The sequence below is a fragment of the Dipodomys spectabilis genome, unplaced genomic scaffold (genome assembly GCF_019054845.1).
Source record: "Dipodomys spectabilis isolate Male_0828 unplaced genomic scaffold, ASM1905484v1 ptg000026l, whole genome shotgun sequence".
NCBI lineage: Eukaryota > Metazoa > Chordata > Mammalia > Rodentia > Heteromyidae > Dipodomys > Dipodomys spectabilis.
In genome coordinates, this window is record NW_024870703.1 from 4,506,641 (window position 1) to 4,726,649 (window position 220,009).

Genomic DNA, 220,009 nt, shown 5'->3' on the forward strand with positions numbered 1-220,009 from the left:
ACCATCAAAATGCAGGGCTGGGGGCATGGTTCAAGTAGCTCTTAGCAACTATGAAGCCTTGAATTAAATCCTCCTCTCAAAATGCCCCCTTCAAAAACAAACCAAAACAAAGAAACTAACTAATGAAAACAAAAACCAATGCTTAAGTAGAGAAGTATCAACAGCTAATGTCAAATCCATCTATCTAACAAGGTGCCAAGATCAAGTTGACCAGGCAGAACTATTAGCTAGAAAGGGAGAAGGGAAAGGAGAAGGAGAAGAAAGCCTTTTCTACCCTCTTTCACACTCTCCTTTTCTTCTTCTTGATTTGCTTTTTATATTTACAAACCAGTCTGCAACTCCTAGTGGCAGGAAATAAAAGTGCACAAAGTAATTCTTGAAGATTAAAGCCAGTGTCTTTTAAAGTCATGATCACTTTCTGATCCCTGAAGAAAAAGTCCCCAGGCTTTCTGATCAGACTAGTCACTTCTTCCATGAGCAACGTCTTATAAGAAGGTAAATGGAAGGACAGAGATCTGGGTGGAAGTTTCCTCCCTCATACAGGAAGAGTTGCTGAATAAGCCCTTCCCTCTAACCCTAGAACTGAAGATTTTCCTAAAGAAGTGAGCTTAGGAAGTGGCACTGTGACTCAAGTGGTAGAGCGCTCGCCTTGAGCTGAAGAGCTGAGGGACAGCATCCAAGCCCAGAGTTCAAGCCCTATGACCGACAAAAAAAAAAAAAAAAAAAAGAAGTGGGCTTAATAACCAGACCCCTTTTGTTCAGCATATTGTCCAACTAAGAGAGATTATCTGATTCCTCAATGATCACCATTGACTGTCATTAATACATATGAGGCCAATGAGATACACAATGAAACTGTCTCTCCAAGATTTTCTGTTATAGGTCAGAACAGGAATTTAACTTCAAGGCCAAATACTCACAGTCTAGTCTATTTTGCATTTAAAATGATGCTTAGTCTTCGTGTCCAAAATTGGTCAATAGAGAGTAAGATTACTCTTGAAAGTCCAAATCAAATAACAAAGAATGGTAGAAGAGCGAGTCCAGAGAAGCTCTGGGAATTTAATAATGGAGTCTCAGATGAATAATAAAGTCTAAGGCAAATTCCTCTTTCTATTGAAAATGGAATTCCAAAGACCTTGAAGCTTGATACTCTGCTTCCTGTTTGTTTATTTGTTTGTTTTTAGTGGTCCTGTGACTTGAACTCTGTGCCTGGGCACTATCCCTGAGCTTTTGTGCTCAAGGCTGGCACTCTTCAACTTGAGCCACAATTCCTTCTATGGTTTTTTGATGGCTAATTGGAGATAGGAGTCTCATGAACTTTCTTGCCCAGGCTTGCTTCAAACTGCAATCCTCAGATCTCAGCCTCCTACATAGCTAGGATTACAGGTGTGAGCCACAACACTGGGTGGGTTTTTGGTTTGTTTGTTTGTTTTCTGGTATCTGTTTTCCCTCAAATGCCTGGGGTTTGGGGTCCTTCAGTGGCCAGGGTGTTTGTTATTGTTGTTGTTGTTGTTGTTTTCCATCCTAAGAAGTATAGCATTTTCTTAAAAATGCACCTTCAAAACTAAAGAAACCCACTTAAATCTCTGCTCATAAATGTAGAAATAGATATGACTCCTATTATAACAACAACGTACTAGTATGTAGAAACATGTGACTATTGTCTATCAAAGACAATAATCAACTTAGTGTTTCCCGAGGAAAATTTTAACACAGAGGAATCAAAAGCTTAAGAGAAAACATCTTGGTTTTCTCCTTGGCAGGATTCCTGTTAGACCATGTCCATTTTCTAGCTACTAATTGTGAATTCAAATTCAGTGTGGATATAGTTCTCATCACAATGTTAACTGTTATACTTCATTTTTAGATAAGAGCAGAGTTGACTTCCGATATAACATCTTCTAGCTCTCCTACAAAAATCAAAACAAAAACCGAACAAACAAAAAACCCAACTTTTTCTAGATAATTCCATTTCTTTTTTTATTTAATGTTAAGCATCTTTTGTTTGCTTACATTAGTTATATACACAGAGGGGGTCTCATTATTACATTTCCACACATTTACAATGTATTCTAGACACTCTCACCCCTTTTATTGGTCTCCTATCCCATTTGCCAAAACAATTTCAGCAGGTTTCATTGATCTATTTTCATAGTTGTAAACAAGCATTATGAGCATATTCATCTTCCTTTAAAAAGGTATTGTAGGGCTGGAAATGTGGCTCAGTGGTAGAGTGCTAGCCTAGCATGCATGAAACCCTGGATTTGATTCCTCAGTACCACATAAACAAAAAAAAGCCAGAAGTGGCACTGTGGCTCAAGTGGTAGAGTGCTAGCCTTGAGCAAGAAAAGCTCAGGGACAGTGTCTAGGCCCTGAATTCAAGCCCTAGGACTGGCAAAAAAAAAAAAAAAAAAACTCAAAAAAACAGTATTTCAAAATTACTTTTTTTCTTTTTCCCTTTACTTTTCCCCATCTCCTAAGGAGTCCTTTAGAGTCATGTTCTATGTTTATAAATAAATATATATAATTATGTATATGTATAAATATGTATATGCATGTATATATATGTCCATGAGTGTGTATACATTTTAGCTGTAGTGTCACCTATATGGTATTTTGGTTTTTGAGCTTGTCTTTGTCACCTATATTTCTCCATCTGTCTCTCCCCATCTGAAACTACAAAAGCTAGCAGGTTGCTCTAAGAGTAATCCTCTCAACAGGTGCCTGTAATCTTAGTTGCTCAGGAGATAGAGATCAGGTAGATAACTATTTCAGGACAACAGAGGCATAAAAGTCCCTGAGACCCTATCTTAACAGAAAATGTTGAGTGTGCTGATGTGCATCCATCTCAGCAATAAGTAAGAAACTAAATAGAATTACAGGCTGGCCCTGGCAATTGGAAATGGAATTTCCTGGACTTTTTCTTACCGGGCTTTGAACTACAGTCCTCCAGGTTTCAACATATTGAGTGGTAGAATTACAAATGTCAGCCTTCTACTGCCATTTACTACTTTCCAGGAGGCCTTGATTGGTTCTACTTAAGTGGATCTTATTCTTCCTGTAACACAAAGTGTTACAAGTGCTGCCTTTCCTTTTTGCCTGTAAGGGTTTTTTGGTTGCTTTGTTTTGGGTTTTTGTTTGGGAGTATGAAAGTCTAGATTGTCTTTGAGCAGAGCTCTAACTGCTGAGCCACACCTCTAACCCAATGTTTTGCTGGTGATTTTTGAGATAGGGTCTCACTTGCTGCTTAGGCCTGCACTTGGGCACATTACATCTATGTTCCTCTTCCCATGGGCTATAAAAGACCCTCATCACAGCATCCGGTCCTTCATTTAGAAAGGTCTTGTGGACTTTTCTGCTGAAGCTGGCCTTAAATCCTGATCCCAATCATTTCAGCCTCTCCAGTAGCTAGGATTGCAGGGATGAGCTACTGGTACTAGCTGCATTTGTTCTTTGATTTACTCTTTCAACTCTTTCTTTGGGAGGCTCCATCGGGGTATCTGACATAAACCACATGATCTTCAGTTCAAGTACTGCTTGAGTGAAGAAACTGTCTCAGTCTCATTAGTTTCAACCTATGTCTTGTCTCAACTGCTTTATTTTTTCCTTTTTGTGTTATTTTTCTTGTAGCTTCTTTTAAAGTTCCTAGTGCCACGTATTTAACATCCATGTAATCTTGGAATTAATTAGGACCTGAAGTGCCACCAGCCACAATAACACTAATGGCTAATGGTTTATTGAGCACCTACTATGCACCAAGCACTGTTGTAAGCATTTTATAGGTATTAATTTACTTAAGCCTTGTGATAGTCCTACAAAATGAAGACTATTATTACCCCCATTTAACAGATGCAGAGACAAGCACAGAGGCTAAGGAATTGCCAGAGACCAGACAGTCAGCAAGTGGCCAACCTTTCTCTTAGTCTTCCATTCTCACATGCACTCAAACTTCTGTCACCTACAAACTTTTCAAATTCAATATGTTTTGATGTTTGTTTCTAAATCTCAAGACTTAGAAATTGAGTTTTCATTGGGTATGGAGACAAACACCTTTAATCCCAGCACTCAGGAGGCAAAGGAGGAGGATTCAGTTTGAGACCAGCCTGGGCTATCAAAGGAGTCCCTGTCTCAAAAACAAAACAATTTCTTTGCTTTAAAGGTAAAGATATATAACTATCAAGCCCATTCTAAATCTTGAATATAACTAATTTAATAGTGTTATGTCTGTATATTGTTCTACAGGGAAGTGTATTGAACTTAGATTCTATAATTCTTTTAAAGATAACCTCTATTATAGGAATTACTGGATTGTGTGCCTATGAGTTTTACCATATGTACATTAAATTTAAATCCTAAGTTCTAAGTTAATTTTCACTACCTGATAAAATATTATCTGAGCGTGGATGAAAAAATGAATTTTTACAGCTTAGTGAGATAAGTCATTCACTCTAACAAGGATATTTTAAACAGAGCTGGTTATTCCTGTAGGGAAACCATATTCAGATCAAACTAATTTCTTAAATGACATAAAAGGAGTGAGTACCTTTGAGGTGTCTTACATAACTGACTGACTGCTGATGGCTTGGGACCAGAATGGAATGACAGAGAAAAGGGAAGCTAAATCTTTGAAATATTTTTTAAAAATTATGATTAAAAAATCACAGTAAATATCACCTGCCAAGGTATTAAAGTGATTAAAAGCTTATTTTTCATACTCCTATTGTGATAGGTTTTATAAACAAATAATTTTATGTATACTAACCTGTTAAGCACTAGTAATTAGTTGAGAAAAGCAAACACAAATGTTCTTGAAGAGAGAGCAAACCCTGAGGGAATTCAGTCCTCTGAAATTACGTTGTTGCTGAAATAATTCTGGAAGACTTCTATCCCCAAATAAAAATCCCTTCTACATTACCCTCCTGTTTTCTATTATCTACAACTTCTGTGGCAACTAATTGACAGGATTATTTGTTAATATAGATGGGCCTGTTGTGGATGAAACCCTCTGGAATATTTTGTATTTTCACCAGAAGCATTAAGTACCTCTCATACTTAGTGAATGGAAAGACACTGGATTGGCAGTAGCTTTGCTATTAAGTAGTAATGGGATTTGGTTTTATCATCTCTCTTCTTTGAACTTTAGTTTCCTATTCTGTTGAACACAGAAGTGGATTCCATGTTCTCCAAGGCCCATCCTAAAAAGTCCCAAGTTCCACAATTTTAAATTATGATGATTTTGGACACTTTTGCACAAACAAGACTCTAAGGCTCAATCCCATGTAATAAACTAAAAATATGTACAAACCAGTGATATGGGAATAGGATCAATTTTTTTAAATCTCTCCCAACAGATCCATTATTGTTAAGCTACTTTCTGTCTTGCTGTTCACCAAGGAAAAAAAGAGTAGAGCAAATGCCACCTAGGGTGTGAAAAGGAGTCTATAATTCCAGCACTTGGGGGGGTTAAGGCAGGAGAATCATAAATTTGAGCCAAGTTGGGCCACACAGTGAAACTCTGACTCTAACATTTTTTAAAAAAATTAATGATTTAAAGCTAGGCACTGATGGCTCATGCCTATAATCCTAGCTACTCAGCAGGTTGAGATCTGATGATCACAATTGGAAGCTAGCTAGGCTTCTTATCTCCAATTAATCACCAAAAGGCTGGAAGTGGAGTTGTGGCTCATGTGGTAGAGTGTTCAGTCTTGGGTGAAAAAAATGCTCCAGGAACAGCACTCAGGCCCTGAGTTCAAGCCCTAGGACTGGCTTAAGTAAAGAGGATATAGCACATTAGGAAATATCCAACCTTTGGCCTTACATGATGATGGAAAGAAGAAAAGGGGATAGGGAAGAGGTAATGAGCCTTACTTTCCATTGCCTTTGAGAGTAGAAACTGAAGTTGGAGGTATGATGTGGTCACCTAGATATAGGAAGATTCAAGAAAACTAATGATAGTGGTTTGTTTTTCTGGGCATGCCTGTAAAACGTCAAGATCTCTAGGGACTGTGCTTTCAGCCTGACAGTGTGTTCAACAGGGACATGAATGCAACATTAGAGGAGGTGGCCCAAGAAACCAGAAGCAAAGCCCTTGGCTCATCACGGCCTGCATGGAGTATTCAGGAAGGTTAGACAGGCCCACATGTGTCAGTGAGAAAACAGAAGGGTATTATGAGGGTCAATGGACCTGTGGAGACATGGGGTCAGAGAAGCTGTTCTGGGATGTGTCCAGGGAACAAATGCCTCCGAACAGACTTCAAGGAAAGGAGACTGCATAACATCTCAAAAGGACAGAAATGACCAGTTTTACCCCATAGGCTGGCAGTCCTGCTATCTACCATGCCAGCTGCCATGGCAGGGGACAACATAAGGACTGCCATTTGTGGTTTAGATTCCCTTCCTGTCAGATCGTGTCTTAGCAAAGCTCTCAGGTCTGCTTCCAGCCTACCAGTCACTGTATAAACTAGAAAAAGATACTCCATAAGACAGAGTAATACAGAAGGAGTGAGTTTGATCAAGGCACATTTTATGCATGTGTCAGTATCACAATAAAACCCCTTTGTACAACTAATTTATGCTAATAAAATTAAACTAGTTAAAAATTAAAGAAAAGGGTGCTTCTCTCAAGACATTATATTTACACTATATCAGAAAACTGTCATTACAGAATAAGAAATGCCATTTTAGATCAAGACATGCTACTATCATAGGCCAGAGACTTGTCCTAATTGGCTAAAAAAAAAAAAAAAGGATATGCAAAAGACACACTCTATATCTATACAATCCCCTATATCCATACAGATTAAGAAACTGATAGGGAAATAAAATGTAAAATAGAGCATTTCTGTAAAAGAAAAAAAAGTGTGTGTAATTTAGGTTTTAAAATACAGATATGAGCGAACTATATTTTCTTTGTACTTCTGAATTAATGTAGGCAAATATCTGACTCCAAAATTCTAGTTTTATGACATGGCTTAGCATCCAGGCTGCCCTTGAACTCATTATGTAGCCCTCATTTACCTTGAGCTTGCAAAACTACAAACTCTTTGTGCCTAAGATTTTCCCTTTTATTATTTCCTATAGCCTCCATATACATTATGCGTATATGAAAAGAATCAGTAAATACTTGTTGAATCAAAAAGAAAATTCTTTTTGTTTAAACAAAGCAAACTCAGAAAAATCAGACATGTGAAATACATTTTCCTGTACTTTTTTTCTCTATTTTTTAAATGTAAATTTTACTCATTTGCATCTAACAGCCATACAAACTGGATAGTGTTTTTTTTTAATTTTTTTAAATTGTAAAGATACTGTACAGAGGGGTTACAGTTACATGAGTAAGGTAATGAGTACATTTCCTATGAAGCCTTGTTACCCTCTTTGTTTTTCCCCTACTATTCTTTCCCTCCCCACCTCCCCAACTCCTCCTTTCCCCTTCCCCCAAGTTGTAATCATTTTCAACATAGTATCTATAGGTCTCATTGTTACAATGGGTCAACTTGTATCCTTGTTTCAGCATTTTGTTATTTCCTTTCCCCTTCCCAAATTAGAAAAATGTATATACAAGATGCAGGGAACTGGCATCAAATACAGTGACAACAGGGGTTATACCATGGGGAAAGAACATACAAAAGAAACAAAAAAGTCACATAGTACATTAAAAACAACAGCCACAGAGAAAAAAACCTCTTGTGTCCTTATCTTGGGGTTCATGTCGTTTAGTATCATCTTATATGGTCATATGTACATAGCTTTTGACCTTTCCTGTTTGTCTGGTAAGATTATCCTAGAAGTATACTAGTTACTGCAAATAAGGTGGAAAGTGGTTTTTTAGTAGCTATTCTCACCTATGTTTTTGAAAAGGAAATTTCTATGTAATTCTTTCCTTTCTGGCCCCAAAATTATATACATTTTAAATTAGCGTCAACTAATTGTCCAAATGTGTTTCATTTTTGCATGTCCATATATGCATACAATGTATCTTGATTAGACTCACCCCATTTTATCTCCTCCCCCTCCCCATGCCAGTCTCAACAAGATTGACTGTTCTATTTTCGTAAGTGTACAGAAAGTTTTGAAATCACTTAACTTTTAAAAACGGAAAGCAATATTATGAGGCACAAAATAAATTCTTACTTGTATGTGGGGAGGGGGAAGACATCTTGAAAGGTAATGCAATTTGCCTAGGGTCACATACTAAATTTAGGGCGCAAACACCGCACAGTACCAGCTCACCTCTTCTTGCACCTCTCTCCTTCCAAAATACATATATTTTTCTCTCAGCCTGCTTTCATCATGTTTTGTAATGACTTATCTTAAACTCAGACAAGCAACTCAGATTTCTCAAATAAGAGAAATCGCCGAATGGTCTGCAAACAAGGGAATCCAGCAGAAAACTGCTATTTTTACCATCAAAACTCGTTAAACAAAAAACAAGAGAAATTGAAATACACACACACACACACACACACACACACACACACACATTTTTTTTTCGGCCATCACAACAGCAGCCAGGGAATAAGAACGCGTTTTCCTTGGGGAGAGATTATACTGAAGGGACCAAATACAGACACAAAAGGTAATTCCACTTGGGGGGTTTTCTTTTCCTTTGAGTTTGTGAGAGCTTTAAAAAAAAAGCAAATCACATAAACAGTACCATTAACTTTTCTCCTCTCACTATGTTTTCTTTCTTCTCACAACAAAACAAGCAGCAAACTGAACAAAGGTCAAAACCTAAAGGTTTCGATGACGACGACTAGGGGAGCCGACTCCAAACTTGGTTTAACAAGCTCAAAGCTCCGAGAAAAGTAGATCGCTCAGGTCTGCAAATACCCTTAGCTGGGCGAAAGGGCACAGCATCGTTAGCGCTCCCTACAGCTCAGATTTTGAACCTACCGAGGAGAGAAAACTCGAGTTACCAAAGATCGACTCTCTGGCTCCACTTTAATTTTTTTATTTTTCGCTAAAAAAAAAAAAAAAGAATCGGGTGAAGGTTGGGGCGGCGGGAAGGGGGAGGAGGGGAGGAGGGGAGGAGGGGGAGGCCGACACGGCGCAAGGAAGGATTAATCACTTCTCCCCATTACATCAGCAGCCCCCGCCCTTCCCTCCGAGCACCCTCCTCTCCCAGCACGGGCGCTACGCACTGGCGCTCCCTCGCCTACCCCAGCTCTATTATATGCCCTGATACCTCCCCATTATCACCCGCCCTTCCACACTTACCCCCTCCTTTTCCTCCCCCTCCGCCCCCCCCAGCGGGGCAAGGAGGAAACCCGAGAGGAAACAGGGCGTTGAAGGAAGGGACTTCACGATAAGAGCTGAGGTCCTATTGGCCTGATGGTTGTATGGGCGCTTCCCATTGGCCGATGGGGCAGGAATCCCCGCCCCCTCGTTCCCCGCCCATTCACCCCTCCCCCCGCCGCCCCGCGGCCCTCCCCCGCGCCCCTGGCCAGCCCCGCGGCGGGGAGGGACCGACTGGGAGAGAGCCGAGGCTCCGTCGGTGTCAATGGCTCCTCCTGCCACGGAGCAGCAGCAGCAGCAGCGGCAGCAGCAGTGGCGAGGGCGACCGGGCTGAGGAGGAGGAGGAAAGGCTCCTTTAAGGAGGAGGAACGACGACGCCTCTTTTTCCCTCTATCTCCTCCCTTTACACCCATTTCCCCTTCGCCGAGGAGAGAAGGGAGGGAGGGGGAGGAGAGAGAAGAGGCCGAAGAAAGAGAAAAAATTCCTCGCAGAAATCTCTTTCAGGGGGTGTGGGGGGGAGGACGAGGGAGAAAAGAGAGCCGGGCGCCCCCCGCTCCCTCCCTCCCTGCTCTCCCTCGCTGCTCCCTCGCCCGCCCGCCCGCCTACTCCCCCCGCCGCCGGAGACGCCGCTCGGGAGCCGGCGGGACCCGGGTCTGTCTCCTCGGCCGCCGCCGCCGCCGCGCCTCGCCGGGGGAGCCCCGAGCGGGCGGACGCCCTTTCTTTCTTTCTCTCGCTGCGCCCGTCTCTCTGTCTCCGTCCCTCGCGGCCGCCCCGCCCGGCGGCCTCGGCCTTCCCCGTGCGCCAGGGCCCGCCCGGCCGGCCTCGCTCGGGCTCCGCGGGTCTCTCCGGCCTTTTCTCCGGACTCGGGGTCCCGCTCGGTCTCCCCTGCCCGCTCCCCCCGCTCCCCTTGCGCCCCTCTCCTTCCTCCCCCCTCCCCGCCCGGCTCTCCGGCCCCGGAGCTCGCCGTGCGTGTGCGCGTGAGAGTGTGTGTGTCCCTCCGCCAACGCCGCCACCTCAGCCCGGCAAATGAACTCCGTCCGAGCCGCCAACCGGAGACCCAGGCGAGTGTCGCGGCCGCGCCCGGTGCAGCAACAGCAGCAGCAGCCCCCGCAGCAGCCGCCGCCGCAGCCGCCCCCGCAGCAGCCCCCGCCGCCGCCGCAGCAGCAGCAGCAGCAGCCCCCGCCGCCGCCGCAGCAGCAGCAGCAGCCCCAGCAGCAGCCGCCGCCGCCGCCACCGCCGCCTCCGCCGCTGCCTCAGGAGCGGAACAACGCCGGCGAGCGGGGTAAGGCCGCGCTCCCTCCCGCCGGCTCGGGCGCCCGGCCCGTCGGGGCACTGCGGGCGGGGAGGCCGGGCGGGTGGGGGCGGCCTGCGCGCCCCCGGGATGGGAGACGGCGGCCGGGCGGAGGCGGGTCCCGAGGTGCCGCAGTGTCAGCCCCGGGGCCGGGCCGGCAGGAAAAGCCGCGGCTTCCCGACTCGCTCGGGCTCTGGTTCAGGCCGCGCTTTGTTTGGTTTCGGGGGCTCGGCACCCTCCAGCCCCCGCCCCTCCCTGGGGCTTCCCGGCTGGCTCGCGCACCCCGCGGGAGTCTGTTGGCGGCTGGGGAGGGGGAGGGCCGGCGAAAGGTGGGAGCTCTTTTCTGCCGCCTTCCCGGGTCTAGCCTCCCCGTTTCTCCTGGTAGGTGGGGGGTGGGGGGCGGCCGGGAGTGTTGGGGTGGTGGGGTTGGCTGGGGAACTTGTTTTTCCCTTTTCTCCGGGTGGCCTCCCCCCTTCCTGTGGCGGAGTGGGAGAGGGAGAGGGGTCCGAGGGGTCGGTGGTGTTGGCCAGGGAAAACAAGTTCCCCCGCCTCCCCCCTTCGGTCACGGGGTAGGGGGGGAGCAGCGACTCCTCTTCCCAGCCCCACGGTGTTTGCTGCGCAGTTTGCCTTCAGTTACCGAACCCCCGGGAAGGACCCGTTAAATCAAGACCTTTAAATAAATATCGAATCCATCGGCCATTTCCAGCCCCCTCCCTCGTGTGCAGTGCAGTTACCCTTCCGCTCGGTCGGCACCCCCTCGCCTGTCGTCCCCTCCACGCCGCGGTGCACCCCTCCGTCTCTTCCCGGGGCTTGAACACCCCTCTCCTAGATCCGGCCCCTTGGGGTTGTGTGTGTGTGTATGTGTGTGTGTGTGCGTGCGCGCGTGCGTGTGCACGCGCGTGTGTTGTGGCCAAGGCCTAGTGAAATGTGTCATTTGGACCCAACTGTGCAGCGCTGTCTGGTAACCACCATTGTCTAAGGGCTGAGGCTCCCGGGGTTGGATTCCTGCTTTCACAAAAATAAGGTCCAGATCTGCTTGGGTGATACAGTTATTTGGGGATGTTGGTGAAATGGGGGATGTTGCACCTTCATCTCCAAACACAACTTCTCTTTAGTAATTAGCTGCTTTCAGTCGGAGTGGAGGTCAGTACCATATTTTTTTGTGCGTGGTTGTTGTTTTAAGGACGAGAATTGTTAGGAGACATTTTGCATGTTTTAGTTGTCGGATTAAGGTTAATTTTAACATGCATTGGTTGTCACACCTCCTTTGGTTAAGTGGACTGAGATTAAACGCATTTTTAAAATTATACTTTGTAACCTGAAGAACTGTTTCATTGTTGTAGTTAATCAAAACATTTAACAAGTAAAGGAGATCTTAATCTGAAAAATAGTTTAAAAAGGTTTGCATTGGACACTGTTACAGATAGTCTGAGAAAGCAGTTTGCTATGTTGCTTGAAAGAAGGTAATGTTTCAATCCAGTTAGAGGTCTTGTGCAACATAATTGGTAAATGTTTTGATTTTTTGATATATTCATCTTTTTGTTAAATTAAAAATCTGTAGTCTTATCACTTCCTCTCACATAAGTATATCAGAGTTCCTCTGGTGTTTTCATACAAGTAAGAGTCAAATCTTCAAGAATTGGCTCCATATATGAGAGCTCACGTTATTTTTAGAAAACAATGAAGTGAAATTGAAATGCTAGAGTTTAATATTAAGAATCCTATAATTACAGGAAGCTTTTTCAAGACGTAATAATTTGGTAATATTAACAAGGAATCAATATGTCAGCAAAACTTAATTTACTTCCATTGTGCATTTTTAAGTGTTTATTCTGTATCACCGTGTCATGATTTGCATGTAATTTCAAACCTTGCTGAGTTATTCTTGGGACATTTTTCTTCATTAGTTCATAATTACTAGCTACCAAAGACAATTTCTACTTACTAAGTGTGGTGGTGGTTGTTAGTCACATATTAGAGTGTCAGTTTTCCTTCTATTGATGTTTAAAAATTGACAAACAACTTGTCAATTCATCAATGAGAAATTCAGTACGGACCTAACCAAATAGTAAGTGAAATCCACTGTAGGATTATTGCTTTGATCCAACTAGTAGAAACTGTTCTGGAGATTCATGTTGGCACAGAAAGGGAAAAAACTTGCTGATGCCTTCAGAAAAAATGGTATGTGTCTTTCAGAGGGCAAATAAATGTCCTCAAAATAACTAAAACACCAAGATGAATTAAAAACTAAAATAGTTAAGGGTTTGCTGGTCTATATAAAGACAAAATTCTTTGAAAAAAATCTCGTTTTGATTACCTGGCTAAAATACACAGTTCACATATTGATGTTAGCTAAATGTTCTTAAAAGTTATATGAAACATAGAAAGTCACTATTTCTAGTTCAGAAAAGCTTTTATTGATATTTGAGAATATTCAGGATTTAATAATTGTCATAAGCTTATTAAGGAAGGAAAGCTAAGAAGTATTTGCTGGTGGCTCTTCTTTTCTAGCCTTTTTCTGACACTTGATGAATATGTAATTCTTGCATTAGTCTTGGGTAGAGTTACATAATAGTAGATCAGCCAACTTTCCAGGTAGGGAACTGAAGTGAGAGTTACTGTTTTTAGACAGTTTAGTGTAATCTGTGTGTAATCCATATGTAATCACATAGTCAATATGAAGATGCACTTTAGGCTTTATAATAATTGGCTATCTTGTTACACTTTTTTTTTTTTTTTTGGTCCTGTCGTGGGGCCTGAACTCTGGGCCTGGGCGCTGTCCCTCAGCTCTTCAGCTCAAGGCTAGCACGCTACCACTTAAGCCATAGCACCACTTACCGCTTTTTTTTTTTTTTGCTTATGTGGTGCTGAGGAATCGAACCCAGGGCCTCATACATGCAAGGCAAGCGCTCTACCACTGAGCCACCTTCCCAGCCCTTGTTGGTACACTTTTTTCAAACAAAATTTCTGTTCAGCTTGTTAAGCACAAAGTCTTAGGCTTTTCATCCCTAGAAAAGGAGTTCTTCTACATCACATTGGGAAAGAGTGTCCTGGGCATTTTATGAGATGTTACCATGTTATCTGAAGTGGCCCATTGTCTTTAGATTTATTTATTTATTTATTTATTTATGTTGGTTGTGGGGTTTGAACTCTGGGCTTGGGTGATGCCCCTGAGCTTTTCAGCTCTAGGCTAGTGCTCTACCACTTTGAGCCATAGCTCCACTTCTGGTTTCTGGTGGTTAATTGGAGATGAGTTTCACAAACTTTCCTTCCCCGGGCTGGCTTTGAACCATGATCCTCAGATCTCAGCCTCCTGAATAGCTAGGATTACAGATGTGAGCCACTAGCACCTGGCTTAACCATTAGCTTTTAATTATCTTAATTTTGGGGCTTCACATAGCAATTTTAGGCTCATACAAAGTAATTTTTGTCCCATGAAATCAAATTTTGATAACATAGTCCATGATTTGATGAAATCGAAAGTATATCTTGTTGGATTTTTGATAATTTGTTTTGTTTATATATTTATATTTTTTAGTTGACAAAATTTTACAAATTTATAAAATACTATTCCAATGTGTATATTGTATATGTGTACATCATAAAATGTTCAAATCAAGTGAGAATATCTTCTCTGATTTATCACTTACCATTTCTTTGTGGTGAAAACATTCAATATCCTTTTTCTAGCTTTTTTTTGAAACACATAGTACATTATTATAGTCACCTTAATGAGCAGTAGAAAACTAAAATTTATTTTTCTTTTCTAACTGTAAGCCATGTTTTCTCCATCCTTCTCTTCCTCCAACTCTCCTTAATCTCTAAATAATTAGAATTCTACACTGAACTTCAATGAGATCAATGCCTTTTTTAGATTGCACATATGAATGAGCCCATGTGGTATTTTGTCTTTCTGTGTCTGGTTTATTTCACTGAAGATAATGATGTTCACTTCCATGCTTATTGTTTAAAAAAAAAAGATGGGATATTATCCCTTTTTTTTTCTGGATGAATAATTATAAGTGTGTATAAGATCAATCAGTCAATCAGTCAATCTCACATGTTTACCTATTCATCAGTTTATAGACACTTAGGTGGTTTCCATACTGTTGTGAGTAGTATGCAATACACATGGGAGTATACATGTTTTTAAACATAGGAATTTCATTTCCTTTGGTATGTATAATGTTTGTTTTGTGTTTTAAAAGGATTTTAGCTTTTTCACCCTTTTCTGCTGAATTTATCTTTATCCTTTTGTATTTTCTAGAAATATGGGGGAAACTTGGAAATTTTCAGAAGGGCTGTATGGATAGCCCAACCTCAGGTTGTTGTATTTGTTAAAACTAATTTCTTTTTAGCTTGGCAGGATGGTAATCACAGTATTTGGGAAGTAGAAGCTAGAGGATTGTGAGCTCTAGGCGAGTCAGTTCTACACAATGAGACTCTCTTCCTTCCCCCCACTCTGAAAAAAAAAAATAGCCAAGTGCTGGTGGCTCACATCTGTAATCCTAGTTACTCAGGAGGCTGAGATCAGAAGATTGCAATTCAAAGCCATCCCAGAAAGGAAACATCTGTGAGACTCTTAACTCCATTTAGCCACCATGAGAAGCTGGGTGCTCATGGTTCATGCCTGTAATGTAGCTAGGAGGACTGAGATCTGAGGAAACTGGGTTTGAAGCCAGCCTGGGTAGCAAAATCCATGAGACTGTTACTCCTAATCACCAAAAAAGCCAGAAATAGAGGTATAGCTCAAATGATAAAGCACTGGCTTTAAGCAAAAAAATCTCAAGGACCTGAGTTTCAAGCCCCTGGACTGACACAAAAAGAAGAAAAAAAAAAGAGTGGGTGTATGGCTCAAATGATAAAATGCTATCCTTCAGCAGAAAATGCTCAGGGACAGTATTAGAGCCTTGAATTCAAGCCCCAGTATAAGTGTGCACATACACAAATGATACTTATGAGGAAGTTTTTGAAAGTAAGTGTAATTTTTCTCTGGGTACTAGAAAATTATAGGACTATATGAAGTGCTAAAAATTCAACTATAAGATAGTTACAATTTAATAAAGTACCTGTACTTTATTACATCTTGTTATAAATTTATAGTCTAGGTCTGGGAAGGTGGCTCAGTGGGAGCGTGCTCGCCTTGCATGCTTGAGGCCCTGGGTTGTATTCCTAAGCACCACATAAGCAGAAAAAAAAGCCGGGAGTGGTGCTGTGGCTCAAGTGGTAGAGTGCTAGCCTAGAGCTGAAGAGCTGAGGGACAGCACCCAAGCCCAGAGTTCGGGGCCCACGACTGGACCCCACCCCCAAAAAATTTTGTAGTCTAAAGTTTTAAATTTTGTTGTGTAAAACATATATCTCTTTAGATCCATGCTTGCAAAAATCCCACTTGTGGAGGCTGGGCAGGGCAGCACACATCTGTAATACTTGCTACCCAGGAGAGTACAACAGGAAAATTATGTGAAGTTTCAGGCCGGCCAGAACAAAAGGGTCTATGAACCCCATCTCAACAGATAAAGCTGGGCATAGTGATATGCCAACCATCCCCTACTCCACCCTGGGCCAAAATGGAGACTCCATTTCAATAATAACTAGAGCAAAAGAGGGCTGTAGGTGTGACTCAAACAGTAGAGTGCCTTCCTAGGAACCACAAAGTCCAGAGTTCAGAACCTTAGTACTATTCCTCCATAAAAGTGAATGGGGCTCAGGTGTGATTTAAGTTGGTAGAACATCTCCCTAGCTCAAATGCCAGGTTTAATACCAGTACCACCAAAAAAGGGGAGGGGGTGGAAATGAGAGAAAAATCATCTATGAAATAATGCAGTACATAATACATAGAATATTCCTAATGGAATTATGTATATTGTATAATCACTATACCAATATGGTGGCATAGTCATGTATGCCACATATACCTTTCATGTAATTGTTCTAGCACACGGTATTTTACCTTCAGGTTTTTCATTTTGCTCATAGAATAGGGAACCACTGCAACCTTTAATAGTGGAATTTTGGACAAAAACATGATTTTTCCTGTTTGAGAAATTAAGTGCTCTGGGGCACTACTCTTCCATCTGGTGCCTTAACCTTCAAAGTAAATCCTATGGGAGAAGTGTCATTCCTCCCACCCCGTTTTTTCTGAGCACAGCCTGTTTTTCTCATATTGAGAGAAAGCCTGTAATCCCCACTCAGGAGGCTAAGGCAGGAGTATCACAAATTCAAAACAGTCTTGCCTACATATATGTTATATGAAAAAAATAAAACTTTAACGAATACAAATGGAGTAGTATCAGTGCTAAAATTTTTCGAGCAAGGCTTCAAGGTTATCCATTGTATTATTTTTCTTTCTTTAAAATTCTGATAAATCCAAGGAAAAACTACCATTTAGCTTGGAAATTTACCAGATAAGGCAAGAACAACTACCATAGATCCTGACCTGTTCAGTAAGGACTCCCTTTCCCCAATCTCCTCACATAGATTTGAATAATTCAAGGCTAGTGAGTACAGTTGTTACTCAGAGTCAAGGAGGCCTGGTTCTAGGATACTTGGAACCTCCATACAAAACTCTGCAAAAGCTCAAGTCTCTTGATTAAAAAAAAAAAATGACATAGTAGAGAATTTGTGAATAGCATAGCCTATACATATCCCCCCAAATTCTGTAAGTATCTCAAGATGACTTATATTACCTAATACAATGTAAATAAGATGTAAATAGTTGTTCTACAGTCTTTTTAGGGAAGAATAACAGAAAAAGGTTGTTCATGGCAGTTTTTTTTTTATTATGGACACATGACATAATTTTCCCACCTACGTATTTTCAGCTGGTTTATCATAGGGATATGATGAAACCCATAGATATACAGGAACAACTGTATTTTATCAGCTTTCCCTTTTCTCAAGTATCTTAACGTTAAAAACAACCATCTGTAATAATGCGTATCAATGTGAAATGTCATTTTTCAGTTTCTTCCTAATAAGATACCCTTATTTTTGTGTGTGTCTATCTTCCCACTTAACCTTTGAAGCATAATTTGTTTTCAACTTTACATTTCAGTAGTAAACTCTTCAAGTCACTTTTTCTTTTTTCAATTTATATTTTTAACTTAGGGCCTTAACCTCTTGCTCCACTTTTTCCATATCTTCATTCTGGTTCTTTTGCTTGTTAATTGGAGCTAGAGTCAGACTTTTCTGCTTGGAGTTAATTAACTTCAGACCAAGATACTCAAATCTCAGCCTTCTGAGAGCCCCTTATAAGTGAGTGCCTGGTTTGAATTACATTCTTATCTTCTAAACAACACAGGTCAGTATTGGAGATTAATGGTGAAATACTACCCTAAACTGCAATTGAATACATTTTGAAGTAAAATTATGGTGACACTACAAGGAATGAGAATAGAGTAATGTAAAGAGTTCAGAAGTAATCTGATACTGATTAACTGCTTAACATTGAGTAAGTAGTGTAGTGTAAACTCTCTGTGCCTTCAGAAACTTTAACATAGGGTTAACATTTGTCTTAAAGAATAACTAAGAATAAAAGATAGTGACAGGTACGTACATTATAAATGCTCAGTAAATGATAGCTCTATGAAATATGAAAATAATGACATTAGTCGGGCACCGGTGGCTCACGCCTGTAATCCTAGTACTGAGAAGGCTGAGATCTGAGAGTCACGGTTCAAAGCCAGCCCGGGCAGAAAAGTCCGTGAAACTCTTTTTTTTTTTTTTTTTTTTTTTGTCGGTAGTGGGGCCTGAACTCTGGGCCTGGGTGCTGTCCCTCGGCTCTTCAGCTGTAGACTAGCTCAAGGCGAGCACTCTACCGCTTGAGCCTCAGCCTCAGCCCCACTTCCGGCTTTTTCTGCTTATGTGGTGCTGAGGAATGGAACTGAGGGCCTCATGCATGCAAGGCAAGCACTCTACCACTGAGCCACATTCACAGCCCTCCATGAGACTCTTATCTCCAAAAAAACACTAGAAAACCGGAAGTGGTGCTGTGGCTCAAGCGGTAGAGCACTTCCCTTGAGCTGGAGAGCACAAGGATATTGCCCAAGCCCAGAGTTCAAGCCCCACGACTGACAAAAAATAAAATAATGAGATTGTATACAAAAATAAACCCCCCAAAATAGTGTGTCAAGTCATTTAAAAAAAGTTTTGACATACCCAGCAATTTGACTTACATAACTTGATATAAATTGAGAGTGATTTTTTTTTATTTTTATTGTTTTGCTAGTCTTGGGCTTGAACTCAGGACCTAGTGGGCACTGACCCTGAGTTTCTGTTGCTCAAGGCTAGCACTCTACCACTTCCAGCTTTTTCTGTTTATGTGGTACTGAGGAATCAAACCTGGGGCTTCATGCATACTAGGCGAGCACTCTACCACTAAGCCACATTCCCAGCCAGGGAGAGTGATTTTTTTAAAAAATTTTTTCCCTCACCCCCTACCACCACCCCTACCCCCTAACCCACCAAAGTTGTAAAAGTTCGTTTTTTGACATAATGTCTTGTACATCTCATTGTTGTAATGGGTCCACCTGTAACCCTATTTAAACAGTTTGTTTTTTCCCTTCCCCTCCACAAATTAAGGGAGAGTGATTTTTAATTGTAAATAATCTTACATTTAATGAGCTGAGATTTTTTTAAAGACAGAATAAGAGAGAAGAGGAAATTGAGATTTGAAATAGAAACATCTAACTTTTGAAGGAGGATACACTAATGACATTGTTTGTTGAGTCATTTGGTTTTACCTTTTTCAAGTAACCTGATGATGATTTTGCTGCCCATGTAGACCTGTCTCAAGAAGAAACTGCATTGATTGACCAGGACATATTTTTCCAGCATGTTGATGAGACCACTAAGCACTTACTATACAAAAAATGCTAGAATTTCCCTGAATTACTCATAAGTTATGAATAAAGAGTGTTAGGTCATTTTAGATAAGTAGTTCAGGAGGGGAAAAATGTGAGTAAAATAATAGTATTAGACTTTAATAGTGATTGTGACTTGTTTGTGGACTAAATATGCTTTCCTTGTCAGAGTGTTTTAGTTTGTTTTATGAGTAACTTGGTGTTTTTTTTTTCTTTTTTAATCTTTGGCTAACAGAAGGTAGGTGCTTACACTTAATCTTTTAAAAAATAGAGAAATGAAACTAACTAACTTCCTTTAAATTATTTTGGTTTAAGGCAAATATTGAAATACTACTTTGAAAATTAATATATTAATTTCATTTATTTTCATTTTAAAACATCTAAAAAACTTCTGTATGATTATTGCTTAGTCTCTTAATTTCTACTCTTCTAAATTGGACATTGTGAAATTATGTTCAGTAGAGGGGGAAAGTTATTAAAAACTTTTCTCCCATTTGGTGACTAAACATTAAAAGCCATAAAGTAATACTTCTATATCTCAAGAGGAAATAAAAAGTGCTCATTCCCCTTTGTGTGTGTGTGTGTGTGTGTGTGTGTGTGTGTGTGTGTGTGTGTGTGTGTGTGTGTGTGTGTGTGTGTGTGAGAGAGAGAGAGAGAGAGAGAGAGAGAGAGTGTGTGTGTATGAAAGAGAAAAGTGAAAAAATGCCTGCTTTTCTGTTTTCTCAATCTTAAAAAATACTTAGAGTGGAAATAAGTAATCTGTGCTTTAAATTACTTTTCGAGTAATAATCTTAGTTTCACTCTTTTCTCCTAATGAGCAATGACACTTTTTCCAGGTGGCTGACCTGAGTTGTGGTATTAAAAGTTTTTCTTTAGTGTGGACTTAACTAGCCACTATATGGGTTCAACCTGGCATGGGCTTAAACATCGTAATATAATTATCTGATTTGAATCAAGATTAGTCTGTTTTGCCACTTGACTTGGATTCGGATGCTTTCTTGACTAGGATTCAGGGTTTAATAGGACAATTTTTTTTCTATATCTAAGCATTGATTTTGTATCTTACATACATAGTACACGTGTACAACGTGTGGTTTTGTAAAAACCTTAATACTCGGAGCTGGAAGAGAGGAGAAGATCATCTATTTTTCCCTTGTTATGTTTTATTACAGACAGGATTGGTGACATCTCACCAATATATTTTGGAAAAGAAAAAAATCAGACTTTAAGAAGAATTAAAAGTGTATAGAAGCCAGGTGCTGGTGGCTCACACCTGTAATCATTGCTGCTCAGGAGGCTGAACTCTGAGAATCATGGTTCAAAACAAATTACCCATCAAAAAGCCAGAAGTTGGGCCTTGAGTATAAATGCAGGGCCTGAGTTCAAGCCCCAAGACTAATACTCCACCCGCCCCCCCCCCCCCCAAAAAAAAAGAGGAATCTTTTCAGACTTGTTTCTTGGCATGGAGGAAAGATGAAAGAAAGGGGAACAAAATTATAACACTATTCTTTGAAATGTAATATTTTTAATTTAAATGGTTTAATAATAAAATTGTGGAACTGTACATTTTTCCTTTACATATAGGATCAGCTGTGTTTGTAGCCACTGAATCCATAATTGTGTGTAAATGACTGATAACTTCACAGTCCTCTGAAAGACATTTGAATTCTTTTTTTTTTTTTTTCTTTTTTGTTCGTGGGGCTTAAACTCTGGGCCTGGGCACTCACTGTCCCTCAGCTCTTCAGCTCAAGGATAGCGCTCTACCACCTGAGCCACAGTGCCACTTCTGGTTTTCTGAATGGTTTATTGGAGATAAGAGTCTCACAGACTTTCCTGCCCAGGCTGGCTTGGAACTGAGATCCTCAGATCTCAGCCTCCTGAGTAGTTAGCATTACAGGCATGAGCCACCGGCGCCCAGCTTGGGCATTCCAATTTTTAAGAGTTTGATTATGATTCTTCTCAAATTTTGGTACTTTAGGCCCAGATAGAGATAGGTGAAATATAGTGGCTTGGAAAAAATGGTTTTGGTAGGAGCTACATACTTAGGAGGAAAGGAGCATCACATTATAGAACTAATTTTCAATTCTGATTCTAATAACTGAGTTTCTACTTCTGCTTTTAGACTTTCTCTTTTCCTTTTTCTTTTTGGCTGGTCCTGGGGCCTAACTCTGGGCCTGGGCGCTGTCCCTGAGCTCTTCAGCTCAAGGCTAGCCCTCTACCACTTGAACCACAGCGCCACTTCCAGCTTTTTCTGCTTATGTGGTGCTGAGGAATAGAACCCAGGGCCTCATGCATGTAAGGCAAGCACTCTACCACTGAGTCATCTTACCAGACCCCTAGCAATTTTTTATTTCTTGAAGTTTGCTTAACCAGCCTTCCTCCCTTTCTTTTCCAAATGACTTATTTTGGGTTGAGAACTAAAATGGAGAAAAAATTAGAGTTGAAACTGGTAAAAGTGGTCATGTGTATGGGTCATTTGAATTAGCAGTGATTATATGGGTTAGAGAACTTCTCTTTCCTTTTCTCCCCATAATACAGGCTATATATAGCATATATGAATTTAAATTACAAAAATAATGTTTTATTAATCTTTTAAAGTTAAGCTTGTAATTGCAGTAAGAGCACAAATGGTATGTAGCTTGATGACACTTTACAAAGTGGACATGGCTATGTAACCAATGATACTTAGATCAAGAAATGAAATAGTATCATCATCCTAGAAGTCTTCCTTGAGGTTCCTCTCAGCTACTATTCCCACCCTTGTCTGTCTAAATATTACTTAGATAAGATATCATTAATAGTCATCCAATGTATTCCTGTGTGAATGGCTTCTTTCCTGTAAAATTTGTTTGTGAACTTCATTCATGTAGCTGCTTGTAGCATTAGCTTGTTCATTTAATTTTTTAAATTGTTATTATAAAGGTGATATACAGAGGGGTTATGAGTACATTAATTAGGCAAGGGGTACATTTCTTTTTGGACAGTGTCACCCTTCCCTTGTGCTCTCCCAGTTTCCCCCTCCCATCCCTCTATCCACAAATCACGTAATTCATTTTCAACATAGTGTCCAGTGAGTACCTTTGTTGCATTTTTTTCCACCTCCTGTCCCGTTTCTGTGCCGCCTCTTACACTCAGTTTGTTCATTCATATTTTTTTTTTCTTCTGTCGGTCATGGGACTTGAACTCTGGGCTTGGGCGCTGTGTCCCTGTGCTCTTCAGCTTAAGGCGAGTGCTGTACTGCTTGAGCCACAGTAGCACTTCCAGTTTTCTAGTGGTTTATTGGAAATAAGAGTCTCGTGGACTTTTGTGTCCCAGCTGGCTTTTGAACCGTGATCCTCAGATCTCAGCCTCTTGAATAGCTAGGATGACAGGCATGAGCCACCGGCACCCAGCCAGTTTGTTCACTTTTGATGCTGTTTAATACTCTACAATTGATGAACATAGACATAAACATAAAAATTGGTTTGTGTTTGAGTGTCAAGAATAGTGCTAATGTCAGTATTCTTATATGTATCATCTTTGGTAAACACTTTGCTTATGAGTTTTATATCTGAACATGCATTATTTGCTTACATTTTCACAAAGACAACTTCCTTTTTTTTTTTTAACATATGCACAAGATAGAGACAGTTTTAAGACATGAGTATGATTGCTCCTGTTATAAAGCAATTGACCGGAAAGGATGAATCTTTTTCAAATATTAGTATAGTACTTTAAAAAAAATCTCTTAGTCTACCTGCTCCGTTTTCTTTGCCAGTTCAGTCTTGGGCCTACCAGTTAGGGCCTACCAGTTAACCTACAAAACAAGAACCATAACAATGTGTCTTATCCATTTTCATATTTACAGATAGCCACATTTAGTATTAGAATATGCTGAATTGTGCTATAAACATATTGTTACAAACATGTTTTTGATACTTTTTGCTACCACAACCATCATCCCTCCTGATCCTCCCAGCTCCTTTTAAGAGGCTGTCTCTGAACTTCTGGGCTCAAGCAATCCAAGCTCCTGGGTAGCTGAAACAATTAAGTGTATGCCACTGTGCCTGGTTTATATGTTAAATATTTTACATGAATAGTTTCTATTTTTTTAAGTTTTTGCAAGTATAATGTCAAAGTTTGCCTATCCATTTCTGAAATTTCAGCTACTCAGGTGTCTGAGGCAGAAGGGCCATAAGCTTGGACCACTTAAGACCTTGTCTCAAAAAAAATTTTTTTTTTTGAAGTTGGATATAGTTCAGTGGCTCTGGGTTCAATTCTCAGTACTCTTCTTTAAAAAAAAAAAAGTTCACCCGTCGGAAGTGGCGCTGTGGCTCAAGTGGTAGAGCACTGTCCTTGAGCTGAAGAGCTCAAGGACAGTACCCAGGCCCAGGCCCACGACTGACCAAAAGAAATAAAAAGGTCACCTGTCACCTTAATGTAGTTCATTTCCCCCCAAAATTGTCAGCTAGGATGTTTTAAAGACATCTTTTCTATATTTTGGAAGTAAGTGACTTTTCACTCCAAGAACTATTACTTAACTTTTGCTACTGAAATGGTCCTTAGTATTTTTTTTCTCCACTTACATTGGAACTTGAATCTGATTCCTTTTAAGCTTGTGCTTTTGGATTCCTTTAAAAAATAATACATCTGGGCTACAGTGGTACTAGTTCCTGAGACTCATCTCCAATTAACTACCAGAAAGCTGGAACTAGCACTATGGCTTAAAGGGGTAGACTTCTAGCCTTGAGCCTGAAAGCTCAGGGACAGTGCCCAGGCACTGGGTTCAAGCCTCAAGACCAGCAGGCAATCAATCAATCAACCAATCAATAAAATATACACTGATCATGGTGCCACCTCCCCCCCCCCCCCCACCTGAAGACAAGAGGTTTGAGTTCAAGGCCAAACTGGGTTACATATTAAGTTCTAGACTATCCTAAATCTAAACCCTGTCTCATAGAACCAAAACCAAAAAATCTGGTTTTCAGGGCTTCATGCACACTAAGCAACTGCTTTGTCACTTGAGCCACACCCCCCATTTAGCTTTTTGTGTATATATGCATATATTTAGTGCTAGTACTAGGGCTTTAACTCAGGACACTGTCCCTTATCTTTTTCATGGTGCTAGCACTCTACCATGTTAGCCAGAAACTCCACTCTCAGCTTTTTAGTGGTTAAGTGGAAGTAAGAGTCTCATTTACTTTGCTGCTTGAGTTAGCTTCAAACCACCTTCCTCAGATCTCAGCTTCCTGAGTAGCTAGGATTAGAAGCGTGAGGGGGCTGAGAAGGTGGCTCAGTGGTAGAGTGCTTGACTTGCATGCATGAGGCCCTGGGTTTGATTCCTCAGCACCACATAAGCAGAAAAGGCCAGAAGTGGCGCTATGGCTCAGTGCCCAGGCCCAGAGTTCAGGCCCCACGACTGACCAAAAAAAAAAAAAAAAGTGTGAGCCACTGTCACTTGGTTGTGTTTGTTTTTGAGAAACAGTCACACTAATTTTGTCCCAGCTATCTTCAAACTGGTGAGCTTCCCTGCCTCAGCCTCCCAAGTGTCTGGGATTATGGTCATGCACCACTGTGTCCAGCTATGTATTTTGCTAATTTCCTTTTGTTTCTGTTTGTCATGATTTTCTTTTCTTTTTTTTTTTTAATCTTACAGTCAACTTATTTGAAACTTTGACACTTTCTTAGAGATGCTTTTCTGGGCTTTTACTAGATCCATTCCTAATGTATAGAAGGAAATGTGGTAAGTTCTTCAAGGTGAAACCGTGCTAAAGTGCTCCTGAGCTATAACATACACTGCTGATGATATAAAAGACCTATGAAAATGATATATAGGGCTCTTATTTTTTGTTATCATTAGCACATAGTAGCTGTACAATAGATTTCCATGTATGTATACAATGTATTCCAATCAATCTCCTCTATCACTCTCCCTCTTCCTAAAACAATTTCAGCAGGTTTCATTATTCGGATTTCATACAACCAACAAGCTATTTAGACCATATTCATCTTTTACCGTTGTTAGCCCACCTCCCTCTCACTAGTACCCCCCCTAACAAAGTCTGTTTCCCCTTCTCCCACCCACCCCTTTTTTTTTTTTTTTTTTTGGTCGGCCATGGGTCTTGAACTCTGGGCCTGGGCTCTGTCCCTCAGCTCTTCAGCTCAAGGCAAGCGCTTTACCACTTGAGCTACAGCGCCACTTCCGGTTTTTCTGGTGGTTATTGGAGATAGGAGTCTCACGGTCTCTCCTGCCCGGGCTGGCTTTTAACCGCAATCCTCAGATCTCAGCCTCCTGAGTAGCTAGGTTTACAGGCGTGAGCCACCAGCGCCCGGCCCACCCACCCCTTTTGATCAATAGCTTTCATTGATATTCTTTATGCCATTTCTATATGTAATTGGAGTGTACTCATCTTCTTCCCTTTCCCTTCCTGCCCAAGTCAGTTACACTTGTATTTCAAAGATGGAGGTATTGAGCAGGGAAGGTGGCTCAGTGGTAGAGTGCTTGCCTTGCATGCATGAGGCCCTGGGTTCGATTCCTCAGTATCAACAAAGCAGAAAAAGCTGGAAGTGGGGCTGTAGCTCAAATGGTAGAGTGCTAGCCTTGAGCTATAGAGCTGAGGGACAGCACCCAGGCCCAGAGTTCAGGACCCACAACCCAAAAAAAAAAAAAAAAGGTGGATGTATTTAGACCTAAGCTGAGGTGTCCAATAACAGATAAATGGATAAAGATTAGTGTGTGTGTGTGTGTGTGTGTGTGTGTGTAGTATGAAATCACACAGCTATAACAATGAAACAATATATGCAGCAAAATGGATGAAATTGGAAGTCATCATATTGAATGAGACAAGCCAAGGTTAGTATCTCATGTAGAAGCTAAACCTAAAAGGCTTACACATTCATATGTATGTATCATAAATACATGCATTTATACCTGTATACATAATTTTAGACTAGAGAGAGAGAGAAGGGCTTTTTTTAAAAGAATTACTTTGCTTTGAAACTGATCATTGGTAGCTTTAAATATGAAAGGAGGAGGATTTTACTACTTCAAGCCTGATCTTTAAGCACTGGCCAGTCCAGTGTTAACAGTTGATCTTTTCTGCCCATAAAAATTGAGCTAGAGAACGGGGCTGGGAAAGTGGCTCAGTGGTAGAGTGCTTGTCTTGCATACATGAGGCCCTGGGTTTGATTCCTCAGCAACACATAAGCAGAAAAAGCCAGAAGTGGCACTGTGGCTCAAGTGGTAGAGTGCTAGCCTTGAGCAGAAGAGCTGAGGGACTGCGCCCAGGCCGAGTTCAGGTCCCACAACTGGCCAAAAAAAAAAAAAAGGGCTAGAGAAGGTTAATGTTTTCATTTTAATTTGCTTATTTTGCTAGTCTTTTTTTTCTTAGTAAATAAAAAGGAAATTTTTCCATTGACACTGTATCAATACTTTATTTCCTGGGCCAGCCTATATTTTTCAGCTAAGTCATTTGTACTTGGATTTCAAAGATAGAGGTATATAGATGGATTTGGACTTAGATACAGATTTCATCTGTCTCATATATCTCCAACTGTGTGTGTGTGTTTGTATAATTGAAGTTTTTATGTGTAACCTTAATTCTTAAACTTTAAGACTGGAGTTTTTCAGAGAACTTTCTGTGAGGTGGTATTTAAAGATGTAAGTTTGGCATGACCCTTTGCTATCTGGTAATATGTTCTGTCCTATTTATTGAATTACCTTTGTGTCAGACTTCAGAAGGTGTTTCAGTCCAACTAAGTTAAACTGTAGCATTTTTATGTGCTTTATTGAAAAAGAAATGTATACCAGGTAAGAGAATTGCTACAGTTGAGGTCATTTATTTTCATGGTATTCTTTTTATTTTTTTGCCTTCATGTCTAGAAACTGGAGGCAAGACAGGTTTAAATTAAATTACATGTTGCTGGAATTTAAGCACCTCAGTTGCAGAGATTAAAAACACTTCAAGGTTCTTTGTGGCATCTTATATCTCATATGTAAAGCAGTTGTAACTCATAAGGTGCCTTTGTGGATCTTTTTGATAGTTTTAGTATCTCAGTTGCTACATGTCACAGTGAATCTGTATTCTGTTTCTGTCTTTTGTGTTGGAACTTCTTAACTGTAACCTACTAAGCTGGGTATAGGGAGGTTGGGCAGGATCTGTTAAAGTTAAATCTCTTGTCTTTACGAGCTAGAAAAGTTTCACATACCAGTTAGAGACATGGGTTAACAAACAAAAAAACTGGTGATATACACTCTTGATCTAGTGGAACACAAAGTTTTTGGTGATATATTGGTAGTATCTTGTGATGGTAGAAATGAAGTAATTCTTGTTACATTCCTTTATTTTTCAAATACTATATATGGAATCTGGAGGGAGGAAAGCTTCGTGACATTGGTCTTGGCAGTAATTTCATGGATATGACAACGAAAGTAAAAAATAGATGGGACTACATTAAATTACAAACTGCACAGCAAAGGTTATAACCAGCAAAGTAGAAAGACAACCTATAAAAAGAGAGAAAATATTTGAAAAACATTTGAACCATATCCATAATGAGCTCAGTAGGAGAAAAACTAATAACCCTATTTAAAATGGGCTAAGGCCTTGAATGCACATTTCTTTGAATAAGACATACAAATAGCAAGCAAACTGGAAAAAAGACTTGTTGGTAAATTATCAGGAAAATGCAAATCAAAACTGAAAAGATCAGGCACCTGTGGCTCATGCCTATAATCCTAGCTACTTAGGAGGCTGAGATTTCAGGGTCACCATTGAAAGCCAGCCGAGGCAAGCAGAGTCCAAGAGACTCCTATCTCTAATTAACCACTAGAAAACCGAAAGTGGTGCTGGCTTTGGCTCAAATGGTAGAGTGATTGCCTTGAGCTGAAGAGCTGAGGGACAGCACTCAGGCCCAGAGTTCAAGCCCTACAACTGACCACACACACACACACACACACACACCTGAAAAGCACTTAGGCACACACACACCTGAAAAGCACCTAGGCCCAGAGTTCAAACCCCACAACTGACATACACACACACACACCTGAAAAGCACCCAGGCCCAGAGTTCAAACCCCACAACCGACACACACACACACACACACACACACACACACACACACACACACACACACACACACACACACACACACACACACACACACACACACACACACACACACACACACACACACACACACACCCTACACTTGAAAAGAGATATTCTCATCCCAGTTAGCATCGCTATTAAAAACCAAGATAGTGTAGAGTGCTTGTCTTGCAAACAAATCCCCAGTGCTGCCCCCGTTTTTTAAAAAAGACCCAGGTTTTGGAAAGGATAGTAGAAAGCTGGAAATGAACATAAAACTATACAAACTGCTGCTGTAGAAAACAAGATGGAAATTTCCTAAAACAAAAACAAAAAACAAGACTTCAATGTATCATCCAGTGACTTGCTTCAGGGTATTTATCCAAAAGATCTGAAATTTGTATCTTCAAGAGATACTATCTATCACTCTTATGTTCATAGCAATGACAATGGGAAAAAAATCCCCTCACTCTTGACAGTTAAATTCATAAATAAAACCTATATATGTACAATGAACTATTAGCTTTTTAAAAAAGGAAATTCTATAATATGCAATGACATTGATGTAACTTGAGGTCATTTTGCTAAGTAAAATAAACCAGTAACAGAAAACATAAATATTGAATGAATTCATTTATATGAAGTATATAAAACAGTGGTTTTCGTAGAATAAAAAAGTGGGATGAGATTAACAGAAACTAGAGGGATTTGAACCCAGCACTACTCCATTGCTGACATAATCCCGAAGGAAGTCATTTAAATTTGAATAAGAACTTAAATTTTACATGTTTCAGTATTGTCTGTTTTTACTCCTTATTAATTTATGAGCATTTTTTTTTGATTGGTCAGGGGGCTTGAACTCTGGGCCTGGGCATTGCCCCTCAGCACTTCAGCTTTGAGTTGAAAAGCTAGTGCTCCACCACTTGAGCCACAGCCCCACTTCCAGCTTTTTCTGCTTATGTGGTGCTGAGGAATCGAACCCAGGGTCTCATGCATCCAAGGCAAGCACTTTACCACTGAGCCACCTTCCCAGCCCAATTTATGAGTATTTTTAGTATTGTAGTCACAGTACCTTTAGGATAAGTGTGTGTGTGTGTGTGTGTGTGTGTGTGTGTGTGTATGTATGTATGTTTGTTTTGTCAGTCTTGGGGCCTGAACTCTGGGCCTTGAGCTCTTCAGAGCAAGCCTAGCACTCTACCACTTGAGCCACAGCACCACTTCTGGCTTTTTCTGCTTATGTGGTACTGAGGAATCAAACCCAGGGCCTCATGCATACAAGGCAAGCGCTCTACCACTGAGCCACCTTCCCAGCCCCGGATATATCATTTTTAAGAAAATGAATAGAACTAATGATCAGGAAATTCATTATTAAAAGCAAAAATTACTACTTGGTAAATTAACAGTCTGTCCCTCAAGGAAAAGCTTATTGCTAGCATAGAATTCTTTTGTTTTTCATTAACTAGATTATGATAGTACATACAAATAGTCTTTTGTTTAATGACTGATTGAATGTTATCGTTATTTAGCATGTACAAACAAACTGAATAGTTGAAAAGAAAATAGAAACTTGTTGGCCACAAGTGGCTTTTTTTCTCCAGGAAGAATTATCTTGTCTGATAATTTTGCATGGTAGATAATTGTCTTTTCATAAAACGGGGTTTAATTCTGAAGAAATGAATGCCTGTTGGTTTATGTGGTATATAAACAGATTTCTAAGCAAAATTGGACATCACTTAAAAATACTTCTTCTTTTCCAGGTATTCTAAGAATTTTTAGTTGTGGAACCTAATATATTTGGGAGTAAATAACTTAAAAAACACAAAAACCAGAGGCTTTTGAAACTGAAATTTATTAGACTTTGAATTGACTCGTCCCATACTCAATTAATTGTCTGACCATCTTATACAGAATCCTTATAAAACAAAGCAAAGACAAAAAATAGGAGGGTTTTCTCTTAGAAAATACACTAAAAACTATCAGTAAAAGAGGTGAAATAAGTTGTGTTGTGTTTGAAAGCAGAGGATATTAGACTGGGAAGGTATACCTCAATGATGGAGCACTTGTCTAGTGTGCAAGGCACTGAGATAGATTCCCACAACTGAAAAATAATAAAATAGAGGCTATTGATGTGATTTGGGGGAAATTCGTAGATTCTAGGTAGTAATCATTGTGTATTTGTGTTTGTGTTTCTCTGAAATGACTTGATACTCAAAAGTAGTAACATAAAACGTAGATTTAAATAAAGCTTTCATTCTCTTATGGAATAGTCATTGTATTAGTTGAAGGAGATTTATAAAAGTTACGTTATAGGAAAGCTACCACTATGAAAAACCCTAATCATTTGCAAACAGACACTTAAAGAAGATTGTTTGTCCCTATGACTTCCTTCTCTGGACTCAGATTTATTCACACAATTGCTACTTCACATAACTGAGCATAATCAGTATGTTCATAGATAAAATTAGCTCAATCACTTGAAAAAAATTGAATTAGTTTTACTATCTTTTTTTTGTGTGAGTATGTCCATCATGGGGCTGAACTCGGGGCCTAGGTGCTATCCCTGAGCTTTTGTGCTCAAGGCTAGCCCTCTACCATTTGAGCCACAGCTTCTTGTGGCTTTTTGGTGATTAATTGGAAATAGGAGTTTCATAGACTTTCCTGCCCAGGCTGGCTTTGAATCCTCTGATCTCACCCTCCTAGTAGCTAGGATTACAACAGGTGTAGGCCACTAAGGCCAGGCTGGTTTGTTTTGTTTTGTTTTAGACAAATGTGTTATAATATATGTATAAACAAGAAAGTAGACTCAGGAATAACCTAGATAAAACTAATTACAGCAGTCATTGTTGATTCTGAAGTTAGGTGTGTGTGTGCATGTGCAAATACATGATACTGTATCAATGCAAAATGGTATATAAAATTTGGAGATTTAGAGATTGCTTCTTAGCTGGATGCAATGCCATATACCTCTAATCTCAGCACTTTTGAGAGGCTAACATAGGATGAATATCACAATCTCAAAACCATCATCTTAAAAATACTGTCTTTGAAAAAATTTAAGTTACATTCTAAAGAGAGACAAGTAGAGTAATCTTTTATGTGGTTGGAAGCAATTCTTAAGATGTTGCTCACTTATTTTCCCTTCTATATGGCTTAAAAGAGAGTGAAATAAAATGAATTTAAATTTTAGATTGGTTTAGACTGGTGTAAAAACCATCTGGTAAACACTAAAATGGAATATTAAGAGAACTATATGTGTTTCTTTTTTGGTTTTATATATATATAATATATATTAGTATTAGGTATATTTTATTTGGGGGATGAATTACTTAGAAACACAATTAAAGAATGTTTGAAATAGAAAAAAAAAAACAAACCAATCTCAATTCTTGAGGTTTATTCATTTGTTCAAAATGGCATTAAGATTTAGAACCCAAGCCAGGTGCTGGTGGCTTATACCTGCAATGCCAGCTATTCAGAAGGCTGAGATCTGAGGATTGTGCTTTGAAGCAGCTGGGGCAGAAAAGTTCATGAAGCTCTTATCTCCTGTTAACTACCAAAAAGCTTCAGTGGGCAGAATACCATCCTTGAACAAAAAGGCCAAGGGGCAGCACCCAGACCCTAAGTTCAAGCTCTAATTTTGGCTCATGCATACGCACACACACGCATACACAAAAGATATAGAACCTGTTTCCTGACTCTTAGATTTAACTCTTAGTACTTGTTTTTGCTTCAGAATTTTATTCTACTTGTACATTATAGTAAATTGATGAGCCTATTGATTTGATTTCTATTTTTCTCAGTTGAACTAACCAAAAAATTAGATGGTTAAGGAAGGCTTATTTTATTCAGTAATTTACAGGAATATGCAAGCAAAATTACAGTTCATTATTGTGGGCCCTGATTTTTTCCCCCCTGGTTCTCAGTCTTGAACTCAGGGTTTAGATACTATGTCTGAGTTTTTCCCTCAAAACTGTCATTCTACCACATGAGCCACAGCTCCACTTCTTGCCTTTGTGTGTGTGTGTGTGTGTGTGTGTGTGTATGTGTGTGTGTGTGTATGTGCACAATTAGAGAGTCTCACAGACTTTCCTGCCTGAGCTGGCTTTGAACTGTGATCCTCAGATCTCAACCTCCTAAATAGAAAATCTTACAGGTGTGAATAACTGGCACCTGGTAAGTATGCCCTAATTTTTTTTTTATTTGGTTTGATAATGATTATTGCAGTGCTGGGGGATTGAACATGCCAAGCAATTGCTACTGAGCTACGGTTTGACCCTTGTTTTGTTTTAGCTATAATTGGTTAGGGGAAATAAATTTTGTTTAAGGTAAACCATATTGTTGATAGATTCACACAGTGGAAGGAAAAAAGAAAGCCAAGTTCTTTTCCACTGTAAATCCAAATACCCATTTATAATTGCTGGTATTTCACATGAATGACAAAAATTATCATTCAATAAATAATATTGATGCAGTTGATTATCATTTGGAAAAACATTCAGTTAATTCCTTTATTTTTTAACTACCAAAAATACATTGTAGTTGATTAAAGATGTCAGTTTAAAAAAATCTTAGAAGAATTTAGAAGTACCTTTTTTTTTTAATAAGGACATACAAATACAAAGCTATTTAAAAAAAGTCCTTGTTAAAAAAAAATCAAGAATTTCCCCCATACTGAGGATTAAACCCAGGATCTTCAGTATGCTTAGGCAAGTCCTCTGCTTTTGAGAACTATATCCCTACCCCAAAATTCTTACTAAACAAAAGAATGTGAAGATATAAAGAATTTAACAAAGAAAATCAAGTACTTAGGTCTTCCTCTGTCTTTTCACTCTCTAAAAGTAATTGTGTTTATTTTTGAATTTTTAGTGCATTTTTATATAAATACCTCTCTAAAAACCACATTATGAATTAATTTATAACTTTAAATTTTGTTCTTAAAAGATATCCTGGGCATGCTGTATCATTATATATGTAAGGTTATCTCTTTTTTTGGATAGTTGTATAATCCATTATAGAAATGTGCCACAATTTATTAAATATTTTCTACTGATTAATACTTATTTTATTTTTGCTATTATAAAATTGCAGCAAACAACTTATACAAATACCTTTACATGTTTATGTTACACCTTCAGTAAATAGATTCATAAAAGTAGATAATTGGGTCAAAGGTATATTTTTCCATTCCCCTTCATTTTTAAGCTTTATTGAGATATAATCTACCAAAATGCTCATAATTAGTGTGTATGTTTGGATTAAGTTTGAAAGGGTTTTTGTTTTCAAATTTAGTAAGTGTTGCAGATTTGTGTTCAAAACAGGAAGTATAATTTATAATTCCAATGTTAATGTATGTGATTAAGTGTTGCTGCATGAGTGAATACATGAAGTCCTTAAAAGACTTAAGAGAAGCAGCTAGCCCTATAGGTAAAATAATATGGGAGGATCCAGAGAAAGTAGATTCTTAAAGTAGATATTAAAGAATGAGTATGTCATAGATGGAAAAAAAGGGGAAAACAGGGATATTCTTAGTGAGAAAAAATATCAAAGCTCATGAAAAAGCTATTATAAGGATGGACTATTTTACTCTTCTGCTATATTTTATCTTAGTTCACTTTATATTGACATTGCTTTTGAAAATGTATAGCACTTGTAAAATGTTGAACTCTGCAAATGTTTCACTTCAGTATTTAATGATTTCCTGTTTGTGTTCTTCTGCCTTTTTAGTAGCTACGTATATCTCACTCAGGTAATTTATGCCATTTACAGTTTCTGTAACACCCATTTGTAAGTATAAGTAAAGAATTACCAGCAAATAGTCGATAATTTGAATAGAAAGTTCATCTTGTTCACTGCCCTGAATGCTTTCTTTATACAAACTGAGAATCCCTAATCAGAAGTCCAAAATGTTCTTAACTTTTTGAGTGTTAGGTTGTCACTGAAAATTTTCAGATTTGGATTTCAGATTTTTAGATTATCATGATTAACTAATGAAATCTGTGCAAACACTCCTAAATCTGAAATTGATAAGGTCCCAAACATTTCAGGTAAGGGATAGTAAACCTGTTTGGCAATGAAATTTCCAAATACTTAGCAGAATGTCTTTTTCTTATTAAAACATTATTGATGCATGGACTTAAATACACAATAGAAATGTAATGTAATTTTTATATTAATGATCACAAAAGTTATTTTTGCTGGTCCTGGAGCTTGAACCCAGGGTCTGGGAACTGTCCCTAAGCTTTTGTGCTCAAGGCTACTATCTCTTGAGCCAGAGTTCCTCTTTCAGCTTTTTTGGTGGTTAATTGGAGATAAAAGTCTCAGGAGCTTACCTGCCCAGGCTGGCCTTGAACAACAATCTTCAGATCTCAGCTTCCTGAGTAACAAAAATTACAGACATGAACCAATGGCACCCAGCAATATGTTTTACATATAAATTGGAAACTACTTAATCTCTCTCTTTAGGCATATAAGACACCTCCAAATTTTTCTCTTAAGTTGTACTATAAGAAGAAGCCATCAAGATGGTGCTGTGATCAACAGATTCTCCATCCATACAAAGAATAAACAATGATAAACTAAGTATACACACATAGTTAATATTCTTTTTTTGAAATAAATGTAGTCACTTAAGTTCATGTTATCTTTTCCCTCTAGAAATTAAGGAAAAGAACAAGAAAGGAATATCTTGACCTTCATGTTCAGTGAATAGAAAGATTTTTATTATAAAGGCTATCAAAGGCATCTTAGAAGGGCAGAAGAAAGTAACTGGTTTGATTTAGGAAGGAGGAGAAAGTAGGGCTATACAAAAGCACACATGTATAACATAGAACAGCATGTGCAGAAACCAACTTTCTCTATTCTGTGTAACTTCCAAGGAGAGAGTCTTAGAATGTGAAACCTGACTTTTCCCCCTTCCTGTCCTCAGTAACCTATATGATTAGCTGTTTCAGTAAAATTCAGTGTGTTCTGTGATTTAAAAATACAAAGCAAACTGACATGGTAACATATCACTGCACTATTCACAATAGCCAAGATAAGGAAACAGCCCAGATGCCCTACAGTAGATTAGTGGATTAAAAAAATGTACCTATACACAATGGAATTGTACACAAACAGAAAAAATAATGTTATTTGCAGGGAAATGGATAGACCTAGACAAATCATGTTAAGTGAGGTAAGCCAAGCTCAGAGACAAATGACATATGTTTTCTCTCATACACAGAAGTTAGATCTAAAATACACGAGGATATGATAAATTATACAGGATTCTAGACACATAGTGAGACTGAGAGAGGATACTGTTAGAGGAGAAACAGAGGTACAATGCCTATATGCCTTTTTATATTTATATAAAAGTGTGTATATATATATATATATATATGAAATTTATCTTAAAATGAACTCCGAGATATACAAACAAGGGATCTCTTTTTTTGTGTGTATAAAAAAACTACAAAAGAAACTGACATAGTAGCATATTTTGCTAAAGTAGTAGCTTTCATTACTCTACGAGTTGATTAAAATTATGAGCCATCTTTTTTTCTTTTTTGCCAGTCCTGGGGCTTGAACTCAGGGCCTGGCCACTGTCCCTGAGCTTCTGTTGCTCTGTTACTTGAGTCACAGCACCACTTCTGCCTTTTTCTGTTCATGTGGTCCTGGGAAATCAAACTCAGGACTTCATGCATGCTAGGCAACACTCTACCACTAAGCCACATTCCCAGCCCATGAGCCATCTTTTTTAAGAGCTGGAAATGGTATAAAAAGTTCTTCAAAAGCTCAAAAAACAGAAAAGCACCAGGCACCGGTGGCTCAATCCTATAATCCTAGCTACTCTGGAGGCTGAGATCTGAGGATTATGGTTCAAACTGCCCAGGCCGGAAGGTCTGTGAGACACTTACTCCAATCAACCACTCAGAAAACCAGAAGTGGTGCAGTTGCTCAAGTGATAAAAGCACTAGCCTTGAGCTGAAGAGCTGAGGGACAGCGCCCAGGCTTAGAGTCTAAGCCCCATGACTGACCAAAAATAAATAAATAAATAAAAATAAAAAATATATATACACACAATTGAAGAAAACCTAACTGAATTGATGAATTGAAACAATACTTAAATGGGCATCTGTGTCAGGAAAAAATTATCAGAACGGTCTAGGGGGTAGCTGCCATCCTCAGGACCCCCATCTGTAAGGTTATTTATAAAGTGTTGATAGGGGCTGGGAAGGTGGCTCAGTGGTAGAGTGCTTGCCTTGCATGCATGAGATCCTGGGTTCAATTCCTCAGCACCACATAAGCAGAAAAGGCTGCAAGTGGCGCTGTGGCTCCAGTGGTAGAGCGCTAGCCTTGAGCTGAAGTGTTGAGGGACAGCACCCAGGCCTAGAATTCAGGCCCAGGACTGACCCCCCCCCCCCCAAAAAAAAAAAAAAAAAAGTAGAGGTTTATAAAGTGTTGATGGTTGGACTCAGATTTCTCCATATCTAACAGCAACATTTACAAGGAGGTAAAGTGATAGCCAAAGATTTTTCATATTCAACCATGCTATCAAGTAACATACAACTCAGTGTATTTAGTATGAATACCTTTGGAGAAAATGATATGAACTTTAGAGTCAACAGAGACATCTGAGAGAGAATTGGTAATAAGAATTAAATACTTTTATGTTTTTATAGATACACTGTGTAAAACAATGATAATTGTGATAGTAGATTATGTTGATGTTAAAAAAATCCCTACTGATTTAGAAATTATAAGACTTAATAAAATTTGAGAGTAGGGTTTAGATTGGCTCATAATAACTGATACTCAAAATATATTTAAAGGACTGGGAATGTAGCTTAGTGGTAGAGTGCTTGCCTAGCATGCATGAAGTCCTGGGTTCAATTCCTTAGTACCACATAAAGAGAAAAGGCCAGAAGTAGCACTGTGGCTCAAGTAGTAGAGTGCTAGCCTTGAGCAAAAGAAGCCCAGGGACAGTGTCCAGGCTCTGAGTTCAGCCTCAGGACTGGCCAATATATATATATTTAAAGATTACAGATCAATTGAAACATATTATACCTCAAAAGAAACTTTAACCACAGTAAGGATAAGTAGTGGGAAGAAGAAAAAACATTCTAAATATTATATTGTTCATATTAAGGACATTGTTTTTATGGCAGTGTTTAATGTAGATATTACCTAAAGAGAGACATATAGGGGGATTCTGTTCAATTACAGACTTCTGCCATGTAATGGGATCAATAACAGACTGTGGACAGAAGTAGTCCTATGAGATTGTTACTTAGTGATGGTATAGCATCTTAATTTGTATAAACATTATGATGTTTACATAACAAAAATATCTAATATACATTCTCAGAACATATAAAATTCAACCAGAATTACAAGTAAAAATCAGAAAAAAATGTCTACTGAAACAATTCATATATAGCCATGCCTGTAATCAGACATAGCAATCCTAAAACCAGACATTTCTTATTGAAAAAATAAGCCTGGGCGCCAGTGGCTCAACTTGTAATCCTAGCTACTCAGGAGGCTGAGATCTGAGGATCATGTTCAAAGCCAAACCAAGCAGGAAAGTTGGTGAGACTCTTATCTCCAATTAACCACTGAAAACCAGAAGTGGCTCTGTGGCTCAAAGTGGTAGAGCACTAACCTTGAATACAAAGAGGCTCAGTGCCCAGGCCTGGAGTTTAAGCCCCAGGACTGAATAATAATGATACTGATAATGATAACTGGACACTGGTGATTCACACCTGTAATCCTAGCTACTTAGGAGGCTGTAATCTGAGGATCATAGTCTGAAGTCAGTATGAATAGGAAAGTCCATGTAACTTGAGACTTCCAATTAACTATCATAAAACTGAAAGTGTGGGGGGGATTGGTGGGGAGGTGGAGAGGAAAGGGATGGTAGAGGAAAAACAAAGGAGGAGTGTAACAATGCTCCATAGGAAATGGACTCACTATCTTGCTCATGTAACTATAACCCCTCTGTACAGTTACAAGATATATACTGAAAGTGGAGCTGTGGCTCAGGTGTTAGAGCATTATCCTTGAGCAAAAGAGATCAGGGACAGTGCGCAAGCCCTGAGTTCAAGCGAAAACAAAACAAAACAAAAAACTAAGCAATACCTGTAATTCAAACACCCAGGAGGCAGAGACAGGAGCCAGGAGGATTTTGACTTTGAAACCAGCTTAGGCTACATAGTAAGACCCTGTCACAAACACCAAAACAGCCTGAGTCCCAGTGTCTCAAGCCTATAATCTTAGCTACTAGAGAAGCTAGAATCAAACTAGCCAGCCAGGTCTGAAAAATCTGAGAGACTTTTTCTCCAACTAACCAGCAAAAAGCTGGCCTTGGACCATGGCTTAAGTGGCAGATTACCACCTGTGAATTTCAATGAATATGGAGTTTCAGCAAAAGTTATTTGCATCCTGAAGCTTATTTGCAATTAAAAACTAGCCTAGTGCTGGTGGCTTTCTCCTGTCTCCTAACTATTTAGGCTGAGTTTTGAGAACCACAGTTTGAAGCCAGTCTAGACAGAAAAAGTAAGACTAGAAGTGGAGCTGTGGCTCAAGTGGTAGAGTGTTAGCTTACGCCACACACACACACACACACACACACACACACACACACACACACACACACACACACACACACACACACACACACACACACACACACACACACACACAATAATTCCAGCCACTGCAGTTTGAAACGGACCCAGACAAAAGTCACCTCAGGCCATATACCAATGGCTCTTACTTATAATCCTGGCTACTAAGGATTCAAAGCTAGCCCAGGCAAAAAAAAGTTTTATATTGGACTGGATGTGTGGCTCATAGTGTTTCACCTGTGAGCAAGAAGGTTGAAGGATAACACAAGGTCCTGAGATCAGTTCCTAGTACAGCATAAGCACACAACACACACACACTACTCAGTTAACTGAATAGTTAGATAAACAAGACAAACAGTGGAAGGCACTGTTAGAAAAGTAAAGCAAAAAGGACTGGGGCGTGATTTAAGTGGAGCTCCAAGTTCAAAGAAAATCAAGATAAAACCTCCTGGGAACTCATAAAGACTTTGCAACTGTCCCCAAAAAGATGGAGATGAGTTTCACAGCATTTCCTGCCTGGGCTGGCTTTAAAATGCAATCCTCAGATCTCAACCTCTTAAGTAGCTAGGATTATAGGCACAAGCCACCAGTGAGCAGCTACTAAATGGGCTTTAAACATACAAGAAGTTGTAGGCCTCATTGATAAAGAAAACAGTAATGATACAGTTTACTTATTAGGCAGAAAACAAACACATGATTTGTTGTGGGATATGAGAAAGAAGGTGTACATTCATGTTGAGAATATAATTTGCAATAACCATTCTGGAAATTAGGCAATATCCACCACAATAAAGCCCCATTATTTGGTTCAGAATGTTGTATTTCCTAAGACTTACATTGCTTGTTATACTTGTATTCTTGCCACATGTAATCATATTACTTTGGAGCATGGTTTGTAATAATAGGTTAGAAACAATTCCAAAGTCCCTTCAGTAGGGGATTGTCAAGGAAATTTGCCTGCTCAAAACTAAAAGAAAAATTAAAAACATGTTTGGCTTAAAAGAATGCAAGTTCTAAGTAGCTACTAAATAATACATGAAAACGGGTTAGTTGCCCCTGTCATCTCTGCAGAATAGAAACCAAAACTGCTGTATTTTGGTAGGGAGTTGAAGAAAGGAGGTGCACAATTTGTGTTTATCACTTAAGAAATGATGGGAGTCTAAGTCAAGAAAGAACTAAAGATATATGAAAGAACTAAAGATATATGGATCTGGCTTTTATAAATTGTATGTTCTCTGTAATGAAAGAAAGCAGTTAAAACCTTCTAGATAAGAAGAGGCATGCCAACATATACATGACTTAATGGCTAGATCTTAAGGAAGAGATAATTACAGTAATATAAGAAATTCATTTTGGGTTGGGGAGGTAGCAGCAGATAAAAACTTATTAGGGAGAAGTAAGAGTATAGAAGTACAAAACTTTGAGTAACAGTCAGCTGGCAAATTTTCAAGTATACAGGAAATAGTAATCCTAGAAAACACCATTAAAAAGAAAAGGGGGGTGGGGACTGGGAAGGTGGTAGAGCGCTTGCCTTGAGCTGAAGAGCTGAGGGACAGCGCCCAGGCCCAGAGTTCAGGCCCCAAGACTGGACACCCCCCCAAAAAAAAAAGAAAAGGGGGGACTAGATGTGGTGACAGACATCTGTATCTCAGGTACTCCACAGGTGGAGAGAAGAGAATAGCACTTCAAAGGCAGCCTGGCTTTAAAAAAAAAGAAAAAAATGCTTTCTGTGTTCTGAAAGCTAATTAAATTTCATTTAATTAAATTAAAGCATTTCCTATAATTATAAGATAAGATGAAATGGGATATTCAGAACATAAGTCAATGAAAAATTAATAGTTTAGAATTTAACATTAAGGAATTCACCAAAAATGTAGCAAGAGATAGCAAAAAAATAATAAAATTAATAATTAAGTTATTAAGAAAGTTGATGGAGAGATTCCAAGGTACATTAGATTGGTAGATAAATACTATTTAGTAAGATAATGATTAAACTTTTTCAAAATTCAGAGAAACAGCATTATCTAATGTAGCTATATATAAATTAATACAAATTAAAATTCTGTTCTTCAGTTATAACCACATTTGAGACTGTTTTGTAGCGGGAATATAACTCAATTGTTAGACTTCACTCTGGCTACTGTGTTGGAGTGCACAGATAACATTTTTATTACAGAAAGTTCAGTTGGATATTATTGCCTGAGATTCTAGTGATGATAGTAAAACTGAGGACATGATTCTTGACAGTCATACCCTGTATGGTGTGTGCGTGTGCATGTGTGTGCTTGCTTCCATACAGAATCTTGAACTCAGGTGCTTTGAGCTCACATTTGGCTTCTTGCTCATGACTGGCTCTCCACCACTCAAAGCATGCCTCCAGCCCTATATAAATATTCTTAAGAATTATGTGTTAGTCACCAGGGGCTCATACCTGTCATCCTAATTACTCAGGAGGCTGAGATCTGAGGATTGTGGTTCGAAGCCAACCCAGGTAGGAGAATTGTGAGACTTTTAACCACCAAAAAGCAAGAAGTGGAGATGTGGCTCAGGCGAGTGTATACATATTATTTGAGCCATGTTCTCAGCCTTTTTCACTTTGTTTTTCAGTTACAGTCTTGTGAATTTTGTTTAGGGTCAGCCTAGATGAGTCTTCCTGCTGGTATGAGCACCATTCCCAACCTTTATATTCAGGTGGGGGTCTTGCTGACTTTTTTTTTTGCCCTGTGTGGCCTTCAACTGTGATCCTTTCCATCTGTGCCTCTTGAGTATTTGGAATTACAGGGATGCGCTATTATATTCTGGCCATCTGCAACATACATTTCTAAAAGAGAAACTATGATGCTCTTAGACAGTTACTCAGCACCAATATTTTGTATCATCCCTTTTATGCCCCCCCAAATCCTCTAACTATTCTTTTATCTTGTTATATTTCTAAATTTTTTTATTTGCTACGAAGAACCTTGCTATGCTTAAATTCGTATTAATATTTCTTATAGTAGAGTGGTACGTATTTGTAATCTTAGCACTCAAGAGGCTGAGGAAGGAGTCAAGGGCTATATAAAGGTGAAACAAATGATTAAAAATTGTCTTATCTGGGCACCGGTGGCTCACAACTATAATCCTAGCTACTCAGGAGGCTGAGATCTGAGGATCCTGGTTTGAAGCCAGCCTGGGCAAAAAAATCCCCATGGGACTCTTATCCCCAATTAGCCACTCAAAAACTGAAAGTAGAGCTGTGGCTCAGAGTGGTAGAGTACTAGCCTCGAGCAAAAGAGCTCAGTCAGCGGTGCTGTCCCACAACTTGTCTTGTGGGCTGTGAATGTGGCTTAGAGGCTGAGGAAGGAGGCCTGGACTCAATAGAGGGGGGAAAAAAAATCTATTAAAAGTTGTCTTATGGGCTGGGAGTGTGGCTTAGTGGTAGAATGCTTGCCTAGCATGCATGAGGCCCTGGGTTTGATTCCTCAGTACCACATAAACAATAAAGTTAAGAAGGTGCATGTATTTTCTATGTAAGTTGTCTTGACAGGAACTAAGGAAGCTAAGTTCTGAGGATCCTGGTTCTAAGCCAAGTTGGGAAGACATATCTGAGAGACCCTTAAATTAATAGTAAAAAACTGGAAGTGAAGTTGACTCAGTGGTAGAATGCCAGGGGGCTGGCAAGGTGGCTCAGTGGTAGAGCGCTTGCCTTGCATGCATGAGGCTCTGGGTTCGATTCCTCAGCACCACATAAGCAAAAAGCTGGAAGTGGCGCTGTGGCTCAAGTGGTAGAGTGCTAGCCTTGAGCTGAAGAGCTGAGGGACAGCGCCCAGGCCCAGAGTTTAGGCCCCATGACCGGACCCCCCCCCCCCCCAAAAAAAAAAAAAAAAAAAAAAGAGCAAAGCCAGAATCCTTGAGTTCAAGCACTGGTTACCGGCACCTCTCAAAAGAAAATTGTGCTATCTTTTTATTCTTCTGTTAAAAAAAAAAGAAAAAGAAGATACAGGATAGATTCAACAAAACCAAAGAGTAGAAATATCACAATTAATGGATTAAATATATGTATTTAAGCCGGCACCAGTGGCTCATATCTATTATCCTACCTAGAAGCTGAGATGTGAGGAATGAGTTCAAAGCCAGCCTAAGCAGGAAAGTTGTGAGACACATTTCTAATTAACCAGCAAAAAGCTAGGGGTGGAGCTATGGTTCAAGTGGTAAGAGAACCAGGTTTAAGCAGTAAAGCTAAGGGACAGCACTCAGACCTTGAATTTAAGCCCTAGTACTGGTGGGAAAAGTGTGTGTGTGTGTGTGTGGGTGAGAGAGAGAGAGAGAAAGAAAGAGTGAGTGTTATTTTTTAAATGATCAAGTTATCTACTATTTCCAATAGGTATATTTAAAGCAAACCATGTAAATAAATGAACATGTGGTGAATGAATCACATGTATATCTTTGTTTTCTTTAGAAACACTATAGTGTTATACTAAAATAAAATTTAACATGCATGAACCCACAAAAACAGAAGAATAAATAGGGAGAACAAAAGAACACCTAGAAACTGAAAGTGAATGAAGTTTACTGTACCCAATAAAGTTGAAACTGAGCTTACAAGAATGAAAGCTAAAAGAAACTATCTAAATCATGCTGAAGAACCTCAGAAAGAATAATTTACCTTTGAAATATGTGTAGTAGTGCAGGATAAAACCTAAAGTATTGGTTATAAACCTTTTGTGTTGTTGTTGTTGGTGGTGGTGGTGGGTGTGTGTGTGTGTGTGTGTGTGTGTGTGTGTGTGTGTGTGTGTGTGTGTGTGTGTGTGTGTGTGTGTGTGTGTGTGTGTGTGTGTGTGTGTGTGTATGTGTATGTATGTTCCTGTTCTTGGGTTCAAACTCAGGGCCTGGGAGCTGTCCTCAGTTTTTTGTGCTCAAGGATAGCATTGTAACACTTTAGCCACAGCTCCACTTCTGGCTTTTTGGTGATTAATTGGAAATAAGAGCCTCATTGGGGGGGGGGGGGGGGGGGGGTTGGAGGCATGCCTCAGTTGATAGAGTGTAGCCAATGAGGGAATGTGCCAGATAGTTCAAGTCCTGGTCTCTGACCTTCAAAAAAAAGTCTTATGGGCTTTCCTACCCAGGCTGGCTTTGAACCAAGATCTTTAGATCTCATCCTTCTGAGTAGCTGAGATTACAGGCATAAGCCATTGGCTCCTGGCTTTGGCTATAAAACTTTTACCAAACCAATTAGACACTTAGTTCCCTTCTTGCATCTTGTGTGATCTCGTTTACCTTCTTATCATCTTGGTAGAAGCGAGACCTATTAATGGAAAGAATATACCAGATACAGATGATGGCCTTCAAACTTGAAAATGGTGTTTAAATGGAAAGTCTACATGGAAGTTGAGAATCCCAGTGCCTTAATACCATCCTTGGTTATTAAGTTTTAAAATTCATGCTTTTGGAGGAAGCATACCTTCTAGAAAGGTATTCTTTAGGTAAACTAATCTGTGTAGAAATAAAACTGTGGAATTACTGATATTCTCATTGACACCTTATTGTGTTGCTGTTTTATTACTCTATAGTAACAGATCTTAAGTTTTGTGATTTCAGAAGCCTGTGTCTATTTAAAAGTTACTGAGACACTCCTAGTAACTCTTTGAGTGGGTTATAGTATATTTATTATAGTATGAAAACAAAAAAGCTTTAAAACCTTTAAAAGCAACAATAATAGGATTAGGGATGGGGTTTAAGTGGTAAAGGGTCTGCTTAGCAAACACTAAGCTAGGTTCAAATCCTAGCCAAAAAAAAAAACTTTTAGGGGACTGGGAAGGTGGCTCGGTGGTGCCATGCATGCATGAGGCCCTGGATTCGATTCCTCAGCACCACATACACAGAAAAAGCCAGAAGTGGGGCTCTGGCTCAAGTGGTAGAGTGCTAGACTTGAGCTGAAGAACTGAGGGACAGCGCCCAGACCGAGTTCAGGCCCCATGACTGACCAAAAATAAAAACAAAAAACTTTTCCAAAACAAATTTAGAATGAATGCTTTATTTCTGTGACTCTAATGTTCAGTGTAGCAGAAACTGGATTTTAATGTCTGCTTGTTTAATATCTACCTTCTTGTTCTTTTGTCATATGCCACATCACGTATTATTTAGCCTCTGGAAATTTATACTGTGTGTACTCATTAAGTAGTTGTACAAAGAGATTACAACTCTATAAGGCAGTTATGAGTACAGTGCCTCTTGACCAGTGGCACCTCTTCCATCTTTCTCTCCCATTTTCCTCTTCTCATCCCTACCTTCAAGTTACGTAGCTCATTTTTTCCATAATGTATATTGAATACAGTGACTGCATTTGCTCATCCTTCCTCCATTCAAGTGCCTTCCCTTTACCCTTCTCTACAAACTTTTTGGTATTCATTTTTATAAATAGAATGTTACTTATTCAGAGGAGTTACGCCTTTGGACTCTTCCCCTAACTATACTAGCCTTTAGTCAGTTTTTGTATATACATCGAGCAAGTTTGTATTTTAGATCTAACTTCCACATGTAAGAGAAAATATACCTCATTTGCGTCTCTGAGCCTGACTTCAATTAACATAATTTTTTCTAGGTCTATCTGTTTCTCTGCAAATTACGTAAATATTTATTATGGATGAGTAAAATTCTATTGTATATATGTACCACATTATCTTGATTCACTTATCTGTTGTACAGCATTTGGACTGTTTCTATAACTTGGCTATTGTGAGTAGTGCAGCAGTAAACATGGACGTGCCTTTACCATATGCTGACTTGCAATGTCGTGGGTTAGATGCCCAAAAATGGTATCGCTGGATTATAGGATAGTTCTGCGTTCAATTTTTTGGGAATCTCCAAACTCATTTCAGAGTGGTTGTACTAGTTTACATTCCCACCAACAGTTTAATAGAGTTCATCCCCCCACCCCCTTCCCTGATTCCCACCAGCATTTGTTATTGTTTATGTTCTCGATGCTGGCCACTCATTCTGGGGTGAGATGGAAATCTTGGTGTTGTTTTGATTTGTGTTTTCTTTATGGCCAGGGATGTTGAGTAATTCCTCATGTGTTTATTGGCTGTTCTTGCTTCTTCTTTTGGAAAGTCTATTTAACTCCTTTGCCTAGTTATTAATTGGGTTATTGTTTGGGTCAGGTTTAGTTTCTTGAGCTAAATGGGATTTTAGTAACAGTTTCTTTAATATCTATCTTGTTCTTTGATTATCTCCCACATTATGAATTAGTCTCTGTAAAACTATACTGTATACTTATTTAAAAGCAGGAATAAGTTAAAAAGACATACACACAGTGTCTTAATGATGACTGCCAGAAATTTCAAGACCATATTTTGTTAACAACTGGTCTGCATTAAAGCCCACTAGTCATGTCCCAACATAAAATTCCTAGCCAGATGTGGTTGTGTGTGACTAATCCCACATAGGATGCTAAGAAGTAGAACTCCCAAGTTTTAGGCCTTAGAAACCTAGTGAGAAAAAAGCTAGAAAAATAATATATAATATAAGTAATAAATAATAAAATAATAAATATCTCTAAGCATTTAGTATCTTACTCAGATGTATAAATGGACTGCAGGTGAGTACTACACACTTGAAGAAAACCTATAAACATGAAAGATGGTCATCAAAACAAAGGCTGAAAAAAATAACTTGGATGAAAGAGAAACGGTATAGGGAAGAAAACTCGAAATTTGTAGATTCAAAGGACTAAAGGAACCTACTGTATTTGTGAAACTAGAACTGGAAATTATAAATATAGGAAAATCAGTGATCAAAACTGATATCTTGGTAATTAAAAGATAGAAGTAGAGCCAGGCACTGGTGGCTTATACCTATAATCCTTGCTAATCAGGAGGCTGAGATCTGAGGATCTCGGTTCAAAGTCAACCCCTGCAGAAAGTCTGAGAGACTCTGATCCTCCAGTTAACTAACAGAAAACTGGAAGCGCGGCACTGTGGCTCAGTGGTAGAGCACTAGCACTACCAGCCTGGAACAAAAGAGCTCAGGGACTGTGCCCAGGCCCTGCATTCAAGCCCCATGACCAGCAAAAAAAAAAGAAGAAAGAAAGAAAAAGGAAAGAAAGGGAGGGAGGCAGGCAGGCAAGCAGGCAGGCAGGCAAGCAAGCCACAAAATGTGTAATGCATAACTAAAGTAATGTAAGTAATAATATAAGGAAATGTTGGCAAATTATATTTATAACATAGGAGCAGGGAGGAACTTTGAGTACGAACTTCAGAAGCAGTGGTGTCAAAATGTAGAATGGGCTTGTTTACCAGAAATAAAAAGCTTTTCTCATAGATAGAACACCATTATAGAATGGGAAAAGATAGTTATAAAATGTGGAAACAAGAAATTTAATATCTAAGAAATTCAAAAATCTCCTAAAAAGCCAAGGAAAAAGACAAGTAGGAGTGGTGCACGCATGCCTACAATCCCAGGATTCAAAATGTTGAGCATTGGGATTGTGAATTAAGGACAACAAGTTTGAGGCTAGCCTGGGTTACTCAAAAGTGAGACCCTATCTCAAAAAGAACTGGATCTGGCCAAGATGTGGCTCACTGGCAATGCACTTAGAACAAGTGCAACATCCTGAGTTGGATCCCAGTACCCAAAAAGAAAAGGCAAACACAAATGCAGTTAAAAGAAGAAGAATTGGAGAGGACTGTGGATAGAAAACAAGAATCCCAATATAGAAACACCAAGCTAATAAACCTATGTTGACATGCTTGAAATCAGTAATTATCAGAGAAAAAAATAGATTAACACAAGATCTCAATACCCATTAGTTAGGGAGACAAAAATAAAACTGACATTATTTATTTGTAATAGATTACCCTCTAATTTGATCTTAGAAGATCTCACAGATGTTGAGGATTGGAACTCTGACAGAGACTTAGCTATATGACGGTCTCTTGTCAAAGACTAATGAAAACTTTTCAGACTGCCAGCTAGAGCTAGAGTCATAGAGGTTTAAGATAGGAATGGCTGCTTCCAAAGCTATTGGTAAAATAGCTGCTTACAAAGCTATTGGTAAAAGTCCCCAGTTTCTTGCTGATGTTGACAAGTGTTAGTTCCCTGCTTGTGTGGGCCAATCCACAGGACTACTTGAATGGACCTATAAGACTTCTAATGACAAACATCTGCCTTTTTCCAGAGCATATGATCCAAGAAAGAGCAAGCAGAGAGCCACTGTGCCTTTATGACCTCTCTTCCAGATTTTGTAGTCAATTTCTGTTCATTACAAGCAACTCACTAAGTCTAGTCCTATGTAAAAGGAGAGCACTAGGTAATATGCCTTTTCTCCATGAAAAGAGAAAAATAAGATGATCTTCTAACAAGCTAAGATTATAAGCATGAACCCCTAGTACTTGACTATACCCAAACCTTTTAAAATTATTTTTTAGAAAGGGTCTTCGTTAACTTAAGAGATACAAAAATTATATCAGTGAACTCTTGAGCACCAGACCCAACTCCATAATGTGACTTGGTTCCATCCAGTAAGCTTTGGACTTGAAAAGAACAAAATGATTGACCACTTCAGGCAGCTAGTTTTCTAGAATACTACCTTTAGAGTTCATATGTACCATCAATGTTTTTGGATCTCAAGCTTGCCCAGGCCATGATACAGATTTTGAATGCCACAGACTGCATAATGAGACAATTCCTTATGATAAATATGTGCATTATTTCGTACATGTAAGCCAGGTGTGGCAGCGGGCACCTGCAATTCCAGATTCTGGGAAGACTGAGTTAGGAGGCTCACTTAAAAGCAGCCATAGGCAAATCATTTTTTTTTTTAAATTAACTACATTAGTTATATGGTGGGGGAGGGAAGGGGCAGGAAGATTTCTTTTTTTTTTGGAGGGGGGGTGTCCAGTCCCCTTGGGTACTGTCCCTCAGCTCTTCAGCTCAAGGCTAGCGCTCTACCACTTGAGCCACAGCACCACTTCCGGCTTTTTTCTTTTTGATTATGTGGTGCTGAGGAATCGAACCCAGGGCCTCATGCATGCAAGGCAAGTGCTCTACCACTGAGCTACCTTCCCAGCCCCAGGAAGATTTCATTATGACGTTTCCACACAAGTTTATAATGTATTCCAATCAATCTCATTCCCTCTTGTCACTTGCCCTTTGTATTTTCACTTTGCCCTTTCCTCTACCCCAAAACAATTTCATCAAGTTTCATTGTTCTATTTCAACCAAATTGGCTTTTGCAAATATAAGTTCATTATGTTGAGCCCAGGCATAACTTCCATCCCTGCCATCGAGGCCACTTTACTCATTAGCATGTCATTGGGCAACTGACAGGGATGGCTGAGGAAGAAGGCTAGTCTTTACAAAATAGATCCTCCTTATCTACTTGAATACTGAAAAAATTCCTCTGTTGGTTATCACCCTTTGGTAGGCATTGGCAAGGAACAGAAATATTTTGAGTTTTGCCCATGTGGAGAGGTGTACCCTTGTACCTTATACTCCGATTAATTAGCTACTAATCAGTTAATTGATTTTCATACTAGAGGTTGAACTAGGTAGGGCCTTTTACTTGCTAAAAGTGCTCTACCTCTTATTAAACTATGCTCCTGGCCTTTTTATTTATTTTTATTTTGTTTTTGTTGTTGTTGTTGTTTTGTTTTGTTTTTTTGGGTCCGGTCATGGGGCCTGAACTCTGGGCCTGGGCACTGTCCCTCAGCTCTTTAGCTCAAGGCTAGCGCTCTACCACTTGAGCCACAGCGCCACTCCTGGCTTTTTTCTTTCTGCTTATTGTGGTGCTGAGGAATCAAACCCAGGGCCTCATGCATGCAAGGCAAGCGCTCTACCACTGAGCCACCTTCCAGCCCCTGTTATTTTGTTTTTGAGATAGGGTCTTGTTAACTTTGCCCACTGGACTTGCCATTCTCCCCCTCTGCCTTCTAAGAAGATGGGATTATAGCAGTGTGCCACCATGCCTAACCCCAAATTTCTTTGTCATCAATTTTTAGTTATGTTCTTTCCATGTCCCTGATAATCAAGCCAAACCATTGACCATAGCCCATAGATTGTTATATAATCATGTATGTCCATTTCTCCTCCCAAGGAAAATGACCAACCTATTCACTACTTGAAATTCTGTCCACTGGGAGAGTTTCTCTACCAGTGTCGCCCAAATGGGACTTTTAACAGTTTTCAGTTAGTTCTTACATACTATATAGAACTATCTGTAAACCAACCCTGGCTTCTTCTTTTGACTGATATTAGAGAACTCTCCATGGGAACATATGATAAAAGTAGAATAGCAGGAGCAAGGTCCAGGAGTACTCGGGGCACTTCTTTGTTTATGTTACTTGAGCCTTAAAATTGGGCCATGTGATGATAGAATCCTGCTATTCATGCTCAACTTTAGGGATTGATCATGAGACACACTAACACAGTTCATGATAGACAACTCAGATTGTATGACAGTAAGATGGCCTGTGGTAGAATGTCTAGTCTCTACTAGGACCTAGTATCAGGTCAACAACTTTCTCAAAAGGAGCGTAAAGTTATCTGAAGAGAATGGTAGAGCGTTGATCTAAAACTCTGAAGGCTGTGCTGTAGGGGTCTGCAGAGGCTCTCGGCAACATCTCCGTCACTGACACTTGAAGCACCGTTGGATCTACTATGGCCCAAGTGACACTGCAGTTTACATAATGGCTTAGAAATGTGGCAGAGCTGCCCTGTCTTAACGTGCCATACCACTAGATCCTGGACACTGGCTGAGGTTGATGGCCCTTAAATTTGTTAGAGTTATTTTGTTCCTTGCAGCATGTATTTATCTTAGCAGTATCTCAAGAATAGTTGCTAATTCTTGCTTTCAGGATTAATGTTTTGTGAGATCTCAGTGAGGTAGCTTATGAAAGAGAGAGGCAACCAAGAGCCCTTATTATGTATATCATGTGTTCAAACTAATGTTTGTTTTACAATAAACAAGGATACACATTATTTAGTAGTCACCTTTATTAAGAATTAAAATTGGAAGCAAGACTATAATAAAGAATTTAGAGGCCCAGGCATAGTGGTACATGCCTGTAATCCCAGCTGTAAGGAGTGGAGATTAGGAGGATCATGGTACAGGCCAGTCCAGGCAGAGAGTTAATGAGACCCTATCTTAACAAACAAGGTGGGTATAGTGTTGCCTATAATCCTAGCTAGGCAGGAGGCATGGGTAGGAGAATTGTGGTTCAAGGCTAGCCTGGGAAAAAGAAAAAAAGCATAATATCCTGTCTGAAAAATAAGCAAAAAGGATGGGGACATGGCTCAAGTAGAGATCTTGAATCAAATCCCAGTACTGCTGAAAAAGTGAAAAAAGAATTTTTTTTTAAAGCTAAGGAGACCTTTCAGAAACAGTTTAGAAGACCCCCCCCCAAAAAAAAAACACCCCCCCAAAAAAACAAAAAAAAACTAGATAGATATGGTATTTGAACAAATTGTGTTAATTGTAATAGTCATGTTGTTTCCACTAATATTTTAAGTCTAGTGCAGATTTTTACACACATGGAGAGAACTTTTTGTTTTTTAATGTTGAATGAGTATTAGTTTGGCAGACTGATGGGAAACTTCAAAACAGAAGTATTTAAAAAGAGAAGTTTTCTACTTCTAAAAGTAAGCATCGACCTGTGGGTAGTAGGAAGTTTCTGCTATGACATTAGAGAGCTAGGTTCCTCTTTTATTAGTCTACTGTCCTTAATCATAACGTTTTTATGGTACAGACTGTCTGTACATGCTTCAACATTTTATCTAGTTGAAAGCAGAAACTGTGAAGGGCATTCTTTCTTTCAGGACACTTCTGTTTATATTCCCTTGGCCAAGTTCTAGTTAGATGGCCAACTCAATAGGAAGAGAGGCTGAGAAATGTGGGCTTTATTCTAGATAGACATCTCCTCTGCTAATGAGGTCTTGTCATAGAAGAAGTCAATAGATTTGAGGTGATAGCAGTTCCAGTCACAGTGATGCAGATTGTATTGACAGATTGTATTTCAAATTGCTTATATATAGGTACTTATTAAGCAATTATGATGTACCAGACACTGTGGCTCATAAATATATAAAATGATAAACCATATTAGTTCCTGCATTCATTTACTATTTAGGAAAACTTAAGTAAAAGAGTATTTAGGTGTTTTTATACTTGTAAAAGTCTGGTTAATTGTTATTTTACTTGAAAAAAATTGTTGGCAGTATAAATGAGGCAGAAAGAGTGCTCTGGTCATTCTAATGAGGACTTGAAAAGTAGAATTTGATTTCAAGGCTTTGTCTCTTATTTCCATCTTGCATACAGATTTTTATGAAGTGAAGGTAAGTCAAGTCATTTGCCTTTGTAAATATCACCAGATTGCTATTTAACTAAAGAAGTAAATTTAAGATTCTAGTAACCAGTCAGATACAGTGGCTCATGTCTCTAATCTCAATTTTTTTGGGAGGATTGTGGTTTAGGCCAGTGAGGACAGAAAAGCTGGACAAATAAGTTGGATGTGGTAATACATAACTCCAGTTCCAGCTACTCTGGAGGCTTAGGCAGATGACACTGAAGCTGGCTCTAGGCAAAAATTCCTGACCCTATCCGAAAAATAACTAACGCAGAAAAGGACTGGGGGGCAGGGTTTGCCTCAAGTTGTACTGCCTCTTACCTAACAAATGTGAGTCCCTGAGTTCAATCTCCAGTATTGCCCAAAGGGAGAAAAAAAAGTTTCCAGTGACCACCATTTTGTAAAAATTGGTTACCATTTTGTTTAAAACAGTAAGCAAGCAAAACTATAAATTTTGCTTTAGATTTATCTTTGTGTTCTAGTGGAAGATGCTATATTTCTTCAAAATTGGCCATAGCTTTGAAAGTTTGTATACACAACCCCAAATTATTAGGTATAATGAAAATCATGGGAACTTTTGAAATAGTTAAATCTTTTACGTAGGTACTTTTTTATATTAGGAGCATTTCTAGGCCCTTACTTTAAGATAAACTGATGTCCTTATGATTTGATTATGTATTTCCTTGTACTTTTCTATAACTGGATTGTTTCAGAGCCATGAAAATTAGCTTATATAAAAGTAGAAATTAGACCTTATCTCAAACTTAAAAAAAAAGTAGAAATTAAAGTATATTTTCATTTAAGTTTTCTATTGGCTTTTAAAGCAGATATCTTCTAAAATCAGTTAGTGATCCCAGGCGCCAGGGGTACTGGTGGCTCATACCTGTAATCCTAGCTACTCAGGAGGCTGAGATCTGAGGATCGAGGTTCAAAGCCAGCCCAGGCAGGAAAGTCCGTGAGACTCTTATCTCCAGTTAACCACCAGAAAACTGGAGGTAGGACTATGGCTCAAGTGGTAGAGCTCTAGCTTTGAGCTGAAGGACAGCACGCAGGCCCAGAGTCAAGCCCTACCACCCCCCCCCCCCCCAAAAAAAATCAGCTAGTAACTGAATATTCCTAACAAAAATGTGTAAATATAATTCGTGTGTGTGTTTGTGTGTGTTGGTTCTGGGGCTTGAACTCAGGGCTTGGTGCTGTTCCTGAGTTTTTGTGCTCAAGGCTAAGTGCTTCACCACTCAAGCCACAGCTCTACTTACTTTGGTGGTGAATTGAAGATGAGTTTCACAGACTTTCCTTCCTGGGCTGACTTCAGATCTTGACCTGCTGAGTAGCTAGAATTGTAAGTATGAGCAACTAGTGCCCAGTTAGAATTCTCATTTAGTAATTACCTCATTATTTCTTCTGTGATATCAACAGATCTATTTCATATTGAGCTAATTAAACAATGGTTCAGTTTTATTTTCTGTATTGAAATAGGTTTGAAAAAACTATAGTTGAGGCTAATAAAACTATTTTGATTAATTGTTTTAGATTTGCTGTAGTTATCAACTAGTATTTAATCACTCTGCTAATGAAATATTTGAGGAGAATCCTTAGAAAGAATTATACCTTGCACATATTTTGAGATTTGCACTTGAATTTTGAATTTAGGGCCTTGTACTTGCTAAGCAGGTACTACTTGAACCACATCTTTAGACCTTTTAGCTTTAGTTATATTGAGGTTAGGGTCTCAGTGTGTATGCCACGGTTGGCCTACATAATTGAGATGGCAGGTTTAAACCAACATGCTCAGTCACTGATTGAGGTGGATGTGCTAATTTTTGCCAGGTTGGCCTTGATACTCAATCCTCCTGCTCTCTGCCTCCTGACTAGTTAGGAATTATGTTACAAGTATGAGTCACTGCTCCTACCTTGAATATTTTGATTGTTTGCCCCGTATATTGGGTTTTCATTTTTTTAAATTTTCACTGTTTCTTCATCGTTCTTCAGATTACTACACTTTAATCCTTTTTGAAAGTCACGTTTATTACTTCTAATCCAATCGTTTTCAACCCTAGCTGTATATCATGAGAAGTGGAGCATTTTCAAAATAAGTATCAACATATAAGCCATAGGTTTGTTCTCCTTAAGGACCTAGGATGACAGTTTAACACACATAATACAACATTTATCTTTGTTTGATTTTACTAGGAGAAAAAGAAAAGACCATCCCTCTCTCAGACAAATAAAAAAATAAAAAAAAATTGAGCTGGACCAAATTGATATCTACCATCCTACCCTTAGTTGGTATAAAATGACCATAAATGGCTTAGGTTGGAATGGATATGTGAAGCCAGTTATTGTATCTAGTTCATGTTTTCAGGGAGACTGCCATTCAGGAGAAACCACCAATCAGGCTACATAGAGTTCAGTACTCTAAAATTAACTTGTGCCAAATATCAGTAGACCTGAACATCTATAACTTGAAACTACATGGACTAGGTTCCATTACTGTCAGAAAATTTTTGTTGAACACAACTTACTAAAAAATCTAGATTTTAATGATTGTTATCTTGAATACTGTAATACTGTGAAATGCATGCTTCATTTTTCCCATAATACCACTCAGCTTCCCACCAAAGATATGTCATTTTTCAACAAATCTGAAGTTTTCATTTTATCGCTTCAATTAAGCACATTATTTACATTGCTTTTGGGATACCATTTGCTTTTTGAAATGCTATTTTCACAAAATCAAGGGCAGAGAAACATTCAGATAACACAGTGATTTAAATACAGCTGATGATAATTTGGGACTGACCTTCTCCACATCAGTTGAGCTGCATAATACATTTGTGGGAATTTAGTTTTGAATTTTTTTTACACCAGGCATTTGTTTAGGATCCCTAATTCTTTCAATGTTTGTCCCACAAATCAAAAACACTTTTTTAAAAAATTATTATTATTACAGAGATGATGTACATAGGGATTATAATTACATGAGTCAGTTACGTAACGAATACATTTCCTTTTGTACAGTGTCTTCTGTTAGTTTCCCCGTTCTCTTCTAGTCCTTCTTTCCTGTCTCCACTCATGAGTTGTATAGTTCACTTTCATTGATGTCCAGTGAGCTCCAGGCTTAGTCAAAACTCTATGTAAGAAGTTCACAAATAAGAGGCTTATTATACGTTTTTTATGGATGTATATTTTTACAAAGTCTTCAATAATTAAGTTTGAGATCTGTTATATGTACTGATTTAAGGATTAATAGGGAAAGGGCGCTAATTCTCCGTCCCCCCTCCCCCATTTTCCAGTAGAACAGAGCTAAGTCTCTGTGGCCATTTGGTGTAACTTTTGTCTCTTCTAAAGAGTCTAAAATGTTTATTAGCCTTCTTAATTAAGGATATAAACTCATTTATAATTGCCTTTTACATTTAGTAGCCAGCCACACCAAATATAACCTGTTTCTAATGCCCTCGTTGTTGAAGATCCTTCAGTTGTATGCCTTCTGACAAGAGTTTACTACTCAGAGTATTTAAACTATTTGTGATAAAGTGTTCAGTAGTCTCATTTATCTTAACACTAAGAAATTGAAGCAGTAAAGACTTCTGATTAGCATACTGTGTTAGTTTTAAAATCCATGTACTTTTTTCTTAGAAAAATTAAGCTCCTGGGGCTGGGAAGGTGGCTTAGTGGTAGAGCGCTTGCCTTGCATGCATAAGGCCCTGGGTTCGATTCCTCAGCACCAATAAGCAAAAAGAAAAAAAAAGCCGGAAGTGGCGCTGTGGCTCAAGTGATAGGGCGCTAGCCTTGAGCTGAAGAGCTGAGGAGACAGCACCCAGGCCCTGAGTTCACGCCCCATGAAAAAAGAAAAAGAAAAATTAAGCTCCTATTTAGTGCCTCTTTACCTTTTTTTACTAGTTTATTGGAAAATAAGTTTCTGTTGTCAATTTCATGGGCAGCTAGGAATTGTGACAACATGACAGCAAGAAAAGGAGAAACGGCTTATAGGTGTATCTCAAGAAACCCAGCAAGCTGGGCACTGGTGGCTTACGCCTGTAATCCTAGCTACTCAGGAGACTGAGATCTGAGGCTCAAGGTTCAAAGCCAGCCGAGACAGAAAAGTCCGAGAGACTCTTATCTCCAATAACCCACTAGAAAACTGGAAGTGGCGCTGTGGCTCAAGAGGTAGAGTGCTTTCCTTGAGCTGAAGAGCACAGGGACAGCACCCAGGTCCAGAGTTCAAGCCCAACACACACACAAAAAAAGAAACCCAACAATTTAGGATGCCTCGCTGAGGATATTCTTTAAAAAGACAAAGTACTTTGAAGCCAGATGTTATGGTACAAGCCTATAATAATCCAAGCACTTGAGAGAATGAGAGTGGGGCAAAAGCATTGAGATGAGGCCACCCCAGGCCAATAATAGAATAGGTGCTGACTCAGAAAAAAAAAAAAAAACTTTGGAAATATTTTTAATGAAAATGATTAAAATCAAAATTCTGGTATTGTGCTTATTTCAGATATCCTGAAAACTATTAATGTGAAAACATTGAGAACTATAGGTTAAGAAAGACATGCTAAAGCTTAACTATTTTCTAAACAAGGTCTAGAACAGTTTTGTTGGGGGGCTTGAATTTCACACCTCTAACTTTTTCAATCAAAGCTGGCTTTCTTACCACTTGAGCCACACCTTCATTTCTTTCTTTTTGCTGGCTAATTGGAGATAAGAATCTTCCAGATTGCCTGGACCGGTTTTGAACCTTTGAATCTCATTCTCAGCCTCCTAACTAACTAGTATTATAGGCATGATCCACCACCACTAGGCTGGATGGATCCTGTCATTTTTAAATCATGACAGATACTGCTCAAACTTACCCTCCCCTCAGCCAGTTCAGATTAGTTTGATCTAAACTTATATGTCATAAAAATGAAGCATCGATTCTGGCACAAAGCAATGCCTAGTCCTCTGTATTTTATTTTTACATTTTAATATTTGATTTTTGAGTAAGTAGGTTTAAGTTACCCATATGACTTACCTGGTTAGTGCAGTAAGAATTCATTACATACATGTTAATATGAATGTTTAGTTTTATACATACTAATAATTTTTGCAGACTAGTAACTGCTTTGTGTTTGTGTGTGTGCGCGCGCGCATGTGCGTGTGTGCGTGTGTGGACTTGAAGTATGGGCCTGGGCCTGGGTGCTATCCCTGAGCTTTTTTTACTCAAAGTTAGCACTCTACCACTTGAGCCACTGTTCCATTTATGGTTTATTAATAGTTAATTGGAGATAAGAATCTCATAGACTTCCATGCCCAGGCTTGCTTTGAACCATGATTCTCAGATCTCAGCCCCTTCACTACCTAGGATTACAGAGATAAACCTCTGATGCCCAGCCTAGTAAAACTCCTTTTTAAGAACTATAATTTGAATTTTAGTAAAGCCAGAAATTGAGATTCATTAATTATTTATACTTCAGAATTGATGGCCTCAGTTTGTGAGAGTACCACATACAAACCTAGATAATTTGTAATATTTTTGTCTAGTTCATACTTGCCCTAATATGATGGTTCCCCCCCTATACTTTGAGTTACTCGTACATAGTAACCCTGAGGTGTAGGGTATCTTACTGGTATTTTGGCGCCATCTGCTGTTCTTTAGTGCGATTCTTTATTTACTCTGGTAAAAACTAGTAGGTAGTAGATTGAGAGATATTTCTTCTTTTTGTCCATATAAGCATAAGAATAAAATCTTGATTCTTATTTCTCAGTTACTAGTTATCTTTTTATAATTTTAGTGATAAGAAATAAACTTATATTTCTGTTGGCTCTGCCACTTTGTTCAGTGACTTTGAGTTCCTGAATACTGTCCTCAGCTTACTGATTCTCATGACAAAGGCATCCCAAGTCAGACTTCACTGGATTCTCTGCTTACCTTGCTCATGTTTTTAGTGTCCCATCTCTTTAACATTTTGTACTTTAGTATAGCAATATGTATGCATGGGAGTTTGAAAGTATTGATTTGCTCATTAATTCCCATGTATGTCTTTTTTCCCCCAAAAGTGGCATGTTCTTTGTTAACTGGTGCAATTTATATGCGAATTAGAAAGTAAATCTGCATGCACTAGTAAGCATAGACTTCTATTAGAAATTTGTTGCCCTAATTAAAAGACTCGTGTACAGAGTAATGATAGATGAATCCTGAGCAATGGATTTTGAGTAAAGTAGATGAATTTCTAAGAGTGGTATCTATTTTAATTGCTCACTTTACCCTTTTATTTATGTACCACATTTAAACATTGTGTATTGACTTCTGTAATGATCTACTTAAAGCATTTGATCTTCCTGCCTCATCCCCATGTAACTTTTTTTTTTGAGGGGGGGTCCGGTTGTGGAGCCTGAACTCTGGGCCTGGGCACTGTCCCTCAGCTCTTCAGCTCAAGGCTAGTGCTCTACCACTTGAGTCACAGCTCCACTTCCGGGTTTTTCTTTTTTGCTTATGTGGTGCTGAGGAATTGAACCCAGGGCCTCAGGCATGCAAGGCAAGCTCTCTACCACTGAGCCAACTTCCCAGCCCCATCCCCATGTAACTTTAACTCAGTTATTTTACAAAATTTTATTTTTCCTTAGCTTGCTTTTCACCATTATACGCTTAAATTTTCTACTTTCTTCACTAAGGTTAATGTATATATCACCTCTTTAACCTTATTATAATTTATTGACATAAAAGATGTATCAAAAATTACAAATAATAGTAGAGTATATTGACATTTTAAATTTCATATAACCAGTTAACTCTTACACATGAATTTTTTTTTTTTAATTTTTCACCTAACTTTTTTTTCTATGGCCAAACCTACAGTGGCAATTGATGAGTAAATACAGTTTGGGCTTTACATTCAGGGTTTTATTTTGGTGTTGTAGCTGTTTGTAGAGTGTTTTTTGTTTGGTTAGGTGGGTTTTTAGACCTAAGCAGGAACAGGTATAAACAAAGGGATTACAAAGGTGATTACAAAAGAATAGTAAGTCAGATGGGAGCATGGGCAGGCTAGAGAAAGGGCAGCCTCCATGAGAGGCCGAAGACCAAAAGGTACTATGGAAATCTATATAACTGAGCATGATGATTCTTGCTGTATACCAGCTATGATGATGTGGTTTTCTTCAATGGTTTGTTTGTAGATTGACTTTTTAAAAAAAGTTATTATCTTAGGTAGTTGTACAAAAGGAGCTATAGATTGACATTGCAAGTTGAAAATGTAGCCTGGTATGATGGCTTATAATCTTAGCTACTTAGGAGGCTGTGTTCTGAGGATCATCTGAAACCAGCTGGGGCAGACAAATCTGAGAGACTGATCTCTAATCAATGAGCAAAAAGGTCCAGTAGTGGATGGCTCAAGGGCAAGAGCTCTAGCCTTGAGTGAAAAAGCTGAATGAGAGTACCATACCTGACTCACGTCAGCAGAAAAGGAAAAAAAAAAAATTAAGGGAGAAAAAGAAGGTGGAGAAGTAGTAGTGGTAGTAGTAGCAGCAGTAGCAATTGTTACTGAGAAATAGAAATTGTTTTAAGAACCTGAGTGTTGTGGGATAAGGGAATGTGATAGAGAAGTTAAGGGTGGTCAAGATACATTGTATACATGTTTGGAAATATCACAATGAAAACCTCTTTTCTTGTAAAAATGTAACAGGTTAAAAATAATAAATAATAACCAGGCACTGGTGACTACTCAGGTGGCTGAAACTTGAGGATCACTATTTGAAGGAACCACAGTTAGGAGAATCTGTGGGACTCCTATCTCCAATTAAGCACCAAATAAGCCAGAAGTGGAGCTATGGCTCATATGGTAGGTAGAGCGCTAACTTTGAGGAAAAAAAAAAAAAAGCTCAGAGATAGCACCCAGGCCAAAAAAAGTAACAGTGTTCACCTTATAGGGACTATACAGCTGTATTACTTACTATGTAGTGCTCTGATACTTGCTAAAATTCTATTTCTCCAGCTAATATTATCTATCATCCCTGGACCACTCAAAAGGGATTGTTCTTAGCTGTGCTGAGAGATTCTTTTAAAAATACTACTTACTGCTTTTTATCTTGTCCTCAAGTTTTACAAGCTTCCTACTAGTTATTACCTTTTGTGTGTGTGTGTGTGTGTGTGTGTGTGTGTGTGTGTGTGGAACTGCTTCATACTCTGCCTTTTGGAAATAGGAATATTGCAGCTTCCTTCAGTTTGGACTTTACTGACTTAGAAGTCATTCTGAGGTAGCTGGCTTGATAGCACTAGTCTTATAGGTCCCAACGTCACATCTTCTTCTACCTGATTTCCTTGCACCTCTGAGGTAATCACTTGCTCCTAATTCCTTTGCATGGTCTCCTAGGGGAGGCAGACCATGATGACAGAGCTCTTAAGCATTTTATCCACAGAAATGGAGGGACAAAGTAGAAACTATGTTGAAAATGATAATTTTTTTATCTAGTTTGACAACTTAATACTTGTCAGATAATTATTTGGTCCTTTTACATTTAGGTCTAGAGAGATTCACTAATTTGTTCAAAGTCATACAACTAAATACAGCTTGTGTTCTAACACTTCACATTTGATTTTACTTTTTACAAGTTGTAATTAGAAAGCAATCTGTGATAAGAAGTAATGAAAGGCTTTAAAGACAAGGTGGAGTTGTTCTGAACATTGAGTGACAACATTGTATAAGTACAGTTGAAAGAGATGAGTATTTCAATCACAGATATGTGGCATTTGTATATGTGTATATGTAGCATCTTTGGAAAAGATTAGTACAGTTCAGCTAATAATAACTAATGAGGTCTTCTTTATAGGAGTAGAGAAATAAGGTTTTTTTGTTTTTTGTTTTTTGTTTTTGCCAGTCCTCACACTTGAATTCTGGGCCTGAGCCCTGTCCGTTAACTGTTGTGCGCAAGATTAGCAGCCACAGCTTCACTACCAACTTTCTTGGTAGTTTGTTGGAGATGAGAGTCTCGGACTTTCCTACTTTCCTGCCTGCTGACTTTGAAGCATGATCCTCAGATCATCCCTTCTGAGTAGCTAGGATTATAGGCATGAGCTACCAGCATCTGGCAGTAATAGGTATATTTAGTAGTATTTAAATATTAAGAGTTTGGGGCTGTGAATGTGGCTTACTGGTAGAGTGCTTGCCTAGCATGCATGAAGCTCTGGGTTCGATTCCTCAGTACCACATAAACAGAAAAAGCTGGAAGTGGTACTGTGGCTCAAGTGGTAGAGTGCTAGTCTTGAGCAAAAGAAGCTCAGGTATAGTGCCCAGGCCCTGAGTTCAAGCCCCAGAACTGGCAAAAAAGATAGAGTTTGGGGTTTAGTGGCAGTCTTGAGTTCAGATTTTATTTCTTGCTACTTAATATGGTATAGTTTTGCGCAAATTATTTAACCCTTCTGTGCCTGGCTTTCTATAAAATGATAATATGTTCCTTATAAAGTTAATGGGAAAATTTAGTGAGATGGTATATATTTGAAATAGTCTATACATGTACGTTTTCAGTAAATGTTAGGTACACAATAGTAGTAATACTATTATTCCAGTTATGGTTGCTATATTGTCATCATCTTTGAATTGATTTTATGAAAACATCCAAATTATTTTGTAATGAAAATAAAGACAAAAGCATTATACTTAACCAGCTGACCTGAAAATGATTTTATTATTATATACTGGCTTATACCATTTCATGTAATTTTAATGGGTCTCAGATATCCACCAATAATAATTACTGTTTTCCTGATATATGTGTGTATATAGTTTTTTTGGTGGGGGTGCTGATACTGTGCCTTAAACTCAGGGACTCACAGTCTTGTTCAGCTTTTTCATTTATAGCTGGAACTCTACAACTTGTCATTGTCATATTCCTGTGGTCCAGTTGTTTTGTTTTTTTGTTTCTGATTAATCGGAGATAAAATTTTGCAGGTTTTTCTGTTCTGGCTGGCTTTGAACCTTGATCCTCCCAATCTCTGACACTTAGGTGATTTCTTAACATATTAATAGAAATTATATTGCAGTTACAGTCTAAAAGAAACTCTGAAACAGAACTGGTCATGCCTATCCTCCCATTTGTTTTCCTTTCAATGGGATAGTTGTGACATTCACAAAGATTAAATGTTGAGTGATTTGTAAGACTATATAGTATCTATATTTTGCCCTTTATACTTTACTTTCCTGATCTTGGCTATTCCTATAAAACTAAATCAATAAAAGGCATTTCCAGAAATATCTAGATTTTATGTGGAAATAAAATTGCGGGCAAGTTAAATTGTTTTTCTTTAACCTGTGTACATATGATGGCTTGTGTGTTCCACTTGTCTATACCCTAGTATAGCACGTACTGTATTGTTCAGTTATTTGTTTGCATGTCTCTTTCCCTTCTAGAACAGTTCTTTGGCGGCATATCTCTGGGTCCTAATGCTTGCTAGGCAGGCATTCTTACCACTGAATCACAGTTCCATCCCTGTTTCCTACTGATTAGTTTTGTTCGTTTGTTTTGAGATCTTCCTATGAATGTTATATCTATGTTATGCTTTCTGACATACACAGCCATGTCCTCCTCTCTGTTGAGAAAGGATCTCATGAACTTTTCTTTCCAGGCTGAGTACTCCCAATCCTTAGCCTTCCAAGTTGCTAAGGTTACAAGTGTGAGCCACTGTTGCCTGGCTTGTGGCAGATCTTTATTTACAGTGATTACCAGGTAGATGAAAATTAGCAATATTTAGTTGATAAATTCTGTGAATCCTACTTTAGCCTAAAATTAAGCTAGAGTTGTTAATTTGGAGCTCTGGTCATTCTGATTTTGTTGTTGTTGGTGGTGGTGGTGGTGGTGGTCATGGGGCTCCTCAGCTCAAGGCTAGTGCTCTACCTCTTGAGCCACAGCACTACTTCCAGTTTTCTAGTGGTTTATTGGAGATCAGAGTCTCTCTCACACACTTTTCTGCACTTTGAACTGTGATCCTCAGATCTCAGCCTCCTGAGTAGCTAGGATTACAGGCATGAGCCACCAGTACCCGGCTTGGTCATTCTGATCTTAATGACAGATTTGATACTCTAATTACATCAGTGTTTACTTGAGTGTAATAGTACTTCCAAATTTCATTGTTACCCAGTTGAATTTGGATATATTTTAAAGTGATGAAGGTTATTAACTTTGAAAATAATTTTCATCACTTAGAAAAAAAATGAGGGCTGGGAAGGTGGCTCAGTGGTAGAGCGCTTGCCTTGCATGGATGAGGCCCTGGGTTCGATTCCTCAGCACCACATAAGCAAAAAGAAAAAAAAAAAAGCCAGAATTGGCACTGTGGCTCAAGTGGTAGAGCACTAGCCTTGAGCTGAAGAGCTGAGGGACAGCGCCCAGGCCCAGAGTTCGGGCCCCACGACCAGACCCCTCCCATCCTCCCAAAAAAAAGGAAAAAAAATGAAGCTGTTTTTATGAGCCCCCACCCTCATCCCCAGTCCTGGGCCTTGAACTGTGGGCCTACGCACTTTCTCTAAGCGTCTTTTTGTCAAGACTAGTGCTCTACCACTTGAGCTACAGCACCGATTCCAGCTTTTTCTATGATTAATTGGAGATAAGAGTCTCATGGGCTTTTCCTGTCCTCTCTGACTTCAAACCCCAATCCTCAGATCTCAGCCTCCTCAGTAGCTAGATTACAGGTGTAAGCAACTGGCACCTGGCTGTTTTTATGTTTTTTTTTTTTTGTCGGTTGTGGGGCTTGAACTCTGGGCCTGGGCGCTGTCCCTCAGCTCTTCAGCTCAAGGCAAGCGCGCTACCACTTGAGCTACAGCGCCACTTCCTGTTTTTATGTATTTTGACTTTTAGAAACTACTGAAAATGTAAAGCTGGATAAATAAATACAAAAAATTAAGAAAGAATTTTTAAAGGTTCCATTTAAGGGAGAGTACGTATTTATGTATATGCTAATACTGGAGCTGAACTCAGAGTCTTGCTCTCTTACTTAGCTTTTTCACTTGAGACTGGTGTATTATCATTTGAGCCACATCTCTACTTCCAGCTTTTTGCTGGTTAATAAGAGATAAGAGTCAGATTTGTCTGCCTGGGCTGGCCTTTAACTTCAGTCCTTAAATCTTAGTCCCCAGAGTAGCTGGGCTTGTAGGCATGAGTCACCAGTGTCCTGCAGAGGAGGCTATTTTATACTCCTTTTCCTGAAAGCAGTGGTAGAGAATTTCTTGGGCAGATAGAATGTGATATTGTAATAGGAAAATGAAAATAAAGTGAAGTTATTCCCAAGTAATCCTTGAATTAGTAATTGTCAAAAATCTAGAGACTTTCTTTTTTCATCAGGCTGAATTGTATCAATTCTGGGATATAGATACTTTGTTATCTGCAGTATTTATAATTTTGACATAAACAAGTGCCAATCCTCTCAACATGATGGGCTTTTTCAAATACAGGATAGCATGTCCAACATGATACATCAATATTGTGCCATATGTAAATGATAATAGCTACTCTGTGCATTCTGACTGTGTACTCTCCTACTGTCAATGCTTTTTCAGAGTAATAAAATTCCCTAATTTTTTCTTTTTTGTTGTGTTATGCCAAGCCAGTTCTAGGACTTGAACTCAAGGCCTGGGTGCTGTCCCTTAGCTTTTTTACTTAAGGCTACCACTCTACCACTTGAGCCACAGCTCCACTTCTGACTGTTTGTTAATTAGAAATGAGAATCATGGAGTTTCCTGCTCAGTCTGGCTTCAAACTGGGGTCTTCAGATCTCAGCCTTCCTAGTAGCTAGGATTACAGGCAAGAATCACCAGTGCCCAGCCTCATATGAGTGTTTTGTTTGTTTGTGCTGGTAATGGGGCCTGACCTGGGCACTGTCTATGAGCTATTTTGCTCAAGGCAAGCCATAGCCACTTCCTTTTTTTTTTTTTTGGTAGTTAATTGGAGATAAGAGTCTCATGGACTTTCCTGCCCAGGCAGCTTTGAACCACGATCCTCAGATCTCAACTTCCTGAGTAGCTAGGATTACAGCACCTGGCATATGAGTTTTTAGTTTTTATTTCTGGTATGGAAGATTTACATCCTGAAGAATAATCAGAAATATCTGATTACAAGTCAAGCTTTTTTTTTAGTTGTAATTTTTTTAATATGCATTTTTTATTGTAAAGATATTGTACTGAGGGGTGACAGTTACATGAGTAAGGTAGTTCATACATTTCCTATTACAGGCCAAGCTTTCACTTTTGGCTTCCCTACCTTAAAATATGTAAGTTTTAAGTTAAGTATTTCAAAGAATATTTTAAATTAATTTTGTCTTGATTGTAATTTATTTCTGCATTTTTTAAAGTTAAACCAAATCTGTGGTGGTTCCCAACTGTGTTAGAAACAGTTGTCAAGTGGTAGTTCCTTGCAGTGCGACTGGAGCTGTTTGTTCTAAACACACAGTCCTTAGTAGCGCAGATTTGTATGTGTCTGTTGGTAAGTAGTTTGGAATATACATGTATTTGTGGGAGGAAAAACTTTTATATTAAATTTCATAAGCTTCTCTTTTTAACCTAAAGTGTAGAGACTTTAAGCCAATAGTATAGATACAGGATTCTTTTTGAATCCTAACATAAATTTTCAGTGCTGTTTAATGCTAAAATTTCAAAGATAAATTTTTGTTAAGAAACATTTATTTTTCAGAAGGCTTTACTTACCCCCATGGGTTCCTATTAATAGTGAAGAGTATGTATTTTTAGGATTTGAAGTTAAATCTAGAAATTCTAAAATTGATGTATGACATTTTTAATTGCATATTAATTTTATCACTTAAAAGAACTAGTAAGCTTTAATGAAAGATACATACAAATGTATGACATATAGGTATGGGGAGTTCACATACAAACATGTGCACATGCCCTACAGTAGTAGCTACTAGTTTCATTTGGCTATTGAGCACTTGACATGGTTAATCTGAATCAAAGGGTTAAAAATGCATACTGATTTTTAATGTAGTATCAAAATGTAAAACCTCTCAGTAATAATTAAATATTTTGCTTACATGCGGAAGCAGGATTTTTTATTGTCTTTAAATAGTTTTACAGAGGGGTTACCATTCAGCATGTCCGTTTATGAGTGCGGTGAACCTTGGTCAACCCCCTCCTTCATCATTCTCATACCTTCCAACCTCACCCATGAAACAACATAGGTAGAATGTGTTAAAATGGGTTGTAAAAAAACAGCTATTGAATGTTTTTGCTATGGAGAAATTTTAGTAGTCTTAGATTATAGCTTTACATTTTAATATTGGAATTCTGTGATTACATATTAAAACTACAAAGTTTAAGAATTTAGGCTGGAAACTGGGCACTGGTGGCTCAAGCCTACTAGCTACACAGGAGGCTGAGATCTGAGCATTGCAATTAAAAGCCAGCCCAAAGCCGGCACATCTATGAAACTTATTTCCAATTAACTACTCAAAAACTGAAGTGGCACTGTGGTTCAAAGTTGTAGAGCGATAGCCTTGAGCACAAAAGCTCAGAAACAGTGCCAGGCCAAGTTCAAGCTCCAGGACAGGGGTCAAAAAATAAAAAATAAAAATAAATAATAGGCCAGGCTAGCGATATATCTTAGTAGAGTGCTAGCCTAGTATGTAAAGTCCTGGGTGCTTGATCCTAGCACCCCACACACACAAAAAAATACAAGAATAATACACATCAAAATAATAACTGTTGCATATGTGTGTGCATGCTGGTCCTGGAGCTTGAACTCAGCCTGGGTGCTGACCCTGAAATTTTTTGCTCAAGGCTAGCGCTTTACCACTTGAGCCACAGCTCCATTTCCAGCTTTTTGGTTGTTAATTAGAGATAAGAGTCTCACAGACTTTTCTGCCTGAGCTGATTTTAAACTCTGATCCTCAAATCTTAGCCTCCTGAGTTATAGGATTTACAGGCATGAGCCATCAGCACCTGGCTACATAAAAATTACTTTAAAGCCTTGGTTTTAGACTTGTTGGCATAAAATTGTAATTAATCAGTTGTGGTAATGCACTCCTTGATTCCCTCGTTTGGGAAGCTGAGGCAGGAAGATGTTGAGCTTGAAGTTTACACTGGTTACCCTGGGCTATATAAGCAAGGCCCTGTCTCCAAAAAATAAAATAAAATGAACAAAATTTAAAAAAAATCCTCCTTGCCCATATAATTGTAACCCCTCTGTACGATATTTTCACAATAAAAAAAATTTTAAAAAGATGTCCTTTCTCCTTCATGGCCTCATGGTTCTGTGTGGAGCCAGTTTGGCAGCTACCATGGATAAGTGCTATCATAGCCATCTCAGAAAATTCGGGTATCAAACATAAAAATAGATTTTTAATGGAGAAGACATATTAGGGATAAAAGGAAGCCATTACATAATGATGAAGGGGATACTTCATCATAAAGAAGAAATTAATCTTGAATCTATATTATATTAAATAAATTAAAAATATGAATATATATTAAATAACAAATACAAAATTTAAAAGACTAAAGGTATAGGGAGAAATTTTGATGTATTTCCTTTTGAAGCCAATAGATAGATTACCCCCACCCAACAAAAGAAAGATATGCAATATTTGAACAACATAGTTAAAAGCATGGGTTAAAGCATGTTTAAATTGTAGTTGAAAAAAATCATAGATATTCCTTTCAACTACAGATAAAACATTTGTAGAAATTAACCACATATTAAACTACAAAAAGGATGGATCCTCAAATTCCTTTTCTTATTACATGCAGTACATTTTCTGACTATAGGAGAGTACATTGAAAAATTAGTTTTCCCAGTTTCATTTGAAAGCAATATTCAAAGAATAATGCCAACTCAGCATCGGTGGTTTATGTCTGTAATCCTAGCTACTAAGATCTGAAGATTGTAGTCAAAGCCAGAAGTTAGCTGTGGCTCAAATAGTAAGAATGCCAGCCTTGGGCAGAGAATCTAAGAGACAGTATCTTGACCCTGAGTTCAAGTCCTAGGACCAGCACAAAAATGGAATAGATGAATGAAATTAAAATAAAAAGGTTAAAAACTTTCTGAATATGAGCCAAGCTTACTTATTGTTGAGGTTTCTGGTTGTTTTTTGCATGTACCATTCAGTTCTTGCATAGTCCCTAGATTTTTTTTTTTTTTTTTCTGCTTATGTGGTGCTGAGGAATCAAACCCAGGGCTTCAAGCATGCAAGGCAAGCACTCTACCACTGAGCCACCTTCCCAGCTTTATATAAATTTTTTTAAGCAGGTTGGTGATTATAAGATACTACAGTAATTCTACCCCTCCCTAATCTACAAGTTCACTTTACATGGTTTTATTTACTTAAAAGCAGCTATGGTCCAAAAATGTTCAATAAAAAAATTCCAGAGCTAACTTATCATAAGCTTAAAATTGCGCACCTTTCTGAACAGCATAAGGAAGTCTTGTGTGTTCAGTTCTATCCCAATTCACAAATAATTTCTTTGTCCAGTATATCCAGCTGAATATGTTATCTATCTGTTAGTTACTTAGTAGTTGCCTCAGCTATAGAAATAATTGTTAATATCACAGGACTTGTGTTCAATTACCTGTCATTTAAGTTAGCCTCAAAGCGTTGGGTGTGCCAGTGGCTCATGACTTTAATTGTAGCTGCTCAGGAGGCAGAGATCTAAGGATTGAGGGTAGCCCAGGCAGAAAAGTTCCCATGAGAATTATCTCCAATTAGCCACTCAAAAACCAGAAGTGGTGCTGTGGCTCAGTGATAGACCACTGGCCTTGAGCAAAAGAGCTCAGGGACAGCACCAGGCCCTGAGTTTAAGCCCCATGACTGACCAAAAAATGTTCAGGGAATAGTGCATAGGCCTTGAGTTTAAGCCCTAGTACTGGCGTGTGTGCGCGCACACACATACACAAAAAAGGTGGCCTCAAAGTAAAAGAGTAATAATGAAACAATTTGGTCATGCCAAAGAGAAGTCAGAACACGCTCCCTTGAAGTGAAAAGGTGAGTGTTCTCAACTTAGTAAGTACAGAAAAAGTCACATGCTAAGATCTAAACTAAGAAAGAACTAACCATGAAATTGTGAAGAAAGAAAACAATTTTTTTTTTTTTTTTTTTTGCATCTCAGACTAAAAACTACTGCTGCAATGCATGGTAATTCGTTAAAATGGAAAAGGCATTAATTTGTAGGATTTGGTACTACGCATGATTTCAGACATTCACTGGGGGCTTGAAACATATCCCCCATAAACTAGGAGAGACTTCTAATTGTCTTTAATAGATTAAACAATTTGGGCTTAAAAGATTAAATTACCCACCCAGCTGACTGAAAAATGTCTGCTATCAAGTATACTTGTCTCACCCCCTTTTTTGTTTTGTTTTGTCGGTCATGGGGCTTGAACTCTGGGCCTGGGCGCTATCCCTCAGCTCTTCAGCTCAAGGCAAGTGCTCTACTACTTGAGCTACAACGCCACTTCCTGTTTTTCTGAGTGTTTATTGGAGATAAGAGTTTCACGGACTTTCCTTCCCTGGGCTGGCTTTGAACCTCGATCCTCAGATCTCAGCCTCCTGAGTAGCTAGGATTACAGGCGTGAGCCACCAGCGCCCGGCCTTGTCACCCCTTTAAACATGCACTTGTTAGCTGCAGGTGGTAGCACATTGTGTAATCCTAATACTTGGAAAGCTGTGGTAAGAGACTCATGAGTCTGAGGCCAGCCTAGCCTACATAGTATATTCAAGACTTTTTCTATCTTTTAGATGCCTTACTCAATCTTTGTTTCCCTTCCTCTGCTAAAAACATTTGTATGAGTTTTCTGACAGTTTTCTTTATAGATTTAATATCAGTGTTCTTTTTTTTGGGGGGGGGGCGGTCCAGTCCTGGGGCCTGAACTCTGGGCCTGGGCACTGCCCCTCAGCTCTTCAGCTCAAGGCTAGCGCTCTACCACTTGAGCCACAGCGCCACTTCCGGGATTTTTTTCTTTTTTCTTATGTGGTGCTGGGGAATCGAACCCAGGGCCTTATACGTGCAAGGCAAGCGCTCTACCACTGAACCACCTTCCCAGCCCCCAATATCCATGTTCTTAAACAGTTATGTTTATGTTTTAGGTTTGTTTCCTTTCCCCCTCCCCCCCCCCTGCCTTTTTTTTTTTTTTTTTTTTTTTTTTTGCTGTTGTGGGGCCTGAACTCTAGGTGTAGGCACTGCCCCTCAGCTCTTCAACTCAAGGCTAGCGCTCTACCATTTGAGCCACTACTCCACTTCTGGCTTTTTCTGCTTACGTGGTGCTGAAGAATCAAACCCAGGGCCTCATGCATGCAAGGCAAGCACTCTACCACTGAGCTACCTTCCCAACCCCACCACCTGCCATTTTTGCCATCCAGTTTACTTGACAAAGAACCTGGTAGTTTGATACTGGAATCAGTTCCCTTACAAATTTGATCAGATTCAGGTTTGATACTTTCCATGATTTTTTTTTAAACCTATCCTGGGGCTTGAACTGGCCTGGGCACTGTCCCCAAGAGCTCCTTTTGGTCAAGCCTAGTTAGTACTCTACCACTTGAGCCACAGTACCACTTCAGGCTTTTTCTGTAATTAATTGGAGATAAGAAAAGAATGTCATGGACTTTCCTGCCAGGGCTGGCTTTGAACCGGGATCCTCAGTCTCCTGAGTAGGAGGATTACAATTAAGAGCCACCAGTACCTGGCTTTTCATGAAATTATATTGTGATGGGTAGTACTCTTTAGCAGAAATTCTAGTCTAACACTAACGGGATTTTTACTCTTGCTTCCTATGTTACCTTCTCTAATTCATCTAGCTTCTGTTACCCTGTTTGCTTATTGGACCATCATTCACTCTAATACACATAATCTTATATCCCTCTTCTATGTCATGATGCCCTTCTCTTCTTGCTCTGATTCTTAACTCCCCATTCCAGGCTATTCCCTTTCCCCTCCCTCTTCCAGACTTCATTTCAACACCTCTTGAGCTCCAACACCATGTATCAGACCACCTTCTGTATGGATATTGGTGTTTGTTTTTGTTTGTTTGTTTGTTTGTTTGGGGTTGCAGGGCTTGAACTCTGGGTCTGGGTACTGTCCACTTGAGTGCCACTTCCAGTTTTCTAGTGGTTAGTTGGAGATAAGAGTGTCACAGACTTTATTGCCCAGGCTGGCTTTTTTTTTTTTCTTGTCAGTTATAGGCTTGAACTCTGGGCTTGGGCCCTGTCCCTGTGGTCTTCAGCTCAAGGTGAGTGCTCTACTGCTTGAGCCACAGTGCCACTTCCAGTTTTCTAGTGATTTATTGGAGATAAGAGTCTCATGGACTTTCCTGCCCAGGCTGGCTTTGAACTGTGATCCTCAGATCTTGGCCTCTTGAGTAGCTAGGATTATAGGCATGAGCCACCAGCACCTGGCATATTATTGTTTTTATTAAGTGCTTGTATAAGGAGGCTTCAGTTCTGTTAAGTCAGGTTGTGACTACAATGTATCTTGATCACTGTTACTCCTTCCACCATTCTTACCCATTTCCTCCCTCCTGTTCCTACCCTCAAGTTCCATCCTTCAATTTTTTTTCCAACAGTAATTTTTTTTTATTGTAAAGATGCTGTACAGAGGGTTTACAGTTACATGAGTAAGGCAATGAGTACATTTCTTGTCGAGCATTGTTAGCCCTTCCCTTGTTCTCCCACTATCGCTTCCCTCTCCCACCTCCCTCATTCCTCCCCTCCTCCCCGCCCAAAGTTGTAAAGTTCACTTCCAGTATATTGTCTTGTGGGCATCATTGTTGCAATGGGTGTCTGTGTCCTTGTTTCAATGTTCTGTTATTCCCCTTCCCCTCCTCAAATTAGACAAATGTATATATAAGATGCAGGGAACCCAAATCAAGTACAGTGACAACAGGGGATATATAAAGGAAACAAAAAAAAAAATCACATAGTACATTAAAAACCACAACAAAGAGAAACCTTATGTCTGTATCTCGGGTTCATTTCACTTAGCATTATCTTTTTAATTTTTAAATTTTTTAATCAATTTTTTTCTCAAATACTGTTTTACTTTGTCGTATCTCCTTACATATTATATTTAGCATCCACATATCAAGGCGACCATGTGCGTCTGTTTGTTCTTGGCTTACCTCACTCAAAATGATTTTTTCTAGTTCCACCCATTTCCCTGTGAATGCCATTATTTTGTCCTTTCTAATGGCTGCATAACATTTCATTGTATATAGGTACCACATTTTTTGGACCCTCATCTGTAGTGGGCATCTGGGTTGTTTCCATATCTTGGCTCTTGTGAGCAGTGCTGCGATGAACATGTGTCCTTGTATCCTGGTTCCTGTTGCTCAGGGTCGATGCCTACGAGTGGTATGACTGGGTCTTTCCAACTTGCTGTGCCTCTGGAATGTTTTGTACCTTACTTGGTATCTAATAATCCATATTTTTCATACCCTCTTTACTCTGCTTTGTTATGATATCACTTGATAGCCATATAGTACAACTTTCCTTCTTATTCCTCTTGTCACATGGACATCTTCCTCATCCTTTTTATTTTAAAAGGTATCTTCAAAGTTGAATAGAAAGGTAACATTTATTTCAAATGGTGTCTAATTTTATAAAAAAAATTGTATCTGTGGGGCTGGGAAGGTGGCTCAGTGGTAGAATGCTTGCCTTGCATACTTGAGGCCCTGAGTTCTATTCCTCAGCACCACATAAGCAGAAAAAGCCAGAAGTGGCGCTGTGGCTCTAGTGGTAGAGCACTAGCCTTGAGCTGAAGAGCTGAGGGACAGCGCCCAGGCCCAGAGTTCAGGCCCCATGATCAGCAAAGAAAAGAAAGAAAGAAACCAAGTGCCAATGGCTCACGCCTGTAATCCTAGCTACTCTAGAGGCTGAGATCTGAGGATTGCATTTCAAAGCCAGCCCAGGCAGGAAAGTCCATAAGACTTTTTTTTTTTTTTTTGTCAGTAGTGGGGGCTGAACTCTGGACCTGGGCACTGTCTCTTAGCTCTACAGCTCAAGGCTAGCACCCTAGCACTTGAGCCACAGCACTTCCAGCTTTTTCTGTTTATGTGGTGCTGAGTAATCGAACCCAGGCCTCATGCATACAAGGCAAACACTCTACCATTGAGCCACCTTCCCAGCCCTTATCTCCAATTAGCTACCAGAAAAGCAGAAGTGGTGTTGTGACTCAAATGGTAGAGTGCTCGCTTTGAGCTGAAGAACTCAGGGACAGTGCCCAGGCCCAAAGTTCAAGCCCCATGATCGGCCAGTGGGGGTAAGGGGGGCCGGAAGGGAATGCTGGGCTCCAGTGGTATATGAGCTACTCAGGAGGCTGAGATCTGAGGATCACTGTTTGAAGCCAGCCCGGCAGGAAAGTCTGTGAGACTCTTATCTCCAGTAAACTATTCAGAAAAAGCTGGAAATGGCACTTTGGCTCAAAGTGGTAGAGAGCCCAAGCCCTGAATTCAAGCCCCAGGACTGGCCAAAAAAAAGGGTCTTTTAAAAAAGATTATTGTTTCCATTGGCCTAAAAAAGGGAGGGGGATGTGTCTGTCATTTTTCTTACTTCATTTGTTTTTTTGCAGATGATGATGTACCTGCAGATATGGTTGCAGAAGAATCAGGTCCTGGTGCACAAAATAGTCCATATCAACTTCGTAGAAAAACTCTTTTGCCGAAAAGAACAGCGTGTCCTACAAAGAGCAGTATGGAGGTAAGTTACTTGTAACTGCATTTTTTCCCTAGTAATGAAGCATTTTTATTTATAGAAATACTGCTACAACTAAGAGGCTATTTATTATTCTCTCTTAATGTTTTGTTTTTGTAGTTGAAGAATTTTTAGGAAACAAAAATTGGGAATGTTCTTTTTTAGATGTGATGATTCTATATGGTAAAAATATTTACTTAATAAATTTTCTTTTTGTTTGTATTTTTGAAGGGTGCCTCAACTTCAACTACAGAAAACTTTGGTCATCGAGCAAAGCGTGCAAGAGTGTCTGGAAAATCACAAGATCTATCAGGTATTTTGTATGGGAAGCTAAGGGACACAGGGTAAATGATTTTTAAAAGGTTATATTAGATTAAAAAAAATGAAATTAAATATAATATCAGATTTGGGAATGAGACAATTGTTACTACTAAATGTACATCAGAACCTAGCCTTCCCTCTGACTTTTTTCCCCCCAATCTGGTACTGTTGCTTGAACTCAAGCCTCAAGCTCTTGCTCAGTTTTTTTACTCACTGCTGATACTACTACCAGAGCTTCACCTCCACATCTGGCTTTTTGCTGGTTAATTGGAGTTAAGAGTCTCAAGGATTTGTCTGCTGGGGCTGGCTCAGAACCACAGTTCTCAGGTCTTAGCACCTGAGTAGCTAGGATCACAGGCCTGGGCCATTGGCACTTAGCCCTCTTTGACTTTTATTACTATATAAAAGAACTTTCTATATATGTTAGTCAGTTTCTCAAATAGTAAATAATAACTAAGAAAAAAGAATATTTGTTAAGTCAAGATAAAGGTGTGTTATTTCTAAAATCCAGATACTTAAAGCTGTTTATTAGAGAAAATGGAAACGATGTTCTTTAAATAATGAGAAAATCATTGTTGGCATACTAAGTAGATTGTTTACATTTGTTAATGTCTTTTTTAGCAGCACCTGCCGAACAATATCTTCAGGAGAAACTACCAGATGAAGTAGTTTTAAAAATCTTCTCTTATTTGCTGGAACAGGATCTTTGTAGAGCAGCTTGTGTGTGTAAGCGCTTCAGTGAACTTGCTAATGATCCAATTTTGTGGTAAGTGAAAACCTCTTTATCTTGAAATACATTTTTTGCCCACTGAAATGCTAACCATACAGAAGTTGAAGTCTGAGTTGGTAGTTACAAGTAAGTAGGTAAATAAAGTTAAATGCTTATAAATTTCAAGTTATCTTTTTTATCATAAATTTAGGTTTGTCAGTGCAGGCAGGATTTGTGAAACAGTAAATGAAATGCTGTTTCAATTAATCAACTGAATAGCAACTGTTATCAATTAATAGCAACTGAGTGATTATAGGAAAGCTTTTTCATTCTGTGTGTGTGTGCATGCATACACACACACACACACACACACACACACGCACGCACGCACGCACGCACGCATGACAGTCCTAGGGCTTAAACTCAGGGTCTAGGCACTGTCCCTGAACTTTTTGTTGAAGGCTTGTACTGTGCCACTTGAGCTAAGTTCCACTTCTGGATTTTTTTGGAGGTTAATTTGTGATAAGAATCTCATGGAATTTTCTTCCCAGCACTGGCTTCTGAGTAGGATTACAGGCATGAGCCATCAGTGCCTTGGCATTTAATAGTGTTTTAAAAGCAGAACTATGTAATTTAATATAGTAAGTGGATTCAAAGTTTAGAGTAAGGTGGGTACTGATGAATCACTCCAATTAACCACCAGAAAACCAGAAGTTGGTGCTTTGGCCCAGAAGTAGTAGAGCACTAGCCTTGAGCAACAGGAGCTCAGGGATAGCACCCAGGCTCTGAGTTCAAGCCCCATGACTGAGCTCTTTCCCCCCAAAAAAGTTACAGAGCATATATTTTATAGCTCATTTTTGAAAATAGTTATATTCATAATCTTTAAAATATGTATTCCTCTTGACCACTGAGTAATTTGACTTTTTTTTTTTTTTTGCCGGTTGTGGGGCCTGAACTCTGGGCTTGGGCACTGTCCCTCTGCTCTTCAGTTCAAGGCTAGCACTCTACAACTTGAGCCACAGCGCCACTTCCAGCTTTTTTTTCCTTCTGTTTATGTGGTGCTGAGGAATCGAACCCAGGGCCTTGTGCATGCAAGGCAAGCACTCTACCACTGAGCCACCTTCCCAGCCCAGTAATTTGACTTTTGAGAATCTGTTTGCTTTATGTGTAATAGGTGATGAAAAATTAAAGATTGAGTTTTTAGGAATAAGAGAAGGAACAAATTGAACTATATTTACTTTGGAAGGCTGAGTTATGTTTGCTAATAGCAATTACAAAATGTCGTGGGGCTTTCTTTATTTTTTGTATTTTGTTTTTTTATTTTGATGGGTGCCAATTCTGGGGCTTGAAATCAAATTGCAGGTGCTGTCCCTGAGCTCTTTTGCTCAAGGCTAACACTCTACTACTTGAGTCACAGCTTCACTTCCGGCTTTTTGGTGTTTAATTGGATATAAGTCTCATGAACTTTCCTGCCCAGGCTGGCTTCAAACTGAGAGGCTATGATCTCAGCCAGGATTACAGGCAAGAGCCACCAGCAATCAGCTCAGTTTTTGCATTTTTGTAGTGCTGGTGATTAAACACAAGGCCTTAAGAATTTCTGACAAGGTTCTTATCACTGAGCGATACCACAGCCCCACAAAAAACGTTTAACAAAACATGAGAAAGCTGAGCACCAGAGGCTCATGACTGTAATCTAAGCTATTCAGGAGGCTAAGATCTGAGGGTCTCAGCTCAATGCCGGCTTGAGCAGGAAAGTCCATGAGACTTTTTTTTTTTGGGGGGGGGGGGTCTGGTCGTGGGGCCTGAACTCTGGGCCTGGGCGCTGTCCCTCAGCTCTTCAGCTTAAGGCTAGCGCTCTACCACTTGAGCCACAGTGCCACTTCCGGCTTTTTTCTTTTTGCTTATGTGGTGCTGAGGAATCGAATCCAGGGCTTCAGGCATGTAAGGCAAGCGCTCTATCACTGAGCCAACTTCCCAGCCCCTCCATGAGACTCTTATCTCCAATTAACCACCACTGGAAGTGGCACTCAGGCTCAAAGTGATAGAGTACTAGCCTTGAGCAAAAAGAGTTCAAGGACAGTGTCTAGGCCCTGAGTTCAAGCCCCACAACTGATACAAAAAACAAAATTATGGGAAAATAATGTTACAAAAAGTGAAATAAACAGATGACAAAAATTCATCTGGTTAGGTAATTAATCTATGAAACAATTTAAAAAGACTAGAGTGAGCCAGGTGCTGGTAGCTCACACCTGTACTCCTAGCCACTCAGGAGACTGAGATCTGAGGATCGCAGTTCAAAGACAGTCCAGGCAGGAAAGTCTGACACTCTTATCTCTACTTAACCACCAGAGAACCGGAAGTGATGCTGTGGCTCAAAGTGGTAGAGCCCTAGAAGAACAAATAAGATCTAGACTTGAGCAGGAAGAGCGCAGACATAGTGCCCAGACCCTGAGTTCACACCCCACAACTGACCTCCCCCCCCAAAAAAAGACTAGAAGAAAAACCCCACAACAGATTCCCCCCCGCAAAAAAAAGACTAGAAGAAAATAGAGTAAATTGATAATAGTGAGTGTATTATAAGTATTATTTCCTTTCTACTTTTCTATATTTTACAGATGTTATCTATTTGTGTAATGTGAAAAGTAAGGAATTAGTTGTATTTAAGAGAGAAATACTGAGGTTAAAGACCTAAGAATGAAGAGCAGTAAAAGATAAAACATTACACATATACAAGAACTAATAATAGTTACTATTACTCCAATTCCAAGATTTGGTGTAGTACTTGATAGGATATAATAAATACACTAAAAATCTCAGATGAATTGTTTAAAATTACTTTATTGAAAATTATTTTTAAATAATATCATAAAGGTTTTTATACTATGGGTTTAAAACACCTGTTAAACAATTTTTGAAAAACTCACCTTTTACTGTTTATAGATTAATTTTTGTTTTAAGCAAAAACTTAATTTTCACATTTAAGATTTCTTATTTTGCTTGATAGTACATACAATAGACCTTAAGAAACTAAGACAGGAGGATCTTTTGATTCAGGCAACCAGATCAGGTATCTGCCTGAGAATATCAAGGCATTCAAAGCCTGTCTGCACAATAGAGCAAACCATTAGGTAATCACTGTATATTCTCCAATCTTACACAAGTTTTTGAGACTTTAGATAATTGTTAAGTTTGCATAGAAGTTTATAATTCTAAAAGACAGTTGATGGGGAAAAAATCTTGTAATTTCTTTTTCTCTTCAGGAAACGATTATACATGGAAGTATTTGAATATACCCGTCCTATGATGCATCCTGAACCTGGTAAATTCTATCAGATTAATCCAGAAGAATATGAACATCCAAATCCTTGGAAGGAGAGTTTCCAGCAGTTGGTATGAAATATAAATATAGTAGTTTATATATTATACACTTATAAATACATTTCTTTAGAAAAATAAATTTACTTAAGATTAGATTATGATGAAAAACTTGGATGAGAGCAAAAGAAGGGGTGACATTGTCCAAAAAGATATGTACTCATTACCTGACTTATGTACTTTACCTCTTCTGTACATCACCTTTATAATAACAAGTTTTTAAAAAATGCCAGGTGCCAGTGGTTCAAGCCTGTAAATCCTAGCTACTCAGGAGGCTGAGACTTGAGGATTATGGTTCAAAACCAGCCTGGGCACAAAAGTGTGAGACTCTTATCTCAAAGGAAAAGCTGAGGAAAAGCTGAGGAGGTGCAGTGGCTCACACCTGTAATCTTAGCTATTCAGCAAGATGAGATCTGAGGATCCTAGTACAAAGAGAACAAGAAAGTCTAGGAGATTCTTATCTCCAATTAACCACCAAAAAGCCAGAAGTGGAGCTGTGGCTCAAGTGGTAGAGTGCTAGCCTTGAGCAGAAAAGCTAAGAGACAATGTCCAGGTTCTGAGTCCAAGCCCCAGGACTGGCACAAGAAGAAACAAAAAAGATTGTAAAAAGCCGGGCGCTGGTGGCTCACGCCTGTAATCCTAGCTACTCAGGAGGCTGAGATCTGAGGATAGCGGTTCAAAGCCAGCCCGGGCAGGAGAGACCGTGAGACTCCTATCTCCAATAAACCACCAGAAAACCGGAAGTGGCGCTGTAGCTCAAGTGGTAGAGTGCTCGCCTTGAGCTGAAGAGCTGAGGGACAGCGCCCAGGCCCAGAGTTCAAGCCCCACGGCTGACCAAAAAAAAAAAAAAAAAAAAAGATTGTAAAAATAACCAATGAATATCACCTAGCAAAATATTCAGCTATTCTTTTCACTGGTGACATATTTGTTAATAATTTGCTCAAAGCTGGGCATAAGTGTATGTATCTGTAACCTCAACAACTTGGGAGAGGAGCTGAGTTCGAGGCCAGGTTGGGCTCATTAAATAAATAAATAATAAACAAATAAATAAATAAGGGCTGGGAATGTGGCTCAGTGGTTGAGTGCTTGTCTAGCATGCATGAAGCCTGGGGTTCAATTTCTCAGTACCACATAAACAGAAAAAGCCAGAAGTGATGCTGTGGATCAGGTAGTAGATGGCTAGCCTTGAGCAAAAGAAGCTCAGGTATAATGCCCAGGCCCTGTGTTCATGCCCCAGGTCTGGCAAAATAAAAATAAATAAGCAAGCAAAGAGCATATTCAATGAGTATAAATATCAGAAACGTGGGATGTTATGATTCCAATGGATTTGTTTTACTTTATATTTAAGTTACTATTTTTTGTTTGATTGGTTTTACAATTTGGGTGTTTGAACTCAACCTCACGATTTTTAAGTAGGCACTCTATCACTTAAACCACTCTTTAGTCTTTTTTTGCTTCAGTTAGAGTTTTCAGTAGCTGGAAGCATGGGAACATGCCAAAATGCCTGGCTTATTGATTGAACTGGGGTCTCACTAACTTTTTACTCCCTCTCTTAAGTACAATCCTTTGGATCACTGCCTCCAAAATAGTTGGGATTACATGCATGAGCCATCATACCTAGCTAATTTACTAGTTCTCAGTAAGTTTAAATCTCACATCCAGCTTAATTTTCATATGGTCCAACTGGATGTGATCTTGCTCTGTCAGGTGTTCTGGGGACATTTGCAATATCGCTAAATACTTTGTCACAATGGGTGAAGAAAGTGTTGAGGGCATGAAGTTGGATAGAGATGACGAGTGCTAATAAACACACCCCAGTATATAGAACAGCCCCACTGTGTGCCTGTACTGTGTTTATTTTCTATTTTGTATTGTACTATCTAGCAGAAAATTAGTGTAATAGTTAAGAGATTTTATACCTAATGAACCTTGTGATATAATTAGTTTAGAATGTAATATTTGGGTTAGTTGTCAATGTTTTGTTTTTGACATTTTAGTATAAAGGTGCACATGTAAAGCCAGGATTTGCTGAACATTTCTACAGTAACCCTGCAAGATACAAAGGAAGAGAAAATATGTTGGTATGTTTGATTTGCATTTTTATGACTTAAAAATGGTAATTTTTCAGTTCTGTACTGACAGTTGTATTTTTTCTAGTATTATGATACTATTGAAGATGCCCTTGGTGGAGTACAAGAAGCTCATTTCGATGGACTTATCTTTGTTCATTCTGGAATATATACTGATGAGTGGATATATATTGAGTCTCCAATTACTATGATTGGTGCAGGTATTTTGAAATGCATTATTACAATTTTAAAATTTTATTCTTATTAATTCAGTTAAGATATTAATCGTGTCTAGTGAGTGAGTTAAAATCCAGTTGAATATTGTTAATATCATTTCTTTTTGGGTGCCAACCTTGAACTTGAACTCAGGTCCTTAATGTTATCCCTGAGTACTTGAGCACAAGGCTAGCACTTTACCATGTGAGCCACAGCTCCACTTCTGACTTTTTGGAAGTTAACTGGAGATAAGAGTCTCATGGATTATTCTTTCCTGGGCTGGCTTCAAATTGCATTCCTCAGATCTCAGCCTCCTGAGTAGCTAGGATTATAGGCACCAGCCACAGACACCTGCAACTTTATAATATCTTAATAGGGAGAAGAAATAGGAATGAAGATGACTTTATGTGAAGGAAATGGAAGTATAGAAAGTAAAAAAATGTATTTTTTTCAAGACCTTATTATGAGTCTTGAACTCAGAGCCTGGGCACTGTCTCTGAGCTTCTTTGGCTCAAGGCTAGTGCTCTACCCCTTGAGCCAGAGCCACAGTGCCACTTCAGGCTTTTTTCTGTGTATGTGGTATTGAGGAATCAAGCCCAGGGTTTCATGCATGCTAGGCAAGCACTCTACCGCTTGAGCCACAGCGCCACTTCCGGTTTTCTAGTGGTTTATTGGAAATAAGAGTCTCACAGACTTTCCTGCCCAGGCTGGCTTTGAACCTCAATCCTCAGATCTCAGCCTCCTGAGTAGCTAGGATTACAGGCGTGAGCCACTGGTGCCCGGCTGTCAGTACTTTCTTTATTTTCCTTCATTTAAATTTACTAAAGAAAAAAAATTGTTTTGCCTTTCATTTGAAAGTAAAAATGGTAATATTTTGTCTTCTCTCCTTTTTTCTTGTGATGCTGGGGATCAAACACAGGGCCTCACCAATACTAGGCAAGTGCTCAAGCACTGAGCTCCATCCCCATAGCTAACGTTAATGCTTTTATTGTTGTGTTTCTAAGTGAAATTAAATACATTTTAGAATACTTCTTATAAGTTTCAAAGATAATTCTTATGGTTAAGCTTTTAAGAATAAATACAATGAAATATTTGTTGGGTCCTAATGAGTCATTTGGAGGTATGTGCCATCTGATGTTTTGCTGAATTCTCAAAAAAACAGTTAAGCTAATTTGCTAATGAAATTTACATTTGCTGTTTCTACTTTGCTCCCTCATCTCTAACATAAAGAAGAGGGGAAAGATCTAGGTGTATTGCTAAGCAGTAGACTGTTACCAGACTTGAAACCCTGTGTTCAATCCCTAACACCAGAAGCTCTCCCTTCTACCCTACCAAAAACAAACAAACAAAAAGAGTAGAAAGTAAAGAAAATTCTTGTTGCTGAGTTTTTTTCCTAGTCCTGGGGCTTGAACTCAGGGCCTAGGTGCTGTTTTTGAGCCTTTGGGTACCACTTGTGTTACAGCTCCACTTCCAGCTTTTTTTGTTGTTAACTAGTCTCATGGACTTTCTTGCCCTGGCTGGCTTTGAACCACAATCCTCAGAGTTCTCAATCTCCTGAGTAGCTAAGATTACAGGCATGAGCCACCAGTGCTGGCTGCCTGCTGATTTGATTACTTTCCAAATTGAGGCCCTGGTTTGAAGTAAATTTAAATACAAAGGTTCCTTTCATTCTCCCTTCTCCCTGAACTTCTTTCCTGCTAGTGGTGGTGATTTTGTTTTTATAAGATTACCACTTTTAATGTTACTGTATGTGATATTAATACCTTTTGTAGTTGAATCTTATTTTGAAAGTATTGCATGGTTGAGCCTGGTGGCACATGCCTGTAATCCCTGTAATCCTCAGGAGGCTGAGGCCTTAAGGATTGAACTATTATCTGCATCTCAATCTCATGTCTGTAATTATTGCTACTCAAAAGAGTGAGATCTGGAGGTTGGAAGATTGAGGTCAGCCCTTGCAGAAAAAGTTCACTAGAATCCATCTCAAAAATAACCAGCATAAAGCCAGGCTAGAAGGCCTGACTATAGTGGCGCAGGGCTACTCTGGCAAGTGTGAGGACGAGTTCAAACCATACTACTAAAAAATTTCTTGTTCATAGAGATTCCCTGTCCATAAGAATACAAGATTAATTACTTAAAATATCTTTTCTACAGCACCTGGAAAAGTGGCAGACAAAGTTATAATTGAAAACACTAGAGATTCAACCTTTGTTTTCATGGAAGGTTCTGAGGATGCTTATGTTGGATACATGACAATAAGGGTAAGGCATTTTAAGACTTAAAATATACTTTTTAAATTTATTAATACAATGGTTATTTGAAATAAAATTTCTCCTTTTCAGTTTAACCCTGATGACAAATCTGCTCAACACCACAATGCACACCACTGCTTAGAGATAACAGTAAATTGTAGCCCTATTATTGATCACTGTATCATCCGAAGTACATGTACAGGTTAGTGTTTTCTTTACCTTGCAGAATAAAATTGAGCTGCTTTGTTGTTGTCCAGTAGACACTTACAATGAATAAGTACTTTTTTTTTTTAATAGTTGGTTCTGCCGTGTGTGTCAGTGGTCAAGGAGCATGTCCTACCATCAAACACTGTAACATCAGTGACTGTGAAAATGTTGGACTTTATATAACAGATCATGCACAGGTATTTTTTAATTTGGGCTTTTTTTTTCTTTCTAACATATGAAAACCTTTACTAAGGTTTGTTTCTGATTAATTGTAGGGAATATATGAAGATAATGAAATTTCCAATAATGCATTAGCTGGGATTTGGGTTAAAAATCATGGAAACCCAATTATTAGACGGAATCATATTCATCATGGGCGTGATGTTGGTGTGTTCACATTTGATCATGGCATGGTAAGAGCATTATTAGTGAATATCTGTCTTTGTTATCAAATAAATTCTCCTTTTCCATATGTGTGATACACATAGAATTTCAATTTGTTTATAAAATAAATCATAAAATACTTTCCAGTATTTTAATTTAAAAAATTATTTTTTTGCAAAAATATAGCCATAACTTTTAGAGTTTAATTAAACTTTAGAAGAAATTAACTCCAGCTCCTTCTATTAAAAAAAATGACCCTCCCCCACAGTATAACCCCTGCTTTCACTGTATTTGATGTCGGTATAATTTGTGGAGGGAAAGGGGAAAAACAAATCGTTTAAATAGGGATACAGGTGGACTCATTGCAACAATGAGATGTACAAGTCATTATGTCAAAAAATGAACTTTACAACTTTGGTCCAGGGGCAGGGAGGATGGGAAGAGATGGAAAGGGGAAACAAAGGAGGAGGCTACAATGCTTGATAAGAAATGTACTCATTATCTTGCCCATGTAATTGTAACACAATAAAAAAATAAAAATAAGGGGCTGGGAAGGTGGCTCAGTGGTAGAGCGCTTGCCTTGCAATGCATGAGGCCCTGGGTTCGATTCCCCAGCACCACATAAGCAAAAAGAAAAAAGCCAGAAGTGGCGCTGTGGCTCAAGTGGTAGAGTGCTAGCCTTGAGCTGAAGAGCTGAGGGACAGCACCCAGGCCCAGAGTTCAGGCCCCACAACCGGACCCAAAAAAAAAATAAAAATAAAAATAAATAATTAAAAATTTTAAAAAAGAGGTCTGGGATGATAGCTCAGTGGTAAAGCACTTGTCTTGCATGCCAGAGGCCTTGAGTTCGATTCCTCAGCACCACATAAGAAAAAAGAAAAAAGCCGGAAGTGGCACTGTGGCTCAAGTGGTAGTGGTAGCCTTGAGCTGAAGAGCTGAGGGACAGCGCCCAGGTCCAGAGTTCAGGCCCCACGACCGGACCCAAAAAAACAAAAAAAAAACACCTTAAAATTTGGGCTGGGAAGTTGGCTCAGTGGTAGAGCGCTTGCCTTGCATGCCTGAGGCCCTGGGTTCGATTCCTCAGCACCACATAAGCAAAAAGAAAAAAGCCGGAAGTGGCACTGTGGCTCAAGTTGTAGAGCGCTAGCCTTGAGCTGAAGAGCTGAGGGACAGCGCTCAAGCCCAGAGTTCAGGCCCCACGACTGGACCCCCCCAAAAACAAAAAAAAATTTTTAAAAAGAAAGAAAAAGTACTAATCATAAAGAAAAAAATGAAATAAGCAATTTTGGCTTATTTGTTTATGGCAAGATTTTGTCACCTAGCCATTTTTTTTATATACATAAAAAGGCTTATGGTGTTGTGGCTCAAAATTTTGTTGCTTGAGAAAGCCTGTCCATAACTTTTTTAATTAGCTGGGAATACAATTGAATTATACTTTTTTTTTTTTTTTTTTATGGTCGGCTGTGGGGCTTGAACTCTGGGCTGTCCCTCAGCTCTTCAACTCAAGGCAAGTGCTCTACCACGTGAGCCACAGTGCCACTTCTGGTTTTCTGGTGGATAATAATTGGAGATGAGAGTCTTATAGACTTTCCTGCCTGGGCTGGCTTTGAACCATGATCCTCAGATCTCAGCCTCCTGAGTAGCTAGGATTACAGGTGTTAGCCACTGGCACCAGCTTGAATTATACTGTATTTCCCACATTTTCATAGCATTTTTCTGTTCTAGCATTGTCTAATAACACTTCAAACCACTGTGAGTTTCGCTCCCTCGTTCTCTCCTCCTCCTTCCCTCTCGTCTATTAGTGGTGATCCCTCTCCTCCCTTCCCTGTACTTTAACACTTGTATGTTGGTTTTGTTGTTTTATGATTTTCCCTTTTCCATATATTCTCTTCTTTTTTTTAATTTAATTTAATTTTTTTTTGTGAACATACTGTACTCCATATATTCTCTTCTTTAGGAACTTTCCTGTCTTTGTATTATTTATGCTTTTGTGTGTGATTTCCTTAAGTCTATGTCCCTTTCTTTATTTCCATTGTTTTTGTCTGGTTTTCTGTCATTTTGTTTCCATGGGTTTTGCTTCTAGTTTTTATCTTTTTTTAAATGAAATGTTTCTAATAACACATAAGTAGAAGTTAATATAATAAGTCTCCATGTATCAATCAACAACTCACAGCTAGTTTTGTTTTTTTCTCTGCCTCCTTTTTTATTTTTACTTCTTTATATACTGCCAATTATTTTGCTTAAAGTGATCTAGAGGTCACCATCGTATTTGTAAAAGTTTGAGCATGTGTTTTTAAAAAATGAGGGCTTGGGGCTGAGGTTATAGCTCAGTAAGAGAACCTGTATACGGAAAGAGGGAAAATGAATGAGGGAATAGAAATATGAATCTTTTTTACTGATGATATAATCCAGCTTACCACTTGACCTGTACCCTTTCTAACCCTTTGCTTTCTTTTATTTTTTTAATGTTTATTTATTTATTTATTTTTGGTCAGTCATGGGGCTTGAACTCTGGGCCTGGGCAATGTCCCTCAGCTCTTTAGCTCAAGGCTAGCACTCTACCACTTGAGCCACAGCACCAATTCTGGCTTTTTCTGTATATGTAGTACTAAGGAATCGAACCCAGGGCTTCATGCATGCTAGTCAAACACTCTACCACTGAGCCACCTTCCCAGCCCTCTTTTCTTTTATATAACCACAATATCAATCTACCTTATAAAAGAATAACTAGGAATAATCCTGCAGTATACTCAGATCTTCTGTCAGTGTTCCCTGTTTCCCATTCATCTTTTTGCTTAATATATTTAGTCCATAGCAATGTTACTGTTGTAAAATATGGTTGAAATAACACCCCCTACTGCTCATAAAATGTTTAAGCATTCCTAATCTATAAGCGTAGCCTATGACAGATGACCGATTCCCGGTGTTGGTTGTGCTGCAGTCTGGCTGTCCTTCCTGTTCTCTCACGTTACTTCCCTTTGGATAATCTTCTTTGGATAGGAAGCATAAGTTTATATTCTGCAAGTTTTTTTTAATCATCATTATTATTATTATTATTATTGGAGGTAGGAGGATATCTGGAAGTGAAACCCAGGGCCTCACACGTGCATCGTAAACATCACTTACCACTAAGCTATACCCTCTAGCCCCTGGAAGCATAACTCAAGAAATATGTATGTTGATTCCTTTATTCACATCCACACACCTTTTATGCCTATTCTTTCTATGAAAATATTGCTATGGTAGAGGTATTAGTTTTCTCTCCCATTCCACTCACACCCTTTCTATTAGTTTGCTTTTTATCAGTTGCTTTTTCTGTTGTTGTTGGTCATAGGGCTTGAACTCTGAGCCTAGGCACTGTCCTGAGCTCTTCAGCTCAAGACTTTAGTGGTAGCACTCTGCCACTTGAGCCACAGCACCACTTCTGGTTTTCTGGTGATTAATTGGAGATAAGAGTCTCACAGACTTTCCTGCCCTGGCTGGCTTCGAATTGCCATCCTCAGATCTCAGCCTCCTGAGTAGCTAGGATTACAGGTGTGAGCCACTGGACCCCAACTATCAGTTGCTTTTTGAAAAAAAGTACCAATAACAGACTGGGTTAATTATACAGAAAGGAGGATGATTTTGACTGGTGGTTTTGGTCTAGAGTCAAAGAACTGTATTTAGTGATAGCCTTGTTGTAAGCAAAATCCTAAGGTGGCTCAGGGCATCACATGGAAAGAATTAGGGAACTTGGGTGTGTCTACCTGGTCTCTCTTACCTTTTTTTCACCCCCATCTTTAGTGCTATGTCTAGACCTCTGACTTGCAAGGCAGGTACAATGCCACTTGAGGCATATCTTCAGCTCTTATTCCTCTGTGCCTCTTTCTTCTTCTCTCCCTGCTTCTTCTCCTTCTCTCCCCATCTCTTTATAAAGCAGCCAATACTGAACCATGGAGTTTCCACCCTCTAAGTACCTTATCTAATCCTATTCACCTCACAAAGGTCCCACCTCTAAACATTTTGGCTAGATTGAACTTCCTTCTGTTTTTTGGGTTTGTTTGACTTAGGGATCCCCCCACACACACAGCCGTCCTGGGGCTTGAACTCAGGGCCTAGGCATGCTGTCCCTGAGCCTCCTTTTGCTCAGGCTGGCACTTACCACTTGAGCCACGTACCACTTCCTGCTTTTTCTGAGTGGCTTACTGAAGGTAAGAATCTCACAGACTTTTCTGCTCAGGCTGGCTTCAAAGCAAGATCCACCAATCTCAGCATCCTGAGTAACTAGGATTATAGGTGTGAGCCACCAGTAGTACCTGCTTTTGACTTAGGGTTTTTTGTAGCATCTTTTCCTCATACCCCCATGGCTGGGTTATCAAATGTAGTGGTTTATGTATATTCATGAAGCATACTACCACTAAACTACATTACTAGGTGCTGGTGGCTCATATTTACAGTCCTAGCTATGTAGGAAGCTGAGATTTGAGGGTCACAGTTCAAGCCAGCCCGGGCAGGAATGTTTATGAGACTCTTATCTCCAATTAACTCCCAAAAAGCCAAAAGTGGAGCTGCGGTAGGGTGCTAGCCTTGAACAAAATAGCCCAGGGACAGTGCCCAGGCCCTAACTACAAGCCCCAAGACACACACACACTCTCTCTCTCTCTCTCTCTCTCTCTCTCTCTCTCTCTCTCTCTCTCTCTCTCTCTCTCTCTCTCTCATACATACCTACCTACCTTGCTAATATTCTGAAGTTACGTTTGTTAGCTCTCAGAATCTTCCTTTTCCTTATCCAGAATTTACAATATTTAGCCAAGTGTTTTATAGAGAACATGTATTACGGAAGATCATTTGAATGAAAATAGCCATTGTTTTGTACTTTTTTTTATTTTTTGCCAGTCCTAGGACTTGAACTCAGGGCCTGGACACTGTCCCTGACCCTCTCTCAGGCTAGCACCCTACCACTTGAGCCACAGTGCTACTTCTGGCTTTCTCTGTTTATGTGGTACTGAGGAATAAAACCCAAGCCTTCATGCATGCTAGCAAGCACTCTACCACTAAGCCACATTTCCAGCCTTGTTTTCTACATTTTCTTTCTTTTTGAAATAGCTTTCTTTCTAACTAGACCAAGCTGTCTTTGAGCACAAGATTCTTCCTCCCTCTGCTTCCTTAGTACTGGAATTACAAGCTCAGATAACCTGGCTTTATTTCTTGTTTAACTTGGAAAGTTTGTGATATCTTGAACACCTTTTTAATTTGTGATATTTAAGATAATTTTCATGTCAAAAATTAGATATATTATGTTGGATATTTTAATAGTTTGCCTCAAGAATAGTATGGCTGTGTCCCTATTGGGTTATGATGAACTTAGAATTTCTCATTTTTAATTCTCTTTCAGTCTCTTTTTTTAAATCAAGTTGTTTCTAGACAAAGGATCAATATTGCCCAGGCTGGCTTTGAACACTTGGGCTCAAGCAGCTCTCCATCAGCCTCCCAAGTAGCTGAGGTTATAGGTACACACAGGGCCTGACTTTAGGTCAACTTTTAGAGGTTGATTAATTGGTTTGTTGGGACTTTTTATTGTTATTATTAATTTACTTTATTGTTATTATAGAGGGTGAGGTATGAGGGATTACAATTACATGAGTCAGGTAATAAGTACATTTCTTTTCATACAGTGTCTTCCATTCCCTCATTCTTTCCCAGTCCCTCTGACCTATCTCTACCCATGAGTTGAATAGTTGACTTTCCTCAGTTTCCACTGAGTTCTACTGCTGCACGTTTTCACCCTTTTTTCCCCTTGAGTTCTATACCCTCCTCCAAACTCTTCCAAAGATAGACACTTGAATATACCATACATAAAGAAGAATGAATCATCAAAAACTAAAAACTTTAAAAAGAAAAAAATTTAAAAAACAAAAAGGTTTCTCCTATAACATAGAGTTAATTTCGATACATATTTTATATAAATGTGAAAAGGCACTTGGCATTGTACTTTGTGTTTCTCTCCTAAAAGTATCCTCTTTGGGTTTCATTGTATGTGAATATCTAGAATCTTGTATAATTGATCATATCTTATCTCAGTGTATTTTTTTTGGGGGGGTCCGGTCGTGGGGCCTGAACTCTGGGCCTGGGCCCTGTCCCTCAGCTCTTCAGCTCAAGACTAGCGCTCTACCACTTGAGCCACAGTGCCAGTTCCGGCTTTTTTTTTCTTTTTGCTTATGTGGTGCTGAGGAATCGAACCCAGGGCCTCAGGCATGCAAGGCAAGCGCTCTACCACTGAGCCACCTTCCCAGCCCCTCAGTGTATTTTAGATTTAATTTTTACATATCAGAACATGTGTCATTTGTCTCCCTGAGCTTAGTTTACCTCACTTAACATGATTTGTTTTAATTCCGTTCATTTTCCTGCAAATGACATTGTTCTTTCTAATGGCTATAGAAAATTCCATTGTGTATAGATACCACATTTTTTGTATCCACTTGTCTTTTGTGGGGCATCTGGGTTGTTTCCATGTCTTGGCTATTGTGAATAGTGTGGCAAGGAACATGGATATGCAAGTGTCTTTATATGTCCTGGCTCATGATGTTCAGAGTAGATTCCCAGGAGTGGGGTGGCTGGGTCATAGGGAAGGTCTATGTTTAGTTTTTTGAGGAACCTCCAGACTGCTGTCTGGAGTGGTTGTACTAGTTTACATTCCCACCAACCAACTAACAATAGGGTGCTTTCCCCCTCCCCTCCACTCCCCGGGTGCTGGTGATTCATGCCTGTAATCCTAGCTACTCAGAAGGCTGAGATCTGAGGATCACAGTTCAAAGCCAGGCCGGGCAAGAAAGTCTGTGAGACTCCCATCTCCAATAACCCACCAGAAAACCAGAAGTTGTGCTGTATTCAAGTGGTAGAGCATTTGACTTGAGCTGAAGAGCTGAGGGACAGCACCGAAACCCAAAGTTCAAGCCCCATGACCAACAACAACAACAAAAAAACCAGGGTTCCTTTTTCCCCACATCCCCACCAACATTTGTTGGAACAATGTTGGCCAATCTAATAGAATCTCAGAATTGTTTTGATTTGCATTTCCTTTATGGCCACGGATGATGAACATTTCCTCATGTTATTTCTTTGCCATTCTTACCGCTTCTTGAGAAATCTCTCCTTAGCTCCCTTGCCCAGTTAGTGATTGGTTTATTGGTTTTGGGAACTCCTTATATATATATTGGATGTTGGAACTTTTGTTAAAATGGTGCTAGGGATCAAAATACTAAGCACTTTATCACTGAAACCCAAACCCTGTTAGAACATTTTTTTAAGGCAACCAAAGCTTATTTTCTTTTCTTTATCCTTTTGAAGAAGGATACTATATATTTAGGTTATTATATGTGTAATATTTATTAAGTAGATCTTTCTCCTTTTCTTTCCTTTGAATGTATTCAGAGGAATTAGAACATAAGTAGTACTTTACTGAATCATTTAAACATTAAATTTTTTCATATTTGTATTTGAACTTTTACTCTGGAACATTCTGATCCATAATTTGGAGAACTGTATTAAAAGGTCTTTAAGTGGTATTTCTTTTCCACAAGCCTTAAAAAAAATTCTGTATTTTTCAGGGTTACTTTGAAAGTTGCAACATACACAGAAACAGGATAGCAGGCTTTGAAGTCAAAGCATATGCTAACCCCACAGTGGTTCGATGTGAAATTCACCATGGACAAACTGGAGGAATATATGTCCATGAAAAAGGAAGAGGACAATTCATAGAAAATAAAATCTATGCAAACAACTTCGCAGGTGTATGGATTACCTCAAATAGTGACCCAACAATAAGGTATTTACGTATAATTATGATGGATATTGCTCTTTCATATCAAGGCTGCAGTATAAAGAAAAGTTAAGATCCTGAGCTTTAACTTTTATTAAAGCTCTTAATTTCTGACAACTGTTATAAATTAGGGTGTGAGCAGGGAATGTGGCTTAGGGGGGTAGAGTGCTTGCCTAGCATACATGAAGCCCTGGGTTCGATTCCTCAGTACCACATACACAGAAAAAAGCCAGAAGTGGTGCTGTGGCTCAAGTGGTAGAGTGCTAGCCTTGAGCAAAAAGAAGCTTAGAGACAGTGCCCAGGCCCTGAGTTTAAGCCCCAGGACTGGCAAATAAATAAATAAATAAGGTTGGTTGTTAGTTTGATGTGTGTGCCAGTCCTGGGACTATCCCTGAGTATTTTTGCTGAAGGCTAGCACTCTACCACTTGAGCAACAGCTCCACTTCTAGCATTTTTTGGTAATGAAAGAATCTCATGGACTTTCCTGCCTGGACTGGCTTTGAACCACAATCCTCAGATCCTGAGTATCTGAGTATCCTGAATGTCTAGGATTAAAGGCATTTATCACTGGTGCCCAGCCAAGTTAGGTTTTTCTCATCATATAGATGCCTCTGAATGAAGTTATTTCACAATTTTTGCATTATTTTCTTGTTATTAATGATCTGTGCCATACGCATTATTTATGAACAATTGTAAATGTTGTGGTTTCTGTTTTTAATTCATCAAACAGTATTATATATGACAAAAAAGGGCTGTGACTTTCCTTTGAAACCTGAATGGCTTGTCTTTTTTTTTTTTTTTTTTTTGATCAGTCATGGGGCTTGAACTCTGGGCCTGCGTGCTGTCCCTGAGCTCAAGGCAAATGCTTTACCACTTGAACCACAGCACCACTTCTGGTTTTCTGGTGATTAATTGGAGAGAAGAGTCTCACGAACTTTCCTACCCAGGCTGGCTTTGAACAGCGAGCCTCAGATCTCAGCCTCCTGAGTAGCTAGGTTATAGGGGTGAGCCACTGGCACCCAGCTTGTCTTTTCTTTTGTAAAAAGATAAATAAATAAAAATAGAATGACTAAAAAGTTAGACTAACTCAGAAAATTCATTATGTCAAAAGTGGGGTTTTTTTGGCAGTCCGGGGATTTGAATCTGGGGCCTTGTTCTTGCTTGGCTGGCACTCTACCACTTGAGCCACACCTCCAGCCCTGTTTATCTCAAAGATTCTTAGAAAAACTAAGAAAGTCAAAACTTGAAGCTGTCACTTACCTGTAGTTGCTACTGCCCCTTCAGATCACAACAAAGCAAGTAAATCTAGGTTTAAGGCATTAGCCAAGACAATAGCAAAGAGCTATTCTAATTTAATCAAATAGCATAAATTATTCTTTTTCTTTTTTTTTGGTTTTTGGTTTTTTGTGCTGGTCCTGGGGCTTGAAGTCAGGGCTTGGGTGCTATCCCCAACCTTTTTTGCTCAAGGCTAGCATGATACCACTTGAGCCATAGCTATACTTTCAGCATTTTTTTCAGAAAGGAGAGGGGAATTCATTGGAAGTAAGAGTCTCCCTGATTTCCTGCCTGGAGTGCCTTCAAACCATGATCCTCAGCCCCCTGAGTAGGTAGGATTACAGGCAAGACCACCAGTGCCTAGCTATATTGTTCCTGTCAAATAGTTCCACTAGCTTAGGAAAGTATTGTAGGATTTCTGTCTTCAATATTAAATGTTTCTAACTTAGCTAAAAGAAATTGTGTTTAATGCTTTGAAAATAATTTTTAAGAAAGTTATTTTTTGGACTGGATATATAACTCAATAAGAACATTTGCCTAGCATGTATACAGCTCTAGGTTAAGTCCCCAAATGCTTTTTTTTTCCCCCTCCGGTGTTAGTCTTAGGGTTTAAACTAGGGGCCTGAGTACTGTCCCTTAAATTTTGTGCTCAAGGTTAGTACTCTTACCAAGTGAGCCACAGTTCCACTTTTGGCTTTTTCCATGTTTAATTGGAGATAAGAGTCTTAACAAACTTTTCTGCCCTAGCTAGCTTTGAACAAATCTCAGCCTCCTTAAGTAGCTAGGATTACAGGCATGTGCCACTAGCACCCAGCACCAAATGCTATTTTTGTTCCAAGTAATAGGTGGTTTTTCCAGCACTTTGGTATTAAAAGAACTAAAAGAAAATTTAGAAATCCTATCAGAGTGTCATTACCTGTAGAAGTTAAATAATTTTTACATGCCACGAATAGCATTATAGTTACATAAAACAAGCTTTGATAAATAGATGTTGTGATAAAAATTATTTCACATAATTATAGGGGGAATTCTATATTTAATGGAAATCAAGGAGGAGTTTACATCTTTGGTGATGGACGAGGCCTTATTGAAGGAAATGACATTTATGGTAAGTATATGGTCTTATTGTTTAAAAATTAGCCTTGATACTAGTTTGGTACTGATTTCTTTTTATTTTATTATCCTTAAGTAGTTGTTCAAAGGGGTTTCAGTTCAACATATCAGTTTATGAATACAATGCATCTTGATCAATGTTATAACTCTTTTCATCATTCTCCCTATTTGATTTCTTTTAAGTGCTCAATAAAGATTATTCTGATATACTCACTTAAGAAGCTTTTACCCAGTACCTCCTGTAGACCAGGCACTTTGCCATATGCCAAAGAAAATGTAAGACCATAGCCTCAAAGACTCCATTTGGTTAGATTTATTGCATTGCTTAACAATAAATTACTTAATTGGCAGTTTAATAAATTTTGAATCAATTAAAGAATTAAACTACATCTCATTAAGCTTTCACCTAACAGTGATTAGATAAACAATGTGCTAGACACCAATGTATTCATGGGCTATTTGGGTAGTTGATCTGAATAATATACAGATAAAGCTTTAGAAGGCCCTGTGCTGAGCATCTTACTTCAATTAAGTCATATACTATTCAACATCAATTCTATGAAATAAATATTATTAAGTAGATATTATTAAATACTGGCTAGGACATAGAAGTTAAATTATTTTTTCAGTGTCATACAGGAACTGAAATTCAGTACTTGGCAGCCTGGCTTGAGTTTCTACTCTTAACCATACTACAACTATACCACCTATAATCCCTCTATATCTGTTTACAGTCAAGTTCACTTAATTTGGTCTTGTAATGCTCATTAAAATTCTGATGTAAGAATTTTTACCTACTGCCTGATAAATGTCTGTCTATGTCTCACTGGTTTTTTTTAAGTATTGACATTGTGTAACTTTTATTTTTAAACAGGCAATGCATTAGCAGGAATTCAGATTAGGACAAACAGTTGTCCAATTGTTCGACATAACAAAATCCATGATGGACAACATGGTGGAATTTATGTGGTAAGTTACAATATGTAGACTCATGTATCAAAACTGGGGGAAGCTAGATGTAGTGGCACATACTTGTTTATAATCCCAGTATGTAGGAGCCAAAAAAAAAGGTTTTGAGTCCATCCTGGGCTACACAGTATGTACCCCTTTCTTTCCCACCTCTCAGAAAACTGGGGGGAGAGAAAGGATTGAAGGGACTACATCAAGTTTGAGGGAGGCCCTATTCAACTTTTGGGGTGTGATTTTGTAACTATCTTCAATATTTAGAAAATAGAACTAGGAACATAACTCAAGTGATAGAGTGCTTGCTTTGTAGGTGCCAAGTTCTTAGTTCAATCCCTAGCATCACCAAAAAAATTAGAAAATAGACTTTTGTTCTTCCTGATATTATGTGAATGACTTATTCTATGTGTGTGAAAGTATTTAAATTAATCAGCAGCTGACTAAATTTGGGCCTGGGTACTGTCTCTTAACTGTTTTGTTCAAGGCTAGTGTTCTATCACTTAAGGCACAGCTCCACTTGTAGCTTAGGGTTAAATGAGGATAACAATCTCACAGACTTTACTACCCAGGTTGGTTTTGAACCATAATCCTCAGAGCTCAGCCTCCTGAGTTGCTATGACCACTAGCTCAGCAGAACACATTCCTTCTTCCCCACCCTCCATCCCCCCTGGTCGTGGGGCTTGAACTCTGGGCCTGGGCGCTGTCCCTGCGCTCTTCAGCTCAAGGCAAGCACTCTACCACTTGAGCCATAGCCACACTTCCAGTTTTCTGGTGGTTTATTGGAGATAAGAGTCTCATGGACTTTCCTGCCCGGGCAGGCTTTTGAACTGCGATCCTCAGATCTCAGCCTCCTGAGTAGCTAGGATTATAGGCGTGAGCCACTGGCGCCTGGCTCAGAACACATTCTTAACACATGGAAGGTCGTGGGTTCACTCACTAGCACTAGTACCCAAAAAGAAAAGAGAAAAAAAGTTGTATGTGTCATTACCAGCCAGAAAAACAAAATCAAAATGTTTTACATGACCATCTTTAACAGGAGGACATGCTGTACTTGCTTAGAGATGCATATTAATTGTAACCAGTGTAACTTTTATTTAGCATGAAAAAGGACAAGGAGTAATAGAAGAAAATGAAGTTTATAGTAATACTCTGGCTGGGGTCTGGGTGACAACTGGTAGCACTCCAGTACTGAGAAGAAACCGGATACACAGTGGCAAACAGGTAAGATGACAGTTTATACTTGCTTTTTTGGAAAATACTGCCTTGTAAAGAAAACATCACTTGAACTTTTAAAATTTTATTTTAGGTTGGTGTTTATTTTTATGACAATGGACATGGAGTGCTAGAAGACAATGATATCTATAATCATATGTATTCAGGGGTTCAAATAAGGTAAATGTTTTCACATTTGGCTTGCTTTGGGGAAGTCTTGGGAGTATTTGGACTATGTGGAAAGATTTTCCTTATTGTTAAATACCTAGTCCTTTATCCCTCTGGGGTGTGGTGTGTGTATGTGTATGTTCACATTCTTATTACTCTTAAATTATCAGAATGTAGCTTTTCTTGGTCTGGTTGGATAGGAACCAGTGACATGTCGTAAGAGCTCATTTCTACCGCCCTGCATTTCTACCCTATGCCTGGCATGTCATTAGTAAAATAGGAGCTTCTATTTTTATAAAATTAAGCATTTTTAGGAAGTGGTGCTGTGGCTCATGGTTAGAACACTCATCTTGAGCTGAAGAGCAGAGGATCCGCCCAAGCCGAGAGTTCAAGCCCCACAACCATCTAAAAAAAAAAAAAAAAATCATTTTTATACTCTTTAATATTTTAACTTTCCAGAACTCTAGTAATCTTTGTGATTATGTAAGTCATCCTTTCATTTTTACATAAGGCAAACATATACCATTTAAGTTAGCCTCAATTTAGTTTACATATTTGGATGCCCTGTAGTGATACTTTTACTCATTTCTTAGGAAATACATGATTGAGTGAGTTAAATCTTTTTTTTTTCTTTTGTGATGCTACTGAAGCTTGAATGCAAACTCACACTCTTGCTTGGCTTTGTCACACACTGCTAGTGTTCTACCACCTGAGCTACACACTCCTTCACGCTTTTTTTTTTTTTGGTTGGTCGTGGGGCTTGAAGTCTGGGCTTGGGCGCTGTCCCTCAGCTCTTCAGCTCAAGGTGAGCATTCTAACACTTGAGCCACAGTGCCACTTTCAGTTTTCTAGTGGTTTATTGGAGATAAATCTCATAGACTTTCCTGCCCGGGCTGGTTTTGAACTGTGATCCTCAGATCTCAGCCTCCTGAGTAGCTAGGATTACAGGTGTGAGCCACTGGCACCCAGCTCCTTCCACTTCAAGCTTTTTGTTCATTGGAGATAAATATTTTGGCTTTGTCTGCTTGTTTCCAGCAGAGATTCTCAGATTTCAGCCTCCTGAGTAGTTAGGTTTACAGGTGTGAGCCATCAGTGCCTGGCTTAAATAATTTTCCTTACTAATAGCACATCAGAGCATCTTGACCCCATTGTATGATTAATTGTGAATGTCTCCACATGGGATACAGAAGTAGAAATTATTTAAATGTATTACTTACTTTCTATCTTACCCATAGGACTGGAAGCAACCCCAAAATTAGACGCAACAAAATTTGGGGAGGACAGAATGGTGGAATTCTAGTTTATAATTCTGGTATGTTTAATTCATCTTGTTCTCTATGTTAATAAACTTTAGAAATATACTTTCTAAATAACACGCCTAAATGTTTGCATTTATAGGACTAGGCTGTATAGAAGACAATGAAATATTTGACAATGCTATGGCTGGCGTATGGATTAAGACAGATAGTAATCCTACTCTAAGAAGAAATAAAATCCATGATGGAAGAGATGGTGGCATCTGTATATTTAATGGGGGTCGAGGTATTGTTGTTAATTTTGCATTAGTGAAAAAATCAATTTTCCGTTATTCTTCTATATCTTTAATGATTAATAACGTTGCTAACTAGTGTTATAAATGAATCTTTTTCCTTATCAAATTTTGAGATGGTTTAAATTCATGCCTAAAGTTAAAGAAGACAAATGCTTACTTTTTCCTTTTGTAGCCATTTTTCCTCTGCCAGTTTATCAGTAAAGCTTTTTAAAGATAGAATTTGTTTATTTCCTCATTCTGGACCTTTTATTATTCAGTATAGTGATCATACAATAAATGTTAAAATTAAGACCTAAGTGTGAGAAATTAACTGGTATGTTAAATATATGAAGATGTAGTAAACAGGTATGGCTTTTGTTAAAGAACAAAATTAAATTAGCCTAAGTCTGCCTGATTTGGTATCCACATGTCAACTTCCCTGCTCATTGAGGCAAAAAGTTCCAGTTTATGCTGTTCAAATAGGAGGAGAACCCTGAATGCAAATCTATCAGTAACTGAAAATCATACTGTGTCTTACATGGAAGGATAATTAAAAATGCTAAGGCTTAATGAACAAAAGTTACTACTATAGGCAGGCAGTGATGGCCCTATTAATGATGTACTCTCAAGTTTAGAATCTAGTAATTCGGTTCTCTGATACAAATCTGTACAAGAGAAAGTGAGAACACAAAATACAAAAATGCTTTTTGTTGCAGTTAAGTTTGTGCAGAATATATTCATTGGCAAATGGGGGGGGTTACATTCCTAGTGTAATTATTTCACTTCCACTGGTTGTATAAAATGCTGACAAAACATCTACCTACCACTGTGATAGAGATGCTAAAGATAAAATGGTGAATAAAACAGTACTATATCCATAAAATTTAGTCTAATGGAGTGTGGCACATTGTATTATTCCAGTGGATGAGTAAAACCCCATGTGTATATATACCACATTTTCTTGATCCATTCATCCTTTGAGGAGGGTTATCTGGGCTTATTTTATACCTTGGCTATGGTGAATAGTGCTGCAATGAACTTGGTTGTGCTGGAGGCTTTGCTGTATCCTGGTTTGTGATACTTTGGACAGTTGCCAAGAAGTGGAATTGCGGGATCATAGGGCAATTCTGTTTAGTTTTTTGAGGAACCTCCATATTGCTTTCCAGAGTGGTTGAACAAGTTTACATTCCTACCAGCAGTGGCACCCCTAATGGGTCACTATATACATTTTATAGATAAGGAAACTCAGTCTAAAAAGAAGGTAAGTAACTTGCTCACTCATATAGCTAAAGGGTAGAGCATTTGAAAGCATTGATTCGTCAGCTCACTCTCATTGTTACAATGCCAGGGTAAGAGATAGAAAGCCTTCCTGAGCTGAAACAAGGTACACACATAGATGTCACAATATGTAGCAGAGCATCTAACCATAAAGGTACATGCATGTAGTCCCACCTACTGAGAAGGTAAAGACAAGATTGTGTTTTTAGGCCAGCTCACGCAGTTAAGAGCCTATGTCAAAAATAAGCTAAATGTGGTCATACATGCCTTTTGCCCTACCTACTCAAATGTGGGCTGATCCAAGCAAAAGCAGGAGTCTGTCCTAAAAGCACTAAAAACAAAAGCACATGGGGACGTGTCTCAAGTGGTAAGACTGTCACAGGTCCTGAGTTGAGTCCCAAGTTAACATACTTGTACAAGTAAGCTGAAAGACAACATGGCAAGTTAAAGTATTAAAAGTAATCATGATAGAGTTAAGACATACTTACTGGAAACCATGCAGCAGGTGAAAGGAGACAAATCAGGTAATGACTCTTGTAATAAAGGCTGGCAAAAACTTTTTTGGTTGAAAAAGTCCTATGAATTTACAATGCATTGTGTATGAAATAAAAGGAAAATCAAATTACCACCAGAAACATTAGTGAAGTTTATCATGTGCATTAGCCTTAATCTAAGGAAATATTTTATTATAGGTCTCCTTGAAGAAAATGATATTTTCAGGAATGCTCAAGCAGGTGTTCTCATCAGCACTAATAGTCATCCAGTTTTAAGGAAAAACAGAATATTTGATGGATTTGCTGCAGGTTTGTATTTTCCCTTGTTATGGCTTGTTTATAGTTCTAGTGTTTCATTTTCTGATGTATTCTACTTGGGTTATTAAACTGTGTAGTGAATGCTGCCAAAATAGCTGAATGCCTCTCTATTTGACAGTGTCGTTCTAGATTCTTGTATTCAATGCCAAACTTCTTATTGCCCACTAGTAATTATAAAATATGAATGATTAGACTATATGTGGGCCCTGTACTACCACTAAGAATAGGTAATAAGGAAGTGGCACTGTGGCTCAAACCGTAGAGCGCTTGCCTTGAGCTGAAGAGCACAAGGACAGCACCCAATCCCAGAGTTCAAGCCCCACGACCGACAAAACAAAAAAAAAATAGGTAACATTTAAACTTTTATGCGTACAAAATCCAGACATTCCTTTTCTCTCTAGTATGTAAACTAACTCCTACCCAAACTTACTTCTGTGCACTGTATTCTTCTGTTTGTCAGCAGTAGAATCTAAAATACTTGGAACTTATTAAGAGGATTAATGTGCCTTCAACATGTTTTTTTCTTAAAAAAAAAAAAAAAAGTACCAATTAAGCACTTTACAGCATTTGTAGTTTTGGGTTTAAGAAATGGCATAGTGATATATGTGCTTGTTTGTAAATTTTACTTCAGGTATTGAAATTACAAATCATGCAACTGCAACACTAGAAGGCAATCAGATTTTTAACAACCGATTTGGAGGCTTATTTTTAGCATCTGGTGTTAACGTGACAATGAAAGGTATGTTGGTGCCTATTCTGACTACAAATACATGGGTAATCAGAAGTCACTGCGTAGAATCCTCCTGTCCCTTCCCAAAAGAGTAAAAAAAAAACAAAAACCCACCTGTTTTGACTTGTTCAAACCCACTTCCATTTCTGTAATCCTTTCTCCTTTTCTTTTATTACAGATAACAAAATAATGAACAATCAAGATGCCATAGAAAAGGCTGTTAGTAGAGGCCAATGTTTATATAAAATATCAAGTTATACCAGCTATCCCATGCATGATTTTTACAGGTATTATTTCTAAGTTATCTGAATCCTAGAAAAGGATACAATTCCTTTGTAAGCTGGCAGTGGTACCTACCAGTTTTTGGCTGCTTGCCAATCTTAGGAAGGAACTGAAATTTTTTTTCATATTGTCTACATTGAAGTTTATAATCAAACCCATTACTATGTAATACGTAGTATACAACACAGTACTAATCAAAATATGGAAGTGTTTATCTGTAAAAGTAAAGCTTGTCATTAATTCCACTTAGTGAACATTGACTACTTTCCCAAATTGATTCAGCCAAGACTTAACAGCTTTATTTTTACAACTTTGTTGTTGGTGATGGTTGTGGGACTTAAATTCTGGGTCTGGGGACTGTCCCTCTCAGCTCTTCAGCACAAGACGTGCGTTCTACCACTTGAGCCACAGTACCACTTCCGGTTTTTTGATGGTTTATTGGAGTCTCATAGACTTTCCTGCCGGGGCTGGCTTTTAACCATGATCCTCATATCTCAGCCTCCTAAGTAGCTAGGATTACAGGCACGAGCCACGGGCACACAGCTTTTTTACAACTTTAAAAAAAAAAAAAAAGTCATTCCTGGTTCACAGTGGCAGAGCTCCTGCCCAGCTAGTACAAGGCCTAAGTTCAAATCCCAGTACTTCAAGAAAAAACAAAATCTCCGAAGACAATTACTTTTGTTTTCAAACAAATAACAGAAAATGTATTTTGAATTCTTGACTTGTTCGAAGAAAAATAATGCAAGGCTTTGCTTTTTTAGATGTCACACTTGCAACACCACAGATCGAAATGCCATTTGTGTGAACTGCATTAAGAAGTGCCATCAGGGACATGATGTAGAATTTATTAGACATGATAGGTATGTAGCACACTTACTGTATATACTATGTTTCCTAATTATTTTCTCCCTTACTTTCCTAATTTTTGGGTTTTCGTTTTGCTTTAGGTTTTTCTGTGACTGTGGTGCTGGAACACTGTCTAATCCTTGTACATTAGCTGGTGAGCCTACACACGATACAGACACACTATATGACTCTGCTCCACCTATAGAATCTAATACATTGCAGCACAACTGAATTCCTTCCCTAAAGAAAAAATCCTGCCATTCTAACATCATAACTTAAAACATTTTTTGGAAGAAAATATTTGCCCATGCTACAGGAAGAGACTGTATTAAAAAAATGGATACAAAAGGTCAGTTGACACTATGAAGCTCAAGCTACCAAAAAGAAAGTGGCAATATATTGACTCAGGATCTCAAAGCTGGGTGTTTTAGCATTACTGTGTAAAGACTTTTGAAAGGACAGAAGTGAAGAAAATAAGCTGCAATTTTGTACAGATACCAACTTTCTGAAAAGCTGGTGTTTTTACAACTAGCATTGAATGCAGTCTAATTTGCAGTAGTAATCTTCAATAGACAAGCAGCTTTGTTGCTGCCTTTATGGACATGGGTACCAATTGCTTTTGTAATATGGTAAAAATGTGAGCTAGCACTTCTGCGTTTCTTTTGATTTTTTTAACATGTATTCAGATTGAGAAATATGATTTTAATGCTTTAATCTCATGTAGTTTGTTTTTAATTTCAAGCAAAATCTTATTGTACTTGAATGTGCCCTGTTTTGTTAGCACACCTAGACTTGCTGTAACTGTACTCATGTCCCAGTATGTACGTTCTTTCTATGAAAGAGAAAACACTAATCTTAAATTATATCCAGCAATGTTTCTGGTATCCTTTAAGAAAAGTTAAGACTATTATTTCCTTCCCTTCCCCATGCAGCATTCAAAATCACCCCTAGAAAAAGTGAGTGTTTTAATGAGACTTCCTAGGAAGGGATGCACTGTAAAACAAAAGTATTCTTGTAACTCAGTTTTGTGAAAGGTTAAACTACTATGTTTTAAAGTACACTTCAGAAAGTCTCTTCAAAACAGTCCTGTATTTGAACTCTGTTCATAGTTTTTTTTTGAACAGTTTAGACAAAACTGCTGGAAATTTAAAAGTTTCCTACAAGCTGAGACCAGTATATATATATATACAGCCCTATACCGTTTCATAGCTCCCGTCTTCCCCCCATTTATGTGTATTGGTGACAGTGGGTATAAACAGCCTGAAAGTGTATGCATGTACCATAACATCTAGACTTAATATATTGTGGAGTATTCAATAACCATTATGTAGAAGGTAGGTAAGAATTAAAAGGGTTTAATTTCCTAGAAAGAAATGGAAAAATGGTCATTTTTAAAAAATAAAGTTTATTAGATCATAACGTTGTCTGAATTTACCACCTTCGTCAAAAGTCAATTCCAAGCTTCCAATGTAGTTTAGTCTATAATTCCTTAATCAAAGTCAGCAACTTATGGACAGCTTCAGCATCTATAGTTGACCTTTCACTAACCAGGCAAACTTCCCTTAAAATAAAAATAAAAAGTGTCTTTTAAACTTTGTCATGGTGTATATCATCCCTCCCCCTTTCCCATTAAAAATTTACTAAAAAACAATCATGTATTTTAATACATATAATTACCGAAATAACCGTAGTGACTGATTCATCTTCTCAAATTCTCTTGCTTTTCTATGTCCCTTCTGAATAACTTCCTCTGGGAGATTTGCAAGTTTTGCTGCATTAAAGCCATAGCTCTTAGGACAAGCTCCTTTAATGAACTTATACAGGAAAGTAATGGTCTCCTGGCTGGGATCTTCACTTTCGTTTTCTACCATGCATGCCTTAAAGGAAGGAGAAAACTGCAGTTGAAATACCCACTTGATTCCGTCAAAAATAAACAATGTTTGAATAAACAGTTTGCACATACCATATGTCCTAGGCGCACAGAAACATTTTTAGAATAATCTTCTACTAATGAATGGTAATGGGTAGAAAACAATGTACGACACTTTATGGTCTCAGCAAGTTCTTTAACAACTGCATTTGCTATTGCTGTCCCATCAAATGTTGCAGTACCTCTTCCTGTGGAAGCGAAATATGCATACATTGTCTATTACTCAACAGGCTTATAACAAAAGGGATGTGCATCTCACAAGTGAATGCAGAAAAGTATCACTGTAGTATTGTCTGTCTATAATGTAACTAGCCACTGAGACTAAGGCAGGCAGCTTCGGCAAAATAAGTGATAAAGGGGGAGAGGCCTTGTACAAGAAGTCTTATTAGCAAGTCTCTGTGGCATGGAGTTTTTGAGTATTGCTCAAGTCTAGAAACTTCCTATTAAGGAACTAGTAATTTTCATCTTATATGGTTAAGAAATTTAGAGCTTTAATTATTAAACCTTTTAATTATGAAACAGGAAAATACTCTTACATTCATCTTTTGTGAGTAGCTATTGTAAGCCACTTATATGTTCTCCAGATTTTTTTAGAAAAATTGTACTTTTTTAACATAGCCTTCACATTAAAATTTTGTCTTACCTAATTCATCCACAAGCACAAGAGAATGTGCTGTTGCATGCGTAAGAATGCTGGCAGTTTCACTCAATTCAACAAAAAATGTACTTTCACCTAAAAAAGAAAAAGTCACTGTAGAATGTCTGAAGCATTTCATAAAACCTGAAACACTAAACATCAGGTTTAAACAACTCATACACAAGCAGTTTACATGACTTAGGTGTGGAGGAAAAGAACTACTCACCTGACATTATTCTATCTGAGGCACCAAGTCTAGTAAACACCCGATCAACTGGTGTGAGCCTACATACTTCAGCAGGTACATAACAACCCAACTGAGCCAGTACAGTTAACAGACCAGCCTGTGAAGGTAGGAGAAAAGGTATTTTATTATTGACTGGTATTAAAAGAACCTAAACACAGGAATATTTGTCCTAAGAATCCTTATTTAATAAGGCACTTGAGATTCATGATTCTAGAAAGACTGGTTCTATCTGAAACCCATTTGCTTATGAGGCTTAGGCAAATCAAAATGCTCAGGACCTCTTCATCAGAGCCTGTTGTCTACCTCTACGACACTAGTGATCCCAACCCTGTCTAGAGGAGAACCAGCTGGGAATCGCTTAAGAACACAGATCAAGTGAATCTATTTCAGGGGATCCAATTCTAATACCATTTTTTTTCACTCTTCAGATTTTCTTTATAACATCTTGAAAAATACAGAAGTATTTTTAATCCCTGGTGTAAAAAAATAAAATAAAACAGACTATCACACCTTCCCTAAACCAATAGTTAACAAAGTCATTTTATTTACTTCCTTGTCAGAATATGTTTGCCAGGCTTTTGCAAGGATTCCTACAAGTGAGTAATTTTAAAAGGACCAAAAGAGACAAGAGGGTAAAAGTTGTAACTCAAATATAGAAGCATGTTCAAGGCCCCTGGTGGAATCCCCAGACTAAACAAAATAACATCACTTTTACATACATTCTTTATATTTTGTGACTATATCTATCATAACCTGAAACTTTCCTGGTATCCCCCGCTTTTTTTCTGTGGGTCATGGGGCCTGAACTCTGGGCCTGGGCACTGTCCCTGAGCTCTGTAGTTCATGGCTAGCACTCTACCACTTGAGCCACAGCACCACTCCTGGCTTTTTCTGCTTATGTGGTGCTGAGGAATCGAACCCAGGGCCTCATGCATGCAAGGCAAGCACTCAAACACTGAGTCACCTTCCCAGCCATCCCTTTATTTTTAACATGAGAAAATATTTGACCAATGAGAGGAATATAATTTCTATAACAAGTTTTCCCCTTTGCTTTCTAAAGCAATAATTTATATAACTGCTATATGAAAAAGATTCATTCTTAGTATTACAAGTTTTCTTTTGGAAAGAAGTTGCTGAGGATTTAACCCAGAACCTCATGCATGCTAAGCACACTCTACGTTAACAGAACATAAAGAATTACCTGTCTTATAAGTGTGGACTTCCCTCCCATATTCGGTCCAGTAACAAGCACACAAAAGGCTTTGCTATTTTCCTCCTCTTCCCCACAGGCTATTAGAATATCATTAGGAATAAAATCATCTCCAAAAAATGTCTTCGTAATGCAGGGATGTCGTGATCCTTTAAGCTCTAAGAATGGGAGAGTGTCTTCTCCTGGTAACAGAATTACTGGGCGACACATAGGACCATCACCCCCTTGACTATAGTTAGCTAGGCACAGTAAAACATCTGTTAAAAAGAATAAAAATAAGGCTTCATCATTGGGGAGTTTCTTGACAGTAAACTATAATCCTATAAAGTTCTATAAAGTCTTCTAAGATGCATTTTACTTGGAATTTGCTTTCTGACAGACACATGCTTTTCCTACTAACTAATACTCTAGTTAATGATATCTTTACTATTAGGTGACCTTGTTATTGAAAATCAAACAGCAGCCTGTTTAATATTTTCACAATATATGTAGCACTTGGATGAAATAGTAGTACATTTGCCTGTTATTTAACAGAATCCTGGGGCATAATGCTTGGAAGCAGAATGTTCTAAAAGTTGTCATTGTCATGTAATACTAAAATCTTAGGAACCAGATAAGTTAACCAACTTCAACTATCCAAGCTAAGGAAAGAGTTTTTAAATTATTTAACTATCCAATACCATACACACTAAAATACAAGGTTCAGATCAAACCAATTTTGTGTTACAAATATGACCATTGGAGCTATGAAGCTAGGGGTGTAGCTCAGTTTACAGTGTATGCTTGACATCCTAAGTCCAATACCTAACACCAACAAAACTTTTTTTTAAATTCAAGCAAACTATACTTGTGCTAAATTTTTAGATAAATCTAGCCGGGTGCCAGTGGCTCACTTCTGTAATCCTAGCTACTCGGGAGGCCAGCCTGGGCAGGAAAGTCCGGGAGAGTCTTTATCTCCAATAAACCACCAGAAAACCAGAAGTAGCGCCATGGCTTGAGTAGTAGAGCCCTAGCCTTGAGCTGAAGAGCTAAGGGACAGCAACCAGGCCCAGAGTTCAAGCCCATGACTGGCCAAAAAGAAAAAAAACTTAAATCTAACTCAAAACATTTAAAGACTTCAGAACTTTAAAAACAGAATTAAATATAAACTGAATTTTAGCTAGGGTGAGGGGTACTTTGTGTACATGAAACCCTCAATTCAATTCCAAGCACAGCAAAAGTGAATTTTTAAAATTTTTAAAGTCAAAGTTGAGCAAGATAGCTCATACTTGAAATCCTAGTTTACTCAAGTTTGAGGCCATTCCAGGCAAAAAAATTGAAGACCATAATCTCAACCTACAGAAGTATGGGGCTGGGAATGTGGTTTAGTGGTAGAGTACTTGCCTAGCATGTATGAATCCCTAGGTTTGATTCCTCAGTACCACATAAACAGAAAAAGACAGAAGTACTGGTGTGGCTCAAGTGGTAGAGTGCTAGCTTTGAGCAAAAGAAGCTCAGAGACAGTGCCCAAGCCCTGAGTTTAAGCCCCAGGACTGGCCAATAACAAAACAAAACAAATCACTGGGCATAAAGGTATACACCTCTTCCCAGCTAGCTGAAAGCTTAGCTGGCCAGCCCAGGCATAAACCCAAGATTCTATTCAAAAAAATAAGGCAAAAAGGGGCTGGGCTGTGGCTCAAGTGCTAGATAGCACCACTTGCCTAACAAGTGCCAAAAACACAAAATCTGTGACTAGGTGCAGTGGTATGCCTATAACGACAGCTACTTGAGAGGTGGATAGGATCATAATTCAAGGCCAGCTCAGTCTAAAATGCTACTGAAAATTTTTCAACAAATTGGCATAGAGTGTCATGTAATCCTGTATGAAATAGGAAGTTGAAGTCCAAGGTCAGCCCCAGACATCAGTGGGGAGACAGTGTCTGAAAATTAGCTAAATCAAAATGAGCTGAGGTGTGGCAAAAGTGATCTAAGAGTTCAAATGTGATGCCCAGAGTGCAAACCCTGTACTGCTTCCAAACCCCCAACCCAAGAAATTTAACCTAGTACTGCTGAAAAACTTGAAATTTGTTGAAAGTAAAAGTTGTCCCACTATTAAGACTTTTTTTTCTTTGTGGTACTGGGAGATGAACCTAAGGCTTCACACTTGTTGGGCAGGCACTATACCTTTTGAGCCATGCCTCAACCTGGTAATGTTTTTTCAGTAGTGGGACTTGAACTTGGGGTCTGGGTACTGTACCTGAGCTCTTTTGCCCCAGGCTAGCACTCTAACACTAAGCCAAAGCACTACTTCTGGTTTTCTGATGGTTAACTGGAGATAACTATGTCATGGGTTTTTCTGTCTGGGCTGGCTTTGAACTGCGATCCACAGATCTCAGCCTCTTGAGTAGGATCACAGGTGTGAGCCACCAACATCCAGCCAACACTTAAGATACTATGAGCAACAAGTATATATGCAGCTGGGCGCTGGTGGCTCACGCCTGTAATCCTAGCTACTCAGGAGGCTGAGATCTGAGGATCGCGGTTCAAAGCCAGCCCGGGCAGGAGAGACCATGAGACTCCTATCTCCAATAAAACCACCAGAAAACCGGAAGTGGCACTGTAGCTCAAGTGGTAGAGCATTCGCCTTGAGCTGAAGAGCTGAGGGACAGCGCCCAGGCCGAGTTCAAGCCCCATGGCCGACCAAAAAAAAGTATATATGCATCTGTCAATATACATTATCTTGTTACTAAAGTTTAGCATTACTTAACTAAGGCCTGAGAAATTCTACTGTTCAAATTCTTACCCAACACTGCAATGCATTCTACAGCAGATTGCCAGTCCTTATAATTTTTATCAAAGTTATAGAATAGTCGCCGCATACAGTCCTTTAGCGATGTGTCTCTACGTTCTTCAGCATTTATCAGATTAGCCAACTTTTTCTCAATAGTTTTGGTCCAGTATCGTTTACAACCTTTCTTGGTAGATTTCAATTCATATTCTTCTGGCAGATTACGAGTAGTGAAATTCTCTGGAATTTCCAACTGGTAACGGTTCCTACCAATCCCCCAATAAACAATGCTCCTACAGCCCATTCGAGTGCGCTGTTTCTCTAAGTACTCCAGGAGGCTCTGTTCATTTTCTCTTATGTCGGCCAGTGCTTGGTCATAATCAGCGTCAAATCCTGCTTTGGGAATGATCAATCCAGTCTTTCTAGCCTTTTCATGGTCAAAGGCTGTATCCCATCGGTTCAGTTCTGCAGTCAAGTCAGGAAAACGACCTTCGGGACTTTTTGCCTGTAGAGTCACTATCTGCTTAAGGATTTTGGACTTAAAACCTTCAGTTACTTCTCCCATAATCTCTATAATTTTACACATTACTTTGAATCCTTCCAGAGTCGAAAGAAAATCAATTATCTTTTTTTTACTATATGTGGTTTCTTCATACATTATAGCCCTGCTATCTGGGTGGTTGTGGTTTTTTAAGGGAAATCCAACATTATGAATTTTACTCAGGAGCCTCTCAAGATCTGGAAGCTTTTTTAGAAGTTCTGCAACTTCAGAGATTTTGTCAGGGAGTACCATGAGGTCTTCTATGGCATCTAGGCGATCACTGATGGCAAAAGGGCTACAGAGCGGGGCACAAAGCCATTGTTTCAGAAGCCGCTTTCCAAAGGGAGTATGACAGGTATCGATCCTTTCTATCAGGGTCCCCTCAGTAGAACCATTCGTCCCATTCAGGAAAATCTCCAAGTTGTTTAATGTCACTGCATCTAGCACCATACGTTGATTGGCTTTAGTAAAAATAGCACCTGGTTTTGTAGTACTAACCATGTTGGAATCCAAAGGAATATACTCTTCAAAGTTAGCCATGGATAAAAGTTCGTGATCAATACAGCATTTTTTGAGGTAGAAGACACAACCACCTAGAGCAGAGAGGGCCAATTCACTTTTCTCTCCTGGTGTCAATCCAATGGAATCTGACTCTGAGGTCATACCTTTAAGCACCTGGGGTAATGCAACTCCACTGCCTTCACTGATCTTTTCAGTAAAATACCCTTCTTCAAGCAGTATTCTCAAAGTTTTAGTTGCATCCCAAAATTGGGAGCCAGGTACCAGACCTTCCTGAAGGGAAGATGATAATGAACCCTTCAGAACTGTCTTAGTTTCTACTGAAAGATTCCCTTTTTCAAACAAGACTTGTACTGGAGGATAATGTGCTACCAGAGTCCTAAATCTGGAACAATGGCGATCATCTGAAAACTGACCTATGAAAAACTTGCCCAGTGTAGTATCAACAAAGCATACGCCATATACACGACTATGGCCAGAAAAATCTTCTGCTTTTTCTTTGAGGCTAAGAAGATACTTACTGTAGTTCTCAGAGGGCTCACCTTCCAGCACACTGTAAGTCTGTGTACCCTTGGTTATGATCCTACAAATTTCCCTCCTTACCACCCTATCAAACTTAGATATATGTGCCATCTTCCGACATCTTGCTTCCATCATTTCTGGAGTTTCAGTCTGTTCCACTCGTGCTACTTTATAGCCCTTCTGCACCAAGGAATCTGAGTATCGGCCAAATGCTATTTCAGGAAAACCAGAATGAGCCCAACTGCCTTTCATGAACACCAGCCCCAGTTCACTGACTCCAAGAACAGCATCCATATGGTATAGTTCATAGAACTTCCCCACCTTGTAAAAGATGACAAGATCAAAATTTTGAGACTTAATCTGCCACCACTTCCTCATCCCAGGAGTACAGGAATTAAGAAAATCTTCAGGCACATAGAGGGTAGATGCATCAAAATCTGGGTGATCAGGCCGCCTCCTGCGCTCATCTCTTCTATTTTCCTTCTTAAGCCATTCTAAAGATTCATGATACCAGATAGTAGGGGGGCTGTTGTCATCACCTAGACTAACATGGACGTGGGGTTCAGAATTTTGAAGGGCAGAAAAAGCACTCAACGTGGTCTTGTTTCCCAAAATTCCAGTTATGCATTTGGTGGTTGCGGGTGTTTCCTTCGAAACTTTTGCAGATGTCTCCTTTGGAACTTTTGCGGGCATCTCCTTTGAAACTTTTGCAGGTGTCTCCTTTGAACTTTTCCTTTTAAAAGTACTGCTTCCAGTCACCATTCTTTTCCGTTTTGGAGCAACTTTGACAGGGCTGCTCAGACCGTCACTCTCACTATCCCCCATTCCACTGCTCATTTCATCACTGCTAGCTTCCTCCTTAGTACTGGGCTTGAATTCCACATCAGAGTCACCATCACTCTCTGAGTCTGATATGACCCTTAGTTTTTTTACTTGCCGGCTACTTCTCCTAGGTCCTTGTTTCTGAGGCTGCATTTCAGCTTCACTGTCCTTTTCTTCACTGTTATCTGATGCATAAGTTGCACCTACCTGACAGACAAGAAAACATTTTAAAATAAAGGACTGGGAGCCATGTAAAACGACCTACTTCTCATTTCTAGCACCAAAAATAATAAAAGCAAGATTTGAAAAACTACAATAGTGCTGTGGAATCTCTCAGTATGCTGTAACTTCATATACCTCCAGAAATGATTGTTTTCCTTCTCAGTATCATCAAGTGTCATGGCTGGGCCTGGTGATGGTCTATAATCCCAGCACTTGAAAGGCTAAGGCAGGACTTTGAGTTGAAGACACTCTTGAGCAAGAGACTATTGGGAGCACTGTAGTGGGGTTGTTTGATGATGACCAACTGTTAAGATTTTATATAATCTAACCTATGATACAAGAAGGTACAGAAGTGTGCACATACACACAGATAGTTTCCACAATGAAAGACATGTATACCTATCAAAATTAAGTCACCTCATTACTCTCCCATCACAATTGTTTTTCTCCCTGCTGCCCCACCAATCTCCCCCCTTAACTAAATGAATGCCGCACCTCTGTCTCTTCCTCTTCTTCTGACTCTGAGGGTTCATCACACACTGCCATTTCAAGCCTCTTAATCTTGTCTTTATTTAGGGCTTCATCTGCTCGTTGCATTGCTCTGAGTATTTCAGACTTTGAACTATAAAAATGGCCACCCTTTTGGGCTTCCTGTGATTTTGAACCTAGAAACATATTTATAAATAAGAACCTTGTTGGATGAATAGTTGGCTCAATCTACAACAAAATTTCTAATGCGCTGTTATTTTGTTAACCCATATAGATAAATAAAACCCAAAAAGAATTTTCAGGAAAAAGCTGCTATTGAAACTGGAATTGCCACTTTTTATTCTTAAGTTGCCCTAACTATTGAGTCACCAAGACCATAGTTTCTTCTAATGACTTGGGGCCATGACCCTAACAAGTATGGCATACTTCTTCAAGTCAAGCAAATGTAAATTGGTTTTGGAACACTCAGTAAAGTTAGATCCAAAAAGCAATTAGATCAGATAACAAAACAAAAACGATCAAAATGAACTTTAAATGTCCCTGCTTTAAGTAAAAATTTCCTTTATTTCATTTAAAATTGATTTCACAGGACTGAGAATGAATAAAGTTCAATGGCAAAACATTCTACCTAGCTTGTGAGACACTGGGTTCAATCCAAGAGACTAGGCATGCACCAGCCAAAGTGAGGCTAAACATGCAGAACTCCTGATGTCTGTAGTAAAACTGGGCCTAAAGAACGCAAGCTGTAGGTCCAGAATTCAAATTTGAAATACAACTCAAATGGACAATCTTGGGGCGTAATAGAGTATATATCTTTGTTGGAGCATCACGGATCCATGTTGTATCCTACTTTTGCCTCCTTCAAGATGAGCATAGCTTACCCTTCTCGTATCTGAGTTTCATAGTTATTAACCCCAATTGTAAGATTAATTTTGTGTTAAGTGTTTTAATTGCTATAAACAGTTGTAAGTTATTCAACGGGATAGAAATTGAAGTTCCATCCCACATAACAAGCCAAAGACTAACTGCATCTCATGCCTGAACTCTCCAACTTTCCAGTCTTACAGTCTACAAGAAAACAACACAATTTCACTGTATACAAGTGTCTTTCTCATTCTCGCACACAGAGTAAACCTTACCCTCTTACCTGTATATGGCTTTAATAGCCTTTTGCTGACCCAGCCCCTTGTTGGGCTGTCATCAAAAAACTGCACATGAACACGGACTGATTTCCCTTTCTCCCGGATGAATGTTCCATCAAAGGGATGATTGTAAACCAAGCAAGGCCACCAGGGGTAACCCTCCATCTTGGCCCAAACTAAATCACCTGGTGAGAAGTCACAGGAACTGCTGACAAAAGAAAATACATAACTTGGTTATAACTTGGTTAGGTTACTTTAAATACAATTATCTATACAAATAAACAATTCCAAACAAGTTATAAGACTCATGAAGCCTCTGGCTTTAATATTCAAGCACAGAGGTCCCCGAATTAGCCAGATGCTGGTGGCTCATGTTTATAATCCTAGTTGCTAAAAAGGCTGAGATCTGAAGATTATGGTTCCAAGCCAGCTCAGGCAACATAAATGAAGAGACTCTATCTCCAATTAACTAGGTGTGTGGCTCAAGTGGTAGAACACCAGCCTTAACCAAAAAAGCTAAACAAGAGTGCAAGGGCCAAGTTCTAGCCCCAGTACTAGCACCAAAAAAAAAAGGGTCAGAATTATTTTTTTTTTTTTGGTTGGTCATGGGGCTTGAACTCTGGGCCTGAGCACTGTCCCTCAGCTCTACAGTTCAAGGCTAGAGCTCTACCACTTGAGCTACAGTGCTACTTCCAGTTTTCTGGTGGTTTATTGGAGATAAGTGTTTCACAGACTTTCCTGCTGGGGCTGGCTTTGAACCTCGAGTAGCTAAGATTACAGGTGTGAGCCACCGGCGCCCAGCTATTATTTTTTTTTAGTAGGTCGTGGGGCTTGAACTTTGGGCCTGGGCCCTGTCCTTCAGCTCTTTAGCTCAAGGCGGGCACCCTACAGCTTGAGCCATAGAGCCACTTCTGGGTTTCTGGTGATTAAGGGGAGTCTCAGGGACTTTCCTGCCTGGGCTGGCTTTGAACCTCCTCACATCTCAGCCTCCTGAGTAGCTAGGATTACAGGCGTGAGCCACCAGTGCTCAGCAGAACTAGTTATTTTTAAGCCAAATGTTCAGATAACTTTTTAAACATTAGCAAAGACTGGTATTATAATGCTTGTGTAATTATTAAGACAAACACAAATTAAATTCTAGTATTTGTAATCTTCATTAATAATCTTGGTAATTCTAGTACTTAAATGAGAAACTATTTTTCAGAATGATTTGAAGTTTAAAATCTATGACAAAATTCTGATGGACAAGGAACAGAGTTCCATGGAGGCAGACAGAAACTAGTGAAATTCTGACAAACTGAAAAAAGTATTGGGCTGCCTGACTCATTTAGTAGATAGAAGAGCAACTTACAAGGCCTTGAGTTAGTTCAATTCCGAACACTAGAAGAATAAAAGTCTTAGTGAATCATACCTATACTATAAAGAGGATCTAGTCCACAGGTATCGGGAAGACATGCTGATTCTATATATAACTATGCTAAATATATTACCTGATTAATTATGCTTTCTTTAATTTGTCCAGTTCCTGTGTATTCCAAATACTCCCAAAAGCTATCTAGTACTATGACCTCCCAAACTATTTTTATAGAAAAACCTGTCAACAAATAAGTGCCTAATTTTTTTTTAAAGAAAAAAAAAGAGTGCATACATATGCCTATAAAAACAAAAGCATTCTTAACAAAACTGACTTAGCCCTTGAGGGTTTTCTCTGAGAAAAGGAAAGGAAGGAGGAAAGGGAAGATTGTAGCTAGAATACTTTAACTAATGAATCGATCAACAGCTGTTGATTCCCACCCAAGTGTATTAAACTGATCTTTACTAACCGCAAACTTTAACAATTACAACAAGAATACCTTAGACATTTCTTGAAAAATAGCTAACTAAAAGCCACCTGATTTAGACCTGATCCTGAAGTACATTTCTTTCTCCAAAAAATACAAATATAGTTCAGTATTAGAGCCTAGATTATGTGTAAGGCCATATTCAATTCTCAGCACTACAAAAGAAAAAGAAAAACATGATAATGCGTGCAGAAACTTTCAAGTTTAGAATATTAAGAAAAGCCAGATTAGGAGCACTATTTCAGTTTGTACTAGTCTTAAAAGGGCTCTATAAGGATACTCTCAATTTACACAAACAAGCCCATGAATACTGTCTCACAATCTCTGGGTCTACTACTACATGGCTGGAGCTGGGGACATAGATCAAGAAAGCACAAGGCCAAGTTCAAACCCCAGTATTACTTAAAAAAACTTCGTGGTTGGGGAGGGCTATGTTGGCTATGTTACTCAGGCTGGTCTGCAACTTCAGGGCTCAAGCATTCCTCCCACCTCAATATCCTAAGACCTGAGTCTATAGGCTAGTGCTACCTTGCCCAGCAGAAACACAGTGGTGGCTCATCAGATAATCCTAGTGGGTTGAGATCTAGGGATCCTAGTTTGAAGCTAGCCTAGGCTGAGTCCATGAGATTCTTACCTATAATTAACTAGCAAAAATGCCAGAAGTGGAGGTGTGGCTCAAGTGGTACACCATTCCTTGAGCAAAAAAGCCAAATGAGAGCATGAGTCTGAGTTCAAGCCCCAATACCAGTACATACAACAGAGAAAGAATGTACACTGGAGGTGGAGGCATGGCACAGGTGGTACACAACAGCCAATGAGCCATAGTGTAAGATACTGAGATTGAGTCTAGGTCTCAAACAAAAAAATGAACGTATAATGTGACAGTATACTTGAATAGAGAATAGAGTGGTCCAAACCCAATGGAATTTTATACTATCTGTTATGAGACAACAAAGATTACAAGAACCCCAGGTGTCACTGTATCTCCCAGAGAAATTTAATGACTACATCAAAACTCATAAGCAAAACTACGACACAAAATTCCTCCTAAAAACTCCTTCCTATCTTCAAGAGTAGTTCAAGGGCGGGCACCAGTGATTCATGCCTGTAATCCTAGCTACTGAGGGGGTAGGATGTTAGGATCTTGGTTTAAAGAATGTCTGAGACTCTTATCTCCAATTAACCACCAAAGAGCCAGGAGTTATGACTCAAGTGGTTAAGTACCAGTCTTGAGCAAAAAGGCCCTGAGTTCAAGCCTGGGGGAGAGACAGAGGGAGTAGGTGAACTCCAGGGCTTAAGGTGTGGTTGAGTGGTACGTGAGATCCTGATTTCAAAGCCCTCCAAGTAGCACGCAAAGGGGGAGAGGGGTAGTAAATAAGACCACAGTAAATCAAGTTTCTAACAAAACTTTCAGGCATGTGGAAGTCCTCATTTGAAATTTTTCTTATTTGTAAAATATGAAAAAAGTACTATCTTACACATGAATAAGCTACTCATTCTAGTTTTATTCCTATGTCTTATAAGAGCTGTTACTTTAGAACTGTCATTTGTACAAATGTAGTACAAACTTACTGTAAATGTTTTTTAAGCCTCAAGGTCAAGAATACGTGTTTCCTTTCCAAAGCACCCAACTTTAAAAACTGAATATAAAATGTCTTTTTAAAAAGTCTTCGTATATATTTGAAATACAAATACGCATCCTCAATAGAGAGGAAAAAAATGTGATAAAAGCTTGTAATACTAGCATTCAAGAGGCTGAGATCTGGAGGATCACAATTCCGAGGCAGTCCCAGCAGGAAACTCTGTGAGACTCTTTTTGCTGATTATGAGGCATGGCTCAAAATATCAAGTATCTGCACATCAACCCAGCAAGCAAGCTGAGCAAGGGCAAGGCAATGTTTCAACTCAGGGCCTCTTATGAGCACTCTACATGAGCCACACACCCCTAGCCTGATTTGCTTGTTATTTTTCTCAACCATGATCCTCCTGATCTCTGACTGAGTAACTAGGACTACAGGCAGGAGCCACCTCTCTGGGCCCTCTCACTGGTTTTTAAAAAACAATTTTTTTTAATAAAATGGTATTTAGAAATACATCTACGTTTAGATCTGGGCATGGTGGTTTTTCAACGTCACCTTACCTTCAAAATAACCTTTTATCTGGAGACTTAATATAACTTGATGTCTGCTAAAAGATAGAAATATACTATAAATGTCAAGAGTACAAAATCTAGATAAAGAGGGCTGGGAAGGTGGCTAGGTGGTAGAGTGCTTGCCTTGCATGCATGAGGCCCTGGGTTCCATATTCCTCAGCACCACATAAGCAGAAAAAGCTGGAAGTGACGCTGTGGCTCAAGTGGTAGAGCGTTAGCCTTAAGCTGAAGAGCTGAGGGACAGTGCCCAAGCCCCAGAGTTCAGGCACCATGACTGGCCAAAAAAAAAAAAAAAAAATCTAGATTAAAAAAAGTCAAGTATGGTGATACATCCAGTCTCAACTACTCCAAAGGTTGAGGCTCCAATGCTAAAAGCTTTAAGAAAAAGTGTTACACTTTTTTTTTTTTTTTTTGGGGGGGGGGGGGTCCGATCGTGAGGCCTGTACTCTGGGCCTGGGCACTGTCCCTCAGCTCTTCAGCTCAAGGCTAGGGCTCTACCACTTGAGCCACAGCACCACTTCCGGCTTTTTTCTTTTTGCTTATGTGGTGCTGAGGAATCGAACCCAGGGCCTCAGGCATGCAAGGCAAGTGCTCTACCACTGAGCCACCTTCCCAGCCCCAAGTGTTACACTTTTAAAATCTTGATCCTAGGAATAGTGGTTTCCAAGCCAAAGAGAATTATGCAGGTATTGAAATAAAACTTTTTAAAAGTTTCCTAATTAAAATTTGTCTTAATGCCAACAAAGAGAATTTAAAGCTACAGGTGTCGGTGGGGTGGGGTGGGGGGGGCTGTTGGGGATACAGGTGTAGGGGTGTGTGTGTGCTGTTGGGGATAGAACCTTGGGCCTCACACATGCTAGGCAAGTGCTCTACAAATGAGAAACATCCTTGTTCAATTCACTCATTTTTGTGTATGTAAACTTAATTCCTTACAGGTAACTTTAAATGTTCATTTCTATTAATTGTGCAGTTTCCAAGAATCCAAGAATTCACAGTAAAAGGAACATACTTCAATCAAATAGTTTCCTATCATTACTAAAGATTGTAAGTTAAAGCAATTAAAACAATTTTTTTGTTTTAATTGCTTTAACTTACAATCTTTAGTAATTGTTGTATCAGTAAATATGAGTCTACAATGGTATCTTCAACAAAAATATGAACTTCCTTTTACAATAACATAATAATTGGCATTACTTGAGAAATATTAGCATAAATGTTTAGGTGAAGTCTCAAGAAAAGAACCTACAACTTAAAAGAACCTAAAAGAGCATTAGTTGGATATACTTTTCTTGTCTATGAAGGAGGAACAGAAGTAAAAGCTTCTCATCAATCAACATACAATAATCACTGGAATGGGATAGTAGGAAACAGAATAGCCATGACTGAGTGAGTGAGTGAAGCCTTCACTCACAGCTGTTACCATCTTGATAACAAAAAAATACAACTCCAAGTAAATCTAAAGTCCAGCTACTTTTCTCTTATTTCATAAACATCACTCCAACTCCTGCCTCCCCCTCATCTTCCATCATCTAACCACCAACACTGATTTATTTCTTGGGACTCTAAACCCTAACCATCTCTAGCCACTACATTTCCCTAATGCCAAACAGGTCTCCTCAACAAAAACACTTCAGCCAGAGTGATGTTTCAACAGCACAAAATGTCCTCTTCAGACTTGTCAAACAGGAGGATCAACCATAAAGAGAAAGCTAGACATAGGGAAAGCCAGGCATAATCCCAGCTACCCCAAAGCTGGAGGCAACAGGATCAAGAGTTTGAAGCCAGCCTCGGCCTCGCTGTCAGAAAACAGACACAAGAGACACAGGATAGGAGATTTCTTCAAGGTAATTTACTTCTGTGCCGAAGGGCGCCAAGGTCCCCATGCCCAGAGCTGGGCAGGCACACTGCAGGGTGGTCGCTCAGATTTCATTCCAGCTCAAGCTGTCCCTCTTTGCCAAAGAGTTTACCTCCCACTCTATTTGTAAGTGGTTAGCAGGACTAATACAAAAAGTTAAAAGCGTTCCAACCATAAGTAACAAGTTCCCCCTAGAAGGGAGTCTTGTCTTGTCACTGGCTGGAACTGGACAGATGGCTGCAGCGGAAGAGGCTGGTGAAGTTGGTAGAAAGTTCCCACTCAAGGATGGGGGGGCTGGGGTGTCTACTCTTGAGCTATGAGTACGGACTCCTATCCTCGACGTGGCTGGTTACAAACAACATTAAACAGTTACAGGTGAAGGCAAGAAGTAAATCATTCCAGGACAGATCAGTACAGAACGGTGACTGGTTACAAGGTAGACACTTCGGTTCGACAGAGGTTTCTTTTTTCTCTCACTAGCCCTGCTCCCTCGTCGGTTCACACGGCTCCCATTTCACTCTGTAACGCCGCAGGAAAGCAGGCTTTTCAAAATGTCTCCCGCGGCCCCGCCAAACCCTGAAACCTCAGACTCCCCAGGCAGCTCCCGCAGGCTAGCCTTCCCACGGCTGCGTCCCCACACGTGTCCGAGCCCAGGGCCACATCAAAGGGCTTTCCAACTGAACCGAACCCCGAAAGCACACGCGTTGGTGCCACTCCTTCACAAGGAGTCGTGAGTACACACGTGCCCCCCCCCCCGGAACGACTTCGGGAACTCCCGCGAGGGGCAAAAACATACCCAGTCCTACCCACTTCACCGGAGTCGCGGCACCAGCTTTCTACCTGGGGAGGGCCCCGCCCCCGCAGCCTCCCCGTCCAATCAGACGCCTCGCCCGCAGCAGGACACGCCCCCCCCGACCCGCCTCCAGCAGCTCATCCCCCCCCCCCCCCCCCCCCAACTTGAGCCTCGAGCCCACCAACTGGTCCCGGGCTCCACCTCCCCATTAAGGAGCCTCAAACCTCTCCTGGAACCCCAAATCACTCGGAAAGGAGAAAAAAAACACCACCCTCGCACCCCAAACACTGCCTCCCCGACCCCAGCGTGCCCGCAGGCGTTCCGCCTTCCCGCCTCCCCTCCCCCGCCCTGCACGAAGCAGCCAGACTCCCGGCTCCGGCCTCACCCCCCCCCCGCCGAGCGCTCACTTCCTGCGTCGCCCCCCCAGCCCAGGGCTGCCAGCACCTCCCCTCCCGCGCCCCCCTCCCCGGCAGGCCTTTTCCGGGACCCGTCTTCCCCCGCAGAGCCCCAACTCGGCGCGCCTATCCCGCGCCAACCTTGCCCCTAGCAGAGTTCTGGTTGCAAACAACACGAGTGCTCCCGGCTCAGCCCAGCCCGCCCCACCTCCCCCCAGCCCGGCTCCCGGCCGCACACCCCCGCCCCCGCCGCTACCTGGTCGGGGCTGCAGGTGCAGCCGAGCTCCGCAGCCTTCCATTGAGATTCTTTGCTTCCGGCGGCGACGACTCGACTGCCTGTGGCCCGGGCTCAGGCCCAGCCTCGCTCCGGGCCGCATCCCCGCTGAGGGGAGGGGAGGCCCCAGCGGCGGCGGCGGCGCGGCGACCTTCCCTAGAGGCCCCGGCCTTCTTGGCATTATTCAGCGCCGGAGACTTGGGGAAGAAGCTATACAGGGTGCTCTGTCGCGACATTGCGACGGTCCGCAAGCCAACCGTCCGCTCAGGCCGGGCACCCAAAGGGACCGTCCCCACCGCGCGGCTCCAGCTGGCGGGAAACCTGGGGGGGGAGGTGCGACTCGCCGGAGGTACGCGGGCCGCGGCAGCCAATCAGCAGGCGCCTCGGCCTGCGCGGGCGGCCTGCGCGCTAGGCCCCGCCCCCGGCGCGCGGCGACGTGAAGAAGGGAGGGGTCTGCCCGACGAGCCGCAGATCCGTAGCTAGCGCTTGGGGGAGGCTGCGGCCCCGCCCTCCGGCCCAGTCCGCTAGCCACGCCCTCCAGTCACGCCCTCCAGCCACGCCCTCTGCTGGAGGATGCTCGGAGATTATAGCTGCTATAGAAGCTCTCGGTGACGGCAGCGGGGGAAGCCCGGAAACTGGTGGCTGCGGGAGCGCGCCACCCTTGCCCCGAGCGCGGCGGCGGTGGCGGACTGGGCGCAGGCGCCTGCGGGAAAGCCTGCGGTTGGAGCACTTTTCCCAAGTTGTGGAGCCCGGGTCGCCGGTGCACAGGGTGGTCGCGGAGCGCTGCAAGTCGTGAACGCTGAGTGAAAGCTAAGCAACGTTCCCAGGTCACGTTAAAAACCTTTCCTCGGCCAGACGCGGACTCGAGCATTTTACTTTTAGTGTAGCCCTCCTCCCAGTACCTTTTGCCGGTACTGGGACTTACACTCACAGCCTGGGCTCCATCCCTCAGTGTTTTTGCTCCTCAAGGCTGGTGCTCAACTACTTGAGCCACAGCTCCACTTTGAGCTTTTTGGTGATTAAGTGGAGATCAGAGTCTCACAGACTTTCCTCCTTGTGCTGGCTTTGAGCTTTAATCCTCTGATCTCAGCTTCAGGAGTGGCCAGGATTTCAGGCGTGAGCCGCCCCAGCCACAGGCCAGGAGGTACAGTCTTAAAGGCCCATAGTGCCCTTTAGCCCAGGTGAGCCTTTAGAATGCAGGATTTTTCAGAGTTTAGAACCTGTGAGAGTAAAGCTATTCAAATTCAAGAAAGAAATTGGAAATCGCAGTTCTTTATCACAAACTATAGGGGCCGAGACTTCAGCCCCACCCACCAACCGTTGCACTTGGGCCTAAAGCTGCCTACTATATTAAGCTTTGCTCTCCAAGCCTCGTGGTTCTCCTTTGTTAAGCAAGTAATAAAACCAATTTTGTTTCAGGTATATCTCAGAGATGATGTCTTCCCTCCAACTGGATAAATCTATGACTAGAGCCTGTAGTAAACTTGTTCCACCAAATGGGGTAAGTACAAACTAAACACTTCAGATTAGCTCAAAATGGGCTACCAAGGTGAATTTGCTGCAGATTTGTTGGTTTTCAGAACTGCAGGTAGAAGAATCTCAACTGATGGATAAAGACTCAGGCACAGATGAAGGAAAAGACCCTACCTTCTGCCCTGTTCCAATGTAAAGGAAATGATAACTTGATGGCTTGACAGTGGAGGATTGAAAGAGGCCCCATCACAGACTCCATTTTGTTTCTGACTCCATCTTTTTCTGGGGCGGCTGCCATTCACTGACCCTAAAAGATGGAGGGTTGAATGATACCAAACAGCTGCCAATTTTACTTTTATTTGAGAGGACTTCTACTTTGGGCTGGCTTTGGTTGCTTCTTCCATCATTTGATGAAATGAGTCTCGGGGATTACAGGCTTTTAGATTATTGGAGAGGTAAAACTTTTCCAACAGTACACCAGGGACCTTTACTCTTTCCTCTTTTGTCATTTGAACTCCTGGGGCTATTCTGGGTTTAAGCCATTTCTTTCCCCAGGGGAATTTTATATTCTCATGAAACTATAGTTCCGCATAGGGAAAAGAGATTAGGCACTAGAGGAACCAAGGTATTAGAGAGATCTTGATTGTAATTTCTGTAACAATGGGAAATGCTGTCTGTGTTATAAGGAAGCCCCCTGGGGAAAATTCTAGATTATCTTACTTACAGCTAGGAACCTGTGTCTTAGGAATAGAAGGTTTAATTCTTGTGATACTAGTTGGCCTACATAACTGAATTGGCATTCTGAGTTGAGGCTACTGTTTTCTTAGAAGTAATTGGCTAGAATATCACTACTTTTTGCCTTTCTGGACTCATGGTTTTTCTGGTAAATTCACTTTCAAGTTCTGCACATTTAATATGCAGGATATTAATCTCCTGGTGCATATTTTAATTAACATGATACTAGCTTTGTTTTACTGCTAACCCAGTACTATCCTGCATCAACACTAGGATTGATCAAGGTTCTTAGCCAGCCTAGACAAAGCTTTTAGACGTTTGTGTGTGCGCTCTAAGTGTTGTGTATGTGTTGGTCCTGGGGCTTGAATTCAAGGTATGGGTGATGTTCCTGAACTTTTTTGCTCAAGGCTAACACTCTACCACTCAAGCCACAGATCCACTTCTGGCTTCTTTGGTGGTTCATTGGAGATAAGATCCTCATGGACATTTTTGCTTTAGCTGGCTTTGAACCGCTATCTTCAGATCCTAGCCTCTTGAGTAGCTAGAATTCCAGTTGTGAGCCAGCAGCTCACGACTGCTTTTAAACTCTTATCTCTAATTAACCAGCAAAAGGCTAGAACTAGAGATGTGGCTTGGTACTATCACTTCATCATGTGCCAGCCACTCAGCTAGGGTATTATATCCTGAGTTCAAACCTTAGTGCCAGTACCAAGAGAAAAATAATAAAATAATTAAATAACCTGACTATGAAGCAGGTACCCTTCTATACATCACCTTAATAATAACAATGCAAAATGTAAATAAATGATTAATTAAGGACTAGACAAGAAAAATAAGAGAATTTTGATGGAATGCCATCTCTGACCCAAATTCCATAGAAATGAGTCACAGTTCCACAGAAAGTATTGAAAGAGGGTCCAGTCACTGGCCTTGCTAACTACATTTTATTTTGTCTTTTGGTTGTTGTTGTTATTGTTTTTCCCTTCTGTATTCTCTTGAGACTTACCCCTGTAATTACTGTGAATCCCAGAAACAACATCCTTATGAGTGAACATCTTAAGACAAAGCAACAAAGACCTTTTTGTTACACTCAAAGCCCTACGAAACCATCCTGAGAGAATGGCCAGAGGTATTGATCAGTCAGACCAAGGTGCCCTGGACCACAGCCATGGAAATCTCCAATCCTTGCTCTCTCTTTCTCTTCCTGAGGCTACTGTAAGCACTTGATGACAGGCATTAGTTCATTAGATCTCTGTTCTTCTCAATATATTCACACTACTAATAAAGCTCTTTTTTTAATCTCTTCAGTTGGCCTTGTGCAGAGAGTACACAGAAATAAAAAAAAATGAATAAATAAAATCTCTGTTAGAGTTTTTTTGTCCTAACTCAAGTATCAATAAGTTAAGTGACTTTCCCAGACAAGAGATTTTTATTTTGCAGGCTAAAGTGTTGAACCCAGGACCTTGTGCATACCACCTCTATCCCCAAGTAGCAATTTAAATATAGAGAAGCTGATTCTAGCATCTTTCCTGAGTTCAAGCCCCCATACTAGCACTAAATCAATAAATAAAGATAAAGAAATCTCTTAGCATGCTCCAAAAAATTCAGTTCCCTGTGTTCTTCTCTGTGTTAAGAGAAACATTATACTGTCTCTCCTCAACACCATTTTGTCTCATTGAATTCTCACAACCTTGAATCAGATTGAACTTGACGTTAAGTTGACAATTTTTTATCTTTTTTCAAATACAAAATTTTAATTCCTTTTGATTCAACTTCCAGTGATATGTTCTTGGGTTATGAAGAGGACTGTGGACTCAGAAGGGATGTGGTTATGGAATAGAGATTGTGGGGCCTGTATTTGGGGTAGATGGGGAATGAACTCAGCCCAGCATGCCAACATCTGAAGTTCTTTTGATAACAATCTTGGGAGATAATACCTCTGGGTGAAATTTCGGAAGCTACAGCTTTATGCTTCTCACAAGCTTCACTAAGATTTAAAGCAGTAAGAAGTCACATCTGTTCCAAAGTTGATAGGAAGGTTATTTTAAACAGCGACATTTGAGCTTTACCAGATGTAGAACCGTGCAGCCTTTTCAAAGCTTCCCTTATCTGACTGAATCTTAGGCAGAAATTTCTGGGGGTTTGAGGGCACTATAAATCTCCCAGCTGGGGGAGTTCTACAGACCAAAAAGGAGACAAAGATCATCCTTACCTCCCCTTTACTTTCCAGGCAAGCCTTTTCTCTCCCTCCTTTTCTCCTATTAAGATGGCCTTAGAGGGCTGGGAAGTTGGCTCAGTGATAGAGAGCTTGCCTTGCATGCATGAAGCCCTAGGTTCGATTCCTCAGCACCACATAAGCAGAAAAAGCTGGAAGTGACTCAAGTGGTAGAGCACCAGCCTTGAGCTGAAGAGTGTCAGGCCCAGAGTTCAGGCCCCACAACCAACAACAAAAAAAGAAGAAGAAGATGGCCTGGGAGCCGGACTGGTGCCTCACACCTGTAATCCTAGCTACTCAGGAGGCTGAGATCTGAGGATCTCAGTTCCAAGTCAGCCTGGGCAGAAAAGTTTGTGAGACTGGTCTCTCTAATTAACCACAGAAAGCCAGAAGTGGAGCTTTGGCTCAAGAGTGCCAGCCTTGAGCACAAAAGTTCAGTGATAGCATCTAGGCTCTGAGTTTGAGCCCCAGTACCAGAAAACAAAAACAAAGAAGATGGCATTGGAATCCCTGCCTCAGTGAACTCACATTTTTCTCTGTGAACTTTTGTGTACAGACGTGAATAAAACGCTACCTTTTCTTTCTTTCTTTTTTTTTTTTTTTTCTTTTGGCCAGTTGTGGGGCTTGAACTCTGGGCTTGGGCGCTGTCCCTGCACTCTTCAGCTCAAGGCAAACGCTCTACTGCTTGAGCCATAGTGCCACTTCTGGTTTTCTAGTGGTTTATTGGAGATAAGAGTCTCACAGACTTTCCTGCCCAGGCTGGCTTTGAACCATGATCCTCAGATCTCAGCCTCCTGAGTAGCTAGGATTATAGGTGTGAGCCACCAACGCCCAGCTAAAGCTGCCTTTTCTCTTGCTGATTTGTCTTCAGTTTGTAGTGACCAACCAACATATACATTCCATTGCTATATATGAATTGTTCAAGAATGCAGTTTTGGAGCTGGGCACAGAATCTCAAGACTGTAATCTAGCTACTCAAGAGACTGAGATCTGAAGATTGTGGTTTGAAGCAGCCTGGGTAAGAAAGTTCATTAGACTTGTGTGCATGTGTGTGCAGGTCCTTGGGCTTAAACCTGGAGCTGTCCTGAGCTTTTGTGCTCAAGGCTAGCACTCTACCACTTGAGAGACAGCTCCACTTTGGGCTTTTTGGTGGTTAATTAGAATTAAGACTCCCATGGACTCTCCTGCCCAGCCTACTTTGAGCCAATATCCTCAGATCTCAGCCTCTTGAGGAACTAGGATTGCAGGCATGAGCCACTAGTGCCTGGCACTGTGAGACTTGTCTCCAGTTAATCACCAAAAAGCCTGAAGTGGAACTGTAGCTCAAGTGGTAGAGCCATTAACTAAGGGACAGCACCCAAGCCCTGAGTTCAAGTCCCCAAACCAGCACCAAATAAATAAAGATAAGAAAGCTGTAAGCATGCTCCAGAAAAATTCAGTTCCCTGTGTTCTTCTCTGAGCCCATCTAAGAAATAGGCTGATCCAACAAATTTCTTTGTCCTGGGTCTTGAGAGATAGAAGTCAAGGCTGGAGAGAGGCAGGGAGAGTTTGCAAAGGTCCTCTCCCTGCCCAGATAGCCTAGAATCACCAAGAAGGGCCTAGAATCTGACCTGGTCAGGGTTGGGGCTAGTTTCCTCCCTGATAGAGGAGACAGGCAACATCTAGCTAAAGGAAAATACCAAGTGGTTACATGCTTTGGAGGAGGGTGAAGTTTGGGAGGAATTTACCAAATGTTTTGCAAGTTCAAAGCTACAATACAAAGTAAATTCAAGGTCCTTTTTCTTAGAAACTGCAAAGTCTAGAAAGATGTCCAAAAATCACTTACCCATAGCTATATACCAGGTTGTAAACCAATCTCAATCTCTCTCCTCCCTCCTTCCTTCCCTCTTCTCCTTTTCCTGCTCCTCTCCTTTCTTCTCTTTCTACTTCTCCCTTCCTCCCTCCTTCTCCATCTCCATTCTTTCCTCCTTCCCTCTCCTCCCACTCCTCCTTTTCCTCCTTCCCTTCTTTCCTTCCTTCCCTCCTTCCTCCCCATTCCTCCCTCTTCCTGTTTGTCTCTGACAAGAGTCTTGTTCTGTAGCTCAACCTGACTTTCAGATTCTCCTACCTCAGCCTCCTGAATGCTGGGATTACAGGTGTGTACAACCATGCTGGGTGCAGTAACATTTCTGTAAAGTCTGAGTTTAGAGAACAAGATATTTGAAATGACTGACAGGGATCCCGAAACAGAATTCCTCACGCCTCTTCCCAGCTGCAGTTTGTCCTTCAAGAGAAAGTTCCTGTTTTAACCTTTATCTTTGCTGTCCCAGCTGGATGAATGCAGAGCATATTTCAAATTTCTCACTCCTTGCTAATTTTTATTTCCCAGTCCTCAGGAAACAAAAAGACTGTGTGGCAGCCAGGTGATCAACACCTGCAGCTTGCCTTTGGGGCAACAGAGGGACAGGAACCAAAGTTGGCCTGTGTATATCCCAAAGTAGCCAAGGTAGGGTGTAGGTCACTGGTGACTAGCTAAGGAAGCAGAGGCCACTGTCAAGCAGAGAGGGCAGAGCCCTGGATGTCCTCCCTCCAGCCTTCCCCAACCTGCGTTAGTGTTCTTGGGGACTTGCATTATGACCTGTGATCACACATGGCGTTCTGGTAGGCAGAGAGAAGAGGATAGTACAGGCATTTCTGACTCTCTAGAGCTATCCCTGATGGAATTACTGGGCACTTTTCTCATTCGTGTGCCCCCCTTCACTTTGGACATCCGCTCAGTCTGTGCTGTCCAGAGTGTAGACTCAATCTTGCTTCCCAACTGTCTCAGCCAATCCTGTCCTTGGACACCACCACCACTGCTCTGGGTGCAGGCCCACCCCGAGGCCATCCAGACCTGGTTTCAACCCTAATGCAGGTCAGGGATTCCTAAATTATTGAACTTCATTCTTGATCTGACCTCATAAAGGGAGGCTGAGTAATAACTGCTTCCCTGGATGTAAAATGTATCCTGTAAAGAAACCCTTTCCCTCTTAATGCTCTCCTTAACCCCAGTGCAATATTTGGTCAAGAAGCTTAGCTTCCATCCTCAGCACTGGGAAGGAAGGAAGGAAAGAAAGACAGACAGACAGAAAGGCAGGAAAAGAAAGAAAAGACAGCACTGAGGAGCCTAGGGGAGAATCCTGAGTTCAAGGTCAGTTTGAGCCACATTATAATACTCTATCTCAAAAAAGAGAGGGGAAAAAAGCAACTCAAAACCTTGGTCAGCACAGCTGACGTCCCCTGGCCTGCCCACCCTTTATCCTCTCAGAACATCGTGTGCTGATCAGTGCATATCATCAGGTGGCACTCTGAGCTGTGGTTTGAGAGTTTTCACCCCAATGGCTAGAACAAGCATTCATTCCCATGCCTATCTCAAGTTGTCCTTTGCCAGTTCACAGTGAGCCAGAGGACAACCTTCAGAGAAAGATTATTTTAAGCTGAAGACATTTGAAATACAACAGATGCAGAAAAAGGTCTCTGCAGAGCCTCGCATTTATCTGATTAAAAGCAGAAACTTCTGAGAAATGAAGACTGCTATAAATTCCCTTTTTAGGAAGCTTCTACTCCTAGGAGAGGAACCAAGAGTAACCCTACCATAAATCCTGCATGGGGCTGGGGTTTCATATCTATAAAGGAGATTAAAAAGACCACTTACACCTGCATAAACAAGCATCATTACAAAGTTTCTTGTCTCCAGTTTGTCCTATAAACTTCATCGTATTTTCTAAGAATATCTATGATTATTCTTTTCCCTGACCCTCCATTTTTCCTACTAAGTTATAGGAGAGCCCCAACTTTTAACTACTTTTTTGTTACCAGAGGAGAACCTAAACAAATCTTCTGGTTTGCTAGCTCGTAGGTCACTTAAAAATCACTAGTTTTGGAGGTCACATGGCTAGATAATACCTCACTTGTTTCCCACTAGCCTTGCCATAGATTACGCCTCTGCATTGTGGGTCAGGGTAACAGCTTAGGATGTTTTCAGGGACTTAAGGTCACACCTGAAAACAGTTGACTCCTCACTTGGAACTTCAGAGGGATGAAAACACTCCTGTGTCTATTCATGTTATGTCTGACTCCTTTGATGCCTTAGCCTTTGAGTCCAATCCCACCCAGCTCCTTGTGTAGACACATGGGGCATTGGAGAAATGTTTTGCTCTGAACTATAATACGAGGTTAACTTGCCCTAAACTTTCCTGTCTTTCTCTTCCCCTCTGAAGACTAAAGAAATCTACCATCTGGAAACACCAGCCCATGACAGGAGTGTAAGGGACAGCACATGAGTTCCTGAAAGATCTCCACCTATTCTCAGAAAAGAAAAGAGACACTGTCCCTCAGTATTTCATCTCACATCTGTAAGCCTTCAATTCCTCTGGAGTTGAGACACTAATGTGTGAGCAAAGCTCCCTTTTCTCCATTCTTTGGCCAATGAATGAAGCCTTTATTCCCAGCACTTATCTCCCAAACGCTGACTTTTCTGGGGGATGAGCTTTCAGACCTGAGACAGTAACATTTTGAGTTCACTCACAAGACATCAGATAGCACTTCAGACATGTGCCTTTGGTTAAATAGGGAGAATTGGAGGTGAGGGTGAGAAGCCATGCTTAGCTAAAGTCTCCCAATTGTCAGTGTGGCCTGCCTGCCTGGTACCATTATGTCAGTCTGGAGGGGTTCCAGAGAGGTTATCTTTTCTAGCCCCTGGTCTGTCCTGAGTAGGGAAATGGAAGAGAAAGGAAGGAAACAGGCTGGACTAGATCTTCAACAGGCTAGGACTGTTTATTGAGGAACGATAAAGGGTACAGCTTTCCTGTGGGCTTGGAGACTGTGCAAGGAAGAGGTCTAGGAGTTGGATTCTTATGGGGTCTAAGCAAGGAGGCAGCTGGGCGCTGGTGGCCCACACCTGTAATCCTAGCTCTAGCTACTCAGGAGGCTGAGATCTGAGGATCGCAGTTCAAAGCCAGCCCAGGCAGGAAAGTCCATGAGACTCTTCTCCAATAAACCACCAGAAAACCAGAAGTGGCACTGTGGCTCAAGTAGTAGAGCCCTCTCCACTTGAGCTGAAGAGCTGAGGGACAGCACCCAGGCCCAGAGTTCAAGCCCCATGACAAAAAAAAAAAAGTAAATAAATAAACAAGGAGGCAGAGGTTAATGAAAAGCCATTAGGTCAAGGGAGGCGAGGGCTTCTCAGTTGGGCCCACAATGGGATGTTTACAGCTAGGCTGAAGTCCATTGCTCTGCCTGCATCAGGCAGTCTGTGCAAATCTTTGGTGGCTTGCCTGACATCCATATGCACCTTGGCAAATAGGGTGGGAATCAAACCTTCATATTCCATCTTTGGATTTGTAGAAAGATTGGGGCAAGAGGAGAGAGGCAAGTCCTTCACTGAGCTTTGGGCATTCTCTTCCTTTGGAGTATAAACAAGATAAGAAGGCATTCCTGCCCGGTGGGTGGTTTGCCTTGGATCACAATATGTTTAGTGATAAGTCCTGTCCTTTCTGGAGCCCCAGGTGATCGTATTGTACAGCCAGAAACAGAAGCCACTTTGAGAGGTCAAATTGGGAGTCTTTATGGGAGAGTGGGCAGCTGCAGGTGAACTGTCTCAAAGACCTACAGCCCAGAATTGAGCTTGAACCAAGCAAGCTTTGAAAGACTAAAACCACATACGTGGGGTGGAGACCAAGTTTTAGTAAAAGTATTATACATAAAACAAAGCATGCTAGATGAAGCTGCTTATTACTAGTAAAAGTGTCAAACTAGGGGATAGCAAACTATCCAGGGAAACAGTAGGGAGCCATCAGGACCCCAATTATCTAGAGGAATCATGAACTTCCTGGAGCCCTAGACTCAAGACACATCTGCAGTCCAAAGAATATGTGTCCTTTAGAATTCTCAGAAAGCCCCTGTCTTCTATTAACTTCTATCCAGATGCCAAGATGGCATTACTTAGATCCAGTATCCTTATTTCAATCACAAGTGACTGCTGCAAAGATTGGCCTAGAGAAAAGACACAAACTTTTCTCCTGTTTTTATTTATTATTACTTTTTTTTTTTTGTCGGTTGTGGGGCCTGAACTCTGGGCCTGGGCACTGCCCCTTAGCTCTTCAGCTCAAGGCAAGTGCTCTACCACTTGAGCCACAGCGCCACTTCTGGCTTTTTTCCTTTTTGCTTATGTGGTGCTCAGGAATCAAACCCAGGGCCTCATGCATGCAAGGCAAGCGCTCTACCACTGGGCCACCTTCTCAGCCCCTCTCCTATTTTTAGTTAATTCATAGGCCCCAAGTAAGTGGAACTGGAATTTTTTCCAGGTTCAAACTCCCAGAATCTTACATTTCCTCTTCAGCCCTCTTCAGGGGTACAGATAGTTGCCTTAGGTTTAACAGGTAGAATTTAGAGCAGGGAGTGAGAAAGGTAAGCAGAGTGAAGACAAGTTGCTGGTCTGTTCAGGGGTGGCCTCTGGTGGTCTGCCAGTCCATTGTGTCAGAATTGCTGAGGTGGGGGCTCTATAGAATAAGAGTCACTGATGTAGAATAAGAGTCACTGATGTCTGGCAGGTGGTCAGATCTCTGGCACACCACTTCATGGATTCTGAGATAGCTCTGTACTGAGTGGAGAAAGAACAGTACAAAACGGGATTCCCAGCCTTTGTTTCTCCTGCTCCGGGTTAATTCATAAGCCCAAGTAAGGAATCCAAGTGGTTTAGAAAGAAAAATAAATCAGTTTTTAAGCATAGGTGCTTTTGCTGACCTTTAAGGTCACCTTTCAAAGCCACAGTAATGATAACTAAGATAACTGAGAACAGCGCACTGGCAGTGGCTCACACCTGTAATCCTAGCTACTCTGGAAGCTGAGATCTAAGGATATGAGGATCCAGTTTTGAAGCCAGCCTGGGCAGAAAAGTCCAAGAGACTCGAGTCTCCAATTAACCAGAAGCTAAAACTGGCTCTGTGGCTCAAGTTGTAGAGTGCTAGCTTTGAGTCAAAGAGCTCAGGGACATAAGGGTTGATAAAAGGAAAACATTAGGAGGTTCAGATAGACTTTGTTTGGAGAACCAACTGCCCTGGGCTATAGTCTAGGGCAGGGTGTAGCAGTCAGACTTAGTTACCCAGTGCAATTATCTTGAGTATGGCTAGAGGAAGTGTAGTGCATTAGATTAGGGATTTGCCCTCCAGTGTGGAGTCTTTTCACTGACTCACAGCCAGTTGCTTGGTGATCAAGGGCCTGCAAAAAGAATTGGGGGAAGCTGGGCGCTGGTGGCTCACACCTGTAATCCTAGCTACTCAGGAGGCTGAGATCTGAGAATCTCGGTTCAAAGCCAGCCCGGGCAGGAGACCGTGAGACTCCTATCTCCAATAAACCACCAGAAAACCGGAAGTGGCGCTGTAGCTCCAGTGGTAGAGTGCTTGCCTTGAGCTGAAGAGCTGAGGACAGCGCCCAGGCCCAGAGTTCAAGCCCCACGACTGACAAAAAAAAAAAAAAAAGAATTGGGGGGCAAAATGAATTGAGCAAGATGCTCTAACCAGTTTTTCAAGTGGAGGAGGTCGGCACTTCTCCTAAATTCCTGTAGATCATACATCTCCCCCCCCCCCCCCCCCCCCATGAAGGTACAGAAAGAAAGGCTTAAAGAGTGAATGTTTGTGGGATGAGATAGGGCTGTTAGGGAAGAGATAAAAGGGAAGGATTCCTCCAGAGGGCCTTTCACAGCCTCCTAGAGGAGTTTTGCCTTAAGGGAGGAATTAAGAATCCAAATTCTGAAGTGAGTAAAAGAGAAGGAACAGATTTATTGTCTGAGTGAGGGCAGGGCCGACCTTGGGAGTACAAAGAGTGGAGAAAGCCTGAACAGATGACCATTTGCCATTGCTTTGACAGAAATTCTGAGAGTATTGTAATCAAAGGTCCCATATCCTGTAGCCTTATTTGATTGCAGTAAAAAATGAGTCATTTTGACTTTACTAGATCCTTTACTAGAAGGGCATTTAGAAAACGTAGAAACGGGCTGGGAAGGTGACTCAGTGGTAGAGTGCTTGCTTTTCATGAATGAGGCCCTGGGTTCGATTCCTCAGCACCACATAAGCAGAAAAAGCTGGAAGTGGTGCTGTGGCTCAAGTGGTAGAGCACTAGCCTTGAGCTGAAGAGCTGAGGGACAGTGCCCAGGCCCAGAGTTCAGGCCCCACAACCGGACCCCCCCCCAAAAAAAAAAGAAAACATAGAAACACTTCTTGCCCACTGACCTGACTATGAGTGATTCCACACAAACCATGAATGAAATCACAAATAATCACTGAATAATCAAATGAACCACAAAATATGAAAAAAGAAATCTTAAAGACTATTGAAGGCTCAAAATGTTACATATTCAAAGGAAGCAGCATATGGAAGTCTATTTGTAAAGACAATGTACAAAAATGGTAAAGAATAAGTATCTCTGGGTGGTGAAATTATTATTGTTAGGTTTTTAAAAAGAGGTAGCCGAGTAAGAACAGCACCACGCACGTGGTATTCAAGTAAGGGGTAGGGTTATTCAGTAGACCTGCTGGGACCAGGCAAGGTTGGCACTCCATGCAGCTGGCAAAAGAGAGAGCGTCTGGCCCTGGGTTAGGCCTTATATAGGGGAGGGGGGAGGGGAGCGAGGGGGGAAGGTGTGTCCAGGTAAAGGGAAGTGGGATCAGATAAGAGGTGGGACCAGGTGGGAGAAAGGTGTGGCCACATCCCATTCAGATGTGACCTCTTCCAGGTGTCCCAGTTGCCTAGGTAATGCAGGTACTGGGCAAGGTCTGTTCACCGTCCAGGAATGGACCTTACAATTATCATTTATATTTTCTCCTTACTATTTATTTTCTAAAATTTCTATAAAAGTATAATACCCTTTACTCTCAAGAAAATAAAAGTTATATGTACCAGGTATCAGTGCCTCATGCCTGCAATCCTACCTACTCAGGAGGCTGAAATCTGAGGATCAGAGCTCAAAGCCAGCTCATACAGGAAACTCATGAGACTCTCATCTCCAACAAGCAAAAAGCAAGAAGAAGAGGAGTTATGGTTCAAGTGCTAGAGTGCCAGCCTTGAATGAGAAAGTTAAAGGAGAGTGCAAATCCCTGAATTCAAGCCCCAGTACTGGCACACACCAAAAAATTATACGTGATTATCATTGTTTAATTAATTTATTGTCATGATAGAGGTGATGAACAGAGGGATTATTAGACATGTAATGAGCACATTTCCTTTCATACAGTGTCTTCTGCTCCCTCATTCTCTCCCAGGCCCTCCCTCCCATCTCTACTCACGTGTAGTTCACTTTCTCCAATGTCCAGTGAGCTCCACTGTAGCACATTTTCACCCTTTCCCCCTCGTGTTCTGAGCCCTCCTGAAGATACACACTTGCATACACCATACTTAAAGAAAAGAAGACAGAATCATCGAAGAAAAAATTTTTTGAAAGAAGAGAGGTCTCGTTTCAATATCTTGGAGTTAGTTTCAATATATAGATCTATCTTTCTGTCTAATGCTATGTAAATATGAAGGTAATATAGGCATTACCCCCTTTTTTTCTCTCTTAAGAATATCCTCTTGCTGGGCACTGGAGCTTTTTTTTTTTTTTTGATTGGTCGTGGAGCTGAACTCTGGGCCTGGGCATTGCCCTCAGCTCTTTAGCTCAAGGCTAGTGCTCTACCACTTGAGCCACTTTCCCAGCCCCCCAACATTTATCTTTAGATGTTAAGTAACAAAAATTAGCATCCTTTGTGATCCTTTCAGAGGCATCCTTTGAGATGCAAGAAGTGGCAAACTCTTTAAATGAGAGAGAAAATTGGAGGGCGTGTCCAGCAAATGGAAGTCCTGAAACTCACCTATCATTATCTTTGTGTTTTAGGTAAGGTTAGATACTTTTCCAAGTCTTTTATTATGATCAACGTCCATCTTGGCCATGTTTTAGGTAAGAGGCCTACCCATGTTGGCTGTTGCTAGTAGTTGAGGCTGGCTAGACCACAAGATCGTGTGTTATTTCCCCCCACAGCTCAGGAACTCAAAGACCCCAAGTAAGGACCATTTTGAGTCTATGTGGGAAGCAGGAAATGCTCCTCTTCCCACCGCCTCCCCCAACTTATCCTGGTTTGCTAAAATGATTCCTTGCTAAAACTTCCACCTTCTTCCGGTGAGATCCCCTTGAAACACTTCCTTGTGGATCTGAGATTTGCATGGAAATGGAAGCTGAGGAAGCCCTCTCCCATTCCTTCTTCTCATCCAGTAACTGTGTAAGGTGAGGAAGCAGAAAAGCCACACTTTAAGAGGTTGAATCTTGGAGTTTTTATTAAACAGCCGGTGACTTCATGGTTGGGCTCCTGTCTCAAAGACCAGCAACCAGCAAATAAATACACATAACACAGTTAGGAAACCGGCCAGAGAGGAAAGAAAAAACAAAAACAATCCCAACAAACCATTCCAGCCCCAATGGAGAGCTGAATTGGGATGCCATGGTGACCAGAGAACAGCCAGGGCACAGGACAGGAACAGGGAGACACAGGGCATGGCATACTGGCATACTGGTCCAAGCCTAAATAGGGTGAGATCAAGGGGAAGGGTCACAGGAAACTCCCAGTCCCAGGCACCGGACTGACAGATTTAGTAACCTATCAGCCAGGTGCCCGTCCCTGTCTCCAGGGATTCAACTATGCCCATCACTTGATGGGGAGGAGGATTTCACCTTTCCCCACCAGTGAGACAAGATGCCAGACCTTAAATGGACATACTCAGGTAAAGCAGAACTGTTCCATCTAGAGAAGATAGGCCTCAACCTTCCATATAAGGTGTTCTTAGAGGGTACTCAGAAGCTGGTGATTCAAGCCTTTTAGGGAGTTAAGGCAGAATCAGAGCATTTCTCTACATAAATCTTTCCTAAAGCTATGACATCTGCATTTCTCTGAAACAGATCCCTCCTAGCTTACCTTGAGATAGACACCTGCATTCGATGAATGACCTCTCTCACCTCTAAGCTTTTCAGCACTGGGTGGAATTCCCTCCACCCAGCAAGAACCAAGAAGGCTGTAAGAAATTACTTAGAAAGCAGGGTGCTAGTGGCTCATCCTATAATCCTAGCTATTCAGGAGACTGAGATCTGAGAATCACGGTTCAAAGCCAGCCAAGCAGGAAAGTCCATGAGACTCGTATCTCCAAAAAACCACCAGAAAACCAGAAGTGGCGCTGTGGCTCAAGTGGTAGAGGGCTAGCCTTGAGCTGAAGAAATGAGGGACAGTGCCCAGGCCCAGAGTTCAAGCCCCATGACCAAAAAAAAAAAAAAAAAAAAGCTAGTACTTAGACTCAGCCTCCTTACTTTATAACAAGGCAAGAAAAACTGAAGCCACTTACAGGGTCAGAAACAACAATAAATAAATATTATTTTAGGTGAGTGTAGTCAATAGAAAAGCAGGTAGTGAGGGAATTGTAGAAATTACAGATGGAAAGAAATAAGCTGATCTAGCAAAACCAGCTGATAAAGAGATGGGGGCAAAGAACTACAAAACAGTGAGGAAGAAGGACACAAGAATGAGGGAATAGGGTGAGGAGCTAAGGCTCTGTTACCACAACCTGACAGGAAACAGAGTGGAGACCCACCAATCAAAAGGCTATCTGCAAGGACTCCAAGTCTCCCTATTTGACCCAAGGCCAATAACGAGGAAGACCGGTGGTTGAACTGGGTTGAAGTACTATCTTCCTGTGGTATGTCTATGTCATGGATTCTTTTTCTCCACCATATTTCTTTTTTGAATAAATTTTCCTATTACCTTTATCTGCATCTTGCTCACATTCTTCTCTTGTTAGACACAATTTAGCTGCCTGGTAATTATGTAACATATTTTGTGCATTGGCCAGAAATGTTCGGGAGTGAGCATGTCTTTTTCTGATTCATTGAAAGGTAACGATTGTGTGTCTTTTTCTTTGCTGTTATAATAGATTACCTAAGACTGGGTAAATTATCAAAAGCAGTTATTTCTCACAGCTCTGGAGGCTGGGAAGGTTTATTGTCTGACAAAGATCTGATCTCTGTTTCTGAGGTAGCGCCTTGAACACTGCCTCCTTGGGAAGAGAGAGATTTTGTGTCTTTATGTAGCAGCAAACAGAGGGGCATAAAGAGACGGGTCCTCTGTCAATCCCTCACTCCTTGTTGTCATGGGGCTTGCTGTTTTGTTCAGGCTGGTCTTGAATTTGTGACTCCTGTGAGTGCTGTCTCTAGCCTCTTGAGTGCTGGGATTACAGGTGCACACTCTCATACCTTGCATGTCAAGTCCTTTTATAATTTCACTCCATTGTGTTTGTGGAGGGTGGGGTGGTTGGTGTTTGTGTCCTCATAGGACAGGGAAAGAATGCCCTAGAGAGATACAAAGAAGAATCTGAACAAACAGGCCATGCTGACTTACCTTAGTTTGTCATCATCAGATCACACCCTGCTTTCCCCTCATTCTTCTACAGGATGGTCTGCTCATGTGAGGTCTACACATAAAATACATACCATCTTCCCAAGGGCTGTGGGTCAAATGGAGTTGTAATGCTTTTCTCTTGTTCACCCTCTTAAAGGGTGTCAACCATGGTTGAGGAAAAGACAGCTCCCCTCACCCCTACCACCCACCTTCAGCACTTGCAACATCTCAGCACAGAGGAAGGGTGCATATGAGCCCTGTAGTCAACGCCTGGATCTTTGTTTTTTTCAGGAGATCAACACAGAGGCTAGCCCTGTGCCTGGAAAGGGACTCACCTCCGCTACTTTTAATAAGTGACTATCTTTACTTTTGATTGGACTCCTTTACCCCATAACTCTGGAATTGGGCACAAGAGCCAGGAGGCTAAGAGCAGAGGGTAAGCTAATGAAGGGCCTATATTAGTTCCTTCTGTGGTCCTTGAAGATTTAGGCTGCTCTTTTGCGGAGGAGCCGCCTGGGGGCGACAGAGTGGCAGGCCCGAGAGAGAAGGGGGACGAGAAAGAGCCTCCAGTTTTGCCCAATGGTTAGAAAACTCTCCCGTCATGACCGGCTCTGACCCTGGCCTCTCTCTCCTGGCTTTCTCTTTCACAGCCTGAGTGCCAATCCCATTGCTGTCAGTAGAGAGCATCAGCACTCAGATCAGATATCCACTGCGGGAGCCTTAAGCCCATCTGGCTGCAGCTGCAACGCGCCGCGCGGCCACCAGGGGTCACCCCTCGCTAGGCTCGCAAACCTGGGTTTATAGTCTCTCCTCCCCCATCTTTCTCCCCCACCCTTCCTGGGACATGTTGTTGTTGTTGTTGTTGTTTATGTGCAGGCCTCATTGCATCCTAATGGCCTCATTGCACTAATGGCCAGCGTCCTCTCACTCCTCCTCCTAATCCCAAAGACAAGCGTCAAACATTAGGGGTATCAAGATGGGGTTGTCAGATGGACTATGGGGAGCAGTTAACTCTGGATGTCTGCTGAGTGAGTGAATACCTACTTAAGTCTGGCAACCCTATTTTGGAGTAGACCCTTACATTCAGTTTCCAACCTTACCTTTGACAGACTCCTCTTTGACTGAACTTTGATGCTACTCAAGTCACCTGAATTCTTCAACCAAACCCCACATTGAGCTTCTGTGGGACATGGGCCAGATGAACAGGAATGCTGCTAAGTCAGTTTGGCAAGGAACCAGGTATCTTCCTTCCATATCCTGCCATCTTCAGTATCTACTTGGGGGCCCCCCTCCCCTTCCCACATCATCTCCTGGATGGTATTGGAGCCCAATGGCCGGGCTTCAGCAAGAGGCTTGCTACATCACTCTAGCTACCATGTCTCACTGTTACTTATTTTACTACTATCTATTTATTATTTATTTAGTGCCAAGATCTTACTATGTTGCTTCAGCTGGTTCTTGAACTCCTGATCCTCCTGTCTCAGCTTCCTGAGTGGTGGAATTACAGGCTAACGCCACCGCAACATGCTGATGTTTCTTCTTGGTAATTTTCTACCCACCGACTCCTCACCCTTCCCCTTGGGATATGTTCTCATTTACCCCTGACTATATTTGGAGTTAAGCTAAAACCACAGAGCTAAAACCACCTGTCTCCATAATCCTGTTTTGAATAAAGTCTGGTCATGAGAAGGGTCACGAGAAAATGTTTTACCCTCATTTCCTGAGTGGCAGGAGTGACTAAAATCATTACCAGGCAGATTTGTTTTTTCATTTTAGTGTGTGTTACAGCTGTGAGATCTGCACAGGGACACCTCCCTCCCTTCCTCTTGGCTAAGTCTCCACCCAGTATCTGTTACCTAGGTAACTGACAGACCTGGAAGCAGTTACCTTCCCCTCCTGCTAGGTCACATCCTGGGCCATCTCTGATCACATGCCTCCCATCTGACCTTAGGAGGGTCCTAGACCCTGAGGTCACATCCAGATCCTTTCCCCCACCTGGCCACACCTCTTCCTGTCTCTGGCCCAAATAAGTCCTGGCCCAGAGGTGCACCCCCCCCCCCCCCTTTCCTTTTCAGCCATGCTTCTCCACCATGCATGGCGGGGGCAGCAGTTCAGTAAATAAACTTCTTCTCCTGCCTGAATAGCACGTGGTCTTCTCCTCATCTGCTACCTAATGAAACCTACCTATTTAATATACCTTACAATAGCATTGAGGCTTGAACTCACAGCCTGGGTATTGTCCCTCAGCTTTTGTTTAAGACTGGCCTTCTATTTCTTAAGGCACAGCTCCACTGTCAGCTTTATGGTAGCTAATTGGAGATAAGAATCTCATGAACTTTTCTGCCCACTGGCTTAGAACCTCCATCCTCAGATCTCAGCCTCCTGTGTAGCTAGGATTACAGGCGTGAGCCACTGGTACCTGCCTTCTCCTTTTCTTCTGAGGGCAGCTCAGAAGGATTTGAGAGACTATTTGCATAACAGACCATCTGGCAAGGCCCTGGGTTCAGATATATAGTGCCCCAAACAAACATAACCAATGACTAAAAGATGGAGTTGAAGCTCTCCTGAAACTTTCCACTCCCTTAGTCCCTGCACGACCTCTGCCCCCTTTGGCTGTGAGAAGACCATAATATGCTGGCCCCAACCATTCCCCATTCACATGGGGAATGCCAAACTGAAAGCAAGTACACAGACAGACCTCTCTGCTTGCTCTTTCTTTGCATAAAAGCAGGAAGTGATTTACAAAGGCAAAAGACTTCTTGCAGCCTCTTTCTAACCAAGAGGAAGAGTCAACCTCTGAGGACATTTTAGGCTCTTCCGGGCCTGCATGTGCCACCAGAGGAGCCTTACAGAAACAAGCTGACTAACTGGCCTTTGTCACTGATTTACTGTCTCGCAAGCTGCAAGCCCTGGAGACTCAATGTCCTTCTTGGTCTTTACAGCTTCTCCAAAAATTTACTTATTTGTTCTATCTTTCACCTTTGAAATCTCCTGAGTATCTCACTTACATGTTTGAAATATATATGTGTGTGTGTGTATATATATATATATATATATATATATATATATATATATATATATATATATATCAAACTGCATGTTAATTGGTCTTCCATTATAGGCTTCTGTCCTAGCTAAGAACTTACAAAAGATGAAGAATTTATTTTCCTCCCGTACAACTGCCACAAGGCTATTGAATCCCATTTCTGCGAGACTGGCTTGACTACCTCACCTTCAGAGATTGTTTTAGACTTGTTTAGAAAGTACTGGGCCAAATCACCAGTGCTTAGTTCTGGCTGAACGCTGGACACTAAATGAAAGTGTTATATGAAAACTCAATCAGCAAGATACAGATGCCACTTTTTTTTTTTGGTCAGTTGTGGGGTTTGAACTTGGCCTGGGCACTTTTGCTCAAGTCTAACACTCTACCACTTTGAGCCCCAGTGCCACTTACAGGTTTTAAGTGGTTACTTGGAGATACGAGTCTCACAGGAGTTTTCTGTCCAGTCTGGCTTTGAACCATGATTCTCAGATCTCAGCCTACTGAGTAGCTTGGATTACTACCAGCGCTCACAGAAGCCACATTTTCTTTTCTTTTTTTGGGTGGGGTCCAGTCGTGGGGCCTGAACTCTGGGCCTGGGAGCTGTCCCTCAGCTCTTCAGCTCAAGGCTAGCGCTCTACCACTTGAGCCAGAGCGCCACTTCCGGCTTTTTTCTTTTTGCTTATGTGGTACTGAGGAATCGAACCCAGGGCCTCAGGCATGCAAGGCAAGCGCTCTACCACTGAGCCACCTTCCCAGCCCCATAAACCACATTTTGAAAGATCAAATTAAGGGTTTTTATTGGAAAGCTGGTGAGTGCAGATGGACTCCTGTCTCAAAGACCTGCAGCCTGGAAAGTAGCTTGTACAAACTTTTTTTTTTTTTTTTTTGGTCAGTTGTGGGGCTTGAACTCTGGGCTTGGGTGCTGTCCTTGCGCTCTTCAGCTCAAGGCAAATGCTCTACTGCTTGAGCCACAGCGCCACTTTTGGTTTTCTAGTGGTTTATTGGAGATAAGAGTCTCACGGACTTTCCTGCTCAGGCTGGCTTTGAACCTCGATCCTCAGATCTCAGCTTCTGGCTCACTCCCATCTAGCAAAGCAATCCCTAAAGCAATGGCCCTTGAGATCCCTTCCAGTTCTCAGGGTCTGTGAGCTTTGATTCACTGAGTTTAATGAAATAGACGCATCTATTGTTCTGTGAAAACAGAGTATATTAATTCTTTCCAGGAATTCTGGGTTCTCAAGGAGAAAAACCATGAAGAGCTTTTTTTTTTTTTAATCATCTTCTGGAAACATCCTGGCTCCTTTTACTCTGTCCTATTAGTGGCCCTTCAAGGAATATAGTAGAAAATTTTGTTTTGAACAATTCTGTGCAGAAAATGTCTTCTGTGTAGGAAGAGCTTCAAGAAAGGTGGGGATGAGTGGGAAACCAAGTTTAAAAACTCATCAGGGGCTGGGTAGGTGGCTCAGTGGTAGAGTGCTTGCTTTGCATGCATGAGGCCCTGGGTTCGATTCCTCAGCACCATATAAGCAAAAAGAAAAAAGCCGGAAGTGGTGCCTGTGGCTCAAGTGGTAGAGTGCTAGCCCTGAGCTGAAGAGCTGAGGAACAGCGCCCAGGCCCAGAGTTCAGACCCCACGACTGGACCCAAAAAACAAACAAACAAAAAACCCCATCAGGATTGGAAGCAAGAAAAGCAAATAGCCTAGCTAATCAGGAGACTGAGAGCTGAGGATCTGGATTTGAAGACAACTCAGGGAGAAAAATCCAAGAAACTCTTATCTCCAATTAACCAGGAAAAAATGTCTGGAAGTGTAGGTGTGCCTCAACTGGCAGCCAGGAGCCAAACGCTGAGTGAGATTGGGAGAGCCTGGGTTCAAGTCCTAACATTGGCACAAGGGCACCCCCCCCCCAACATACACATACAGCCTTCCCTTGTCCCCAGAGTCTTTTTGTCCACTGCCCATCGCCCACCACACTTCAGCTCTTTAAGTCTGCAGGTTTTCCTGAAGACTCTAATTGCAAAAAGCCCCCAAGGCAGGCCTATTCTCCCACTACCATTTCCCAGCACTTGCTACAGCAGCAGCAGTGAAGACAGCAGCAGAGATGAGGAGTCTGTCAGTGGGAAGCAAAAGAGGGAGGGAGGGACACTGGCTAGAAGGAAGCAGGAAGGGAAGCACTGGGGGTGTGGGGGTGTGGGGGCTGAGCTGTCACCAGACCTCCTTGCCCAGGGCCACTGAGGGAGGGAGAGACAGAGGCTTTGCAGTTGAACAGCAAATGAGTTTTCAACAGCTCATTCATTGCTCCTCTAATTCAGTACTGAAATATTGCCTGGGTGTACTTGAATCACCTTCAGGGGTTTGTAAAACAGCCCTGAAGAGATTAAAATGATTTCCCCTGAGTACCTCATGACTTAATGCTAGCTCAATAAGGAACAGAAGCACAAACACTGCCATGTAGGAGAAAATGATGATTTCCCCTGCTCAGAGGTCGATGTGGGGCACTGGTGACACACAGCAGCAAGGAGGAAGGAAAGGTACTGTGGGCTTCCAATGTGGGGCTTTTTCTTGATCTTGGGGTCCCTACATGTTCCCATCTATGAACTGGACATGATGGCACATGGCTGCACTCAGAACAGGTAGGAGGACCGTGAGTTCGAGACGAGCTTAGGCTACAAATAGCAAGTCCCTGATAAAAAAAAGTAAAGAGAAAGGCCTTTGATTCTTTCTGAGACAACACTGGAGGTGGTATGGAGCACAAGGAGAGGGGCCTACAATGAAGCACGATGACCGAGCCTCCAAATTTTCTCATATTTAAGACACTTGCCCTTTATTTTGGGGCAGTCCTGGGGCTTCAACTTAGGATCTGGGCGCTGTCCCTGAGCTTCTTTTGCTCAAGGCTAGCACTCTACCACTTGAGCCACAGTGCCACTTCCAGCTTTTTCTGTTTATGTGGTGCTGAGGACTCAAACCCAGGGCTTCATGCATGCTAGGCAAGCACTCTGCCACTAAGCCACATTCCCAGCCCCATTTGCCTAAATTTTAACCTTCAACTGCAATGGATTGAATAGTCTCATATGTACATAGAGCTCAGATAATGTTTGCTGGTGGGGAAGATTGTTTTTTGTTTTTCTGAGCAAGAGTCTTGACAGGTAGTCCAAGCTGGCTTTGAACTTACATTACTCCTGTCTCAGCCTCCCGAGTGCCCCGGTGCATTTTTATATGTTATTATCTTCTAACAAGTGTGAAGTGCTTCCTTTGGAAAGGAAAGGAAGTGAGTTAAATGAGAAATGCTTCCCTTATGGAAATAAAACACTACTTACTCATTTCCATGTTGCTTTTTCTGTTTTCTGTTAGCAGGGAAACACTGAAATCAAATTTGTACATATCTCCACAGCTTTGTTTTCTTGCTCATTGTGTTTTGGGCTTCATTATTGAAGCAATTTTCCTCATTTGATTTTGGGCTTCATAAATGAAGTAATCTCTAATGGCAGATATTGTCCTGTCAGTAATTGTTTGAGCAATAAAATATTATGGTTTTTTTTCTTCTTCCTCTCCTTAACTCAGTAGAACTGACCCAAAATGTATATAACAACTCAGATGCCCACATTATTGTTTCCCCACATTTTTAGAACAACCAAGTTTCTATAAAGGTTTGGAGTCTGAGTACAGAAAACTTCCTAAAGGCCCTGATGTGTGTGTGTGTGTCTGTGTGTGTGTGTGTGTGTGTGTGTGTGATATTCAGAGCCTTAAGCTCTCATTTATTCTTGTTTTTGTTTGTTGATTTTTGGCTCAAAGCTGGTATGCGTTACCACTTGAATCACACCTCTACTTTGGGGGCTTTATTGCTAGTTGGCCTCCTAAGTAGTTAGGATGATAGGCATGAACCACCAGCATCTAGCTCCTGCTGTCATTCCTACTGATTTCCCCTCTATGTGTGAAGGTATTGTATGTGTGAAGCTCACTAAACTATATACTAAAATTTTCCTAAGGATTGGGCTTGGGTTAATTTATTTTGAGAACTATACTGGTAAATCATAAACCATTCAGGAACTGGGGGATGGTGGCTTACACCTGTCATCCTAGCTACTCAGGAGGCTGAAATAGTTCATAGGGGGAAAAAAGGTAACATCTTAGATGGTAAAACTTTAGGTAAAACCATTTGAACTTGGGTTAAACCAAGATTTCTTAGTTCTGTTACCCAAACAAAGAGATTAATAACTTGGGTCAAAATTAAGAACTTTTCCATAAGTGCAGCTATGGCTTAAGTGGTAGAGTGCTAGCTTTGAGCGAAAAAGCCAAGTGAGAGCTTGAAGCCCTGAGTTCAAGCTCCAGTACTGGCAAAAATAAAGTAAAAAGAACTATTTTTCTGGAGTTAAGGGCATAGCTCAGGCACTTAGCATGCACAAGGCCCTAGGTTTAATCACTAGCACTGAAAAATTAACAACTCTCTAAAATAAATATCCTGTTTTTTAAAAGAAACCATTACCAATGTGGAAAAAATAGTTGTATTGTCAAAGCTCATAGAACTCACAAACACGATAGACCATAATAATGACAATTTGCCTTGTGAAGGTTAAAATGTGTTTGTGACTTTAACTAAGTATCACTATCTCACTATCCTGTGAAATTTATGTAATCACTTAATAAAAATTAGCTAAAAAAATAAAAGAGACCATAAAAAGAATGAAATACTAAACCACAAACTGGGAGGGAATTTTTTCAAACCATATATCTGAAAAAGAACTTGATTCTGGAATATATAAAGAACTCACAAAATTAAATTAAAATAGTAAATCTGGCTGGGTGCTGGTGGTTCACATCTGTAATCCTAGCTACTCAGGAGGCTGAGATCTGAGGATTATGGTTCAAAGCCCAGCCCGGGCAGGAAAGTCCAGTGGGACTCTTACCTCCAATAAACCACTCAGAAAACCAGAAGTGGTGCAGTGGCTCAAGCGGGAGAGCGCTCACCTTGAGCTGAAGAGCTGAGGGACAGCGCCCAGGCCCAGAGTTCAAACCCCACGACCACCAAAAAAAAAAACAAAAACTGTAAAGTATTTGAGTAGATATTAACTCAAAGTAAACATATGCATGAGAAGCAAGCACATGCAAAAATGTTCAGCATAATTAGTTATTAGAGAAATGCAAATTTAAAACAATGAGCCACTTCTTCACATATCTATTAAAATTGCTCTCAAAAAAATTTAAGTTCTGGCGAGAGAACAAAGCAACTGGAATGCTCCTACATGGAATGTGTAGGAATGCAAACACATACAGCCTCTTTGGAAGACAGTTTGGCAATTTCATATAAAGTTAAACATTTACCATACAGCCCAGAAATCCCACTCCTAGGTATTTACCCAAGAGAAATGAAAATCTATGTTTATAGCAGCTTTATTTATAATTGCCCCAAACTGGAAACAACCCAGATGTCCCTCAACTAGAGCATAAATAATGTATGGTACATCCAGACAGTGAAATGCTACTCAGCAATAAAACAGAATGAACTATCAATGTACAGAACATGAACGGATCTCAGTCGTCTTATGCTAAGTGAAAGAAACTAGACTCAAAACCATATACTCTGTTCCCAGTCATATGAAATTTGGGTAAATTTTAAACAATAGGGATAGAAAACAGATCAGAGATGTACAGGAGAGCATTGGGGGAAAAGATTGGCTACAAGAGGGCACAGGGATTGTGTGTGTGTGTGTGTGTGTGTGTGTGTGTATGTATGTATGTGTGTGTGTGTGTGTGTGTGTGTGTGTGTGTGTGTGTGTGTATGTGTGCTGATACTGGTGCTTGAACTTGGGTCCTCACACACGCTCAATTAGCTTTTTTGGCCAAGGCTGATATATTCTACCACTTGAATCATACTTCTCCTTCTGGCTTTTTTCTTTTTTTTTTTTGGTCAGTCATAGGGTTTGAATTCAGGGCCTGGGCATTGTTCTTGAGCTTTTTCACTCAAGCTAGTGCTCTATCACTTTATGCCACAGCTCCACTTCTGGTTTCCTGTGATTAATTGGCGATAACAGCTCATGGACTTTCCTGCCAGAGCTGGCTTTGAACCACAATCTTCAGATCTCAGCCTCTTGAGTAGCTCTGATTACAGGTGTGAGCCATTGGTGCCTGGCTCAGATCTCAGCCTCTTGAGTAGCTAAGATTACACATAGAAAATTTTTTTGTGGGCTGGGAAGGTGGCTCAGTGGTAGAGCGCTTGCCTTGCATGCCAGAGGCCCTGGGTTTGATTCCTCAGCACCACATAAGCAAAAAGAAAAAAGCCGGAAGTGGCGCTGTGGCTCAAGTGGTAGAGTGCTAGCCTTGAGCTGAAGAGCTGAGGGACAGCGCCCAGGCCCAGAGTTCAGGCCCCACGACCGGACCCAAAAAAAAAAAAGAAAATTTTTTTGTGACTGACAATGAACAAGAAAGACAGACCCAACTCTGTTGGGCTACTAGTTGTCAAATTCTGTTAAATATTGTTAAGAATGTTAATATTAACAATAGGTCTTGAGCCAGATGTGTTTGCACACCCACATATAATCCCATACTTGGAAGGCTGAGGCAGGAGAATGATGAGTTTGAGACCAGCCTGGCCTGCATAGTGAGACACTATCTAACATGTACTGTTGAGGACTGTCTGAGTTGACCATCTGCCAATTAGATTGACAGATGTCAGAACCTTCTCTTATGCCTGGCTGCCTTGAGAAAGTAGCTGTCAATGAAAAAACCTTTTCACTGGTGACTACCATCATTGTTAGGAAAATGGAGGAGAAAGGAAGGAAACAACCCCAGACTCAATCTTCCACAGACTAGGACTGTTTGTTGAGGAACAGCAGGGAGGGGGCAGCAAACCTTCCCATAGGAATGAAGGTTTGTGCAAGGAGGTGGGGCCAGAGTGGGGCTTTTGTGGGCTTGAGTAAGGAGACAGAGGTTACTTGAGTTTAGCATATGAATGTTCAAACAACTCTACATCTGTCTTGCCTACACAGTTTGATCTTCACAGAGTCCAGTTCTGTCTTCCAGCCTCTTAACCTGTTCCTGCTAGGCCACCAGTGGAATGTTTACAGCCAGGCTTAGGTCTGATTCCCCTGCTTGTGTCAAGCACATTCATGCATACCTGGGGTTAATCCTTTATATTCCATCTTTAGATACAAAAAAGATAGCACCTGAGCTGCTTTGAACAGTTTGTGAAGGCCTTGAAGAAGCTGAACTCCACTGCAAGGAACACTGGAGCTGTGCCAACTGCTCAAGCCACAGTTTGGCTTCAGGAGACCTTGCTCCGGTCATGATCGCACCATGCACCTTGCACTGGCTCTTGAAAACTGCACTTCTGACAAGGTAAGCCTTGATGAACTTGAGTGACCCTGCTCCCTCTGAAGCTGTTCTCACTCAAAACTGGATGGGGAATGCCTTTCTAGTGATTGAGCAAAAATCCTATGATTGGTGCCCATTTCGGGCTTTGATTGTTCCATAAGTAAGGTGTGTGATCGGCGGAACTAGGTGCAGTGTACATGTGAAAGATGAACTTGTGTCTATGCACAAGCATGCCAGTGGGGCTGTTGGCCACTTGTTTAGGATTAGTCTGGGAAACTTCTCTCCTGTGTACTCTTACTGCCCCTCCCCTTCCCTTCTCTCTAACATTAGGCTCAAATAAAGGCTTTCCCAAATAACCTTTTGCCTACTTACAGCTCTTAGTAGGGACACAGCAGCTAAGTTGGTTGCCTCAGCCCCCTGAATTGTTGGAATTACACATGTGCTATACCATGCCTGGTCTAACTAAAATTTCAGTGTCAAAAAGGGACATGTGGCTGGTGAGACAGCGAACCAATAAAAAATTGGCAGGTTTCTGTACTTCTTGTGATGTTAAGTAAGCTACTGGCAGACCATTAAGACCTATAACTACAAAAAATGGCCACAAATTCAATTGAGGACTGTCCTTGACCTTCATTATACTTCCATTGTAATATGGTACCATAATAAGCTCTCTGCCCAGGGCTGCAGCTCTAACACAAGTGCACTTTAAACCATGTGCAAAGCAGCGTATGAACCCTGAAAGTCTCCTCTTCTGGAAAGTTCATGAATATTCGAACTCTTCCTCTTAAAATGCAGTAACATCTTTGTTCATAGCTACTCTGTCTATTCAGTAGATAGTTTCCATTAGAGCTGCCTTCTTATTGGGCCTTCTTTTGAGGAGCATGGCTCTGGAATAGGCTTCTCTTCTTTTGGAGGTACAAGGTAAATTTTAATAATTTCCAAAATCAAATTTTCATGTATCATCATGGATCTTAATTCCCTTTATTGAGGAATGTGAAGTAATATGTACAGCAGGCTTCTCTAATCCTTAGAACAGAGATGTGGCTGCATTGCTAAGTGGAAATGTAGAATCTGATTCTAGGTTTTTGCTCTATTGCTTTTTGGTAAATAATCAGGAATTATATTTCAGCTGAGACGCACTGCCAAGATTTGCTCTAGGCTTGATTTCCTATGACTCATTCATTCACTTATCAAATGACTTTATTGAACACCTATAATGTGACAGAGCCTGTGACAGAAGCAGGCACTGCTAGTATAAAAGACATGGAGCGATAGGAACAATAGGGGCTTTCTACTTTTTCTTTTTTTTTTTTTGTCGGTCATGGGGCTTGAACTCTGGGCCTGGGCACTGTCCCTCAGCTTTTCAGCTCAAAGCGAGCGCTCTACCACTTGAGCCACAGTGCCACTTCCGGTTTTCTAGCGATTTATTGGAGATAAGAGTCTCACAGACTTTCCTGCCCGGGCTGGCTTTGAACCGTGATCCTCAGATCTCAGCCTCCTGAGTAGCTAGATTACAGGCGTGAGCCACCAGCGTCCGGCAAGCCTTCCACTTATTAATGAGGAAACTAAGGCACAGGACCTTAAGTAACCTACTCAACTACTCACTCACATAGTTAACTTTAAATCCAGTGACAGGCAAATTTACTGACTATAAATGGATAGTGGCCATACTGAGAGATATTATAAGGACCTATGTCTGCCTGTGGTACTGTTAAGTAATGTGAAATCATGATTAATGTTAATGATGAGCCTTTAGTGTATGTATCTCTTGTAATGCTTATTTTTCTTTTAAGTAGGCTAAGATGCTAAGGGCTGGGGCAATCTGGATCCCTAATTAATAGCTGTAGACCTTTCCCCTTGTGTCTTGGCTGCCTTGAGTGAAGGACTGACAGACTAACAGCCACTTGGACTGCTCGAATGGCAGTGCCAGCTCCCTGAGCCCTCTGGATGCACTATTGTTTCAAAGAGCTTGCACTAGACTCTTTGCCATTACAAGGCTTGGGGAAATTTCTGATGCACCTGAAGTCATTCCCACCTAGGCTAGAAGGGGAACACTTCCTTTGGGGGTTCCAGAAGAAGGCATGTGACTGATACAAACACAACCCTTCCTTTATATGAGGGACTGCCAGAATTGGTTCAAGTGCTGTCTTTCATTTGCCTGAGATACACCACGATTAGTAGAAACACAAATCTTCTGCATGAAGTCTTCCAGTGATAGGTGGAGACACACTGGCCACACCCCCATTCTGGCTAGATTATCAGACTGTTGGGTTAGCTTTGTGAGCTAGCCAACAGAGACCCTCTATGCTATCCCCTGGTGTTGCTATGTTAGGCCCAATAAAAGGCTCCTCTTTACTGATCTTTTCTTGCCTACTTTTGATCTTTATCATTAGTAAAATGAGTTGATAACCTACAGGACAGTGGAAATAGCAGGGTGGTAGTAGCAGTGAAGGCAGTAGCAATGTCACTATCTGCAGTGACTGTAGTAACCATAGCTGCAGTAGCAATTAGAAAATAATGGAAGAGTTCCAGAGAGTAGCCAGGGTGGCAATGATGGGAAACAGAGTCAGTGTAGGCAAAGGACTATGAAGAGAATGTGGGCCCTGATTGCTAGAAGAATTCTGGAAAGATGGCAAACCTTAAGGGCTAAGAGTCTCAGACACACTAAGCACAAGACCTTGTTGCATGAAGGGCTCAGGCCTTCTAGGCCAGAGAGCTATAATACTCATTGCTATAAGGTTAGGGGTTCCAGTGCCCCAAGGTTTGTACTAGAGCTGTAGCAGAAGATGTAGCCAACAGCTGCCTGCTGCTGTCTGCTGCCACAAGCTCTTCTGCCAAAAGCTGAGGATTATAAAAAGTTACCAAGTTCCAGGACTGCTGGTGGTTAAATCCCAGCGTGAATGTCTCCAACATCAAGGCCTACAGCCATCCGTCTCTGGCTTCTAAAGTCTGGAGCAATAGGCCTATAGCTCAAGGCTTGGAGCTGCAAACCTCTGGGTAGACCAGCCCTAAGTTTAAGTCACTCAAGGGCCCAGGATTGCCAGCACTGAAACACCACAAAAGGAACCTTGTCAGATGATTGGTAGATAACATACCATATGTTAAAACAGAACTGCAACCATAATCTGCAGCGACCAGTCCAGGCTACCTACTCATGATCTACTGTAACTAGTGTGGGAAGCAAGATTGCTCTCTGTGGGTTGGACTTTAGGAAGGCAGGCTACCTCTGTCAAGTCCATGAAGCTAAACAATAGCCCCTGGAACAAATGGAACAAAGCTATTAGGATTTTATTAATAACTGATTTGGGTCCCTTTACCCAACTTAGAAGCAGAGAAAGCTCAATATGTCCCTCTAAAGAACCAAAAAGGATGCACAATCCAAATTAGACCACACATATCATCCCCACACCTACAGCCCCACCAGAGCCCACGTGGGGCCTCCCCTTTCCCAATACAGCACTTTCTCTTTCCTGTCCTGCTTTAGAGTCCTGCTGCCAAATACGATTGACTGTGGCTGACTCCCTTGCACAGGAAGCTCTGGCTAAATAGCCTTTACTTCTGCTCATGAGTTGGTTTTTGTTTATTTCTACTCTGTGAAGAACTAGCTATAATATAATTGACTTTTTGAGCCATGCAACTCTGTCACACTACCGAAAGCATCTGCAGACCGTACGAATGGGCACAGCTATGTTCTACAAAACTTTGTATGAGCCAGGCTTGGTCTGGGGACCTTAATTTGTGAAACCCCATCTTAAGTTAAGGTTGTTGCTCTGATTGGGTGTCACTGTAAACTCTATGATTCAAGAAAAGGTATTGACACTCCTTTTGTAGAAGAGGACCGCCTGATTCAGGTACTTTTGTATCTATCCTTTAAAATTTGGTCCTGACAGATTAGCAGCTCATGGAAGCCAAAGACTACATTTTGTTCCTCCTTCTGTTCCTTATGGGCTTAACTAGCACCATGCTGGATACATGGTAATCTTACCAGATGCTTGCTAGAATGAGTGGAGTTGAACTAGACTATCACAAGAATTTGGTGCAGAATATAAACTTGAGGCACTGAGAGTTAAGAAACTTGTCTGTTTATCTAGAACAAGAATTGGGACCCTAGCTGGGTACCAGTGGCTCACACCAGTAATCCTAGCTACTCAGGAGGCTGAGTTCTGAGGATCATGGTTCAAAGTGAGCCCAGGAAGAAAAGTCTGAGACTCATCCCTCCAATTAACGAGCAAAAAGTTGAAAGTGGAGGTGTGGATCATGTGGTAGAGTTTCAGCCTTGAGAGGCCCTTAGTTCAAGCTCCAAGACACATACATACACACACACACACACACACACACACACACACACACACACACACACGATTAAGTCTTTCTTTGGAAGCATTATTTAGCCAGCTTCTTAGTGATATTACTCTTTCTCGAGTCGCTATTACAAACAGTACCACAATAAACAGCCTTGCATAGAGATTGTTACAAACACACATATAAGAAGTGAAGTAGCTGGCTAAAGGGTGTGAGAATTTTAATTTTGGATAGATTTTTAAGTTCTTCATTTTAAAAAATGCAGTGTAAAGTTGGGAGCTGAGGTAGGCGGATAAAGAGCTGTACAAACACAAGACCCAAGAGAACTTCTCTGCTATTAGGTGGAAACAACCTACACAAACTTTTCTTCAGAAGACAGTTTGGATTCTTCCACAATAGGCTTTCAACAAATACATGGAATTTTCTGAGTGGCAGAGTGCCAAGGAGCATGTCAATGCTTTGTGTGTGAGCTAAAGAGGAGCCAATGAGAACCCCTCCAACTCTGAACATATCTTCCACCCAGCCTCCTGCCCCCAGCCTCCATTTTCCCACCTCCACCTCTCTGGGCTTCATTTCCTCTCCCTTTCGGTGGACCCTCGGCGTGCCATCTCAACTATGTGTCAAAACCTTCAACTCTTAGCGTTTTTCCTTCCATTGCATCTGCCTGATGCTCCCCAAACGTTGGTTCTTCTGCTGATTCCACTAGGTTACTGAGTATGGCTGGAACAACTCTAACCTTGAGAGATCACAGATCCTCAAGGTCAACAGGCTCAGTCAGGCCCCTGGAATACCTTGACAGTCATTAGGCCTATCTCTAGTCAGCTCCATTTCCCATCATCCTCTTCCCCTTGTTCCTCAGTGTCCACTGCATTGGTCATGGAAAGCTCATCTCCACAGGACCCTGTCTGTCATCCTCTTCCTCTATGTCTTCACCTTCTTCCTCTATGCTCATTCTTCTCAGTGTGCAAACATGGCATCCAGTAGGTATAGAATAAAATTTATTCAGATCCTCTATGAACAATAGTTGCATGTTGCCACATAAGTACCATCCCAGGCAATATCTAGAACTTTCTCATCATTCTAGACAGTAAGTTGACCTCTGCCCTTTTGTGCTCACACTGCACACACTCAGCTTTCTCATTGTAAACTTTTACCCAACTCCTTTTTACTTTCTTTCTTTCTTCTCTTTCTTTCTTCCCTTTCTCTCTCTCCTTCCCTCCCTTCCTCCTTCTCTCTCTCCCTCTTTCCCTCCCCCCCTTTCTGTCTTTCTTTCTTCCCTTTCTTTCTCTCTCTCCTCCCTTCCCTCCCTCCTTCCCTCCCTCTGTCCCTTCCCCCCTTTCTCTTTCTTTCTTTCTGTCTCTCTCTTTTTCTTTTGTGTGTGTGCCAGTACTGAGGCTTGAATTCAGGGTCTGGGTGATGCCCCTTACATTTTGCGCAAGCCTGGAGCTCTACCACTTGAGTTGCCCCTCCACTTTTGGCTTTTTGCTGGTTCACTGGAGTTGAGAATCTCATGGACTTTCCTGCCTGGGATGGCTGTGAACCTAGATTCTCAGACCTCAGCTTCCTGAGTAGCTAGGATGATAGGCATGAGCCACCTGTGCCCAGCTTCAACCTCTTTATTTTCAAAAAGATATTCTTCTAGCCGGGCACCAGTGGCTCATGCCTGTAACCCTAGATACTCAGGAGGCTGAGATCTGAGGCTCACGGTTCAAAGCCAGCCAGGGCAGAAAAGTCTGTGAGACTCTTATCTCCAATAACCCACTAGAAAACCGGAAATGGCGCTGTGGCTCAAGAAGTAGAGCGCTTGCCTTGAGCTGAAGAGCTGAGGGACAGCGCCCAAGCCCAGAGTTCAAGCCCTATGACCGACAAAAAAAAAAAAAAAAGATACTCTTCTACAGTTTTCCACTTCTCTGTGCCCAAATGTGCTCTGTGTGTATTCCTGTCTTATCATTATCTTAATCTTTCAAACTATTTCCAATTATTAAAGTAATATGTATTTGTTTAAAACATTCAAATATCGTGGTATATACTATACACTAGGTAGAAAATGAACTATATAACTTAGTGGCTGGGACGGAAAGGAGAAATGGGAGAAAAGCAAAGGAAGGGGTGCCATTGCCCAAAAACGACTTAAGAAATGCTAACTCCTCTATGCAACACCTTAATAATAACAGTAAAATGTTATCTTAAAAAATTCAAACAGTGCCAGCACATACAATGCAGAATGCTTGAGCAAGAAATCATTGGTGTGTGTGTGTGTGTGTGTGTGTGTGTCTGTTAGAGAGAGAGAGAGAGAGTGCAAGTACATGCTGATCCCTGGACTTGAACTCAGGACCTGAGCTCTGTCCCTGAGATTTTTTTGCTCAAGGCCAGCACTCTACCACTTGAGCCACAGCTCCACTTCCTGCTTTTGTGTGTGTGTGTGTGTGTGTGTGTGTGTGTGTGTGTGTGTGTGTGTGTAATTGGAGATAAGAGTCTCATGGCTTTCCTGTCTGGACTGGCTTCAAACCATGGTCCTCAGATCTCAGCCTCCTGAGTAGCTAGGATTATCGAAGTGAATCATCAGCACTTGGCTAAGAAATAATTTTCCCACTCTTTCCTCTTCAGCCTAGGACCAACCCAGAGAATGGTATATTTTAGCAAGACACACACACACTCACCACATGACTCCTTTTTGCTTTTTACTTCTTGGTGTTCTTTGTATATCTTTTCTGATGAGTACATGAAACAATACCTCATTCCTTCCAGCAGTTGCCTGGTTTTCCTCAATGTGGACAGACTACAGGTATTTATTCAGTCTTTTCTTCCAGGACAACCATTGTTGGTAAAGTCTGCTGCTTTTCACCACTGGCCCAAGTTTTGCTTTAATTGTGTGTCTGTGCCATTAGCCTATCTGCATTTTCTTCTTGGTTCTGTGTCTAACACCACTCGGTCCCTAGCACAATGTACAACCAAGGCACTGAATTCCAGTCCTACCAGAGCCTGGCTCAGGGGCCCTCCCCCCAGGGAAGTTACCAGTAGACAAGTGTCTTCATAGCCCTTGACCTTCACCTGCTGGCTTGGCTGGCAGGTGAGCGCCTCCAGAGGCAGCTCACCTCCCACACGTGCGTCTCCTGCACTTTCCTGGAAATGTGGCCTCAGAATCACTCACTAGGAGGGTCACAGCCTCTCACCACCACCAGCCCCTGCTCTCCTAAGGCTCTCAAGTGGAGGAGACAGCTGCTGTCCCCCGTGAAGTGCAGGCCCTGGTACTACTGCGGCCCTGGGAAGCGAGCCTTGGGCAGCATGCCTATTATAGTCCTGCTGGCAGAACGTGGAGCTCTCATCTCCCCCATCCAACCCCAAACACAGCCCCTCACAGCAGCCCTCCTCCCCAAACAGCCTGCGTGGGTCGCCGTCACCAAGCGAGCAGTATGACTGCTCACGGTGGCCTGCCCCGGGTCACCCCCAAATGTCACCTTAGAATTCTGCTTTGTCACTTGAGTCCCTGCCACAGCTTCTGGCTCAGTGGCTGGGCACGAGGGCCTCACCTCTGTGGATTGAGGGGAAAGGAAATGAGATCCAGGGATAAAGTGACAAACTAAGGTCCCATATACCAGGCAATATACCACTCTCTTTGGGGATCCAACCATGGCTAGAAGTTGTGCTGCTGCTGCTGCTGGTTTCAAGCTCCCCTTTCTTGGGACCAGGATGCTGAGAAAGTTTAAACCTTTCCAAAACTCTGTACACATCAAGTCCTGTTTGAGACACTTGACATACATTCACATATTTTTTTTTAACTCAACAACGCTATGATGTGTATTTCTTACTTTAGAGATGTACAAACTGAGGCCCAGAGAAGTTAAGCAATCTTCTCAAGGCAAGCTACAGAGTCGAGGTTCAAGCCTGATTTCAAAGTCAGTGTTCTTAATTTCTGTACCATCCTGCCACTCCAAATAACAAGTTGTTTGCGTCTGTCTTTAGAGTTTACAGGCAATATCTTCATTATAGGCATATAGGAGGAAAACACTCTTACTAATCTCTCTCTCTCTCTCTCTCTCTCTCTCTTTCTCTCATCAGTCCTGGGCTAAAACTCAGACCCTGAGGGCTGTCTCTGAACTTCTTCTGCTCAAGCCCAGTGCTCTACCATTTGAGCCACCACGCCACTTCCAGACTTTCGGTAGTTAATTGGAGGTAAGAGTCTCATGAGCTTTCCTGCCCAGTCTGGCTTTGAGCCATGATCCTCAGACCTCAGCCTCCTGAGTAGCTAGGATTACAGGTGTGAACCCACCAGCACCTGGCTTCATCTCATTTTTAGGGAGGAGAGTACTGGAGTTAGACAGGCCGTCATGTGATGGCAGCTATTCAGCTAGTGAACAGAGTCAGGACTAGACCCAGATCAGCCTGCAAGACAATTAGAACCAAAACTTGCTTCCTGGATCCCTGTAGAAGCTTCTAGCACTCAAGAACCCACAGGTGAATTATAGTTAATGACTTGAAGGAGCAGGAAAGGAATTTGTTAAGAAATTGGAAGCTGCTGTTCAACAGAGGCTACAGAACAAGACTTCATATCTTCCTAGGACCAGGGAAGGAGAGAGGGAAAAGGAGTAATGACCTGGGCCGAGGGCCTGGGTGTTGCCTCCAGCTGTCTCTCCCACCATGAAATCTCAGCTCCCACATCACAGGTGGACGTATCATTCCAGCCCACACCAAGCTGTGTCTTGCTGCAGTGTCTGTTCACGCTGTTTTGCTGGCTGGAGTGCTTTCCCTCTCCCACTCCCCTTCCGATGGCTGCCTCCCACCCATCCCCAGAACACAGTGCAGCCAGGAGCCCTCCCCAGGATCCTTCCTGGAGCCCCTGCCCTGAGGCCAGCAGATCCCTCAGCACAAATTTTCCATCTGCACCACCACTGTCTTCCTTGCAGGGCAGAGCAGCCCTGCAGACCGTGATGTTTTCCAAAGGCCCACATGTTAAAGACTCTGGGTCCCCAGCTTGCTTTGAGGTGATGGTGGAAACCTCAGGAGAAGGGACTTAATGAGAGGTCTTTAGGTTGTTGGAAGGGGATTGTGGGACCTGTCTCTTTTTCCTCTCTTTTGTCACATGCTCCATGATAGGATGCCTGGACATAGACTCAAACAGCAGGACCAACCAGTCATAGACTAAAACTTCCCATACTGAACCAAAGTAAAACTTAGAAGTTGATTATCTCCAGGTTGGTTTTTCATTCGTTTGTTGGTTGTTTTCTTTCTTTTTAGTGCTAGTACTAGGACTGGAATTGAGGGCCTCCCGCTCCTGGTTGGCTTTTTTGCTCAAGGCTGGTGCTTTACTACTTTAGCTATACCTCCACTTCTGACTTGTGTGTGTGTGTGTGTGAGAGAGAGAGAGACAGACAGACAGACAGACAGACAGACAGACAGAGACAGAGGCAGAGAGAGACAGAGGCAGAGAGAGAGTCAGTCATGGGGCTTGAACTCAGTGTCTAGGCATTGTCCCTGAGCTTTTTTGTTCAAGGCTAGTTAGTGCTCTACCACTTGAGCCACAGTTCCACTTCTGGCTTTTTGGGTGTTAACTGAAGAGAGAGTCTAAAGTACTTTCCTGCTTGGGCTAGCTTGAAACCATGATCTTCAGATTTCAACTTCTTTTTTTTGGGGGGGGTCCGGTTGTGGGGCCTGAACTCTGGGCCTGGATGCTGTCCCTCAGCTCTTCAGCTCAAGGCCAGCGCTCGACCACCAGAGTCACAGCGCCACTTCCGGCTTTTTTCTTTTTGCTTATGTGCTGCTGAGGAATTGAACCCAGGGCCTCATGCATGCAAGGCAAGCGCTCTACCACTGAGCCACCTTCCCAGCTCTCAACTTCTTAAGTAGTTAATGTTACAAGCATGAACCACTGGAGCCTGCTCTACTAACTTTTTGCTAGTTAATCAGAGACGGCATTGAACCACCATCCTCAGATCTGCACCTCCAGAGTAGCTAGGATTAAAGGTGTGAGCAACTGGTACCTAACTTCTCAGGTATTCTTTTATAGTGATAGGAAGCTATCCAATCCCATCTTTGTAGCCCATGACTTGGCACACAGTCGGCAATGAGAGGAAATGATGTGGCAAAAACATGGTGGCAGGACCAACTTTTTACTGTTTAAATGGAGACAAGAGTCTCACAGACTTTCTTGCCTAGGTTGGCCTCGAACCTGATCCTCAGCTCTCAGCCTCCTCAGTAGCTAGGATTACAGGTGTGAGCCATCAGTGCCTGGCTCCATTGTCCTTTAGTTGGTGTTTTGGGGAGAGTGGCTGGACTTGACCTATGGAAGTTGGGAGTTTCAGGCCTCATGCCTAATCTGCTATTACACTTCTAGGTAAAGGCAAGACCCAGAGGCCCAAACCCATCTGTGGGAAGAGATGGAGGCAGGGTAATCAAGCTAGAGAACATTCCACAGGATAAACAACACAGTAAGAGCAAACATGCTTGAATGCTTACCCAGTCACAGACTCTAAGTGCTCTGTGTAAATTTGATTTTCTCAACACTGTAGGTAAGGTAAGAAATAGGCTCTGAGAAGTTGAGCCCTTTCCCCAAGGTCACGTGGTAAGTAAGGGACAGGCAGGGATTTGAACACAGACCCATTAGTTCCTCCACAGGAGGAGATCTCCAGTTGGAGGTTTCTCCCTTCTCTTTGTTTAAAATCGAAGCTCTGGGTAGCCTGAGGGTGTGAGAAGTGTGCCACATCAGTGTTAGCATTTTCCACATCTTTTTAGATTTAATTAGTCACAGAATTAGCTTCTTGGAGAAACCAGTTCTCCTCCGCCCTCTGTGGAACCACAGACTTAGCTTTTCCCACTTAGCATTTCCAAGTGTGGGAAGAACTTGTTGAAATTTCCAGGAATGTGATAGCCTAGGTCAGGACTTACTCTAAAGCACCCCAGATGGCTGGAGGACCGGGAGACACAAAGGATTTCAGACAGAAACACCTGCCCGAGGATTGCAGTGGGAAAACCACTCCTTAGATCTGAGGCTCCGAGTCTCTACCTGGCAAGAGCCACATGAGAGGAGGGGCTACTGGGCTATTTAAAGCATTTCAAACACCGTGAGAGGAAGCTTTAAATTCTTCCAGATGACAGGAGAACACATCAACTGCCAGGAAAAGCAGGCCCAGGAGCTCCCTTCACCTCTTCTGTTCACATATTCTTGGTCAGAAGTTAGCCATTGGTCTCCCTGAGTCGCCAAAAGATAGGAAAGGAAAAAGGACTATCTGGTGGTGTTGGGGAGTAGAGAAAGAGGAAGAATACTGACAGAGATTCAATTTATTGGACTGGGTCCCCTCCCCGCCCCCACGGGATTCAAGACACCAACTCTGGCACCTACTGACTGGATACACTGACATGCACCATTCTACTCCTCTTCACATTTCTCATCTTCACAAGCAGACTCTGCTTCACACTGTGGTCAGCTCTCTGTCAAATACATATGAAAAATGCTCACTAGCATTAAGCTTCTAGAAAATGAGAATTTTACCAGACATGGTGGTACACACCTATAAATCCCAGCATCCACAAAGCTGAGGCAGGATCATAAGTTTGAGACCAACCTGAGCTATCTAGAAAATTCAGGTCCAGCCTGGGCTACATGGTGAGAAACTAACACAAATAAAGAACTAAGTCAAATGTAAAAGTATACCCATATACTGACAGAGGGCCCAGTCACTGACCTAGCTCACTCCATTTTGTTTCTGATTCCATCTTGTTTCTTTTCCTTCCTTCTGAGATTTCCTGAGTCTTTATCTTAAAGGACAAAGGAAATGACCTCCTAAGCAGTAGAGATTCTCTTGGCACACTCCAAGTCCACATGGATGCTCCTGAGATAATGGGTTGAGGTAATGATGGACCAAATCAAAACATCCTGGATTACTGCCATGGAAATACCCAATCCTTGCCTTTGTTTCACTTTCCTATGTAACACTGAGGCCGCTGGAAGCACTTTGAAGACAGACATTAGATCATTAGGACACTGTCCTTCCCAGTATGTTCATGTTGGTTTTTTTTTTTTTTTTTGGTTTTGTTCTGTTCTGAGACTGGGACCTGTTCCCATTAGTTGGTGCTTTACCACCTGAACCACACCTCTAACACCAGTCGCACTAATAATAAAGCTCCTTTTCAGCCTTTACCAAACTCATCTCTGATCAGTATTTTCAGGCAGTTGGTTGAGCCTAGTCTACTGGGACCAGCAGCTTTTGAATTAACTCCAGTAACAGGAAGACAAAGCAATCAAGACTCCTCAGCCCTGCCTTCAAGGGTACTGATTTGAGTGTGAGGTTTCAGTAGGAAAAGGAGAAAAAGTAAGGAGCCAGAAGCAAGATGTTTATCAGTCTTGATCCAGTTGCTTAAGGATTAGTAAGGTAGGGCCTTTCAGAGATAAGAAATAGCTATTGCCTGATGTATTTGCCATTGCTATTATAGTTTAGACTCATCAAAAGATATTTATCTGGACTGTTGTTCCTAAAATCAAGTTGGCTGCAGGAGAAAATGACTAGAAGCAAAAGGAGAGAGGTGTAAAATGAAGACAGTGATTCTAAGCATTTATCCTGCTTTTAGTTATCTATCCAGCATCTGCAGGTATCTTCAGGCCCAAGTGAAGAGTCAGCACTTTTAGCAAATGCAGGCTTTGAGCTCTCTCCCCTAGTGTTCATAGGGTGTTTTATTTGTCTCAGTCACTGCTATTTCCCCAGGATCTAATACAGGGAGTAGTTCAGGAAAAGCACATGGAACGGAAAGAATTTGGCCTTCAAGGCACCAATGAAATTTCTCTCCTGGACATTTCCCTAGCCTTGCAGCCTTCATAACTTCCTTCGCTGGGTCCTGGGGTTCATCTTTTTTTTTTGCACACATACACCTACACTTCAAGTGGGGGAGGGCAGGCTTTTGCGGTCCTGGCATCTAACATGACTTGAGGCTGCTGATTGTTACTGATAGTAAAGACTGGTAGAGAGAGAGAGAGAGAGAGAGAGAGAAAGAGAGAGTGCAGAATGCATAAAGACTTCAAGCCAGTGTATTCAGTTCTCATCACCATCAGAAAAAGAATTTAGAGATGAGACAAAGTAAGTACATTCTCTAGGGGGAGTGTGGGCTTCTTGAGAGAGTTGCTTCCCCTTCCCTGGAATTTTGGATTACATCTGATGGGCAGACTTTAAAGGACAGGAGAATTGTCTATGAGTTAAAATGGGGGAAAGCCTTGGAATGACAGGAATTGGTTAGGTATTTCCCCCTGTTCTGTCTCGTGTGTGTGTGTGTGTGTGTGTGTGTGTGTGTGTGTGTGTGTGTGTGTGTGTGTGTGTGTGTGTGTGTGTGTGTGTATTGTGCCTTTTGTGCTCACTGCCTAAGCTACAGCTCCATTTCCAGCTTTTTGGTGATTAATAGGAGATAAGAGTCTCAAGGATCTTCTTGCCCAGGCTAGCTCCAAACTATGAGATTTCAGATCTCAGCCTCTTGAGTAGCTATAGGTGTGAGCCACCTGCACCCAACTCTGTTCTGTCCTTATATGTCCTTATTTTTGGACCTGTCATGGCATTAGATATATGATAGGTACAACCAAATCTGCAAGGCTAGTGATATAGAGATGCCCTTATAATAAGACAAAGGTGGGGCTGGGAAGGTGGCTCAGTGGTAGAGCGCTTGCCTTGTATGCATGAGGCCCTGGGTTTGATTCCTCAGCACCACAGAAGCAGAAAAAGCTGGAAGTGGCTCAAGTGGTAGAGCACTAGCCTTGAGCTGAAGAGCTGAGGGACAGTGCCCAGGCCCAGAGTTCAGGCCCTATGACTGGCCAAAAAAAAAAAGACAAAGGGCAATCAGTGGTCATCTAAGATGGCCAGCTTTGGGAAGTCTCGTTTGTCAGTGTTTGAGTGGTCATGCAGTAATGCTGCTCCAATGTGGATGAGAACAAAGGTGTTGTGTGGGCTGGCTGAGGTGTGAGGGCTGCGAGTTCTCAGACAGGCGCGGAACGGGCAGAAGCCTTTCATTCTTCCCCTCTTCCCCTCATCTTTCCTTTCCTTTCCTTTTCTTTTTCTTTTCTTTTTTTTTTTTGGGGGGGGCGGGGAGGTCCGGTCGTGAGGCCTGAACTCTGGACCTGGGCGCTGTCCCTCAGCTCTTCAGCTCAAGGCTAGCACTCTACCACTTGAGCCACAGCACCACTTCCGGCGTTTTTCTTTTTTTGCTTATGTGGTGCTGAGGAATCGAACCCAGGACCTCAGGCATGCAAGGCAAGCGCTCTGCCACTGAGCTACCTTCCCAGCCCTTCTTTTTTGGGGGGGTCCGGTCGTGGGGCCTGAACTCTGGGCCTGGGCGCTGTCCCTCAGCTCTTCAGCTCAAGGCTAGCACTCTACCACTTGAGCCACAGCGCCACTTCTGGCTTTTTTCTTTTTGCTTATGTGGTGCTGAGGAATCGAACCCAGGACCTCAGGCATGCAAGGCAAGCGCTCTATCACTGAGCCACCTTCCCAGCCCTCTTTTCTTTTCTTATATTATCTTCTCTTCATTCTTGTCTTCTCCTTTTCTCTCTTTTGCTCAGGTCTGAGGAAGAATAGAGTTGTGAAGAATTCTTCTGTGAAGAAGAGAGAGAAAGAAAGAAAGAAAGAAAGAAAGAAAGAAAGAAAGAAAGAAAGAAAGAAAGAAAGAAAGAAAGAAAGAAAGGAAGGAAGGAAGGAAGGAAGGAAGAAGAGAGAGAGAAAGAAAGGAAGGAAGGAAGGAAGGAAGGAAGGAAGGAAGGAAGGAAGGAAGAAAAAAAAGGAAGGAAGGAAGGAAGTCTGTTTGGAGAAAAAATTGTCTGAGCTAAGAATAATGAACTGGGGACATTAACAAGGCCTGTTTGTTCAGATTCTTCTTTTTTGGGCTTGAACTAAGGGCTTGGAGACTCACTGTCCCTGAGCTTCTTTTGCTCAAGGCTAGCACTCTACCACTGCTTATGTGGTAGAACCCAGGGCTTCATGCATGCTAGGCAAGCACTCTACCAATGAGCCACATTCCCAGCCCCCAGATTCTTGGGAGTCCTCATATGACATTCCCTCCCTGCACTACAGAGTTGATTCCCCTGTCCCAGGAGAATCTTTAGGGGAGTGAAGAGGGCAAAAGTCAAAGAGTGGCCTTCCTGGGTTTTAGAGCCTGCTTCCAGGAGCAAGGTGAGAGTAGTCTCCCGGTACAGGGCTTTTCCAGCGGTGCTGGATCTCAGATGCAGCGGCTGAGACAATCCCTGGATGCAGACGGTGACGTCAGCCAGTCATTGCCAAGATAGTGGTTTTAAAATAAAGCAGAAATTGAAGAGGGAAAGTCAATTAGGATTGAGGAGATGGCTGTTCTGTGCAGCCCATTTCTCCCTCAGCTCAAGTGGTTGCTGCCTTGCCCCAGGCTGGAGCAGAAGCTAATTGAAGGCCATTTCTCTTCCTTTGCAAGGAGCAGCTTTCATGGAAATAAAGTGTGGCCTTGGGCTCTGTAGTTGTATAAAAGTGGCCTTGGGGGTGAATGTGCAACAATTATCCTGCAACCACAGTGCTTCTGGGGAGGGGCAAACTCTAGATTGGTGGTTAATGCTCAATCCCAAGGCTCCCTGACCTGAAGCAGGAGGAAACCATGCTCAAGTCTCAATGCTTAGGACCACCAGTGAAAGCGATCTGCACTTTCCAAATGAAAAGCAAAGGAGACAGTAGGGTCTTTTTTTTGGTGGGGGAGGGGGGAGGAGGGTGGCAAGGGAAGGGTAGAAGTTTCTAAAACTAGTCAGCCTGATAAGGGAGCACAAATGGAGTAGAAAACAAAACAAACAACAAAGAAAATAGGCTCTAGTTCAGAGTTCTTCTATTAGGAAGGCCAGTACAAGCCATATGGCTTCTATTAGCTTTGATTTCTGTCTGCTTCTCAGAATAAATCATTCAATTAAATTGCAAAATTCATAGCAATAGCATTAATCCCTTTACAAAGGTTGAAAAGAGCACCTCTTAGAAAAAGCAAATCCCAACTTCCGGGAGCCCCTGTTCCATTTGCGGAAGTTCCAGGACAATAAAAAGGCGTAGCTGTAAGCCCAAATGTCAGCTGAGGTCCTCCTACCGCAGGAGTAGTTAGATCAAATGACCTTGAACTCCTATTCCACAGCTACCCTGCCCAGAGTTTCTTTGTGTTCCTGGGGGTTATGGATGGAGGCAGCAGAGCTTACAGTGTCACGGTAGAGGAAGGGATAGGAGGTAGGATGGCCCACTGGTAAAAATAAAGATAAAATAGAGGTTCTTTGGGTGCTAGTGGCTCATGCCTATAATCCCTAGCTATTCAGGAGGCTGAGATCTGAGAACGGAGGCTCAAAGCCAGCCTAAGCAGACAAATCAATGAGTTTGTTTTTCTTTTAAATCTCCAATTAACCTGCAAAAAGATGGAAGTGAAGGTGTAGCTCAAGTGGTAGAGTGCCAGCTGTGCCAAGGGGCAGGAGTAGGAAAATATAGGAGCTCTGGAGCCAGATGACCTCAGTGGGAATGCTAATTCATCAACTGTGTGGACTGGAGAAAACAGTATCATCTCCTATGTCTCAGTTTCCTCAGCGGTAAAATAAAGCTAATGGTGTGTATACCTCATTAGATTATAGAGAAGATTAAGTGAAATTGTGAGCAATATTCAGAAAAGTCTTAGAAAAACACCCAGTGCCGCTCACATTGGTCCGAGGTTCTACTTCACAAAGGAGCAGTTTGTAGATCTTCTCTCCAAACACATGTACCCACCCTACCCTGTTCCATTCACATAACTCAGTTTCTTTCTCTTTCTCTTTTGCCAGTCCTGGGGCTTGAACTAAGGTCTGGGCACTGTCCATGCACCACTTCTGGCTTTTTATGTTTATGTGGTACTGAGGAATCAAACCCAGGGCTCATGCATGCTAGGCAAGTGCTCTGTCACTAAGCCACATTTCTAGCCTTGGCCTCTCTCTTTGGCTTAAGTTAAAACAAAGCAAAAGCTAAAGTCAAAAGTTCCACAGACATAAAGGCTGAGCTGTAAAAAACTGCTGAGTCCGAAGAAACTTACACAAACAACAGAAAACTTTGATGGTTTAGCTTGATGCCAGCAGTTAACACCTGCAATCCTAGCTTTCAGAGACTGAGATCATGGTTTGAAGCCAGCTTGGGCAGACAAATCTGAAAGACTCTTGTCTGACTAACCAGCAAAATGTCTTGAAGTGGAGCTATGGCCCAAGTAGTACAATGCCAGCCTTGAATAAAAAAGCAAAGGAACAATGCCCAGACTACCAGTACTGACACAAAAACCAACTGAAATGACCTGTGTTTTGAAGTCCCTAATGCTCATGTGCCACCCTGACTCCTTGCCAAGTCACTGAAGTCTCTGTCTGAAGTAGGCCCTGAGAGGAGACTCAAGCTGATACAGCTCCATTCCAGGTTTTGCCCTTGTTTTAGGCAAAGACTCCATTTTTGACTGACCTTCAAGGGTGCTGACTAAGAACCTTTAAACAAGGTTCAAACTAGAAAAACAACCTTAATCACAGGGCCACAACTTGGCTCCTACAAGCCCAGTTCCCAGAATGAAAACAATGCCTCTGGTCCCCCTCCCCTTAACAACCTAACCCACTCTTGATTGTACAGTTAAAGACTGACGATAAAACAGGTAGGTTATAATCAGGCTCAAACTGGCCACACCATTGACACCCCGCCTTTTGCCCACCAAAATGTAAACCCCGCCTTTTGCATGCTAAATTTGCCAGCCATTTTAAACTAAGTGATAGACTGGTTTAAACAGCCATTATGAGACAAACTAATTCATTGGCCACCTGCGTGTGACCAGACTTGACGGCATGAATTTTGCCTTTAAAAACTCTAGCTTGTGGGCCATTCAGGGTCGCAGTATCAGCTCCCAAGCCTGTGCTGTGGCCCTGACCAGTCAGTGTAGGAACCTTCTCGATAAAGTTGCTTCTTTGTTAACAACTTTGTTGCGGTGGGCTCTGTCACTCCGGATGACTAGGTGGGCTTGCCTGCCTGAGTAGGGGTCTTCCTACTACAGTCTCTCTCCTTACTGAGCAAACCTCAGCTGCTTACCTCCACGCCAGCCTCTTCCATGCTCTGGAAAAAGCAATTCAGCTCAGACTTCATTTCCTTCCTTCCAGATCCTAAGTCTTTTCCTTATCATAAGCCTAACAGTATTTTCCTGAACTGTGAGCATTCTCCCCACCTCAAGTCCTCAACTCCACCCAGACCTGAGCTCCTCCCCGCCCTAGAGTGCCCGCCATGATAGCCGGCCACTCCCTCTCTCCCTACTTACCTGCCTACGCAGGGCACCTGACTCACTCGCCCCAGACCTACCCACCTGGGAGAGGGCAGATGCCACATTGCTCCCTCTCCCAGGGGAGATATGGCCCCTCTAATAAACCTTATAATAATCTTTCTCCTGTGCCTGCCTGCCTCTGCATGGTCCCCTGGGATGGCCCGGGAAGGATCCTAACGTGAACAAACACCACTCTTCCCCAAGCAGTAGCTTTGTGCTCCTAATGTCCTAAGTCTCCATCTGGTCCTCAGGTGGCTGAACTCCAGTACTCACTGGAACAGGGACTCTGCAGGCACTACCTGTTGGAGGAAGTGAGTGGGGGTGGGAATGGAGATGAGGGACAGGGGTCTAGAGCGCTAAAAGAAAGTGTTCAGAAAAAAGCAGAGCTCCTGGCAAGCCCAACTCGAGGGCAAGTTCCCCTAGCTTCCGGGTTGCAGAGTGAAGCTCAGTCCCCATCTCGCAGTGAATCAGGGCTGTCAAGCACAGCCCTGCTTCAGCGTGCACCTGTTAGTGTCTCATTACTATAGAAACCATAAATGCTGGCTCTGGGCTAAAACAAAGTAGACTCAGAAAACTTCTGGATTATCAGATTGACCTTAAAAAAAAAAACTGCTGAGGGTTGGGAATGTGTCTTAGTGGTAGAGTGTTTGCCTAGCATGCATGAAGCCCTAGGTTCGATTCCTCAGTACTACATAAACAGAAAAAGCCAGAAGTGACACTGTGACTCATGTAGTAGAGTGCTAGCCTTGAGCAAAAGAAGCTCAGGGATAGTAAATTGCCCAAGCTCTTAGTTCAAGCCCCAGGACTGGCAAAAGAAAAAAAAAAATGTGTGGGCTGGGAAGGTGGCTCAGTGGTAGAGCGCTTGCCTTGCATGCATGAGGCTCTGGGTTCCATTCCTCAGCACCACATAAGCAGAAAAAAAAAAAGCTGGAAGTGGTGCTGTGGCTCAAGTGGTCGAGTGCTAGCCTTGAGCTGAAGAGCTGAGAGACAGCGCCCAGGCCCAGAGTTCAGGCCCCACGACCGGACCCCCCGCCCCACCCCTCCTCCAAAAAAAGAAAGGAAAAAAAAAAAGAAAAAAAATCCTGTCAGTGAAAAAAAATTTTGACTTTTCCCAACAGGTGCAAACTGAGGCTTCAAGTGAGAGAATGAGGTTAGTGGCCAGCACCAGCAGGCAAGGGGGTGCCTTGGAAGCAGGCCCAGAGGGGATGGTCTGAGGAAGAGGGCACCATCCCTTGTTCCAGGGTCTCCACGCCCCATAAGATGGATCTGCAGCTGTGTCAGCATTTTGCAGCTAGACTCTTCCCCCAGCATCATCTCTCACTGTCAGGGAGATAGGTCAGGAGTGAGGGGAGGGCTGGCCACTCAGAAAAAAGTCCACTCAGGGCTGGGGGGTGGAGAAAGGCATTCCAAGGACAGTCACTTGCATTGGGCTTTGAAGGACAGATGAGATTGGATGGGGGCAGTTTAGCATAACAACACACACACACACACACACACACACACACACACACACACACACACACACAAAGATTTTTGGACATTTGCTGAGGAGAGTTCACTAAACCATGCCTTGTCCTTCCTGTGTTTTTATTTTTGTGCCTGTACTGATGGATAATTTTTGTTGTTGTTGTTGTTGGTCATAGGCTTGAATCATCTGGGCCTGGGCGCTGCCCTCAGTTCTTCAGTTCAAGGCTGAAGAACTCAAGCTATAGCACTTGAGCCACAGCACCATTTCCGCTTTTTCTGTTTATGTGGTGCTGAGGAATCAAACCCAAGGCCTCATGCATGCAAGGTAGGCACTCTACCACTGGGCCACCTTCCCAATCTCTGATGGATAATTTTGTTGTTGTTGTTGGTTGTAAGGGTTGAACTCTAGGCTTGGACGCTGTCCCGGTGCTCTACCACTTAAGCCATAGCGCCACTTCTGGTTTTCTGGTGGTTAATTGGAGATAAGAGTCTCACGGACTTTCCTGCCCAGGCTAGCTTTGAACTGTGATCCTCAGATCTCAACCTCCTGAGTAGCTAGGATTACAGGCATGAGCCACCAGCGCCCAGTGATCATTTTTTTAATTATATTTTTATGATCTTTAAGTAGGTATGCAAAAGAGTTATCATTCATTGTGTTTATTTTCTTTTATATACTTAACTCTTCCTTCTAACTTGTATTCTGAATTAATTATGTGGGACTCAGGAGCCAGAGACAGGCCTTCCTGGGGGAGTCTCCCGTATTGCACCCCACAACCAGCCTTCTAGGCCAGCCTCATGCATGCTCTCTAGGGCTTTCTCTTATTTCCTAAGCAAAAAGGGGAGGGCCTGGCCAGTGGCAGCACCAGGCAACTGTGAGGCTGGTCTCCGTGTCCCAGGCCCCCTGTAGCACCCGGTGCCTCCTTCATGGTTCCTCCTCCCATTGTTCAGGCACTTGCACCCCTGGGACCTTACTATTGGTGACACTCCCCAGGGCTGCCAGCCTTCCCTGCATGCACAGCGGAGCTTTGCTGGGATTGTGGATTGAGAGGTGTGGCTGCTGAGGTGGCCCTGGCTGGTGCTCCCACGGCCACCCACAGGGGCTGTGAGATCTCAGGCCTCCCACTCAGCCCTCCTGCACTGGACAGCACATCAGACACCCCTGAAAACCTTTAAAGAACACCCTTTCATTGCCTCCAAGTAAGTTAAAACCACGGCTCCTAAGCCTCAGGATTTTGCCAGAACTCCCCAAGTGACTGTAACATGCTGTCAGGGCTGCAGTGTTGCTTCCTTCTGGAAGGAAAGCCTGGGACCAGGCAACTTCCACCGCTGCTTAGAAGTATTCCCAGCTCTGGAGTCAAGCACGGAGTTTAAGCAGAGCCCTGCTCACCTGTGTGGTCATTACAGTCCTAGGTGCCATGTGCCATCCCCATGTTGGCGGGTCTCTGGGTGATGCAGAACGTCAGTTCTTACTCTGTCCTATGCTACCAATGACTCCTGGGATGGTCCTTGCCCTCTCTCTGTGGTTTTGTGTCCCTATCTATAATGCAGCATTTGGACGATACCATAATATGTACTTAGAAATTAAAGAAACTAAAAGGCATCAGATTCTTTTTTTTTCTTTTTTCTTTTTGTCTGTCATGAGCCTTGAACTCAGGGACTGGGTGTTATCCCTGAGATCTTCCACTCAAGGCTGTACTACTTGGAACCACAGTGCTACTTCCAGTTTTCTGGTGGTTAATTGGAGCTAAGAGTCTCACAGACTTTCCTGCTTGGGCTGGATTTGAACTGGGATCCTCTGATCTCAGCCTCCTGAGTAGATAGGATTATAGGCATGAGCCACCAGTGCCCAGCTAAAGCATTGAATTCTTACTTGGGTCTATAAGTTAAATAAAAACAGGATAAAAATCTGACATCCCTCCCTCCATTTTTCATCTGTCTCCTTTCATCTCTCTTGAAGTCACCCTGGATACCAGAAGGATGGGATAGATCTACAAGATCTTTCTAGCAAAGGCATAAAGGACCTGCAGAACCTAACAGGACAGATCACCTCCCAGATAAGGACAATTACCTATGATGATGGGAGCAGTAATCGTCCCATGGGGACCAGATTGCTCCCCCTCAAGTGATGACAGTGATGACTTCACTCAACTCTTCCAGAACCAGAACCGAGGCGATCAACCAGGCCATACTTACTGATGTGTGAGCTCACTCCCCTGCCTTATTGTACCTCATATAAGCACCTCTCATGGTAGTACACTGAGAATCCCTTGGATCTCTTTCTTCTGCCTGCATCCATGGCTGGGTGTGCACTGTCCTTTCCTTTATGTCCAGGCTTTGACTATGAAACACATCTGCTTTTGTTTGTTTTACTTGCTAACTCTGTGTGTCTGAAAATTCTTATTCGCACTTGGAAACAAGAATCCAAGGGGCAGAGTCAAGAATCCTTCATTTCCAAGCTCTCCTCAGACTCTCACTGAAGTGACCAAGTGACCCCTGGGGTCTTTCTACTTTTCTCGTTGTCACCTCCATAGCCATCATCTCTTTCCAAGGACCTTGCCCTGGGAAGCTTTGCTCCCAGTCAAGACCCTCTGTGCCCTCTGTGTCCAGCCTCAGTCTCTGCAGCCAGCCCGTGGGAGTACAGGCCTGCCCACATTATGCCCCAGACGATTCCTGAGGTGCCAGGTTGAGCCATGCACAAAACGACTCCCACCACCCGCCCTGGCAGGCCTTCCTTCAACAGACCTCCTATTTCTCTAGTTAACATTCTATTCTAACCACATGTGATGGTTCATGCCCTGTCACTTGTGGCAGGAGGACATTGAGTTCAAGACCAACTTGGACTACCTAGTGAGACCCTGTTTAAACAAACAAAAATTCTGTATCCACTGAAGATCATTTCCCAGCAAGTTTTTATTTTTATTTTGTGCTGGTCCTAGGGCTTGAACTCAGGGCCCAGGCCCTGACTCTGAGCTTTTGTGTGCAAGGCTAGTGCTCCACCACTCGAGCCATGGCTCCAATTCCAGCTTAACTGGAGACAAGAGTCTCACAGTCTTACCCAGGCTGGCTTTGAACCTTGATCCTCAGATCTCTGACTCCTGAGTAGCTATGATTACAGGCATGAGCCACTGATGCCCGGGGTCCTTTCTCAATGGACAAATGAACAGCATTATTTTCATGGTACAAACAGGCCATTATGACAGTTTAAGGGGTATGAGAGTGTGCTCTGGGCCCCATTCGCCAATAGAAAGGCCAGTGGAAGATAGGGCCTCTGCTGGCTGCAATGTCAGGATAGATTTGCAAAGGGGCCTAATATAAAGATCTTAGCCACCCTGATTCATGCCAGGGCCCCACTCCCTGAATCCCTCAGCAGGTAGAAGATGCTTACAGCGACCCTAATCCCAAGGTGGCTATGTAAACAGTTGCTCCTTCCTGCCCCACCCTCAAGTACTGAGGAGAATGGGCTGGCCTCTCACTCTTACCTGCCATCCTGGATCCTGGTGGTGGTGTGCAGGCCCCAAATCACCGGGGATGCGGGGGTAGAAGGGCATTCATTCTGGAGTGAGTGACTTCAAAGATCGAAACAGATGCGGCTCCATGGGCCACAAGATGGCCCAGGGATGGAGCTGCCAGCGTGTGATCCTGGGTCGCTTTAACAACTGGGGTCCTTGTGTAGCCTAGGCAGGGCTGTCGGGCTGGCTGGCGCTGTTGAGGGAGCACCTGAGGCTGTGGAATCTTCACCGGCTCATCTCTGGGACATTCTTTGCATTCCTGCATTCCTTGAGTTCCCTTCTTGATTTCTGAGCTTCCCGTGTAATAAGCGGAGCAGTTGGGTGAGCTAACCTCTTCCCCTGCCAAGTATTCACTGGATTCTTTTTCTGCCTAAATGTCCTGGAACCAAGACTCTGTCTGAAGCATATATTAACTGAGAAAACATTATGTCAAGTGGAAAGTACGAGGAACATCAGAGGCTCTAGGCAGTGAAACCTCACAGACCCCTGCCCTGCCCTGCCCTGCCCTGCCCTGCCCTGCCCTGCCCTGCCCTGCCCTGGCAGCTCACCCTGATGCCCCTTGGCTCCTCTGGGTCTGTGCATTTTCACAAGCCAGATCATCACAGAATGCAAAATTTCCCCTCCACCTGTGTCTCTCCTAGAGAATCAAACATTTAAATTGGAAATAAATGCAGCAAAGGGCAGGGTAAGATGGGCTCCCCCCTGTAGATGTATTCTTATGCATGTGTGACTCGAAGTGTATTCAAAGTTATTCATTGCAGCCTTGTTGGAAGCAACCGGAAGCATAGGAAACATCAAGAGGGAACTGGGTAATAGTGATCCTAGAGCAATGGCCTATGAATTGGAGTTCTGTATCCATCATACAGCAAGCTCTTTATAACTAATAAGGAAAGATCCTCCCAAGACATTGTGAGGTGAAAACAGTAAGTTACAAAACTGGCTGCAGTGGCTACCTATTTTGCAGAAAGAAAATTTACCACTATCCATATCCCCTGAGAAGAATACAAAAGACTGAAGACTGAGCTAGCACCCGGGTGGAAAGCACCCTGGGTGCTTGGGAGATGGGAGTAGGGGAGAGAATTTTCACACTAGCCTTTTGTTCCTTTTGAATATGGAACGATGAGAATGTACTACCTATTCAGAAAAATGCGTGCGACACTTTTATGGATTTTGTTTTTTGTTTTTGTTTTGCATATGATTTTTTTTTCCATACTGAGAATCAAACCCAGCCCTCACATTCATCTTCAGCCCCAATATATGATTATTTTAGCCATAAAAAATTAGCTCACACGAATGATATTGGTGAGGATTTCATTGTTATGTTCCCATACATGTTGGAAATGCATTCCAGTTAATCTCACCCCCCTATATTATTCAAAACTAAAACATCAATAATCTCAGCAGCAGGAAGGCCAAGGCAAGAGGGTCTTGAGTTCAAGACAAGCCTGGGCGGCATAGCTAGCTAGACCCTGACCCCAAAACAGAACAAACTCCAAAAACCCTGGATTTCAAAATATCAGGTTTCAGCTATCAGTAAGGGGGTGGTATTTGGAGGGGAACTAGAGACCCCCTGAGGTACATAGTCATCTATTTTGTACATGAACTGGAGAGGGAGGATCCTCCCCCTTAGCCAGAGAAGCCCCTAATCCTGTGCCTTTCCCCTCCCTTCCCCCACTTTCAGGTTAGTCAGAACCAATAGCAGGACAGTCATCAGATTCCTACCTTTCCCCAGAGGCAGAAGAACCCTGGCAGAGCCCTGCAAGGGGGGCAGAAAGAGGTGCAGAGTCCTATTGCTCTGCTATGGGGCCACTGTGGGGCACCAATCTGGCTCAGGACTGGGCTATATATGCCATTAGCATCTGAAGATCTCTCTTGTCAGAAAAACTATCTCTAAAGGTGGTCACCACCATAGGCTACATCTACCAGTAAGGTGTCCCATCCCATGTTCTACTTTAAAGCCTTATGTCCATTAGCTGGAGTCAGGGGCCATATGCTATCCCTACTAGGTTTATTAAATCTTCCCCTCTTCTCCCTCCTCCCTCCTCCCCAGCTCCCTTCATAGGAAGAATGGAAGAGCCTAGGTAGGTGACAAATGTCTCTACCATGGGTTAATAATTATTCTCTCAAAAGGTCTGTCACCAGGAACTTAAAGATGCGATCTGGTTTAGAATAAAGGTCTCTGCCGATGTAATTAGGTAAAGCTCTCATGATGAGATCATTCTGGATTAGGTTAGGCCCTAAATCCAATCAGTGTCCTTTCTAGGGACTTAAAAGGGAAAGAGACTGAGCCACTGGAAACAAAGGCTGTGTGAAGGCGGAAGTAGAGATTGAAGGCTGCAAGTCCAAGGACTGCCAGAACCATTGGTAGCAATGACATAGACTCCCGGCCAACTTCCTTCAGAGCCTTAGAAAGAAGCAGCTCTGTTGACCCATCAACCAGGAACTTTCAGTCTCCAGAAAGGAAAGAAAATAGACCTCTGTGGCTGAGATCACCCAATTTGTCCTATTTTGTTGTCAACCCTAGGATCTTCAATGAGGAAAGAGAGGCAACTTGGGGGCACTGAGTCACTCAAAACCTTCACAAATTAATTAAGAACTGGGCCTGCTGTTATGTGAGCCTGGATGATAGGCAGATAGGCTGGCGTGTTTAGTTGGGGAAAAACGTCCAGGGGAGGCTGGGCCCTACCGCTGGTCTGGCAGCTAGCTCCTCTACCATTCCCTGGGCAAGAACTCTCCGCAGTTGGTGCGCCTCCAATGGGAAAGGTATGCCTACCCTGTCGCTAGGAAACAGGGAGCTGGGCCTGTGGACTCCCAGCCTGGAGTGAAGGCAGATGGTGACAAGATTAAATAGTGCCTTTCATTTCAACATAGGAAATGTTTTCAATTCTTCTCTCTTCATGTCTCTAAAAAAAGGCAAGTGGCGGAAACGTCCCACTGGAAATTTATTAACAAAAAGCCCAGGCAGCCTAAAAAAGAAGACTTTTTTTTTTTCTTTTCAAGTGTCTTTGCAGCCAGTCGGCAGGCACGAGGAGGGCAGAGGCTGTACCTTCACACCATGACCCGACATCCAGCCTGCGCAGCCTCCTGTACAGCTCACAGTCAGTAAGGTGTTCCATTCCATCCATGCAGAGACCAAAGCCTGAAAGGTACAGGAGTCCCTTGGTCCTCTGGGCTATATTCTAAGACCCCTCAGGGAAGGCTTGAAACCTCAGAAAAATACTGTATCTACCACAGATGTAAGGGGACAGCCTGCATATTGGTTCATAGGTAGTTTTATGTTGTTGTTTTTGTGCTAATACTTGAACTCAGGGCCTCCCATTCTCCCTTGGCTTGTTCTAGTCAAGGATGGTGCTCTATAGAAGTAGAGCTATATAGTTATATATAGTTAGATAGCTTTACTTCTAATTTTTTGCTGGATAATTGGGGATAAGAGCCTCATGGACTTTTTAACTAACTGGCTTTCTACCATGATCCTCAAATCTCAGTCCACTGCAACATCAGCAGCTTCTTTTTGCTTTGCCATTACACAGTGTAAGGAGGCATAAGAGCTCTCTGGGGCCTCTTCCTACGTAGCCACCAATACTGTTTATGCATGCAGAGCCCCTTACCACCAAACACTATCAAATTGGAGATTAGACATCAACACAAGAACACAAGGGCATGTAAACAAAACATAACAGACAATGCAAAAAGAACACAGCAAAGGAAAATAGCCTTGTGTTAGTGACAACTTAACTTGGGTCAAGGAACTTAAATGGACTGGAAGTTCAGAGTCCACTGGCTAGCTCAGTGTCTCCTGTGACCAAATCATTTCCGGTAAAGCATGAGGATTCCTTGGTCCAGTTTCACAGACTCACCAAACAATTACTCCTACAACAGTAATGATCCCTTAGGTATCTACAAAGCAGAGTCCCAGCCCAAGTATCATCTGATGCTCAGCTCAGTCCTTAGAGGCTGAGGAACAGGTACAAATCTACCAATGTGTATACAGAGAAAGGGAAATCCACCCATCTTATTTCAGCACCCATTTCCCAGTCTTTCTAGGCAGTGGCAGTTCTTCCCATTAAAACTCTATCTCCTTTTCTATTCCTAATGCCAGTGCCTTATTTCAGCTTCTCACCAGGCCAAGGCTCATGTCTCAGCCTTCTGTCTATCTTATGCCAAGCCATCCTACACACTGCCCAGGTGTTTGTTCCCTAAAGAATTGCTGTCATTGTTGTGCCCCACTTACCATTGTTTCTTAACAACTCGTCAAAACCGAATGCTGCTGCTGCCTGACTTCCAAAGCCCTCCTGAATGCAATGCCACCAACTCCACTGTCATCAAAAGCAGAAAGTAGGCTGTTTGCTCCGGCTAACCCACTTTCCTCTCTGACTAACCATTCACAATGTTCATTCCTACCTCTGCCTTTGCTCATGCTGGCCTCCTGCCTGGTTTGCCTTCCCTCCATGCACAGATAATTCTCTGGCTGAGAGCTATTTGTTAAGATACAGAGAGACTCTTTCATCAACAAATCCTGTGCATCCCAAAGATGGTTTCATGCTCCAAGGTCACACTTACATGCAGGACACTTGTTAGCCAGCCTTTAGTAAGGTCCCCTGATAGGTCCTCACATCAGGGTCCTAATGCTCTGGCGTAGTCTTTGTCAATGAGTAGAGTTGACCTGGATAACTAGTAAGATTCCGCAGAAATGACCTAGTGTGGATTCTAAGGCTAGTTCATATAAGACATAGTAGTTCCTGGCTTGTGTGCTCTTGGCTTTCCTGCTCTGGTGGAATTTAGTCACCATGTTAAGAAGATACTTACTTAAGCAGGCTAGGAGTATTGGCTCATACTTATGCTGAATGCTCGCAATCAGGAGGCTGAGATTAGGAGGATCACAGTTTGAGGCCTGCCCAGGCAAAAAAAAAAAAAAGGTAGCAAAACCCAATCTCAATGAAAAATAAGCTGGGCCTGGTAGCTCACATCTATAATCCCAAATACATGAGAAGTGATAGGAGGACTGTGGTCAAAACTGGTCAGGGTAATGTAACTAAAAAGTTAAGAGAGAAAGCTGAGTACCAGTGGTTCATGCCTGTAATCCTAGCTACTCAGGAGGCTGAGATCTGAGGATTATTGTTTGAAGCCTGCCAGAGCAGAAAAGTCTGTGAGACTCTTATCTCCAATGAACTATTCAGAAAAAGTTGGAAGTAGTGTTGTCGCTCAAGTAATAGAATGCTAGCCTTGAGCATAAAGAGGCTCAGGGACAGCACCCAATCCCTGAGTTCAAGCCCCAGGACCAGCAAAAAAAAAAATAGTAAGAGAGGAAAATAAAGAGGGAGAAGGAAAAGGAGAAAAAGAAGAGGGAGAGAAGGAAGGAAAGAGAGAGGGGGAGGGAGAGAGAGAGAAAAGAAAAAAATACATTGTGATAAAACAAGTCTACTGAGAGTTGATCAACCCGTCATCTTGGAAGGGTACCTTCCACCTCAGTCAAACATTTAGATGACGATAATCTTGACTGACACAGTCAATTCAAGCTCACAAAATATCGACCTACAGAAACAGTTTGAGATGATAGATGTTTATTTTTTTAAGCTGCTAAATTTTGGAATAATGTTTTTATCGAGTAGTAGATAACTAAACCAACAGTCTCGCTCTATAAATATCTTCTCAATTCTATTAAAATGAACTTCTATGACTCCTACTTCAAAGTAGACACTTTAGCACGTGCTACAATATGTATATATTGCTCATTCATTCAACAAATAGTCACTGACAACATTTATTCAATGTACATTAGACATTGTGTTCACCACAAGGAACATAGGAGAAGCTTATGACTTGGCCATCAAATGAATATGACAAACATAGTAATTACCATGTAAGTGCTATGAATTAAAAGGGAAGGTAGGGTTCTGGCACCACTGGCTCAGGCTGGTAATCCTAGCTACTCAAGAAGCTGAGATTTGAAGTTTATGGTTTGAAGCCGGCCTGAACAGGAAAGTCCATAATACTCTCATCTCTAACTGCCAAAAAGCTGGAAGTGGAGCTGTGGAGCACTAGCCTGGGCTGTCCACCACACATACACACAAGGTAAAGGTAGGGGAGAGGTAAGGTAAGAGGGTGGATTAGAAACATCTCTAGTTGTTGTTTCCCCATTCCTTGAATGAGAAGGCTCTGGTAGTGCAGAAAAGAGTCTTTTCTGAAGAGAGGAAGAGAAGAGAACCAGGAACAATGAAGGAGGTGTCAGGAAGACAAAAAACCCCAAAGAAACCAACCCAATAGAAGAAAAGCAGTGGGGAAGTCCGTGCTTATTTCCAGCTCTGGGAGGGGAGGAGGGAATTGAAGACTACATTGCAAAGTAAAAAAAAATCAATGGCCCTGGTGACAGATTGCCAAATCTAGGCATGGGAAAAGCCCATCTATTCTGTCTTATTGCCAATATAAGGGTTTGTGAGGTAGCGACTACTCGGGTGTGGGAGCATTCTGTTACACCTCTTATTTTAGAGAGTGACAGGAGGATACCATCTAGACAGAGTGCTTATTGCTGGAGACTGAATTTTTCTGAGCCTGGGAATAAGGAACAGTCTTGGCTCAAGAAAATTACAGAACTCCTTTTCATAGAATCACAAGAGGTAATTGAAGAGAGAGAATGAGTCTAATCGAGGCCCTCAAAGTTTAAACTGTAAGGATCTGCACTGAAAGTTCAGATGGTTGAGCTAGCTGCTCTCAGATACCTGGCAGTGATGGTAACTTGCACACAGTAGAGACACAGGGATGGAGGCTTCTCATGGTACCACTCAGTTATCTGTGGAGGAGTGTTACCGTGGCTCAAAGTGCCTAACAGAGGTACAGTTAGAGGCAACAGTGATGTGGAGGATGTATATATAGCAGTTGTGGGAGGATTCAACTTCTCTGGCCTTAGTGAATCCTAGATCTATCTACTTATTTCATACCACTTTTTCATTAATAATTTCTCCTCCTCTTCCTCCTTCCTCCTTCTCCTCCTCCTCCAACCTCCTTCTTCTCCCCCTCCTCCTCCTCCTCCTCCTCCTCCTCCTCCTCCTCCTCCTCCTCCATCTTCTCCTTCTTTTGCCAGTCCTGGAGTTTGAACTCAGGGCCTGGGCATCGTCCCTGAGCCTCTTTATGCTCAAGGCTAGCATTCTACCACTTGAGCCACATTGCCACGTCTTTTTTTTTTTTTTTGCTTTGGTTAGTTGTGGAGCTATAACTCTGGGCCTGGGTGCTGTCCCTCAGCTCTTCAGCTTAAGACAAGTGCTCCTGGTGCCTGTCTCATTAGCATCTTCTATTAAACAAAATCATCACTGTTTCTTTCTCTATATAACTCCATTCCTTGTTTTATTCATTGTTATCTCCTATTTCCTTCCTGTTACCTCTCTGGTTAATGTCTTCTTAAATCATGTAGATATATTTTTGCTTCTATATTAATTTAAAGATACTGGGACAATAGTGGTGATTGGTCTTCATTAGGGATGACCACAAACACAAGGTTGTACTTTATCACCCACAAATGGCTTTTGCAGCCAAGTTCCCTCACCTTGAGTAGACAAGAGGCCTGCACACAGTGTTTTGAGCATTGAAATAGAGTGTTTGGCCTTGGAACCATACCTCTCCCATTTAATAACAAGAAAATAAACCATAATCCAGCTACTACTCAGTCTTAAAGAAAATCACTAGCTAAAAGACACAGAAGATTGAAAGGGTCACATAAAAATGAGATCCTACATGCATAAATCACAGTGAAAAATCCATGCCTGGTTTAACCACCACATTTCCCTCAAAAACCAAAAACTACAGCAAAGGAATTAAGTGGCAATGAAAAAACAGAAATTTCAAACAATGTTTTAAATGACAAGAATGATCAATGAGATTAATGAAGATATGTCTCATCAGATAAATGACTTAAAATAGTCACAACTAATTCAGCTCAAAGAGAGTTCAAAAAACAACTGCAGTTAAGAAGGCAACATAGGATATGAAAGGGAAATTTAATAATGATATAGAAAGCTTAAAAAGAAATCAAAATGAAAACATTAGAAATGAGGAGTTCAATGGCCTAAACTGAAAGCCTAGCTAATAGTACAGAACAAATTGAAAAGAGTGTCAAGTATTGAAGATAAAGTAGTGATGAGAAATTAAATCAATCAATCAAAAGCCTTGAAAAAACACTAAGAAATACAAATGGAATTTACAAGACCTCTGAAACAATGTCAAAAGATAAAATCTAGTTGAGTCCTGTTGGCTCATTCCTACATTGCAGTTTGAGGGCAAGTTGGGCAGAAAAGTCCATGAGAATCTGTCTCAAAAATAACCAGGTAAAAAAGCAAGACTAGAAGTGATGTGGCTCAAGTGGTAGAGTACCAGTCAATACAAAACTCAATAACCCCAGTAACTGCCAGCCCCCTAAGAATAGAAAAAGACCAAACCTATAAATCATGAATGTAGAAGAAATACAAACTGAAGGCATAGACAAACTTCAATAAAATTATAACTGAAATATTCTCCAACCTTGAGAGAGGGTCATTCATGTAGCGGTGGCAAGATTATGAAAGAAAAACTTCTAAATATAGACAAAGCACTAAATTTAGAATATAGAATAAATATAGAGCAAAGAATGTCGATAACTGCAAAATCATAAGCCCAGTATAATAACATCAGACTTCTCAATACAAGCTCTAAATGCAAAGAAGGTATGCAATGACATTGAAGCATAATAATGACCAACCATGCTTAGTGTACTCAGACAATCCATGCTTCACAATTGTGAGAGAAATAAAAACCTTCCATGATAAACAAGAGCTAAAGAAATCCATGTAAAATCAGCACTGCATAATATCCCTTAAGGAATCCTACATGCAGAGGAAGAAGGAAAACAAAAACTGGAAAGTACAGCAAAGAACAAACCCACTAGATGAGTAAAATAGCAAAGGAAGAATAGGTAGAAGTGACATCATAAAAACAACAAAATGACAGGAAATATGACATACCGTTCAATATAAATACCAAATATTAGTGGTCTCAGTTCTTCAATTCTAAGATTTAAAACAGCAAGTTGGGTTACAAACTAAAAGCAATAATTTGTTGTCTACAAGAAATAAATCTCACTGACAGACAGCTATAGATTTAGGGTTAAAGGACACAAAAAGGTTTTCCATGCTAATGGACCCAAACAGCAGGCTATACCTGCATCTGAGAAAATAGCTCTTAAACTAAAATTAGTCAGAGGAGACAAGAAAGGTCATTTCATGTCCATAAAGTAAAAACTCCATCAAAAGAAAAAGTAGCCAGGTGTAGGTAGAAAGTCCACCAGACTCTTATCTCCAATCAACCACCAGAAAACTGGTGGCTCAATGTGGTAGAGTGCTAGCAAAAAAGCTCAGGGACAGTGCCTAGGCCCTGAGTTCCAGCCCCATGAGAGAAAGCAAGAAAGCAAGCAAGAAAGAAAGAGAGAAAGAAAGAAAGAAAGAAAGAGAGAGAAAGGAAGAAAGAGAGAGAGAAAAAGAAAGAAAGAAAAGAAAGAAAGAAAAAATTGCTAACACATATGTATAAAATTTTGATGCTGGGGCTGGGAAGATGGCTCAGGGGTAGAGTGCATGAAGCCCTGGCTTCGATTCCTCAGCACCATATAAGCAGAAAAAGCCAGAAGTAGTGCTGTGGCTCAAGTGATAGAGCACTAGCCTTGAGCTGAAGAGCTGAGGGACAGCGCCCAAGTCCAAAGTTCAGGCCCCATGACCAACCAAAAACAAAAAAAAATTATGCTCCTCAAATTTATTAAACAATTACTTCTAAAATTACAAGCACTGATAGACCCCCAGCACAATAATAGTGGGAGCCTTAATAGTCCACTCTCACCAACAGATAGATCATTCAAATGAAAAAAAAAAATCAACCAAGAAGCCTTAGAAGTAAATGACAATAAAGACCAAATGGACTTAACAAACATCTCTAAAGTATTTCTTTCATACAGCAAATGAACAATGCACGTTCTTTTCAGCAGCATATAGAACTCTCTCCAAAATAGATCATATTGTAGTCTTAAAAAACACAAGCAAATCACAATATTCCCTGCATTTTATCATACTATATTGGAAAAACCAGAACTCAGTAGAAGAAAAAGCACCTCTGTACACACACACACACACACACACACACACACACACACACACACACACACACAAACTACAAAAAAGTATTCAAACACAGGGAGAATGAACAACACATTGTTGAATGACTAGTGAGTCTATAAAGAAACAAAGGAAAAAAAATGTCAAGCTGGGTGCTGGTGGCTCATGCTTGTAATACTAGTTATTTAGGAGGCTGAGATCTGAGGATCATGGATAGAAGCCAACCCAGACAGGAAAGTCCATGATACTCATGTCCAGTTAACCACCAGAAAGTCAGAAGTGACAATGTGGCTTAAAGTGGTAGAGTGCTAGCCTTGAGTGGAAAAGCTCAAGGATAGTGTCTAGGTCCTGAGTTCAAGTCCTATCAACACCAAAAAAAAGTTTGTAGAAAAAACTGTTCCTAGGATGAAATGAAAATGGAAGTACAACCTTTCAGAACTTCTGGGATATAGCAAAAGCAGTACTCAGAAGGAAGTATATAATTATGAGAATGTATATATAATGAATATCTTAATAATGATGTTCTTAAATCCTAGAAAAATAAATAGACAAACCCTAAATTAACAGATGGAAAGAAATAACAGAGGTTATGTCAGAAATCAACAAAATGGAGACTAAAAAAACAACATTGAACCAGGAGCCAGTGGCTCAAGCCTGTAGTCCTAGCTAATCAGGAGGCTGAGATCTGAAGATCATGGTTCACAGGCAGCCCAGGCAGGAAAGTCCATGGGACTCTTATCTCCAATTAACCACCTGAAAACTGGAAGTGGTACTGTGGCTCAAGTGGTAGAGCACTAGCCTTGAGCTGAAGATCTCAAGAACAGTGCCCAGGCCCAGAGTTCAAGCCTCACGACTGACAAAAAAATAAATTGAAATAAAATCTGATTTTTTTTTTTTTTAAGGATAGGGTTGGGAAGGTGGCTCAGTGATAGAGTGTTTGCCTTGCATGCATGAGGCCCTAGGTTCAATTCCTCAGCACCACATAAACAGAAAAAGCTGGAAGTGGCGCTGTGGCTCCAGCAGTAGAGCACTTGCCATGAGCTGGAAAGCTGAGGGACAGTGCCCAGGCCCAGAGTTCAGGCCCATGACCGACAAAAATAAAAATAAAATAAAATAGAAAAGTATAAACCCCAAGCCAATCTGACAAAAAGGAAGGTACAAATAGAAAAGAAAACATCACATCAAATACAAATGAAATCTAGATGCTGATGAGAAAATACTTTGAAAACCTTTATTCAAAGATACAGGAAAATCTAGAAGAAATGTACAAATTTCTAGATTCATTTGAAGTATATATATATAAAAAAAGAACATAGAGGAAAGAAACCACTTACACAGATCTATAATAAATAATGAGATTGAAGTGGTTATAGTCCCTCAACAAAGAAAAGCTCAGGACCTAATGAATTCACTGTTAAATTCTGTCAGACTTTTAAAGATCATCATTATTTCTCAAATTTTCCCATGGGACAGATCGGAACAAACATTGCCAAATTCATTCTCTAAACCCAGTATTATACTCAGGCAGAGAAACAACAAAAAATAGAATTATAGACCAATCTCTTTGATAAACATTGATGTAAAAATCTAGTAAAATATTTTCAGACCTAATTTAATAACACAGAATAGTTCATACAAGCTGGTGGATCACAGTTCAAAGCCAGCCCAAGCAGGAAAGTCTATGACTCTTATCTCCAATTAACCACTCAAAAACTGGAAGTGATGCTGTGGCTCAAAGTGGTAAAGCACTAACCTTGAACACAGAGGCTCAGAGACAGTGCCCAGGCCCCAAGTTCAAGCCCATGACTGACAAAAAAAAAAAAAAAGAGTTCATACATCATGATCAAGTTAGTTTTATCCCAGGGATCCAAGGATGGTTCAACACAGAGAAATCAATAAACATAATACACTATATAAACAGAATCAAGAACAAAAATCACATGATTATCTCAACACATGAAAGTCTTTGACAACACTTAACATCGTTTTATGACAAAAATTTTGAAGGAACTAGGAATAGTAGGAATGTACCTGAACATAATAAAGGCAATCTGATAAACCTATCAATATCATACTAAACACGGAAAATCTGAAATCGTTCCTATAAAGTCAGGAAAGAGACAAGTCTGTCCACATTTCCCAACTCTATTTTATATAGTACTGCAATTCTTATTTCTAGTCAGATAAGTAAGGCAAGATAAAGAAAATGAATTCAATAAATGGAAGGAAAAACTCAAATCATCCTCATTTGCAGATGATATGATTTTATATTTAAAAAAACCTAAAAAAAAACAGGTGATGGTGGCTCATACCTGTAATCCTAGCTACTTAGAAGGCTGACATCTGATAATTGCGGTTCAAAGCCAGCCCGGGGAGGAAAGTCCGTGAGACTCCTTTTTTTTTTTTTGGGTCCGGTGGTGGGGCCTGAACTCTGGGCCTGGGCACTGTCCCTCAGCTCTTCAGCTCAAGGCTAGTGCTCTACCACTGGAGCCACAGTGCCACTTCCAGCTTTTTTCTTTTTGCTTATGTGGTGCTGTGGAATCGAACCCAGGGCCTCAGGCATGCAAGGCAAGCGCTCTACCACTGAGACACCTTCCCAGCCCCTCCGTGAGACTCTTATCTCCAATAAACCACTAAAAAACTGGAAATGGTGCCATCGCTCAAGTGATGAGCTAAATTGCTGAGGGACAGCACCCAGGCCCAGAGTTCAAGCCCTGTACTCCCCCTCCCACCGCCCCGCAAAAAATATATCTAAATGTAACATCTGACACTAAAATTACTTAGGAAAACTTTTATAGGGAATGTACTGGAATATATAGACATAGGTGATTATTTTCTGAATATGACTCTAATTGTCTAGAAATTAAGAGCAAAAATTATCTAAATGTGGCCTTAGCTACATTAGCAAGACTCTGACCCAAACAAACCAATAATGATAATAATAAAAGGGACCTCATGTTGAAGAGGGCAGTGGTGGTCAGGTTTCTCTGCAGAAGTGACATTTAGGAAGCTCTAGGGATAAGTAGCATCACCCAGATAACAGGGAGGAACCTAGGGGAAGCATCCCAGCTATGGGTTCACATCCCAAGACACATCAACTTCAGCAGGTAACTACTAAGTCAGAGTAAGTCTTCCCTCCCTTTAAGTTAGTTCTTCCAGGTATTTGCCACAGCAATGGAAATCTGACTAACACAAGCAGATATTCCAAAGAGGCTGCCAGGGCCCGTACCCCTTCCTATCTTGGGGTGAAATTATACATCTTTTTCTAGCCAGTGGACCTACTATCCCCTCCCCTCCAGGCCAGAAACTCTTAACTCAAGGCTCACTAGCACAAGAGTCCTAAATTCCTTGTAAACAGACTTATTTGTTTAGTTTAGTACAGGGAAGGTTACTATAGATGTGTGCAGGAAACAAGGTATCAATACATTTGTTGTTACAGAGTTTGCACACATAGTGATAGCGGACTCCCTTGTTATCTTCTGGTAGAGAGAAATGGTAAATACTGTTGAAATCTGTAACTGTAAGCACTGGTGAGACAGCATTCCAATCTCTTAACCCTCTCCTGGTCTTACAGCTCTGCTTCAGAGTGAGTATGAGTGCCCATCTGCCTTTATTTACCCCCACTCCTCATTTTTTTCCCTTTAATTATGCTGTGGATATCTAAATCAGCAACAAAGAGCTCTTTCTAGTTCCTTAATAGTAGTTCTGAAAACTTGAATGGGGGTAGATGAGAGAATTCTGGAGGCAAAAAGGGCACCAGCCCCTGTCTATGGCTTTATTTTTTGGTCTGATCCTGGGGCTTGAGCTTCTTTTACTCAAGGTTAGCATTCTACCACTTAAACCATAGGATCACTTCTGGCTTTTTCTGAGTAGTTTATTGGAGATAAGAGCCTCATGGACTTTCCAGTCCCAGTTGGCTTTGAACTGTGATCCTAAGCCTCCTGAGTAGCTAGGATTACTGCTGTGAACCACCGGCACCCTGCTGTCTACGGTTTTTGCTAATCCACTTCATCTTAATCTCCTTCTTCTCTGGGTCTGTGGCTCTGGTCCCAGCCTCTTACTTGAAGGGTCCTTGTTCCACAGTCTTAGATATTTCATATCCTGGGAATGTCTCACGATTCTGTTTAGCTTTTGCCAGACAGGAAGTGGATCTCACAGAGCTTAGAGTCTTATACTTTATTGTGCATCAAAGTTACCAGAAGCCTTGGAAAAGCACAGCTTCCAGAGGCCCTCTTCCAGAGAACCTGGTCCAGGAAATTACAGTTTTAAGAAACACTCTAAATGTTCCTGGTGGCTCCTGGATAGCACTGGGAGAAGCTCTGCTGCAGAGCACTGGGTCGGGTGATACCCAGATCATACCTGGCCAAGCTAAGCATCCTCCGAAACATGGAAGCAGGTGGAGTGGGAATCAAGCTTTGCCAGAGGACCAGTGTCTTCATGGTTGTGAGAAGTTGTACCTGGGCCAGGCCCTGGGGTTACTGACCCTGAGGGCCTCCTACATCACATCAAACCTGAAAATACTCCCATAGCCCGTGCCATTTGCATCCCTGTTTTCTAGAAAACTTAAAAAGCCTTTTATGATTTTAACTTTTTAAAAATAAATGATCCATGCTAGGTACAAGTGGTTCATGCCTATAATCCCAGCCACTCAGGTGGCTGAGATCTGAGGATCTCAGTTTGAAGCCAGCCTGGACTGAAAAAGTTATGACTCTTATCTCCAATTAACTCCACCCCCCCCCCCCCAATAAAAGCCACAAGTGGAGCTATGGCTCAAGTGGTAGAGTACTAGCCTTGAGCAAAAGAGCTCAAGGACAGTGCCTAGGCCCCAAGTTCAAGCCCTAGTACCAGCACAAAATAAAATAAATTATCTGTTTGTTTAAACTATCATAGATAAATCTTATAGCTATATGTTTTATTAGAACGAATCCTATAAAAGCAACAGGGCTACATTGTAGGTGACTATTAACATTTTATGGGCCTTTAAGTAACATTTGTTAGTTTCAATTTTTTCCTTAAAGCCAATAAATTTTTAATTCAGATTTGAAATGTTTTCTGCAATCTCTTAAAAAGCCAGCAGGCACAGGGCTGGGTGCCCATGAAGAGGCATGGTGCCATCTGAGACAGCTCTTCCAAAGCCATCTGGGGCAGGGAGGTGGTGTCTGAGTTGGCGTGCAGCACCTCCACATTACCATACACGCCCTTGGGGGTCATCCTGACACACTGTGGTGGTGAGCAGAGGGGCCAGGCTCAGCACAGCCAATGTCCACCTGCCACCTGGGCACTAAATATAGCCCCCCACAACCCTCTCTACCTAAACCTGCGGAGTTGACTTAATTGGCTGGAACTGCTCTTTGAAAACAGGCTTCGCCCCTCAGTTCTAGGATGCTGAGATTCGTAATTAGGCAGTGTCTTTATCCTGATAGCAACAGAACATCTTTGGCCTTCATCACTGATAAACATTCTGGCTTAGTTGCTTCAGGTGGTGAAACCAGGCCTGGTGTAAATATCTATGATATACTCTTTCTACAGTAGCCCCACAACACAGCACTTTCCCTTACAGTGTTCTTTCAGTGTCATAGACCAAATGTTTATGTTCCCTAGGAGGAACACATGTTGAAACTCCAGCATGGCTCTATTTTGGATGGGGTCTCTTAAGAAGTAATCAGTGTTAATAAGGTCGTAGGAGTGGGGCTCTGATCTGATATGATTAGTGTCCTTAAAACAGCAGGGAGCTCACTTTCACTCTCTCCCCAACAAGTAGTCATATAAACATGTAGCAAGATGGCAGCTAGCAAAATCTAGGCTGAAGGCATGGCATAAGGGGTATAATACCAGCTAAGCAAGTAGCTGAGTAAGCTGAGGGCTGGAATTTAGACATCTGTCACCACAATCCACATTCATTTGGTTTTTTTTTATCTCTTAAAAATTAATTTACTTTATTATTATTAAAGAGGTAATGTATAGAGGAATTAGATGACATGAGTCAGGTAATGAGTATATTTCCTTTAGTACAGTGTCTTCTGTTCCCTCATTCTGTTTCTAAATTTTAAAAAAGTTGTTATTATTATTAAGTATTTGTAAAAAGGGATTACAGTTTCATGTCAGGTTACAAGTATAATGCTAAAAAATAGGGAAAAAAATCTGAAAGTAAAAAAGAGTACCATGAAAAAAAGAGCCCACTACAAGTCAAGAAATGAAGTCTGCCCAGATATTTTTTTCTTTTTGTTAGTCCTAGGGCTTGAACTCCAGCTTGGGGGCTGTCTCTAAACTCATTTGCTCAAGTCTGGCATTCGACCACTTTGAGCCACAGTGCTACTTCCAGTTTTCTGAGAGTTAATTGGAGATAAATGTTTCATGGACTTTCCTGCCTGGGCTGGCTTCCAATTATAATCCTTAGATCTCAGCCTCCTGAATAGCTAGGATTATAGCCTCCTGAGTAGCTAAGATTACAAGTGTAAGCAACAGCTTTCCTTTTTTTTTTTTTTTTTGCCTTTACAGATCTTGATATTGAACTGTAACCTCCGGAATTGGGAGCAATGCTTTCTTGGTGGTGTTGTTTTGTTTTGGTACCATTTGTGGGACATAAATTCATGGCTTGAGTGATATCCTTGGAGGTTTTGTTAGTGTTATTTTGCTTAAAGCTAGAATTTTATCACTTGAGCACAGCTCCACTTACGGCTTTTTGGTAGTTAATTGGAGATAATTGTCTCATGGTCTTCCCTTCCTGGGCTGGCTTCAAACTGTGATCCTCAGATCTCAGCCTCTTGAGTAGCAGGATTATAGGTGTGAGCCTGCTTTAGATTTCATTTTCTTTCTTTCTTTCTTTCTTTCTTTCTTTCTTTCTTTCTTTCTTTCTTTCTATGTATTTATTTATTTCCATGTATTTATTTATTTTGGTCATGGGGCATGAACTCAGACTGGGCGCTGTCCCTGAGCTCTTCAGCTCTACCAGTTGAACCACAGCACCACTTTGGCTTTTTCTGCTTTATGTGGTGCTGAAGAATTGAACCCAGGGCCTCATGCATGCAAGGCAAGTGCTTTACCACAGAGCCACCTTCCCAGCCCTAAATTTCTATGTTTAAACCATCCAGTCTATGGCATTTTACCTTAGTAACTAAAGCTGGCTAATACATTTAGTACTTGCACCTCTCATCTATAGTCTGGCATCACTGAGCCCAACCCCAGACCTATACAGGAAGAGCCTACATTATAACAGGATGCCTGGATGATTCAAAAGCACTGTTGAAAGGTGTTAGGTCTTCAAAGGGAGAGTTTTACTGAATTAGTGGCCATTTACTGTTTGGAGTAGAGGCTGCTGAATACCTTAGAGCAAGAAAAAAAAAAAAACCCAATACAACTAAAAATAGCTGATGGCTCTCAGCCTGGCTGGAGCGGAGACTTAAGGAACTGTTTATGATTGGTCTGGTGCAGGCCTCTGAACTCTGCTTCCTGTATATGTATGAGGCTGGGGACCGTCTTTAAGACTCTTTTCAACTGACACAGGAATATGATTTGTCCTGAAGAAGGGGTAACAATGTTTAAAGTACACATCCTGACTTGTTAAAGACTTGATAAAACCCCATGCCTTGGATGAATGTTGGCTGGAGGCAGGGAAATTTAATCTCACAAATTCTAATCAATTGGTGATGGTCATTTGGACTACTGCCCTGAGAAAGATTCTAAGGCCTTCTCTGGTATGGGAGAAAAACAGAACCTTGATGGATTATCAATGTCTTCCAAGAACGTGGGTGGAAAAGACTACCAGGTACAATCAATACATGAAAGAATTAATCATGCCATTTGATTTAGTTCTACTTGTGCTGCTATTATCACTTATTTATTTGCCATTTGTTATCACTTACTTGTATAAATAAGATCTAATGACTTAACTAATCACAAAAAAGGGGGGGCAGAAATTCAGGGATGACAGGCAAACAAATGCAGCAGTGGTACTCACTAGATACTATGCTGAAAATAAACTATATAACTTGTGGGTGGGGATGGGAGGGGATAGATAAAAAGGGGTGATATTGTCTGAAAAGAAATGTACTCATTACCTGATTCATGTAACTACAACCTCTCTGCACAGCACCTTTATAATAACAATAAAAAATTCGAAGGAGAATAGCTAGAAAAAGTTATGGACAAGAAGAATATGTAAGGAGAGTTACCTTACCACATATTACCATTTTTTGTTTGTTGTAGGTTTTTTTGTTTTTTATTTGAAATTGAGATGTGGGCTGGGAATGTGGCTTAGTGGTAGAGTGCTTGTCTAGCATGAATGCAGCCTGGGTTTTATTCCTCAGTACCACATCAACAGAAAAAGCTGGAAGTTGTGCTGTGGCTCAAGTGGTAGAGCGCTAGCCTTGAGCAAAAGAAGCTCAGGGACAGTGCTCAGACCCTGAGTTCAAGCCCCAGGACTGGAGAAAGAAAAAGAAAGAAAGAAGGAAGGAAGGAAAGGAAGGAAGGAAGGAAAGGAAGGAAGGAAAGGAAAGGAAGGAAGGAAAGAGAGAGAGAGAGAAAAGACATTGAGATATGTTATCTATTTGGTTATCCAGGTGGCAGTCAGGTTGGCATCATTACCTGTCTATACACATCAGTACAGGCCAAACTGGTGGCAACTTAGAAGATAACCTACAGACAATGGTGAGCTTGTCTTCTAAGAAATGCAGTCGCATCAGGGCTCAGGAGTACAGTGCTTGCCTAGCATGTAGGAGTCCAAGGTTTGATCTCTGGCACCACAGAAAGAAACAAGGAAGGAGAGAGAGAGTGGCAGAGACAGAAAGGAATGAAAGGAAAAGGAAGGAGGAAGGAAGGAAGGAGTGAGGGAGGGAGAAAGAGAGAAAGAAGAGAAGGGAAGGGAAGGAAGGAGAGGGAAAGGAAAGAAGGGAAGGAAGGAAGGGAAGGGAAAGGAAAGGAAAAGAAGGAAGGGAAGAAGAGAAAGGAAAGAAAAGAAGGAAAGAAGGGAGGGAGGGGAAGAGAAAGTAATCAGACTAGAACTCTCCAAGTCACAAACAAAGCTATTAATAGCCAAAAGCAAAATGGGCTTTGGATCTGGGCATGGTAGAACACTGTGTAATCCAAGCAGTTGGGAGGCTGAGGCAGGAGGATCGGGAGTTCCAGCTCAATATGAGCTATATATATAGTGAGTTCCAGGCTAGCCTCAGCTACAGAGCAAGAAAAAATTGTTTTTAAAAAATATGATTTTTAAGAAACAGAAAGGCTCCAACTATGAAGAAATTTAGGGACGACCTTCGCCAATTATTTTGCTTGTATTTTCTTATGTACATGTTATATACGTGTGAGGATAAGCTTCTATGTCTATGTACATCCAAACAGGCTTTTGCCAGTAAGCATAAAATTTGAGGCTGTAAGAAAGCATGGTATTATGGTTTAATCAGTGCACAGATGAAGAGAGTGCCGATCAAAGGTTCACTTTTGTACATACGAAAGCCCAAGCTGTCAAGAGATACCAAGCAGAGATATGAGTAGGCCGTTGAATATACAAGTTTACATTTTAGAAAAGTGATCTGGGCTAGGGATATATATTTGGGAGTCATCTGCCAAAAGATGATATTTAAAGCCAGGAGAAGAGATGAAATGCCTAGGGAGCGAGGGAAGAAAGAGAGGGAAAAAAGGCTCCAAGGAACACTAACGTTAGATGCTGGTGGAGGAAGAGACCTCAGTGAACAAGTTCAACAGCAACTTAGGACTTTTCTTTGTAGCCCAGGAAGCAGAGTTCAGGTGCTTCTATGTAACAGCAATAGGTATTTCAGATAAGGGTTCATGTCCATCTAGGTATCCTCCTCTAGTCTTCACAACCCAGGTTCCCGTTTCTTTTCCTTGCAAGGTATACGTTAGAGTCTTTCCTCATAGAGGTTGTTGTTTTCTCCAAGTGTCTTTCTCTGAGAATGACACTTCAGTTGTCACTGCTCAGCCCAGACTAGAGAAGGACTAAGCTGAGCAATATGACAGGTACTAAACAAGGGCCAAAATAGGAGAGCTGGAGACAGCTGAGCCCTCTGGCGGTGTTGCTAAGACTTTCCTTTGCACTTCCCATCTGTGGGGAAGGGCTGAGGGTTTCAGAGGAAGGCCCATAAACAATACAATGAGCTCAGCACTCTGTTACTGTCTGACAGCCCCAGAGGCAGAGACCAAGTGCACTTCCCGGAGCAGAAAATAAATAGTGTGGAACTTCCAACAAGACTTGCGAGTCGTAGGGCTGCTGGCCGGCTTTATGCTGAGAGCTCTAGATGGATTATTCGGGAAAAGCCAACACCAATAAACACACAGCCAAAGAGTTCTCCATCTTTTGCTCATTTACTTTGTGAACTTTCTCATTGCTGTGATGCCAAAGCTTAAGAAATATGTTAGCTGTGTCATTGTTCCCTTGGGTCGTGGCTAGAAAGGAGCACTGAGTTCTCCACCAACACTGTTTAGATTCACTACACATTCTGCCTAGAAATCTAAGGAACAAAAATGCAAGTGTGCAAACACACACACACACACACAAACTCCTGAGAGTTCAGTTTGAAAATGTGTCTAGCCGCGTGCTGGTGGCTCATGCCTGTAATCCTAGCTACTCAGGAGGCTGAGCTCTGAGGATTGCAATTCAAAGCCAGCCAGGGCAGGAAAGGTGGTGACACTCTTATCTCCAATAAACTACCAGAAAAGTGGAAGTGGCACTGTGGCTCAAGTGGTAGAGCACTAGCCTTGAACTGAAGAGCTGAGGGATAGTGTCCAGGCCTAGAATTCAAGCCTCACAGCCAACCAAAAAAAAGGCAAATGTGTCTTAGCCAGACTCCTGTGGCTTATTCTTATAATTCTAGCTAATTAGGAGGCTGAGATTTGAGGACTGAGATTGAAAACCACTCTGGGCAGACAAATCCAAGAGATTCTTAGCTCCAATTAGTCAGCAGAAAAGCCAGAAATAAATGTGTGGCTCAAGTGATAGAGTGCCAGCCTTGAGGGAAAAAGCTAAGAGCAAGAATGTGAGGCCCTGAGTTCCTCTCCTGTACTACAAGATAAACAAGCAAAAGACAAGATACTACAAACATGGAATTGTGGGAAAACTCTCCTTTGACCATTTGGGGGCTATTCTCTTTGATTTTGAATCTTCAAGCAAAATCTCTAATACGGGCAGCAAACAGCCTCCCATTACTATAGACAAATCCCATGCTGCACTGACAAGGCTTGCAGAAGACCTCCAATACCAGCTTCTGTGAAGGCTTGCCTCTGGCAGGACTGGAGGCCCCAAGCAAGGCTCCAGGGGTGCAAGAAAACCAGTACTGGGGGCCAAAGGTGGCAGGAACTCCAGCGTCTAAACATTAGCCTACTAAAACCTGCAAGGACAGGAGATCAAACCTTAGTGACCTCAAGCTCCCTTGAAAGCGGGTTCCAGGATGTGCCTCTGATCATATAATATTTATCATAATGAACTCCAGGAAATGGAAACAAAGCTTTTTTCCCTTTGTTGTTGTTTTATTTTCTTTTTATCTTGTTTGTTTACTTATAGGTTTTTGGGAGAGTAAGCGGGGGGCATAGAAATAGAGCGACAAAAGGTGAACAAATGCAGCAGTGGTACTCAGTAGAAACTATGTTAAAAATGAACTATACAATTTATGGGGGGGGGGAGGGAAAAACTAGGAGAGAGTGAGAGAAGGGGTGACATTGTCCAAAAAGGACTGTACTCATGGGCTGGGAATGTGGCTGAGTAGAGGGCTTGCCTAGCATGCATAAAGCCCTGGGTTCAATTCCTCAATCCCATGTAAACAGAAAAGGCTGAAAATGGCGCTGTGGCTCAAGTGGTAGAGCATTATCCTTGAGCTCAGAGACAGAGGCTCAGAGACAGAGCCCAGGTCCTGAGTTCAAGCCCCAGGACCAACCAAAAGAATAAGAAAGAGAAGAAGGAGGAGGAGGAGGAAGAGGAAGAGGAGGAGGAGGAGGAGGAGGAGGAGGAGGAGGAGGAGGAAGAGGAAGAGGAAGAGGAAGAAGAGGAGGAGGAGGAGGAGGAGGAAGAGGAAGAGGAAGAAGAGGAAGAGGAAGAGGAGGAGGAGGAAGAGGAAGAGGAAGAAGAGGAGGAGGAGGAGGAGGAGGAAGAGGAAGAGGAAGAGGAAGAAGAAGGAGAAGGAGAAGGAGAAGGAGAAGGAGAAGAAGGAGAAGAAGGAGAAGAAGAAGAAGAAGAAGAAGAAGAAATGTATTCATATCAGACCCTGGTGGCTCATGCCTGTAATTCTAGCTACTCAGGAGGCTGAAATCTGAGCATCATGGATCTAAGCCAGCCTAGGCAGGAAGGTCCATGAGACTCTTATCTCCAATTAACCACCAGAAAGCCAGAAGTGGCGCTGTGGCTCCAAGTGGTAGAGCACTAGCCTTGAGTAAAAAGAGCTCAGGGACATCGTCCAGCCCTTGAGTTCAAGCCCCATGATCGACAAAAGAAATGAAATGTACTCATTACCTGAGTTATGAAACTGTAAACCCTCTGTAAATCATCTTTATAATAACCATAAAAGAAAAGAGAGAGAGAGAGAGAAATGAGTCCTAGCGAGGAGAGAAGGGTTATAGCTGTTTCAGCTGGCCTGTCTCTGTCCCACCAGGCAAGACACAGTCTGCCTGGCATTGTCCCCAGATAGAGCTGGTTTTTCAGGTGCCCTGAAGAGCTATCCAAATCAGCAAGGGGTGGCGAGCTGGATTTTATCAGACTATTAGAAAGCCCCCTCCCCCTCTTGTAGGAGAGAAGTTTGGTCACAACTGGGAAGGAAACAAGGGGAAGCTGAGGCTAGGGTCAGCACTGGGCTGCTATGAATGTAGAACAGGAGTTATCCTGTCCCCAACTCTGCGCAGAGAAGAGTCCCACAGACAGTGAGGATGCCGTGGCTACTACAGTCAGAGCAATGGCTGGCTGGCACAGATCTGAAGGTCAATCATGGCGCATCTGTAGCTTAAGGACAAAGAGTGGCAGAATTGTGAACAGAGATCTCTCAACCACCATCAAACAGCTTTGTAGAGGTAACTGATTAGGATGACAAAATGCCAATGCACCAGGACACACTTGAGAGACAAAGCATGCCCTCCAGAGCTGCCTCCTCCTCCTCCTTAGAGAGTCTGGGTGCTCCCAGGTCAGAGTCGCTGGGGGTGACTCATGTCTCAGCCTCCCTTTCTAGGACACTGGTAGCCACCTCCCGCCCTCACAGGCTTGATGAAGACACGACTGCTCACTCTTTATTTATTCCCTATTCCTGAGCTGCCTCTCCTCACCCCAGCCCATGACTAATGGCTCCCACCACATCAGGGCATGCTGGAGGGCATCACTACTGCTACACTTATCTGGATCATTCAGGCCCAGATCGGCATCTCCACCTCCACCCCCAGTGTCAGCTTAGCTCTGAAACCACCCAGATCCTTTATGACCACCACAAGATAAATCCTTTAGCCCCTGGTGTCCTCTGGCTGTGAAGGCCAGAACCCTGATGACTACACATTCATTTCTTCACATGGACCACTCACTAACTCTCCTCTCAGACACAGAGTCTGCCAGGCACTGGAGGCTCACACCTGTAATCTTAGCTACTTAGAAGGCTGAGAGCTGAGGGTCACAGTGTAAAGCCAGCCTGGGCAGATAAATATGAAAGGCACGTATCTCCTGTTAACTAGCAAAAAGTCAGAAGTGGAACTGTAGCTCAAGTAGTAGAGCACTAGCCTTGAGTGAGTGAAAAAGCCAAGTGAGAATATGAGGACCTGAGTTCAAGCCCTGGTACCAACACACACACACACACACACACACACACAGTCCTTTTAGAGCTAACAGGATGTTAGAGGGATCGAGTACGACGCAGGTATGTGTGGGCCATGTCCATAGGAGGACTGTCCAGTGGGGAATGTTCCTCAAGAGCACCCATTTTCTAGGCTGGGAACCTCAGCTCTCATCTGACCAAGGCATAGGTTCAGACTCTGTAGTGGGAGGGCAGGGTTGGGTAAGTAGGTGTGGCTGAGACTCCCAGCACCCTGCCACCCAGGCCCCTCGCTCTCCTTCAGCCTCTTGGCTGTGCCACCTCTCCAGCCTGAAATCCCCTCAGCACCCGCACATCTCCTTTCTCTGAGGAGCTCCTCAGTGCGCCTCACCCCCATTCCCAGTTCAGCCTCCAGTCAGACTTGGAGTCCTTTTCTCAGCAAGTCTTCCTACCTGTCCCCTTCTCTTCTCTGCTCTGTGACATTGACTGGGGCATTCAGTAAAATGTCTATTTGTCATTTTCATTTGGGAAACTCCAGAAGGACGGGGAGGATTCTCAGATCTCAGTCTCCTGAGTAGCTGGGATTACAAGAATAGCCACCAGCTCCTGGTTCAGCCTGGGCTCTTTACATATGCTTCTCATCAACAAGACAAGCAGGTCTGGGAGGCTCAGAGAGCAGGCACTGGGGCTCTGCACCTAGATTGTATGCTCTCACATTATGTCACCCAACACAATGGAAAACAATACAATTGTGAGCCAGGTACTGGTGGCTCAGGCCTATAATCCTAGCTACTCAGGAAGCTTGAGATCTGTGGATCGTGGTTCGAAGCCACCCCAGGCAGAAAAGTCCATGAAACTCTTATTTCCAATTAATCACAGAAAAAGCTGGAAGTGGCTCACAGTGGTAGAGTGCAAGATTTGAGCAAAAGAAGCCCAGGGACAGTGCCCAGTCCCAGAGTTCAAGCCCCAGGACTGGCAAAAACAAACAAACAAAACAACAACAAGAAAAACCAACAACAATACGATTGTGATATTTAGAACTTCAGAGACCTACCGGTTGTGATGGTAGACGCTGTAAAACGAGGAATTGGGAGGCTGAGACAGGAGAGTGAATTAGAGGCTTGCCTGGGCTGTGTATCAAGACCCTGTTTCCAAAAGCAAACAAAAAACCCGGAGCCAGTAAGGACCCCGGGTCCCTCCTTCTGCCAGTTTTATCTGAGGCCAGGCTGCCAAGAGTAGACACCTAGGAGGTCGGATATTGGCCTGAAAGGGCACTGCCAGTCCAATGTGCTGCCGGATAGAGAGGGCAGGCCTTGCCATCTGCCTACCCTGAGGGACACAAGCATCTCTCTGCTTGGTAGCAAAGGACCATCTCTGCCAAGGGCTCTGTCCCCGGGAGCATGTGTCTAAGTAAGTAGGAGAGGAAGGACTAAGCAGGTGCTGGGAACTCGGGTGTGGAGTGGGGCCAGTCCTGGGGCTTGAACTCAGGGCCTGGGCACTGTCCCTGAGCTGCTTTTGCTCAAGGCTAGCACTCTACCACTTGAGCCATAGCTCTACTTCTTGCTTTTTCTGAGTGGTGTATTGGAGATAAGAATCTCATGGACTTTTGTGTACGGGCTGGCTTTGAATCGTGATCCTCACATCTCTCCTGAGTAGCTAGGATGACAGGTATGAGCCACAGGTGCCCAGTGAAACTTACAATCTTAAGCACAGCCGTCAGATTGGGACTTCAGAGCAGCCACAGTAAGATGTGGAAGGAGAGCTATGAATGCTCAGGACCACATCTCTTCTGCTCTTCCTCTTCTCACTGCTTAATCAGGACTTAGTTCCCCATAAAAGTTGCCCTTTGGGCTGGGCATTCTACATCTGTAATCTCAGCTATTTAGAAGGTAGAGATTGCGAAGCCGTTTGAGGCCAGCCCAGCCAAAAAGTTAACAAGGCCCCATCTCAACATCTAAATGAGCTGGGCCACGGTGGTTGTACTCCTACAAACCCACCTACACAGGATGTGTTGGTAAGAGCATCATAGTCTGAGGCTGGACCATGGCAAAAATCATATGCATATTATTAAAGCATACAACTCAAGCAAAAGATAGACTGGGGGCATGGTTCAAATAGTGGAGTGCCCACCTTGCAAGTACAAGGAAGGCCTTGAATTCAAATCCCAGGATTGATCCCCTCTCCCCTCCCCTCCTCTCCCAAGGAGAAAAAGCAAACCTGCCTGTAGGAACCTAGAGCCCCATGGGAGCTAGAACTAGGTTCAGGAAGTATGAGTGGATGGAATGTGTGGAGAAAACCTGATGCCAGCAGAAAGCAGATGGTTTGTGTCTGAAAGACACAGGAGTCTGAAGGTTTGACATCCCACAGGGCTGTTGCCTGGCAGGATGAGGAGTGCCTGTGTGTGCTGCCTGGCCTCGGTCACCTGCCCTTGGGGCTGGGCCCTTTGATCTGTAACTGAAAACACCCCAAGGCAACACATTCTCTCTGACTCATTAAAAGGGGAGGATGAAGAGATTCTTGGATTTAATCAAGTCTGTTCCTAGTCTCCGTGGTGGCATAAAATATAGAGTCACATATATGAATAATGTGGCATGGTAACCCTGCCACCCTGGTGTCCACTGGACAGAACTGGTACCCGCCCTTTGCCTACAATGCTGAACTCCTTGCCTCTTCTCTTGTTTTATCTCCCCAGCATTTCTCTGCTTCCCTCATTTCCACTCTTATTCTTTCACCCTTCCCCAGTTAAATGGCTTCCAGTCCCCAACACAAGCTTCTCTTAATGCCCCCACCTTTACTCTCACTCTTCTCTCTACCAGCAATAGCTTTTCCCCAAAATCTGGCAAACTCCTACAAATGCCTCAAGACCCAACTTCCATGTGCGCACTCCTGGTGCAGCCCTTCCCAACCCGTGAATCAGTCAGTTTCTTGCTACTGTTAGAGTCCTGGTGGTGCTTCTCCATACGTTCTGTTTACTTGTCAGTACTGATTGTGCGCCTCAGTAAACTGCATTGACGCGTCTCATTTCTTCCTCCTTTTAAATACTGATGTTCTTAAAGGCAGTAGATAGCTGTCTAAATCCACAGTGCATCATAGTGTTTAGTCAGTAAAAGTTGGTTGAGCCAGGCATGCAGCTCAGCGGTCGCTCACTTGCTTAACATTGTTGAGACTCTGAGTTCACTACCCAGCCCTGTGCAAAAACAAACGTTTGTGGAATGAATAAATGAGAGGGCTGCTTCCATTCTGTTATTCCATACTTTAGAATGCTCTAGAACCCTGCTTTCCTATCTGGAGATTGGACCCCTGACAATTCATTCCACACACTTTCTGTGCACATGGTAATTATATCCTGGTCAGGCATTGTAGAGAAACTTAAATATGCAAGAGCATATTTAAACCGTGCATAAGACCAAGGCCCAGAGGAAACCATGAGGAGCAGCAAGACCATCAGGGGGCTCTAAGGGACAAGCGATTCCAGGACGCTCTCCTGGGTACGAGATGACACTTGAGTTACCGCTGAATGGGCTCAGGTTGCAACTGTGAGACACAGGGCTTCTTGTCTCAGAACATCCATGGGAGAAAGGCCAAGTGGGCTGTTTGATGGGAGCAAAGGCCCTGGAGAAGGGCTTGTTGGCAGTGTGGGTTTCAGTATCCAGTAGCCATATTATTGCTAAGGGGGTACCGCTTCCCTGTCATGGCCCAAGCGGGAGGCGAGGGGTAGAATGGAGGAGCCAGCTGTGAGAGCAGAGAATGTTGTAGAGTTCCCTTATCTCTGATAGTTCCTAAATCCTGTTCTTTCTAGGGCTTAGCCCAAAAGGGCTTCTTAGTCCACCAGCCTCCAGTGAGGTGCCCCACAGAGCTCTACCTTCTCTCTCCTGAGTGGACAGAGTTCCATGGAGCTACCTCGTGCCATCTCAGAGGGGATTCATGCACGGAGGGCACAGAGGGCTAGTAACGGACCACATCTGGCACAAACACATACAGAGACAGGCTGGGTCACTGGTTGGAGTGTCTGGTGAATACAGGGGAGCAGTTGGTCTCTCCCTTTTCAAGTGACCCTATAAATGATTGTCTGAACTGGACAAATGGAAGGAGGAGCTGTTAATGAGTACTCTGGAACATGGCAGGAGCAGGAGCCGGAGCCGAGCAGAATGGGGCTTACCTTGTCCAGATAATCCCTGTGTTTTCTAAACTCCTCCTGCAGCCTGTCCTATGCTCTGAGAGCCAGAACCATAGCCCACTGCCCACAGGCCCTTGTCCTGTGCATGTCTGTCCCGTGCGTGACTCAGTTAAGAACATCCATCTTCGAAGCCATCGCTCTGCTCCTAGGCTCTCATCTCTAGTCCCCCTGTTCTGTATTCTCAATGGACAGAAATGTCACTTACCTCAATCAAAGCTTCCCAGAAGACACTGATGTGGCCTGGATTCCTCTCCATGAACTGAGAACAAGACTTACTTCCTCTCACTGATGCCACTTCCTTCTGCCCTTCACGCGTCTAGGTGTCCTTGTCTTTGCCCTTGACTGAGTTAACAGCCTTGCTCTGCTCCCTGCCCCCTCCATTTGTGGGTTTTTGTGGTTTTGTTTGCAAGGGGGATGGTACTGGCACTTCAACTCAGGGCCTTGAGCTCTCTCTTGGCTTGTTCACTGGAGGCAGAGGTCTACCCCTTAAGCCACACTGCCACTCCCAACATTTTTTTTTTTTCTGGTAAATTATAGATAAAAGTCTCTTGGATTTGTCTGCCTGGACTGGCTTTGAATTATGATCCTCATATCTGTTAGGTTTTTCAAAAGAGGTAGCTGAGTAAGAACTGCACCACGCTTGTGGTATTCAGGTAAGGAGTAGGTTTATTCATCGTTCCGGCTGGCACCAGGCCATCTTGGTCCTCCACGTGGTGGGGAAAGGCGTGGGAAAGAGAGCTGGGAGAGCTGGGAAAGAGAGCTGGGAGAGCTGAGAAAGAGAGAGAGCTGGGAAAGAGAGGAAAGAAAAGAACTAGAAAAGAGCAGAGAGAGAGAGAGAAGAGAGAGGGCGTCTGGGCCTGGGCTAGACCTTATCTAGGGTATGGGTGGAGAAAGGTGTGGCCACATCAAATTCAGATGTGACCTCAGCAGATGCAGATGTGACCTCTTCCAGGTGTCCCAGTTGCCTAGGTAACGCAGGTACTGGGTGGAGACTTTGCTGTGAGGAGGGTGGAGTCTGCTAGCCATCCAGGAGCTGACCTTACAATATCCTAGCTTCCAGAGTAAGTAGCTAGGATTACAGGCCAGGGCCACCAATGCCCTGCTCTATCCTCCATCATGGTGGCAGAGACACAAGTGTCTCTTCTGACACTTGGACACTTGGATGTGGTACCTGCCAACTCTGCCAACTCTGGGGTCTCCCCAATGCTCATGCTTTCACCCTTACCTCTATGTACCCTCTGGACCCAACCAGTCAGCCCCAAGGACCCTATTGAGCTCTATGCTGCTTTTCTGGACTTTACCCTGCTGCTCCCTGCTTGGATGTTCTCCTGCCTCTGTTTCCCCTCCCACCTTCCTGGGCCTCAAGCAGCCCTTACCATCCAACAGGCCCTGCCACTAAGGACTGTCCATCCCACCACAGCCATCCATTCATTCAGGGGACACAGAGTAGCTGGTGACCAATTACCAAGAAATGCAACCATGGAGACAGAGAAAGCAAATATGGCCAAATGTTGTTTAAATAAAGTAAATTTAAATGCAATTAGATCAGGTACTGGTATTCACATACTATAATCCTAGCTACTCAGGAGGCTGAGGTCTGAGGATCAAGATTGGAAACCATCCTAAGCAGTAGAAAGCCAGAAGTGGAGGTACGGTTCAAGTGGGAGAGTGCCAGCCTTTAGTGGAAAAGCTGAGCAAGAGTGTGAATTCCAGCCCCATAATTAATTTGGACTAGAAGTTAGAAGAGTTAAATATATGAGACAATAAAATCATCTACTTCAAATCTTGCCGCTCACAGGTAATAATCGTAATAACTTCAGAATATCCCATCCTGACAAATTTTGCTATGTAGTTCAGCTTCTTAAATACAACATGGATTGTGTTGTGTGGTTTTGTCTCCTGTTCTTTTTACTCCATAAGATATCAAAAACACTCTTTCATATTGATAAATCCATCTGTATTTTAATAGTTGTTCTGCTTCCCCTGGAATGGGTTCCCCATAATTTGTGTGACCCTATGATCTTTCTCCTACATGTCTATCACAGCCCCAACACTCTGATTCTGGCACCTTCCATGAGTCCAAATCAAAGAGGGGAATCAAAGCTAATGCTGGCCCTTTGTTTAGGGAGGTGGCACATTGCTATTTGCACTTCAAAGGGGAAAAAATGAAAACTGACAGGTTAGAATTAACTGGAAAAAGCACCACCTCTCAAATGCCACCAGAGTTTCAATAAGTAGAGTCCAATCTGCTTGCAGCTCTGCTATGGAGGCCCATGGAGTTTCAGGCTACGCCTGAACCACTGAAGATTGAGCGGAGCTAAAAATAGACCCAGAACTGAGCATTGAGACTCTTCTGAATTCACAGGCATAGACTGCCCCAGGAGGACCTGCCTCACCAACGTTTTCCACCCGCAGCATGTCACGCTGCCTAAAATTCCTAAGAGTTATGTTTCTCTAAAAGGCTCCGATCAGAAAGCAGACAGCTGTCCTAGAGGAAAACAGTGACAGACGGAAGGGAGCTGGGGAATTGGCTGTTGTCTGATCCTGTCCATCACCAGCTGTGTGGCCTTGGGTCAAGTCCACAACCTCTCTGAGCAACAAAGAGGCTTCACAGAGTAGTAAAATGGTAGGCGAGGGTCTAATGTCATTCATCAGGTATAGATGGTGAGAGATGCATTTTGATGGGGTTGTTAGTAGGCATGAGCAAGGCCAGAGACCAGAACCTCAAGCATGATGCTTTAGGGTGGCGTAGAAACATGCTGACATGGTCTCAGGATGCCTTGCTTACTGTTGTGGCCCCCAACATTCATCAACCTAACACTCCCAGTGCTAATGTTCTCTAGTTGATACTGAAGATTTGAAACCTGTATTAATGGGCTCTTTAGCTGAGAGAAGGATTTGAAGCTCATGATCTTAGTCTACAGAGAGATGCTTGTAGGTTTCCTGGAAACAGCCCTCAGGGACTTTGCCCCTGAAACATTGAAAGCTTGGAGAAGAATCCAGGTCATTTATCCATCAGCCCCTGACCCCAGGCCTCTGCTCAAGAGTCCATGGTACCAGGCACTAGTGGCTCACGTCTATAATCCTAGCTATTCAGGAGGCTGGGATCTGAGGATCACAGTTTGAAACCAGCTCAGGCAGGAAAGTCCATGAGACAATTGTCTCCAATTAACCACCAACAAGTCAGAAGTGGAATTGTGGATCAAGGGATAGAGTGACAGCCTTGTACAAAAAATATTAAGGGACAGTGTCGAGGCTCAGCATACGTGCGTGTGCGCACACACACACTCACACACACACACACACACACACACACACACACACACAAGCATAGAAAAACACCCCATGAGGCTTGTCGCACAGTTAGCACTTTACTCTGATTTTGACCAAGTTCTATCACTGGCTCCAGTCACAGTGAGTGACGGGAGAGTCATTGGTAAGTGACATTGGTACCATGATTAGATCCAGCAGGATCCTGCTGGATCTAATTATGGTACTTACATGAAGGTGCTGAGGGGCAAAGTTCTTTTCACTTCGGTATTAGTTCCCCAGGGCTGCTGAAATGAAATACTGTAAGCTGGGTGAGTTAAAACAAAAAGAAGATACAGTTCTGGAAGCCTGAAGTATGGAGTTAGGGTGGGCAGGGCAGTGCTCTGTCTGAAACCTTTGAGGGAATGTACTTTTGGGCCTCTTCCAGCCTCTGGTACTGTAGCAATCCTTGGCTTGTGGACGCATCACTCCAGACTCTGCTTCAGTTGTTACATGGTCTGGATGACTGTCCTGTTCTTCTAGGGACCAGTCACAGTAAATTGGAGATGCACTGTACTGCAATATGACCTTATCTTAGCTAATTGCTCCTGTATTAACCTAATTGCAAATATCACATTCTGAGGTCTTGGAGGCAAGGACTTGAACCACCACCCTGGGCACAATCAAACCAGTCACAGCCTCTGGACCCATTCTGAGACAGTGTGTTCTCTGGTGCCCGGACTCAGATGAAAACACCAGACATCCTCTCCACTGCCAGGGAGTACTCCCAGGAGGAACCCTGTGGACCCCGGCAGCCTGGTGGGGATGCCTCAGGGGTGGGGGATGGAAATCCAGCCCAGGAGACAGACAGATGCTTTACTGATCCTTACAACTGACATCTCTGATCTACACAGCTGTGAGGTTGGCACAGTGGCTTGAAGGGACTGACCCCGGCTCCTGGCCCTGCCCTGGGCCCTGGGGTAGGTCAGTGGTCTGATGGAGGAGAGTCAGGCAGAAACATCCTGACCCATTTGCTTAGGAAAGGGAAAGTGATGACAAAGCCCAATTCTTCACACATTTTAAAGTCCTCCACAGAACAAACCTCAAGGCCTGAATAAATTGGCTCCCTCATGCTGGCTCTGAACAAGCTGGTTAGAAAATGGAAAGGTAGAGAAGGAGGGGTCAGTGACCAGGGGGAAGCAACAGCCTGCCCCTCTCCTGGCAGAGCCAGGAAGCTATTTTTGTTTTTTTATATATAGTTATATATATATATATAGCTACATATATATATAAAACTATATATATATATAACTATATATATATATAGTTTATAAAAGATTAAAACAATTCTTTTGGATTATCATGTAATAATCGTGCCTATTTCTGGGATACGGTTGGAAATTTCAGCACATGTATAGAACAGGTATTAATTAAATCCCGGCGATAAATGGGGCTGGCATTCTAGCTGCTTATCATTTTTCTATGCTGCTTGGGAGAGAGGGGAGGGGTGAATAGCAGGAATAGCAGAAAGGGGTACCAAGGACCAAAATGCACAGCACAGTGGGGAAACTAAAGCTAACAATCACCCATCACACGGTTGCTGAGGAGCCAGGCAGCTTCCTAGTGAGGTGCCTGGCCAAAGAGCTACCAGAGCCCTGGCCAACCCTCTCCAGTCCTCAAGAAGCAGCAGCAGGGTAGATCCTGGCAGCAAATCTTCTTGCAATGCCCACTGGGATGGCACAGAACAAGCACTGGAAGCCTCCCCCTTCTTCCTTCTGCTCAGGAAGAAAGCAGGCCTAAGCTTACCCCCAGAGAGAAGGGTCACCTCAGAGTCAAAGGACAGCTTGTTGAGGCTGCTTGTTGGGAGCAGAACTAGCCAGCCCTGGCCTAACCTCTCATTTGTGAGCCTTCTGCAATGACTTGGGGGAGGGTAGGCAGCTCCAGGCGGGTAGAAATGACCTCCAAGGGCTCTTTCCTTACTCATTCCCAGCTCAGTGATGGAGTCTTCTCCTCTGCCCTTGGACACCCAAGGGCAGCCACCACAGATTCAATATAGAGTCTGCAGCTCAGAGGGAGGCAGGCCTGAGGGTGGTTCAGAGGGAGGGCTTAGGCCTAGATAGGAAGAGGGACATTTGCTCTATGGCGACAGTGAGGTACAGGTGGTCACTGACGATGGGGCAATGGGTGCGTGAAGGCAGCATCTCTAGTGGTTTCTATTCTCCCTGCCAAGGATGAGGCCCTGGGCAAGGTGGTAGAGAGGGTATGGGTGTGACATGGGGGTGTACGTTCAGCATAGAGGGGCAGGGGCTACCCAGGAAGGTGTGGAAAGTTGCCTGACAGTGCTGGGTGCACATGTAAGCATCAGAATCCTACATGTAAATCCCACATAGTTGGCCTGACACAAAAAATGCTGGGCCTCAGGCACAGAGGAAAGACCAGGGTTTCACAAAGGAGGAGAGGCAAGGAAGTGAAAGTCTGTTCTGAAGCTAGGTTCCAAGCTGGGACAAGAGCAGAGTCAGGCTGGTGTGACCCGTGCCCTATGCTTTTGGCTTATACAGGAGCAAAAGTAGTTTTCTACCCAGAAAAGACAGAGCCACGTTGCTTGCCCTCTCCTCTGGGTAGGAGGGGTCAGGAGAAGTCATACTGTAAAGAAAGGTTTTTCTGGGCTGGGAAGGTGGCTCCGTGGTAGAGCCGCTCGCCTTGCATGCTTGAGGCCCTGGGTTCGATTCCTCAGCACCACGTAAGCAAAAAGAAAAAAGCTGGAAATGGCTCTGTGGCTTGCTCAAGTGGTAGAGCGCTAGCCTTGAACTGAAGAGCTGAGGGACAGTGCCCAGGCCCAGAGTTCAGGCCCCACAACTGGACCCCCCAAAAAAAAAAGTTAAGCTTGAGAATTGTTTTCTTTTCCTGAATCTGTTGAAAGTTATGTCTGTCGTTGCATTTTATCTCATTTACATTGGACTAAGCTTCCTTGTGTGGAGAGAAATGACTAGAGTTAGAGCCACCCCTCAGGGGGCTGTGCCAAATCTGCAGAATGGCTTTTTGGCAGAGCCCATAACTCTGAGGAGCACGAGGTTTTTTTTTTTCAGCACATGATTGACAATGGTTCAGGGGTCTCCATACCCCCTAAAATGGCTCACTTTTGCGGTCCTGGCTGCAGCTCTGTAGCCCACAAATCCATATTCGGGGATTGTTATAAAGACTTGGTCATCAGATGCCACTGTCTTAAACCTGTAATTTTAGCTACTGGGAGACTGAGATCTGAGGATTGAGGTTCGAAACCAGCCTGAGCAAAAAAAAAGTCTGTGAGACTCTTACCTCCAGTTAACTATCAAAAAGCCCTAAGTAGAGCTGTGGCTTTTATGGTAGAGCACTAGCATTGAGTGAAAAAGCTAAGGGACAGCAAGTGCCCAAACACTGAATTCAAATCCCAATACCGGCATAAAAGAAGACGAAGAAAAGACGGCCATTCCTCTTTCCTCACCCGCTTTCTCTCTCGTGTGAGAGTCAGCTGCCCTGAGCACTCTGGACGGCCCCCAAGGGAGGTGTCCAGTTCAAATCAGCTGCAAGTTAGTGTCACTAATCATATTTCATCACCTAGCATGAAGTGGGCATTCCATCCCAACTTTTGCTTCTCTCTGAGATCTTCATTTGTTTTTAGAGCTAACTGTATGTGTTCTGGGTCAGCAGCTGGTTCTAGGAGCAAAATATTCTTGTCACCCTCTCATGCAGACCACCCTGATAGCTCTGCTGGGAGCCGCTGTGTGCCTGCCATGTGGAAGGAGCGAACACTCCATCATACCAAGCAGGACTCAGAACATGTTCTATGCAATGTTCTGAGACAGGGAACCCCAAATCCTGTGCTGACCCAATGACACTTGCCATCTTCTCTATGTGGACATAGAGGGTTGGAACTTACTAATCTCCTCCCAAGCCACGTCAGCCTTGGAGGAAAGAGAGGCAGGCTTCAGTGAGGAAGTAGTGTCAGAGAACCTAAGTAGTAAGGGGAGGCTTGGGGCTTGTTTCTATTGCTCAAGGAGACAGTAGTCACAGCAAAAACCTAGAGCAAGGCTGGACATTCCCATGGCATCCAGCAGAGGAAAAGAGAGAGGAGAAAGAAAAGGGCTGGGCTGGGGTGAGGATAAGACAGTGGAGAAATCCGCTGTACACCTTCAGCTTGGCTATCCAGACACATGTGTAGGGATTTTACATCGGCGATTGATTGATTGATTGATTTAATTTTGTCGGTTGTGGGGCTTGGACTCTGGGCTTGGGCGCTGTCCCTGAACTCTTCAGCTCAAAGCTAGTGCTCTATTGCTTGACTTACAGAGCCACTTCCAGTTTTCTGGTGGTTTTATTGGAGATAAGAGTCTCATGGACTTTCCTTCCTGGGCTGGCTTTGAACCATGATCTTCAGAGAAGCTAGGATTACAGGTGTGAGCCACCATAGGCATTCTTTAATGGCATGGCACTGGATGGTTTGTGGCTTTTCCAAGGACACAGAAGCTTGGAATTTGATGAATGATCTTTCCAGAGAAGGTAGATGATATGCTGAAACTTTTCTGCATTAAAGAAAGGTACTGGGCTGGGCGCTGGTGGCTCACGCCTGTAATCCTAGCTACTCAGGAGGCTGATATTTGAGGAACGTGGTTCAAAGCCAGCCTGGGCAGGAAAGTCCATGAGACACTTATCTCCAATAAACCACCAGAAAACCCGAAGTAGTGCTGTGGCTCAAGTGGTAGAGCTCTCTCCTTGAGCTGAAGAGTTCAGAGACAGTCTGCACTTAGGCCCAGAATTCAAGCCCCACAACTGACAAAAGAAAAAAAAAAAAAAAAGGCACTGAGATGGGGGAGGTGAAAGTCTTGATTTAGAAGAGAAACAGAATCTAGGCATGGAAGTGTCAGCCACAGACTAGCGACCTTAGAGAGACACAGACTGAATGCTTGCAGAAGATCAAAGTAGCCCCATCATCCTGGCAGAGCCCTGCTGGACAGCTAGGCACAAATGGTAGAGTCTTCAGTGTCTCTCCAGACCATTGCTTTAGGGAAACTAAGGCAGGTTCATCTCCCCACCACTGGAGGTGGGCTCGTATAGAGGCTGCTTTCCAGAACACAGGCGGTCTGTTCTATCTAGGAAAGGCTTTGCACTCTCCCTGCCTTCTTCTAATCCCTTTCTCCCTCAGTGAATCCGTGCCTCCTCCCTCAAGGCTACAGTGCAGAATGTAATGTGGGAGACGTCTAAGCATCTGTGAAGTTTAACAGTAGGAGGAAAACTTATAGGTTTAGACAGGATAACAATGGGTTTTTGTTTTGTTTTGTTTTCTGGCACTGGAGCTTGAACTCAGCCTCATGCTCTCACTTAGGTTTTTCCTCAGTTTGACATTCTACCACTAGAGCCAGGCATTTAATTCTGATGTGTGTGTGTGTGTGTGCACACGCACACATGCGTGTGCATATGTGTATGCATGAAAGAGAGAGAGAGAGAGAGAGAAACTGGGGCTTGAACTCAGGGGGGCCTGAGCATTATCCTTAGCTTTTTCACTCAAGGATAGTGTTCTACCACTTGAACCATACCTCCACTTTCAGACTTTAGGTGATTAATTAGGGATAAGAGTTTAATAGATTTTCCTGCCCATACTAGCTTTGAACCAGGATCCTCAGCTCTCAGTCCTCTGAGCAGCTAAGACTTTGGCTATGAATCATTAACATGTAGCTAGTTCTGGCTTTTTGGTAGCCATTGGGTATGAGTCTCTTAGTTTTTTCTGTCCTGGGCTGGTTTTAAACCCTGATTCTTAGATCTTAGCCTCCTAAGTAGCTAGGATTATACACATGAGCCACACCAGTGGCAATAGTAACCACTTTTATAGTGGAAAATTTCATTCTATAGCACTGCTTAAATATACAAAGCATCCAGCTTTAAGATTGAGGAATATGCACTACAGTTACTTTGTATTAACCTTCTTTCCAACTGTTCATCCTTAAAGACAAAAAAAGACTTTTCCATTGATTTTTTGTTGTTTTTGTTTTTTGTTTTTGTCGGTGGTGGGGCTTGAACTCTGGGCCTGAACGCTGTCCCTCAGCTCTTCAGCTCCAGGCTAGTGCTCTACCACTTGAGCTATAGCACCACATCCTCCATTGATTTTTTTAGAGAAGCTAATTCACCATACTCCAGTCATTATAGTCCAGTCTAATCAAAGTCCTTAAATGTATTTGGGTAGCTATTATTTATTTATTTATTTATTTTTTGTCGGTGGTAGGGCCTGAACTCTGGGTCTGGGTGCCATCCCTGAGCTCTTCAGCTCAAGGTTAGCGCTCTACCACTTGAGCCACAGTGCCACTTCTGGCTTTTACTGCTTATATTGTGCTGAGAAATCGAACCCAGGGCCTCATGAATGCAAGGCAAGCATTCTTACCACTGAGCCACCTTCCCAGCCCTGGGTAGCTAGTATTTAAACAGCATGCTCAATGGAAAAGACTTCCAAGGCAGACATGGTAATGACCTGAAATCCTAGCTACTTGGAGAGGTAGATGTAGGAGGATCTAGGTCTAAAGCCAGTGCAAAAGCACAATACCCTATTTAAAAACAAATCAGAATTCGAAAGGATTATGAACACAGCTTATGTGGTAAGCACTTGAATAGCAAATGCAAGCCCTGAGTTTAATCTCCAGTTCTACCAATTTTTCCCCTTATTTTCTTTTTTTTTTTTTTGTGTCAGTCATGGGGCTTGAACTCTGGGCTTGGGAGCTGTCCCTCAGCTCTTCAACTCAAGGCGAGTGCTCTACCACTTGAGCTACAGTGCCACTTCTGGTTTTCTGGTGGTTTATTGGAGATAGGAGTCTCAAGGTCTCTCCTGCCCGGGCTGGCTTTGAACCGCGATCCTCAGATCTCAGCCTCCTGAGTAGCTAGGATTACAGGCGTGAGCCACCAGCGCCTGGCTTCCCCTTATTTTCCATGAATATGAGACCCTGTGAGAAAATAAAATAAAGGCTCTACAGCCTAAATTGGATGGAAACAGCTAGAGAGGGTGGATGATTTAGGGAAAACCACGGTCCATCCCTTCGATGGACATAATGTGGAAGATGAACATGTGAGCTCAGGCCAACTCCCAGTTCTAGAGGATCTTACCTGCCTCTGCCTCTCTCTCAGATCACTTGTCCCTGGAATCCAGCTGCCATGTTGTAAGGAAGTTGGGGCCACACAGAGGATGTATTTGCTGGATGAGACCCCTAGCCAAGGTCCCAGGCTATACCAGGACCAATTTCCAGACCTATGAGTTAACTGTTCCAACTGAAAATGAAGTGCAGCAGAGATTAGCCATCCTACTCAATTAGCTCTCCTACTCAAATTGAAGACCCATGAGAGAAATTACTATTGTCATTGTTTTGAGCCACCACATTTGGGCGTAGCTTATTGATCACCAATCACTACCTGATGTAGACTGTGGTACCTGGCAGGGAGAGATGATCACAGTAAAAGCTAGAAGTAGAGGCTATGGGAGTCTTGGAGATCATTGTGGAAGGGTGAATGGAAATCCATGGGCCTCAAGAGACTCTCTAGGAGCCAGGCACCATTGGATCACGCCTGTAATTCTATCTACTCAAGAGGCTGAGATCTGAGGATCATGGTTCAAAGCCTGCTTTGGCAGACAAATCCAAGAGACTCTTATCTCCAGTTAACCAGCAAAAAGCCAGAAGTGGAATTATGCTTCAACCGACTTTTCTCATGACAATAAAAAACAACTTGAAGCTAACTATGCAGAAGCTCAGCTTCAACTTTGCAGTTCCAAGTCCAAGCCCTCCAAATGGGCTGTTCTGGCAGCCTGCAGCCTTCCCATGTGTTTTATGCCTTCCCATATGCTTTTCGTACCTTACCTAATTATCAAGTCTGATTTGAGTTTAAGCCTCACCCCACCCTCAGACCACCACCCCCTTCAATACATCAGAATATCTCGTCTCATGGTTGCTATTCTGAATTCTCACCATGCTGTTCCAATCTGACCATGCCTCACTTCTTGAATATATTTCAGTCCAATTGGATTCTGAGCATCCATCCTGTCTGTCTGGCTCTCACTGGGGTCACTTCAAGGACAGCCAGAAAGCACAAAGATGATCCTTGTAGCATCAAGGCTACTAGAACAAGTGGAAACAAATAGCTGGGGGAAAAGTGCAAGCCCTCAGCTAGGTCATACTCAGGGGGACACAGCAAGGGGAGAAATGCATAGGGAGCTATCCAGGCCTGGAAAAGCCTAAGGACCAAGCATGGAGACCTCAAACTAAAGGCAGTGTGTGGGATATGAACACACCTATATAGCTCCTTTCATCCAGGGCTGATCACAGGGGAGCCAGCCCGGAAGCTGCTGAGAAGGGTAAGGATTGCATGGACACAGAGGTCCACAGGGCTCTCATCCATGCCAAAGCCTGGGGCAGCAGAAATCCAGCAGCTAGAATAGTCTGCACGCTATTGACCACCCCCCACCCCTTTTGCAGAAGAAGATCTAGATGAACTCACTCAACCCCAAGGACCATGGTGGCTGGAATGTCTATCAAGAAAGGAGTTGGAATATAATCATCTGTAAAGACACATAAAAATGACAGTGCCATATGTCCCTCCAAGACCCTCAAATAGCAGGCTCAGGTGGCACAAGGAGGACAGGAAACTGGGCTTGACAGCAGAGGCCCCCTGTGAGCAGAGAACAGTGCACACATCCTCTGCAAACAAACCTGTCCGTGCCCTGGTGAGCTGGACAGGTTGGCAAGAGAGGCTGGGAGTTTCATTCCACGCAGGGAAGCAGAGAAGCAAATCCTGCCTGACCAGGCAGTGCTTTCCAGAAGACCGGACTTGTCACCCATCCCTCCGGGTGCTGAGTCAGCACGAGATGAGGTGCGGGGAGGGAGGGGAGGGTTCATTATGTGTCTAGCTAGCTGTGTCTGCAGCAGCACAGGCCCCAGACTTAGAATTCAACAGCTCCATGTTTGTGGCTGACATTTTGGGTTTGGAGGTTGAGAAAGCAAAAGAGAACAGCAAGAAAAGTCAGGCTAGTGTAGATAGTTTCTTCTTGTTAGAACCTCCGCCCCCTCTCCCGCGCCCCCACAGGCTGAACTACCAGGAGGGTTTGAGGCAGAGTGAGCCATGCAGAGCGGCTTCCTGGTTAAGATTCCAAGCTCCTTGGCCTGCTGGACTTTGACCTGGAACAGATTGAGTTAGGGACTGTGGTTAAAGCAGAGGAGGTATGCCTGAGTCTGCCTACACCGTTCTGCAGGCGGAGACTGAAGAAACCTGCTGGCTGCAGGCAAGTCACCCAGGGCTGGGGAGGCCCATGTACCCCGTTCTGTGTCAGGTGCTCTGTGGGGAATAGTAGGAAGGGGAAGAAAAACCAAAGAACAATAAGCAGGCAGACCCACCCCAAGACAGATACAGCAAGGCTGTGAGTCATACCCAGGGCCCCAGGGCCAGCATTGGGATGCACACTCTCCACCTCTAGGGACTGAGAAACCTGGATCTCAGGCTGAGCACCCTTCAGGGTTTGGGCCATTGTAATAGAGCAATTAATCGTGATTTCACACTACAACACACATATACTATGGCATACACATGACAGCCGAAAAATGACAAAGTACCTCGAAAAAATGTAGACACAAAAGACTTCCTATCATATAATGTTAATTGGCTGAAATGTCCTGGATAAGCAAATACAGAGGGAAGGGGAAGGGACGGGAGGTGGTGAGGGATGAGGAGTAATTGCCTTGCGGATCCAGCATACCTTCTGGAGTGATGAAGATATTCTGGAACTAGGCCCTAAGAATGGTTGTACAATTAATGTCACTAGATTGCTTAACTTAAAAATGATTAAAATAAGCCGGGTGCCGGTGGCTCATGCCTGTAATACTAGTTACTCAGGAGCCTACGATCTGAGGTTTGCAGTTCAAAGCCAGCCAAGGCAAGAAAGTCGTGAGACTCTTTTTTTTTTTTTTTTTTTACCGGTTGTGGGGCTTGAATTCTGGGCCTGGGCACTGTCCCTCAGCTCTTCAGCTCAAGGCTAATGCCTACCACTTGAGCCACAGTGCCACTTCCGGCCTTTTTCTGCTTATGTGGTGCTGAGGAATCAAACCCAGGGCTTCATGCATACAAGGCAAGCACTCTACCACTGAGCCACCTTCCCAGCCCCTGTGAGACTCTTATCTCCAATAAACCACCAGAAAACCGGAAGTGACTCAAGTAGTAGAGCACTAGCCTTGAGCTGAAGAGCTGAGGAACAGTTCCCAGGCCCAGAGTTTGAGCCCCATGACTGACATGAAAAAATTAAAACATGATTAGAATAGTAAATTTTATCTTACATGAGGTTTTTTTTTGCTTGTTTATCTTTGGCTATGAGTTTTTAGAAAAGAAAGAGCTCATTTGTTTTCCTGTGACCTAGAGGGAACAATCTTCAGGAGCTTTAGCCTTCTTCTTCTGTACCCTAAGGCTTTCTGCCCTGCCTGTCCTCCAGGGCTACATAAGAGGGAGAAGGTTTCGCCCATGGGCTCCAACCCCACCCACTCTGCTCACTCGCTATGGGACGTGGGCAGGTTGCTAGGATCTCTGAATCTCCATGTGGATATCTACAAAGAGAGTTGTTGGAGCCCAGACATTTGACGTTTCAGTTAGAAACAACTTTTCTATGGAAACAAACTTTTATAAATCAATCAAAAATATGCAAGTGGCCAGAGGCTCATGCCTGTAATACTAGCTACTCAGGAGGCTGAGATCTGTGGCTCATGGTTCAAAGCTAGCCTTGGCAGAAAAATCTATGAGACTCTCGTCTCCAATTACATACCACAAAGCCAGAAGTGGAGTTGTGGCTCAAATGGTAGAGTACTATTTGCCTTGAGCAAAACAAAAGCTAAGGGACAATGCCCAGGCTCTGAGATCAAGTCCCAGAATCCTCATCTCACACACACACACACACACACACACACACACACACACACACACACACACACACACACACACACATTGCAAGTATGTATGTGGAAGGGTGGTCTGTCATAGATAGTATTAGCTAGTAGGACTGGTAACTACTAGAAAACTGGCAGAAGTAATAAAAGTGAAAGTAACTTGTAAAATCAACCCCCTGATTAAACCTAAGGAACAGATGATAGCCAAGTGGGCCATATCTTTATAGAAAAATAGGATGCAAGGGCTGGGAAGATGGCTCAGGGGTAGAGTGCTTGCCTAGCATGAATGAAGCCAGAAGTGGTGCTGTGGCTCAAGTACTAGCCTTGAGCAAAAGAAGCTCAAGGACAGCACTCAGGTCCTGAATTCAAACCCCAGGACTGGCAAAAAAAAAAAGAAAGAAAAGAAGACCTGTAAGGTGAGGGAAGATTTGTGCAGGTGGATTTGGAGAGGGACAGGACAGATAATGGATGATCTTTGAGGTGGGAGCTTTGGCTAGGTGGCGAGGGGGGGGGGAGGGGGAAGGGGAGGGGGGGAGGGAGACTGGTCTGTTTAGAACAGAGCATTTGGGGCCCTAGGGAAGAACTCAGTTTGGGTTTTTCTTCAATGCCAGACCAAGGAATTTGGAACTTATCCTATGACATTATGTCATAAGAAAATGAATCTAATCCACCTTGTGCAGAAATGGTTTGGAAATTAAAAAGAAAAGAAATCAAGAGGCAAGGAAACCAGACTGGCTTCTGTGGCTTCAAGCCGGCGTGAGTCATGTGGTATGGGTAAGTGGAACAGACCCATCTTAGAAAAACCCTTTGGAAGAACACATGAAGTTCTTCCGGCTCCACACTCGCCTTGACACCACTGCTTCTTGGCTTTTGGCATCAACCACACTGGTGTCGCTATTCCTCATCTGTGGGTATTTTCCTGGAAAAAAAAAAAAAAAAAAAACTTAGAGTGGTAGCCAAGAAAATGATTCAGCGGACATATTCCAAACAGCCATGTCAGGAGCTCAGTGAGAGAAATGAGCTGGCTTTTCTGGGGTTCAAGAACACTACCCCCAAATATGGCAGGTTAGGACTTAAGAAAACTGAAGGCCACTCTCACCTACCCGCTTCTTCCTAGAAGCAGTCCAAAACCCTCATTGGAGGGGTAACCTCGCTAGACCAGGAAGAAAGAAACATCCTCACCCTAGAACCCAGGCCTTGTTAGGTCACTCAGGCGGATACCATTAGATCACCCTTTTCTTTCCAATCACGCCTACTTCTACATCAGCCCTGCCATGAAAAATGCACGTTTGCCTGCTTCAGGAGGGTATGTAAAACTTGTATTAAATACATTTGCATGCTTTTCTCTTGCTAATTAGTCTGTTGTTTTGAGAGACTTCAGTCATGGTCTGGCTGGGTGAAGGAAAGATGCTTTCTCTCCCCTCCAGGTTCAGCCTGGCTTCTGGAGGTTTGGAAGCCAGGCCAGAGTTGGGCATGAAGCCCTAAGGCACTGGGGTGTATCCTCAGCTCTGATGGATGACAGCCAACAGCATTCATCCATTCCCAGAGGCAGCTCTCTGGCAGGGTACATTGGCAGCTGTTGACACCACATATCGGTCACTGTCTGCATGTGCCCAGCAAGTGGCCCCAGGACAGGTTCCTTGCTCTATGCATTCATCACAATAACTTATGCAATGAATGCCCAGCCAGAGCATGCTGGAGATGTGGAGATACAGATGTCCTGCAAACACCTGCAAGCTACACAACATCAAGAGAAAGCCTAAGCAAATTGACAGATGGACTGTGCTGAAGCTCAGAAGCCTCAGCTTGTTAAGATGCCAGCTTCTCCCAAGTTGTTCCATGGAGTCACTGCAGTCCTGGTTTCCCAGTCAAAATCCAAGAGGTTTTTTTTATTATTATTATTAGAAACTGATATTTTAAAAAAAACACCTGTAATCCTAGCTACTCAGAAGGCGAGATTTGAAGATTCAGGTTTAAAACCAGGCAGGAAAGTCTATTAGAGTCTTATTTCCATTTAATCACCAATAGGCCAGAAGTGAAACTATGGCTCAAATGGTAGAGTGTCAGTCTTGAGTGAAATTGCTAAGGGACAGTGCCCAGGTTCTGAGCTGAACCCCAGTACTGGGACACATACATACACCTACATATAGACACAGAAGAAGTTTGTGGAATACTGCCTAACTTCATGTTTATTGTAAGGTTAATCAAAATGGTGTTAACTGGTATAAAGATAGACTAACAGAACTATAGAACAGCTTAGAGTCTAGAAAGGGGCCCACTCATGTGTGAACATATGATTTTCAACAAAGGCACAACATCAATTGCATTGTTGTCAATAAAAAGTATAGGAGCAATCATACAGCCCAATGGGAAAGAATGAACTGCAATCCATCCATCTTAGAGTCTTACAAAAACAAATTCAACATAAGCCATAGACTAAAAATGCAAAACTTATAACTTAAAACTTAGAAGAAATTAGGCAGCCTGGTGCTCATGCCTATAATCCTAGCTACTCAGGAGGCTGAGATCTGATAATCATGGTTCAAAGTCAGCCTGGACAAGAAACTTCATAAGAGTCTTATCTCCAGAAGACCAGAAGTGGTACTGTGTCTCAAAGTGGTAGAGCACTGACCTTGAGCAAAAGAGCTCAGGGACAGTGACCCGGCCTTGAGTGAAGCCCACAATGAACAAGAAGGAGGGGGAGGAAGAAGAGGAACAGAAGGAGGAGGAGGTAGAGGAAATAATTAGGAAAGCCAGGTGCTGGTGGCTCACACCTGTAATCCTAGCTCCTCAGGAGGCTGAGATCTGGGAATTGTGGTTTGTGAAAGTCTTGAGTGAAAAAGCTAAGGGACGGCAACCAGACCCTGAATTCAAGCCACAGTACTGGTACCAAAAAAAAAAAAAAAAAAAAAAGCTGTATGAAAGATGTTATAAGAGAATGAAAAGATAAATAGCAAATGGGAAGAAAATATTTGCAAATTATGTGTCTAATAAAAGCTTTATAGTCAGAATACAAAACTGTAACAGGCGCTTAAACAGCTGTCACTGAAAAGCACTAACTCCTTATTGGGACCCTTGAAATAACTACAAACAGGAGAAAAACTTAGCATCCTTGCCTCCATTGTCCATTTTCTTTCTTTCTTTCTTTTTTGTCGGTTGTGGGGCTTGAACTCTTGGCCTGGGCGCTGTCCCTCAGCTCTTCAGTTCAAGGCTAGCGCTCTACTACTTGAGTCAATGGGCCACTTCCAGTTTTCTGAGTGGTTTATTGGAGATAAGTGTCTCACAGCCTTTCTTGCCTGGGCTGGCTTTGAATTGCAATCCTCAGATTTTAGCCTCCTGAGTAGCTAGGATTACAGGTGTGAGCCACTGGCACCCAGCTTCCATTTTCCATTTTCTATTCTTTGCTCTGAGACTTTCACCTTCAGGTCTCCTTGGAATCCAGGAAGGACAGGACTGATCCAATAGCATCTAGGAAAATTTCCTGAAAGAAAGGGAAAAGCAGAGCCTTCTCAGGACAGTCCACTGTCCAGGAAGCAATGACTTGTTTATCCTGATAGTGTTCCCCTGAATGCTGGCTGAATCAGAAAATAAGCAACTCATTTTTTTTAATGGGTGGAAAATTTAAATAGACACTGCTTCAAAGATAAACAGATGACAAGTGAAAGGTCGTTGGAGAACATCACTAAGAAATGCAAACTAAAATTATGAAGAGAACTCACTATGGCTCTACAAGGATGACACAGATATAAAAGACTGTTCTAAGTGTTAGCAAGTATGGAGAACAACTCAAACTCTCATATACTGTTGCTTGGAGTATAAAATGGTACCATCGCTTTGGAAAACAGCTTGTTAATTTCTTATGAGGTTCAGCATTCATCTACCACATCATCCAGCATGGAAACAACCACAATGTCCATCAACCAAGGAATGAATAAAGGAATTGTAGTATTTTCATACAATAGAATACTACTCAGCAATGCAAAGGGATGAACTGTTAATACTGACAACAGTATGGATGAATTTCAAAACAATTATGCTAAGACAGGAGTAGTAGGTGTATGTCTATAATTCTAACACTTGGAAGACTAAAATGGGGAAACTGAGCTTGAGGCCACCCTGGGCAACACAATGAGTTTTACCCCATCCTGGGCTTGGCTCTAGAGAACAACTCTGTCTAAAAACAAACAAGCAAAAAAATCATCGCTGTTATTAAGCACAAGATGGACCAACTCCAGATGGAGTTACCTTATCACCTGGTAATTTAACTTGTGGAGGTATTCCCAAGGAAATGAAAACATAAATCCATACAGAAACTTGTTCAAAATAGCCAAAAAGCAAAAGCTAATCAAATGTCTACCAACTGATTAAATGAAAACAAAATATGAGATATCTGCAAGAGAATAGTATTTGGCAGGAAAAAAAGAATGTAGTGGCAATATACACCATGTAATCGAACTGAAAGAGACTACACTAAGCCACAGAACCTGTCACAAAAGACCACATGCCACGTGATTCCATATGTGATGACATGTCCAGAACTTAAGACTCTATAAGGCTGGGCACCTACAGGCTCACTCCTGTAATCCTAGCTACTCAGGAGGCTGAGATCTGAAGATCGCAGTTCAAAGCCAGCCCGGGCAGGAAAGTCCATGAGACTCTTATCTCCAATAAACCACTAGAAAACTGGAAGTGGAGCTGTGGCTCAAGTGGTAGAGCGCTTGCCTTGAGCTGAAGAGCGCAGGGACAGCACCCAAGCCCAGAGTTCAAGCCCCACGACCTACCAAAAAGAAAAAAAAAGACTCTATAGGGACAGAAAGGCAGAAAGGAGATTATTTGCTGGTGGCTCGTGCTTGTAATCCTAGCTACTCAAGAGGCTGAGATTTGAGAACTGCAGCTCAAAGCCAGCCTGGGCAGGAAAGGCCATGAGACTCATCTCCAATTAACCACCAGAAAACCAGAAGTGGCACTGTGGCTCAATTGGTAGAGTACTCACCTTGAGCTGAAGAGCTCAGAGACAGAGGCCAGGCCCAGAGTTTGGCCCCCATGACCTCCAAGAAGAAAGAAAGAGAGAAAGGAAGGAAAGAAGGAAGCAAAGGAGGGAAGATTATTTCAAATTTAGGGATGGATGTATTGATGGGAAGATAGGGAGGTGACAGGTGGAGGGTCTAAGGTTTCTTTGTGGAGTGGTGAAGATGTTCTAAGATCATGACAATGGTTGCACACCTCTGTGAATATACAGAGAACCATTCAATGATACTCTGTAAATGGGTGAATTGTGTAGTATGTGAATGAGATCTCCACAAAGCTATTTAAAAATAAAGAAGGAGGTGGTGTGCCCAGGAAGGCACAGCTCTGGCTTGGTGTGTGGAGAGGATGGTAGGCGATGGCTCCTTTTCCCTGTTAGGTTACCAGTATGGATAGGACCCTGTCAAGTGTGCCCTGAGAATAGGGGTGGCTCCAGCTGTCCTGCAGAGAAGAGGCCAAGGGCTCAGTAAGCACCCTTAGTTTGCGCAGATCACCCTGGACTTGCACAAGCAAAGGAAGGGATGAAAGCAGGTTGCTGCCAAATCCCTGCAGCCCACAGCAGCGGGGACTCTGGCTGCTGCCTTGAGCTGTACCTAGCGACATGACATCCCCCAATTGCCTCCCAATGATAATACCTTCTATTTATACCAAACACCTCTCCTCCCAGGAGAGCACTGTGTTTTCCCAACATTGATTTAGTCATCCAGACAGACTGAATTGATTCAAAATGCATAGCAGCCACTCACAGCATGTCTACCCTTTTCCCCTGCCCGCCAGCTCCTCGCCCTGCGGTGATGTTCCACAGCAAAGTTGGGGGAACTAGGAATTCTGGACACTTCCACACATGCCCCTGGGGAGACCTCCACCCCAATCTGCTCCAGGCCTGGGGGGAGGCATGGAGCATGGTGCCATGTAGGGCCCCTGTATCTAGCAGAACTACAGCAGGAAGAGAGGGGTCTCCAAGAGTGACACCCTCCCTCACCTTCCCATGAGCACATCTGTTGGAAACCATTAAAATCCAAAAGTAAAACTTGCCAAAGAAAGGACATCAGGCACACAAGACAGAATTATACTGAGTGACATTGACACCATTGTGTGTGTGTGTGTGTGTGTGTGTGTGTGTGTGTGTGTGTGTGTGTGTGTGTGCTGGAGCTTGAACTGAGGGCCTGGGTGCTGTCTCTTAGCTTTTTTTCTTTTTGTTAGGTCTGAGATTATGACTCTAACTCAGTACCTGATGCTTTTGCTCACTGGAGAACATTCTATCAACTAAGTCACACCTCCAACCCCTAGCTTTTTGCTCAAAGCCAGAGCTCTACAACTTGAGCCACAGTTCTACTTCCAGCTTTTTATATATATATATATATATAGTTTGTTATTGAGATTAAGTGATTACATAGGCAGAATGGACAACTGTGTTAAGAATTTGAAAAGACAGGAACAGTGGTAGAGTGCTTGTCTAGCATGTAGGAGTCCCTGGATTTGATCCTCAACATAAGAGAAAGAAAAAGGATACAGAAAAGACTCCAAGGTGGGCTCCCAGTGGGCATGAGAGGAGGGCTCTCCACTGGGTAGAGACTGCCTGGAGCACTGGATGAGCAGAATAGGCTGCTGGGCCCTTTCCCCTTAGTGCAGATCAGGCTGGCCTTGGCAGTCCAATCTATAACCTTAGCCTGAGGGACAGAAAGCTGTGAAGGCCCAACGAGGAACCTTCACTGCTCCCATTGGGTTGTTGAATGGATGCTTCCAAATGTCCATCATATTCTCTCTCTCTCTCTCTCTCTCTCTCTCTCTCTCTCTCTCTCTCTCTCTCACACACACACACACACACACACACACACACACACACACAAGAATGCCTGAGGCCACAGGGGTAAGGATAGTGCTGAGGGCAGGGGCCTCCTCCTGCACACGCCCCATTTGTCACCCATCAGTGAATCAGCCAAGGATGAGAAGATACTGAGGGTCTGCCTCTCTCCACCTTCTATGGTGGCACCTGCCCTGCCCAGGCGGGGAAACCCAATGTTCCCATGTTGTGATTCATCTTGAAACTCATCTAGGAAGCTGTCAGTTTACATCCCTTGGATTTATGAGGTGC

General features: G+C 42.1%; 2 protein-coding genes across 3 annotated transcripts; one reads left to right on the forward strand and one right to left on the reverse strand.

Moving 5' to 3' along the window:
* The first annotated feature begins 10,434 nt into the window (after nt 1-10,434).
* On the forward strand, nt 10,435-103,001 carry Fbxo11 (F-box protein 11). 2 transcript variants are annotated; one of them, XM_042675519.1, is made up of 23 exons: nt 10,435-10,519; nt 73,923-74,050; nt 74,276-74,357; nt 74,987-75,131; nt 78,335-78,464; nt 80,447-80,530; nt 80,607-80,739; nt 82,886-82,992; nt 83,074-83,185; nt 83,281-83,387; nt 83,466-83,603; nt 91,161-91,378; nt 93,670-93,755; nt 94,635-94,729; nt 95,822-95,944; nt 96,030-96,115; nt 97,339-97,415; nt 97,502-97,645; nt 99,605-99,715; nt 100,356-100,463; nt 100,633-100,741; nt 101,498-101,596; nt 101,684-103,001. In XM_042675519.1, exons 2-23 carry the CDS (start codon nt 73,943-73,945, stop codon nt 101,811-101,813), a joined length of 2,532 nt encoding a protein of 843 aa, XP_042531453.1. In that variant the 5' UTR covers nt 10,435-10,519; nt 73,923-73,942; the 3' UTR covers nt 101,814-103,001. The 2 variants fall into 2 exon arrangements, with proteins under 2 accessions (XP_042531453.1, XP_042531454.1); XM_042675520.1 differs by having other exon boundaries at nt 74,990-75,131.
* On the reverse strand, nt 102,968-120,256 carry Msh6 (mutS homolog 6). Its single transcript, XM_042675518.1, has 10 exons — nt 119,923-120,256; nt 112,636-112,838; nt 111,495-111,664; nt 108,389-110,984; nt 105,598-105,863; nt 104,376-104,493; nt 104,156-104,245; nt 103,546-103,700; nt 103,260-103,459; nt 102,968-103,143 (listed from the first exon to the last, which is right to left on the reverse strand). The coding sequence occupies exons 1-10, from the start codon at nt 120,174-120,176 to the stop codon at nt 103,062-103,064; spliced, it is 4,134 nt and encodes a 1,377-aa protein (XP_042531452.1). The 5' UTR covers nt 120,177-120,256; the 3' UTR covers nt 102,968-103,061.
* Between the last annotated feature and the right edge of the window lie 99,753 nt (nt 120,257-220,009).

What these genes read in the sequence shown, in the direction of transcription:
- Msh6 (XM_042675518.1), bottom strand. Translation starts at nt 120,176, where the DNA reads ATGTCGCGACAGAGCACCCTGTATAGCTTCTTCCCCAAGTCTCCGGCG. An exon ending in GCACCTGCAGCCCCGACCAG is followed by an intron (nt 112,839 to 119,922) that starts GTAGCGGCGGGG and finishes TTCTTTTGTCAG; the next exon opens with CAGTTCCTGTGACTTCTCAC. An exon ending in GCTATTAAAGCCATATACAG is followed by an intron (nt 111,665 to 112,635) that starts GTAAGAGGGTAA and finishes ATATGTTTCTAG; the next exon opens with GTTCAAAATCACAGGAAGCC.
- Fbxo11 (XM_042675519.1), top strand. Translation starts at nt 73,943, where the DNA reads ATGGTTGCAGAAGAATCAGGTCCTGGTGCACAAAATAGTCCATATCAA. An exon ending in CATCCGAAGTACATGTACAG is followed by an intron (nt 83,186 to 83,280) that starts GTTAGTGTTTTC and finishes TTTTTTTAATAG; the next exon opens with TTGGTTCTGCCGTGTGTGTC. An exon ending in ATTTGATGGATTTGCTGCAG is followed by an intron (nt 99,716 to 100,355) that starts GTTTGTATTTTC and finishes ATTTTACTTCAG; the next exon opens with GTATTGAAATTACAAATCAT.